This window comes from Anas acuta, chromosome 1 (assembly GCF_963932015.1).
Source record: "Anas acuta chromosome 1, bAnaAcu1.1, whole genome shotgun sequence".
Lineage (NCBI taxonomy): Eukaryota > Metazoa > Chordata > Aves > Anseriformes > Anatidae > Anas > Anas acuta.
This window is the reverse complement of record NC_088979.1, coordinates 1,537,727-1,811,956: the sequence shown is the minus strand read 5'-3', so window position 1 is coordinate 1,811,956 and position 274,230 is coordinate 1,537,727. Positions and strand designations below refer to the sequence as shown.

General features: G+C 49.8%; 15 protein-coding genes, 2 long non-coding RNA genes and 2 other non-coding genes across 37 annotated transcripts in view; 8 read left to right on the top strand and 11 right to left on the bottom strand.

The window, feature by feature from the left end:
* LOC137860297 (uncharacterized) overlaps positions 1 to 29,597 on the bottom strand; it is a 117,612-nt gene extending 88,015 nt beyond the window's left edge. For all 4 annotated transcript variants that reach the window (XR_011098851.1, XR_011098818.1, XR_011098854.1 and 1 more), the window contains exon 1: positions 29,459 to 29,597. This is a non-coding gene — a long non-coding RNA (uncharacterized lncRNA). The remainder of the gene's footprint in view (positions 1 to 29,458) is intronic.
* A 2,885-nt stretch (positions 29,598 to 32,482) lies between these two features.
* On the top strand, positions 32,483 to 41,613 carry PLEKHB1 (pleckstrin homology domain containing B1). The gene is made up of 7 exons (XM_068689764.1): positions 32,483 to 32,623; positions 33,410 to 33,469; positions 33,761 to 33,913; positions 35,070 to 35,172; positions 35,677 to 35,716; positions 37,127 to 37,232; positions 37,477 to 41,613. Exons 2-7 carry the CDS (start codon positions 33,433 to 33,435, stop codon positions 37,611 to 37,613), a joined length of 576 nt encoding a protein of 191 aa, XP_068545865.1. The 5' UTR covers positions 32,483 to 32,623; positions 33,410 to 33,432; the 3' UTR covers positions 37,614 to 41,613.
* A 590-nt stretch (positions 41,614 to 42,203) lies between these two features.
* RAB6A (RAB6A, member RAS oncogene family) lies at positions 42,204 to 84,551 on the bottom strand. Of its 3 annotated transcripts, XM_068689644.1 has the most exons (9): positions 84,309 to 84,551; positions 57,445 to 57,503; positions 53,369 to 53,422; positions 52,012 to 52,128; positions 51,850 to 51,955; positions 49,965 to 50,076; positions 48,955 to 49,048; positions 43,519 to 43,585; positions 42,204 to 42,589 (listed from the first exon to the last, which is right to left on the bottom strand). In XM_068689644.1, exons 1-9 carry the CDS (start codon positions 84,376 to 84,378, stop codon positions 42,525 to 42,527), a joined length of 744 nt encoding a protein of 247 aa, XP_068545745.1. In that variant the 5' UTR covers positions 84,379 to 84,551; the 3' UTR covers positions 42,204 to 42,524. The 3 variants fall into 3 exon arrangements, with proteins under 3 accessions (XP_068545745.1, XP_068545649.1, XP_068545560.1); XM_068689548.1 differs by lacking the exon at positions 52,012 to 52,128 and having other exon boundaries at positions 84,309 to 84,547; XM_068689459.1 differs by lacking the exon at positions 51,850 to 51,955 and having other exon boundaries at positions 52,023 to 52,128; positions 84,309 to 84,538.
* Positions 84,552 to 88,669: 4,118 nt separating this feature from the next.
* MRPL48 (mitochondrial ribosomal protein L48) lies at positions 88,670 to 96,127 on the top strand. Its single transcript, XM_068689348.1, has 8 exons — positions 88,670 to 88,882; positions 89,718 to 89,770; positions 90,119 to 90,156; positions 91,093 to 91,178; positions 91,905 to 92,077; positions 93,577 to 93,679; positions 94,486 to 94,575; positions 95,869 to 96,127. The coding sequence occupies exons 1-8, from the start codon at positions 88,862 to 88,864 to the stop codon at positions 95,941 to 95,943; spliced, it is 639 nt and encodes a 212-aa protein (XP_068545449.1). The 5' UTR covers positions 88,670 to 88,861; the 3' UTR covers positions 95,944 to 96,127.
* Positions 96,128 to 98,587: 2,460 nt separating this feature from the next.
* Positions 98,588 to 101,165, bottom strand: COA4 (cytochrome c oxidase assembly factor 4 homolog). 2 transcript variants are annotated; one of them, XM_068689160.1, is made up of 2 exons: positions 101,045 to 101,165; positions 98,588 to 99,070 (listed from the first exon to the last, which is right to left on the bottom strand). In XM_068689160.1, exon 2 carries the CDS (start codon positions 99,061 to 99,063, stop codon positions 98,794 to 98,796), a length of 270 nt encoding a protein of 89 aa, XP_068545261.1. In that variant the 5' UTR covers positions 99,064 to 99,070; positions 101,045 to 101,165; the 3' UTR covers positions 98,588 to 98,793. The 2 variants fall into 2 exon arrangements, with proteins under 2 accessions (XP_068545261.1, XP_068545338.1); XM_068689237.1 differs by having other exon boundaries at positions 98,588 to 99,073; positions 101,045 to 101,118.
* PAAF1 (proteasomal ATPase associated factor 1) lies at positions 101,131 to 110,397 on the top strand. The gene is made up of 12 exons (XM_068688821.1): positions 101,131 to 101,254; positions 101,339 to 101,379; positions 102,521 to 102,624; positions 102,821 to 102,910; positions 104,851 to 104,949; positions 105,329 to 105,479; positions 106,468 to 106,662; positions 107,004 to 107,095; positions 107,632 to 107,747; positions 108,228 to 108,310; positions 108,689 to 108,771; positions 109,932 to 110,397. The coding sequence occupies exons 1-12, from the start codon at positions 101,208 to 101,210 to the stop codon at positions 110,007 to 110,009; spliced, it is 1,179 nt and encodes a 392-aa protein (XP_068544922.1). The 5' UTR covers positions 101,131 to 101,207; the 3' UTR covers positions 110,010 to 110,397.
* An 804-nt stretch (positions 110,398 to 111,201) lies between these two features.
* DNAJB13 (DnaJ heat shock protein family (Hsp40) member B13) lies at positions 111,202 to 115,537 on the top strand. Its single transcript, XM_068688950.1, has 8 exons — positions 111,202 to 111,336; positions 112,462 to 112,565; positions 112,661 to 112,822; positions 113,680 to 113,837; positions 114,034 to 114,147; positions 114,621 to 114,734; positions 114,968 to 115,044; positions 115,322 to 115,537. The coding sequence occupies exons 1-8, from the start codon at positions 111,269 to 111,271 to the stop codon at positions 115,473 to 115,475; spliced, it is 951 nt and encodes a 316-aa protein (XP_068545051.1). The 5' UTR covers positions 111,202 to 111,268; the 3' UTR covers positions 115,476 to 115,537.
* Positions 115,538 to 115,739: 202 nt separating this feature from the next.
* LOC137859681 (putative mitochondrial transporter UCP3) lies at positions 115,740 to 118,486 on the bottom strand. The gene is made up of 6 exons (XM_068689056.1): positions 118,114 to 118,486; positions 117,786 to 117,996; positions 117,457 to 117,654; positions 116,685 to 116,786; positions 116,415 to 116,595; positions 115,740 to 116,239 (listed from the first exon to the last, which is right to left on the bottom strand). The coding sequence occupies exons 1-6, from the start codon at positions 118,237 to 118,239 to the stop codon at positions 116,134 to 116,136; spliced, it is 924 nt and encodes a 307-aa protein (XP_068545157.1). The 5' UTR covers positions 118,240 to 118,486; the 3' UTR covers positions 115,740 to 116,133.
* Positions 118,487 to 119,692: 1,206 nt separating this feature from the next.
* C2CD3 (C2 domain containing 3 centriole elongation regulator) lies at positions 119,693 to 166,989 on the bottom strand. Of its 5 annotated transcripts, none has more exons than XM_068688415.1 (33): positions 166,597 to 166,989; positions 165,305 to 165,462; positions 164,473 to 164,666; positions 163,827 to 164,044; positions 162,950 to 163,082; positions 161,264 to 161,392; positions 159,958 to 160,102; positions 159,425 to 159,585; positions 157,299 to 157,514; positions 156,739 to 156,851; positions 154,917 to 155,035; positions 153,774 to 153,896; positions 152,133 to 152,594; positions 151,065 to 151,216; positions 149,560 to 149,803; positions 148,802 to 148,985; positions 147,948 to 148,128; positions 146,057 to 146,229; positions 144,841 to 144,958; positions 143,295 to 143,563; positions 142,376 to 142,465; positions 140,442 to 141,062; positions 139,484 to 139,801; positions 136,067 to 136,205; positions 134,344 to 134,411; positions 132,515 to 132,720; positions 131,977 to 132,077; positions 130,969 to 131,145; positions 129,794 to 130,011; positions 127,270 to 128,284; positions 126,753 to 126,846; positions 123,638 to 123,719; positions 119,693 to 120,235 (listed from the first exon to the last, which is right to left on the bottom strand). In XM_068688415.1, exons 1-33 carry the CDS (start codon positions 166,949 to 166,951, stop codon positions 119,949 to 119,951), a joined length of 7,263 nt encoding a protein of 2,420 aa, XP_068544516.1. In that variant the 5' UTR covers positions 166,952 to 166,989; the 3' UTR covers positions 119,693 to 119,948. The 5 variants fall into 5 exon arrangements, with proteins under 5 accessions (XP_068544516.1, XP_068544592.1, XP_068544638.1 ...); XM_068688491.1 differs by having other exon boundaries at positions 129,794 to 129,936; XM_068688537.1 differs by lacking the exon at positions 123,638 to 123,719 and having other exon boundaries at positions 119,981 to 120,235.
* TRNAP-AGG (transfer RNA proline (anticodon AGG)) lies at positions 120,703 to 120,774 on the bottom strand. Its single transcript has one exon. It is a non-coding gene; the product is annotated as a tRNA-Pro (tRNA).
* TRNAP-AGG (transfer RNA proline (anticodon AGG)) lies at positions 121,854 to 121,925 on the bottom strand. Its single transcript has one exon. It is a non-coding gene; the product is annotated as a tRNA-Pro (tRNA).
* A 162-nt stretch (positions 166,990 to 167,151) lies between the features above and the next one.
* On the top strand, positions 167,152 to 192,481 carry PPME1 (protein phosphatase methylesterase 1). 3 transcript variants are annotated; one of them, XR_011098192.1, is made up of 15 exons: positions 167,152 to 167,310; positions 176,063 to 176,157; positions 177,428 to 177,519; positions 180,021 to 180,078; positions 180,633 to 180,684; positions 182,444 to 182,598; positions 183,085 to 183,175; positions 183,523 to 183,588; positions 184,073 to 184,205; positions 184,940 to 185,069; positions 185,641 to 185,685; positions 186,616 to 186,680; positions 187,757 to 187,824; positions 189,006 to 190,444; positions 190,571 to 192,481. XR_011098192.1 is itself a non-coding variant. In XM_068687904.1 (14 exons), the coding sequence occupies exons 1-14, from the start codon at positions 167,216 to 167,218 to the stop codon at positions 189,022 to 189,024; spliced, it is 1,164 nt and encodes a 387-aa protein (XP_068544005.1). In that variant the 5' UTR covers positions 167,152 to 167,215; the 3' UTR covers positions 189,025 to 192,481. The 3 variants fall into 3 exon arrangements, 1 of the variants encoding a protein (XP_068544005.1); XR_011098196.1 differs by adding an exon at positions 188,589 to 188,641 and having other exon boundaries at positions 189,006 to 192,481; XM_068687904.1 differs by having other exon boundaries at positions 189,006 to 192,481.
* On the top strand, positions 167,631 to 173,466 carry LOC137859330 (uncharacterized). The gene is made up of 4 exons (XR_011098241.1): positions 167,631 to 171,093; positions 171,325 to 171,558; positions 172,088 to 172,215; positions 172,920 to 173,466. It is a non-coding gene; the product is annotated as an uncharacterized lncRNA (long non-coding RNA).
* An 893-nt stretch (positions 192,482 to 193,374) lies between the features above and the next one.
* P4HA3 (prolyl 4-hydroxylase subunit alpha 3) lies at positions 193,375 to 198,971 on the bottom strand. The gene is made up of 13 exons (XM_068687689.1): positions 198,732 to 198,971; positions 198,222 to 198,364; positions 197,892 to 198,112; positions 196,876 to 197,028; positions 196,741 to 196,792; positions 196,428 to 196,585; positions 196,175 to 196,351; positions 195,686 to 195,750; positions 195,431 to 195,590; positions 194,629 to 194,691; positions 194,301 to 194,369; positions 193,807 to 193,903; positions 193,375 to 193,630 (listed from the first exon to the last, which is right to left on the bottom strand). Exons 1-13 carry the CDS (start codon positions 198,908 to 198,910, stop codon positions 193,560 to 193,562), a joined length of 1,608 nt encoding a protein of 535 aa, XP_068543790.1. The 5' UTR covers positions 198,911 to 198,971; the 3' UTR covers positions 193,375 to 193,559.
* XRRA1 (X-ray radiation resistance associated 1) lies at positions 197,994 to 224,962 on the top strand. Of its 3 annotated transcripts, XM_068687426.1 has the most exons (20): positions 197,994 to 198,124; positions 213,194 to 213,303; positions 214,102 to 214,256; positions 214,491 to 214,562; positions 214,998 to 215,070; positions 215,784 to 215,881; positions 217,273 to 217,406; positions 217,632 to 217,730; positions 218,197 to 218,447; positions 218,597 to 218,637; positions 219,389 to 219,505; positions 220,604 to 220,697; positions 221,074 to 221,192; positions 221,501 to 221,752; positions 221,934 to 222,099; positions 222,207 to 222,319; positions 222,619 to 222,724; positions 223,392 to 223,897; positions 224,087 to 224,367; positions 224,564 to 224,962. In XM_068687426.1, exons 2-18 carry the CDS (start codon positions 213,210 to 213,212, stop codon positions 223,652 to 223,654), a joined length of 2,247 nt encoding a protein of 748 aa, XP_068543527.1. In that variant the 5' UTR covers positions 197,994 to 198,124; positions 213,194 to 213,209; the 3' UTR covers positions 223,655 to 223,897; positions 224,087 to 224,367; positions 224,564 to 224,962. The 3 variants fall into 3 exon arrangements, with proteins under 3 accessions (XP_068543527.1, XP_068543360.1, XP_068543443.1); XM_068687259.1 differs by lacking the exons at positions 197,994 to 198,124; positions 213,194 to 213,303 and having other exon boundaries at positions 213,340 to 214,256; XM_068687342.1 differs by lacking the exons at positions 197,994 to 198,124; positions 213,194 to 213,303; positions 224,087 to 224,367; positions 224,564 to 224,962 and having other exon boundaries at positions 213,340 to 214,256; positions 223,392 to 223,963.
* On the bottom strand, positions 201,471 to 204,307 carry NEU3 (neuraminidase 3). Its single transcript, XM_068687770.1, has 4 exons — positions 204,217 to 204,307; positions 203,060 to 203,120; positions 202,709 to 202,942; positions 201,471 to 202,555 (listed from the first exon to the last, which is right to left on the bottom strand). Exons 2-4 carry the CDS (start codon positions 203,084 to 203,086, stop codon positions 201,488 to 201,490), a joined length of 1,329 nt encoding a protein of 442 aa, XP_068543871.1. The 5' UTR covers positions 203,087 to 203,120; positions 204,217 to 204,307; the 3' UTR covers positions 201,471 to 201,487.
* Positions 204,405 to 211,959, bottom strand: SPCS2 (signal peptidase complex subunit 2). Of its 2 annotated transcripts, XM_068688214.1 has the most exons (7): positions 211,801 to 211,846; positions 209,542 to 209,771; positions 209,107 to 209,343; positions 207,354 to 207,437; positions 206,921 to 207,080; positions 205,791 to 205,926; positions 204,405 to 205,169 (listed from the first exon to the last, which is right to left on the bottom strand). In XM_068688214.1, exons 3-7 carry the CDS (start codon positions 209,182 to 209,184, stop codon positions 204,983 to 204,985), a joined length of 645 nt encoding a protein of 214 aa, XP_068544315.1. In that variant the 5' UTR covers positions 209,185 to 209,343; positions 209,542 to 209,771; positions 211,801 to 211,846; the 3' UTR covers positions 204,405 to 204,982. The 2 variants fall into 2 exon arrangements, with proteins under 2 accessions (XP_068544315.1, XP_068544224.1); XM_068688123.1 differs by lacking the exons at positions 209,107 to 209,343; positions 209,542 to 209,771 and having other exon boundaries at positions 211,801 to 211,959.
* A 1,618-nt stretch (positions 224,963 to 226,580) lies between the features above and the next one.
* On the bottom strand, positions 226,581 to 241,686 carry RNF169 (ring finger protein 169). The gene is made up of 6 exons (XM_068687556.1): positions 241,294 to 241,686; positions 237,400 to 237,476; positions 232,986 to 233,132; positions 232,043 to 232,155; positions 230,891 to 230,990; positions 226,581 to 229,296 (listed from the first exon to the last, which is right to left on the bottom strand). The coding sequence occupies exons 1-6, from the start codon at positions 241,634 to 241,636 to the stop codon at positions 228,121 to 228,123; spliced, it is 1,956 nt and encodes a 651-aa protein (XP_068543657.1). The 5' UTR covers positions 241,637 to 241,686; the 3' UTR covers positions 226,581 to 228,120.
* A 6,794-nt stretch (positions 241,687 to 248,480) lies between these two features.
* Positions 248,481 to 272,395, top strand: CHRDL2 (chordin like 2). Of its 4 annotated transcripts, none has more exons than XR_011097990.1 (11): positions 248,481 to 248,705; positions 255,207 to 255,319; positions 255,632 to 255,725; positions 256,519 to 256,661; positions 259,006 to 259,099; positions 260,200 to 260,255; positions 261,478 to 261,646; positions 262,561 to 262,755; positions 265,347 to 265,529; positions 266,736 to 269,095; positions 269,530 to 269,620. XR_011097990.1 is itself a non-coding variant. In XM_068687134.1 (11 exons), the coding sequence occupies exons 1-11, from the start codon at positions 248,624 to 248,626 to the stop codon at positions 271,333 to 271,335; spliced, it is 1,302 nt and encodes a 433-aa protein (XP_068543235.1). In that variant the 5' UTR covers positions 248,481 to 248,623; the 3' UTR covers positions 271,336 to 272,395. The 4 variants fall into 4 exon arrangements, 2 of the variants coding, with proteins under 2 accessions (XP_068543235.1, XP_068543131.1); XM_068687134.1 differs by lacking the exon at positions 266,736 to 269,095 and adding an exon at positions 271,256 to 272,395 and having other exon boundaries at positions 269,530 to 269,622; XR_011098012.1 differs by lacking the exon at positions 248,481 to 248,705 and adding an exon at positions 250,056 to 250,290.
* Positions 272,396 to 274,230: the final 1,835 nt, after the last annotated feature.

Here is a 274,230-nt window from a genome sequence, read left to right as displayed (position 1 = left end):
GACAGGCCAGGACTCTAAAACCAAGCACCTAATTTCCTGGAAGCTGGACACCTTCTTCCCCCTCGTTCTCCCTCTAAAATTCACCCCCAAACCATTTACAGCTGAGATGCTGAAGGGATTAAGATCGGTGTATGTGGTCTCCGGACCTGCTGGCACAGGATCGCGCCGCATGGTGCACACCCCAAAATTGTGCCAAAAAATTGCAGTACATCAAACCACTGAGATTCTCTGCTTCCCAGAGACACGAGGCATGTCCCCGTTCACTGAATCACAGCCAGATGTTGATGGAAAGATGAGATCCTTCCTTTCACCAGGACCTCTACAGGACCACGACATGGGGATCGTTACAGGATTCCGTCCTCAGTCCATCTTAACTGGCAGAACAGCAGGTTCACCTCCTGTATGTGAATTATTTCCAAACCCTTCTCAATTTTAGCATTGCTTTGGACGTGTTGATGCTACAGAAACATCCATAATTTAGAGCAACAAATGTCTAAACCGTTCCACTCCTACCTTTGCAGGCAAGCACTGAGGAGCTCGTTAGCTGCAGAGCAATTAAAATGTAGAAATTGAATTAAACACGCCTGTGACTGAAAGCTGCACAGCACAAGCTTCGTATTTACCTAACTGAGAAGTTTCTATCAAATTACTCACATTCTTTCACCGCTAGTTAACAGGCTTCACTTGTCTGATTGTTTTTTTGGGGTGGAAGATTGTTGCTGCTCTCGTTTCGAAGCGCTCGTAGACACTTTACTGGTAACTCTCCTAGGGGGAAATATATATCTTTAAGAGGATTTTAAATTATTTTAATCTGAAGAGCACTATAAACATTCCCCATTCTGCAGGAGGAACAATCTGTTGTTGTTCCTACACTAATCCTGGCAAGCACTTGAAGGGCAGGAGCACAATGGGGTGAAATTGTTACAGATAGCCTGAGGGTTATTCCGATACTTGAACAACTAGAATAACGGGGTGGAAATAAAAACCTGGGCCAAAGAGGAGGAAACAGGCTTCACGATAAGATCAGGGTGCTCGGAAGAAGTAGCACAGAGCTCCCGAAGGGAAGACAGCCGTAGGAGTTAAAAATGAGCCCTGCGAGAAGTGTCAAAAACGTTTGCTAACCCAGATAGAAATCCATCCATCCCCTTCCGCTCAAAAAAAAATAATCATCAGCCGGCAAATTATCTTCCTTCCATTCGGACAAGGGAAATTTCACAAGGTTACTGCAGAGAACAACCCGGAGCTGGCAAGATGGAAGAGAGGCGAGATAATCTAATAGGCCTTTTCTATCTAACTTTTATGATTCTTATGAAAAATGACCTGAATAAGTGAAGTTATTTGCCCTTGTCCTCTTTGTTCATATTGAATTTAGTCAGAAGGGAAATCCTGCCAAGGATAGGATGTTTTACTCAATTTACTACCCTTTGTGATTGCTCTATAAAATATCAGATACGTGATAGAAAAGGTTATGGCTTTTTTTTTATTATTATTATTATTTGCCGCGGAAAAAGAAGAAACACCTCGAGCGCTCGCTAGCAGGAAGAATTAAAACAAGAGGGATTGAGGACGTTTTCTGCCGAAAATGCTTATCAATTTTTACACGATTGGGTTGTATTAAACCTCAACTCGGTCTGCTCTATTAATTATTGCTGTTGGTTTTATTTAAGCATCAACCAAACGCTTTCTTAAAACGCGTTGGTCGAAGGCGGGTCGCGAATAACAGCGGGGTCAGCAGCTACCATCTATCCGGTGCCCAGCCGTGAGGAGCTGAGGTTTTTGCTTGAAAGCCACGCCGTTTTATTAGCCTGCTGCTTTCGGGCTCTGGCCGTTAATCACACCGTTAGCCTGCTGCTGTTATTAAAGCACGACGCAATAAATAAGAAGCCGCTTGTTCGGGTGCTGCAGCCGCGTGCTCGTGCCGCCAGCCTCCTTGCAGGAGAAGCTGCATGAAATACATCAGCAGCCCCAACATCTGTGCAGACAGGACGTGGGTCACGCACACAGCACAGGCTGGGAACCATAAATAATGGGCTGAGAATTACGGTCAAAGCCAGGTGCAGCCGATCCCGAGCCCCGCTGATCAGTTCTTTCGGACTCTGAGTTGTTTTTCCTGCAGCTAGAAAGGTTGTAGGAATTATGCAGGATCTTTTATGGCCTGGGAACGCGTTCCCTGCTCCCCCTACTACGTGTGCAAGTGGTGTGGTGCGATTCCAGTAAGAGGTTTTGATGTTTCTCTCTTTACCCTTCAGTCCTACCCCGAAACGAGCGGCTGGGAACTCGCAGCTGCACGCTATTGTAATGAGCAGCGTCAAAAATGCCAAGCAAATGAGTAACACATGGCTGCGAGCAGCAGCCCCCGTTCCTGGGCTGACCTCTGAGGCTGAACTGCTGCCCCCTTTCCTAACAAAAGGATTGGGGAAAGAAAAACAGCCAGGCTGCCGTTAGGTAACCGTGCGGGTCCGATGCTGCGTCCCTTTTGGGATCGGAGCTGATCCCAAAGAGCACAGCTCAGCTCCTTCAATACTCCCGTTCCTCAGATTCCTTAAAAGCTGAATGGATTCCCCCGGAGCAGCTCTCCCTTCCCTCACACACAGACATTTCTTTTCTTTTTTTCCTCAACGGGGGGTTTGGTAAATCACCGCTGTTGCACGTAGCATCCCCCGGGGTTTGTTCTCGAAATATTGGGAGTCAGAGCAGAAACCTCGACTCACCTACGGGCTTCTGGAGGTTTAATTTAGGGTCTCGTAGACAAGGTGGACACGCTCCTCTCCAGCTGTGTCAGGCATTAAGACCTAGAAGCAACGCACGTTATTCCTTCACTCCTTTCCCAGCAAGTTCCTCCTGACCCTTTCCTTTGGGCTAAATTACACACATTTACAGAAACTAATTGTCTAAGACACACTCCAATTACAAGTCTAATTATACTTCTCTAACCGTTGCCTGACTGAGGCTGAAACCAAACCATGCTTTTCTCTTTTCCTTACACGTGAAATTGGGCTGAACGGCTTTCTGGAGTTTTACAAAGTCCACGAGAAGAAAAAAAAAGAAAGTAAGCATCTGAAGACTCGGGAGATAAAAGGCAGAGCCAAGACAGAAGAGCTTTCCAAGTGCACATCAGAAGGACCTGCAGTGAGTTAATGGATCTTAAACACCTCCCTAGGAGGAGGCAGGAGGGAGGAGAAGGGTGAAAGCTTGCACCTTTCTCCCCTCCCCTCTCCATCCTGCAGCACCGGCGCTTCCTCCCTTCTGCCATGAAGTTTGGCTTGGCAGAAAGCATCAGCAGCTGCCTGCCTTCTCCCTGGGAAGTGAGGCCCCCGCACAGCTCCTTACTCATTTCGGGATCGCTCTCGTTTCCTCCCCGTTCTTCCTCAACCCTGCTCCAGACTTTCTCCGCCTTCCCATCCCTACTTATCTCGCATCAGCCCCTGCCACTCCACCCCGGCAGGCCAGGGAAGTCTCTCCTGCAGTTCTCCTGTCCGAAACGCAGCTCCGGGGAAGTCTCAGCTCCTTTCCCTTCTGCCAGAAGCAGCTCACTTTCTTTTTCTGGGATTTCCTTAAAAAGGAGAGGGAGAGCAGGTAAATGCTGAGAAAAGTTCCTTAGGAGTGACAGATGAAAGCTTATTCGGAGTGGCAAAGCATCGTGTCTTTGCCTGAATATTAAATATAATAATAATAATAATAATAATAATAATAATAATAATAATAATAATAATAATAATAATAATAATAATAATAATAATAATAAATTTATTCCGCTCCCATTTTCCATTTTTTCACCCATTTCCAGCTAAAACCACAACTACGTCAGCCCCTTTCAATCTCAGGACCTGTAAATCTAAGTCAATCTATTTTGCATCACTATTTTTTTCTTAATGAGACACCCATCACCTCTAAATCATCTGCAACTACGTGTTAAGGCAATCAGTACCATCAGGGATAAGTGTCCAGATGGGTTTAAAACTAGTCATTCTCGCCCTCGATGTGGGGCTGGGGAGGCAGCAGCAGCACGGGGGGACGCCCTCGTGCTGCCAGGACATTAAACAAAGTGAAGAAAACCCAGGAAAGTGAAGAAAGTCCAGGAAGGATGAAAGGAAAGAAGGAAGGAAAAAAGGAAGGAATCCTTCCCCATCTTCTTCTGCAGCAGGAGCTGTGCTCAAGTGCATCTTCAGCTGGCAGAGCAGTCCTGGGACTGACCCTCCCCTCTCCCATCATTTATTTCAGATGCAGCTTAGCCCGTAAGGACCAAAAGCGTGTATTTGGTTTGCTACCCTGAATTTGTGTCAGCTAATTAACTCGTAATTAGCCCCGATGATCTAATACTCCTCTCTGACCTTAATTTCCACAAAACCCGTGAAATTAATTCTTCTTCAGGACTCGTGCACAGCCCACAAAAGCTTGCAGCATTACGACTCCAATCCTTCTCCGCGCTGGTGTAAATGAGAGATCCGGACCCTAAAACCCCCGGGAACTTGGAAGCATCCACGGAGCTCCCAAAATGTCAGGAGGAAACGAGCCATCAGCCCAGCCAAATCCCCAGCCCGGGTTTTGATGGCTGGGTGAATCCCATGCCAAGCAGAGCCGCACGCTGCATTTCAAACAGATGCTGAAATTGCTTTCTGCTCCGCGTTACACTCGCAGGAATCGCTGGTGTCAATAAAGAGAAACGGCACCCGACTGCCTTGCCTTCCGTGGTGGTTGTTATTGCTGAGAAAAATCCCTCCTAACAAGGCCTGGAGCTTTTCTTCAGCAGCCTGGCACTCCTGACCTCGGTTCTGCCGCCGTCCCGCTCAGCTCTCTGCTCACAGCCTGGCGTAAAAACCTTAAAATGGGCATGTAAATGTTCAAGGATGCAAAAAATATATAATTACTGCACAAAGTCCAAGTGCAAAGAGAGCGCTTGCACCTCTGAGGGGAAAAGAAGCAAATAACTTTCATTTGAGCGAGCCTGATGTTTATCTTCTGCAGCAAACAAGCCGAGGCAGGCTGGTGCTTTCATGCAGGCTTGGTTTCCCGAAGCAGTCCCAAACCCACAAAAGCAGTGAGGACACCACCTGCCCAGCCATGAGGGCGAAAAGGCTTTGCCTGCAGGACCCCGAGGAGTTTGGGGCGTGCAGGTGCTGCCTCTCCTTGCTTATGGGATCTTCTTGCACAAGCAAAGCTGCAGTGGATGGAGTAGTGAGTAAGGGACATTTGGGAACAGCTCGTAAAACACAGGAAGAATCCTCTTCACAGCATGGGGGCATGGCCAAAACACCCCATGGATATCCAAGGAAGCTGTACGGAACCACAACAGGATATCTTCCGAAAATATTACCCCATAAACACCTTGAAAACCTAAAGCATCTCTTACCTGAAACGTCTCTGTCAAGTCACTACCTGCTGCTAACGTAGCAGCTTGCTTCGGGAGAGCTCTGTTGCATTTCTCAGGAATCCCTCGTGGAAAGCAGCTCCACCACCCGAATTCCTCCGTGAATTAAACCCAATTCCAGCTCCCGAGGGAAGCCTGACACCAGTTACCTGCACACATCATCGCTGAAACCTACCCTCTGCTTCTTCACTATAGAAGAAAATCTCAATTTATTTATTATACTGCTTAAAGACCTGTGGCAGAAGCAATGGCCAAAATAAAGCAGTTCTGATTGCGATGGAAGGGCAATTTGTGTCCAATATTTGTCAGGCTACACCAACCAGGGAGCACAAACCTTCAGGAAAACATCTGAGTACAGATATTAAAAAAAAGAAGTTTTAAACCCAATGTTTTACCCCAGCGCTCTGCAATCCTCAACTTAAATATGATTTTTATTGCTGGTTTTAATCAATTTTATTGATATTAGCCTATCTCACCCATAAATAGGTGCACTGTCAGCTTCTCAGGTAACACAACTCATCGCAGCTTTCCCAGGAAAGACCTTCCTGGTGTGATCATACCTCGGCGTACAGGGAAAGCTCTGGGATGCGACCAAACCCAGGGGCAGACAGCTCTGCACCAGGCGTCTCCTCCTGGCACAGCTTATTTTCAAGGACACAGCACCACAAATTTCAGTTTTTAAGCACAAACCAAGACCCTGAAGACTCAGCAGCAGTCGCCCTAAGGAAATGCCTCCAGGTCTGAACACACCTGCTCCGTCAAGCCGCAGGCGCCGCATTTATGCCCAGGTACGATCTACGGGCACAGATGTTTTTTTTAAGGAAAAAACGGTGTTTTCTAAATGAAGAAGAAGTCTAAACTCCATCCGGAGACGCAGATGAAGGTACCTCTGAATCCGAAGGACAGATGAAGGGGACGAAACAGCAAGCTCTGACACACGGAACACGTCTGAAAAATGAGGTGAAGAAGGACAGGCGAAAATAATCACTTCCTCCCCGAGCAGGCGAGACTCCAAGATCCCCTTTGCCAAAGAAATAGGGAATTTTAAGAGAAATCTAATATTTAAAAAACGTATTCTGGCTGCTGCGGCCCTCTCTCATGCAAAATGCAATAATCCTAAAAATAGAAGCAGGCAAGTCTCCCCGACAAGGTTATTAGAGAAGTGTTCGCGCAATCATTTTTCATCTCCGATGCCTTTCGCCAGGGAGGGGAACAACTCTGCCCTGCCTGCAGCCCTCAAACGGGCACGGGAAGAGGGCCACAGCTCTGGCAAAGCCCGTGGAGATGTGTGAATCGATGGGAAGGGATACGGGGGATGGAATGGAGGAGGCAGCCCAGCACAACCGGAGCTCCTGCTTTGTCCCCCGGGATGGCACCGTCGTGTTTTGGGTAAGTAAAAGGGAGCACACCTATGGCCTGAGTGTGTCAGACACTGAATAGCCTGATAATCCCGATAATTATATAGGGAAACCAACAGAAGGAAGGCAAAATATAACACACACACACTTAAGGTAGGACAATAAACACTAAAATCACTAAAATCCAACTCTATCCCCCTTCCCCACCAAGAAGGCAGTCACACAGACCCTGGCAAAACTCTAACAAGAACACTTATACAGGCTACAAAAACAACAAGAAATAAAAAAAGAAATCATTCAGTTCCTCCCCATCGACCTCCTTCAATGCTGATGGTTGGAATTAACAAAAATCTAAAGTAGTAAAATGAAGAAGGTGGAAAACGCGGCCTCGCTGCCACTTCTTACCTTTGGTTGTACTCAAGGACTTCACTACAAAAGCCAATTTGTTCTTCAGTTCTCACCGATTATTTTCTTTTTTTTTGAAGTGGCACCAAAGCCAGAACCCTGAGCTACTTAAGCCTTTTCTTCTGCGTAACTCTTCCATTCAAAGGTTTTAGCTGAGCAGCCTAAAAAAGAGCCTTGCAGTGGAAATATCAATCGTACCACTTTGTGAAAGAGAAATCCAGACAAGCTCCAGCTCTCGTTCAAAGCCACGCAAGAAGTCATCTTCTGTGTCATCCACAGGCCATGATTTTGTCTTTACCTTGTCTCGATGAAACCTCCCTTCATCTTAAATCTAAAAAATAACCTCAGTAGACAGAGAAAGTTCGTTTCCAAGACAGGAACCATACTTAGCCTCAATTTTTTATATTGAAAGGAATATTTCAATATTCCTTTGTTCAAGGGAAATACCCCGTTGAACAAGACGTTTTTCCATAGTGGAAGGGTTTGAAAGCTCCTCCCTGCTAAGGTTTAAATAGTTTTGTTCAGGACTAACTTCCCAAGCAGAGCTGGTCAACTACTGGGAAGCAGCCCCAAGGCCTTCAGGTAGACCTGGTGTCTAAGGAGAGAGGAGAAATCAGGTGAGGAAAAGGGAAGAATCTGTGTAATGAGCTTAATGAGCACTTAAAAAGTGAAAGTTTTGGTTTCTTCCAATGCCATCGGTGGCTCTCCTGTCTAGGGCAGGCTAAAAGTGGTTAATTCTACTTGGATATTCAAAGCTCTGTGGGCTACAAGAGCTAAATCCATAATGCATGGCATTTACACACCTACCTGCTGCTTGGGAAAGCTGATCAGGGAGAGACATGAAACGGGGAAGAGTTGATTTTTTTTCCGGCGAAAGAGAATAAAAACGGATTGCTGGGGTTCAGACGGGGGGACGAAAACCACGTGGCCACAAGGTGGAGGGGATAAATGGATCCTTGGGCTAAAGCATCGCTCCCTCCACCCCACGAGGATCGTTTAGACATTTAAGAACCGCGTGTTGTCTAACTTGGAAAACTCATATAATAGGAAAAGTTGTCAACAGATAAAAAAAAGTGCTTAATTGACAATATACTGACCCAAACAGGCTATTTTTTTTATTTTTCCTGAGCAATTGCTATCACTGTTAGGTGTTAACTAGCCGTGGGTCATGCCATGCAACACTCCAGTACGTGAAGTATCAGGCATTTAGTTTGTATGCAATTAAGACCGCTTCATTGTCTCATCAGGTTCCCTGTGACACCCAATTAAGTAATAACACAGGGAAAGTGCTCTTAATTAATGAGGAAAAGCCTCCGCAAGCCAGACACAGGTGTGTGTTTCTCAAGTAGAGCCTGAAATAGTTCAAAAGATCACTTAGTCTTCATAAAAAACACACTCAAATTTGTATCCAATTAACTCAATAGCAGGATTCTCTTCGATTTCCTCCAAGAGGGTTACGTTTCTTTGCGATATTCGACAATCAAGTGGCTTATAAAAGATTCAGATTAAAACTGGCACTGGGAGCAAGTGGTCACAAGTAATGGCTGTTTGCGCGTCGTTTTTCCCAGTTTTTCCACAAATTATGGTGAAAAAGGTTTAAGTTATCTTTTTTCTTTGATGTTTCCTTCAGGAACAACCTTCTGTATGGGTATTGAGGGAACACATCATGTTTATTCCTACACAGATGCTTTTTTGGGTGTATTTTCAAAGATTACCTTAACCAACTAAACAAACCTCGGCGACACGAGAGCGTGTTACACGTACCCATTGTCCGGGACCTACGTGGTTGTAGGATCATTAATGAGTGAAGACGGACAGCAAAAAGAGGCAAATAAAGGGAAGTTGGCCCACCTTTCCTATCCAAGCTTATCTGGAGACAGAAGAAGAAATTGAACCTGGCTGGGGGCCTGAGCCCAGGTTCTTCCAAGAGCCATGAATTTTTCCTCTCTTCTTTGATCAGCGGCTATTCTGGTACTACAAACGAATATTTCCAAACCACAAAACGTAAGCAATATTAATTCTTGCCTCGTGGCGTGGTATTTTCCACTACTTAGTTCTGTTTTTCCTTTGCGCGCTGTCCTACTCAATACCAAGTGTTCTCCAAAACAGGGACGAGGGTTTCACTTGGGAAACTTCTCCCCAGATCTTACACAATTTCAAGAGAGGCAGGAGGAAGGAAAAAAGCTCTTTTTCATCTTTAATTCCTTTTTGATCCCTGTTTAACATAATACAACAGATAGATAAATAGATAGATAGACAGATAGGTAGAAAAAAGCAGGAAGAGAAGCCTACGGCCATCCCAAGAGGGAGCACGTGCTTGGACTCGTGTGTACACAAACGGTTAAGTTCAAAAACTTGTTAAGGACAAGGTAGATGCTATCTGAAACACTCCCATAAAACTGTTTCTCTTGCACGCAGCCGTGATATTTTGACCGAGCTAAATGAAATCCCATTACAGCTAGCAACGTCAGATTAGCCAGCGCAGCATCTCCACCGTTTTGTGCTGCCTGTCAAGGGCAATGTCATACAGAGGCTGGAACAAAAAAAAAAATAAAACATGCTAGGGAACGTGGGAACGTCTTCCTAGGTTTCTCTCTCTCTCTTACATGCTTCGGCAAGCAGAACAGCAAAATTTAACTTCAAAGAATGACATTTCCATCAAGTACAGTATTTTTGTACCCAAGTTTCTCCGGGTAAAGAGAGTGAACGCGCATCTTTCAATGCGTTACTCACAAATGTCCACAGATTTGTGTATCCCGAAGTGGAGCTGCTACAAACAACTTTAGCAAAGGTTGGCTCCCACTTCCAATTGCTTGGCATCGTCGACATTGCAAGCTGAATGCATTGTTAATCGTTCGAGGCATTTTTCTGCTTCTAGGTGTCTGCCTCGAGATGTATTTTGCTGGGATTGAGCTCCGAGCACCTGGAACTGGGTTGCTTCTTCTGACACGACAAAGGTCCGTCCCTTTTGTATCCAAAAACTGGCTGGAGGACTTGGCCAAAAAGGACTAGGCAAAACCAAGCAAAGTTAAAGGCATGCTTTTAACTACGTTTAGAAAAATCAGCTCTAAGATGGCCAGATCACAGACCTATAAAAACTGCAGCTTTTACGTGTTAATTTAAACAATTAAACCCAGAATAGTTCGTCATCCTCCTCTGCCACTTTGCAGGCAGCGGGCCCTCTGCTCCCTCCCCACAAGCTCAAGAGGCAGGGTCCTTGCGTTCCCCCATCACTTTGTTCTTTGGTCCCCAGAATTTAGGATGGTTCCCAACCTGATAACCTCCAGCACTAAATAAATTAAAATAGTAAGAAACCCTCCAGCACTAAATAAATTAAAATAGTAAGAAACAGCAAAAAGCACGAGTCCCTTCCAACGCTTCACACAACTCGTACCAACCTCACGCTGCTTATTTATGCCTGAGGTCTGTACTTCCTATTTAAAATCCTAAGGATCAACGTAGTTCCACACTGTAACTTCTGATTTTTCTTATTTCCAGTTCATTAGATAAAGCTCGAGGTGAATAAACACTTGTGATTGCTGAGCAAAACAACACAAAGAGAAATTCCAGAGGTAGCACAACATATTTTAGAAATGGTGTTTCAGTCACTTTAAAAAAAGTAATAGGCACCTCGTAAATCAGCCCAAGGACCAAAATACCCTTAAAAGTGAATAAAATCGTTGGCTGCAGGGCTGCTGGAGAAGCTGGATGGCATCTAGCTCAGCTGACAAGGAACTGCAGGAGCAGCAAGTATGGTCTTGCTGGTGCACATCAGGACGAACACTGCCCCGAGGAACTGGTCTTCCCTAGCTTCTGCCAAGCTCGCCAGAGCACTGCCTTCTAGTTGATTAACTAAAACGTGTAAATCCTCATTTTTCTGGACACTCGAGGCCAAATCTGCCATTTAGATGCTGAGACCTGACAGCCGCATCTGCAGTCAACGCGGAGCTTTTGTAGTGAACGCCCGACGTGCTGTGAGGATGCAGAGATTTCTCTGCAAACACACGCCCTGGGCATCACACGGTGCTGCTGAGCAAATATTTTTCTGACAAATACTTAACTCCTCTCTCCAGACCTCGGTTCCTCCGCTTGTAAAGCTGGGACCCATTCCAGGAGAATTCATTTAGCACCCTCCTGCTTTCGAAGCGGCCCCATCCTGCCCTCGAAACCGGACCTGCCTTCCGAGGAAGGGATTTTTGCACATCCCTTTCCAGCAGGGGTGACTCACTCCTTGCGTGCTGCTGCCCAATAATCTGCTTCCAAACATCTGTACAGCCCGGTTAATCTGGTGCCAGCACAGCCTTTATCAGCTTCCCCCCTTAAAGCCAGGTCTGCACACCACAGCTCTGTTCTCCCAGCTCCACCTTCACGCTGCTGCAACCAAACGTGCCCTGTGTATTTCAGCTCCCCACTCCATTTTATGTTTATGCCCCAAGAAACGGCTGTCCCAGCTCCCCGTGCCAAAAGCACTCAGCTAAAATGCCTCTGAGGAAACAGCTCTGAGCGGCCACCGTGTCTGAATGCTCCCCTGCTCGTTTCCAGCCTCACCTTTCCTCTCTGCAAGCTCCATCAGCACCAGAGCACCAAATCTACTTGCTGCTGCTCCAGGCAACGCTGAAATGTTGGGAAACTCAGCATTTCCTCCCCTGCGTGAGAATTAAGTATGGAAACAAGCTCCTAAATCCCTACCTGAGGAGCAAACGTGGGCAGGAATTGCAGGAGATGGGAAGGGTTGGGAGGGAAGCACACAACAATTTGCACTTGTGCTTATTCCAAGGCTACTCGCACACAGCCACCTACCCGCGATGATCAGCTTTCCACCTCCTCAGCTCTGTTTTTCCCCAGAGAGCGAAGCAGACCAGCTTTCGAGGAGCTCAGCTCTTCTTTACAGCACCATAAAGGCCTCTGAAACCAATGCCTGAATGATCTCTTTACTGGATTAAAAAAAAAATAATAAAATAAAAATAAAACAAAGCAAAATGAAAAGTAACTACCCAAGCTCCACTAGCTTGCCAGACATCTTCCACAGCAGATCCCTAGGGGTAAATACAGATCCACAGGGCAAATCTGTCAGCTTGTACCTTCACAGCCTCCCATCCCAACTCCTCCAGCAGGTAGGCTCTTCCCCAAGCCCTGGATCTCTTACCTGAGCTGCTTAATTTCGGTTCTTGATAGTTTTTGCACAGAGAAGCCACTGAACCAAGTTATTTTTCTTTGATCAAACTTGTCCCTCTGTTCAGAAAACAGGTGAAAAGCATTAAGCTTGCTCATGCTATCCAAATGCTTGCTGGGATCCCATCTTTCCTAGAATTTATTTAGCACTGAATTCCTTGACAATACATCTGAAGGCTTCTTAGACCACTTCAGATCTCTCTCAAATCAGCAACTTTGATTGCAAGGCAGAACTGGCAGAAAAAGGGTGCACGTGCAAGGACTGATCAATGCACGCGTCACATTTTCTGAGAGCTGCTCTGAACGGGGTCCTACCAGTACCTTGGTGGAGCTTGGGTTCAATGACCAGAACAAATCATCTGGAAACACCCAGATACTGTAATACGTTGCCTGGAGCCAGCGGATTTAAAGAGAGCCTTTGTCTTGCTGCTCACGTGCTTTCCAGTTTTCTTGTTGCATCACTTGAGCTGGTGCTAACACGCACTTCAGGCTCCATCGCTACGAGTTTCTCGAGCTTATTTTCCAAAGGCGCGACAGCCAGAGGTAAACACCAAGGATGAGATCACTTTGGGGAAGAAGAAAGTTTACAGCTGCTCTGTAAGCAGCAGTTTTGCAGGTGGCTGCATTTCAAAAAAGCCTCCGAAGCTGTTTTACAGCTCTCAGAGATTCCCCGTTACAAATAAATGCAATATTTTTACCCTGAACTCTCTCAGCAGCACAGTTTTACTCCAATAGTTGTCTTCATGGCTTGTCTTCAGTTCCCCGTTAATTTGAGCCGTGAGCCCAAGAGCGCCCTGACCACGGTGCCATCCTGTACAGAGATGTTTTAACTAGAACGAGATGGTAATTTTAATGCAAAGGTTGGCCCATTAGGTAAAAAGCGATGTTGCAATTAGCAAACCGCATCGCCTCCTACCACGACCTCTCTGTTTAACAGCGCCCGGTGCCTTCCTCCAGTTCTTTCGTTCTGCCCAGAAAAGATGTGTTCGGTGATGCATCAATTTAAAGGCCCAAAGAGATCACAGCTTCACTGAAATTCATCTCCCACCTACCAAATACCATTAAACACCTCCCAGTTACCCACAGACTGAACCTAAGGTGCTTGACAAGAACATAACCTCTATGTATTTTTTTTTAAAAGCTATCAAATGTGGAAATTTATAGAGACAGAAGTTGCACATTTTCCTTTGATTGTTTATTACAATGAGCAGCCCACTTCCCCAATAAAACCGTGCCTCTCTTTCAATCCGAACTACCTGATTTTCCTCTCAAAACAGTGATTTTAGGTACGCCTTCCTCAGATGCAGGAGGACACACTCAGCGCCTGGCATTTTCTCCCTGGGGTGTTACTGCAGTCGAGTGCTCTCTCTGAAAAGCTCAACAGACTTCGCTGTAAGCTTCTCGGCGCCGTGTTTTCTCTGATCCTCAGATTATTTTTGTGTTTCTTCTGTTCCCCTACAACTCATCCAAGAGCTATTTCAAGATGTTGAGATGGAAATCATACCCAGCCTTCCTGCGTGAAAGTCACCCGTGCCAAACACACATTTGTTCTCTTCTAAACATTTTCTTGCTCAAAAATTTGAAGGAAATGCATGTTTTTGTTTTTGTTTTCTTCTCCTTTTTCACTAAAGCATCAGCCCTAGTGTTTACACTGTCCTGCATTGCCCACCACTGACCCTTTAATCCCTTCCAGCACTCGTAATGCAGCTCTCCCTTTCCTCCCTCTCACCCCTATTCTGTAAGCGGGGCTTGCGGCTCTTCCCTCCAGCAGCTTTGCTTCATGTCTGCTTTATTTTCTTGCTTGAATACGGCTTAAATCAAACCAAAAAGCGTCAGGCCCAAGGCAGCAGGCAATGAGAAGCTCCTCTCGCTGGGCTCACCTCAGCACGAGAACTGACCAGGCTCCAGCTGCCCCAGCTCATTATAAAACAGCAACAGTGCCACTACCTCAGAAACCCTGACAGAAAATATTGCTCAGTCACTGAATCACAGAACGGTTTGGGTTGGAAGGGACCTTAAAGATCATCCCATAGACAAGGACGCATCCTCCCAGCCCCCCCCAGCCTGGCCTTGGGCGCTGCCAGGGCTGGGGCACCCCCAGCTCCTCAGGGCAGCCTGGGCCAGGCCCTCAGCGCCCTCAGAGGGCAGAATTTCTTCCCAATTTCTTCCCAAGGCCTCCCCCTGCCAGGCTCCAGCCGCTGCCCCTCGTCCTGGCCCCCCAGCCCTGACCAAGAGTCCCTCCCCAGCTTTCCTGCCCCCCCTGCAGGCCCTGGCAGCTCTCCCCGGGGCCTTCCCTTCCCCAGGATGCGCGGGGCCATTGCCAATCCACCAAAAACTTTCTAAAACCACATCCATTTGGCCACAATCACCTGTCCACAGTCATTTCTTAAAATCCAGCAGCTGGATTAATGCAATTACTGCCAGCTTTATTGCCCAAGGCCAGGCCGGATGGGGCTGGGGGCACTGGGTGGGCTTTAGGGCCCATTCCAATTCCTTCTCCAGTTTGATAATTTCATACCACACCACCCATTTTCTTAATCACAACACCACTCGGTACTAAAATCCCTCCAAAGTCACTGGTTTCACTGGGAAATCACTCCCAGAATAGCTCTGTTTGTTGCAGCCAGAAGAACCCCCAAAAGTTTTGTAGGGCCAGGCCCAGCAGCACAAGGGTTACTCCTCCCCGCCTCCAGCCCCTTAATCTGAAAACGGTAACTTGAGTACAGCCAAACCTGATTTAATTTCATAGCAAAGAAATCAACTGGCAACCTACTTCATTATTAACTTAATATTCGCTTGATATTGACGGTGAGTTGCAAAGCAGAACTGCTGAAACAAGACCGAGTGCGAGCATTTCACCACTCCTTTCTCATTTCAAGTTTGGTTTTCCCTCAACGTGCTGATATTAGGATGTTTTTAAGAGCTGTTTATACGTAGGCACACAGTAAAGGCAGAATCCTGACTAGATCAGTCGAAAATAACAACGTAGGAAACAGATTTTCAGACCTCCCCTCTCTACGGCTTTTAAAAACGTAACAAGTATCGAGAAACTAAAGGGCTGGAAGGGAAAATCCACAGAAGAACACGAGCTGTTTAACCTTTAATGATGGGCTCTCAGCAATTCTGTGCACTTTCACCAAGGCCAACTAGTTCCCTGGTAAGCACCTGCCAGCTCCAAAACTCAAACCGAAGAGCCCGGCGCCGCTCGACACCCTCGTCCACAAAAATCAACCCCAAGAGGAGCCCTACGAGGGCAAACGCACAGCGTTATTTCCACGAGAATAAAATCACGGTAATTGGAGCCCTGCAAATTAGGCCGTTTATTAAGACAAACATCCTATTTAAGCAGCCCTTATCAGATAAGCGGCGTTATTGCGGCCATCGTTTCATCCCCTCCTCCTGCAGCAAGGTTTGAAGGAGCTGGTAATTTCCTTCAGTTTTTCTGAAATTGCAGTGCAGGCCCCTCCATCTTATCGCTCCCTTCGTGCTCTGCTAAAAGAATCCCCCCAAAAAATCGTCTGTCATAAGGGTGTGCATTAATACAGGTTTATTTTGCTGTACCGATTCTCCCATCAAACGTGAAAAATACAGTCAAAAATCCAGCACGCTCAAGACTGCTAAAGAGAAAAGGAATTAAAGCATTCCCTGCAAATTGCAGTTTATTCTTTGCTAAACCTTAATATGCTTTTAGCCCAGGAATGTGCGACTGTGCAGCATCACGTCGCTAATGAGTCTGTACGTGACACTGGAAACAGCTGCAGTTTTCGGGAGTAAGAACACATCGCACTGCTGCTGCCTTTAAGACAGTCAGCAGACAGAAAGCAGCTTTAAGACAAAAATCAGCAGCTTCTGGACAGATGCATTAGAGGGAGTGCGATCACTCTGAAAATAAACAGAGTAAGTTAAGGAAAATGAGAATCGGAGGTTAATTTTAGGACTCCAACTATACTGAGGGTATGAAAATGAAGGTCACAGCCCTGGTAACAAATACATATTGATAGATGGGATGTTTTATTGTTTGCCATCCCAGATTACCTGAAATTTTATTTAAATACAGTCTCTATTTTCCTCTTCATCTTAGCACCTACCGAGAACAAAATTCCGAGGTTTTGTTATTCAGTTGTATTGTGGGCTCCCTGTCAAGAAAAACTTCTAAAGAGGTAACTGCTGAAGAAATACTTTTGATGGCTAAGCTTCATTTTCCAGGCCTTCTGGAAAAAAGAATTGGTTTTAAAAATAAAGTACCTGCATGCTTTCCTTCTCCTGAAATCAGAGGGACACAGTTGTCCTGAAAAAAGTGTTTTTAAAGGCTCCCAGTTATCTAACTTCCCCGGGCCATCTGATAACATTTTGTCATCGTTTCCTAGTTTTAATTGCTTTTGTTTCTTCGCTCCTGTACGTTGCCTATAAATACGGAAATGAACCAAATCAGGAAGAAACCATCGGTGCTAATTCTACATAAGTAACAAAGCGATCTCGAGTGCTATTTGTGGCAGCGCGGATTTTTTTTGTTCCTCTGTGAGGTGTCCAATAAAAACCACAAAAGGCGAAGCCAGGAGCTGTGTCCCCAGCGATACAGGTCTGGTACAGTCTGAATCTCCCGAACGCTGCCTGTTTTTCCAGGTGCTGCTGGGTTTTGTCCTGTTTCTTGCTGCATTTCAGGTTACCTGCAATGGATGTAAAATGCCTGGGGGGGTTTTATAATCTCGCAGCCTGCCGATCATTCGTACTGCTGCCACTCTGGCAGGAAGCACGGCTCCCAGAAATCTGCTGCCATTAAGACAGATTTCCGCTCCAAGCACCAGGAATAGACTCTGGATACTCCCCAATAATCTTAAAATGGATACTCCCATTCAATTATTCCAATATAAAAAGATTTGCAGAGACTACTGATCTCCAGCAAAGCATCCACGTTTCACTCTGAGAACACGTTTTAAGACAATTTCACCTCCATATTTTTTTTCCACTCCCTCTTTACCAAACAGCAAGATCCTCAAGTTCCTGGTGGCCACCTTCTTGAGCTGGCAAAATATTTTGTGGGCTGTTGCCGTGCCAGCACGCTGTGCTGAGTCCCTTCACCGTGCAGCCAGACGAGCATCAAATGGTGCAAGGGATGCAGCTGCGTGGGCAGAAACGGGGTGGCGAGGTGGCTCCTACCTTTTATTTACCTCCAGCACATCTCAAGACCATGCCCAAGCACCCTGAGGATGCTGCTTCAGTTCCTGAAGCCAAACTGAAGTCCCTGCTGTAACCAGAAGGCACAGTCTCACCTTCCTTCCCTTCTCCTCGGCCGTGTGTTCCCAAACAGACGCTCGCACCAGGTGGAAACACAACCAGGCAGCTCCGAGCAGAAGGAACAGTACAGTCGGTGCCGTCAGCATCTCCCTAAAAGACCCGCTTGGCACAGCGTGCCTTGGTGTGAGCTGCAGGAGGGAGGGCAGAACATCATCTTCTGCAGCACCAAGGACCTCAGCCCGCGACGAAACCAGGCTCCGAGCCCATCTGATGCACGATTTACAAGTGGGGAGCTGGGGTAAACACCACTTCTCTACCTCATTAAAGCACTGAGATGTTAACTGCAGTTTGTAACCGGCTTGGATGGTCTAATAAGGAAGCCACAGAAGCACTTGGAGTGTTTTTAGTACGTATTCTAAATGCTGCTTCATAAAAATACCATCTCCTGAGACTTGGCTATCAGAAGAGCCTTTTGGAGCACGCTGCATTTTGCAGCAGCAGGCAGGCAATAGCCTTAGTTCAGCGAGGGTATGAGCTGCTTCAAGGAAAGGAGCTAAAATTACTGCCAGACACCCACGCAAAACTTCTTGCCTTCAAACAACAGCGCCAGGGTTGCTGGATTTGGTTGCCAGTGTTGAGGAACGCGCAGCCCTGAAAGACAATCGTGATACTCGCTCTGCTGCAACGCAGGTTCAGGTGGCAGCAAAAGGTCCTTTTGTCTTTGAGCTCGCTCCGCACCGAGTTATCTCGGGGTTAGGGCTTTGTGGTCATCAAATTTATGGTTCTTCAGGTAGAATTCATTGTTGGACAAGTTGGAAGGCTGCTAGTAAGAAAATAAGTAAGAAAATGAGTAGCTTCTGTCCACGCAGTTACGAAATTCGCAGAGAAGGCGTGTTGCCGTGTTGGTCCTCCAGATTTTCCGGCCTCTTCTTCTGATTACAGCAAGCCCTGAATGCTGAAGACAAAGATCTCCTGCTCCTAAACAAGAAGTCAGGCTGACCCCGCTCTTCTCTCCTCCCTCTGCAGGGCCCGTGCTCCTGGTCTCCTGCCAGCCTCTCAGGAGGGCAGGCAGAAGCAGAATAAGAAGCAGAATAAGAAGGTGAAATCACAGGAAGGTCAGATAAAAACCTAAAACCGCTAGAGAGAGAGATGCCGCTCCTCTCAGTCGCCACTGGAGGAAGGAAACGCAGCGATCTGTAAGCCCCACAGCTTATCTTGATAGCCAGCGAGTCCTGATAACACCGAGAAAAACATATTCCAGAATCAATGCCCCCCCCCCAGCCCCAGGAGAAAACTCTGCTGAAGCCCTCGCAGATTTAAAACCAAGATTGCCAACCCAGTAAGCCCCGGCTAATCTTGACTGCCAGCGCAATCCCGGGGAAAGAGGTCTCCCGAGCAGATAAGATTCAAATCGAGAGTTTCGCAGATCAAAGGCGGCGGCAGCCTGAATTGGAAACCAAAACGAGCAAGGCACCAGGACAGACTCCGCAGCGCTGACACGAAGCATCTTCTGCAAGAGCCATCTCCACGCCAGCGGAGCACATCTGGCACTATTTAAAAATCTGTGCAAAACTTAAGAGAAAAACTTCGTAAAAAACTCCCTGGAGGAACCCAAGCAGGTGGCCACAACCAAGATTTCCTTTCTTTTGATTCCTGGAGGAGGAGGGAAGTCGTCGCTGTGGGTATCAGGGCACCTCCAACGTTTCCTTTATCCCTTGCTGTCCCATTTGGGCAGGGCAGACACCGTCACCCCTTCCTGCCATAACCCAAACGGGAAAGCAAAGCCCCAGGCTCCTCAAAACCCGTTTTGCCCAGCAAATCTCTTCTGAAAACAATTTTGGATGAAAAAGTTAAAGCTAAAGAGGCCGGCTAGACACCAGCCTGGACAAAAAAAGCTTCCTAGGGGCTGAACACCAGAGCGTCAGGCTTTGTTTTGGTAGAGGAGGAAATTAGGCAAGGCACGGAGGGAGGAGAGAACACGCAGGCTGTCAGGCGTGCTGCCACGGGCAGGAACACCAACAAAGAGCATCAGGAAAGCACGAGGAAGGCAAGGACAGCCAGAGAAACACCCGTGGTGTCAGGCACAGAAGCAGCGTGCGTGTACATGTGTGCTTAGTGTGTTTAGTGCTGGCAAGAAAAAAAAATAAAACGACCTTGGAATACCGAGAGCAAAATCTTCTCCTGCTGCTCGATTCAGGCCGGGCTCGGAGAAGCCAGCCTCTGCAAACGGCCTCTGTGAATCAGCAAGATTGCCTCCAAGAAATACCTGACTGTCATCGATTTCCTCCCTCGACAGACGATCCCAAATATTGGCTAATCGCTCTGGTCGAAAGAAGGAAGCGTTCAGGCCGGGGCCAGCAGCTCTGCATCAGCTGGAACCGAGCAGATGAGAAAAAATATATATTTATCTATTTCAAGGATCCTGGAAAAGAACCGAAAAGGAAAGTCTTAAGTCAAGGTTTGGCAGTCTTTCGACGGTGCCGTGCCAGACTTTTTTTTTTTTTTCTCCATGCTCCAGCTGAAGCGTGCCAAGAGAAACCTAGCAGGAGCTGGGAGAAGCTGCCTCCCGAGCGGGTGGGAATCTGCTCGGCAGTGGCATCTTGTTCTCGTGCACCACCACGGCTTTTGCTGAGCGGGGAGGCTGAGGAATTGCAACTTGAGGCTGCTGAAGCATCCACTGCTGGCTGCAAGAAAAGGCAAAGAAAAAAAGGCAAAAGAAATGAAGAAGTGATGGAGATGTTGGGGTGTGAGAGACTGAAGCATACCGCAGGGAACACGGGGATCGTGAAGTGCAGAGCCAGCATCTCTCCGACTAGAAAGACACCTTCCCGGAGGAAACTGCTGATGCATCCAGGAAAGGAAGGAACCGAACGCGAGAGAAGGACACGGAAGGATAAACGAAGCTCAAAGTCAGAGGGTCTGTAAAGAAAACGAATTTTCTGTTGCTATATATGGATGCAAGGGCTCTGAGTAACAAGAGGGAACGAAGAACGAATAAATTTCTGCCTCGCAGATAGAAAAAAAATGAAATCTGGTGAGATGGATGTGTGACCAGACTTGAAAATCAGGAGTTCGGATGCAAAAAAAGAAGTGGGGGCTGCAGTGTACCTCCAAAAGAGGAAAAAAAGAAAAAAAACAAGGCTTACCTCCTCTTTAATTGAGATTGAAATTGAAATCTGTGATGACCACAAATTGAAATGAATTTCTGGAGGATCTCAGCAGAAATTCAGCGTGTTGGGAGCCCAGGAGGAGGCTGTGGGATGGGACTCCTCAGGCACAGAAGCAAGGGGTAACAGAGACGTGGGGTTATGAGGGAGACAGGAGGGGTACGAAGCCTCGTGCAGCAAGTAATTACACACGACTCGTTTCCAGAAATGATCGGTGACATTTCATGGAGCACAACAGAATCCAAACGCGAAGGAACTGGTTAGGACCTCGTTACAGCCCATAAAGCTGCGGTGATCGCTGAGCTGGAAGCCTCGAGAGCCGAGGAGAAGAGCAGGGCTTGCGTTTCAGCAGGGCTGTGCCCAGTAATTCAATCAGGGTTTCAGAACGTCCTGATTTAAATAATTGATTTTCAACTCGTCTGACGTTTGTACTTTTGGGTTATCACCCTAATGAAATATCAACAGAATGAAAAGAGGCGTCACTTCGGAGACGTTGATTTGTCACAAATATAACTTCGCGGAGGAGAAATTAAGGAATTTGCATATAGATGATCCACTTACGGTCGCTCACAAACCCTCCAAGTGCTTTTGGGATCAAAAAAGGAAACAGCGACGTAGCCGAGTTCTGAAAAGCTTCGAAAGCAAATTAGAGATTTAACCCTCCCTGCAATCAATGGAAAGATACAAGAGGAATTATGAAGTCATCTGTATAGAAGCAGCTACGGGACGTGATGAAATGGGTACATCGAGATCAAGCTGTGCCAAAGCGAAACAGCCAGATCCAAGTCGATAAAAAACAGTGTAGGAGCTGGGCACAAGGTGCAGGTGGAGAAAAACAACCAGAAAATAACTTAAGAGGGTATATCGGATCAGAAATTGATATAGAAGTCAACGATACAATGGATTTGAAAAAAGGGAGGAGGCATTTCAAGTTGTTTTAATAGTGATAGGTGGAAAATAGCATCGCTTTATTTTGTACAAGGCTGACAAGGCAGCAGAGTACAAATTCCACGTACCTAGGGAACCAAAGAGAGGAAAGAAACAGAAATATGGTGAGATTTAGAAGCGACACGATCCCTGAGAGCAGGCTAGATGGAAGAAAGATGAGGGAGAACGCAGCACGGTTCCAGGGGCGGCAGCGGAGCCGGGTTATTTCTCACGTCCTCGGGAGCGAAGAGGATAATTTGCCAGAGAAACACTGCCAAGTGGGAAAGCTTTGGGAAAGCTTTTCACTAAACCGGCAGCCAAGCGACAACTACCATCCACCTAAGGAGGCTGGAGCGCCTTCTAAACTTTTATTTTAAGGAAAAATTAGAGAAATACCCATTAGGGGTGCTCTAGAGAGACTCTAGCTTGCCTCAAGGATGGGAACGTACCGGGAAGTCTTGCGAGCGCTCTACCAGCTCCACGATTCAATGACAAGAACGTCTTGGACTCAGGATGGGTAACCTGAGAGCCCTCAAAGAGTCCTCCAACTTCTGAGGCCCTGACGGTTCTTCTTCAATCTTTTCTGGAAGGTGGAAGAAAGCTCAAAGTTGATAATACCCCTTAGAAGAGGGGATCACTGAAAGCAGCCACCCGTGAAAAATCACCAAAATTAGCTGCAGAAAGGGTCTGTGGGGCTTGATAAAGAGCCCGGTGGTGTTCAGAGGTCCGCTATCGATCTGGAAAATTATTTCAGGCATAAAAGAAGCAATCTCGCCTCCGCAGATTGCTCGGGTAAGACTCCCCTCATGGGAACGTCGCAGAAGCAGCCCACGATTTAAATGGGATCGTGAAAAACGAGCAGGGTGCAACGAGCATTTAAGGACCGCAGAGAGACCCGGGGAGCCCCACGCATTTATCTTGCCCAAAATAAAAGCTGAAAAGCCACTTGGTTAGGGAGTAAGGCGTTGTCTCCAAAGGGAAAAGCTACTGGGTATCAAAGGACCTTTTAATTTAGCCCAAAAAAGGCTTTTGAGAGCAGTAGTTGGAAACTAATTCAATTTAGACCTCATTTTTTTAATCAGAGAGAGTGCTTAATTGCTGAAAACACACCAAGAGAAGTGGTGGGTTCTTCATGACTTGACATCTTCAAACCAAAATGAGACAGGAGCATGGATACTCAGCCACACAGCAAAGCTCAGCAGCGGGACAGGGAAAAGGGAAAAGGGAAAAGGGAAAAGGGAAAAGGGAAAAGGGAAAAGGGAAAAGGGAAAAGGGAAAAGGGAAAAGGGAAAAGGGAAAAGGGAAAAGGGAAAAGGGAAAAGGGAAAAGGGAAAAGGGAAAAGGGAAAAGGGAAAAGGGAAAAGGGAAAAGGGAAAAGGGAAAAGGGAAAAGGGAAAAGGGAAAAGGGAAAAGGGAAAAGGGAAAAGGGAAAAGGGAAAAGGGAAAAGGGAAAAGGGAAAAGGGAAAAGGGAAAAGGGAAAAGGGAAAAGGGAAAAGGGAAAAGGGAAAAGGGAAAAGGGAAAAGGGGAGTGGAATTTCTCCACTTTACAGCATTTTAAGACTCTGAACATTCCCCATTGTGAATGTAAGACAAATCGAGGGCAAACTCGGGCTCCAACCAACGCACTGGATGTCCTTTACCTGGGAATTATATTTTGTGCCTATACTGCACAACGCCGGGCCTGGGAAACGCGTGGAATACGCTGCAGTTCTCACAAAAGCCTTGAAAGGTCTTATTAAGTTACGACGTGCCTACACAGGAAGCTAAAGCAAATAATTTGCAGAATAAACGACCAGAGGATAAACGTTCACATGGGAAACATTTCATTCCGTAAAATGGAATAAATAACTCCTTTCATAAATACCATTTATTCCAAAGTAATTGCGCTCTGAATTCTCCCAAGCTTAATTCAGGATATTTTCAACAGGGACAAGCCCTCGGAGCCTTCCTGCCCGTGTCGGCATCACGTTCATCTTGGTTGAAAGATCAGCATTGAGTGATCTTCCTCGGCCACCTGACGGGCAGGACAAACCCAAAAGGTTCTTGGAGACCTCTTCCAGTCAGCAGCAGCACCTCTGGAGAGGGGTTAAGCCAAGCTTAAAACGTCTCGGGACGTTTAACGTGGCCATTTGTCAGGGATCGCTTCCCCATCTGTCTTCTCCATGAATAAAAACCCGAGTTGTGTCGTATATAAAATACATACAGAGAGATGGAGGGTGCAGGTAGGTCCAAAATCTTGCACTGAACAGGATGGTCCGGAGAAGTGGAGCTGAATTAATCATTGGAGAGCCAGAAACTATCGGAAATTGGTTGGGACTAAGCATGGAAATCCTCTCATCCCTTACGAACGCGAGTTGGGCGTCTTGTAGGGTGATGGTTGGACCAGATGATCCCAAAGGTCTCTTCCAACCTTTGTGATTCTGTGACTCAGAAACATTCAAATACAAAGAACCAAAAGGCAAAGAGGAAAAGGGAGACTTTGCCCTGAATTCCTCACCAGCCCTCATCATCCATTTCCAACACAAAAAGGGTAACGTCCATATTTCGACCGTATTTAGGGAGCTGTGTACCTAACCCCAAAAAACATTCAAGCTCAGAGGCCGTGCTTTAATTCCTGACAGGCAATCAGCACAGCCTGATGCCACAAAAGAGCCAGATCTTTTTGATTAAGTTCAATGGAAAATTAGAAGCCAGGAAAAAAAAAACCTGCAGAACCCAAGATGCTGTAGCCCATTTTAACTTTTGCTGCAGTCTGCAGTCCTCATCCATTTTATCACTGAATTAGACGTGCCCAGTAGGCACGATGGCATCTATCCTTCCTTTTTTCTCTCCTGAAACACTCTGAGCTTGCCTTTGATAATCCTCCCAAATCTCTACCCCTTTTTAAGGCAAGGAAGCCCGAAATTTTCAGGCTGCAACCATCCTTCAACCTTAAGCTGCCTATTGAGCAAGTTATCGTAAGAAAGCCACGATAAACCCAATTTTTCTGCTCTGCCTGCTCGTTTTCTCACCTGCCAGCTTTCCAGGTAACCATTTCACTCAAAAAGACAAAAAAAAGAAAGGAAAGAGCACAGCCAAACGCAAATCAGCATCTCCAGCAGAGGAACAGGGCACGTTCCTTGAGCTTTCCCCAATCCTACAGCAATAATTTTCCACCTGGGTTGCTGTGGAGTGCCACCAGAGCTGCAGTTTTCCTCCCAGAAAGCACAAAGTCCCTTGAAATTCAGGGATTTCGGCACATCCGTACCAAACACCGCTCAGGGCTTCTTAAAAAATGATTCAAGACCCAGTCACGCTGCGAGGAAGCCGATGGATCTCCGTCATCCCCAGCAGAGCCTCGTTCCCTGCGTGCCTCTTTGAAAGAGAAATATCACATCATCAGCATCACCATCATCGCTTCCCCCCCGGAGCTCCAAAAGGAAGGAGAGAAGACACAGAAAAAAGCTGGAAATGACTCAGATTTGGGCGTTCGTGTTCCTGCTTGGAGCCCGAGACACAAAAAAAAAGAGAGAAAAGGTTTGGTTTTCAAAACTGGTTCGTGCTCAGAGCTCCCACAACTTCCAGGGGATCTGATAAACGCTCTGTGTACCTCCTAAATAGGATCCCTGATTGGGATTGTAGGTAGAGGTCTGGGATTTTTGCTTTAGAAACGCACTTCAAAGCAGACCAGAGACTCAAAAAAATCCCTGAAAACTCCCAGCTTTTTCTTTTGCTGGTGATTCCAACCAACAAGAGCTAAAAGCAGATCAAGATCACCCACCCAATGAAGCAAAGCATCAATATATCAGCACCCAGTAACACAAAATACATGCCCTGTGTATGTTCTTCTAAAAATCAACAAGACTAGCACGCATTTCCTATCAATTTTTACACAAAGACCTTTAACCACCACCTCCAGAACACCTCCAGCTCCTCCCCAGGCGCTCAGGACTTCTCTTCCACCAAATTTCCTTGGTCTCTTGGTTTGGCAAAGGGCTCCAAATGTTACAGAGCTGCCTGGGATGCCAGAAAAAATACAAGGAGAAGCATCATCACCTGCAGTCCCTCAGTAGAAGCCCAGATTTGACTCTTTGCCTTCTTTACCAAGAAGGTAAAGCCATTCAGACACCTCTGGAGAAATGCATCTGTTTCGCTGACAGGCAACAGAGTCCTATGGAAATAATTCCTGAAAAATTATTCCCCTTTTTAAACAGGGATGGATTAAGCCAACAGTTTTTAATTCGAGGAGTTAAGGGCAAAAAATGGTTAGGTGGATTATTTTTTTTCACGGAAAGAAGATCTTCATCTGTTTTATTGAACGGACCCACGATGGCATGCAGCAACCTGGGAACATCAGGAGAGATTTGTTGGCTGAAATCAGCAGAAAACTGTCTGGGTAAGTTTGAAAAATACCGTAAAATAGAACTTTTCTCCTTAAATCTTTGGATCCAAGGCTTCTGGGGGCTGAACATGAATGACGACCTTCGAGCAGCAAACGTAGCCTTGTTGATAAGGTGATGGTAGGTTAAGAAATGAGACTGATGCATCTAAGGCACGTGGTGGCCAGAACCTCTCCTTCCCAGACAGATTTTTCTTGGAATCACGATCTCACCTCAAGTAAAGGAAAGCCAGCACCGTGGCATCAAAATTATGTTGGTTTTTGCACCAGTTATTTGTAATTTTCTAGCTCCTGAACTCAACGCCGGGGTCAATCCTGAGCAGGCTGGTTAATAAGTTGGTTTTTGAGGGGTCCCTTCGCATGCCCCGTTGTCACACCAGCATCTGGAGGAGGAGATGGGCTCGCCGTGGTGTTTCCTCACCTTGTGATCCCCTGGCTCAGCCATCCCAAGGGGTTTCCTGCCACCGGGCAGCGTGCAGGACACGAGCAGAGGCAGTCCCTCGCTGCAATCCACGGCCCAGAAAAGAAGAGTTTAAGGAGAGGCTTTTCTGAATTACAGAGGAAACAGAAAGTACACAGAGCACTTGTGCTGCGGAAAAGGAAATCAGGGCCTCTGCGGATACAATCAAGCCCAAAAGGCATGACTGGAAGACAAATGAAAGCCGGAGCCCAGGCTGAAGGGAAGAGCGGGCTCGGAAAGGAAGAAATAAAAATCCTATTTCCCTTTGGACAACCTCATCAGCTCCTGCTCCCGACTGGCTGGAAATCAGCAAAGAGTTGAGAGGTGGAAATGGGAAGGTTTCTTACCACGGGAGGCACAAAGGTCTCAGTCCTCCGCCAGGTTGACCCAAAGCTGGGCCGTGTCCGTGCCAGCGCTGCCAAATTCAGCAGCAGAGGGGACTGGGTGAGCCCAAAAATGCCCCAGCCCTTCCTCAGACCACGGTTGAGGCCGATCCACGAGTGTCACACCCACAGCACCCCAAAATCAGGCACTAACCCGGGCTAAACACACACCTCCCGTACCGACAGCGGGCGTTTGAGCACTCGGGCATCCAACGGGAGGCTTCCAGGCTCCTCCAGACAGCTCAGATAATTCAATTTAGACACAATTGAATTAGAGTTTTAATTAGGCTTTCGGCTGAGATACAGGAGGCCTTCAAGAGAAGTGCTTCTGCGAAGCATTTTCACCTGCCTGAGGAGCGATTTGGAAGCAGCAGCAGCAGCACCTTCCTCCTGCTTTCCCCGTGACCTCTGCGGTGGGTTGCCAAAATCAGGGGGGATTTCGGTAACCAGCTGCGAAGATAAACTTTAAAAACCACCCCAAGGGCACTCACAGGATTTTGGGGTGCGTCATTTCGGCGTCCCGCCCCATGATATATCTCCTATTATCAAACAGACCCCCCCCAAAAAAAAAAAACCCTCACGGCGTGCAAACGTCTTGCTTCTCCCACCCCTTTGCTCCGAAAAATGGTCAAGGTTGCCTTTCGTTAAAAAAATATAGATTAAAATGCAAAAAGTAGGCAAGTAGGTATTTGTAACTTCCAGAATAAATTCAGATTTAATGTATATTTTGTCTTAAAAATACACAGCCAACTATTATTGGTCTTTTTAACAACTAGCAGGGATAAATACCCAGCACACAGTTGTGGAGGGGGGGTTTGTTTTCATGTCCTCGGCCATCGAGGTGCAGACAACCCCAGGAATTGTTAAAATTCAACATCAGAAAGAAATAATTTTTAAAAAAGCATCAGATCTCCCACCTTTGCTTCCTTTTTCCTTACATCCCTACTCGATTTGAGCCCTAATCGACGACCACTTCACGGTTAAGGTTTCCCGAAATCGTGCGGGTCCAGCAAAATGTTTCCCTAAAGATGTTTCCATCGCCCTCGTTCCTGCTCGTCAAGAAATAAATAAAGCTCCAGCTTCCTCCATCGCTATTTAGGGGTGAGAACCAACAGACGGCTGCATCCCAAAGCACATTTGGATTAAAAGACAAACGGAATCGCGTGGGGTTTCTCTCCGGTTGGCACAACGTGCCTTTGTCCAGGAAATAAATAAAAAATAAATAAAATAAAAGCACTCGACCTGCTCGATTTTCCACGTTTGATGGAATTCAGCACCAAAAAAATGCTTTCTGAACGGAATTTGGTGTAGGGGAATACAAGGCACAACCCGAGAGCTTGTCACCGCGAGGAGCGGAAAGGAAAAGAGAAAAAAAAAGGGAGAAAAATGGAAAATAAATAAATAAAATCTAACATATTCCAGCACCTTTATCAATAAGGGATATTTCTCTCGTTTCCACATCTCAAGGCTCCTCTGCTCAGCACCTCCCTGGTGTCATTAACCCCCAACTCAAGCGCACACCACGACGCCAGGCACCGAGCGCTGAAGCGACGATCCCGAAGGAGAAAAAAAACCCCAAACCTTCCCCAAAAAGAAGCACAACCCCCTACCTATATCCTACGGGCACGAAACCCTCCTGGCCTCGCGTCTCGCGGGTTAAGGACGTCCTGCGGCGATGTCCCCAACGTGTCACCCCCGTGGTGGCGTCACGGGAGCCCCAAAACCTCGGCAAGGAGCTCAGCGAGGAGCATCAGCGGCGCTCCCGGCTCGGCGAGCCCCTCAGGGTGATTTTAAGAAGCTGGGAGCATCCCACAGCCTGCCCGAATCACCCAGCGGTGCCGACATCCCGAAAACAAATTATGGGGTCCAAACGGGGCTGGGAGCATCCAGAAAGCGAGGTGGGAACCCCCCCAGCACGAGGGGAAGAGGCGAAATTTGGCTTGGACCCCGCTGGGGACGGGAATCCCAGTGGGGTTTTGCTGGGGGTAAACCAGGGCTGTCCCCCAGCACCCTTGGGTGCCCCCTGCACCCTTATAGGTGCCCTCAGCACCCCCTTGGGTGCCCCCCAGCCCCTTTGGGTGCCCTCAGCACCCTCATGGGCACCCCCAGCACCCCCTTGGCTGCCCCCAGCACCCCCTTGGGTGCTCTCCAGCCCCCTTGGGTGCCCTCAGCACCACCTTAGGTGCCCCCCAAACCCCTCAGCACCCCCTTAGGTGCCCCCCCAGCCCCCTTGGGTGCCCCCAGCACCCCATTAGGTGCCCCCCCGGCCTCCATGGGTGCCCTCAGCACCCCCTTGAATGTCCCCCAGCCCCTTTGGGTACCCTCAGCACCCCCTTGGGTACCCCCAGCCCCCCCAAGCACCCTTGGGTGCTGTCCCCGGCTGCTGCTGACCCCGTTTTGCCCCTTTCTGGCCCCAAAACCAACTCCCCCCCCCTCACCACGTCCCCCCTCACCCCATATCGCCCCCCCTCACCCCATATCCCCCCCCCCTCCTCATCCTCCCCCCCTCCCCCCCCCCTCGCCTCAGGACTCGCCTCAGCCGCCCCCTGAGGGGGGGGGGGGGGGGTCCCCTCCCCGCCTCCCCCCCCCCTCCCCAAATCTCACCTGCGGCTTCTCCGTCCCCGGCTCCCGCTGCCTCCGCGGCGCCTCCTGCCTCTGCCCGCAGCCGCTGAGGGGAGGAGGGGGCGGCGGCGGCAGGCGGGGACCGAAAAAAAAAAAAAAAAAAAAAAAAAAAAAAAAGGGGGGGGGCGAACCGCAGCGGGACCGTTACCGCCGCCTCCCGGACTACAACTCCCGGCGTGCCCCGCGCGCCGCGGGCGCTGCCCGCCTGCCGGCCGCCCGCCGCGGGGCACCATGGGTAGTGTAGTCCCGGCGCGGGTAGACGTGAGGAGGGGGGAGGCGGGGAGGCGCGGTGCTTGATGGGAGATGTAGTGCGGAGAGGGGGGGGTGGAGCGAGGCATGCCGGGAGTTGTAGTTCCGCGGGGCATGCTGGGGGTTGTAGTTCAAGGGGGGGGGAGGCCGCTGAGGGTGGCCGGGCTGTGAGGGGCCCCGTCAGGCCGGGCCCCATCACCCACAGCCCCCGGGCAGCCTCAGTGAGCCCGGCTCGGCCCTGCCCGGTTCATAGGGAGGCCGGGCAGGCTTGTAAAGGCGTGTAAAATCAAGTAGAAGCGTAAAATAAAGAGGAAAAGTGTGTTTTGGACCCCCCCGTGCGGCGGTTAGCCCGCATCGCCTCATGCGGGGGGAGCCCTGAGGGGGAGAGCTGAGGGGAGGGGGGGGGGCGGGTCTCGTGCCTGGGGGAGCGGGCACCAATGAATAAATAAGCAAATAAATACATAAACAAACAAATAAATACATAATTAAACAAATAAATCAATAAATAATCACATAAATCCTTTTAGGAAGGACCAGCAGCAGCGGTGCAGTGCATCCCCATCACACAGCGCCCCAGTGCTCAGCACCCCACTTTTAGGGCTGGAGCACTTTCCTACAACACAAAAAAAAAACACAAACACAAAATACAAACACAAAATGCTTTTCGGCAAGTGCTGGCATGCAAAAGGTGGGCAATGAAGTCCCTGCAGGTCAACACCTGCCTCAGGACCCCAATGCAGGGACTGTGGTGCCGCAGGGGGATGTCCCCGTCCCTGTCCCCATGTCCTGCCCGAGGCTCCCAGCCCTCCCAAAATGTCCCTTCACGGGATTTTGGTCTGGGTTCCCTGGTTCCCTGTGGGCAGAGGCTCCAGGGCCTCGATGTCCTTCTGGGAGTGAGGGGCCCGAAGCCGAACCCAGCACTCGAGGGGTGGCCTCAGCAGGGGGACGAGCACCACAGCTCGGTGCCATACACAAACTTACTGAGGGTGCTCTCAGTTCCCTCATCCAAATCACCTACAAAGATATGTGACAAAAAAAAAAAAGCAAATATTGCGGTGTCCTGGCCTCACTGAGGTCCTCGGGCCCATTCCTGTCCCCTCCTCACCTGCCCAAGGGCTCCTGGGGGGCACGAGGAAGCTGAGGCAAAATTTGGGGGTGCAAAGAGCTGGCATAAAGGCGATTCCTCAAGGGACAACGTCCCGATCCCCCCCTGCTCCTTCACTGCTCCACTTGGTCGTGTGAGATGTGTGAACAGTTTCAGAAATCCCTTTTTTTACACCCAAAACTCCAAGCATCGCTAACACAGCCCCAAGGTGCCTCCTGGAAGCCTACCTGGAGGAAGTCTCCAAGTGGGTTTCTCCAAGCTGGAAGTCTCCAAGTGGGTTTCTCCTAATTAGCTCCACCTGATTACTATAAAAATTTGGGCAAAGCCACAAATTTGGTCCTCCTCCACAAGCATTTGAGGCAGTTTCCACACCGCGTCCCACAGCCACCTCCCTTCTCCCACCCTCCCAGCTGTAAAGAAAAGCAACCCCTTAAAGTCCCTAAATCACCGTTTCCAGCCACCGTGCCCCAAATTTATCCCAGGCAGATCAAAAATAACACCAAAAAACAGACATTTTGCTACAAAAATAAATAAATCAGCCACCCCCAAATCCTGCACCACCACCATGTTCGTCCCCAGAGGAGAGCTGAGCGATTCAGGGAGGTTTTTATGGCCTTGCTTTTGGTTTTAAGGTCCCGACGCCTGCCATGGCATCCCGCTGCCCTGATTTTTTGCTCCCTGCAGGTTTTATTTCTGCTCTTTTCCACCTTTTTTTTGTCTCTTCTCGGAATAAACTTGTCAAGGAGACAAATTATCCCAAGCCCTGTGGCAGAAGAAAACCTTTTGGGCTTGATCACACCAAACGCTGCGCCCGGCCGAGGGTCCGATCAACATCGGCCTCAAATTAATTAAATTTTCAGCCAAAGTTTGACCTAAGAAAGTCTTTTTTTTACCAGTTTATGGCCGAACAAATTTTACCGATTTATGGCTGTAAAGCCAGCGCTGGAGGGAGGGGAGGGGAAAGGTTTTTATCGTGAAAAGCCAGAATCAATGATTTTTTTTTTGCCTTTAGGGCTGCCGAAAGCTTAATAAACATCTTAATTATCAGTCCATATATTAATTCTATATTAATATTAATTATCACCCCGCTTATAAATCACCTGGCTGGGATTTTAACGCCTGCACAACGGGAATATCCACAATCTATGTGTGTGTGTATGGCTTTTATGGACGAGGAGCAGAGGATAAGAGGAGCTGGGTTTTGGGGCTGCCTCCCCCTCTCCGTCACCCCAAATTTGTGCTTACAGCACCCACGGGACCCCCACCTGTGGCAGCAGCAGCGACAGACCCCAAAAAACCCCCGCCAGCACCCGTGCCACGAGCTCAGTGTTTTTTAGGGTTTTTTTCCCAGCTTTTCCCCACGGGCACCACAGGGGGGATTAAAGCTCGGCGAGGTCGGGGGGGGGCTCAGGGTTTGGAGCTGCAACCTCCTCACGGATCCCCCGCTCCTCCCAGCCCTGCTTTTTTTTGGGATTTTACATCGGGGCAGGCGAATCTCAACCCAACCCCGACCCCACAGCCGCTTTTAGGGCCGCAGGCGATGTGGGGGCCGTCCGCAGCATCCCCCCCCTGCACCAACATCCCCAGGGCATCCCCGCTGGCAGCACCACTGTGCCCAGCGACCCTAAAACCCGATCCCAAAACCATCGTGGTCCTTTTGGGACTCTGCAACTCTTTAGGCCGCGTTCCCCAAGCAGGACTACAGCTCCCGAAGCCCCGTGCGTGTGGGTAGGGACGGGCAGCGGGAGCAGAGCGCAGCCCTTAGCGGGGACCCGCCGTGCTGCTGCCGCTCGGTGAGGGGTGCCCAAGGGGGTTTTTGGGGTTTTGGGAGGGTTTGGGGGGGAATGGGGATGGGGAGAGGGAAGGGGAGAGTCAGGGGATGGGGGTAGCGGGGATGGGGTGAAAAGGGATGGGGTGAAAAGGGGAGGGGGGTGGTAGGGGATGGGGGACAGGGGGATGAGGAAACTGGGGAGGGGGTAAAAAGGGGGGTTTGTGGGGTAAAAAGGGGGGTTTGTGGGGTAAAAAGTGATAAAAGTGTCCGGGGATGGGGTTCCAAAGGGATGGGGTCCTAGGAGTTAGGGTAACGGGGGATAGGGGTGCTAGGGACGGGGTACGAGGGGGTGGGAGATAAGGGGGTGGGGGATCGGGCTGGGATTAATGGGGTGGGGGTGCTGGGGAGGGGTACAAGGGGATAAAAGTGCTGGGGATGGGGTTAAAAGGGGATGGGGGTACAAGGGGGTGGGGTACAGGGGGATGGGGATATGGGGTAGTGCTCGGGGCCCCGGGGAGCGATGATTTCACGGCCTCGTTAAGGACTAATTTCCATCCAGGCAGGGAAAACAAACGAGCGGGGGCCGTGGAAAGTTACCGGGGGGGGGATTCAGGGGGGGTGGTTACCTCCTCGGGATGATAATCCCTAAATCCCGAGGAGATTATAGGGGCACGGAGCACGGTGGCCGGAGCTCTCCCCGCCCGAGCGCTCCCCGGATTACCAAACCCCAAAAAGGGGGACAGGGAACGGGGTGCAGGCAAACAAGGAGCTGCTCCCCTAACCCCACTGTTTCCTCTCGACCCTACAGATCCCAAAAACCTCCCCGTGGCCATGGCGTTGGTGAAGAGCGGCTGGCTTTGGCGGCAGAGTGAGTGGGGAGCTTTGGGGTGCCGGGAGGGGGATCACACAGAGGAGAGGAGCCCCAAGAGCACGGATGGGGCCGTTCCGCATCCTACAGAGCAGCACGGATGCATCCTATAGGGTTTTTTTGGCAGCTTTTTGGGGTTTGCTCCAAGCGCATCACCGAAACCACCTGGCCGCGCCGTCGGGGTCGTCGCCGCTGCCAGGCGTCCCCGGGGGGATTTGGGGGACGGCGTTGGCTGCACCCCAAACGGGGAGGGACCGCACGATCCTACAAGTCCCGCTCGATCCCTTTTAGGCTCGATCCTACGGCGCTGGAAGAGGAACTGGTTCGTGCTGTACCTGGACGGCAGCCTGCTCTACTACCACGACCAGGCGCAGCGCGACATGGACGGCCGCCTGCACATCAAGCACAGCTGCCGCGACGTCAGGATCGGCCCCGAGTGCCGAGGCGAGCAACAACCCCCGGCCCCAAAACCTTCTGTCCCCAAAACCTTCTGTCCCCAAAACCTTCTGTCCCCAAATCCCCAGTGTCGCCAAACCCCCGTGTCGCCAAACTTCGTGTCCCCGTCTTCATATCCCCACACCCCGCGTCCCCAAAACCCATCATCCCCAAACCCTCGCGTCCCCCAAACCCTCGTGTCCCCACACCCCGTGTCCCCAAACCCTCGTGTCATCCCCAAACCCCCCTGTCCCCAAATCCCAGGTCCCCAAACTCCCTGTCCCCAAACTCCCTGTCCCCAAAGCCTCTGTCCCTCCCCCATGTCTCCGAACCCTCCTGTCCCAAAACCCTGTGTGCCCAAACCTTGTGGTCCCCGAACCCCGTGTTCCCGAACCCCATGTCCCCAAACCCTCCTGTCCCCAAACCCCCTGTCCCCATCTTCACATCCCCCAAACCCTCGTGTCCCCAAACCCTGTGTCATCCCCAAGCCCCGAGTCCCTGAACCCTTGTGACCCCAAACCCTTGTGAGCCCAAACCCCCGTGTCCCCAAACCGTCGTGTCCCCAAAAATCATGTCCCCAATCCCTCGCGTCCCCAAACCCTTCTGTCCCCAAACCCCCTCTACCCAAACCTCGATGTCCCCCAACCCCGTGTCCCCAAACCCCATGTTCCCAAACCCCCCTGTCCTCAAACCCCCCTGTCTTCAAACCCCAATCTCCCCAAAACCCTCGTGTCCCCAAAACCCTCGTGTCCCCAAAACCCTCCCCTCCCATCCCCAAACCCTCGTGTCCCCAAAAATCATGTCCCCAAAAATCGTGTCCCCAACCTCCCTGTCCCCAAACCTCATGTCCCCAACCCCTGCGTCCCCAAACCCCCATGACCCCAAACCCCCATGACCCCAAACCCCCATGACCCCAAACCCCCATGACCCCAAACCCCACGTCCCCAACCCTTTGCTCACACCCAAGCTCCCGACCCAAGCAGAGCAGGAGCCCAACCCAAACCCCAAACCCCAAAATTACGAGCGTGGTTTTTGGGATGAAAACCCAACCCCGCTCCCCTCGGCCGGCCCCATGGGGCCTTATAGGACACCCCTACCCCTCGCTGAGTCCATCCCTGCCCCGTGACCCCAAACCCCGTGTCCCCAAACCCTTTTTACCCTCCAGACGTGCAGCCCCCCGAGGGGAAGAGCCGCGAGTGCCTGCTGAGCCTGGTGCTGCGGGACGCCTCCAAGACCTCGCTGTGCGCCGAGAGCGAGGACGACGCCGTGTAAGCACCCGAATCCCCTCCGTGGCCTCCACCCTACAACCATCCCGACCCTAAAAGAGCCTCGGTGGTGTGAGAAACCACCCCTCGGCCACCCACGAGCGGCCGTGGCCTCGTTTCCATTGTGGTTTGTTGGTAAATGATGCCAATCCTTATAGGATCGGGGCCGTTCCCAGCACGGGGAAACACCCACGGTCAGCTCTGATCCCTTTTTATTTTCATTTTGGGGTCAAAACCCTTAAAATGGGCTTAAAGGGGATGAAGGAAAGTGTTAGGATCCTGATCTTGATCACAGCTGGATGGAAACTCCCCAATTTTCCGCTTTTCCCCCCAATTTAGGCATCATTTCCCTGCCTCACGCAGATGGGGCGTCCCCACCCCAACCCCACACCCCGGTTAATTAGGAATTAATAATTAACAAATCCAGGTCACCGGGGGATTTGTGGGATCAGGGGAGCCACCGGGCGTCCCCCCCCCTCAGCCCTCCTCCCTCTGCTTCGTTCGCAGGGCGTGGAAGCTGGCCCTGCTGGAGGCAAAATCCACCCCGGTGAGGCTCCCGCCACCCCAAAACATCCCCCAAAAGGGGGTTGGGTATTGGGGAGGGGGCTCAGGCGGCCCCAAACGCAGCCCCGTAAATGTGGGGGTGAGCCCAGGGGTCTGGGCTGATCGGTGCCTCCCCCATGGGGTGAAGGGAGTGGGGCAGAGTTAGGGGGATGGGGGAAAGTTAAGGGATAGGGGCAGAGTTTAGGGGAATGGGGGAAGATTTAAGGGGAATGGGGGAGAGTTTAGGGGATGGAAGAAGAGTTAAGGAGAATGGGGGCCAAATTAAGGGGAATGGGGCAGATTTAAGGGGAATGGGGCAGATTTAAGGGAATGGGGAAAGAATTAAGGGGATGGGGCAGAGTTAAGGGGATGGAGACACATGTAAGGGGACTGTGGGCGGAGTTAAGGTAATAGGATCACATTTAAGGGGTTCAGGTATAGAGTTTAGGGGAATGGGGCAGAGTTTAAGGGAATGGGGGCAGATTTAAGGTGATGGGGGCAGAGTTAATGGGATGGAAGAAGAGTTAAGGAGAATGGGGGCCGAATTAAGGGGAATGGGGCAGAGTTAATGGGATGGGGACACATTCAAGGGAAGCAGGGGCAGAGTGAAGGGGAATTGGGGCAGAGTTAAGGGGATGGGGGCAGAGTTAATGGGATGGAAGAAGAGTTTAGGGGAATGGGGGCCGAGTTTAGGGGAATGGGGGCCAATTTTAGGGGAATGGGGTCATATTTAAGGGGATCAGGGGCAGAATTAAGGGGAATGGGGCAGAGTTAAGGGGATGGGGACACATTTAAGGGGAAGATGGGCAGGGTTATGGGGATGGGGTCCCAGTTAGGGGGATGGGGACAGAGTTAAGGGGATGGGGACACAGTTAAGGGGTTCAGGGGCAGAGTTAAGGGGACGGGGACACAGTTAAGGGGAATTGGGGCAGAGTTTAGGGGAATGGAGTAGAGTTAAGGTGATGGGGGCAGAGTTAATGGGATGGAAGAAGAGTTTAGGGGAATGGGGGCCGAGTTTAGGGGAATGGGGGCCAATTTTAGGGGAATGGGGTCATATTTAAGGGGTTCAGGGGCAGAGTTAAGGTGATGGGGGCAGATATAAGGTGATGGGGGCAGAATTAAGGGGAGTGGGGCAGAGTTAAGGGGATGAGGGACAGAGTTAAGGTGATGGGGACAAATTTAGGGGTAACAGGGACAGAATTAAGGGGACGGGGCATAGTTAAGGGGAACGGAGGCAGCACTTAGGGTGACGGGGACCCCAAGAGCAGAGAGGTGATCGGGATGCTTCAACAACACCTCCCCATAAAATTTGGGCACCGTGAGCGTCCCCACCAGCCACTTGGGGAAAAAAAAAAAACCCTTCACATCCCGGGGTGCCGGCCTCGTGTCCCCCCCACCCCAACCCCTTTTCCAGGTGCACGTCTACGACCCCTACGACGACGACTACTACCAGGCGGTGCCCATCGACTCCCACCAGGCCGCCTACGTCAGCTCGGGCCACTACGGCCACCAGTACGGAGGTGGGTGGCCCCAAATCCCCGCTCACCCCATAAATTTGGGGTTTGGGGGGCACCAAATTGGGCTGGGGGGGCACGATTTACGCCCGGTTTGGGGATTTTGGGGAGGCTGAGAGCAACGTGGGTGCTACGGGGATGAGGTTTGGGGGATGAGGGTGCTCGGGGGGGGTCTTGGTGTTGTCTGTGTGTGTGTATGGGGTTGGGGCGCCTTTTTGGGGTGCCCCCCCAGCCCTGTTTTGTCTTACAGCCCCCGGGGTGACCCACGTCATCGTGCGGGAGGATCCTTACCGCGTCTCCGGGGACCAGATGGCTTTGGGGTTGCTGGCGGGGGCGGCCACCGGCGCTGCCCTGGGCTCCTTCATGTGGATGCCGTGCTGGTTTTAGCCCCCCCCATCCCATAAGACGCGGCCCCTTCGCTTCCTCAACCCCCCCCCCCGATCCCAGCTTCTGCATCCCAAAACCCGCACGCGGCTCCAAGGACCCCAAATCCCCAAATCTGACCCCCCCTCGGCACCGCTCTGCAACCCCCAAAACCTCCAGGGGCCAGGAGTAAAAACTTTGGGTTTGGGGACGGTGGGAGGGGCGCTGCCCCCCCCCAAAGCAGTTTCCGGGAGGTAGGTGACATTTTCTTGCAAAATTGCTATTTTATTTTATTTTAATTTATTTTAATTTATTTTATTTTAATTTATTTCATTTTAATTTATTTTTTTGATTTTTTTTTTTAATTTATTTTAATTTTATTTTATTTGTTGAGGGTTTTTGAGGGGGATCCAACACCGCAGCGGGACGCTCGGCGCCGCTTTCCCCCGGAGCAGGGGGGGCTTTGTGGCACCAAATCTCCCCCCCTTGGGGCACCGGGGTGGGACACGGGCACCAAACGCTGAAAATTGGGGTCAAACCCTTGCGAATTGGGGCCAAAACCCCAAGGATTGGGGCTGGAAGAGCCCCCAGGCACACTGGGGGGGACAGCACCAGGGGGGCACGCAGCACCAAGGTTTTTGGGATGGGGAAGCATCCGGGGGGCGAAGGCTTCGCTCGCTTGGCCCCGAGGCCCAAAAACCCTTTTTTGGGCTTCAAAAAGGGTTTGGGGTGTGGGGACGGCCACTGGTGGGGTCCCCAAATGCGGGGTGGTGGCACCGAGGGGGGGGGTCTCCTTTCTGCGTGGGGGGCAGCACGAGGCGGACACCGGGACGTGGCCCCTCGCCCTGAAGCCACCTCGGATGTGAAATGAGGAGCTCGAGGATCACAGAAACGAGAGAAAAAACCCAAAATCCAGAATCCCAACAGCGTCCCGGTTCCTGTTCTCAAAGCTTCGGCTCCTGGGGGCTTCGCTTTCTGTCCCAAACCCCCCCAACCCCTCTCCTCCACACCAGGGGTCGGGACGACCCCAAATGTCCCCCCCCCGGCCTCCCTCGCGTCGCTGCTGCTGCTGCAACCCCCGTCCTGCGAAGCGCCTCGAGATTTGGGGCAAAACCAGAAAAAAAACCCTAAAGGCAAATGAATAAAAGCAGCCGAACCCAGACCCAGCTCTGCGGGTGCGTGAGGGTGAGGAGGGGGCAGCGGGTTGGGGGGGGTTTTGGGGGGGATGTGGGATCGGGGGAAACGTCCCCGGCTTCTTTAGGACCTCGCGGTGGGGTCCCCAAGGCAGCGGGAGGCACGGCCCCAAACTGGGACCAGTGGGGCGAAGCCACCTCCACTGGGGACCCCGAGCCACCAGCCCGCTTCTCCGCCACCGCTAATTAGTGCCGATGGAGCCTCACCACTAATTAGTCACTCACGGTGGTAGGGTCAATGTGGGGGAAATGCCCGAGCGCTCAAAATTGCTTTTTTATCCCCAAATTTAGCCTGGGAAAAGGGAAGGGGGTCGGGAAACGGCAGCTCCTGGAGGCAGGAGCCCCGCGGGGGCAGCAGGAAAAGCCCCAAACAGCCCCAGCAGGGTTTTTAGCTCCTGGGATTTGTGGCCGTGGCGGTGCTCAGGATCCCAAAATCCGTCCCCTAAAAAGCTGCATTTGGGGTTTACGCACGGTGGGGAAGGAAAATGGGGCTAAAAAGGGGGAAAAAGGGACCCGGCTGCTGTCACAACTCAGGGTAGCAGAGGCTGAGCGTCCTCCAGGTGGTTTTGGGTCCTGCCTGCCGTGCTCACCCCACAAGCGAGCATCTTCCATCTTCAACACCCACCCCCTGCTCCTCTTCCTTTTGGGGTCGGCGTGGAAAAAGGGGCTGCTGCTCCAGGCAGCCCCCTCCCCGCCCCGTTTCTTAAAGATTTGGGCGCTGGGAGCGAGGCACCAGGGCACTGTGCTGGGAGGGGAGGCTGCCAAGCCTGGGGCCGGCCCAAATTTACCTGGCAGCACCCGTCTAAATCAAAAATTGACCGTGAAACGGGATGGACGCTCCCCGTCTGACCCAGACCCCAAAGAGAGAGAGAAGAGAGCCGGAGCTTTCCAATGAGACAGGGATTTATTTAGTTCAAGCGCTAAGGATTTCGTCGTCGTTTCATATTATCAAACAGAGCTGAGGTACCAGTGACATTCCGACATGAAGAAAAGGAACCTTTTTTTTTGTTTGTTTTCGTTTTTCCCCTTTAGAACAAATTTCTTCCACTTACTCGGATTCAAGACAAAAAGTGAGGGATGGGGAGCCGCAGGATGGACTGTACAACAATCAAGCCAGAGCGGGGAGGAGAAAAGAAACAGAGCAGAAACCTTCGCTGTTTTTTTTTGTTTTGTGTTTTTTTTTTTAAACAAAGTCGTCGCAAAAGAAGCCTGGTCCCATGGTCCCTACCAGCCATGCTGATGGAGCAAAAAATCAAATCAGAAGCCAAAAAAAAATAAAAAATGAAGAGACAGATGGCAGGAGGCATCAGGGCGCAAGCAAGTTGCAGGCTGCTGCTCCTGCGCTCCCCTGGGAGAGGTTTTATTTTGGGAAGGAGAAGGGCAGGAGGGAGCCCCGCTGTTGCCTTAAGCACCGGCTGCAGGACCAGCAAAATTGAAACGCACCTGGAGGTCCTGAGCAGACCTCGGGGACCAAAAATTTGGTCCCTGTGGTGTTGGGTGCAACCCCTGCGAGGGTTTTGCTCGAGGGTGGTAACGTGGCCGCCTCCCGAACCTGATCACCAAAAGCCACATCCCCGAGGCAGCGCCCTGCAAAGCCAGTGCTTAAAGCTCAGAGCTGCGAGGAAACGTCGGGTTTGGGTTAGGCCAGAGCCCAAAAAAAAAATAAATGGAAGTGGTCGTGGAAAGCAATGGAAGGACCAACGTGGAAAAAAAAGCAGCGAGATGATGGATGGTTTTCGCACAGTTAGGAACAGTACAATACAGGAAAAGTAGCCAGGTTTCCTTCCCCTCGAGAGTTTCTTTTTAAATAACGAATGATCCTTGGTCACATATCGTCGATGTTTATTTCAAGACATGCCACGTCAAAAAGAAAAGCACTTCCACATCTCCTTCTGCCTTTCGCTTATCGGTGTGCAGAGCTGCTCTACACCCAGGGCAGGGCACGCGCCTGGCGCTCGTCTCGGGAATGAAGAACTCCAAAAAGCTTCCCGTGCCCGTTTCCCGGTGAAAATTGATTGAGGACGATTCCCTTCCCTTCCCCGGTTGGTAATTTTAGGTGGTAGAGGGGCAAGAAGGGAACGAAGGAGGAGCCTGAATATTCGCTTGCAATTGTTCCCGGAGCGGCAATCGCAAGCCAGGCTCGCCCAATTCCTTCCTGCACTGCGACCCAGCCGTACTCGCCCAGCAAACAAGGTATTTACAAATTGTGTTTAGGAACTTACACAGCAACTTCACAATGACTAGTAAAGGTTAAAAGGGTGCACTTCGAGTGTGCTCGCTTCTCTGTGTTTCATCGGGTAGCTACATCGCGCAACGCCAGCGAAGCTCTACACGGATTCCTCAGCAACGAAAGGGAAAAAAAATATATATATATACTGGAAATCGTAAAAAAAAAAATTAAGCAAGGAAATAAATATCGAAGAAAACCGGTTAATTGTAAGCCTAGTTAAATAGGAAACTAAATTACTCGTTATTCACCCAAACTATACAGCTCTAGTGAAAAAAAAACTAAACCCGACTCGGAAGACGGAACGTAAAAAAAAAAAACAAAAAAAAGCTAAAAAAAAAAATCAAGGCATTAATCTGCATAATCGTAAGTTGGTTTCCATCCTACAACTCCTTTCCTTTCCCTCTACGCTCTTCCAGCTACGTTTCTGCGTGGCCCAAGCCCCCTTTTGCCGCCCCTCTCCTCTCCCCGTCCCCGCCTGGCCTGGCGCCGCTCCGCGTCCCTCTGCCAAAAGAAAAGGGCCCCAGGCAGGGCTCGGCGGCGGCCCCCCAGTCCTGGGGTAAGGTTTTTTTTTTTTTCCCCCTTTATTTTTAAAAAAAGAAAACTCAAAAAGCAGCAAACTCCTTCTCCCCCCGCCGCGGCTGCCCCGCTCCGCTCCCACCCGGCGGGCAGTCACCGTTTGGTGGGTGGCTCTACCTAAAAGGAAAAAATACTCTTAAAAATAAAAAAAAAAACTCATCTTGCACTCCAAACCTCTTTTCTTTTGTTTCCTGCAAGTGTTTCGCTTTCCACCTTTCCCCCCCTCACCAAAAAAAAAAAACAAAAAAAACCCTTCGCAAGCCGGCCACCCCCTGCGGGACGCCGCCTCGCCACCGCGCTCGCCTCGGCCAGAACTAAAAGCTCCCGGCAGCCCCCCAAAAAAAGCTCTGGGGTTTTGGAAACCCCCTCGGACTACCTCGAAGGATTTTAGAGCTTGTTTTTCGTTGTCGTCGTCTTTTATTACGGGTTAAGGCCAGCGTTTGCTTCACCCTCCGCCTGCTGCCTGGCCCCCGCCGGGTGTTTTGGAGGTTTTGCAAGCGTTTTCTCCCGCACCTACTGCTCGTCTAATTCAAAACTTCCTGGGTTCCCACCGTTTCAAAGTGCAATCTCGTTAACATATTAAAAAAAGGAACAAATATTAAGAAATTGTACCTATTCTTGTTTTTTTTTTCTTTTTTTTTCTCTTTTTTTTTCAAGTTATAACTAGAATACGCTGGAATATTTTGGCTTTTTTTTTTTTTTTTTTCTTATAAATAAATGAAGACACCGACGTTTTCTTGGCGTGGGGGTGTGTGTGTGTGTGTGTGTGCTTGTGAAGCTAAGAGATCATCTCCACGAGACAGCCAGCGATGATGAACTGCGATACGTTATTACCGAAAGGGGAAGGTTCAAGCCAATATTCACACTGCAGTCAATGAAGAGTAAAGGGAGGGGAAGCTGTGATGTTCTGGAGAAAAGGGGAGAAGCCACGTGGTATTAGCAGGAGCAGCCTCCTTCACTGACAGGCTGCTCTTGAGGCTTTTCCAGTTTGATGTCGATCACTGGAAGGAGTTAAGTTAAGGCAAACAGAATTTAGTTCCATCTCCCTACCTGTTTTTTTTGTTTTTTACAGGGATTTTTGGCTCAGCGCGCCCCGTTTCCCATAAAAACGCTCCTTTGTGCTCTCAAAAAGACCAGTTTCAAACCAAAATCCACGCTGCAGGTTTCTCTTGTCCCGGCACCGTTCCCACGAGATGTTTAGGGTCAGATCCCATCCCGGAAAGCCCCCGGGGTCCTTTTTTTTTTTTTGGAGGAAGCTCACCTCTGTAACTCCTGCTCCCCTACATTTCGCACCAGCTGGGCAAATAACGAGCCCCGGCAGCTCCCTCAGAGCACGGGCAGCTCGAGATCCTTCAGCTCGGTGAAAAAACCCTGCGGGAAATCCCCCCCCTAATCCCAAAGCAGCTGTTTGGGAGATGATCTCGTTGAGCTTTTGCTACCTGAGCTTTTGCAGCCTGCCCTCATCCCCTCCTTAATGAGGGTGGCTGCTCGTTAACCTTTTGGTGACCTGCCCGAGGGAAGAGTTTCGGCAGGAGCCCATCTCTGGCTCCTCCACCACCTCTTTTCACCAAAAAGAGGAGAAATTTGTAGCCCAGCAGAGCAAAACGTGGGAAGAAGCTCTGAAATTTCACCTTCAGAGCTACACCGAGCAACCACGGCCACCCCGCTTCATCTCTTTGTACCAGCCTGTCCCAAAACCACGCAAATAATCCTTTTTGGCTGCACCCCTCTGCACCTTCCCGTCCTCCTCCCTTCAGTTTTATCCAGCCGTCCTCGTTTTCACACTCCCTGCCTCCTTTCCTTCACCGCAGCAGCCTCCAACCCTCACTCGAAGCTCGGGGGCTCTTTGCCTCGTTTCCCCTCTTTTTTTTTGGGATGTCCGTGAGCTGCCCGAGGCTTTCACCCCCTGTTGAGGGCAGGTAAAGGATACTGTCTTCTCTACTTTTGTCTTGTGTGCTTTCCATGCCAGGCAGGGCAGCTGCCACGCGTCGGAAAAGCTGCAAAAAAATAAAAAACAAAAAAAAAGACAGGGAACAGATGAAAACAATCGGACTTTAAGATGTGCACCCTGCTTGATCCAGCTCGAACAAAGAGCTGATGCATCCTTTCCGTGCTGCCGGCACCCCAAAGCCTGGCACCAAACATAACCTTTATTCCTCGTGAGCGGGGTTTTGTTGCTGGAGATGAAATGTTGCAGCCTGCAAGCACCGAACCTCCCAGCACCTCTCTGTTTCTGCTGCTTGGAAGCCTGATTTCTGGCACGGGTTTATTACCCAGACCCCAAAACTTGCCCATGCTCAGCCTTCAGCCTCAGACACTGAAAAGTCAGAAAAAAAGATCGGTTTTTCCAGGAATTTGCCCTCGATTATGAGTCTGGAGGAGCCAAAATTTGATTTATTTTGCTGATTTCAGCTCAAATTTCAAATGATTTCAAAGCTCAGCGTTCCCATCCAGGTGTCACCCAGCCTCGACGAAGAATTTAAGCGAATTCAGTGAGAAAATAATGCAGATGTGTCTAAATTCCAGTCCTCAATAAATCTCCCAAGCTTTAATAAAGCTCCCAACTCCGCCACGTGCGGGTACAGAAGGCTCTGACCCTCCTCCTTTACTGAGCTCTGTCCCTAAAATAACTTTTACTCCCCAAATATTCGATATTTGGTGATCTCAAGTTCATTTTTATGGACTTTGTGAGGCCCCCCATCAGTTTTAAAGATCCCTTTAGAGTCCTGTGCCTAAATGAGGAAACAGCACTGGAGAAAAGAGTTTTGCTCACGTTTTAAGTGGGGACATCACCGTTTGTGCCCCCCTTTTTACAACGCCCAGCACCGAAGGCTGCCAAGCAGGGAGGCAGGTTATGGAAGGGAAGGGGAGGATGCTTTAAAAAAAAAATTAAAAGAAAAGCCCTGAGATGCTGGGAACCAAGCGGAATTACTGCTTTTAGACAAAACTGCTGACAGAAAGGCTGTTTAAAATAAAATAATCCTTTTTTTTTTAACATTAAGGTTCAGGAATAAAACCGACGCCTTTCGCTGCACTTCTCCCCTAAATTACTCGAGTAAAAAGAGGAATTTGGCACCGAGGAGAAATCAACTTTCTTTCTTATTAACCTCCTGCTTATCAGCCACGGCATAGGCGAACAAATCCAATTAGGGGAAGTTTGGGATGGGCAGAAAGCTGCCTGCTATTTAGGGACCCCACTGCTCCGCGGGACCCGCGCCAGCTCCCTTATCTCCCTGGAAAATGTCACAGGCAGTGGCAGGTCCGTACGCAGATACAACGTGGTGTGCACATGCTTATGTGTTTGTGCGTGTGTTTGTACACACAAAACTCACGTTTTGGTGAGGATTTGGGGTTTTTTTCCACAGCAGGAGTTAAATGCAGCTGGCTGATGGTCTGAGAGCCACACAAAACCTATTCCCCAGAGCCAAGAGAGAGAAACACCTCCCTAATTCTCATTCTCCGAGCTCTGCAATGCTGAAGAATTCGTGCCCAGCAAGCAGACGAAAATCAAAGGGCGGTGGAAAAAGAGCTGAGCTGCTGGATGCAGGAAAAAAGGGTTACTCGTGGGGCCACGGCCCTTCAGCCGTGAGAAAGTTCTGCTGCCAAAACCCAAATCCAGCCCGGGGCTGTTTGAGAAGCGTGAAGTGTGCCAGGTACTGCTGGAAGGAGGCCTCCAGGGCTCTCCCTCTCCCCTTCTCTTTCCACAAGAGACCAAAACCAACCCTGACAGATTCTGGGCACCAAGTCCCCAGACTAAGCACCGGGAAGATTCCCCGAAATACAGCACGAATCTCAGCGTCAAGGCTCTCCTGGATCACTCTCAGCTGAAACCCAGAGGATCCAAAAGCCATTTTTTTTCCCCTCTATCGCATCTATTTAACCCCAGGACAATAATATCACCGTTTTTGCTCTGATTTGTCCTTTGACTCCCTTTCTCTGCAGCCAGAAGGAGCAGGAGGCGTCCAGCTGCTCGGTGTCCCTGTAAATTCAGAGATCCAGCACTACAGGAGGGCAGCACGTCCTCTGTTGCTGGAAGATCCTGGCATTGAAACGTGTGTTGGTGCGACCCAAAAGTGCTGAACGAAGGCCAGCAAACCAGTGCCACAGCCAAGGAGGTGAAAAAAAAAATCACGGCCATTATTCTCCCCAAGCAGGACAAGGAATTAAATTTCTTCTGTGTCCTCAGTGGGGCAAATGCTGATGTGGAAACATTGCAGGCAGCGTTGGGCAGTGAAGGAAGAAGGGCTGCAAGTGATTTCTTAAGGATTCAGGCACAAAAGTGACACTGGAACTCACAGGGAGCCATGTGCTGGAGGATGGGAAGCGAGGAGGCTGTGGGGGGGCATCCAAGGGGGAAAAGAGAGTGAAATGAGACGAATCTGGAGCTGGTAACATCAAGGTGTACACATCCAGCACTGCAGAGAAACCTAAAGCTTGATATGAAAGGGATAAAGATTCAAAGAAAAAAAAATTGGGGATCCAGCTCCATCCCAAATCTCCTGCCTGAACTCTCACTGTGCCGTTTGCTACCTTTAAAAGAGGGCCGAGCATTTAGGGCCAGGAGACATCAGCATTTTATTGAGTTTTCTGGGCTGTCCTGGTGGGTTGTCGGCGCTTCGCTCAGCAGCCTGAGAAGTTTCGATACTGACAGACAAGAGCATTGCATGGAAGGGAAAAAAAACAGTTCATATCTCAGAAAATTGCTGAATCCTAATCCTAGTGGACAAAACGATGGCTTGTCACTGGCCCAAGATCCACCTTCACGTGAATATTTGATACCCAGCACGAAGCGATCGTAATTTGTACATCAGTAAGTCTCGTTAAATTTGGAGCCCTTCCGAAATAATTTGATAGGAATTAAAAATCCCAGATGAAAGTTACCTCGGACAGTAAATCAGAATGCATTAGGGAACGATGTTATTAATGGAAGATTTTGTACAGGTTATGGGGAAGGTTCCCATTCTGCAGCTGTCCCCACGCTTTCCTGTTTCATTGGGGAAGATTTGGTTGGCAAGTTAGTAAAATAATTCCACACTGTTCAACAGAGGAGCTGCAAAGAAAATAAGGAACTAGATTTCTAGAGGTATTAAGCCTTATCCATTGAGAATTATTTCAATAACTGCCTGGTAAACTAATAAAAATCAAAGTTTCAAAGATTCTACAGGATAAAATAGCTCTGAAGTCCCTAAAAATCACAGTCTGTGCCTGCAATATGGCCACTGAAATTTAGAAGGAAAATCCACTCGTCGTTCTTTTTCAGTAAGTCCTCCCATCTTTTGTTTTGATATCTTGCAGGGAATAAAGTCACTGAAAATCTGTTTCCTGCCCAATTCTGACAAGCCCTCACGCTATGGATTGTGATGCAGCGATGTGTAGCAGTCCCGAGTTTTTTGGGGTAATAATGCTGGATGTTAGTGAAGAACAACAACTGCACACCCAATTTGTGATTTAACAGAGGGAACTCACCCCCAGGTTACTCACCAACACCTTTTTTTGTTGTTTTTTTTTTGCTGGAGCTGAATTACCAAGCCTTACTGATGGAGCCTTACAGCATGTAACCTGGCAATTAAAATCAGGCATAATTTGTCTAGACCTCCGTTACACAGCGACGAATTTTCTCTGGAGAGAGCGCGAGTGAGGCCCCAGCTACCGAAATGGCTTTATGTTCTGACAAGCTCATTAGCACAATCCCTAAATGGCTTCGGCACAAAACCCAAAGAGGTGAAGCTGGTTCCTTCGTAACGTATTAAATGCAGCTCAAACCAGGCAGGGGAGGCTTTACAAAGCACAGGTTTTATTAAATTACAGCATTTTGTGCTAAGTTGGACTACAGGCGTGCTAGATTTTTCCTCCTCACATCTCAAATCATCAGGTTCCCAACCCAACCAGCATCGACCAGCCCCCAAAAAGCCCCAAGCTACCTTCTCCAGGCTTGGACACGCTTCTGGGAAGGTGGCAGGTGCAGGGCAGCTCCCTCAAGAAAAAAAAGGAGCAGAGCAGCAGAAGCAGCAGCATTCCTCTCAGTGCAACTGCTCCGAGCAAACACCAAGGGTTGCAGCAGGAAAACGAAGCCTTAATTACAAGGCAGCCTTTGTGTTGTGGCATGGTAATTAGTGGACCCCCGGAACCGAACGCTTTTTGACGCTCGCTAATGCACGGGAAGGCAGCGCCGAGTTAACACTTTAATTATTCCATTAGGTGGGGAATCATTTTGCTCCGAAGACACAAGGTCAAGGGATGTTTTAATAACAGACCCTTGAATCCCAGAGTGATTTATAAACCTGTTTTAGCAGCTCCTCACAAAATCCTGTACACGAGCTACTCGAGTAGCTGCATCTATACAATAAACCCCCTTCCAACCTGACCCTACGATTCTAAAAGATATCAATTTATATTTTTTACCTAAAAATCTATGCCCACACGCACGCACGTGCTCGCTCTGTGGTGATACCCAAGGACGAAAGCCTTCTGCAGCTCGCAGTGGTTATTTCCTCCTGCCATAACGCCGCCTGCCAAATGCTTTAGTGGTCGTGGCTCCAGAGGAGAAATTGCCAGATCAATGAAAAAGCAGCACCCCGCTGAGCCACGAGGGATGCACAGCTCTGGCTGCGTATTCAGGAAGCCCCAGTAAGCATATTTGCTGACATAACTAACGAGAAACAAACAATTCTGTCATGTAAACACCGGATCAAGATCAGTCGTGCAGCGTTTACTGCTCTTAGCAGCTTGCTTTATCTTCGTTAAGGCAACTGATTAAATTCTGACCTGCTGGATGAAGCCTGAAGAGCTGCGGCTCTTCAGCACACACCCGAATTGCGCTGCGGTTGCATCAGCTCACGAGACATCTCCCTGCTCTCCCTAATTCAAAAGCAGCTCATCAGCTAACGAAAATAAACAGCTTAAGCCGTCCAAGAGCATTTGCTCGAGCCTTCAGTGCCTTCCAACAGAGCAGGAGCACCGGTTTACACTGTCTCTGTATCCAGCAGAAGTATTTTAATCCATCACACTCCTCCTACATCGCTTTGTCCACGTTCGTTCACTGAACAGGCTTTGGTTGGTGCCTTAATCTGTTCGATCCAGACACCGTTAGGGGCTGCATCAACAAGAATTTGGGAAGGCGTGATGCTGTGCCCACAAAGCTTCCTCCTAAATCCTTTTTTCTAAGAGGAAAGAGGTTCCATGTCATTTGCTGCAAGGTCAGGGATCCTTCAGCCAACAATTTAACCCCAAGATCCTGCCTTTTGTGTACAAACTCCAAACGTCCCTCTAACACCCTACGTGAAGATGTCTAGGAGCAGATCTCATTTCCACACTGGTGAGCTAACAGAAAATGTCTGATGCTGGATGCAGGCACCTCGTCACTCACCTGTTTTACGTTGTATCCTGCTTTTGCACTAGTTTCGATGAACATTACATTCAGCTCTTTGGCTTTTCTTTCTCCTTCCTCGATGGACACTTGTCTGGGGAAGATAACACAGAATCAGAAAAAAAACAGACGGACACCTCGAGAATTAAGGTTGTTGTCTTTAACCCAAGGAGATGCCACATTTTGAGCATAGCTCTGCACTAGGATAACCATTTCATCCCATTAGATGGACTTCAGCAGCACACCTGGCTCCCAGAGTAAAGCAGCTGAAAGGGAAAACGAGGCTCCTTCAAGTCCCTGCCCAGGAAGCTGTGCTTTGATGCTTGAAAAGGCAGCAACTGGAAGACTTTGACACCCAATAACTATCATCAAACTGCAAACAGAACTATTTTAAGGAAGGACCAAGCACAGCCACCTCATATCAAATCACTTTTGCTGTTTTCCCCCCACCTGGGTGTCCCACCCATTAAGCAGTCCGCTAAATCCGGAGAAAACTTTGTCTCAAGAGCTTCCAAACAAAAATCATGAGGCATCTGTGCGTGTGTGTGAGTTTGAGAGAGAGAGAACAGTTTTTAATAGGATGTTTATAGATTTTATATAACAGATTTTATAAATCTGAAGGGTCACAAGCAAAGCTATTCTGAGAAAACATGGATTCCAATTGCAGCTATCACTTGTATCAGAGCAAATTTATTAAGTCTGAGTATTTGTAACCACTTCAGCTCATTCATTCACTGATGCAGGTTGCTTTTAACGTTCTGTTCTCTCCTGACACCCGAACAAGTGGGTCACAGTTTCTCACACTCATTCATAGCGCTGTGCTGCAAATTTGGGCTTGCCCAAAAGAGAGGAGTTTAAAGATCTGGGTTGATCTAGTCACAGCCACCTCCAGTTAAAACAAACTTGAGCGTTTGGGAAGAAAATAGAAGTGTTCCTTTTAAAATCATCATCTTGGAGAAAATAACATCGGGCTAAGAAAAGCATTCAAAAGAGGAGTTCTTCCTCCGTACCTCTTATCTGCTAGATCTGTTTTATTTCCCACCAGCATGATGATGACATCGCTGCCCCTTTCCGTTCTGACATCATCGATCCATTTTGTTGTTTGCTGGAACGAGTTTACATCTAGCAGAGAACAGGGGAGAGGATTATCAGGGCAGGCATTCTTCACGTTTCGCTGCTAACACATCTCAGAGTCTCGTATAGAAGCTTCGCTTTCTCTGGAATTGGCACAATAAGGTGATGAAGAACCAGCAAGCGAGACCCTACGTGCCCCACGCTGACGTGTAGGAAAGCTTTGGCAGTGACTTCAGATGGGCTAACTTCACTCCCTGGCTTGGAATTCACCCCTAATGAACAGAGTTATCTATAATTTGGTCTTGACAGCATGTAAAACGAGAAGCCTTATTGCTCTTTTAGACCAGTTCCCATTTTGTTTCATTGCTTCTCAAAGCTATTTCATATCAGCTATGCGTTTGTACAGCTTAATCACTTCTCACTTGCTAGGTTTAGGGTTCTCCCTAGGAATTATCAGGGTTATAAAACCCTCCTAGCAACTCCTGCACTGCTGAAAAACGAGTTCCAAATAGTTCCTGATCATTAGCACGGAACAAGAAAGACAAATTTAACGTATCCATAATAACTTTTTCTTAACGACACCTCCTTAAAAGAGGGAAGAGAATTTTAGGAAGCCACCCTGCTCTAAGGAGACAGCACGTTAGTAAAACTAATTTCCTTTTCCCATAAGGAAAACTGCCCCAGAGCCCAGCATTTCCCCGTTAGCCACGCGAGAGCATCCGAGTTGCCTGCGTGGCTTTCAGCACTTAGAAAATGGGGGCTCTGCAGCAGCTCTCGACAGTTATTGATTTTTTTTAATGGCTTCTACTGCATAGGAATATATTGCACGCCAGACAGGCGAGGCTTGATCATTTGCCAGCGTCTTCGTTTGTCTCTTTACTACTCGGTAATATTGAATTTGTAAGGTCGGTAAGAGAAAAATTCAAGGTTCACGGCTAACTTGCAATTTTAGCTCAAGTGAAAGCGCTATTTTTAACAATTAAAGATTTTATAGGTAAAGCCCTCATTCCTGCCATAATCTTCTAATATTTATAAAGCAAAGGACAAGCTCTTCTGCATTTGTATAGATCTAGGCCATCGCTCTCCGTCAGTTCTGGTTTGGAACTGAAGATGTCTACAGGTTTAATTCCTCTAAACCAAATTTCTGCTCTTTTAAAACACTGAAACCTACTAAATCAGGGGGCTCTGGACTGAGGGGAGGGACAGAAGGAGAAGAGTTGAAGAAAGCACTAATATTTTAGTTCACAAAAATGTACATACCTTAGTAAGAAATGGAAGAGCAGTTGTTAAAGGGCAAGGGCTTAGGGGTTAAAGTCGCACGAATTGCAAAACGTGGATGATTGATTCGAATGAAAATGTGGTGTTAATGCACCTTCCCCCCAGCCCATGCCCAAACCTCGTGGGGAGGGGGGGGGCAGATGGAGTGAAGCAAGCTCGGGCTACCAGTGCAAAGTCTAAATGGAGAGTTCAGACCTCGACGAACACGACTCAGGTGTTTGGGACCAAAAATCAGAGGTCATACCGTGATCGAAAAGCTGATGAAATGGGGTAAAAAAAAAAAAAAAAAGTGCAACAAGACCAGCCAGGACTCAAGGCTTCAGGAGGATGTGAGAGGAAAGGGTTACGAAACGAGGGCGTTCGTGAGACAGTTCATACATCACAAGAGGGTGGCTAGCTTCAAACTGAACTACGGTGAAAAGAAAAGGTTTTCTTTGTCATGCCAGAATGAAGAACGAGCACATGGCTGTGATAGGACATGCAAAGCTAGGCTAAAGGATGGAAAGGGCAGAGTATTAGAAATGCAGAATTCCCCCCACTCACTTGTGATATCATAAACAACAACTGCAACAGTGGAGTCACGAATGTAGCTAGGAATCAAGCTCCTGAACCGTTCTTGACCTGCTGTGTCCCATAATTGCAACCGTACCTAACAAAATCAGTCAAACAAGCAAGAAAAATAAGAAAAAAGGTCAAACCCAGTGCAATATACCTACTTGTGATATCGTAAACTACTACAGCAGCAGCAGAGTCACGGATGTAACTGGGAATGAGGCTACGGAAACGTTCCTGACCCGCAGTATCCCACAGCTGCAACCTGATCTGTGGGTGGGAGAAAATTAAAAAAGCCAAAACTGCCACTAAAAAATAAAAAAGAGTAAATAAATCGCACTTTTTGAAAAAGCCAAAGGAAAATAGAAACTCATGCAGGAGATGACTGGGGGCTGGGAGCAGCTGCGAATTGTCTCCTCCTTTACAGAGATCTCTCCCAAGCACTTGTAGTAGCCAAACTGGCGTGGTGTGTGCACCCAGCTGCCCTTTCTGCTGCCTTCTCTCTTCAAAAACGTTTCCCTTCCAGAAGGGGAGAGATAGGATTGCTCGGCTTTCAAAGGGAAAGGAGCAACGAGGTAACTAAGGCAAATATTCACCTGCAGTTCTGCCTACGCAAGGTTTTCATGCTCTGCTGCTATCCTCCCTCGGGACTCACGTAACTCTCCAACAGCCCGGTTGCTGGTGGAAGAATCAGGCCCCACACCATATTTTTAAAGGAAAAAACCTTCAGCTGCTGTCAAAGCACAGGAAAAGCTACTAACGTGATTTTTTCAGGGAGGATAAAACGCTGGTTACGCTCTGTGCTTAAGCCCTGGCCACGTTTTAAATTAACATGCACACAGATGAGGTTTAACGTCTCTTACCAGCAGGGTTCTGAAAGAAAAAGGCAAGATATCCTAAAAGCAACGTGTATGGAAGGATGTGCAGGAGTCGTTTTGCTGTGGGACGACCAGCTCTCAGCACTGAAGCCCTTTTAACGCAATCACATTCGTTGTGGGCTCAGACAGAACCGTGAGCTTATGCAGCACTGCTCAGCTTGCTTCTGCGAACAGCTCAGCGGCTGAACTGAACTCCTTAACGAAGGGAACTTCTTAATGAAGGATCTGAGCTAATTTTAAACCACAGACTCTCTTCCAGAGAGCAGTGATTTCATTCATTTCGGGAACTAGAGCTGCAGCAAGCTAAGTAACAGGAGTAATTTGTGGGTTACTACCGAAGGCAACCTTTTTCTATTTAAATAAGTCAAATTAAGAACTAATGAGCTGGCTACAAACCGGCAACATTTGGCAAAACTGCGCTGTATCCTTCAAAAGCTGAAGGGGTTAAGTGTGAAGCGATTTCCCCCTTCCCCAAGGGGAGAAGGGAGCTGCCTGCACAGCTCTGTCAGTCTGGAAGCAGCTGGTAGGTGAAGGCTCAGCTTGTCCTTCCAAGCGATCCCAGCACCGTCGCAGCAGATGCTGATCCTCGCTCCTACCGTACACAGAGAAGTGCCAAGGAAAATCTTACTCACTGTTCGATCCTCCAAATACATGGTTTTCGATAAGAAGTCGATGCCAATTGTTGCCTGGAGGGAAAGAAAAAAAAAAAAGAATTTCATTTGAAGCACCAGAATAACCGCAGCAGTTTGCAGGGGAGCATTTCTGCCACAACTGGAGTGGATCTGCAAGAAAAAAAATGTTTTCTTACTTTTAGGATTCATTTAGGAGTTTATTTAATATCCCTAACAAGTACATTATCTTGAAACACAAAAGTTGTTCAGTTTAACCTCAACTTCTTCTTACTGGCAATTTAATCCTCACAATCATGCGGGGATCAGCAAGGATTCTTGTAAAAGTATTTTGGTGTCCATCAGCTGAACCACGTCCCTTCCCTTTAAGCCTTTTTCCTCAGGTGGGCAGCTTCACGCCTGCTGCAGCACGAGAGCACACACCCCAATAATTTATTAACAATGCTCAGCTAATCCTAAAGCTCACTGCATCCGAGCTGCTAGACACCGGTGGGAGCTTCGTGTCCAACCTCCAAATGTGTTTAAGAGAAAGAAAAAAGAGGAAAACACAACTAAGTGCTTTCAAAAACTGCTTTTTAAATATTTTCTCCCCCATATTTCATGGCTGCATCGAGCACATCCAAGCTCGAAGGGGTCGTTTGCATCAGGGACACGACTGAGCTGAGGCTAAAGGGGTGCCCAGGATTTAGCAGGACACTGAGCACCTCAAGCAGCTGCACCCTCAGCAACATCAATATTTATTTAATCAAGTTAATTGATTAAAAAAGATAATGGGCAAGTTTCAGCTAGGGCAAAGAGACTTGAGGCTACTTCCCTGCACTCCCATGATGAAGCAGGATTTTCTAAAGGAGAGTTTATTTTACTGTTTATGCTTTATATTGTTAGACTTCTATTATGCCATCATTATATATTATTATTATTTATTGTATTATTAATTCTCTGTGTTCTGACAGGTATTTTAGGTGGTAGGAAGAAAGAACAGAGCCCTAGGAGGCTAACAGAGCAATGTGCCTCCCTTCTGCTTTTGTGTTGTGTGGTTTGGGTGAAGGGTACTCCCCTAAAACTGCCTCAAAGACCCTTCTGTGTTCCCTTGTGGCTCCTTGATGTGTCTACAAAGAAAAAAAAAGCTACAAAACCCTTGGGATCTCACACCTCGGGATCTGAACCTGCCTCAGCCCCTACCTCACGCTTCCTCATGGCCGTATCGAGTCCCCGTGAGCCTGCTGGAAATGCTGAGTGCTGCACAGCTCCCTCAGGGCAGTGAGACTCCTGCACGTCAACACCAAAAATGTGGGAGATGGGACAGAAAGGCCAGGCTCAGAACTCACTTTAGATCCCGAAAATATTTGCGCTGATCGTGCTGAGAAAAACAGGCTGGCAGGTCCCTCGCTTCCAGGCTGTGACAAAGCTCTTGTTTCTAAGCCCCTAGCACCTTTAAGAATGAGAATTAATTTAATTTAAGAATTAAATTACATTTCCTAATTGCACTTCAGAATTCCACAGCTGAGAGCCAGAGGCATTTGTCCACCTGTGCTGCTCGGACCGGCGCACAAGAACGCGGAGAAGAACCAGGAGCAGACGGCAAGGAGAGGATCCAGACACTCCCCAGCCCAAATTTGTACTAAAATAGGTAAGCTACTAACAGACATTTTGTCACGGGCCTGACAAAAAGGAGGAGAAAAGCTCGGGGAATCTTCACAGATCGGTTGTATGAAGAGCTGTGCAATGTACGAGGGGAGGAAAAGACTTATTCCTGGCAGGACAAAAGATACAGGCACAAAACCACGGGCACAAATGGTTCTGTGAAGTGAAGCTACCCTAATTAAGAGGGTTTAACGCTGTGTACGCAGGACACGCAATAATTAGGAATGCTCTCTGCATGGCTGAGAGGTGCTGCGAGGAATTTCAAGGCTACAGGCCCAGCACAGATGCTCAGGTGGGCCACGTTATGGATGGGTTTGTGCAAACGTGCATCAGAACAGCTTTTAATCCAGCTGTCCTCCCATCCCTGCTAAGAAGGACACCACTTTATAAACTATCCTTGCTGACACACAACAACCCAAGGCTACGTGAGGAGCCTGAGGCAAACCAGGCCAGGGCTCCAACTCAGCAGCATCCTCCCCTCTTCTCTCCTCCAGGAGGCTGAAGCTAAAGGGAAGCGTGGTTTCTAATTTTCCTCTTGCACAACACAGAGTCGCCGTGTCTGCCAACGCTGGGCTTTCATTATGCACCGCACACGGCGCCACGGAACAAGGAAAACCTCTCCCAGCACGTCCACGGGGCAGAATCTCTCCTGGTGAAACAGAAAACACCAAATTGGCAGGGTTTTATTCCCGGCGTTTGGGCTCGGCACGGTACAGCGAGTTCTTGGTTCATTAATAAGCTGTTTGGGCAACAGCTGAACTCCTTTTATCTAGCAAAAAGGAAAGCAACGTCCAGCAGAGATTTTATTAAACAGCAGCCTTCTATTTTTACCAGCCCAACACAAAAAAAAAAGCCTTGTTCAAATGATAGCTTGTGGCAGCTTTCGGAAAACAGGCATTCAAAATTTATCAGAAATGTCCAGAAAGAGCAAAATCAGCCAGCAGCTAACCTGCAGCTGCAGTTACCCACGGACAGCTTTCGATAGGCGTTATCAGCCGAGTGCTTGGCTTGGAGAGGTCTCTACAAAGCCCTGGGCACGGAGCTGATGCTAACGTGACGTGATGTTGGCTGAATTGCTTCAATTCTCATGACTCATTCCTTCTTCCAGCTGCATCAGAAGAGGACACTTTTCCCTGCCTCGGTCATGATTTGAGTAGAAGAGAGGTCTTTGGATGAATGGCACCATCCCAAGTACGTTAACAGGCAAAATAAGCGCACATGTTTGGTAAACCCTCAAGATTTCTCCCTGTTTTAAGCCCCACTCACTCATTTTGCAATCATTTAGTCTATTATGTCACACCGGCTTCCCATGGAGACTGCAATATTATCACACAGCACAGAGGGTCAAACCTCTTCAAGAAAGAACTAGGACGCGAGCTCCGCAGAGAAAAGGAGTAGACCTGAAAGCAAAATACTGCGGGGATAAGAAAAAAACACACAGATTAAATAAAAGAACTGCATTCACGTGTCCATGTAATTACAGTGGGCAGAATCTGAAAGGATGTTTGCTCCCGTGGGAGCAGTGATGTGTGCTCCTGCCCTCCTACACCACAGCAGCTTTGCTTCTCCTGTTATTAAGTGAGAACTTCCAGCTCGCTCTGCCCAACTTGCCCAGCAGCAGCAGTGAGGAATTACTGAGGAGGCAGGAAGGAAATCATTAATGGGTAAAGAGATTTAATCAAGAGATCCTTGGATAGCCACTAAGTAAGAAAAGAGACACGGCTTTTTTGTGTTCTTTTCCCCATTAGCTTCTCCTCCCACCTCCCTAAAAAACCCTTCGCATCCATCAGGGAACAGATTTTCTCGGTTTAGTGAATATGGAACATCACCAAGTGCCATCAAGCCACGAAGCCAGCCTTCCCTTGGAGAAGACCCACTTTAGTTTATGAAACTATACTTAAACACTTCAGTTTATGACACTAAAGTACTTTTAGGATGAGCCTAGAAAGGTGGCAAGCTGTAAAATTTGGGAGTAGGTATCAAAAATTGCTCCTCAAAATCCAACTGGCATCAGCTCGAAGGGACTTGTCACCAAACCTTAACCAGCAACGGGGCTGCAGAGAGGACTGGAAGAGGACAAGCACTGCTCCAGCCCCAACCTTGCAACCCCAACCTGGTTTAATTAATAAATATGCATAGTAAATGGTCACAGAATTGGAGGGGGGCAGGGAATGAGTGCAAAACAACCCAAAACAACCAGGTCTGAGGTCTGTGTTTTGGCAGACAGCATAAAATGGTGTCCTAAAACACACCAAACCCTACAATCCAGTGCTCTCTGCTCCTTGAGACCCTGCTCAGCCCCTGCACCAGCTCTTGGAGTTCAGCTTTCTGCCTCTTCTTTTTAGGAGTCGGGTACCTGCTACATTTTCCCCACAGAGGCGTTAGGTCTGGGATGATCTGGCAGCAAAAGGTGGGGATAATACGGATTAACTTACCTGGTAGGTGTTGTCAAAGCTGTCGTACATGAACCTGGTGATCAAGGAAGTCTTCCCCACTACAAGAAAAAAAAAAAGAAAACACAGATTCAAGGAGCTATTTCAGCAAAAGTTTTAAACGAGTGACTTTAAAATGGTTTCGGGCTGAGTTTTACCCAGAGTCCTGCAGATCTGCATGGTGCAATTACACCTCCTATAAACAAAAGAGTAGTTATTTGGCTTTACAATGCAAATTTATTAATGTGCATGTTTTAAAACTCCTTTTTGCGCAAGCAGGTCGATCTGCTGTTAAAACCCCATCATCCACCCCTGCAGCTGGTAAATCCACGTGGTGCCAGGCCAGATTTGCAGATTTTGGAAGCCAGCAACCAAAAAAACACCATTAAAGCCTGCTCTGTGCAGCCATTTGGGGTGCTGCAGCTCCTCTAATTGCAAATCTGCTCGGCCAGGTTAAATCTCAGGTGTGATCTCACGCACACATATATAGTTAAAAACACTTCCAGCTGGGTGTCAGACCCCCTCGTAATCCCATTTTTCTTAAAAACCAAGAAACCAGAGGTTCATTTTGGAGCAACCACCATCACAACAGTTATTTTCCACGCTTTTTCTCCCAGCTGAGCCGGGAGAAAGCCTCACTCACACCCAACAGACATCCCCATACCCCGTCCCACCTTCACCCAGAGATGTTCAGGAACCAAACACCCGAAGCTGCCTCAATTTCATGTCTTTAAAGCCCCTTAATTGCACGTAGATCATTTAGGACACGAATTTCCTCAAGCATAAATCCTTCCCGTTGTCTTCTGGCCTCTTTACAGCTGGGATTTGCCAGCTCCCAGGCACTTAGGAGGAGCAGGGGGAGCTGGGTGGGTTGTGCTGGCCAGCCAAAATCACAGATACTGATTAAAGGATGTGTTGTACAGTCCCCCTACAGGGATGTATGTTCTCAGGGACCATCAAGAGTAAGAGAATTTAAGCCAAAGTTGTTAAAAAAAAGAAATCCTCATGCAAAACCTTCAGAAATTATCACCCTCAAGCAGCATTTTAATCCACCTGCAATCTTCCGTCAGCTGTAGGGGAGCCAAACCAGCAGGAAGGCAGCAGAAAACCTTTTAGGAAAAGCTCCCAAGTCAGGACTTGAATTCCTCTGGGAATTCGCAGCTTGTTCAGCTCCACAGGCACAACCACGTTTCCCACGTTAAAAAGGATGAGGAAATCCCACAGCTTCCCACTGCAGCACTTCCTAAATCCTGGCGCTGGCTTTGCAGCACCAAACAAGGTGGCTCTCCCTCACCTGGCCACCGAGGAGGACAGATAAATTGGATTATTTGCAATCAAACCCATGGAAGGATTTGCTTTGGGAAATCACTTTTTTCATTTTGGAGTCTTGAGGAGATCGTGTGCCTTCCCACCGCACAATGAGATGTCTTGAAGGGAGCCTGGTCTAGAAAATAAAAAAATCTAGAAGATAAAAAATCTAGGGAAAAAGAAAATCTAGAAAAAAAAAAAAAAAAAAGAAATCTAGGGGAAAAAAAAAAAAAAAGAAAATCTAGAAGAAAAAAAAAAAGAAATCTAGAAAATAGGAAATCTAGAAAAAAAGGAAATCTAGGGGAAAAAAGGAAATCTAGAAAAAAAAAGAAATCTAGGAAAAAAAAATAAATCCAGAAAATATAAAAGGAAATCCAGAAAATATAAAAGGAAATCCAGAAAATATAAAAGGAAATCCAGAAAATAGGAAATCTAGAAAGGGTATCAACGAGTTCCTTGAGCTTCTTCTCCCACTTTCACCCATTTCATGGAGGAGGGAAACGGGGTGAAGCTTGGCTCGCTCACATTTCAATACCTGCTTCAGCCAACGTTTGGATGGAGTTTCTTAACATGTTTCACCTCTAAGCCATTTCTCCCCCACAGCAGGGAAAAATTTCAAGATGCAAACACGTCCAGGGCAGTGTTAGTCAACAGCGCAGTGGCAGGCAGCAGCCTTTAAGCCAAAATATTTCTGGTATGCTGCTAGGACACGGGAAAAAAAAGGTGTTAAGGTTATCCCTGGAGGGATAAAGGTGGGGAAGGAGAGAGGGAAAGGACTCCAGAAAAATCTGGTCCAAGGGATGTCTGGTGGCTCCTGCTCTGGGCTTTCTCACCAGCTGCCTCCCTAACCCATCCCCTGAACAATTAGACCCAAAAAACACAGCCTGTGGGGTGCTTTTTCCCAGGGAGAGAAGCGTTTTGCTGCACAAGGCGTTAAGTGGAAGCGTTAATCTGCCTTAATTTTGATAAACTGCAATATTTTAATATCCCGCGAGACAGGGAGAAAGCTTTTATGCTGCTACAGAAAAATAAGAGGCTCCTAAAAAGAGAAGCTGGATCCTTTTTTTGTTAAAGACGAGCCTCCTTCCAAACCAGCAACCGAATCAGCGGTGGCTAAGAGCAAAGAGAGACATAATTAAGTTAAAAGATGGGAACTTGTGAAGTTTCTATCCGTGAAATTGCCGCTAACGACGGGGGGGGGGGGCAAATGCGAAGCCTTCAGCAGCTAATTGAGTCGACCTGATCAATATTCTTTGTCTGGAAGCCCTGAGCCGCTGCCCGGCGCTTATTCCAGGCCGGAGATGGGATCGATAGAGCTCATCTCGGAGCTCCAGCATCTTTCATCTGCCAGCAGTTCCCAGCGAGATTTCAAGGTCGTCCATCTGATTCCTGATGGTCGTTCGTTTGGTTCTGCTGCTGCTCGAGCCTCCTGCGCTGGAGGTTGGTGCGTCCAGCGCCAGGCACTGCTAATGACATTGATTAATAAGGGGTAGAGGCAAATCCTCGGTGCCAGAGCCTGTGGAGTACCTGCTGTTGGTTACTGCTGGCAGCACTGCAAGCTTTAAGGTAACGAGTCCCCGGGGAGACTCTTACAGGAGCCAGGGAAGGAGGTTAGGGACAGGACGCCACCAACGTGGCATTTCCAGGTTGTTTGGCACCAGGCGGGGTGTGCAAAGAGCTCAGGCGACGCTCAGGAGCGACCTACAAAGGAAAAAGAACTTGGGATCGTAGCACTGCTGTTTTAGGGCTTGCCTCGTATGTTGGGGAATCACATCTGGTCCAAGGATTCTTCCAAAAAAGTCACACTGAGGTCTGAGTTCCTACTAATCTAGTTGTTGTTTAGCTCTTTCGAATCGTAATCAATAAAAAGAAACATCCGTAAAGCAAAAAAAATCCAAAATATCACCAAGCCGTCCAGCTTCTTCACTCTAAAGCCAAAAATCTGCACTTAACCTTTCCGAGTTCTCGGTGGCAGGTCCAGTTAACAAAGCTCCAGCTTTCTAAGAGGATAAATGAGGCAGAGGAAGATGGAGAAAGCTTCTCATCACAGAGATGGTAACAGTATAATCCCCAAATCTGCAAGATTCCTGTAAGATCTGGTTCAAGGACAAATCCCAGCGATGATGCTTTCTCTCAAAGCTCCCCCCAAAATCTTCCCTGGAAGTATTTCTGTAAAAACACCCTCAAAGCAGCTGGCAGGGCAGCTCCAAAACCCGATCTGTTGGTGCCTGAGACCCAATACTTAAAAATCATTGGAAGTCAAGGATTGAATGCTGAAGATCTGTGAACGTGCTGGTAAAAACAACCCAAGGCATGGCGATGAAAAAAGCGCTGCTGAGAACAATATCCTGGATTATGGATGCCTGAAAACCATTTTTAGGTTGTTATTTAAGACCGAGCCCCGAAACAAGGATGCTCGTACTTAAAATGATCTGTACCAACCAGTAATCAAGAGGAGTATTTTTAGATATGTCAGTCTGAGCTCTTAAAACAGAAATGCTGTATTAAAATGATTAAAGCAGCTTCGTTAAGAAAAATCCTCCTCTGCTTTTCGCTGTCGTGCTGTGGAAATTTTAACCGGTCCGCCCAGCGCAAGAAACTGAGCTCATTCATCATCCCAAAGACACCGCCGGAGCCAGACTGCAGCTTCAGCAGCTTCTCGGAGAGATCAGGTCCACCCAAAACAGGGCTGAGGAACTCGGGGCAGCACCAGGTCCAGCTGCAGAGAGCAGAGCTACAAGCAGGAGCTGGTGCAGTCTCGCCTCCTCGTGCTGCCTCTAGGCTGTAATTAAAGAACTGTTTACCCTGAAGTATTCTCCATTGATTCCACTTGTGCTCCGCTGTCAAACCTCTTTTATTTTGCCGTTTCTCTCCTGATGCGCGATGCCAGACGAGGTCAGGCCAAAGGACCATCAAATCCAATATTTTCTATCCTTAAGTGTCCGATAAATCAAAACAAATCCGGGACAAAAACCAGAAGAAAGCCTGCAAAGCAGAAACCTCCCTAAAAAAACCCACAGCTCTCCCCTCAGTAAGTAGCTTTGGCTACATCTGAAAACATGGAGGCTGGGAAAAAAAAAAAGATCAGTTATTTTTAGCAGAACCACAAAGCCACATAGCTTTTATTTTATTTAAGAGCAAAGGACGTGTGATACTACGTGTGCATTTATCAGACGTTTTCAAAGCTTGTTTTGGCTACCCAGAGCTTCGGATGCCCTCCCAGCCCTGCTGCTGGAAGGGAATGGCTGCCCCATTAATTCCAGGCAATAAGAATATTTTGTGCTTTTAACACCCCAAAAATTGTGCTTCCGTACTACTTCGGTGGTCCTTGCGTTATTCCAACGCAGCAATAGCTTCTTTATGCACAAAAGAAAACGCTTCCAATAACTTCTTCTAAGATCATTTATTCCCGGCCTAATTAAGTTTTAATTTATAAATTATACTCTCGTCCTTTTAAACAGATTTGCATCTTTAAGGAGTTTAAGATTTTCTTTAGGAAGTTAACTCAGAGTATCCAGAGAGAGAAAACGAAACAAATGAGATGCAAAAAACAAAGACCAGGGTGGTTTTTAAGTAATTTTAGTCATTTAGGATATGTTCCATCATTTTCCACTTAAAACGTATTTGTTCCATTTATCCCAGAGAACAGAGGCAACTCACCTTGATGTTAATTGATTATATTTTTGATATTCACTTGAATGAATAACGAACTGAAGCTTGCACCCAGATCACACACACACAGATCAGTGAAGGAACTGAAATACGTACAGTGAACCTCTCAACTTCAGATAGAGCAAAATATAGCAGAGCCCTGAGCAGCAGGCATCCTCTGATTAGAAAGTTAATTAATGCACTCCTGGCAGCTTCGTCACTCGAACTGTAGCCTCTTTGAGGGACAAAATTAGCGGCTACTTGATTGTTGTAGACAGGTATTATGGGCCAGCAAGGATCTGCAGGTAACTTGCTGATTCAAACCACTGATATTTATTTACTTGTATTCTTTGGCGGTTCAGCAGAACCTGTGGTCCATCGCAAGGATGCTTCTAAAACGCAAAAAGTAATTTAAAAGCAGAGCAGGCAGCGCATGACTGGGTGCCACAAACCCCTGTGCAGCGGTGCAGAAAGCAGAAGGCGAACAACACAAATGGGGAAAAGCAGCAACAAGGCTGCTGCTGGCAGTGGTTTGTACATTATTGAGCAGGGGGAGGAGGACAGACAGCCCAGCAACCAGTCCAGAAGGGATTTTTTGGCAATACATGTGCAGCTTTTATGGCATCCTACCTCAAAAAGCAGTTCTAGAAAGGGGGATGCGATCAATAACAGTGTCAGACAGCTGCACGGGGCCTTTTTGGGCCAACGAATCGCTGCCAAGCCTTAATTTCTTTTCAGGTCACCACCCCAACAATGCCCTTTTTTCTTTTTTTTTTAATTAAAAGCACTATTGAAAACTGTTAGACATAGTAATGGATCGATTCCCTTGGCTTCAGGGACTGCCAGCAGCTCCCAAATGGAGAATCACTGACTTGTGACCCGCCCTGTTGTGCTGCTGGAGAACTCCAGGGATGCACGCTCTGCTTACCAAAAATCAGTGGTTATAAGCCTGTGAAAAAGCACAAAATCAGCACTGTGAGGCCTACAAAGCGCAGGTATATGGCAATGGGTCCTTTAGGATCCAGACTCAAAGGAAGGAGGTGCCTGAAGAAGAGCTGTCCCCTCAGGGAGGTGCTCGCCCCCCTGGTGAGGCCGCCCCTCGAGTGCTGGGTTCAGCTTTGGGCCCCTCACTCCCAGAAGGACATCGAGGCCCTGGAGCCTCTGCTCACAGGGAACCAGGGCCAGGAGCAGAGGGAACGGCCTCGAGTTGTGCCAGGGGAGGCTCAGGTTGGCAATGAGGAGACATTTCTGCTCAGCAAGAGCGCTCAGGCCTTGGGACGGGTTGCCCAGGGAGGTGGGGGAGTCCCCGTCCCTGGGGGTGTTCAAGGAGAGGTTGGACGTGGTGCTTGGGGACAGGGCTTGGGGGTGACATTGGTGGTTGGACCAGGTGATTTTGGATGGTTTTTCCATCCTAATGACTCTGGGATTCTCTCAGGGCCACTGCACACCAAACACTGCCTCCTCAGAGCAGCCTCTTACAGCTAAGGTGAGGGAAGCCATCTCAAGCTGCCAGCACCATGCCCCTGCTCCGACACCTCCTCTCTTTCTTTCCCTCCTCAAATCAAAAGAGTATCAAAAGATCAAGGCACTAAACCACTAGTAAAACATGTTAAAATTCACTAGCTTGAGGTCTGTTGGGATTTTTTAAGCTCCACCACCTCTTCTTTCCTCATCTCTGTGGACATCCCCTGCCCGGTCTGGTCTCCCCTTCACCTCACCTTACACGCCTTTCTCACCCACCTGTGGGCTGCAGCAGGGACACCTCTCACCCCCCAGGCTGATGAGACGTGTTTTTTGGAGTTTTAAACACTGACAGGACCCCAGGAATTCCCATAGTTGAAATTCAGTCCTGCAGCCACCTTAGGGAACCGTACGGAAAAGGAAGCACCGAGCATTTTTGTATTTTCTGTCTGTCACCGGTTGACAAAATGATATGAAGTAACATAGGATAGCCATTACCACAGTTGTTCAAAGACTATTATACCACTGGCAATTAAAAAAAAAAAAATACAGAAATTAATCAACTGGAAGAAAAATGACTTCCAGAAGCCTGAGGTAAAAAAGAGACTTCCAGAAGCCTGAGGTAAAAAAGAGACTTCCAGAAGCCTGAGGTAATCTCACAAGCACAACAATATTAATTTTTTTTAATCTCAAGCCATACTACTGGACATTACTTAGAATTACGACATTTTTGCTAACCTTGAAACCCCAAATTCGTAGCCTGAAGTAAAATCAACACCCGTTCCTCGGGCTCAGGTTTAGGCGCACTGCTCATCTTCCACTTCCCTTCCAGGTGAGGTGCTGGGGGGTTCAGCCTCTTCCAAAATCACTTTTTACACGGGCTGTAACACCCCACGGCTCAGCAGGAATAGGATTGCCCCAGGTAAGAAAACCAAGAGCCCTGCACATGACAGTGATGAACTCAGAGATCCAGCATCTGGCGAACCAAACCGTGAAATGGCCGGCACAGTACCTGACCCTTCCCTCCTCAACGCACAGCCCTGAATATTTTGAAGCATGAAATAAAAATGCAACAATCATTGCTTAATTTTTCATTGGGAATTAGATTACCTGAATCCTCAGAGAGTTTCTACCCAAAGCAAAGACGGTTTTTGTCCCAGCTGAGGGCCGAAGAGGAGTCGTACTTAGCGCTGCAATTAAGCGAGCGGCAGCAGGGCCAGAAGGCTTGCTGCCGAGGAAATTTCAGCTTTCATTTTGCCATTCGACCTTCAGTCGAGTATTTGTCACGGAAGAACCGAGAGCAACATTTTAAAGCCTCGCTATCTCGGCAGCTCCACCACCAAGAAGCTGTGACATCAGCCTTTTAGCTCACTAGACAGCCTTCAGCACTCCAGTATATAAAAAAAAAAAAAAAAAAAAAAACACAAAAAACCTGCATTTAACAAACTCGAGGAGGCCATGAGCTAGGTATACAAGCCTAAATGGATGGTTAAGAAGCCTGCATGAATATTTATGACTGTCTGGTGCAGAACAGCAGGAAGGGAAGCAAGGGAGCCGAGTGAAATGGCATGATCTAACAAGGAATGACACCTACCCAGCAGATGAGCACACAGAAAGCCATTATGTGAGCGGCTGATATCATCTGCGCCTTATTCTTGCATGCTGCAATGGCAGGGACACAAAGAAAGGGAGCAAGTCGGCTTCCACTGTAGAAATTTTCAGCAGTAAGTATATGAAGAAGGTGCAATGATCCCGCATCTCACACACATTGCTGCTACACCTGATGCTTCCCCTCTCCGAGGCAGAGGGCACGACACGATCCTCCAAAAAGGATTTTAGAGAGTCCCTGCAAAAATATCCATCTATTTCAGTTACTGCCTCAGAAAGGCAGTGAAATTTGCAGCTCCCTAAGTCCATTTTGTCTCAGTGAGATGCCCTCCGACAGCAGAGACCACACTACAGCTATTTGTCATTCAGGAGGCGAAGATTCAGCTCTTCTCCCCGAGCCAAAGATTAATTTTTTAATGGCTTCTACCAGAAATTGCTGCATCTGCATTTCCAGCCCCAGCCAAAACGAGGAAAGCTTCGCAAGCATCTGAGACCCTGATGCAAGACGTTCCCCTGCTGTCGGAGAAGCGAGCAGGGGACCCGATTTTGTCACAACCCCGGTGTCAGAGCAGAGGGGTGCAGGTCAGGCAATAACCCACGCCAACAAGAGCTGTCGTGCCCGCTGCTCCCTCCTGTCAAGCATTCCCCTAAGTTACAAAAAGGGACCAATTACTCCCTCATCTACAACAACCAGTAATCAAATGATTAACACTCCAGTAACCGCCTTATAAAAAGGCTGCCTACGAAAATACAGGCTCGCCTGAAAAAAAAAAGCTTCATTAGCATTCATTTTCATTCAGTCTTTTCTCCGAGTACCTCAGACGAGAAGGAGCACGGTGCTAGTTTCCAACCAGACACAGCTTGGCCCTGCTTGCGCCACAGCACTTCACCCAAAACAGAAGGAAATGGAAGCTGAAGCATTTCTCTGACCTAGAAAGTGCTTTTTTCCCAGGGTTTTTTTCACAGCTACGACCAGCAATGCTTGCATTGCTTAGACAATGACTCACGAAAGCAGAAACTTCCAGTTTCTTCCTATTTTTTTTTTTTTTTTTTTACATTCCTGCTTGGAAACCACCAGCTGACTTTGACAGGATGCCATCTCAACAGCAAAGCATGATTTTTGATGTACTTTGTCAGGGACAAGCAGCCACTTCATTCATTGCCCCTCTGCAGAGGAACAAGACTCATTCATTAGTTAAAGCCCTGCAGACAGCTGACAATTTATTCTAATATATGAATTTGTTCCAGGTGCTTCATTCAGAGGGATCACGACTACAGCGAAGCAAAACCCAGGACTGAAAAGCTGCCCTGGCTACAGGAACTGTCTTCCAGAAGGAATCTGCAACAGATTTTCACAGAAGGATGAACCAAAGGAAGTTTTTAGGGGTACCAAGCACTGTGAGAAACTTGGCCTTTGAGCTCAATCTGCTTCAAGACAACCGTGCATATATTTGAGGGGATTTTAAGAGGTTCTGCCAACAGAAGAATTGGGTTGTGTCAGATTTCTGCTCCAGATTTTTTTTTTTAACCCTCTAAGTTTTACTCCAGGAGATAGGCAGGAAATATCCGCTCTGTGAAACTCTGCCCTGCCTCGTGTTTAACTAAAAGCTGACAGCACCACGCAGAGAAATTCAGCAGAGCTTGAGGCCTTCAGGTCTCTTCCAACCCAACCCATTCCACAATCCTGGAATTTATTCTCTTGCCCCTCCTTATCCACTCCTAAAAATGGGTAAAAAAGATTTCCAAAACCTAACAGTTCAAGGCTGGCTCATGTCTCAGAAGCAAAGCTCTCAGCCTTAAATTAGCTAAACACTCCAGTCTGGCTGCACATTTGCATTTCAATCTAATTGAACCCTCTTAATGCCTTCGTCTCTGCGGTGCAGAACACACAGCTAGACAACGAAAGCGATTAAAAGACCGCTCCTTTTCCTTAAATTCTTATTTTATTCTCAACTTTGCACTCTACCTTTTCTCAGTAGAATTCCTGTTGCACATTATTTCCGTTTTCTGCACATATTTAGCAAATGACTTGGTACCAACGTGGTTGCTTTCCCTTTTCATAATATCAGACCTCCCTTCCACATGGGATCCTGCTCTAATCATCGATGTAAAAGCTCTGAGAGCAATCTGTTGGTTCCATCTTGCTAGAAGACTCCTTCCACGTCACAGCCAGGCTGGCTCGCTGTTCTATTTTCACAGCAAAGCGTCTCCAGGTTGCTCAAATTTTCACACTGCTCTTCTAAAGCAGCGTATGTTCGAGCGTTTCGTGCCCTGAACTAGGATCTTCCGATGGAGATCATCTATTAATACCTCCAGGAGCCTTCTGGGGATGTGTAGGGCACAGAAATTGAGAGAAATACTGTCCTTGCACGTGGCTGGGCACGAAACATCATCCTTGAAGCACCGGGGTCCTTCTGCACAACACCTGCAGGAACATCCTGAGGTCATTTTGAATGAGCACACCCCAAATCTTCCTCCAGCGAGGCTTGGCGATGCTGCAGCTCCTCAAAAACCTGCATTTGCTGCTCTAAGTTACATTAAGCCTATATTAAACCTCACATTTGTGATCCCCAGGGACACAAAACGGGCAAGAAGCTGCCTTCAACAAGCAGGGGAGCATTTCTCCCAAAAGATCCTACCTTTTATGTAACCAAGCCACCAAGATCTAAATGCCATGCTACCAAAAAAAAAAAAACACTGATTTTTTACAGCTGACAGCTCGATGCTGGAGGATGACTGGCTAAAAATCTGCTGTGCCACTGATCTCAGCGCTCATTGCCATATGGATGCATTTTCGGCTGTCTCTTAGGCATTTTAAGACCAGCAAGAGAAGCAAGGAATTGTCACTTGTACTTAAGGTTGGCAGTAGCTAGAGGGGAAAGAAGTAGGCAGGAAAATGTAATTTCTATTAGCTTTTTTTTTTTTTTTTGACTCAACATTAGCTGCTTGCTTTCCTTAGACACATTAGAAGCTCATTTTATTTGGTTTCAGACAGATTTCCTTGAGGTTGGCTTCACCTAGAGTTTGGTGCCTGTTTTTTTTTATTATTTATTTATTTTTTTTTTTAATCACCACATGGCTTTGGTTCATGTGAGATTTTGCCACTAAGTAAACCCCAACGAGGGCTGGCGCAGTTGAAACCAAGCAGCTCTGCTGAGTAACGGGTGGGCAAAATTTCCCTTGTGAGAGTGACAAAAATACATAGCAATGAAGATCTTCGTTAATCTGTGGGGGGGGTTCTTGTTGGTAATTACTTTTCCTCCCCAGACGGGAAAGAGCACAAAGGAAAACTGATTTTTCTTTTAAAACAATTAAGATGCTCGCTGCTGAGCAGGAAGAGAAAGGTTTGCATATGTCTGTGCTGCATTTTTACCCCTTTTTTTCCTCTTTTCTAGGGAATATTCAGCTCGTACACTGTTCCCCCTTGCCAGGGCACAGTTTCAATCACCGTGGACTCCAAAGCGAAGGTAAGTGCTCCGAGGAGCTGCTTAAATCAGAAGCACACTCACAGCTCCCCTGTGCTCAGCCTTTTCAGAAGTCTGCTGCTGAAATTCAGGCAGTTATATAACCTTCCACATTAAGAAAAAAGAAGAAAAACGTAAAGACTTTGAGGGCCACTTACTACCAAACCATCTTGGGATCATCCTGATCCAAAGCGAAGAATCCATTAAAAAAATTGTATGTTTATTAACATTTTAGAAAGAAAAATGCGATGGTTTGATTATTTCGTCAAGAATTATTTTGTCAAGACAAAAAAAATCATAGAAATTTTACCTATGCTAGGGAACAGATTTAAAAACACAGGCTTTGTGTTGGGAAGATGAAGTCACTTGTCTGGTTTTCTGCAGAGGAGTTCCAAGCCAGCCACATAACACAGCCCATGCTAGTTTCAGTGGTTAAAGGGTTTCTAAAAACACCAGAGCCAGAATTAGTGTCACAAGCCACCAGCCTTCTGGCAATTTCAGTTTTCCTCAGCTGGTGCAACACCAAGCACCTGGGAAGTTACACAATGCTGTTTTGCATTCGGTACTTCCAGTTTTCTATTAGAACAGCTGGCTTTGCTCACGTTTAGAGCTCCGAATCTTCCACCAGACTTTACTAGGAGGCTAAATATCCCGTTGTCTCCTGCAGGTACAAAGACCGTCCTTCAGAGGCAGAGAAAATGGAACCTGAACGATGCCAAGACCTAAACTGAAATGCAGCTGGATCTGAAGAAGCAGAAAGATGACTGTTTCTGGATGACTGACACCCTGTGAGCTGGTGGGGAAGTCAGAAACCGTCTTGTACTGCCTACAGCAGAGCAGGCTAAGAGCTTTTATCACTGGAAAAGTCTCTTATAACCTTGTACAGACCTGTATGGAAGATGTTGAGACTGTATGCATGAAGTAGGCAGCTGAACACGTGCAAACGAGCAAGCATCAGCAGAAGAAGGGTTGGGAGACTTGCACGCGCTATTGCTACACGCTGTGGTAAATGTGGCTTCATTCAAACGACCGGAGGAAGAACAAATTGAGATAAGGCACAAAACCCATTGAGGTGGTACAAACACAGCCCAGAAGTCACAAAACCGAAACACCCAGGAGACACGAGGGCTCCACGCTGCGTCCTGTCCTCGGGATGACACGAAGCAGCTTTGGCCACAGCACTCGGGCACTTACCTGGGATCCCTCCGAGGACATGAACACAAGGAAGATTGATGCTAGAGTGCTCTGAGAGTGAAATCTCAGAGTGAAATCTGCTCAGCCAGAAGCAAACAGCTCCTTTCTCCTCTAATGGAGGATTAGTTCGCTAACTGTCCACGGCTACAGCCCCCAGAAATGGATTGGGGAAGAAATTCCATTCCTGGCTTTCTAGCTCACTGTGTGAGAAGCAGGGGGAAAAGGAGCAATGCAGCCTAGTTAATTAAGGAAAGGTACTCACAGGTCACCTTTGCATTTCAAAGACTGCTGCAGAGTTGTTTCTTATTTGCGAGGAATGAAAAAACCTCATCATATAGTCTCTTACAGATATTTTTCACAACAGCCTCAAGTCAGCTTTCCTTCTCATCTTACGTAGTTAAACCTTTTCTCAACGAGTTTCCAATTAGGCTGAAAATGTTCTCAAAACGACCTGGATGCCTCAGAAGTAAAGCTCCTCGAGCCTCAGCATAAATACTGCTGACACAAAGCAGCACCTTCCTCAAGGTTCACTTCTTACCCTAACAGCCTGCTCAGTGAGTGCCTCAAAGGTCCCAGCAACATTTTGGTTTGGATTTCCTTGGTAATTCACTTTTTGACACCATTTTGGATTGTGGTACTTGGGCTGATGTTTCAGAACAACGATCTGCTCTCTACCTGCTTAACTTGGCTCCAGTTTGCCCAAAACCACAGCTTTCCTGCAAGCACCTTGAGACAAATTAAAGGCTTTTAGAGACACCTCAGCCTCACGCCTTCAGCCCAGGCAGAAAGGCAATTACAGCAGCACAAAGAAAAAAACGAGCTCTTGTTTCCATAACAGCTCACAGACACTTTCCACTTGTTTTATTCCTACTTTTATGCATTAACGTTACATAAAATTTCCCTCAGAATTTCAGATCTGAAAAATGTGCGTTTTTACAGCCAATATTTAGTTTTATTATTGTCACGCAGGGGTAGCTTATACGACTTTGTATACGTCTTATAAGATGTTGTATACGACCTAAAAAAAAAGCTAATACAAGTTAAAACCTGGGGAGACAAATTCACTTGAAGCCTGTATTACGTTTGGGCTCTCGCCTTCAGATGCCTTATTAAAAACAAGAGCAACGCCGAGCAAAAATCCACAAGGAGAGGTGAAGTAATTAATCCTTCATCGGCTCCAATTTTTACATCCCAGTGTTTTAAATACCTAATTAGCTGGCTTTAAAACTCTTGGAAGATGTACTGCTCAAGGGTAATTAAGGCACTTTGGGCAGGCTGTGCTGGAGGAATGGTCCTGGTGGTGTGCCTGGTGCTGCACCGATGTCCTCTTGCACGAAGGGAAGAGTCAGGAGCTCCTCTCCTTCTCCCTGCTCACAGGATTTGGGAAAAAAAAAAGAGTCATCATCGAAATGACACTTCCTACTGCAGAAATACGCTCTGGGTACCAAGCCAGGGCCAACATGATCATCTCCTCCTTGTGTGATTATAATTGGTTTGGGAATGAGCATGTTAGGAGTAAGAATACTCAAATCTTCATCCTGTTTCTCCAGAATTAGGCAGCTTTAGGGGAATGTAAGCAAAAGTACAATCTGTGCACCTATCAGATAGATATTTGTTCATATTTACTGAAGAAATGGGAAAGGATCAAGAGGAAATGTGCTCTTCAAGCAGATTTCCCACTTTTACATCAATTTATCTAAGAAACTAATTGCCACCGCAACATTTTGGAAACAAGAGGCACACCAGACAATCATAAATTTCTACCTTAAATACCTTTAACACAGTATTTGTTTCCAAAACGGACTGTATTTACAGCCAGTTTCCACAAGAATCTGCACATAAACCCTCAACGCCTTCCAAAACTGATTTTAAAACTAAGACAAGCTCAAAACGATCGGCTACAACAACATCAACGCAAGAAATTCTCCTCCAGATTCTTCAAAATCCTATTGCACCGGTGACATTGCCTTGCAAAATCATCTGGTTCATCATCTCTGCAGTGAGGCACCACAGAGCAATGCCCATTTCCCTGCCACCATCAAAAATAAATCTCACAGGATGAGGAACATGATACAGCAAGGAGGGAGATTCCTCTTTCCTAGGCAGAAGTGCTCAAATATGTTCAGAAATCCCGAGTTTTGCTTTGCATCACTCTTTTGATTCCATTTCACCGTAACCAGAGCATCCCAACACCAGTGGCCTTGCATTTTTTTTTAATTTGAGGAGGATAAACTGCAACTTGAGCAGTCTAAGAGCACAACCACATCGTTGTACATGAAGTGTTTAATCACAAATTAAAATATTACAAGACTGACTGTTGAGAAAACGTATTTGAGGTTTCTTCCCAACAAGTCATCACCAAAAATTCTGCGCAGCCTGCTCCAGACCAAGGCATGAATCTATTTTGCAAAGTCTAGATAGTTATATAAGCTTTAAAAATTGTTTTTTTAAATCAATCCAGCCTTAAAATCATTTTAATTCCCAGATTTTTTTGCAGCCAAAGGCATACCAATGCCTGCCCCCTAATAAATCTCTTCACCCTACATTTATTGAAAGCCAATGAGTGCTGCTCACCTGGTTCGACACTGGTGGGAATTCCTGATGATGAGGACATGTTCAGCTGCTGACAAATTAACTCCTTTGCTTAACTAGGATTGAAGGCTGAATTCAGCCTTCAATGCAATGCTTATGGCTTTTCCCAATAAATTTCCCAAGAAATTGTCCAAAAACCATACAAAATAGCCAAAAACTAAGCAGGATGAAGTTCAATATTCACTGCTAAGCAAAACTTGGCTTTCTAAAAACAGAACTTTAACTTCAGCTTTCAGAAGAGCACTCAGCATCATCCTAAAGAAGGAAGGAAGCTCGTTTATTAGGCACTAAAAACGTGGAGGTGTGGCTTTGGGATTGCTCCTGAGCTAGACTGCATGAAAACAATTCATTTGGGGGAGAAAAAGGACAACAGGTGACAGCTATTTGGACTGTTTTCATGAACCTATAAACGAAGTCCTCAAAGTGCTGTAAAGACTTTGAGACTAAGCAGTTTATCCTTTATTAATCGAAATACCAATTTATCCCCAAAATTATCCAGGCAAACCAGCTCCAGCACCAACTGGCACAAAGATTTTGACAAATCTAAGCAGATTCCCACTGGAAGTATTCACAAGATACTGCAAACAGGGCAAGGAAAACGCCTCTGTTTAATAAACAGTTCAAGACTTGACTAATTAACTCATCATCAGAGGTGTTTACAGCTACAGAACACCTATATGGGTACTAATTAGAAGTGGCGAGTGCATCAGGAAACTGAATGCCGAGAATAAAAACCTGGAAGAGCTCCGTGGAAGCAAGGTCACTGGGGTGGTCTTCAAGAGAAGCACAGCTCCAATTTCTGGACACCTCCACAGGCGTTGGGACAAGCAGCAACCATGAGCTAATTATCGCATCTACAGGTCATTCCTAAATTAGGGAAGTGAACTGCTACGTGCCTTACGTTTAGCTGAAGCACCCACGTATTTCTGGACCACGAAGCATCCCTCGCCATCTCCTTCACAGCTCGGAACCTGAAACTTTCTGCCAGATGAAGGTGGAAGTAAACTGACAAGAAAATAAAAGCAGAATCAAGCAACTGTTAGGGAAAGATCCTAACCAGACAAATGAAACCAAACCAGAAGGTCTTGTAGGATGGCAGATCATCACTCATTCACTCCTAAAGTAGGACCTCATTGATGTAAAATGGAAAGCTCGCACATTTTTTGGATAGTTGTGGGGTTGTAGAGGGAATGCTAGGACAATTCACCAAGGAATAAAGGAATTGTGCATGTTGAAGACCACATCTCCCCCGAGGAAGGGGATTGGAGAAAGCTTTCTGGAAGGATGCCCGTTGTTGAAGGAATTCTTGCTTTAAATCCATGAAACAACGTGGATTTGGCAGGAAACATCACCCTCCTAACGCCCATCACTCACAGGAACACCATCCCCACTGCAGAAGCCAAACAAAAGCACTTCCCAGATCCTTAGCTGGATTGTTTCAGCATCCAGAAGTTTTGTGCATTTTGCAAGGCTTTCTCTTAGAAATCCTCTCCCTTTCTCACCTCTGAACTCCCTCCTGGTTAGCCACAGCCAGCTTCTTGCCCACACCTCAGCGCCATATGGGCGCCGTTGGCGTCAAGGCATCTCCATCCCCTGCCATCTGGAGGGGGTCTCCAGGTCGATACACTTAACTCAGGGTTAAAAAAAGCTCTTCTGGCTTCAACATCTTCCCTCTGAAGACTCCGATTGACTGCTGGGATTTTTCTGCGGTTTTTCCAAGCTCAGCCCACCTGGTTTTCCCTGCCTTGGTGCCATTTGGGGAAGGCACGGAGAAGTCGTCCTGTTTCTGCAGAGGCAGCTGAACACACATCTTCAGCCTGAATTCCCTTCCCAATAATAATTGGGAATAACATTCGATGATTTGAAGTTTGGTTCATCTCCTTTTCCTGCAGATAATAAATAAAACCCTTCCTAATAAAGGGTTCCTAATAAACCTAAATAAAACCCTACTAAAAACACAGATTTAGGACATCTTTCACCCCTACATCTGTCGTCGTGCTCAAGCCCTAATCCATTTTTACCCTTTCTTCCCATCCCACCAAGTCTCACCGAGGTTCCCCCGAGCCACAATTACCTGACCCCGTATTTCTGCAGTTCCTAGATCCCTTTGAGGCAATCCCTTGATTCGCAGGGCTAGCAGCACACGCAGAAAGTTTCGTCAGCCCGCCCAGGAGCTAGGCAAACAGGGAAACCAGCAGCCTTCCTGCCAGCAGCTGTTTGTGTAAACAGGAAGCCTGCCATAAAAACCCTGCTCCCTGTTAGAGCTTTGAGTCCGAACCCAGTCCAATTCAGACGTGGATCTTTCAGTTTCCCCTCTAAATAAGCACGCAGAGCACAATCCCAATCTTTGTCCTCTGCATTCCCAGCCCCTGTCCTGTGTTAGCTATTATTAGTTTAGTTTAATGAGCTCAAATCTAAAATAATCCAAATAAATCACTATTATGAGATGCAACCAACCCTGGGAGGTTGAAAAAATAGCCAAAATCCCATCCAAAATACTGCAATGGGGAGAGAAGCTGGGTTGGCTTGCAGGAGAAATTCCTGCTCGGTGGTGTCAGGGTACACAAGGTGAGACTTTGTGCAGCTCCTGGAAGTAAGGTGAGGGTGGAAATAACCTCAGGCAGAGCACGGCTGCACAAAGGAGGAGATAAAATGGTTGGCCACCTGAGTGCACAGTTCTGGAGCCAAACAGTTTCTCCTCTTTTCGACCCTAAACATTGTTCTGATGCAAACTAAACCAGCAGAGGTTTAGGATTAGGAATCCAGCTGCCATTTCCCTGCACCACAAGCTGAAAGGAACACTTAGGAGAAACCATCACTGCCTTCCTCAATATGTTCAGCCCTTAAAAAACGAGGAGGAGCAATGCTAAGGCAGCCTTTTCCAGGCTTTGGAGCAATAATTAAACAAGTTTCAGGAGACTATTAAAATCCCAGGGATCCTACTGATTTCCCTGCCCTCCATCTTCTACCCAGTTTAAGTTTTGCCCCACCTGGAAAACAGGCGAACACATCTCCTGTTCCCTCCTTTTGTGACCACCCTACGCTGCCCCAAAGGCAGCTCTGCACCAATTTTTGTCCTGCCTGAAGGATGGAGGAAAAAAAAAGAGAGAAGAGAGAAGTGAGCTCCCCACAGCAAGAAGGAATGGGCTCAGGAAGGATTAAGACGTGAGCTTTACTCTTTGCACGTGAGAGCAGCAGAACAGCTTCCACCAGGGCTCTCTTCTCTCAAATTCACCCTTCAGACAGACACACGGGTGAGGATTTCTGCAGAAGGAAGCTCCAAGATGATCCTGAAATAGTCCTGACCGAAGGAAAAACAACCGAGCACGCCCTGAGAGCTCCGTGCATCCCGGCGGCGTTCGCTGATCCAAGCTGCCAAGCGTGGAGGTGGAGAATACCTGGGGACTGCTGCAAAAATAACCACGGATGTAAAAAAAAATCCACGCAGAGGTTGGCCTAAATGATGCAACCCCACAGCAAGGCAGGAGGAAAGGAGCTCGGAGCAGAGGGTGTACACCTGTATGTGTTACAGGAGCAGCAGGGCTCCAAAATTTCACCACCAAAATAAAAAAAAAAAAATTGAGATATTTCATTTCTAGCAACAGAAGCTGAGGATGTGCGGAAAGGCAGAGCAGCTCCTGGCTCCTCAGACAACGCAGGGCCATAAATGCATGGTATTAGGAAATTAAGATATTAGGAATGCAAAAATTTGAGGCCGTTCTCTCTGCTCCTGGCCCTGGTTCCCTGTGAGCAGAGGCCAACCCCCAGCTCCCCACCTCTTGGCCACGTCGAGGCCATCAGCACGGGCACCTGGCACTGCTCCTCCTGTCCTACAGAAGACAAACTTTGGGTAAAAACAGTCAAAACTGGCGAAGGAAGTAATAATAATCTTGCACAACCGCTGACTTCTGACTTCTTCTAGGAAGCTTACTCCAGAATATTGTAGGATTCGATGACAAAAAAAAGCGTTTATATGAAAATTTGGGTTTGGAGGAGGGAATTCTTTATAAGAGAATTATCTACACTTTAGTTGTGGCGCAGTACCCTGAAATATTCTCCTCCTGCAGTATTTTTCAGAGGAACAGCAATGCTAAATTCATTCATTCGAGGGCTTGAAGGACACCTACTAGTTCAGGCTCTAATTTTTATTCCCCAAAATACAGAGAGAAGACTTTACCCAACTACAGAAGTTTCTTCTAATCAAAGCAGCTTGGAGAAAAAGCAGCGTAAAAGCCTAAATTAAAGCCTAAAATGCCCGACTCAAGAACCTGCAAGTGCTTGGGAAGCATCAAATCAGTGGAAGAAGCACAGAGCTGCTGTGAAACTCCTCAAATACTTCACCCAGGGCGCTTTGTTCCCTCCTCCACTGTCCAAAAGCCTTGTTTTTTCCTGGGATGGAGCCTGCAGAAATCCTGCAGAGCTCCCCTCGAGTTCATTCTATATCCTGCACGATGATTCGGTGACAAATCCGGCTCTATTTCACCGAAGAAAAAAAGCCTTTTGTGTCGTTTCAAGCAAAACTGGGGAATTTCCAAGGCCAAGGCTGTGTTAATGGTAAATAACTTGCCTCAGCAGCCCGCAGAGCCTGCAGATCTGACTAAACAGATGCGACCTAGCGGCCTCTCGCACTCCTGCACGGAAAAAGGGGAGAATTTTTAACAGCAAACCAAAAAATGATTACAATATTGTGATATTTTCCCCGAGAAAAAGCTTTTTTTCAAGTCTATTACACTGGAGGGTCCAAATAAAGGGGTAAGTTTTCTGGCACGCAGCCTGATGAGCTGCCTGCTGTTCGTGCAGGCTCGGGAAAAGACGAATTTTCCCCTTCTCCAAGGGCCATCGAGGTTTAAAGGCAGCTAAAAATAAAGTGGGAAAGGACCACGGCCACCACGTTGATTGCATGGTGGTGGATAAAAGGCACTCGGCTCACTGCTTAGCAAAGAGGAATGAGATAACTCAAAAAAATTAGGAAGTTGGAGGAAGAGAAAGGATGGGAACACGATCAGGAATTAAATACGTGAAGGTATTTGGGGGCTGGAAGAGCTCCAGCCTGAGGGGGCTTGTTTGCAAGGCTTTTTTTTTTTTTTTTCCTCAATTCCTTCCATTTTTGTCATTCTCTGAATTCTGTTTTTTTTGGGCAGGCCTGCACAGAGCCAGGAATTGGGCTCAGGGATCCTGGTGGGTCCCTTCCAACCCGGGATTTTCTCCGACAAGGCATTCGGAGGTGAAGAGGAGAGGCAAAACAGCTCGGCGCTTCCTCGAGGTGACAGGCCAAAGCCAAACTTTCCGTGGCCATTTTAATTTGAGACAACTCCTGCTCCGCTGTGAGCTGCTCCTGGCTTCACCCAAGCAAGCAGAAGCTGAGCTTTAGTCGCTGCAGCTTTTCTGGAGCCATGAAGTGATTTTTTTTCAGCCATTTTGCGAGCGCCAAGGACACACAAGGCTCGAAAAGTGCTTCAAGAGCAAACGCATCACTCTGAAACCAGGGGGAAAGGAAAAATAAAATCATCTCACGCAGACAACACGAACACAAGGCCACGAAGCTGCAGCAGGAGGACGTGCCGGTTCCCGTCTAGGAAAAGGCAAAAAGGGGTCAGAGCTTCCTCTGAACGAGCACAGGGCTTCGCTGCCAATTAATTTTGCTGCTCGTGGAAGTTGAGCCCTGCTCCTCTGCCTCCAGCAGCAGGAAGCATCACCCTGCAGCTTCAGTCGCCTCCCCCAAAGAAAACGCTCCCCGCTTACCTGGGTTTCGAACCGAACGCCCTCTTCCTGAAATTTATGGAGTGTTTTCTCCTCCCGGAGCAGCCGGCGTCTCCCTTAAAACAAAGGAAGCTCCCCTACGAGTTTCTGCACTGAAATTAAAATATTGCCTGCCCGTTTCTCTGCAGACAGCTTCGGAGCTTCTGCAGGGCCCCAGCTCTTCCCCCATCAGCAGAAATTCTCTCCCTAAACCCAGCAGCAGCTCCTCAGACCCCTTGGCAGGGATAAATCCCCTGCTGGGAGCTCCGCCAGCGAGGCTACACCCTGCCAGGGCCCCTCTCCTTTTAGCTGCCCATCCAGCTTGAATTTCCCTTCCCTTTTGTGTTGCCCCTATCGTGGACATTAGGAAAACGCCTTGGCCGTAACTCAAACCTCGACGGAGGAAGCCGAGCAGGAAGGGTTCAGAGAAATGCAAGAAGCCGGCCCTGCCTTAATTACAGCGGAGCAGGAGGGGGGGGTTGTGCTGCAGAAAGAGGCTGAGGGCTCTCCGAGAAGCAAATCATTAAATATCACCACTCAGCGGGATGAGCAGTGCTCGTTTAGATGCTCACAAGCATGAACAGCACAAAGGTTCAAGGAAATTCATGAGCTAGGCGAGGCCAAGTGGAAGTGAAGACCATTTTCTCAGCAGCAGGATCGCCAAGACGGCTGATATTTCCTCCAGGCTCTTTCAGATTTGGGTAAATAAGCTTCAGACTTCAACCAAAACCTTAATCCTGCGTGTTGATGACTCCTACACGCGTCTGGATGAGAAGGCTACGAGCCCACGAGGCTGAGTGGGATCTCTGGAAACTCCTACGAGGATGCCCAGGTGCTGAAGTGGCAGCAAGGAGCTCCAGCAAGGAGCCAAAGCCACGCAGGATCCACCCAGCCAGCTCTGGTCTCGGCGATGGGATTAAAGAAGTCGCGACGTGGCCAAAACTGCCCCAAAAATAAAGGCTCCTTCTACCTGGTTCTCATCATTGCCAAGAATTAAGGATTTGGGGGTTGGTTCTGTAAAAAAATGACTCTAAAAGTCAAAGCTCTGGACAGTAGGAGGGTGTTCCTCCGATTTTGAACCTGACGGTGTTCCCTGGGCACAGCAGAAGCTGGAGGAGCTTTTCCAGAGGTGGGAAGCCAGGCACCAGCCCTCGGGCAGCTCTGACTCAGCGCGGTGTAACAGGAGGCCAGCAGAAAGAAGGGCTGGCTGGGAACAAAGGCAAGTTCCACCCTTGGTCCGAAGGCAAATTAAGGAAACGCCGCTGCTGCTCAGCTTCGCAGCTGAACCAGGATTTCCTTCCTCACCTGAGGAGCAGACTGTGCCAAGGAGAGCTGGCAGGAGGCAGCCAGAAGCTGTGTGATCCCATATCTCGTTCCCCCAGGTGAAAACCACTCCTTTAAGTTCAGTTTCATTCATTATTTCCTTCCCAGGTCAGCATTTTTTCCCTTGGTGACGCACTAAGCCTCATATAGGTATGAAGAATTTGAAGGAAACACACTCGAAATCTACCCCAATTCGCATTATTTGAATATCCTAAAACAAATTCAGCCCAGCCAGCTTCAAACAGGAGAGAAAATGCCTGATGTACACTAATTTGATTATTTACTATCCCTGGGCCCTTCAGTATCTTCTTATCCAGCAGAGTTTGTTCTATACTGAGGACAGATCCCATTTAGCTTTCAACTCTACATAAACTCAGTAAAATACACCCAGAAAACCAACCTGAAAAATCCCAGTTTCCCTCCCAGTCCACGTGTTTGTTGGCTGTCAGTCATCTGCTGAGCCCCTTTTTTTGCTATTTATCGCAGAAATAATTTACACTAACACGTAAAACTAGTAATTATGATTACATCCATTCATTTCCAGAGAGCTTTTTTATTTTGTCCTACCCTGTCCCACAGCAGAAGAGCGAAACGAGCCCCCACACCCTTTCAGAAGCATTCAGCTGTCACCAGGAACCTTTTCCTGACGCTTACAGGACTCAAATGATGAGTTTCAGGTGTTGTCAGGGGAAAAAGTCTCGTGGTGTTCACTTCAAGACAGCAAATTTGATTTTTAAGCCATGTTTCACACCACTGGGAGGCATTTTGGTTGTTCTGGTGGTTGGTTTTTGGTTGGTTTCCATCAGCAAATGCCATAATAGACCTGAACTGAACTCTGCAGATAAAACCCCGTGATTTTACCCCAAGGCATCAGAAGACCCCATTCTTCTAAATTCACAAATTATTTCTGCGATACAGAGAGAAAAACCCACTGAAGTGCAGAGGTGCAGCTCTTTACCCTTTGCAGAAGAGCTCCAGCTCCTTCCTCCCACAAATAAGCAGGAATCAAAAAGCACCACCAAAATTTCCAACCTCCTTCTCCAGGCCTGGCACACTCCTCGGTGAGGTTATTTGAGAGACGGAGGAGAGGAGGACGATATTGAGAAGAACCCAAGAAAACCAAGCCCAGCGACTTGTGAAAAAGGCGTCCAGCCCAAACGCAAAACCAAGCAGACAAAGACACGGCCGAGAAAATCAAGACCTAAGAAATAAACGGGTGAAAAGGAGACAATTTGATGGCCCCCAGGAGCTTGCAAGGCAGGGAACTCCTCAAAAACCAGCCACAAGTTGCCCAAGGATGCCTGTCTTGGAGGTAGTGGTCAGCATTGGGCCAGCCTCGCACCCAAACCACCTCCAATTCTCCAATTATCTAATTAATTACCGTGCTCAGCACTGCCCATCACGGCGTGGTTTCCAAACAGTCGCATCCTACCTGCTCTTACATCGCACCCACCATCATTTTCGGTGTCAACCTCTCAGCTCCTGATAAAAACAGATACTTGGGCTTATTTTTAATTTATTTGGGACCTTACGCAACGCAGCACGAGGCACCGGGGCCTTCGTTTGCTTTCCGTCCGTGCCCTTCAGACTCGCTCGCCAATAAAAGCTGCATCATAAAGCCACGTGAGGAGAGGACACGGCTCCCGCAGCGCCCCAGCGGCCGGTTCTGCCCCTTCCACCCCAAAAAATGAGGGAAGGAGACGTGCTCGCGGGCAAAATAAGCCTAAACGTGTCGGATTTGGGTATAAATACCGCATTTATGGGCAGCTACCTCAGCACAGGTGCTGTGTGCGCTCACTGATGTGCCCCAGAAATCCGAATCCCTCAAGCTGGAGGCACTGGGGCTGATGGAAGGCACCTGATAAAACAAGATCAAAGGCGGTGAGCAGCAGACGATTTTTGGGTATTTTTTTTTTACACAATAGCTTTATCTAATCCCCGAGCACAGAGCTCTCTGCCTTTTCAGCAAAGATTACGGAGTTTGAGTAGTTTTAAATATGCTAATCTCCAATCATGGAGAAAAAAAGTAATTCAATTAAGGCAAGCGGTGGCCAAGCTGCCTCCTCGCCCGGCGCCGTATCCTCGTGCTACAAGTTTATAAAATAAAAAAAAAAAAAAAGGGAAAAAAGAAGCTTTTTTCTTTCTCCTGGAGGTGGATGTAGCCTCGGTGCATGCGGCAAGAGCTTCGCTGGCCGGCCGAGGCGATGACTTGCAGGAAATCCCAAGGGGAGCGCCCTGCCTCCCTGCAGAGGGCTGGCGGCCGCCCGGAGGAGCTGGCGCAAGAAAAAAGCAGACAATAAAAAGCCAGGGGCAGGCACGGGAGAGGAAAAAGGTTGGGGAGGGGAGAAAGGCTTCTTAAAATCACCGTGGCAGCGCAGGGGAGAGGATGCGCAGCTAGCGGCGAGCTGCGGAACGAGGGAGGATCGCCGCAGTCGGCGCGAGCGCCCGCAATATGGCTGAGGGGAGCAGCAGAAAGCAGCCAAAAAAAAACCCTAAAAGACCCTAAACGGTGAGACCCTGCTCTCTGCCACACCACCAGGTTGGAAGAGACGTCGCAGGGCTGCACGGCACCCGGCTCGGTTCAGGATTTCTGCCCTGTGACACAGATATTTGCCGGAGTGGCCCTCCAGGAGCTTTTCCTTTGCCACCTCGAGGTCCCTGAAGCATCCAGCACCCACCCCAAAAGCAAGGGGAGAGCTTTAATTAGGGCCTCCCAGCAGGGCAGACAAGGCTGCACGGGAAGGGAACGCAGCAACAGTTGTACAAAGAGACACGCAGGCTCACAAAAATTCTGTTATTAAAAATAAAATCGAGATTTTTCCTTTAATCTTCAAAACGGCACCGGGTGAGGGGGGTCCAGAGGGAGCAAAACCCACTCAAAATCCCTCGGCAGAAGGAGGGATGCTCCCGAAATATCCCCCTGACACAGAGGAGCACGCTGAGGACATTGAATTCTTCCAGGAACCACACGGTAAGGGGAGCTATTCAACGCTTTGGACACCAGGAAAAAAAAAAAAAACCCACAGCATTACATCACGCCAGCACCGCCCGGAGAGATTCAGCCCTAAAATAAAAAGCCGTTTTTTTGGGTTTTTTGTTGTTTTTTTTTTTCCCCCCTTTCTCATGCCAGAACGGCATCGGGGCAGGGAGCAGGGCCAGGCTGCAGCACCTTGGGGGGAATCAGAGCCCAGACAAAGGCAGGTCTCGATCCCACACCGCAGCGGGGCCACCCCAAAGCCAGCTCGAAGGCGTCCGCACGCCGGTCGCAGCAGCAGGGATTGAGTTAGCAGGATTTTGTCCATATTACGCCCATAAAACCCCGTCTCTTTCCCCTCAGATCTCTCAGATTTGAGGCTATCCACGGGAATTATCGGAGAGATCGTGGTATAAACGCAAACGATTAGCTGGGAAGGGGGAAAAAAAAAAAACAAACCACGGCCAGGAGCTGCCTGAAGATGCGGCTGCGGGAACGGCTGGGCGAGAAATTCACGTGCAATCCGAGGGCTGCTGAGATTTCAGATGCACCAAACCCCGACTGAAGCTCAGACACGCTAAAACGCAATATTTTGTGAACGCACGGCGGATTTTTAATTCGTTTTACGGTGTTATTCGGAAGGGAAATGGAAATAAAGCCGATGGCATCCCCTATACACGCTCCTTTTCCCAAATCCTCAGAAAATGGCTGGCCAAGCAGCCGAGCCGGCGACTCCCTCCAAAAAGAAATCACCCGGTTGAAGTCGTGCCACCCAAATGGCTAAGGGGAAGGGGAAAAAAATGAAGAAGCGGGTTAAAGGGTGGGTGAAAAATGAAATTTTTGGGGTTTCGGAGCAGCCCCACGGCCGGGCTCACCTATAAAGGAGCGAGGAAAAGCCAGGTTGTGAGGCGCTGGGGGGAGAAAAGCTGAGGTGTTTCGTCATCTGCTGCCACACAGGGACCAAAGGTGGCTGGGGGGGCCGGCACCCCACCCTGACAGCGGCAGATTTTGTGTTTTCTTCCCTAAAATCAGCGGGGATGGCCCCGAGATCCCACTGAGGGCACCCCGAAAACTCCCCGCTGCCCTGGGGACATCACAGGGGGGCTCTCCTGAGGAAGGAGCAGGGTTATTTATTTCTTAAATCAGCAGGCCAGGGGGAAAAGGACCCCTTTTGGCTCGGTTTTCAGGGATTTTGGGGGGAATTTGAAGGATTTTGAAGGATTTTCAGGGCTGATGAATCAGCAGCCGGGCCCCGCTCCCCATAAAGGGAGCTGATATGGGGCGGAGGGGGGGGTTGGAGGATCCATTACAGGCCCCCCCCATCCAAAATAAGCAAATAAATCAATAAAATAACCCCCTAAATCCCTCAATTTTAAATTATTTCAAATTTCTCCTCATCTCCTCAGGGCAGCCCCCCTCAAACACCCCTTCAAGGGGGGGCGCCCCCCTCACAAACACCCCCCCAAACACCCCCCCCACAGGCTGTCCCCACACGGATCAGCCCCAAACCTCCCCAAATCCCCCAAAAACCCCCCAAAATCCCCTCTCCTCACCGCTCTGCTCGCCCAGGAAGACCAGCTTGAATTTCCGCAGCGGGTTCCCGAAGTCGCCTCCCGCCGACATGGTGCCGCTGCCGGCAGCCTAACCCCCCCCCCAGCGAGCTCTCTGCTCCTCCCGGTATATTATTTTTATTTTTTTTTCTCCTTTTTTTTCCCCCCCCCCACCTCTCCCGGGAGGTGCCGGAGCTGGAGGCGCCGCCGCTCCCCTCAGGGCCGCGCTCCCGCCCCCGCCTCACGCAGCAGCCGCGGGAGCCCCGCCCGTTGTCGCCACCGCCCCCTCCGCCTCCTCCTCTGCGCATGCGCGCCGCTGGCCCCAGCCCTTAAGCGCCCCGCCCTTGAGCGCCCGGTCGCGGAGCCAATCAGATGGGCGGAAGGGGCGGAGGGGGCGGGGCTTGAGGCGGTGGGGGCGGGGCTTGAGGCGGTGGGGGCGGGGCTTGAGGGGGGTGGGGGCGTTCACTCTGGAGCCTAATGGGGGCAGGGGGATGGGGCTGGGTATTGGGGGGGGGTTAATCCTGGAGCCTAATGATGGTGGGAAGTGGGGGTCCTGGGTATTTGGGGTGTTCACTCTGGAGCCTAATGATGGAGTGGGGTGGGGGTCCTGGGTATTTGGGGTGTTCACTCTGGAGCCTAATGGTGGCTGGGGGCAGTGGTCCTCAGTACTGGGGGTGTTAACTCTGGATCCTAATGATGGTAGGGGGTGGGGGTCCTGGATATTGGGGGTGTTCACCCTGGAGCCTAATGGTGGTGGGCAGGCAGGGGTCCTGGGTATTTGGGGTGTTAACTCTGGAGCCTAATGATGGTAGGGGGTAGGGGTCCTGGGTACTGGGGGTGTGTTAACTCGGGAGCCTAATGATGGCAGGGGTTCTGGGTATTTGGGGTGTTCACTCTGGAACCTAATGATGGTGGGGGGGCAGTGGTACTGGATACTGGGAGGTGTTCAGCCTGGAGCCTAATGATGGTGGGAAGTGGGGGTCCTGGATATTGGGGGTGTTAACTCTGGAGCCTAATGCTGGAGGGGGGATGGTCCTGGATATTGGGAAGCGTTCACTCTGGAGCCTAATGATGGAGTGGGGTGGGGGTCCTGGGTATTTGGGGTGTTCACTCTGGAGCCTAATGGTGGCAGGGTACTGGGGGGTGTTCACCCTGGAGCCTAATGATGCTGGGGGTCCTGAATGCTGGGGGTGTTCACTCTGGAGCCTAATGATGGCAGTGGTTCTGAGTATTTGGGGTGTTTACTCTGGAACCTAATGATAGTGGGGGGGCAGTGGTACTGGATATTGGGAGGTGTTCACCCTGGAGCCTAATGATGGTGGGAAGTGGGGGTCCTGGGTATTTTAGGGTGTTCACTCTGGAGCCTAATGATGGAGGGGGGATGGTCCTTGGTACTGGGGGGGTGTTCACTCTGGAACCTAATGATGGTGGGCAGGCGGGGGTCCTGGATATTGGGGGTGTTCACTCTGAAGCCTAATGATGGCAAGGGGAGCCTGAGCCAGTGCCCAGGCCCCAAGTGACACCGCGGCCCCAAACCACGTGGAAATTCAGGAAGCTTTTGGTGACCTTTGGCATTTCCAGGTCCCGAGGAACAAACACGGCCCAAAACATCCCGAGGCTCCTCCAGGAGGCGGCCGCCGGGGATGTGGGTGGCACCCCCGGCTGGTTTCATCTTTCTTTGTAGGAAAAAATGGAAATCCGGGTCATTTTTTTCCCTTTTCCCTCTTTTATTGGACGAACTGCATCCGCTTGACCTGCGCCAAGCCCTCCCTTTAGCTGATTTTTGCCCGTTTCTCCCCGTTTTGGCTCCCCGTTTTTTAGCCGAGAGCGTTCTCGGCTGGCAGAAAACCGCCGGGAGGAGCGAAATGGAGAGTGGGATCTGTTGTGAGAGGGCTGCTTTCGTCAAATCCAGGGGTGATCTGCTCCCACCCAGCTGCAAGGCTGCAGAAAAAACGTAGCCTGCAACCTGCAGGAAACCAGATTACGTCATCGAGCAGCCCCCTTCGGCCTTAAAATTCATCATTCTCGGGCAGACCTCGTGGAAATTCTGCAATGACGGGGTGGGCTCTTTGTTTCCCCGAGACCTGCAGGCTGTTAAAGGATGGGGGGAGCCCTGCCGTGTGTTTCGGAGGGATTGCTGTACCCCAAACTCGGTGTGGGGGCGGTGCCCCGTCCTCGGAAATGTTTTGGGGGTGGCCAAAAGGCGAGGGGAGAGGTGTTAAAGTGAATTTGGGGACGGATAGATCCCCTTTAGGGATACAAAGCATTTGAGGCCATAAAACAAAGCACCACCGTGGGCACGACACGCTCGTAACTGCAGCGCTCGTCACTGCCTCACCCCATAAATTAATGGGGTCGGTTAATTGCCCTCTGGGCACAGCTGCCCCTCCTCAAGCCCGGCATTGCCTCCACGGCTTCAAGGTTTCCCCGAGGAGAAGCCCAGCCCTCGCAGAAGGGAAGTGGAGGTCTGAAGCCAGCTCAAACTCCAGCAGTGCTGCGAGCACCTTGGGGTTATCAAATAAACCCCAGTGCGAGGGAAGAGATCAAAGGGCAGGACAACATCTGGTCCCCGTGGCCAGGGAGTGCCAGAAAACACGGCTCAGACCCGGGAGCCTGCGTCCTCGCAACGCAGGGAGGTTGGATTTGAACGCAAAGGTGGTGCCGAGCCCAGGCTGTGCGTGGAGGGGCTCTGGTTTTGCGTGGGTTTTGTTCTCTCACCTTCCCTTCTCCTCCTTCCGTGCATACCTGGGGTGTGGAGAGCGCGTTGGGAGCTCCGTGCTCGCAGCCAGCAAGGATACGGGGTGGCAGGGTGGATGAGAGGGCAGGAAGCAGGCACACGGTCGACTTTGGAGGCTTGCCGTGCCCATGAAAGCTGAAAAACCCTAAAGAGAAAAGTGAGAGAGTCAATCATGAGCCCTGCCAAAAGCAATCGGGGCAGCAATCAGTAACCCCGGGCTTTAAATCCTGACCTGACACCACGCTGCCAGGCAGCTGCTGCCCGGGAAGGAGGGCGCTGAGGTGGGGGCTCGGCCCCAGCAGCATCTGCCAGGTATAAATTGGGAAATTATTGGGAAAAGCGTGGGGAAGGGCTTAGGGGAAATGAAGGTTTGGGTTGGAGATGGGCTGGGGAAGAAGAGGAGCGGCTGAGGGTTATGGAGGGTGGCAGGGACCCTGCCAAGGGTCTCTCCAGTTCCATTACGCTCTAAGGAGCTGATATCCATTTTTTGTTGTTTTTTAAGAGGAATCAAGGTCTGATTGTGCTGTTTTTTTTCCAGGCAGACCTCCTCTTGGCGATAAACAGGCGTTATATAGAAATCAGAGGCTCCCACCAGCCGCACTCCTTCCATTTAAATTATTTTAGGGCATTGCCTTGAGAGGGACAGTAACGGGGATCAAAGCACAGGCAATAAGGCAGGATTTACCTCAGCAGAGCACCCTGCTTCAAACAAATAAAACAAAATCCTGCTTATTTCTCTCACGAGCCACACGCGGGCCTGCTGCAGGCCCCGAATGCCTCACCCCTCCTTCAGCCTCAAGGGCCCTGGCCTCCTGCCAGCGTGGCCACAGCTGACCCTAGAACCGCTACGTGGATGTTTGCTAAGGGCTAAGGTCCTGTCCTGCCTCTGCAAGCCCTAAAAAATAAAACTTTTCTGGGTGATTTGCAGCAGGGCTGCCCTGAGCGGCTTCAGCAGCATCCCCTCAGCCCCCCCCCCTCAGCTCCCCTCAGCCCAGGATGACCCCAAACGCCCCTCAGGCAGGAGAAGGAGGCTGGGGGGAGCCTGCTGGGTGCTGGCTGTGATCCTACAGCCGGAGTGGGGCCGCCTGAGGGCTGACAAACGCCGACCCCACAACCGACCCCACTCCCCTCACAGCGCCCCTTTGCCGCCATAACATGGCGGCCGCCGCCCCTGCCACACTCAAGATGGCCGCCGCCCCGCGCTGGGGAGGGGTTGGGCGGGCCGCGCTCAGCGCGCCACACTCAAGATGGCCGCCGAGACGCGACGCAAAGGTGACCGGTTGGATTTGATTGACACAGCGAAAGACCAATCAGATGGCGAGATTAGAAGGGAAGACCAATCAGGATGCAAGAAGCGAGGCGGAGGACCAATCAGAGTGAGGAGGCGGGCAGAAGGTAGCAAGGCGGAGCGGCGAGCGGGCAGTGTTGGGTGCGCCGCGCTGGCAGTGGTGTGGGGACAAGGACATGGACAGGGACAAAGACAGGGACAAAAACAAAGACGGGGCAAAGATAGGGTCAAGGACAGTGTGTCCTCCCCTCCACGCTGCAGGAATTTTCCCTTGTTTGCTCCTGAACAGTACAAATGCCCGTTATGGCGGTCTCTGCCCTCCCCCGTCAGCACAAGCAGACGTTTCCCCCACACAGCCCCGCTGCCGCCATCCCTCCTCCATCTTCCCTCCTCCATCCCCCTAAGGCTCCCCCACCGCCGGGGTTTCGCCCTAAAACGACCCAAAAAGAGAAGGGAAGGGCGGCGGAACGCGGGGCTGGGGCTGAAGGGTGCGGGGGGAGCGCTTTGGGCGGCGGACGCGGCCCCGCAGGGATGAGCGCGGCGGGGGCCAAGGTAATGGGGCGGGGGGTTAGGTTGGAAATTTTGGGGAAATGAGGAGAAAATTGGAGACGTTTCTGCTCTGAAAGAGCCGTCAGGCGTTGGGACGGGTTGCCCAGGGAGGTGGGGGAGTCCCTGTCCCTGGGGGTGTTCAAGGAGAGGTTGGACGTGGTGCTTGGGGACAGGGCTTGGTGGGGACATTGAAGCTGTTTTTCCAACCCTAATGATTCTGGGATCCTGTGACAGGTCCTAATTCTGTTACTGGTGGTGTGTCTAGAGGTGTAGGGCCCCCCCACCCCTCCCTGGAAGCCCAGGGACCACCCCAGTGCCACAGGGTGCAGCACAGCCCCTGCCCCATCGCAGCCATCAGGGACCCTACAGCTCTCCCCACCCCATATCTCAGTGGTGGCAAGGTGAGGGTGTTGGCCCGATTCAGCCCACCAGGGTTGTGGTGACAGCAAAGCCACTCTCCTTGCTTCATTCCACCATGGATGAGCTGCGTTGTCCCCGGTCCACGTGGAGCTGGAACGAGCCCAGGGGGTGGTGGTGTGGCTGTTGTAGGATCTGTGGGATCTGTTGTGGGATCTGTAATCACAGGGAGGACGATCTCCTACCCCAATTCCTTCAAAGGAAGGCGAGGGGGTGCAGGAGAAACTCATTGTAGTCATTGTCACCCTCCTCTTCCCTCATCACTTTCCTCTGTGTGGTGGTGGTGGTGGGTTGGGGAGCGATAGCTGTGGGTGGGCTGGGAGGTTTGTTGGTAGATTTAGAGGGTTTGGGGAGTTGTTTTGAGGGGTATTTTCTGGGAAGTGCTGCTGAAAATTCACTGTTTGCTTTGTGACTGGTGCAGGTGCTCTGCTGGAAGAAGGGAATGCTGCTCAAGCAGGTGTTTGCTCTTAGCAGGTGAGTGGTTTAAAATCAAATCTATTACATAAAACACAGAATAACGGATTAAGAACACTTAATCACTGCTACAGACTGGGTCAGAAGACATACATGATTTTAAAAAATACTTCTAGATATGGAAAGTGTTCTAATTGTGGAGGGAGGACTTTCAGCTGGTATCTGGGAGCTGCAGAACCTCTAGGATGAGAAGAGGAGAGAGTCTGATCGCAGGATCTGATGGGTCTGAGGATGTGAGCCTTTATTGAGGAGATCGTCCAGACCTGTAGTGTTTCCATAGCTGTGTGAGATTGGAGTTTTAACAACTATCTTGTTTCCTACAGATAATAATTATTTTGTTTCCTACAGAGCAGCAACACCCCGAGAAAGCCGTCTGTGTGCTGCAGGTAAGGCTTCTCATTAATCCCATGCAAGACAAATTTTATCTACACAAATACTTCACATTTGAGCCTTCACATCTCCTTTTGATATTTTTTTTTCAATCACATTTTGGCTGGTTAAATAACCCGAGCGCATGCTGTTGCGCTTCCACCTTTACCTTTTTTTCCCTAACCTCTTGTCCTGTTTCTCTGTTCTTGGCTGAGCAGATGCTCCTGTTCAGGGTGGCATCAGCCAGCCCCTGTTGCTGTTATACCCACAGGAGGTTCCACTTTAACATTTGTTGAGCTGGTGGAGTCCTCTGTTTAAATTTGAAGTAGAATTTGATTTTGACGTGGAGGCAAAGTGTAACCAAGTGGCTTAGATCCGTGGTGCTCAGTTTCTCTTTGCTGTTCCGAGCTTCGTTTATTAAAATGAAAGCTGTTGAGGGTTTCATTTTCCTCTGGAGAAGGAAGTATAAATAAAAGCTGATGCCATTTTGATTTGGCTTCCTAGCATATGAATATTTGAACATGCTGGATTTAAAATTAAGCGGGCTCAGATCCATCACAACAACATCACTGCTGTCATGTAAGAGGAGGCAGTTGTAAGGTTTCAGTAGGATCCTCACCATCCACTGGTGCTGACAAGCCTGTACTCTTTTTTTTTTGTTTTGTTTGCTTGAGAACTTGCCTGGGAAATGAGTCACTTTTAATCCCTACCTCCCTTACTGGTTGCTCACCGGAACCAGCTGTGAATTGTCCCAATGATGGGATACTCAGGCTGCTCATGTCGGGTAGAGATTGCTGAAGCCTTGGTCTGCTTTTGCCTTCCCTCAAAGAACTAAGGACAAATTCTTGGCCCCAGAAAGGATTCTGGGCTCCTGCAGCACCCGTGGCTATTTGTAAAAAGAAAGGATGTGTGGTGTTCAAGAAAAAACGTGTTTGCTCTGCTTTGATTTTAAGGTGGTGCCCTCGTGAGCTGCCACAGACAGTACAGATCCCGACCTACACACGGCATTGGGAAGTATAAACATCTGCTCCCAAAGGAGGTAGGCATGAAAACCCCCTTCCTGTCCTTGCTTTCACTGACCCATCTATTTACAGGCTGATTCAAATGTTATTATTAAATCTGTGGCTGGTGAACCATATTAAAATGGAGGCAGGTAACAGTTTACTGCTGCAGCTCTCAGTGGAAAGTGTTAAAACACGTGAAGTACAACCCTGCAGAAATAATTCCTCTTGTCCACTACACTCCTGTTTAAATTAACGAGTAGCTGGGGAGGGAGGAATGTCTTCCCGATGACTAATTTGACAAACCAACTCCAAACTATCGCTGAACGTTGTGAGCAACTCTTATTTGCATTTAAACTTTTTACATTGCCTGAAAATTTGGAAGGAAGACAATTTTTGCAAAATGAGGTAACGATAACTCATCCCGGGAGCTGCCTCGGAGGCAGGAGCTGAACTAAAAGCAGTTTGTTTTCTCATCTTCGGCTTCTCCTGGAAGGAATCAATCATGGTAGGCACGTATTTTCTCTGTGACTTCTGTGGTTCTGCCATCCAAGAGCTGAACTGCTCCACTTGAGAACATCTGCTGAGATCGTGGCAGCCCAGTTTTATAGCTAGGGAACGCGAGCACAGATGGGCTGCGATGTGTTCAGCAAACCTCTGTCAGATGAGAGCAGTGCAGTCTCCTGCGATTGGCAAGGGTTAATGGGTTTTATTTCCAGCTGCGTTCAGAAAAAAAAAAAAAATCATTTTTTTCCTTAATACAGGTTCCAAAGAGGAAAAAGGACAAAGTACAGATGAAAGAGATAAACGTTGGGACCGAACACGAGTACGGAGATGTCAATATCCAGATGACTTCCTATGATATGTGTCTCGTGGAGCATTTTGCTCAGTACGTGCATAAACTCTGCAACCAGTTCTCCGTCAGAGTGAGCGAAAGGTATAAAGAACGTGGCTCTGTGCTTCTGTCATCCCTCGCCATCACGTTGCTGTGTGAGGCTTGTAGATGATGGTACCTTGCAGTAAAGGGCGGGAGATAATCTTTGTGATCAATTCCCACCTACAAATCCACATCTGATGTCATCTGCCTGGTGATCTCCGTTAGCTCCCTCGTTTGTCTGTGGAGTTTTTTATTTATGGAAGGCTGAAACAGAATTATTTGGGCACTGAGTGAACACATCTCAAGGAAATGTAGCTTCATTCCTTTGAGAAAAAAGCTTAAGCACGTGGGTGCAGGCATAAATATTGCTGACTTCTGCTGCTGTTTTTTTTTTTTTTAATTTATAGCGTTTTATCCAGGCATTGTGCAACAGGCAGGCGGTACTAAAACCAGCATGAGCTTGGGAAATCCAGGGTGAAGTTTTTGGGAGAGCTACCTGCACCGTTAGCTCGGTAGCAGGTGGTTTAATAAAGGATGCTACAGTTGCACAGCAGATCTCTGAAGCAGATCTACACCTGATAGCAGCTCTGATGGTCTGAGTGAGTTCTGAGAGTATTACAGAGCTCCTTGGCTTCTGCAGTGCCTCTGTAGTCACAGAGAGAAACGCTGTGTTGCTGTAAGGAAGTGAAAATACGAGTGGTGGTTATTTGAAACATTCATCTTTAAGTGAACCTCTGAGTGTAAGCAGTGATTCCAGCTTTGTGCTGGTTAAACCTATCAAAAAATCATTTTTCTTTCTGTTCATCCACTCTGCTGAACTGTCAGACGTGGATCTGAGATGCTGTATCCGCAGATCGCTTGTTTGGAGTCTCTCTGTGACATCTTTAGCACTAAAAGCTGTGACACGTCAGCAACTCCTGGGTATCTATCAAGAAGGATACGCAGAAATTCTTAAGAAATTCTAATTCTGTCAGTGGTGATGTGCTTGAAAGGGAAAATCAGGGAAATCCCCCAGCCTGAGGCTACTGAAAGCGTTTCCAACGTGAAGTGTCTTTGCCTTGCGTCGTGCCTGGGCCCTCTGAGGTTGGCCTTGCTGTGAGAAGTTCAGTGTGGGCAGAAATAAATGATTTGTGCTTTAAAAGCCTCATAACTGGCGAGGCAAAATGGGGGAGAAGGAAATGTTCTGGGTGAAAAATTGAAGCAGGTGGAGGTCGTGCTCAGAGTAGCGTGGGAGATGAGGAGCAGGTGTGGTGGCTCAGCCAGAATTTTTGCTTTAAAGCTCCCCTCTTCAACGATAAAGAAATTAAAAGTTCTCTTCCTGGGCTGATGTTTGTAGCTGAAAGAGGTTTCTCCTGGCTGTAGCGCTGCAAGCTTCTCCCTTATCTCCTTCCAGTAAAACCCCTGGCTTCTGCCAGTGCTTGATTTGCAAGATGCATCGTTTGCATAATTAATTCCTCATGAAAAGTTAATCTCCTTCCACGTTTTCCGCTGCTGTTGATAAATTCCTGTGAAGTTGTGCCCCTCTCCCTGTCCTAAGCCCTGACCTGTGCTTCCTGCAGCTACGCCATGCCCACCAAAACCAACGAAGTGCTGTTCCTGGAAGAGCGAGGTTCCAAAATGCAGCTGGACGCCGTCCTTACCACCCACCAGAGGGTTATCCAGGTACGAGCTGGGCTTGGCTGCGCTCCGTGTACAGCACCTCCTCTCCCAGGCTCTCAAAATCCACTGACAGCAGGAGTTAAGTCCCAAATTTGTGTAATTTGTGCATAAACTGAAGCACAAAGAAGTCTAAATTAGATTTCTTGCTAAAAGTTACTCAGAAAGTAGAAGAGAGTGAAGGGATTCCTGGATTGTCTACATCAGCCTATTTTATTACCTATTTTATGCAGAGTGCTTGGTAGAAGGGGTAGAAAAGTCATTTTTAAGGAGGAACAATTGGGCAAACTTGATGAAATGTAAAAATACTACTAGCATCAGTTTAAATTTGTACAAATTTATTCATTTAAGTGTTTCTGTGACTCTTTCCTACTGCATAGTGTGTTCCTTGCTCTGCTGAATTACATTCCAAACCTTGAGGCAGACTTTTTCCTCTAGGGAGTCAGTGTGGGATAATGCTGGAGCTTGCCGTGGCAGCTTTTTATTAGTCTCACCTGAAGTAAAGAAGATTTTCATGCACGGTTAAGACTCTTTGCATCTATGCAACGTGGAAAAGGGGCTAGAAATGTGCTTCCACTGAGAGAACGAATAGCACAGTAGAGCCTGAAGTGGTGAAAGCTGTCACACAGGTAGAGGAGAGGCACTGGAGGCACAACATTTACAGGGGAGAAACAAAACAAGAGCCTGCTTATGTGATGAAGTGCCTGACAGCCCTAGGTGCACGCTGAGTGGACTCTTCCCATGCTGTTAGTAGACCAAATCCGTTCTGCGTTTGGAGTTCTGCCCCTGCAGTGCTTTATTTCTTCTTCCAGGTCAGCGGGTTGAGCTCCACGTTTGCTCCCATACTTCTGGAAATCATTCAGAGCAACCAGCCTGAAGGGGTCCACCTGTTAGTGAAAGAGGTGGGTTTCATTTACTGACATCTCCACGTTTACAAGGCGGGTGTGACGCGTGCTATCAGCTTGCTTTGAAAAGCACAGGATCTGTTCCTGACGCCGCCAGCTCTGCTCTACACTTACAGATACCCAGGATCTCCCAGAACCAGGCCCTCACTTGATTTATCAAAAACTATTTCCTCTAAAACCTGCTGAGAGTTTTATTTCCCTTTTAGCCTTCTAGAATTAGTGCTGCAGAAGGAGCCTTCCCAGCCAGTCCCACAGATTTGTAGGGGATGGCAAGTTCCCAGTTATTTTCCTTCGTTCAGGCAGGTTCCCTGCAAGTCAGAACCCACAGCCACTCATCTGGGAATGATCAGGAATCGCGTGGAGCAGTCAGCAGCAAAGCTGAGATGGGAAAGCCAAATTCTGTGCCCCGTTTTGATGGATTCTGGAAGGAGTTCTGCTTCTTTTCTGCAGAAGGGGAGGTTTTTTTATTTAGGGAGTAGGTCTTGCAGCAGGAAAGGGAAAGCAGCACGCTAAATTTGAACGTGAAAACAGTTTCCTTCACTGGCCTTTGTAGGATGTTTAATTATTTCCATATCTGCAAAGCGGGATGTAGGAGGAGGTCTCTCGAGTCCAGTAATCTGCTTTGCTTTGGTCACGGTCCCATCCCTGCCTTAGGACTGCTTCTTTTTTTTTTTTTTTTTTGCTTTTTTTAATTTTGGCTGATGGCTTTGTCTCTGGAGGGAGCGCCGTGACATTGTGCCATTTGCAAAGTCACTGCGGTCTGAGGCAGGAAGCCCTTGGGAAAGACCCAAGCTGGCTCCGGGAGACTGGCAACGAAGAGATTTGAGCTTCGGGATGCTCTTCTAAAATTCAGGAGAAAGAGGCAGGTCTGGACGTCTTCAGCTGACTTCTTGAGCACAATGCCAACGCTCGCTCTTCCAAAATGGAATTTTTCTCTTGAAGAAAACGTATTTTGGTTTGGTAGCTGCACTTACCACAAGGTCAACAGCTTGCCCCAGTTTTCTCTTTGCTGTGTGGTCTTTACACCCCAAAATTTGGTGTGGTAAATGCTCTAAACCCCAGCTGGTCGCTCCCTCAGCACTGCAGCACGTCGCTGGGTGAGGAGGAGCCAACACGGCTGAACTGCAGAGCGGCCGCACGGTGACGATGCGCGGCCTGCTGCTTGCCTCGTCTTTGTCTTTCCTTTTACTCTTTGTTGATTCCCTTTAGGAGAGGGTTTATCTTCCATTTGGCTTGAAAAAAGCACTTGAGGTGATGTTGACTTGCTTGTTTTTTCACCTCCCTCCGCAGCACACCGAAGCTGACTTCAAGAGCCGATTGAAGGCCCGACCCGAACTCGAGGAGCTGCTAGCGCAGATGAGCTGAGAGGAGGAAGAACACTCCGTCCATTTCAGAGCCACCCTGAGAACATCATTTTTCTCCTCTTCAGCTGCTCGAGCCCCCAGAAGGTGGCTTTACGAGCGCCGTGTTGATAAATTTGTGACTTAAAAGAAATTTCCACTGTTGTAAAACATCCCGTCTTAATAAAGAGAAATAAATGTGTTTATAACTGCCTGTTTTTTTTTTCTTTTGGGGGGAAGAGGGTCCGCAGTGAAATTTCATTTTACGTTTCTCAATTCTGCTTTTTCTGCATGTTTTGCTTTTGTTTTGTGAGCGTTTCTGCAGGTTGCACCCTGGAGAAATCGCTAGGTCATTACGCTCACCTGCGCTGCCTGCTGAGGCAAATTTCTGCCCAAATTTAGAATCGAGGGCTTAAACTTCAAGACTCAGAGATCCAGAATTGGAGAACTGGTTGTTTTTTGTCAGTCTGGGAAAGGTGGCAGCCAGCAGGGATTTTGCTATGTCCTCCCAGCCCCAACAGCCTCCTGCAGACGCTCTCTCATCGCTGCAAGCAGATTCTCCCAGATGCTACTGATGCGGAAGGGCCCATCCTGCTCTGTTCTGCAGCTGAAGGCTGGAACATCGTGTTATTCTCGGACAGCTGCTTAAATCAGAGCTTTGCCAACATGAATGGAGCCTCAGAGCCCTGGGAGGGTCGGGGGCGATCATCCCTGAGCAGCTGAACAATCGCTGCTTAAGAGCACAAAGCCTCGGAGGGCAGAGGCAGGGAGGTTGGAGCTGTCTGCAAAATCCCTCCTCCGTTTCTGCTTTGCCTTTCACGGCTGTAAAGGATGCGTTTCCTTTTGGATCTCTGAAGTCAGTCTCCTTTTTTTACCACAGCCCTTTGGAAGGGATGAAATTAGCCTGCCTTGGAAGGACCAAATGCAAAGCGGATTGGGGAATTTCCCAGGATGGTGCCTCTTATCCATGCTTGGGCAGGGGGGACAAGTAAAATCTGAATTTGATCCCTTCTCGTGTTTGTTTTGTGCAAGGGAAGCTTCTGGTGTATTTGGGGAGTCGTGCTGCTGTTGTGAGGCAGAATTAGGCTGAGTTCACCTCAAAGACAGACCCATAAGCTCAGCCCCGTTGTTACAATGAGCACGCTTAGGAAAATCAGGCTGCTTTTCCTTTTTTTTGGTGCTGAGGATCTCAGCCCTGCAGCAGCCGCAAAGCCAGGGAATTGATTCCGAGCTGGTTGCAGAGCCACAGCCCGACGGCTCTGCGCCCCCACAGGAATACTGATCAGCCCTGCCACGCCGCTGCAATCCGCCAAGATGCGGGACCGAGGTTTGTCCCGAATTTGGCCAGGTTTTGCCATCCTATCAAACCCAGAGCCCGCAAACAGGTCCCAGCAGCCAGGTTTTTGCTCCTTTCCTTGTATTTCTAATTCCGAAAGCCAGTGGTGAAGGCTTTTATTTTAGTTAGGCTGAGATGAGATCTGATCGTGCCGTCTTTCGGGTAAATTACAACCAAGTCTGAGCCCTTGATTTGATGGATGCTAAGGGGAAGTTAGGAAAATATATATTTTTTTACGTTTCACTGGGAAATGAACCATTTCCCTACAGAAATCTCCAGCAGCAGATGCAGGCAGTGCCCTCCTGCCTCCAGCTGACCGACTTCACTCAGGTTTCCTGACCAGGACTGAAAAACTTCCCCCAGTTTTGGGACTTTTGGGGTTCGGGCTGCTGAAATGCAGCCACTCTGCAGCCCCCTCCCTGGGAAGCTCCCCCGTGGGCCAAAGCTGGGGGCACACTCCCCTTTCAACATAATAGGGGAAGATTTGTGTCGATTTTTACAGCTTTTGGGCCTCGAGGTGGTGCTCTGTGGGGCTGAGGCATCCCACCTCATGCTCCTGCGCTATGAGGACTGAGGGAAGGCTCATGGCCCTACAAGAGCCCCCAAACCCCTTCCCTCTTGGGGCTTCCCAAAAAGTAGCATCCCCCAAATCCCTGTCCCACAGGACACGAGGTTATTGCCACCAGGAACAGCTTCAGGAAGGCGCAGAGGAGGGAAATCCACAGCAGGGCAGCGCCAGACTCCCACATGGCCTGGTGTGAGCCCGCCATTTTGGCGTGCCTCAGCACCAGCGACCCCAAAGCGAATGCTGTGAGAAAATCTTTGAGTAAAAGACCTGTGAGGAGCGGCTGAGGGACCTGGGGGGGTTTGGGCTGGAGAAGAGGAGGCTCAGGGCAGAGCTTATTGCTCTCTGCAACTGCCTGAAAGGAAGGGGTGGGGAGCTGGGGGGCGGCCTCTGCTCACAGGGAACCAGGGCCAGGAGCAGAGGGAACGGCCTCGAGTTGTGCCAGGGGAGGCTCAGGTTGGCAATGAGGAGACATTTCTGCTCAGCAAGAGCGGTCAGGCCTTGGGACGGGTTGCCCAGGGAGGTGGGGGAGTCCCCGTCCCTGGGGGTGTTCAAGGAGAGCTTGGACGTGGTGCTTGGGGACAGGGCTTGGGGGTGACATTGGTGGGAGGGGGTTTTTGGACCTGATGGTCTTGGAGGGCTTCTCCAACCCCAATAATTCGGGGATTTTACAAATCTGCATCACACCCCCAGTTTCAGCCCTGAATCACCACAGCGCCACGACCTCTTCCACACCCGAGCTGTGCAGAACGATGCGAGCCGGGAGGATGAACCACATCAAAATTTAATTTCCTGGCCCCAAATTAAACACGGATTTAACCACGCCATCATCCTGCTTAACAAAAACAGGTAGAACATAGCAAAAAATAGAAAAATCAGATATATATGATTTAGCACAGCCCCCGTCTTTGGGGCGCCTCATCCGGAGGTAGTGCTGGGACCCCAAGGGGGGATTTTAGCCCCTGGGGGGGGTCTCAGTGCCCTGGGGGTGAGCGTTGGGGCTGCTCGGGGTCTTGGGGGCGCGGGCGCTGCTGCCGGGCCATACAGTCCCGAAAGGCCTGGACGTGGGGCTGGCAGCGCCGCCAGTCGCGGTGCTCGGCCATGCAGTCCTGCAGCGCCCAGTGCTGCGCTGTGCAGCCCGTCCGCGCGATCATCGCGTCCACGGGGTCCTCGCCTTCCTCCTCCTCTTCTTCTTCCTCCTTTTTGGACTTGCGGCGGTTCCAGGAGTGGCCGGGCTTCGCCATCGCCCCGCTGCTGGAGGTGGTTTGGGGGTGAATTGGGTGGGGGGACAGTGGGGTGCTGCCTCCCCTGAATTTTGGGGGCGCTCACCCAGCACCCTGCCACCCCCCGCCTATGGGTGCTCAGCACCCCCAGGGCACGCAGCACTCCCCATGCACCCATGGGTGCCCAGCACCCCCCAGGGCATCCAGCACCCTCCCCATGCACCCATGGGTGCCCAGCACCCCCCCCCAGGGCACCCAGCACCCCCCAGGCTACCCAGCGCCCCCCCCATGTACCCATGGGTGCCCAGCACCCCCCATGCACCCAGCACCCTCCCCATACACCCATGGGTGCCCAGTACTCCCCAGGGCACCCAGCACCCCCCATACACCCCATAGGGCACCTAGAACCCATAATGCACCCATGGGTGCCCAGAACCCCCCAGGCCACCCAGCGCCCCCCTCCATGCACCCATGGGTGCCCAGCACCCCTCCAGGGCACCCAGCACCCACCATGCACCCATGGGTGCCCAGAACCCCCCCAGGGCACACAGCACCCCCTAGCGTGCCCATGGGTGCCCAGCACCCCCCATACAACACCCCAGAGCACCCAGCACCCTCTGTACCCCCATGGGTGCCCAGCACCCCCAGGGCACCCAGCACACTCCCCATACACCCATGGGGTCCCAACACCCCCCAGGGCACCCAGCACCCCCCATGCACCCCCAAAAGGCACCCAGCACCCATAATGCACCCATGGGTGCCCAGCACCCCCCAAGCACTCAGCACCCTCCCCATACACCCATGGGTGCCCAGTACTCCCCAGGGCACCCAGCACCCCCCATACACCCCCAAAGGGCACCCAGCACCCATAATGCACCCATGGGTGCCCAGAACCCTCCGGGCCACCCAGCGCCCCCCCCGCCATGCACCCATGGGTGTCCAGCACCTCCCAAGCACCCAGGAGCCCCCATGCACCCCCTCAGGGCACCCAGCACCCCTAATGCACCCATGGGTGCCCAGCAGCCCCCAGGGCACCCAGCACCCTCCCCATACACCCATGGGTGCCCAGCACCCCCCATACACCCCCAAAGGGCACCCAGCACCCACAGGGCACCCATGGGTGCCCAACACCCCGCAGGGCACCCAGCACCCCCCCTACATCCCCTTAGGGCACCCAGAAACCCCCAAGCACCCAAGGGTGCCCAGCACCCCCCAGGGCACCCATGGGTGCTCAGCACCCACCCACCAGGCACCCATGGGTGCCCAGCATCCCCCATGCACCCAGCACCCTCCCCATACACCCATGGGTGCCCAGTACTCCCCAGGGCACCCAGCACCCCCCATACACCCCCAAAGGGCACCCAGCACCCATAATGCACCCATGGGTGCCCAGAACCCTCCGGGCCACCCAGCGCCCCCCCCCCCCCCATGCACCCATGGGTGCCCAGCACCTCCCAAGCACCCAGGAGCCCCGATGCACCCCCTCAGGGCACCCAGCACCCCTAATGCACCCATGGGTGCCCAGCAGCCCCCAGGGCACCCAGCACCCCCCATACACCCCCAAAGGGCACCCAGCACCCACAGGGCACCCATGGGTGCCCAGAACCCCCCAGGCACCCAGCACCCTCCCCATGCACCCATGGGTGCCCAACACCCCGCAGGGCACCCAGCACCCCCCCTACATCCCCTTAGGGCACCCAGAACCCCCCAAGCACCCAGGGGTGCTGAGCATCGCCCCAGGGCACCCATGGGTGCTCAGCACCCACCCACCATGCACCCATGGGTGCCCAGCAGCCCCCATGCACCCAGCACCCTCCCCATGCACCCATGGGTGCCCAACACCCCCCAGGTCACCCAGCACCCCCATACACCCCCAAAGGGCACCCAGCACCCCCAGGGCACCCATACACTCTCCATGGGTGCTCAGCACCCCCTTATTCCTCCTCCCCCCCCCCCCCCCCCGAGCTCCTTCCCCCCCAGCACCCATGGGTGCCCCCCGCACCCGAGCAGCGCGGCGCGGCCCCTTTAAGCCTCGCTTCCGGGTTCCCGCGCCGTGGGCGGGGCTCCGCCGGGGAGCGGGGAGAGAGACCGCGCGCTGATTGGACGGCGCAGCCCCGCTTCCGCCGCGCGGGGGCTGACGGGAAGGAGGAGGGCGCCTCGCCAAGATGGCGGCCGCGCTGCGCATCCAGAGCGACTGGAGCCGGGCCCTGAGGTGGGAGCCGGGCCCGGACCCTTCCCCCCCTCTCAGAACGGCCCCTTTCTCACCCCCGATGCTTTTTTTTTTTTTTTTCCACAGGAGGGATGAGGGCGAGGCCTGGCTGAGCTGCAGGAGCCCGGGTGAGCGCTGAGGGGGGGTTGGGGGGGGCTCTGAGGGGCTGTGAGGGGGTGAGGGGGCGGCTGGGGGGGCTTAAGGGGCTCTGGGGGGGGCTTTAAGGGGCTCGGGGAAATCTTTTAGGGCCTTGGGGGGGTCTTTTAGGGCCTTGGGGGGGTCTTTTAGGGCCTTGGGGGGGTCTTTTAGGGCCTTGGGGGGGTCTTTTAGGGCCTTGGGGGGGTCTTTTAGGGCCTTGGGGGGGTCTTTTAGGGCCTTGGGGGGGTCTTTTAGGGCCTTGGGGGGGTCTTTTAGGGCCTTGGGGGGGTCTTTTAGGGCCTTGGGGGGGTCTTTTAGGGCCTTGGGGGGGTCTTTTAGGGCCTTGGGGGGGTCTTTTAGGGCCTTGGGGGGGTCTTTTAGGGCCTTGGGGGGGTCTTTTAGGGCCTTGGGGGGGTCTTTTAGGGCCTTGGGGGGGTCTTTTAGGGCCTTGGGGGGGTCTTTAAAGCTGAGAGGGTCTTCAAGGGGTTGGGGGTGGCCTTAAAGGCTCTGGGGGGTCCTTGAAGGCTTGGGGGGTGTCTTTGAGATCTTGTGGGGGTCCCTAGGGGTTAGGGGGGGGCCTTAAGGGCTGGAGAGGGGGTTCTTAGGGGTGTGGGAGGTGTTTAGGGCTTTTGGGGGGGGGTCTTTGGGGCTGGGGGGTGCTTAAGGGCTGGGCGGGTGTGGTCCTAGGGCTTAGGGGGGGGGTTGTAGGTTGGAGAGGATCTGGGGGGGGGCATTGGGGGTTGGGGGGTCTTTTAAGGCTGGGGGGGGTCCTTATAGGGGAGGGGGGGAGCACTGGGGGTGTCCTTAAAGGTTGGGGGGGGAGGAAGGGCCCATAAAGCTTGTGGGGGGCTGGAGAGGGGGTATTAAAGGCTTGGGGGACACTGGGGGTGGACTTAAAGGCTTGGGGGGGGGGTCCTGAAAGATTGGGGAGGTGGAGGAGGGGACTTAAAGGCTGGGGGGGGGAGCTGGAGGAGAGCCTTAAAGGCTTGGGGGGGCTTTAGGGGGGGTCCTGGAAGGCTCGGGGGGGGTCCTGGAAGGCTCGGGGGGGGGCTTTGTAGGTTGTAAAGGGGCTGGGGGAGTCCTTGTAGGCTGGGGGGGTCAGGGTGAAGCTGAAATCCCCTCTCCCCGCAGGGAAGCCGACGCTGTACGGCAGCCTGACCCGCCGCGGGCTCAGCACCGAGGGCGTCCCCGACATCGCCGCCTCCGAGGGCTTCGTGGTCGGCGAAATCACCAAGGTGCCGAGGCTGGGGGGGGGTCGGGGGGGCTGCGTGAAGTGACCGTGGTCTTAGGGCAGCCAAAATCCCTCTCCTGAGGGATCCCAAGGGATCCTGAGCTGCTCGGGGTCTCCCAGCTCCGATTTGGAGCCCCTCTGTTTAGAAAAATCCCAGCGGCACTAACACGCTTCTGTTTTTTTTCCCTTTCCTCCCCCAGAAAAGCATCCTCGTTTCCTGCCCTCACGAAAACGTCTCCACGAAGTTCCTGGCGCCCTTCACCACCTTCTCCAGAATCCACCAGAAAAGTGTAAGTTTTTTAAACTTCCCCAAAAAAAGCCCAAGATCCTTTCGATGCTTGCCTGGATTTCCAAAACTAACCATTTTTTTCATGACTAATCGCGATGTGCGTGATTCTAGGGTACAGCAGGCTTCAAAAATGAAACTTGTAAGACACAAAAACCTTCAGGTGGGACCGATAATGAGGGCTGGCTTCAGTCTGTGACTAAAAATCTTCCTTTTTTAACAAATTCGGAGTGATTTCAAGCCATAAGGATCCCAATTCCCCTGAATATCCTAGGATATTGGTATTTTTTTCATGTTAAAGTCTTGAGGCGAGTTCTGAGTTATATTTTAGAGGGTTCCTGCAAGGGGATGTAGTAGAGGAGTAATTATAGAGAAATCTGAGGGTGGCAGCTGAAGAACTAGAGAAACCCAAGAGGTGCAGGGCTGAGTTTTTTGACAGCGCCCTCAAAATTTGGGCTGCCCCCCCTGGGAGCAGCAGGGCTTAGGGCTGAGGAGACAGCAGCGAGTTGTGGGATCCAGAACTGGGGCAGGTTTCTCTTTTATGGGATCCAGAACAGGTTGCTGGGGCTGGTTTCTTATTTTTTTAACTGTTTTTTTTTGGCCAAAAACTCGGACTGCCTATCACCACAGGCACCAGATGTGATTTTGGCAGCACTTGCAGTTTTTTTTAAGCATTTTCCTGCATTTCTTCACATTTCTATAACCACGGGACTCATTTGGGGATACACCAAGTGTAGCTCCTCGCTCAGAGTGCTGCAAAATGGCCAATTCACACCAAAAAAAATTAATTTTTTTCACTCGGAGGCGTAGCTGGGCCCTGTTGGGAAGCGCTCTGAGTTTGCTGAGTGCTTAACCCGAGGTGGAAAAAAAACTAAAAAATATAAAAAATAATAAATCCTATTTACCTGCTGCCTCCTGTTCTCAGCACTCCTGCTTGATTCCTTAGCCCTCCTGAAAGCTCGTGGACATGCCAAAAGTCCACGAGGGTTTTTCTTTCTGCTTAAACCTCCTTCCAAGGCTGGTTTTTGCTCAAGAGGGAGCAAATTGCAACAGGTTAGTTAAAGAAAATGTTAACAATCTGTGAGTAAACGTGTTTAATGGCTCTTGTAATGGCTGAGCAGTTACCTTGTGCTTCTAACTTGGGTTTTAATTCCTAAACTCCACTTTTTTTTTAATGGAGGTTGAGTATTGAGCTGGGCCCTGCTTAAATTGGCCGTGGTGTGAGCAATCGCTGTCCCAGAGAGCAGTTTGGGCTGATTCGTGCTTATTTAGGGGAACTTGTGCCTGAAAAAGTCGGGCACACCTCCTAAAAAGGCTTCCCTCAGAGCATCTTCCTTAAATCTGGGGCCTCGAGCTGTCGCCTCTCAGCAAAACCCCCCCCAAAGTGCATCAGGAATCACCGGGGAGCTTCTGAAAAATCCCAATTCCTGCTTCACCTGGGGGAAACCCACAACACGGCTGCTCTCTCTGCAGGCTCCTGACTCAGCATTTCTTTCCCCTCGCTGCTTTGTGGGTCTCTGCAGAGAGACAGGCAGGGAATAGCAATTTATTTGTCAGATTGATGGTGATTACAAGAAATCCGGGGGGTTTTGGGCCAGGTTTCAGTCCCGCTGGCTGCAGGTCAGCCCGGAGATCAGTCGGGGAGGGTTTCTTTTCGTGCTGTTCCTCTCCTGTGGAGGAAGCCTGACGCTCAGGATCCGCTTGGGTTTTGATTTCCTGAAGAAAAGCTTAGATAAAATCTCAGAAAATAGGTTGAGAATTTGAGGGGAGAGAGCCTGTGAGTCCTGGCTGAAGGATGTTCAGTGTTAGGAGACCGTTATCAGGCTGAAAATGTTCAGCTAGGGGTAAGGAAACTTCCAGGTGATGTAAAAAAATGGTTTTGAGCAGAAATACTTGCGTACAGAATCCTCCCGAGCTGCTATTTGTTGTTTTGTCCTCCTGCAGGTGACCTGCCTGGATATTTCCAGCGGCGGAGGGCTCGGCGTGTCCACCAGCACGGACGGGACCATGAAAATCTGGCAGGCTGCAAACGGAGAAATCAGAGTAAGAGCTGGCTGTGGTGTTTTAAACCCTGCCCGTGCTGTTACTGAAATCACTCAGCCGTGGATTTGGGCAGGCTGTTCGCCCCCTGTGCTCTGGGGCCAGCAAGAATTTGGTTTTTGGTTGAAAAGGTCTTAGAAATTTGACATCTTGGGGGTTTTATGGGGTGTCTGCTGGCAAACACGCCTCCTCCAGAAAGAATTGAAGCCCAGCAGGCAGAGGGGGAGAGTCCCGGGGTGAAAATGAGGAAGGGTGGTTGGGTTTTACAGCCAGGGTGCTGACGGTAGCTGCCAGCTCCTCGCCTTGAGTTGGCGAGCTCAGGAACTGCTTGACGCGAGGGATGACGACGACGGAACTAGCACGGAGCTCTTTGTTTTTCCAGAGACTTTTGGAAGGCCATGTGTATGATGTGAATTGTTGCAGGTTTTTCCCGTCGGGCCTCGTGGTTCTCAGCGGGGGAATGGACGCCCAGCTAAAGATCTGGTCGGTGGAAGACGCCAGCTGCGCCGTAACCTTCCAGGGTCACAAAGGAGGTAGGGAGTGCTCGGCCTTCCCAAGGCTTCGTCTGCTGCCTGTGTTAATTATCTCGCACCTGAGGGCTTCAACCAGCAGCCTGCTGCACTCTGTGCCATGCAAAAGTCCCGAGGAGCTTTCTTAAACCCCCAGGGTGTGAATAAAAAGATCCCAGGTCTCCCTGAGCTGCGTTTCCGTCCAGGATTAAGGCACAGAGGGGGAGGATGCAGCCCTGACCTGCATTTGGTGGCCTCTGCTGCACTGGGACTGCCTCCTCCTCGCTCCCAGCTCATCATATTTCCACCCAGAGCCTCTTTCTTTCTTTCCCTTGCCCCCAAAAGCACCCAGCAGCTTGTTAGGGCCGTGCAGACCTCGGGCAGGCACAGTTGTGCTGTGCCTAAGCGATTATTCCTTAAAAAGGGCTGGAATAAACTAAACCAGAGTAAATTCCTCACCTTCCTTGCGTTTTTGCATAAAGGATGCTATTCCCTGTGCTCAGGGGGTGGTGAAGGGCTCCAAGGGATGGAAAATGAGCTAGCAGAAAGGCTCCTGAGAGCAAATTCCTGGACGGAGCCTTTCTTTGACATAATCTCTGAAAGGATTTGGTTTCCAGGACCCTTCCTTCGGAAGCAGCCTGGGTTTATCCTAACGCTTCAGCTGTTTAATCCCGTTTACAAACTTGAACGCTTCATCAGCAAGTCTCGAGGAGCTGGGGGTGCAGCATCGGATGCCCAAACCCCCCCAAAATCCCCTCCTTCCTGACCAAATCTCACGGCTCTGCTTGTGAGAGGATGGTTCTGGAGGTAAAAACTCAGCAGCTGTGGCTCTGTGCCCCACTTTTCACCCCCCACGATTTGTCTGCGTGCAGCCTCCCTGCCCTGATCTGCTGCTGGCACGCTGGGAACGGCGCCTTGGGGCTCGCAGTCGAGTGCCTTGAGAATTGAGATGTTCCTGGAGATGTTCTTGCCCCCTGTGCTGTCTCTGAACGTGGATTCTGCTCTGCTGCAGGTATTTTGGACACTGCCATTGTGGACCGAGGAAGAAACGTCCTCTCCTGCTCCAGAGACGGCACGGCCCGGCTCTGGGACTGCGGCAAATCCGCCTGCCTGGGTGTCCTGGCTGACTGCGGCTCCCCTGTCAACGGCATCGCCGTGGGCACTGCTGACAACTCGGTGAACCTGGGCGCTCCCGAAAAAACTCCCAGTGAGGAGCTTTCTCTGAAATTCATCTCTGTTCTTCTTCTTTTTTTCCTTCCCTGCTGTCGCAGGTACAATTCTGAGAGCACGGCGTGCTGCCGCGTGCCCTCGCGAGGGTTGTGAGGGTGGCATGCCCTGGTTCTGGGGAGGAATTGAGCTTTATCAAGCAATTTGAGTGATTAAAGCTGAGGGTTTTTTGACTACAGGCCCACCTCGCTGCATCCTGGAGCCTGTTTTAGCTTGAATGTTGCTTCGGGTTCATCAGGGGTGATCACAACCGTCAGGCTTTGGTGCCATCGAGTCTCCCTGCTGGGACGTTGCTGGAGCTCATTGTTGTCCTCTTGCCAGGTGAACGTGAGATCGGGACAGAAGGGAAAATCCTGCTGCTGGCTCGAGAAGACAAGAAGCTTCAGGGAGTGGGACTGCAGAGCAGGCAGCCGGTAAGGAGCCCGAGATCTGGTCGCGCTCTTCAAAATATCCCGTTTTCAGGAGGAGATGGTCTGCAGAGAGCTGTGGTGTGCACACAGTGCTGCTTCCAACCGCCGAGAGTGCTCTGAGACACACAGCTGCTCTTAAAAACCCATCTCCAGGGCCCCAGCCCCGTGTTTTGAGGAATAAGAATTACTCACGTGCTCCTTCAGCAAGGGCAAGGCAGCTGGCAGGCCTCGGAGGCTGATATGAGGGCTGATAGCAGGACAGAAACTCTTGTAGCAGACTTCATTCCTCGTGGGGTTTGTGGGGAGTGAAAATTGGGTGGTGCAGATCCCGCTGAGCAGCCTCGGTGAGCGTGTGGCACAGCTCTGTGAGGAAAGGAATGGTCTCTGCCAACCTGGTCCTGCTGCTCCACGTGCCAGTTTGTGCCGTGACTCAGAAACAGCCACGCTGACCTCCTAAATAAATCCGTTCCTGTTCCTGTGCATCCTCTGGCTGCTTTGTCCCTGTTTGTGAGGCTCTGACCCTTGTCCTCCCTTCGCAGGTGTTCCTCTTTGTCGGCTCCGACGCCTTCAACTGCTGCACATTCCTCTCGAGTACTTATTTCCTGGCGGGGACTCAGGATGGGAACATCTACCAGCTGGATGTGAGAAACACAAAGTGAGTGCCCGCCTGGGGCTGTGGGTATTTCAGTGGCAAATTTCTGCTTTCCTCTGGGAAGGAGAACCAGGCCACGGGTGCTGGCAGACGGTGCCTCTTCTAAAGGGTGGATGCAGCCCAAAAAAATGGCTCTGAGAGCATCTGAGCTCCTTGCAGATGGTTTTTTTTCTCTCAGGGAGCGCTGAGGGTGATGCTTTTGCTGGTGTGGGTGATCTTGTGGGATGTCCTGAATTGGAAGGGATCCACGAGGATCACTGAGTCCAACTGCTGGACCCCAAAATTAAACTGTATTTCTGAGTGTTGTCCAACTGTGCTGTGTCTTCTGCATCTAGACAATGGGCTGCTAATTTCTGATCTTTTCGTGTCTTCTGCTCGTGATCTTTTAATTCCTAGCTCACATTCTTGGATCAGTTCTGACACACTGGAATGGGTTCTTGACTGCAGATGGTAATTTTTCTTTGTTTCTGTTTCTCTTTTTAGTGCTCCAATCCAGGTCATTCAGAGATCAGGAGCGCCAGTGCTTTCTCTGCTTCCGTACCGGGATGGATTCGTTGCCAGCCAAGGTAACTGGGGTGCTGTGTCATGGCAGTGCAGATCATGTAATGAAACCGAGCAGTGCTGTGCTCTTGCTGTGTTGCCCTCATATTTGGGCACTGGCTGGGTGTCAGCTGCTAGAAGGACAGTTTCCATGGCACAAAGGGGTTGCAGTAGGAATTATGTCCTTGCTTTTTGACTTTTTTTTCTTGTGTTCCTCCAAAATGGGGTCTCCAAGGTGCTTCTCACCCATCAGAGCCTTTTCCCATCTCCCTGGTGCCCTCACAGCACAGCTCCCTTTTCTCGGGCATTGCTGCTGAGCCTGTCGTGCTGATTGTAGAAAGGATGTGGCTTATTTCAGTGATCCATGAAAACTTCCTTGCTTGGTATCTCCTCTGCTTCACCAGGTGACGGAACCTGTTTTATCATCCAGCAAGACCTCGATTATGTCATCGACCTCACGGAAGCTGACTGTGACCCTGTGTACAAGGTAAGGAGCAGGGCACATTGATGAAGGTAAAAGGTGCTGGGGAAGGAGACGCCAGCTAGCAGGCAGCTGCATTTATTTGATATTTATTTGATCCTCTGATTTATCTCAGGAGTTGGCAGCCCACACGGTGTATTCCTCCACGCAGTTGACTTTTCAGTTTATTTTTTTTTCCCCCAGCTGAATAATCTGAATATTTTGCATAAGCAAATCCTGTCAGCATTTCTGTGCTCTGGGGTAGCATTATCTCTGCTGTGCAGGAGCAAAACTGAAGCAGCAGCAAACTTCGTTGTTGGAGTAGATCTTATAGAGCCGTGGTTCTGTAGGGAAGCTGGAATTGATCTGTGCTTGGGAGATTATCAGGGTAAAAGCAACAGTTGGTGGCACAGTGCTGCCTGTCTTCACCTTGGCAGTGTGAGCCTGGAAAGTACTTGTGAAATTCTGTGTCCAGAAGCCCTGCTGAGCTTGCACAGATCAGGGAGAGTAATTTTGGGGTTCCTTGGGCTCCGAACCTTGTGTTACTGATGGAAGTTAGCTCCTAGTTTTATGCTGCACAGTCCTCTGACCTACTAAACACAAGGTTAATGTGCAGCATCGCTCAGGCTGAATTGACCTGCAGAATTTGGCTCTATATGAGCAAAACCCATTTTCCCCTTCAGATCTAACTGAAGACCCTTTATTTGAGCACTTTCCTGCTCATCTCTGAGATGAGTGATGTCTTGAAGTGTCCTTTCAAACCTGCTAATGCTGTTTCAGGAGGTGGTCACCTGCTGTTCCTTCTGGTTTTTAAAAAAAAAGTCCAAAAGGAAATCTGATTTCTGTTAACAAGTACCAGAGCTGGTTGTCAGGACTGCCTGTAAATCTGGTATTTGGGCTGTCTGGAAATCCGAAGGAAAGAAAAACTTCTTCCTGTATGTGTGAATGTCCTTCAGTGAGTTGTTAGGTACCGAGGGGAGATGGAAACGCTTCCTGCCAGATGGTGGTGACTGGTGATTGTTGGAAGAGATCTGTTCTGAGAGAGAAAGTTTAAGGTGGCACACATCTTCTGTAGACATCCAGGCTCTTCTTGGAGAAGCTGCAGGGTGTTGGCCATCTCTTCTTTTATGTTTAACTGTCATGTGAAGGATCCTGTGCTTAAATACTGTTTTTTTTTTTCCTTTCAGGTGGCTTCTTGGGAGAAGCAGATTTATACGTGCTGCAGAGACGGGGTAGTGAGGAGATACCAGCTTTCTGACCTCTAGGTGTTGTGAGCACGGACTAGCAGAGCTGTGTTGGAATAGCTGTTCCAAGCTTATGTTCCTGTACAGTGCGTGTGAGATGTGTAAATAGAAGTGTCTGAGGCTGTTAATTGGGAGTTTTTTGGTGGGAGGGGGATTCCTGTTAGAAGATAACTCCATTTTTTCATTGGTGAGTGGCTCTGAGGTGTTAGGTTCTTGGCATTGCAGCAGTTGTTTTTTTTTAAACTATTGTTAAAAACTGCCATTTCTGAGGGGGGATTAAACTGGAATTGGGTACGATGGCCGTGACTGTGCTGTGGTAGGGACTGAAATAAAGCAGCTGCTTTGGTAACATGGGGAACAATGTTTTCATGAGAATTTTAAAAATAAAAAATGATAATGATAAATAAAAGCTCTGGCTGAGATGTTGTCTGTAGGTGTGTGCCTCATGCCAATAAGCACACAGTCAGAATCCACATGAAGGTCTTTTAATTAAGTAATTAAATATATAATTCTGCAGAGTCAGGTGTTTGGTGATCTTTTGCAAAGCAAGCACACCTCTGACTTCAATCACTGTTACTTAGACACAGCAAACTTGTGAAAACGACGTCTTAGGCTACTTTTGATCAGCTATTCCAGCTAATTCATCTCCACTGAGTTAACACATTACAGAGGACTCAGGGGAGGGGAAATGACACCAAATCCCACATTTGCATTTTCACAGGTGTGATTTATAAAATGTTACTGACCCTTAATGAGAAAAAGGTTGCTATAGGGCAGTCTGGAGCTTGTTTTTCTCCTTATTTTTTAACTTAAATCTGTTATCTTCCTTGCTTCTGCTAGCTCAAGGCTACCTCTCTCTGTTGGCTACCTGTCTGCTTCCTTATTTTCTCAGCTAAAAAGACTACATAAGCTCCAGACCTCTGTATTTTCGTCAGGATTTCCTTGTTTTTTCACAGTTTTGGGGCTAAATACGTGAGTTTCTATCTATTAACACAGAGCCATGATTAAATCTCACAATGAACCCCATAAAGCTTGAGGCTCACTGAAATAACCACATGCAGTTCCTTAATACATAAAAACCCTATGCAGAGTGCGTCTTGCACGTGTTGAGCAGGGACAGCTGGATTTTTATTCTGGGACTGCTGAAAATACAGGTTTTTTTAATCATTTTTCCATCCTAAACCCGTTATAAGGGGGACAAAATGGCGGCGGCGCCACAGCGCGGGGGGAACTACAAGTCCCGGCATGCCCCGCGCCGCGCCCCTAGCAACGGGGCCGCCATGGGGCAGGATTACTACGCCGTGCTGGGCCTGGGCCGAGGAGCCTCCACCGCCGACATCCAGCGGGCGTGAGGGGGGCTTGGGGGGCATGGGGGGACTTGGGGGGGTCAGGGGGGAGGCTGTGGGGTTTGGGGGGGCTGTAGTCGGCCGGGGCTGGGAGGTGGGGGGGGGTTTGGGGGGTGTGTGGGGTGTGGGATGGGCGCTCTTCATCGTCATCTTCCTCATCACTGTCATCTCCCTCCTCATCTTCCTCCTCCTCATCGTCTTCACCATCATCTCTTTCCTCATCGTCATCTTCCTCCCCACCATCGTCTTCCTCATCTTCCTCCTCCTCGTCCTCCTCATCCTCCTCCGGGATGGGCACTCTTCATCATCATCTTCCTCCTCATCATCTCCCTCGTCACCCTCGTCTTCCTCCTCCTCATCTCCTTCACCGTCATCTCCTTCCTCACCATAATCTTCCTTCCCACCATTGTCTTCCTCTTCCTCCTCCTCCTCCTCATCTTCATCATCTTCCTCATCTTCTTCATCCTCCTCCGGGATGGGCTCTCTTCATCATCATCTTCCTCATCATCGTCATCTTCTTCCTCATCATCTTCCTCATCACCATTGTCTTCCTCCTCCTCATCTTCTTCACCATCATCTCCCTCCTCACCATCATCTTTCTCCCCACCATCGTCTTCCTCCTCCTCCTCCTCCTCCTCATCTTCTTCCTCCTCATCTTCCTCCTCATCTTCCTCATAATCTTCCTCACCCTTGTCTTCCTCACCACCATGTTCCTCCTCCTCACCTTCTTCCTCATCATCTTCCATCTTCCTCATCACCATCACCTTCATCCTCCTCAATCGTCTTCCTCCTCATCATCTTCCTCATCATCTTCCATCTTCCTTCCCACTGTCTTCCTCCTCACCATTGTCTTCCTCCCCATCTTCCTCATCATCATCTCCCTCCCCACTGTCCTCCTCCTCATCCTCCTCACCATCATCATCCTCATCACCCTCCTCATCACCTTCCTCCTCCTTTTCCTCTTCCTCCTCCTTCTCCTCCTCCTCATCATCTTCATATTCCTCCTCATCTCCCTCCTCACCATCATCTTCCTCCTCCTCACTTTCTTCCTCATCATCTTCCTCATCATCTTCCATCTTCCTCCTCCTCATCTTCCTCCTCACCCTCCTCCTCCTCCCTCCCCGCAGTTACCGCCTGCAGGCGCTGCGTTCCCACCCGCTGAAGTGCCGCGAGCCGGGGGCTCAGGAGCGGTTCCGCCAGCTGGCCGAAGCCTACGACGTGCTCGGAGACCGTGAGTGCTGGGGGGGGGGCTGGAGCCCAAATCCACACCAAAAAATCCAAAATAAATAAAATTACAAAACGCTGACGTCTCTCCTCGTCCCCTAGCCGTGAAGAGAGGCGTCTACGACAGGTTTGGAGAAGAAGGACTCAAAGGCGGCATCCCCCTCGAGGGCGGTGATGAGGACACCTGGACGGGCGGCTACGTGTTCCACAACAACCCCGACAAGGTCTTCAGGGACTTCTTCGGCGGGGACAACCCCTTTTCGGGTACGTGGGGGCTGTGGGGGCTCTCCACGGGGTCCTGAGGCCACCGCCAGCCTCAAAATCTTGAGGTTTTTGGGGACGTTTCCCTCCCCAGCTGCTCGCACGTGCCCCAGGGTTGCTGCCAGAGGGGCTCTGCTTCTGCCCCTCCATCCTCTTGCTCCCTCGGTGCTTCCTCTTTTTTATTTTTATTATTTTTATTATTTTTATTATTTTCATTATTTTCATTATTTTTATTTGTATTTTATGTTTATTTTTATGTTTATTTTTATTTTTATTATTTTTATTTTGTTTATTTTTATGTTTATTCTTATTTTAATTTTCATTTTATGTTTATTTTTATGTTTATTTTTATATTTTTATTTTATAATTTTATTTATATATTTTTATTTGTATTTTATGTTTATTTTTATGTTTATTTATATATTTATATTTATATTTTTTATTTTTATTATTATTTTTTTATTTTGTTCTTTTTATTTTTATTTTTATGCTTATTATTTATATTCTATATTTATATTTTTATTTTCATATTTATATTTATATTTTTTATTTTTATATTTTTATTTTTATATATTCATTTTTATTATTATTATTTTTATTTTTAATGCTCATTTTTATGCTTATTATTTATATTTTATATTTATATTTTTTATTTTTATATTTTTATATTTTTATATTTTTATTTTCATATTTATATTTTTTTATTTTATTATTTTTTATATTTATATATTTTTTCTTTTTATGCTTATTTTTATGCTTATTTATATTTTATATTTATATATTTATATTTATATTTACATTTTTATATTTTTATTTTTATTTTTATTTATTTTCCCCTTCTCTCACCCCCCCCCTTGCAGAATTCTTCTCCGAGGACGGCTCCGAGGTGGTCGTGCCCTACGGGGGGCTGCGAGGACGCGGCGTGCTGAAGCAGGACCCCCCGATCGTGCGGGATCTCCACCTCTCCCTCGAGGATCTCTTCCACGGCTGCACCAAGAAGATCAAGATCTCCCGCAGGGTAAGGGCTCGTGATGAGCAGGGTGGGAACTTCCCCTCGCAGAACCCAAAATTTTAGGGCTGGGCCTGCGCCACGAGACCTAAAAAAACAGGAATCGAGCCCAAAAGATGATGGAAACCCAACGGGAAGTGCTGAATTTATAGAGGGGTTTCTGCTGCTTCGCCAAACTCTTCCTCACCCTCATCTGCCCCCAAAGGTGATGAACGAGGACGGCCAAACGAGCACCATCAGGGACAAAATCCTCACCATCGACGTGCGGCCAGGCTGGAGGCAGGGCACCAGGATAACCTTCGAGAAGGAAGGGGACCAGGTAACGGCCGCGCGGGGGAGCGACGGATCCCCCGGTGCAGAGAAGTGCTGCTGTGCTCAGGAACACAGCAAAAAAATGATAAAAAAGAGCCCTTTCTGGCCATTTTTTTTATTTCTGTCCATCTTTTCTTTCTGGCCATTTTTTCTTTCAGTTTTTTCTTTCTGTCTGACTTTTCCTTCAGATAAAACTAACCAAAAGTGGCAGCGTTCCGTCTGTCCTCACCTTTGCAAAACTTGATTTTTTTAAATATTAATTTTTTTAAAATATATATATTTTTAATCTTAAAGATTTTATTTTTTTTAGCCTTTTGGCTCGGCAGGAGACTTTGCTAAAGACATTTTCTTTCCCCCTAAATGACGAAAATCCCTTTCTTTTCTCCCCAGCCAGCAGGGAGCAAGCAGTCACGTCACCTTCCCCTATCTACCTAAACCTTTTCCATCTCCATTTCCCCTTTTTTTCCCCTTTGCTTTTAGGGTCCCAACGTCATCCCAGCTGACATCACCTTCGTTGTCCGGGAGAAACCTCACCTGAGGTTCAAAAGGGCCGACGACAACCTCAGCTACGTGGCCACCATCCCCCTGGGAAAGGTGAGGAGCCAGCGGGTGAGGAGCTGCCACCTCCTCCTGGCCCCAAAAACCTCCAGGAACGGGCTCAGAGCAGCTGCTGGGTGCTGGGAGGCTGCAGAGGCCGCTTGGTGGGGGTGTTTCTATTATTTTTTATTATTTTTTATTATTTTTTATTATTTTTTATTATTTTTATTATTTTTTTTATCCCTTTGGGGCTGAAAAATGCAGCTCCGGGGCTCTGCTGTGTCTCGCAGGCGCTGGTGGGCTGCACGGTGGAGGTGAGGACGCTGGACGGGCGGCTGCTCAACATCCCCATCAACGACATCGTGCAGTGAGTCCTTGCTCATGCACCCCGCGGGGGGCTCCTCGCCTCTTTTTGGGGGGCTTCTGAGGCACAGAGGGGGCTTGAAAGGGAAAAAAAAAAACAAAAAACCAAGCGAGGAGGGGGCGGGTGTCATTGCCTCCAGGGACAGAGCTGAAAAGGGGAAAATAAACCACGGGGGGAGCAAATCTGCTCCTCAGCAACTCGCTGAGAAGCAGCGGGGGCTCTGGAAGGGGAGATTTGGGGAGCAGGAGCTCCTCAGCCCCCCCCCTCCTCTGCTCCGCAGCCCCAAATATTGTAAGGTGGTGCCCGGCGAGGGGATGCCGCTGCCCCAAGAGCCCCGGCGCAGGGGCGACCTCCTCATCTCCTTCAACATCTGCTTCCCCAGGGAGCTCACGCCCGAGAAGAAAATGCTCCTGAAGAGCGCGCTGCTCTCCTAGGCAATAAAGCTCTGCTGCCAGCACCCAAACCGGTGCGAAAATGAAGGATTTCTGCCCCAAAACCCGGGCTCCAGGTGGTTTTGTGGGGACAGGGAGCTGGTTTGAGGTCAGGGGGGAGGTTTGGGGGAGCAGGAGTGCCGGGCTCCTCGTTATTCCTTAGGAGAACCCCTCCCATCCCGACGTTGGTTGTAGGGGCACCAGATGAGCTTGGAGGGTTTTTCCAACCCTAATGATCCCATAAGATGAAGGAACCCCGAGTCCCGCTGCGCTCTGACCCCATAGGGGTGATTTATTCGGAGAATCAGTGAGGAAATCCCAGGAATCACCGCGTTCCCACATCCCCCAACGCCATCCCACCTGCCCACACCTCTCCATCCCACTCGTCTTGTTCCCACTGCTGCCAGGCTGGAAACCCTACAAACATTTTTAATTCCCTTCTAAACTCCTCTCTGGACACCTTTTCTCCCACGTCCCTACAAGCGGCCGCCTGCAGCGCCTCCGCCCGCCTCGCTGGTCCCTCTCGGGGCCCCTTTTGGTCCTCGGCATCGTCCCCATCGTGCCGGGGAGGGGTTCGGCCTCGCTGCCCCCCCTCTGCCGCAGCATTTAGGGGAATTCACTCCTGCACCTCGCCCACGCTGGCGAGAGGAGCTGGAGGGATTCAGGAAGGAGCCGGCCAGGCCAGCACCGCGGCGCGTTGCAGCTGCTCGTAGGAGATGAACATCACCACGTTCCAGGAGCCGAGCCGCAGGAAGGAGGGGACGAACCTGTACGGGGGGCAAAACGGGGCTGAAAGGGACGTCCCCGAAACCCCAAAACCCTTCTGGGGGCATCCCAGTGGTGCTGAGCCCCCCCCGGTGCCCGTGCGTGCCGTAATATTGCGTTTTTTACCCCCCGGTGCCTGTGCGTGTGGCAATTTTGCGTTTTTCACCCCAAACTCACCCCTTGTAGAGGCCGGCGAGGCCGTCCTGCATCAGTAGGGCCAGGAGGCAGCTGGGGACGTTGCGGTACTGCCCGGGGCCGGCGTTCATGTAGCGCGTCTTCACCACGTCCACCGGCGACGCCACCACCGTGGCGCAGAACCCGGCCCCGAAAGCGGCCACGAAGTGACAGGGGACGTTGTCTGGGGACGAGAAGGGGGTAAAAATGGGGCCGTGAGGGTTTTAGGAACGGGGGACGGCGCCCGGTGGTGTCCCATGCCCCCGGCCTCACCTGTCAGCAGTTGAGCCCGCAGCAGCGCATCCTTGATCAGGTCGTAGGTGACGAGCTCCCCGCAGTTGACGATGGCGTTGCGGGCGATGTTGGGCAGCGTCCCTGGGAGGGAGGGAAGGAAAAAGGGCGGTGGCACCGGGGATGGCGCTCGCAGGGGGGAGGATTTGGGAAGAAATTGGGAAGAAATTTGGGACTGGAGAGCAAGTCCTACGAGGAGCGGCTGAAGGAGCTGGGCTTGTTCAGCCTAGAGAAGAGGAGGCTCAGGGGTGACCTTATTGCTCTGTATAAGTACATTAAAGGAGGCTGTAGCGAGGTGGGGGTTGGTCTGTTCTCCCATGTGCCTGGTGACAGGACGAGGGGGAATGGGCTAAAGTTACGCCAGGGGAGTTTTAGGTTAGATGTTAGGAAGAATTTCTTTACTGAAAGGGTTGTGAGGCATTGGAACAGGCTGCCCAGGGAGGTGGTGGAGTCACCATCCCTGGAAGTCTTCAAAAGACGTTTAGATGTAGAGCTTAGGGATATGGTTTAGTGGGGACTGTTAGTTTTAGGTCAGAGGTTGGACTCGATGATCTTGAGGTCTCTTCCAACCTAGAAAATTCTGTGATTCTGTGAAATTGGGAAGAAATTCTGCCCGCTGAGGGCGCTGAGGGCCTGGCCCAGGCTGCCCGGAGGAGCTGGGGGTGCCCAAGCTGGGCTGAGTGGGATTTTCGTCTCCCTTCCAACCCAAACCCTTCTCCTCTTCCCTTCCCGTTCCCAAACTCGCCCCCTTTACCTCTCCAAAGCCCTCGGACTCCCTCCTCCCTGGCAATGGTTCTGTAGGCGTCCACGGTGCCGCTGTAGCGCCGGGCGCTGTCCGGGATCGCCCCGTGAGCCTGGAATCGCACCTTGACCACGTCGGTGGGTTGGGCGCACGTCACCGCCACCGCGCCCGTGGTGCAGCCCGCCAGCAGCCTCGCCCCCAGCCCCGTGCCTGCGGGAATACACCCACGGGATCAAATTTGGGATGAGTTTTAGGGTCGGGCATCAAGGGGCGAGCTCAGGGATGGGGTTTGCGCCCGCGGCACCGCACGGGGCGGGGTTCCTGGTGGGCGCCGCACTCACTTTCGGCCCCTTTTGGGGTGTAGAGCTGCTTGACCGAGTCGTAGAGCCCGATGCGGATGGAGGCGAAGCTCATCTGGCGCTGCAGCCCCGCCACCAGCCCACTGTAAAGGCTTCGGGGCCCCTCGGTGCGCACCATGGTGCTCAGCGTGCCCAAAACGCCCCGGTACTCCACCGTGCTGGGGCTCCGGGGGATCCGCACCTCGCCCTGGATCTGTAGGGCACCAACAGCGTCACCTTACCCCTCCGTCCCTCTAAAACGAGCCCGTTTGGGGGCTTTTATGTGTTTTTTTGTTGTTTTTTTTTTGTTTTTTTTTGTTTTTTTTTTTACCTGCAGCCTCACTTTGGCGGTGTCCAGGGGGAAGGTGCAGACGTCGGCGATGCAGGCGGCCGTCCCGGCGCTGAGGAACTTGACGGCTGCCGGCGGGGGCACCTCGGGGGGCTTCAGGCCCACCATGGCCGCGGGGGCTGCAAGGGAAGGCGGAGGGGCTTCGTTCAGGCTCCCGGGTTGGGGACGGAGGTGACGATTTGCTTGGGTGGCTCCGGCTGCCTTGGGACAGGCTCAGAAGTCAAATCCTTTCCCCTTTTTTTCACCGTGGGGGCAACGCGTCCCCGGCTGCCTCCTCACACCCCCCTGCTCGCAGCCATCGCCCTGCGAGCCAGCTCCTTGGCCCTCCCTTTATATAGCGCCCGGGGGACGTTCCAGCAGCCGCCGGCGTCGGGTGACAGCAAAACCCCGTCCCCCGGTGGCATTTGAGCTGCCTGGAATCCACGAGGGGGTTGCTGCGCTCCGATCCCTGCTCCAAAAACGTTCCTGCCCCGCTGGGACCCCCCCGGGGATGGGGAGCAGGGGCACGGGGGCAGCTCCCACCCTCCCGGCCCTGGCAGCGGCCGCGCGTTTGTCATCGATCCCAAGCAGCTGCTGAGCGTGTTTACCAGCGGGATTTCCTACGACAGCCACCACAACGTGTCCCCTGAGCTCACGTGGAGTGACCCCAAGGCAAGGACCCCAAGCAAAAACCTTTCTGTGTCCCTGTCCAGGCTCGGACAACAAAATCCCCGCTGGGCAAAGGCTCGGGGTGCAGCTCAGGGCAGTGCTGGAGGCCGAGGATGGGATGAAAGCTCAACAATTATCCCTTTTCTTCCCTTTCCTGATGTTTTAAAACTCACAGCCCTGCTGGCACGGTGCTCCCGACCCCACCCTGGGGTTTTTGGGGAGGAGGAAGCCCTCGTGGCCCTCCTGTTCTTGCAGGGGAAGCTGAGGACGTGCGGTATGGGGACGTTTGGCACAGCGCAGCCCAAGGGGCTCTGGAAATGGTTTCACCTCCCCTCAGGGGGCAAGGAGAGAGACACCGGTGGTGAACTACACTTTTAGGACTGGCCCACGAAAGACAAAAGTGTAGAAAAGGGGCAAAAAAAGGGATGATGAAACCGGTTCCCTCCGTTCTGACCCCAAAACCGGGGTTTTAAAGGCAGCTTTTTTTCCAAAGAGGACGGCCTTGGGCAAGGCAGCAATGCTGTCCCCTCGCAAAGCACAGACCTTTATGGGACACATCAGGGCCCTGAGGTTGCTGTAGGACCAAGCCCTGCTCACCCGGAGAGAAGAAATCATAATTTTATTGAAACACACAAACAGTGGTTGAGGACTGGTACAAAAATAACTTAGCTCGGTTTGCATCAAAGCCATTATCAAACACATACAAAAATAATTTACATTATAAAAGTGCCACACTGCTCGAAAAAACCCTTCTGTACACACCCCACTAATTTACAGGACCCTTGGTCTGTATTTACACGAGCACCTCGCACTCACAGAATCACCAAACTGCCTCCCAGCAGCGATTTTGGGGTGTAGGAGGCGGGGAGGGAGCTCATCTCCTCTCCCCGTCCCCAGCACACGTGGGCAGGGATTTTTAAGGTATTTTTAATGGTTTTAATGGCTTCAACCTCCTGTGGTTGAAGACAAAGGAGCTGCCCCAAAATGGGGCGCTTCACCCAGCTGGTTAAAAAAAATATAATAAAATAAAAGGGGGTGGAGAAATTTTTGGAGAGATTTCACAGGAATGAGGCTCAGAAATCGAGCAGGTGCCACCCTGGGAGTTGGCCTCACGAGGTGCAGTCTCTCAGTTTCCCTTGGCCGACCCCCAGGCTCTGCCTCCCTTTAAATTACCACCAATTAGACAAATTAAATATCAGAGATCGAAGCCAGCTGCTGCCTTCTCCTCCCCCGGAGGCTTCAGCCTTTCCCTGCGTGGCTGGCAGGAGCCGTGGCTTGGCCATCAGCTGCTCCGGCCGGCCTCTCACCCTCACTAATCCTTCTTGGAGAGCTGAGCAGAGAAAATCCGGGCGATTCGTTGGGTTTCTTCTTCTGAGATCGCTGCTGGGGCCAGCGCCGGCCTCTGATGGTTCGGCCTTCGGTAGGGGATCCCTCCCAGCGCAGCTCCGTGTCGACTCTGGGGAGAGAAGGAACAAAATTTTAGAGCCCTGCGAGCTCTGCCCGGTGCTGGGTGTGCATTTTGGAGCCTGTGAGCAGCTGGACAGGCAGAAATCACCCTCCTGAGGTTTTCCCTTGCTCATCGGTTCTCCTCCAAGGGCTTTTTCTCACCCTGCACGCTGAGAGGCATCGCAGCCTGGGCTGGGTGTGGGTGCTCCTCATTTCTGGAAATATCTCAGTACCCTTCTCAATATCCTCATTTTCTCCTTCCCAGGTTATACCCGAGTGTCCGTTTCAAACAGAACCACTGAACAAAAATCCCCAGCTTCGGAGCCCTTCTCTGGCCCCGCTCCAGGGCCTCGATGTCCTTCTGGGAGTGAGGGGCCCAAAGCTGAACCCAGCACTCGAGGGGCGGCCTCAGCAGAGCAGAGCCCAGGGGGACGAGCACCTCGGATGCTGTTGTGGCCTTGGTGGCCTAAAAGAGAAGGGCTCGTCCGGGATTTGAACCCGGGACCTCTCGCACCCTAAGCGAGAATCATACCCCTAGACCAACGAGCCCCACATTTGGGGTGCTGAGGCAGCTGAGGACCCAGCCCCGGGTGCCCGTGTGGGATGTGCGGTGCGGGGCTGGGACCTCGCTGCCCACGGGGCTGAGGCTCTCCCGGAGGCCGGCGCTGGCTGGGAAAGCTGACACCAGCCCGGCCTTTGGCCCACAGGAAAAAAGGTCTGCAGAAGGAAAAAGGTCTGTGGGACAAAACACAGCCTGCCCTGTGTGGGCTGGGTGTAGCTGTGCTTGTTGGAGCCCAGGGTGAGGGCTGAGAGGCTCGGGGAGAACCTAAAGCTGCTTTAACACCAGTTCCACGTCCCACACACAGACAAGGCCAAGAGGCTGTCACCCCACACTGACATCTCCCAAATTTAATCTTCGGCTGTGCTGACCCGGCCTGGCAGGCAGGAGGGCTGATGCTCCCCACCATGGCTCGCTGCCGTAACCGCTTGGGTGATTTCCCCTTAAATGTTTCCATCCCTCATGTGATGCTTTGATTTTTCCTATTACAGAATCACAGAGAAAACCAACACGTGAAAGAACTTCCCGGTGAGGGTGACGGAGCACTGGGACAGCCCAGGGAGGTTGTGGGGTCTCTGGAGATATTCAAGGCCCATCTGGACGCCTCCCTGGGCAGCCTGCTGTAGGGAACTGCTTTGGCAGCGGGGTCGGACCCCCCAGCAGCTGGACTTCCTCACGGATGTCCCAGTGCCACTAAACATGGGGTTTTAGTGCACAAAGAAACTCCCATTTCAGTGAAAAACTAACGTATTAATTGGAAAAGCCCTCCAGGATCACCTGCTCCAACCACCCCCTACCACCAATGTCACCCCCAAGCCCTGTCCCCAAGCACCACGTCCAACCTCTCCTTGAACACCCCCAGGGACGGGGACTCCCCCACCTCCCTGGGCAACCCGTCCCAAGGCCTGAGCGCTCTTGCTGAGCAGAAATGTCTCCTCATTGCCAACCTGAGCCTCCCCTGGCACAACTCGAGGCCGTTCCCTCTGCTCCTGGCCCTGCTTCCCTGTGAGCAGAGGCCCTGCTGGCCACACAAACCCGATGCCGTTGGCCTTGGTGTCCTAAAAGAGAAGGGCTCGTCCGGGATTTGAACCCGGGACCTCTCGCACCCTAAGCGAGAATCATACCCCTAGACCAACGAGCCCCACATTTGGGGTGCTGAGGCAGCTGAGGACCCAGCCCCGGGTGCCCGTGTGGGATGTGCGGTGCGGGGCTGGGACCTCGCTGCCCACAGGGCTGAGGCTCTCCCGGAGGCCGGCGCTGGCTGGGAAAGCTGACACCAGCCCGGCCTTTGGCCCACATCCCCGGGCTGCCTCCTCCATCCCCGCCTCAAGGCGGTGTTTGGGGAGGAAAACGGCTTTTTTAGGAGTAAGCAGTCTGTTTTTTTCTTGTGCTGGGTAACGCTCACCGAGATGACGGCGCTGCTCGCGGGCTGCCTGGTCCTTAAAAAGGAGGACACGGGTGGGAACGGCTCGTTTGTCTTCACGTCCAGCAGTGAAGAAAAGCAAACTAGCTATAAATTAGTGTAATTAAAAAACAACTCCTCATTTTGTACTGTGAATGATGTAAATTACACACAGAGTGCTTCAAAAGACTTCAGACCACCCAGGAAAATACCTAGGGCCTGTGATCCTCTAAAACCAGCATCAATTCTTATCATCCTGAAAAAAATACATCAATATTTACAAGAATCCTTTGTTTTTCTCTCTGTTCTAGGATAACCTTGCCTAAACCAAACGTAAGAAGCTGAGAGGTATTAAACACACACCTGGCAACATCAGGAGCTTAAAAGCGAGGAAAAAGAGGTGCTCGCTGGCCACCCCACCTCCTTTTTACTCTGCTCAAGGCTGTCCAGAGAAGATGGGTCAGCAGCTTTTTCTTCCCACCCTGTTCCCTGAGCAAACTGTTTGGGAAACAGCTGAAACCTCGGTGTTGGCTCACGCTGGCTCTGTGCAGCATTCGTTAGCTGTTCATGGAGAAAAACGTTCACAGGGAGAGCTCAGGGCTGGTGAAAGGCTTCCACTGTCAGTGCGCCAAGGCAGCACCCGCTCCTGAACTCCAGCTTTATGTAGCTGCGAAGAATTTACACGGACTGGCTCATCCCTTCACCCAGGAAGGCCTAAAAAAAAGCCAAACCAACCCAAACACAGCAAGGAATTCCCATGGGGGAGCTACGTGCGATGCTGCAGGAGATGCGGGTTTATATTGGAGAAGGTTTATATTGTCTGATGGAGAACTTTTGAGATTTCATTACTGAAACTAGAAGTTTCCTGGACAGTGCAGATCCTGCCTTCTAGAAACTGGTTCCCAAATTCTTCTCTCACACTCCTGACTGCCATTAAACGAGGTGGGCTTGCAAAGATACCACTTGCACGGTTTTTCAGACAGAGGTGCCCAAAATCCCATTGCTCCAGTTTTTGCTCCAGTACTTCTGTACTTCCCTTTACAGCATGTAAATTCCCTACGCACACAGCTTTTAGCAAGGCATTTTGGCCTCAGCGCTGCATTTTTAGGGTGCATTTTCCTCGGAAAAATGCGAGAGGAAGAGGACTTACGCACAGAAGGCTGCTTTGCTTTCCTTTTTATAGAAGAGGCTGCGATACAGCAGGGCACTTAAACCAGCCTGGGCTTACCTACCTGCTGTGCACCAGGGGTTCGAGCAAAGCAAAGGGATTTATTGGCATTTTGGAGGTCCTGGGGGTCGGCTCGTTTCAAGGTCAGAGAATCTGGGTGAGCACCTTGGCAGCGAGCAGCATTTCAGCTTTCAGCAAGCGTGACAAGTTTTGTCTGCACGCTGACGCAGGAGTGAAAGCAGATCTGTGTTAATAGGCTACCACGCAGTGACCTTGCACCTACTTCGGCTTTCCGAACAGCAAAAGCTTCGTGTCCCAGCACAGACAGCATGCCCTGTCCCAGGCAGACGTGGGGAATACAGCTTCTGATCGCGAAAATGAAGAAGAACGTCAGCGTTTCTGTTCAGCAGGTTAAGAGGAGAAGTTTACTGGCTCTGGGGAACTTGCTTGAGGAAAAAAAAGGAGAGCTTTCATGGCTGAAACTGAAAGGGGAGCAGATCAAGAACAAACCAAGAAAGGATGTTTGGACCTTTGCAGGCCAGCTGCAGTTTTAAAACACCTCAAAGGTGCTAAGTTTTTGTTATAAAAATGTTATTTCTAGTCTACACTGAAGGTACAGCCATACAAAATAATTCCTTATGCTGAGTAAAACTGGTTTCAATGGAAGTTTCTTATCCTTTTTGCAGAAGCGAGGAAAAAATAAAGATATTTTAATGCAAAGTTTAACTCTCCTGGTTTTAAATACTTGTTTTTCCTCCCAAACAGCTTCACACCAGTAGGCTGGGCCACTCTGAAAGGCAGCAAACCTTAACACGGGCTTCCCAGCTAGCACCTCATTGCAATAATGTTTTATTTTTTTGCTCTAGCGTGTGATTACCTGAAATCCTAACCAGAATCAGCACTGCAGTGCCCTCCGTGTGAGTGGATGTTACCTAAAAAGACATTTTTGACTCAAAAACTCAGCACTGATATATAAAATAGCACAGAACACATGAATGCAGTTCAGGCAGAGAGGGAGGAGAAGCAAGGCCAGAGGTTACAGTCAGTAAGAAGACCTGGACCATAATCTGGGCCACCTACACAATGGCTCTGATTCATTAAAAAATAGTTGTTGCTTTAAAGTAACCACGATACAGTGCTGGATGCTGTTAAGTTTAGCATCAAAAGTTTTTCCCCAGGTTATATCAGGACCAGCCGGGAAAAGGGCTGAGTGGAGACAAGTGCAAAGCTGCTCCCTGAACTTGAGACGGGGCAGAAATCGAACCTGGCCTGCGGGGTCACAGCAGGTGACAAGAGTGGAATGGGAAAGCCAGGAAGGACCTCAAGAAACTGGACATGAATCTGATGTGGTGGAGGAAAAAAGCATGAAACATTTGTTTTTTTTTACATTTTGTGAGGCTCTGCAAAATTCAGGTCCCTGCCACGTGGCCTGAGCAGCACCTTAAGTCCCACAAGTCCTCGCAGCATGACCTGGGAGAACCTTTTTGTCTCAAAATCCTGCCATCTCCTCTGAGGTGACCGCCCACTTCGCCTCCTCACCGGTTTTTCCTCGCTTTGTGGAGAAAGGCAGGGAAAGCAGGGAGTCAGGCACCGCGGGGAGAGGTGTGAGGAACGCCAGCAAGGCCAGGAGGGAGACTTGCCAAGCGCCATGTGAGCGCCAGGGGACTGCTGATCTTCAGATGATAACAGCTCAGATTTCGGCCTCGCCGTCACGCTGGGCGTTTGCTGAACTGTGCGGAAACTAAACAAACCCAGATTTAGAAACTGAGGTCCTCGGCGCTAGCTAGGAAGAAAAATAAGAGAAAGCAGCTTTCCTGAACGGCGGCGTAACGCTGGCATCAATGTAAAGCTTCCTGCTCTTCACATCGGGCGCTTGATGGTGGCTGATAGCGTGGGGCAGCACTGAGTCCTTGTCTAAAAAGTGATACTGCCAAAGATTAGCTCTAGTTACTCCTGGAATTAAGCTGGTTTAAGGTCAGCTATATCCAAAACGGGGTCTTCCTAATATCCTCCCTAATTATCGATCGGTTTTAAGGGTGTGTTCCTAGCCACTAAGCTTAGCACTGCACCAAGAATGAATTAGAATAAAATCAGTATTAACATCAAACCATAGGTTTGAGTTTTGTTTTGCAGATGCACAGAAGGACAGGGTGCTTCCAGGAAGAAGCAGAAGCTTTCAGAGAAAGCGAAAGGTGGAAGAGGCAGTGAATTAGAGAGTAAGGGGGTATGGACAGAGGGGAACACGGAATTCAAAGGAGATTCCCCAGGAGAAACATGCCAGAGATTCTGCTTGGGGTTTTGGGATTTGATCTGCTTTGGGTTTTATCTGAAAGTGTTTAGATATAGCATGAAAAGTATGAGCACTGAGGCATACTGCAGCCTAGGTGTTATTGTCAAACTACATCCAAGGACCCTGAAAGCACACTGTGACTGTGTCTGCTCTGACAGAGCTCTGTATTTTCATCAGGAACAAGATTCAAAGGCTTTAGAAAAGGAGAAGCCTTGTGTAAATAAGAAAAAAGATCATTTTAACAATGCAAAACAGCAAAAATCCATGTATTTTACCTGCCTGTAAACATGCTCATTAATTTCAAATAGTTTCTGCTACTTGGGAGCTATTAGACCCTGCCTGCTTTTCTTCTGTTTGATCAAACAAGCGGCTTCTGATTACATAAATGTTCCTTACAGCATTTGTTTCATAGGTCACAGGGAGGGGAACGAACGTGTTATCTGTTCTGGGAGCAGTAAACAAATGGCCCACATGGTGCAGCACCGAGATCCACATCCACAGCCCTGCTGAGGCTGCACAGGAATAACGGTTAGACCCCAAAATATCCGAGTCACAAACCTTCTGGAAAGAAAATGGTCTCTACTTCCCTGCAACAAGTGAATGTTTATGCAAACAAAAACATTTAGGAAGCAATAAAAGCAATTATCAGCCTGTGTAAGTACTTCTACTACTCCCTCTCCCTCCATCCAAGATCAGGAGTCAATGCCTCTCAAGGAGGTGCTCTCTGCTGCAAACTCCCTGTTTTATCCCAATTTAAGAGGTATGAATTAGTCATAATTAAAGGTATCCCCCAAATTAGGCACCCTCTATCATGTTTAAGCACAAGGAAGTGTGGAGCACCTGCTAATTCCACTGACACCAGGGGAGGAAAAGAGCAACCCCCCTGACTACATGGACAAACACAAGCGTCACTGACAACGTTGAATCATGAATTTGAAAATGCTTCTCCTTGAGAGAAATCAGAGAGATTCTCCTTGATTTGGAAGCTGTCACGACCTCTAACCTCAGCGCTGACAGGCAAAGGAAGGGAGAAGTGCTTCCATTCCTGCTCGAACAGTTGGATTCTGTTAAGCTGGGATAAAAAAAGGAAAGGACGCCCCGTACTTACCATGGAAGGACGAGGAGAAATGCTGAGCATCCTCATGGAGGCTTCCATCTGCTGGGGTGGAAGGAAGAAGTTGGGAACAACAACGGGCTCAGGTCTGAGCAGAGCTGTTAAGGAACAACCTTTGGCAGTGTGTGACCACACAAAGCTCGGCTGGGCTGCAGGCGGGCAACGAGCGTCGTTGTAACAGCTCCGAGTGGATCCCTGATGGTGAAACTCGTTAATTTTAATCATTTTGCTATCATTCTGAACACTGAATGCTGGTTACAAACGGCAAGGAAGTCCTCACTACACTCCTGAAACACAACAAGGACTTAATTAGATGATTTTAAGACCCCTTCCAACCCAAACCATCCTTCATATGACTTCTCCTACCTTTCCTGGCCATCAGTTCTGGACTTATTTCACAGGGAAGAGCTCCACACAGTGAATTTCTCTTTCCTGAGGCTGACACAACTCTAACTAAGCAGTAAGATACACTCCTTGAATGCAATTTGTGCTTAAGGAAGGGGAAGGATACAAAACAATTGTTGGTTTCTCAGACTTTCCTGACTCTGCTGGTGGTGGATCTTCATGGCTGTCATCAGAAAAGGCACCAACGTTTCCTTTCAAGCCTGCTCGGGCAGATAAACTTTTCGCACAGATCTCATTGGAACCACTTTTTTCCTCATCTTGACGATCTTCACCTAAAACCTCGCCATTTTCCTTCTCTCTCGCTGTGGTTTTTGGAATGGTCAAACCAAAGACTCCTGGAAATTCCAGAAGTTCTTCGGAGGCTGCAAGAAAATCTGCATTTTGCTTTATTTGCTCAGTGTTAAACTTTCTATCCCAGCTGCAATTTCCGTTTTCTACAGGGCCACCAACTGTTTGATGCACTTCTGAGGAACGAGCAGAATGCAGCAGCTCCTTCCCAGTTTTTTCTGTGACACCGTTCAAGCTCTTCAAGCCTTCTGTTCCTGCCCAAGGACTGCTCTGCTCTGTGCAGGGGCTAAGAGTGGTGAGCACGCTTCGATTGTCACCTTGTGGTACGCTGGCCAACGAGCTGCTCCTCCTCCTGTTCCCTTTCTGCAAACATTTTGCATCCCCCTGATCTTCAGGCCCCACGTTTAGGGGCTGCTGCTCAGTGCCCAGTTCCAACTTGGAGAGCACGCTGGACCAGGGGCTGGTTTTGTCCGTCAGGGTTGTTATTTCATTAAGAGTTCGTGGTTCTATAACATCTTCCTCGTATTCCTCTTCGCTGTGGGGCTGGGTGGCAAAAACACCTTCATCTCTCCGCATGCAGTCCGTTGGCAAAGGATGCTCGCTTTCAGGGACAGCTTGGTCTAGCAACTCCTGCAATATGTGTCTCCCAAAAGAGCACGGCAGCTGCGTATCGCTGCGAGAATTCGTTGAGTCTGACTCACCCTGCCCTTGATGCACTTCAGTTCTGGCTTTTCCACCCTTCTGGTGGGGAACACGAGCAGCACTCGGCTTTCTGCTGTTGTCTTGATGCTCAGTAGAAGAATCTTTACTATTTTTAGTGATAGTCTGTAAATCTGATTAATAAAAACAGCATCAGTAAATGCACAGGGCAACCATTCGCCTTGCAGCTGATTTACCTGGGCTTGCTGCAGAAAATCAGTTCAACTTACCAACTCTGATCAAATGACAGGCAATTTAAATTAATTAAATACTCATAAAACAGAAATTCACTCAGGATTATTGTTCAGTTGTTGTGGCAAAATTAAAAGGACTGAAAATGAGGAGCTGCCTGTGCTCCAGACACAGGTTCTGAAAAAAGATTTTTGGATTAGGAGCCTAGACATTAAGAGAATGTAAATCCTGAAAATATCAGGGGATTTTACGATTTCTTTAAAAAGCCACAATCACCTCGTTTTGGTGCCTAGTTAACAGATCTTATTCAATTCTTAAATTCTCTGAAAAATTAGTTTGCCAGTGTTAGGTTAAAGAGGAAAGTACTGGTACTCTGAGGCAAGTGAAAAAGTCTTGCCACGAGGCAATGCAAGGGGGGAGGACATTTGGAAAGGAAGGAAGAGTTTGAGACAGATTGTAGAGGAGAGTACAGTAAAAACAATTAACAGATGAGAAGGAGAACGACAAAAAAGCAAAACCCTGGAGAAGAAAACATGAGAAAATTGAGGTGGCGATACAAAAACATCAGGTTCTGGCATAACAGAAACGTGCCCTCCAGCTCCACCTCTTGGAAGTGGTGTTTCCCTGCAGGCAGCTAAAGGCAGAAAGCACAAAATAACTTTCCAACTGGCAGCTCCCCGAGCCACAGCTTCTTTCTTTTAGAAGTAATAGCATTGATTTGATTTCCTAGTTGTTTTACTCTTCACTGTGCCTCTCTCTGGTGTAACATCACAGTGGCTTGAGTGGTTATGCTAAAATAAATTAAGTGCAATCAGGAAGCAGTTAATGAAGAAAGAATGGAGCTGGGAGAAACGTCAGGCAAAGTAAAAATAATATAGATCTGAAAACAAGGCATACAAAGAGATACGACTTCCTTCACTGTTGTGTCATCCCCTGGCCTTATTAAGAATGTTTTTCTGTGTACTAATAATATGGAAAATTAATCGCACTGATGCCTGTAAAGGACTAAATGGAATGAATATGATAAATAGAAAATAAGCTGCTTACTGAGAGCTTTGTCTCACCTATTATAAGAGCTTTATTTTTGCTGTTCATCATAGGGCATAAATTTCATGTGAAAACAGATCTATGCCAATTCCTCTCAGCAAAGAGCCACAGACTCAGCTCAGACCCATCCTGTGGATATCCCTTTTTCTGAACAGACACTGAAAATTCGGTAGAATTTAGGCTGTATCTCGTGAGGGCCTTCATTCCCATCTTACCTGACTTCTGAGTGTGTTTCAACTCAACGCTATCATTACTGACAGAGGTCTGAAAATCTCTCTGAAGTGTTCCCCCAGTGGACTAATCCCTGGTGACCAACACCAGGGATTGGACTCGATTACGTGAGAAATCTGAAGATATTTTAAGGCAGCTGCTGATCAAAACTTCCAGGCCAAGTGCCAACTTACCATTGATGAGGTTGCTGACCTGAGACACCAACTGACTCGACTTTTTCAGGAGATGGTATCCGTTGGGATGCGCTTCTCGGCTCCTCAAGCCTTGCTGATCACTCTCCTGCTCTTCGTGGCTTGGTCTGGGTGTGTTACCGTAACTGAAGTCAGGAAAAGACCTGGTCAGCTTCTGACTGAAGTATCTCTGAACCTCATCCAGCTCACTCAAGTTGTTTCTGTAAGCAGTGGTAAAAAACTGATAAAAGCAAAGCCCAAAACACAACCAACCTACGGCAGGCTGGTTCTATTTGTATCATTCCAGTCAACTGCAAGTAAATAATCCTTAGTCCTGTGTTTGCTTATTACTGAAAAATAGATCAGTAGATGAGTGCTGAGGTTGCTCTACCTAAGCAAAAGGATGCTTTCTCAAGGACAAATTTAGGTTGCAAGCTAAAAAAGAAGCTAGTTTTAAACGTACTCACTCAAAGAAAGTTGGATTTGAAATGACCTTCCAGCAGAAGTGTTAACAGCAACGTTATTACTTTGACTTTATGACTGAGCATGATAAAAATCTAAGGATTTATGTCTGCTGAAGTTCTAAGGATTTTATGATATATTGCTTGTGGTAGCTGGGGAAGGGATGGAATGACTCAGAGTCTCTTTCAGTCCCATATTCCTACAGATAATGAAAATTTTTCTCCCAAAATTTAGACCTGATCTATAAACCTAGAATCCAGTAAAAAGGAAAATAGGTGCTTCTAGGACGAATAAAGGCATCCTGCTGGGAAAGGACATCCAGCTACACGCACGATGAAAGGGCTCGCAGGCTTGTCCTTCTATCCACAAAAAGAAACTCAAAGGACTGTTGGCTTAACAGTGTGTGCTGTGTTACATATGAACAGAGATGGATAAAGCAAAGCATTCCATCTAGATTTGAAAACACTGCTCTTACTGTTTCCTTTTGGAGACTCATGGCATTGCTAGAGCACCTCAGTCCTAATCCTGAGTTGCCCCCCAGTCCCTGCTTTTCCAATTTCATCTCATCCTGCTGTAGATCACAGCTCCATCACTGATAACTTTTAATCACTTACTGTATATTTTCATTTCCTTTAAAACAAGAATTCTTAAGTTTCAAGCTCCGCTTTGCAAACCTAAGGCTTTGCATTACTATTTTGGCTACAGCTCTGCCTTACCTGAGAGCAGTTAGAAGAGAAGCACGTGATGACAGCGATAACGAGTCCACCTTGGCTGCCCGCTGTGCGTTTCCCTCCGCTTGCTGCAAGGACTCGTGAAACCTGCGCACATTCTGCATATGCTCTTCATGACGAGGTGCGTGCGGCTTAGGGGAATTAATTCTGCTTGGAACAGGCCTACATTTAACCACAAAAAGCAGTGTGAAACCTGTGATTTTGGGAAGTCTGCTCACTAAGAACATGCAACAGCTTTAAGCACGCTAAAGAGCCACCGGTGGGTGAAACTACCTTTTCCAAATGTCATCAAGAATGGGATTTACTGAGTGTATCAGAGTTACAGTAAAACAAAAAAAAAACCTGCAGCCGATTGGGGATTCACAACACCCACCAGCAGCTGTCAGTCTGGCTGTTCAGGCCAAATAATGCTGGCCCATGGACCCTATAAACTTCAAAGGCATGTACAGGAGAAATATCACCTCTTACATATGCTAAATAAATAAAGCATGAATTAATGTGCTCTCTCGCATGTTGCTAGCTACATAAACACACCCTGGTGCTTGTTTTAAGGGACATCGAGCAGAATTTCTGCAGGATATCTGACAGTCCTAGTCCTGGAATGTGCAATACCACAATTCACCAGCCAGGAGGTATGGCAAAATTCAGGGGATACACCAGTAACACTCAATTTTAACTTACTGTAAAAAAAAAATATTATAAAGGCCTGGAAGAATTAACTGCCGATTTTAGAATTGGCATATGATAAATCCTAAAAAAGAAAGCTGGAAATGCAACAATCAGGAATCATCTGTGAGAAAAAGAAAATCTGGATTTTGTAGAAGGGCCCCAAGATTGCCATCTCCTGGGCTACCCGCTCACCGGTAAAGGGAATTTGGTAAAATCTTTAAGTCCAAACACAGGGAAAGACCTCTGACAGGGCTTTATGTTTTCAGATATGTGGACTTCTGAGTCCCCAAAATGATCAAAAAGACCCATAGGCAGTTGACTTACAGTTCTCGAGTAGGAACGCTAACTTCCTTTGACAAGGTATTTGACACCTGCTTGGAAAAGCTTGAAACATTACTGGGAGATACTGGGAAGCTGTCTTTCACCTAGAATAAAGAGAAACACCACAGGTGAGATTTCCACAGTAAGAAAATAAAGAAATTAAAGCACTGTCTTGCTGAGGTAACAAACAAAAACTTAAGTTTTCCGAATTTAAATTTTTGAAGGATTTTGCATCACTGAGCCAAAATACCTCTTAACAACACTCTTATTTCAGAGACATTTATTAGATGGCAGATTCAGATATCAAAATACAGGAAGGCTGTTTGAAACCTTTGTTCATTTGTAACCACAGCTTCCAATTTACATTCGGAACTGGAAAGTTCCAACCTTCCTGTATAAAGCAGGCATAAAAAGGGAAATGTGGCATATTTTTAAAGAATGGATTTTGTGTCTTTTGTTCATTTCTTTAGAAACCTGGAGTCAGTGCTGATTATCAGGAATCTAAGCAGCTAGGCACGGGGTAAGAAAGTCAGGTACATACTGAAGAATTTGGAGTCTGGGTCCGAATCCTTGCCTGCTTTTCTTCTTTGAGGTTATTTATGTTTTGAAGGGGGGAAACTGCTATTTTGATCTGTCCTCGGCACTGCCCACTGAAGTCTGTAATATTGTACCACCCGCACACCAGCTGGAAGCCAGAAAGAAGAGGAGAAAGGTCCACAGATGCAAATCCTATCACCCGCTCAGTCTCTGGGGAAGAAGAATATAAAGCACATATTAATTTAAGCTGTATGGAAGTGAAACATTTTCAGAAATGCCAAAAAGTCGGTTATACAGGCCTTGAAAGGGAAAGACATCTTATAAAACTCAAGAAAAAAAAAAAAAAAGGGTTAAAGGCTGACAGCTCTCATGAGGTAAAGAACAAGAAAATAGTGAAAAAAAAAAAAGTGATGTAAAGAATAGGGTTTAAGAAAATACAAAGAGCCTTAGATTTGTTTTTTTACCAGCCTTCAAACTAAGATACCTGTGGTGTCTGGCTGAGAAGAAGAAAAAATTGTTTCAAGCAATTAAAACAGCTTTGTCCCTGCAGATAAACCAAAATGTCTGTCCCTATTGTGGTTGTTGATAACCTGAATGCTGACACAGGTAGTTCACAGCAGAACAGGGGCCTCGCTGCAGGTTTGGGGAAGGACACGAAGGTAGTTCCCAGTCTATGCAGCACTTTATCAGAAGGACTAGTTAACAAAGGGTTAGAACAAAGTGAAAAATATTCAGTTTGAAAATGGACTAGAAATAAAAGACAGCCAGAGGCTTGTAAAACTGAACCCGAAAGCCGATCTGATGACCTCAGCAAATGCATTCTGCCTCCAGAATTGCATTCTCACTTCAGAAACTCACATTTCTTCCCTTCTCGTGTTGCCTAAGCTTTCAAAAAACGCCCGCTGGCATTACACTGTTTCATTTCTTGTGCAGCATTTTGTCTTTTCTGTCTTGCAAATTTATCTGAAGCGCAGAACAAACAATCCTACCCAAGAAGAGGATGTTATTTGGATTATCTTCGCAATTGCATTCAGCTAAAAATGTCTCTGCAGAGACAATGAAAGAGCAGGGCAGGGAGAAGGATTGGCAGGAGGATCGCTGTGTACACACAGCACTCTGCATAAAGCAGAGAAAGGCTGAGTAACACAGGGAAGTTTATTTTTGAAGCAAAAATTCTGCCAGCTGAACTTTAATACATGGAAAGAAATGGGGGAAAAGATCCAGATTTTAAAGATCACATTTTAGATGTTTGAAGTAAAGAAGTAGGGCTGCCTTCCCAGCAATAAACACACAGACTTTTAAACATGTGCTGGGCTGGTATCCATTAAATATTGACGTATCTGGGCTAGCAGCAAGACAAGAAAATACCGATTTGACCCGTTAGTAGTAACTTTTATCATTTAACAATACATAGAAGGTTTAGTAAAAGTGCTTACAAAAAGCTTGTATTTGTTGTTAGGCCTCCAACTGTCTCAGTGACTGCTAATACTGGAAACAAAAATAATTCTTAAAACATACCCATGCCACTGTAACGTTATTTGAATGCAACTGCAGATAAAACACAGTAAAGAATGTATGTTCAGTAGGAAAATCCAGCCTCTAAAATGCTGTCAAATTAAAAAATGGAAATGCAAATGAAGCAAACCTTGCCAGAAGATAAATAGGGAAAAGAAGGATGCTGAGGGGCAGGAAATCAATGTGCATTTATCTACAGTATTCTTCTAGAGCAAGGCCAAAAGTATTTTTAGAATTCCACTCTTTAATTTACTTCAAGTCACCCAAGGAAAGGGATGCAGAAAAGCTCTCCTCTCAATAGAGCCCCACAAATTTTACCTGCTGCTTTGTGCCACACTTTGAAGACCAAGGTTTGCTGTGGATCCAGCAGAAGTTCTTTGGATAATCTGTGAAGAATAAAATGGTATTTTGTTATGTGAAATAGGAAAACGAGCAAGTACAGTAAAATGTCTCTGAAGATTCAGTGCCACTGTATTTACCCAGACAAATCAGTTTCTTCCTGGAGCAGAAAAAAAGTAAGAATTTGCCAAGTCCTCAACTATTTTACGTGGTTTGGGCTTTTGATTATTCAAGAAGTTATTTCCCTCTCCTCACTCTTGTTATAGATTTAAAAGTTAGGACACGGAAACCACAAGGAATCTTAGGAAAGAGAAACGGTCTCATGCCTCAGTAAGTACAGAGACAGCAAAACACCGGGGTTATGGTTGAAAGCTGTAAGATATGAAACTGATTTCTGGAAAACAAAACAAAACAAAACAAACCCTGAACAATGAAATGACAAATATCTTAGCAGAGCAGCTTTTAAGTTGCTTAAAGCAATTCAGATATGAGTTGGGGCATAAGCAACCTCTGAAACAAACCTTTCATCTTCAGCTATCAGTCTTGCAATGGTTTCACCTTCATCTTACAATTCCCTGAAGCCAAAAACCTGACTCAACAGTCTGTTAGGAAAAACCCACTCCTGGGCAGTCACAGGAGGGACTGCAAGCACTGAGTGATTTACAAGCATTCTGTGGTGGGCAAAATAAACTCAATATGCTTTCCTGTTGCCTGTATCTGACTGGTTTCACCTAGTTTAGAACAGACCCATGGCTGTTGCTTTGGCATTAATTTAAGATGTGGTATAGAAGCACTGGAGAAACAAGATTGCAAACACAGGTTTGTTGCTGACTATTACTAGGTATAAACTGATCAGCTGAGGTGCTTTGGAGTGGTCAATTCACCTGCTCCAACCTAGGCTCTGATATGTTTGAGCCATCTGAGCTGTGTTTGCTATACTGATTTGCAGTCACAGGAGAGAAAGGGTCTCCTGGAAGGAATTTTATCCTGCTCTAAGAGTGGCCTCTAACACAGGCAAAGAGACACACTGACTGGAGGTGCATGCATCTCTGTGACTGCACAGAAAGCCAAGGGTGAACAACTCTGAGTCAGAAACCTAATTTCCAGATACAAAAAATTAGGTGAATCCCACCTGAGAGCTCTGGTCCTGAAGCAGGGTGTAATTTCGAGGCATGAAACGAAGTAAAATGTAGAGAAAAAGCCAATAAACCTGATCAAATCTTAATGAATCTTCCCAAGAGACCTTTAGCCATGACCAGCCCCTTCCTCTAGATGGAGAAACTATGGATGAGTGGAAGCAAACTGACTCACCAAGGTCTTAAGCTGCAAAAATGGACTGTAGCCAGGGTTCAAAATGCCCTTCCTCACGTTAGCTTTAAGATCAAGCTTCCTCACGTAACTTTTTACCCAGGGTAAGCATGTGGCAATTGTAAAACATGGAAATAAGCATTTGTAGCTGAGAGAAGCTGAACAAGACTGCTCTTCAAAGCTGGCCAAAGCACCTTTTGGAGCTCGCTGGATCAAAAAGCTTGAGCTTCTGAATGAAAGGGAGTCTAAGCTTACAGCTGATAAAACCCAAGAGCAGGAAATAAAGCAGTAAGCAGCAAGGCACCCTAACTGGGTGTGTTATTTTCACACTTAGCCACTGGCTGTCAGACCCAGAGGCTCTGTGAGCACGTCTGTGCGAGTCCACACCTCGTACCTGGCTTGCTGCTGAAAATCCCAGACGGGTGAGTCTGTGTTTTCTATCACCGAGGTGGTTACCGGAGCATCCGCGCCAGCGACAGCGAACGTCACACAGCTGCTGGGTGCTGTTACTTCACGCTCCGTGAGAGGGCTCCCTGAAATTACACGGAATTAAATTCAGATTTGTCCAAAGGATAAAAAGCTTCTTAATAATTTCTGCGGAAAAAAAGTAAAGGTAGATCAGACCAGCAGCTGAAAATGCTTTATGTTTACAAAAAGGGGCAAACATTACACAAACCTTTTATAGAACAGAAACTGGAATATTTAAGGAAGGAACAAAGAAAATGTTTGCCCAAGATCATCTGAGAAGTCAAAAGCAAAGCTAGGAATAATACCCAGATCCCTGGGACCCTCTTCCAGCACTTGATTACAATGAAAGTGCTTGTGTGCTCCCACCAGCCCTGCTACTGCATCAGTGGGAAATTTGAGAAAAAATGAAATAAATAAATCTCATGTAGATGAGGCCTTAATATTCTGGTCAAAACATCAGTGACAAGGAAGGAAAAATAAATTATCTTCATGCCCTAGTCCAGGGAGCTACACAGCTGAAGTTGTAAGAAGTAGCTTCAGCAAAAACTTAATTTGGTTTTAAATAATTTGGTGTTAATCCATACCCAAACTGGATCTTTGTGATTGCTAAGCTGAGCAGCTAGGGCTGCAATTCACTCTGCAATGCACCTATGAAAGCTTTAGGAAATTCCTTGCGTAAGCATAGCTCAGGGCTGGATATATGGCCACTTTCTCCCTCATTTGTCCTGAAATAAGCTGGGAAAACACTCGTGAGAAAACACGTAATGAATGAGCTAGCCTGATATAATTGGCCGTGCTTGCACTTAGAGGCAGGTAGTTTATAATCAGAGCATCACAAGATCAAATTAAGGGATGGAGCTCGTTATTCCCTAGATGCTGCTGGATATTATGGATTAGAAAGCATTGAGTGAAAGATGCAGGAATTATACAGTCACCTCTGCTGAATTACAGCTCAAAAAGGAACCTCAGGGCCTCTGTGGGGGACATGCCAAGGAAATTCAGAGAAGAAATCAGAAGATTTCTACCTCCCTGCTACTTCCCCTCTGCATGTGACCCTTCCTCCAGGTTTGGTCCCTCTCAGTCACTGTCACTTGAGTGGGATTAATTTGCTGCAGCGCGTTAGGGCTTGCAGAGCTACGGAAGCTTTTTACTGCTAATGGAGCTGCTGAGATGGTGAATCGGTAGCTGGCAAAATCTGCTAGGAGAAATGGATTTAGCCAAGGGGAAACGAGGTCACACTTTGCCATCAAACACCGCCCCGTTGTTACAGATTGCTTCCTCGGCTCTGCTTTCCAAGGACTCTGCATGTGGCTTTGGACTTCTCTAAGACTTTGCTGCCCAAAATGATCAAAAACGACCAGTACGAACCTCATTTAACTACAAAAATCTTTTTTTCTCCTGCAGTCTGATTCGCCATGAAAATAAATGTGATTGGTTTGCTGTAGCTTACGGAGTTACTGCTCACTTATTATCCCTTAACCATGAAGATTTACCTAAGAAGAGGATGTTTTATTATTTTTTTTTAATTTTAATATGAAAAATGGCTTCAGTTAAAACATGCCACACAGAACTGCTCTCAGTTTGGCAAGAGTACAGACATGGCAAGTCAAAAACAGGCGTGCATTATATGAGATCAGCTTAGAGACATGAGCAGGACCTGTCTAAACCAGCTCACTGCCTCTTGCATGTAAAGGCAGACCTAAAAAAAAAAATAAAATCAATTTTTTGTAGTCAAAGTAGAAGGAATTTCATTCCTTCCTGATGTTATGAAATTTAGGGTTGTTTATCTGTATTTCTGGAAGATGGATAAGAAAGAAAAAAAAAACACAGGAAAAGTGACTTCAGAATACAAAAAAATATCAAGAGACTTGGGAAAACATTTTGTAACTTGACTCAATTTTTGTAAATTGTGCATCCTGCAGTTCTTCCAAAACTGCAGGAAGTTTGGCACCCATCACCTACTGGATTGGAAACGTATTCTAGCCTTTTTATCTGTAACATGGTAATGAAATGTTTATCCTGAAGAATGCCAATTCTTCTTGTAACCAGCTTATTTATATGCACTGTTCCAGTGTATCCATTGTCTCGCAGGGAGCTGCTTCCAAAAATAGCAAGAGAAGATAATTCGTTTGAAGACAGAAACATTGCCACAGTGTACACCATCAAAAAACACCTCCTTATCACTCCCCAAACTTTGCAGTAGCAAATAATGTTGCATCAAGTTTCCAAAGATGATGAATTCTAAAGGATTATAGAATCACTAATTATAAAAAAAGCCACCTGTGGGGCTCACTATGGATCAGAATGAATTGAATTATGGCTTCTCTTTGACTCTCTTTAGCTGTGAGACCAGAAAATGGTGAGGGCTTTTTTCTGGCGTGTCACCTGGACTAGGAACTAGTTGATTTTAACGGAGACAAGTCCAGTAAGCTCACCTCGAGTCAGTCCCTTATTTATATTTGGTTAACACTGCATATTTGCATCTGTAATGGTCCAAAAAAGACCTGAGCACTCCGAGTGCTGAGCAAACACAAAGTGAGCAAGTCGTGCAGCATTAAAGATGCCCAAGGTGAAGGGTGGGACACTTCTCACCTTTAATAAACAAGATTCATTTATAGACTGCAACTTGAGGCAAACAAGGCTTCCGAAACTGGAAACTCCCCACGTTACCTTACTGCATCCAGAACCAAGCATCGCTCGCTAGGAAGGAATATTTTAATATGCTTAGCATAAATTTTAAAGCGAAGGAAATTCTTCGGTCATGCTCAGCACAGTGAGTGGCCACCTCGTTGTAATTCCCACCGAGCAGAGCGACGAGCCTGGGGGAGTTCACACTGCTCTGCCCTTACACTGCCCTTCCTCCGTGCTGCGGCTGGCAGCCTCCCGATAGCACAAATAAGCCAGCTTTACAAATTGATGATCTGCTAAAAATGCAAATTGGCAAGAGTCTTTGAGACAGGAGGAGCTCGGGGTTAAGTTATTCAGATAATTCTTAACTGCAGAATTCAGCTGTCAGCTCTAACCGGGAACGTTATATCATTTATAGTTCGGTTTTTATTCATAGAGATAGGCTGAATAGTTTAAATTCCTGCTTCCCCTCTACTCATACTATGATGCAATGGTCTCAGGGTTGCAATACTGCCAGCCAAGTTCAAAACCCGCTGCATTTATTCACTCCTGGAGTAAGATGGAAGAAAATTCCTGGGCTTTTTGTCTGTAAATTGCTCCTTGCAGTACCTGTAATGAGCAGAACCCAAGAAACAAACAAAACCACACACACATATACAGAAATTAAAAACAAACAAAGCCAACAACGACAAAAAGGCTGCTGGTGGTGGTTTACCTTTTAAACTTAGGTGCATTGCTCTTTCCACCAGGATATTGACAGCAACTGTGTTTTCCAGAAACTCCACATCGCCTTCTTGTGGTTTCTCACTGCTGATTTCTGAATTTACGATATCCAGATTCTGACAGTGATTTTCAGGGACCTGTTGGCTCGGATCAGGTGCTTTCTCTGTGCTTTCATCTTCACCACTGCTGTACTCCTCAGCACAGTGAAGTCTGCTGGTCAGGGCAGCAGAAGTGGAAGAAAGGGCGATGTGAACACGTACAGCAGCCCCCGCTAGGTCTGCAGCATTGCATCTGAACAACGGGTAAACTCCTGCAAGAGAATTCACAAACAACCAGCTAATGAAGAGAAACAAAGGATAGGATCTTGAAAAAGCTGGTCCAGTTCATTGTTTTAAGATATCTCAGCAGAATGGATTTTGATTTTCAAGGTAACGTCTAAGCAAGGTATCACCTAGTGAAGAGTTTCAGCTTGGAAAGGTAAAAATGATGACCAAACCTCCAAATTGTGCACTTCATTTTGTCACTGGTAGTTCAGATTGTTGTTTTAAAACACATCAGCCTCCTGAGAGTCCTGTGAAGAGCACCTCTGCATACACACGATCTTCTCTTGCTTAGTCTTTTGCTCTGACTACAAACACTCAGCCTTCTTGAGATATTCTATTCTCACTCTATTACAATGCCCAAGCTGCCACTCTCAAGGAACATTCCTCATTAATCCAGCTAGGCTAATTGCATTCCCTGTTATCAATCATTGCTACCAATTCTGCACCCATTTGAACTTGCTAGGTTTTGAATCCAGAGGGGCAAGCAATCTGAACCTTGTTTATCTTCAAGGAAGAGTTGATATATAAAGGACATGAAGGGTGTAAGTACAGTTTTTTCTCGACTATGGATTTAAGCAACATCAAGTAAAGAAGACTAAAACGTGACAATGTTCTTTATGAACTTACCACCAACACTCAGTGTTGCCTTTGACCTCTCTGCTAATGCTCCGAGGTCAACGTAGGCGGATCCAATGAGACGATCTGTATCGAGTGGTCTTTCCACATCATTTTCTCTCCCGTATGCCCACCACACCTGGATTTCTAATTTCTCCTCCCTGAAGAACCAAATCAGCCCTTGGCTCCTCCTGAGGGTCAGCTTGTTCGGTTTCTTAAAGTTCACTGTGACGTTCTTCGCGTCCTCACTCAATTTTGGCCTCCTAAGTGACGTCCACGTGGCTTCCTGATCGTACAGCTTATACCTGAGGTAGCAGTAAGTGCTCCTGTTCAGGTGCATCTGCCCTGCAAGCAGCACGCAGTGGACAGGCAGCCACACTCTTGGGGTTGAAATGGTCACAGCCACCAGATTGTCACTCTGCTCCCATTCGTCACTCTCATCCAAACTGTCCTCAGGGCTTTCCTCGCTGTTCCATCCCAGAAGCTTAGCGGCCTCCAAAACACGCTCCCTGTCACCGTGACGAGCAAAAGTCACAGAAAGCTCCAGTCCTCCCCCAATGGCCTGCATGATGTTCGTGCGGTGTGAAGGCAGCGCATCTTCAGCTAGGGTAACGGGATACCAGCCTGTAATACCTTCAGGAGAAGAGATCATCATCAGACTTTTCCTACCCTCTGAAAACGTCAGCAAAAGAATTTCTGCACTCTGGTCATCAGTTAAGAACCAGTACTCGAAGAATCTATTTCTTGTGAGTTTGGAATTCATTTCCAGCCTGAAAAAGCAGCGAAATGTTAGACCTCAGACAACCTCACAGGTAGTGCTGATCCAAAAGGCATTTTACTTTCCATTTCACTAACAATACTCATTTTACAATGAAACTATATCCCATGAACCTCCAGCTATAAAATTAGGCGTTCTCAGTTTTTTCCTCCTCTCTTCACATTTTCCTGAAAATTTCCATTCCTATTTTCCTAAAAATAAGACTTCATGGTTGGAGAAAATGAGTACAACACTGAAATTAAAGCGGAAATAAACAAGATGATAACGAAAACATCATTATGTTAATGAAAATCATCATTATGATAATGAAAACATCATTTCCTACAGGAAAGATGGGGAGGGACTCTATCAGGGAGCGCACAGATAGGACAAGGAGTTTAAGGTTTTAAAGAGGGTGGATTTAGATTAGATATAAGGAAGAAGTTCTTTACTAAGAAGGTGATGAAGCACTGGAACAGGCTGCCCAGAAAAGTTGTGGATGCTCCATCCCTGGAAGCATTCAAGGCCAGGCTAGGTGGATTTTTACCTCTTCTATCTTGTGTTAGTTTGTATCTTACAAAATCTTTACCTCTTCTATCTAGTGTTACTTTGTATATTACATTTAGTTTAAAAAAAAAAAAATTTAATTGAGCTGCTTTTAATCTAAGCTTTTGTTTCTAGCTTTGACATCTCAAAAGTAATCATTGGTCCTCCACTGAATGCTACAACTCTTGAACTTTTCATCTTAAACTTGAAAATGAAGAGCACCAAATAAAATATTAAGCAGGTTAATATTCCCTGAGGCAGTTCAGCTGTCAATTGATGGGTACAAGTTTCTCCAGTTTCTAGTCCGTACAGTGCCTTACTCTTAATAAGGTGCAACTGGCTGCTCTCTTGCAGTTTCCAAAAAATCCATGTTAGCAGTATAAAGTTTACTCATCACAGAGTTCAACAGCTTGCCCCCCACGGAGTATAAATCATTCATGCACAGGACAGTCAGATCCTACACCCTAAAAACTGATCTTCAAACAACATCTCATTTATGAGCTTTCTAATGCGGAATTTTTAATGAAGATGTGCAGTATCTGAGAGAACTTTAGCCTAAAAAATACCAAAGGAATCAAAATTGTTTTAAGCAATCACAATAGCATGTACATGGAACATTGGTAGTGTAACACTGCTGCATTACCTGATCTTTTTCTCAGTAGGTCTCTGGTTGGAACTGTAACTGTCCCAAGAAGATAATCTCTTGATGTCCGAGCTGCCAACGTGTCAGTGGCTGGAAAACAAATCATTTTGTAAATACACCAAGCTAGAACAAAAGATGGAGAAGCTCTGAAAGAAATCTGTGTCACATCTACAGCAAACAGCTCACCTGTCATACTGGAAAAGCTTTAAACCCATGAAGAAAGGAAAAAGTCAAAACAAATGGTGCAGAAAATATGAAGCCAAATTCAGTGAGAACCAGGGGTGTCAACAAAGCTTGTCTGTAAGTGTTCCCACTGCACATTTGTTACAGGATACGTGCTCTACCACCACTGAATTTGGAGAAGCTTTTGGGGAATGTTTCCATAGGTGAGCATTAAGTAATGAACATGGAGCTAGTGGTGTACAATACTACTCAGTTACTCTAACAACATGCCACTTCTAAATTTTCTTCCCCAGAAAGAAGAAACAACATCATCTTTAGCTAGTTTTTGTTTACAAAATAATTCTACAATACACTGTTGTGTTATGAAAGACTCTTGCTTATCTGATAGAGAATTTTTGGAGGATTTTAAGTCATAATTTTTCTGAACCTCCATTACCTCATTCATAAAGCAAAGGCAATAAGGCATACACATACAAAGCCAGCATGCTTCAAGAGTTAAGAACTATTACTATTAATTGTTATCTTTTCATTTAAAAGGTGATCTTGATCAACTGGAGCATCAGAAGCTTTAACTCTTTGTGTAAGGGCAACAGTACCTCCCCAAGCCTTCTCTGAAGACCATTTAGGTAATTACATCTATTAGTGACTGCACGGAATCTGTCTTCTACACTGAAAATTAAGGGACTAGATCATTATGCAACTACTCTTAATCATCATAATCACTTTTTCTCCTTACCTGACTTCACCATCTGATGGTAGACAGAGAAGACGATGTTGGCAGACTGCAAGAGCTCTCCCAAACAAGAGGCTTCTCCGCTGCTTTTCTGAACGATGAGGTTACAGGGAAACTCCATGTGGTGCTCGAACTCTGGGCAGAAAGAACGAGCCACAGCTTGTGTGTTGCGCCTCTCTGTCTCAGGTAGGAAGGAGAGGTGCACGGAGACATAAGCGTTAACTCCCACGCCTGCATAGTACTGGACCGAAGGGTTCTTTTCTGCCACAGCTCTTCATTTAGCATGTGAAAAGAAAACAATGATGAGAACGAATGTAAAGGACAAGAAATCTAGAATTTCAATTAATTGGTTAACCGATTAATACAAAACTTTCAGGTCTTTGTGGCAAAAAAGGGAGACAAAACAACATATGCTTTTGGCTGCAGATTATTTTCATAACATTTTTCATCTGAATACAGTAGAAAAAGATACAAAATGATGACAGTAACTAGGACAAGGTCCAACACTGGTGGCTGTGCTCTTAACTTTGTCAGAATCTGAGACCGAAGTCATTGAGAAAGTACGCAGCACCTTTAAAAACATCTAACACTGTAGACAAAGCTGTAGGATAACTTCTCAGAGAACTTACTCCAGAAGGAAGTAAATGGCCAAGCTAAATTATTTTTACACCTGATGAGCAAAAGGAGGTGAAATTAAGAGATTGGGTGTTTTACAATAGAACAGACCCAGGTATTATTCAGGTCATACACCTGATGTATAAAGAGCTTGGAGGTCATTCAAAATTAACTTCTTCAAGTATCATATGGTAGTGATCTTCATTGTAAGGAATCTACTTGAATTAATTAGGATCAGGAGCTCAGCAACACTAAAAAAAGATCAGTGGGCAGTCCTCTAGAATAAGAGGAGTCATCCTCTCTTATCTCACAGAATTGACTCCCTCTTTTTTTCTTTATATCTAGTACAGGCAATTTTCAAGAATCAAGTTCATGTGATACCATGCAGTAACAGCAGCAGCCTTCTGGAGGAAAGAGATGTGTCATTTACCAGTTAGTTTACCCACGCTTCCCCAGTCAAATTCAAGAAAACAAGTCTTAGCCAGGTTCTAAATAGCATCAGTAACACCAAGATCCAGTGCCCACACAAACACCATTTGATATCACCCTGCAGTGTAGGAAAACGTGGAAGGAAGAAATACTGCACGAAAGGCTGAGGGACCAAAAGCTATGGCTAGAGCTTTCCCTGTAAGAATACCACGATGTCTTTCCCAGCTCTTCACATTGCAAGTCTAAATTACTTCATTTTCAATATTACAGTCTCAAGCCTTCTGTAGAATGAATCCTTCTGCATTGTTCTGCAGCTTGAGACAAAAATAAGCACTGTATAAAAGTATTTTCACTTCTGATCAGAACCCAGGTTGAATCGTGGTCTCTGCAGATGGAAAGTTGGCCAGTTACAATTTGTTCTCATCTAATGTTTTAGCCTGCTACCTCCAGATAAAGTTATTTTAAGAGAAAAAAAAAACACCTTTCTTTTAGGACTAGGTTTTACCTGGCTGCTGCTTGCAAACCAGCTGCTCTGTGTATTTGTACTGACAGAGAAACAGCCTGAGTGGTTATTCCTGCAGTCTTCACAAAACGGTGGTATCTCACGCTCACATCAAGCAAGCCTGGATTCAGTGAAAGAAAGAAAGGAAATGGTCAGCTTTTTATATAATTGCACATCCAGTACAACCAACACTTTGTTATAACTCTTAATATAAAACTTACTCTATTAATGCATTAAAAAAGCCACATGGAAAAAAACAGAGGTTTAACTGGGGATCCAAGATTGTTAAGACTGGCTGTGCAAGGTGCTCTGCTTCCTTACGGTCTGGTGCAGGAGGCACAGGAGATTTTAAGGACTGTATCCTGCAGCTTGCCCTACTGGCAGTCGGATCAGATGGTCGGAATGGCTCCTTCTCACTGCCAAATTTATGACCTAGTAAAACGAGGACGGCCTGTTTAAGCCGGACGCGCCCTCATGTGTGCGTTTATTGTAATAGTTTTTAAATATATTACTGCAGGGTTTCAACAGATCTTTTTAATAGCACTGCAGTGACAAAAGCTTCAATGAGATTTTCTGACGTGGCTAATTTATTACAAAATAACTGAAGTATATTGCACTCCCTCTGCGACCACAGCTGTTCTTTGCATTTTTCTTATGGCCACTTCTTCCAGGAAGCTGCCTTTCATTTTTACACTTAATGCTAAACCTCTGATGGGAAGAGGTTGCAGAGATTTCCTCAGTGGCCTTCCCAGAGCTGATGTTTGTATTATTTGAAAGAACCACCGCAGAACAGAAAGCTGTCTCTGCTCATATCAAATACGACTCACAGCCCTCCTTCAGACCTCCCATTCCTTACCTTACATGGGAACCCTAACTGTGGCTGATTTAAATCACTATTAATTATTATTAACTAGTATTATTTAAACTTTAAACGATTAAAATTTAAAATTATTATTTATTAAATTAATTATTTATTAAATCAATTATTTATTAAATTAATTATTTATTGAAATTATTATTATTTAAAGTTTGCTAGGACGTTGAGGTTGCTCACGTTTCTCACCGACTCTCACTAGGTGAAGAGTTCAGTGAAATCTGGGAGGAAAACCACCCCTGGTTGATTATCAGTTGTCAACACAACTACATATTAATTTATCTTGGCAGCGAATACGCAGACTCTCATCTTATAGATGAGTGAAAAAACACAAGTCTTCCTCACCTGAAGGCCGCAGGTGAAATTCCTCTGAGGAATCAGTCCTTGGAACCAAGGGAAGATTAAAGGTCTGTATGCCTATCTGCTCACGATGCTGCATTGTCACCATGGCACACAGCCGTGACAGAGGCAAGGTCCCTTTGGCAACCATCTGGTCTCTGACATTTGGGTAGTAATACCTGGGAAGACACAAAGGAGCAGTGTCAGTCATGCTACTTTGGCAACGACAAAGTGATCATTTATCTCAAAACTACACACAAGTCCACTCTATTTTGTGTGTCTTCAAACATGACCTGTTAGTCTCCTGAGAGCTAAGGGATAAACTCATGTAAGTGAATTGCCAAAGGAAAAAAAAAAAAGATGTGCTCAGAGTAGATAATGCTAAACACATCCATTTGTGCTAGTTGGAGCAAGGCAGTTAGCAAAAACTCTACTCAAAATTGGCATCCTAAAGGAAAAGAAAAGAAGGATCTAGCACACAACATTCTCTCCACTCTCAGTGTCTGTTAGTAAATCAAAATGCGGAACAGATTTGTGGTGCTGGTTTGTGAGTGTATAAAGTGACTCGAGACAGTTTCTAACTGGGCTACTCTGCTTCACTCAGTTTAAAGACAGTATTGGCATCGTATCTACTCAACCAGGAGAGCAGAGAAAGGCATCCACTGTGTTTTCAGGAGCAGTGACACAGACTTGGGTTTCCTCTTTGCATTTTGGGGTAATGAATAGGCTGTTTGAGCCCTCGATAGAGCACTGCCTGACTTAGTCCCAACATCTTGTTGTAGTACACCTGCTGGTTGCTATTCCCACCCTCGCCATGCTTCTAGGAGAAATTCAAGATGCTGACAATGTCATAGCAAGAACTCTCTGATTTGGAATCTTGTAATCAGTATCTAGGCTCCCTCCTAATTACTAGATCTGTTGGCAAGCTTTTTTCATTTCAAATATTGCAAACTGGCAAGAAGATGTCTACATAATTCTTAAAAAGTTTCCAGCTCATTAATTTGCTCCTTTGTCCTGAAAGAGCCTAATTCTACTAGCCACTAGAGTGATTAGGGCAAGATTAAATTGAAGTCCTGAAAGGGTGTATTTGGGATGCCAGGTACTAACAATTTGTAACTTCAGCTGCTTTGGTCATTACCAACATCAATGTGAACACATCCAGCATACAATAATGAACCTGGGAATTTTTAATAGCTTGGCTCGTTTCCTACGGAATGAACAGATGATAGTTATTTTAATTAGGCTTTTCTAAAGTTGCCCATCTTTATATTCTCTACTTGCTGTTTCTAGTAATTAGCTTCAGTTGCCAAAGAAATGATGATTTGAACTTTGCTTAAATGAGACAAGTTCATCTTATCTATATCATGAAATACTGTGCAAACAGGCACAAACATAGGCTAACACTCTTCAATGATCTAAGAAGAATATTAGAAATACAAAACAATACAATATATAAACATTTTTGTGTGTATTCTCTTGAAGCCAGTGACTTGTATGAGGGAAAAAGACCAAAACAATGCAATCATATTGCCAGGGTGCTATTAAAATGTAGATGTGCCAAGTATTTCAACATCGTTTTTAGACTAATATGCTGGTAATAAAGTGGAAAAATAACAAAATATCTTACCCTATGTTACCCTTTCCTTGTTACAGCTTTATTAGCTAGCACACTCTTGCTAATGAGCTTGTAAGAAGAAAAAGCTAATCAGCAGTTCTAGTGGAAAAGGGCTCAAATGTCTTAAACAATATTAAATGCGGATATTCATTACCAAATGCTGATGAGTTATCCATTTTTTCCCTTACTATTCAATAACCACAGCTAGAGATTTTTCAATACGAGACACGTCTCCATCTGTACTGCTGTGACATCTACAATGAATGTGATGTTATTCTGTACCTGCACCAGACTTCAAACTGGATTCCTCCTCCAACTGCTCCAGGTGCCATAAATGCACTGACCAGGAGCCTCTGAACTGGGACATCAGCAGGAACCAACAAGGAATGGTGATGCTCATCATTAAAGACAGGATCAGGAATGCACAAAGCGGTTGCTGTGCGAAAAGGCTTTAACTTGATGCCTACGGGTCAAACAGAGTTGGTTAAACAGCCACTGCTGAATTCAAATCCAAGCAGAGAATCAGAAGACAATCACAGCCTAAGTTTCAAACACCTGAACTGGTTTTGGGGAAGTTAACAGAGAATCAGACGTGCTGGGAAGACCTGTGTAGGGACAGGAAAGCAGTGCTGGACCTGGAAGCAATGAGGCCCCATTCATGCAGTGTCACATACGTGCTAAAAAGCCTGGCCAAAATCAGAGCAAATATATTAATGATTTAACAGAGCATATATTAATGATTTAAAGTACACAGTGCCAACGCAGCCCTTTTCTACTACTGCAGTTATTTAAATACTCCTTGCTGCTCCCAAGGATTGAAAACAGGTGTTTTTTTCTTGGCATATCCATAAAAATGAGTATCTCAGAAGGCTTGTGCATGTAAAGTCTTTGATGAATTTAACTGTACACAGTCCTAGTGTTCCCTGCAAAGTTGTTCAAAACTGTACTGCGTGAATAGATCGAAAAGTAGGCACCTTTTTTTTGCTGGAAACTTTGCCATCTGCCTCAGCTGAAGCAAGCTTTTAATTTACTGACCTAACCCAAGTGCTAGAAGGTCAATACCTGCACTCAACTATCTCTGAGGAGATATTTAACAAAAACTCTAAATAAGGAAGGTGTCATAAAACAAAACTTACCATCCTCGTGCAGTTCAGTTCCCTGCAATGCACCAGAACCAGGCTCTTGCACTGGGAAATGGTACTGCACGTAGCAGTCAGCCTCTCCCCAGACTGTGGACTGCAGGGGGGTGAGTCCTTTCACGCTCTCCACGTGAATCTCAAAGACGTGCTCCATCAGCTCTTCCCCTTCTCTCTCTAAGAGCTAATAAAACAAATAAAATGCACATGGAAAGGAAAACTGTTTAGGAAAGAGCACACGAGGATTGGGAACATGAGATTCTAAAAAGCTCAGACATCTGCCATTTTTTCCCTAAAGCTCACAGAAATTCTGAAAGCCTGATAGCATTTTTTCCTGCAGACACCAAAACCCACAGCACATAAAAAGCTTGAAAGTCTACGTGTATACAGTGTAGTGGCAAAAGCTGTATGGTACAGAATTAGGCTGTGAAAATTAAGATTTTCTAGACTTTTTTTACTGCATTTGTTCTGTAAATAGCAAATAATAAATAGGTGGACGTGCAGGGCAGTAAGAAAGGGAATAATGTCCAAACTGGAGAGAAAGCAGATGAGAAAGGAGTGCAAACAATGCAATTTTGCACAGAACATGATCATCCAAAACTAAGTTGGTTATCAAATCAAAAAGATTGGGGATCACTGGTCTGTTGATGAACATGAAGGTAAAATTCTTTTCACATGTCCTTAGAAGCAAGATAATCAATACAGAAAATACAAAAAAGCAATATATATATAAAAAAGGGGAAATTAGCAAACATTACCATTGTGGGCTTTGGGGGAGGAGGGTCCAGAGAGTGGGCAGGGCGCTGGGTGATGGGAGGCACCATTCCTTCTTCGCTTTTTAGCCTTTGCAGTGCCACTATTTGATCTGCTGACCCCATCGCCAGAATGACCCGCAGGCTTCCACTTTTACTGCCCGTAAAGACATCTATCACGGGCATGTAGCCGTCCACAGCAACCACGGGATACTGAGCTTGCAGGAGCAGGTGGGAAATCTTTGGATCCCTAGAACAGATTAAAACAAACAAACAACAAAGCGTGAGAGTGAGCCATCTGTATTTAACATGATCACACAACTCATTTCAGATGGAACATTCAATGTCATTAGAAACCAATCTATTTTTCTCCCCCCAAAAATTCAGCTCCATCACGTTACAGCCTTCATAAAGCCCAGCCTCGCGTTGTGCTGACTGGAAAAGGCTGTTTTCAGCACTAATTAATTTACTGTAGCCATATATGATTTTTATGAGGTAGTTATATGTCTTTGGGGATGGACTTGGGCAGGAAGACAAGCAGGGATGGGGACAATCTCCTGCAGAAATGCAAAAACCTTTAGTAACACACTGAAGATAGCCCCAAGCAAAATATATGCATGAACTATATATAAATTCCTTTTTTGGGCAGCCTGGTCTCGTGGGAGGTGTCCCAGCCCATGCAGGGAGATGGAATTAGGTGGGCTTTAAGGCCCCTTCCAACCCAAACCCTTCTCTGACTCTATGAAAGAAAACAAACAAACAAAAAAACACACAAAAAGAACCCAGCCACTAACAAACGGCACACTACCAATTAATAAAGTAGTGGCAAGCCAGCTCCAGCACCAGCTGATTTCCACCTATGACTACTCTGAACAAAATAAAATGAGCTAATCCCTTCTATTAGAAAGAGTCTTTTCTGTCCAGTATTGCTATTAATTTAAATTACTTTAAGTGGGTACTTTATTTGACTGAAGAAGAAGCCAAAACACTGAAGCAAAAAGAACAAAGAGCTCTGGAGAGACCCACTGGATAAAATAACAATTACCACGTGCAGTAGACAGGTTTTTGACACCACAAGCACGATCCTGTGCCATGCAAACTGGCAGCATCCCTAGCAATTGGATCCATGCAGAGTAGAACCAAGAACAAAATCAATCCATCAATCACAGCCTTGGAAAATCACCAGTGGAATCACTATTCCTGGGCAGTCACTGTGATCTCTTGCAGTTTTACTCTTTCACAGTTCCACAAGTTAACCTGGATCCCAGCCTGGTGCAGCGCAGGGTCTATTTCTCACTGTCTGCTTCTATTTCTGTACCAGGACACTATAATTTATGCAGACACTGATCAGTGTACAAGTGTCAGAGGGAGCTCGAGCGTGGCAAAAACACCTTTTGCTATAAATCATGATTAAGAACCCTCCCACAACACCTCAGATGCCATCCTGCTCTTCTTTCCCTGAAAGTTAGAATTTCTTCCGACCCACTAAAACGTGGAACAAAGCTGTTTACTTGAAGGAGATGTAGAACTGATGAAGAGGCAGTTTCACTAATCCCAGCAGCCTGTCACTGCCAGGGCTTCCCATCTTGTTCCATGCTTCGATAATCATGACGTTGTTCTTCAGCCGCTCCAAGTGCTTGGAAGTCAATGAAAAAGGCATCACCTGGAAGAGTTTAATTTAGAATGAAGACACGGAACACACTGGAAGTTATTTGTTTTGTGCAGAGAGTTCTGGTAGCACTCTATTATTCCACAGCATAGAGAATTGCGTTCTTCAGAAATGGAAATTAAAAATTAAATTGCCCAGTAAGTGTCAGAAAACTGGCTTGGAAAAGAGCAAGCTAGGAAAATAAAGGCAATTTATACAAATTTTAACATATGATCACCCACTACCTTAAAAACAATTGCTTTAAGCTTTAACGCCTACTTACTAAACCACAGCTAAATCATTTCACACAACTATTTCAGACAGCTCGTGCTGTTTGTACATTTCACTTTTTCAGTTGAAGAGTGAGAAGTCTCACAAATCACTAGGCATTGCTAAAAACAAAACAAATGCATTTGAGCATCCTGACTTTTCCGAGGAAACACGTCCAGGAAAATATTGCAAACTCAAATTATTAAATATCTGAAATTCTGCTGTTTGCTGCGGGAAGGCTCTGGCCCATGTTAGGAGAGAAACTCACACTTCTGTGGTGATAAATCTGTTAAGAAGAAGAACACCAAGCAATGGAACAAAATAATAATAATAAAAAGAAATCTATATCTGCATATTAGGATGCCATCCTCAATGCTTTCTTTTCAAGACAGAGAAAGGAGACATCAAATTTTGTGCCCAGTTTTAACCTAAACTTTTCCAACTGTTTCTCTTTTGTACTTCGAGTCTCATTTATTATTTGGGTGATTCAAGGAGCTGCATTTCAAACCGTGCAAAGCAGCCAAAATAATGCTGAAAATACTTTTAGTGTGTTGGACAGAGCCAAGCAGAGGTTCCTACATACAGAAAACCATCTTTGAAACAGGTGTCAGGGTGGGATAGCACTTTTAAATCAGTTTAACGTGGAAGAAAGGTGACTTGCCTGAGAAAAATTAAAAGCAGGTTGTGTCGTGCCCCAAATGACAGCAGATCTTGTTGCCTCCTCTGTGCTGAGCAGCTTGCAGTTTAAATACACGTTGCAAGAAGAGTGGAGCCCGTACTGCTCAGCAATAAAATCCTTCCCATCGGGCACCATCAGTAGCACGTGCAGCAATAACCCGTAATCTTCAGATGCAGGTGTTTGTGCCATCAGATTACGGGCCACAGAGGTCGGTACAGCCTGTGGTGGCCACCCAATGTTCGTGCTGGCTGCTCCTTTCTTCTGCAGGTCCTCATGGTTGCTGAATTTCACACAGCCTTCAGCATTTACACCATTTCTGTTGGGCTCCCGGAATTCCAGCCGGGGACTTCTTACGGCATGAGCTGGGACTTGCTGCGCAGCCGCTGCTGACCTGGCAGTGGTGCTGGTGAAGTCTTTGTTGTCAGCAGCGAGCTCTAAGGATACCTGCATGGAACGAGGCAGAGTGAGCTGATCAGAAGATGTGCCAAGACAAGAGACTGCAACGTGAACTCAGGAACAAAGCATTGCGTGGTTTGTTCCAGAACCGTGTTAGATCATCACCCAGAGTGCTTACCTTTAGATACAGCTGGCTACAAGCTACAGCTCTGAGTGTAAAACAAACTGTTAAATAACTGCAAAATACGCTGGTAAATAACCAGTTTTATCAGATAAAGCAGTAACCCAAGTACAAAAATATACAAGTGCAGATGAATCAAGGAAAAAAGTAAAACCAGTCATGAATGTGGCTGAAAAGTGTGCTGAACATTTAATTAGCCAAGGTGAAAAGTTCTGTGACAAAACATCGTAATTATCATTATCTTCACCTTGTTACAGCAATTACTGCTCAAGGAAAATTATTAAAAAAGAAGTGTTTCTCTATCAAAATTCTTTCACTGTTCTTTCACCTTTGTGTTCCTTGCTGATTTCAGCTGGCCCTAAATTCTTGCCCTTCTGCGGGCTCCTATTTTTTCCTCACATGACAAGACAGGAAGAACACAATTTGAACTCAGAAGATAAGGCAGCATGATAAAGAAAGGACTCAAGCCATAAAATACCCGGTTAAGGGAAATAAAATAATCAGACTCAAGAATTAAGAATTCTAAAAATGCCTAAGAATTAGGAGGAATGAAGCAAGAGATTGGGGAAAAAGATCTCAAACAGTATCTGTTGCTAAAGGGTGTAAAAGGCACATCCAAAGAAGAGGCATTCAAGACCATCCGTCAGAAACAGCCAAAGTTTGATGTGGACTCATTAGCTGAGTCCAGCTGCAGTGTCCCTGTTCTCATTTTGCCAAAGCTCCCAGCCCTGGAGCTACTCAAAGTCTGCTGGCAGATTGGTTTCTGTACCCAAACCCTAGCTTATTGACTCTTGTTTGACTTTGCAGCCAGAGGAACTTCACACACCAAAATCCTTAGACTTGGAGAACGTGCTAAATATTTTTCGAAAAACCCCATGGAAGAAGAAAGTTTCATGTGATCTTGTATTGGCCTTACGAACTTCCATATCTGAGACCTGGCAAATTAACAGAAAAGAAAGAGGGAGAGAAAAAAGAAGAGAGAACATCTGGCCAAATTCAGTAACAATGGGTGGTTTAACTCAAACTGTGTGTAGTAAAACCCATACCTTTAGTGGTCCAACTTGTATCTGATCTCCCTCTTTTTCCACAGGTATCTCATCGCTGACAGTGAGCAACTCCGACTGAATAACCTTGCACAGCTGAAGCACTGCTGAGCCAATGGCCACTGGCTGAGGGTAGAAAAAGAAATTATTTTGTAAGCTTTCTGTAAGGGCTAAACACTTTAGAGTATACTGTGAAGCAAAAGACTTCTGAAAGAGCTGGAAAGCCATGGTCAGCCACTCATCCTTCCCACCTTTATTAGTGATACCAACAGGGATTTGTAGGAAAGTTTCCCTTGGTTGCAATTCCAAGTATCACTAGGAAAACTGTAAGGAAAATTCTTGCAGCACCTACTGTAAACAATTCCAGATTAATACAAAAATTAACATTCCAAATCCTCACTGCTCAGCAAGATTTCCATACTTAAAGACAAAATTTATTAATTCATTTTAAGAAAAGCTCCTTTTAGAACAGATGGGCAGATATCTTTGATGAACAGATATCTTTGGCAGTGATGAAAACAAAACCGAGGCTGAGTTAACACTACTGACTGACTTTTAACACATGCAGATGATTATGCAAATATGGTTACTTGCATCTATTTGCCCAAAATAAAGATTTTTTTTTTCCTAGAGGCACAAGTTATGCCAGTTTCTCACAACTCACATTATTCCCCTTACCCTGATCACAGCAACAATACCAAGTGCACCCACGTTCACTCAGTGTCTGTACCTAAACTACCTGTGCTCTCATTAAAGACTCAGGTTTGTAATTGATCCAATATGCTTACACAACAAGAGCTCAGTTTTAAAGATAAGGGAAAGGCTTTTTTTTTTCTGCTTGTCTTGAACTCAGCAAATCATTTAGCTGGGTGATTCAAGAGCAATTAGTTCAACTTACAGAATCTGCACAGTGTCATTTCCCTACGTAACACCTACAACGGTTGGTTAAGAAGCTGCTCAGTCAGGCCACGTTGCTTTTGTGTGTTTTGCCTCTGATGGCTGAGATGTCAGCAATCGAAAAGAAGCATTGCTTAAAACTTGAAGCTACTACACAGTGTACAGAAGTATCTGGAGGAAATTGAAACACCAAGACTTTTTTTTTTTTGCTTTTCAGGACACAAAGTATAAGCAATTTTTAACGAGTACCTTTTTCTGGGTGCTTTTTCTCATGTAGATTTTAAAGGCAAGGTCAGAGCTCCACCAGTGCTCTATCATCGTTCCACCGAAACGAACAGGGAACACAAACCGCTGCTGAAATTTCACCACTGCAAGGAAGACAGAGACTTGTGAGCTCTTAGCTGGATCAATACCTGTCTTCTGAGCTGGATCAGAAACAGAAATCTTCAGTCTCTGCAGAGAATATGCAGGGTGAATAGAGACATAGGAAGTTCAGGAAGCAGGAGAGGAAAGTGATGGCTCTTCTGGCAATGATGGACAAATACCCAGAGAGCATTTGCACAACTGTCAAAATAAGAGATTAGGAAGGGCTGGAAGCTGAAAAGGGAAGAGCTGTTGCTAGAACCCTCAACAAGAATCTCTCAACATTTCAACCTATTAAATTATGCTGCGAGTCAGTGGGTAATTAACTTTTTTTCCTCTCTCAGAGGAGCAACAAATATTCAAAATTAATTGAATACTAATAGACTTCCTTGTGGAGATAATCACTCCTCTGATATACACATGATCATCTAATTATGCATTACTTAGTAGCATCAAGCCCAAATTAAACTGTTCTTTATTTTCTAAGGTCAGGAAATAGCAGGAAGGCAGTTTTGGCTCACTTTGAATAAAGACAGAGTCAAAAGCAGAGATGCAAGAATAATCACAGGTTCAGGAGAAAAATATTATCTGCAAGAAAAGACTGAATAAACTGGTGCTTAGTCTGGAAAAGAAAAGAAGTACAATAACAGTGATCAAGTAGTATGCTTTCCTTGTTCACAGTGAACAAAATAAGTATTCTTATGATGACAAAAATTCAGGTTAGATATAAGGAAAACTTGCTGACAGGAAGGGCAGCACTTTCGTAGCTTGCCCTGGGAGGCTAAGGAATCTCTCTCATTCAGGATCTTGAATAAATGAGATAAGCAGCTCTCAGGAAAGATGAGGAGACATTGGATTGCCTAGATGGCTTCTTCAAATTATTTCTGGCCTCATCAATTTTTTTTTGAGTTTCAAAGAGCTGGAATCTACCTACACAAGACAAAGTGCAGGAGCCTGTATTAGCCCTGTGGTACAAAGAGCCAAGGTTCAGAAGTTTTGTCTGTACACAGGTGGAGAACTCAGAATTAGTTCAATAGAGAAAGATGCGAAGCCAGTGAATGACCGTATGGGGAAAGCATTTGAAAGTCACCCTGGAATCCCAGTTTCTTGGAAGACTGGGCAAAGAACGATGCTAATGCATCATTTTCTGCTCATCGAGGACAGAAACGTAACCGAAAACTTTCTCAGGGATACAAGGAGGGGTGACTCAGTAAAGAGATGAACATCTACTCATTGGAGCGTAGGACTTGTTAAGGAATTTTGGATCCAGGAGCCTCTGAGCTCTTGCATGTTATGTGACATACTTCAGTACCTGGAGAAACTAGGTATTTATTTGAGATAAAAATTTTTTTAATTAATTTATTTGAGATTTTATCACCTTCAGTACTATTGCAGAAAGGATATTGGTTTTATATTATGTTGTTATTTTATGTCGTCATGAAGGAATGGACATACTGACCTGCTATTTTGGTCCCTATGAAAAAAAAAATGCGATTAGTTCTTGAAAGAAAAACAAAAATCACTTAGTTTCTTCTTCCCAGAGAGGAGCATTCCACTACCTGCAGTGCACAAACTCTGTTTGTGGAAGTGCCACCAATCATAATACAAAATAGAATATTTTTCATGCAGCAAAGAAAACGCTACTAATTTCTAACTGATGTCACAAGCAACAAGACTAGATACAAGAGGGGAAAAATAATGGGCTTACCGCCGTCTGTGATTTTACTTGAAGCTATTCGAACTACTTCTGTGGTCACAGAGACCTGTCCTTTTTCGTTCTTGGAGGCTCCCACAGGAAAGTGGTACTCAACGAAGAAGGTACTGCGAGTAAAAAAGTGAATGGGTGATCACACTCCATCTCAAGTCTATTGCACATAATGAATCTAAACATAGCAGACAAACTTTGTATTCACAATTTATTAAGTCACTCTATTATCTTAGAATTAAACTATTTTATTCTTTCAATAGGTTATGTGGAAGTCTGGTTCTCCTCTAAAAAATGCCTTTCGTTTTCAGTGTACAGCCATGTACAAAGCACATTTGTACTTTCCCAAAATACTAGAAATAATACAGCCTGAAGTGAGACTGCATCAGGGCAAATTATTCCCACCTCTACTTTTTAGAAATCTATAGCATACAGTTTGCTGAGACGACCAGAGAAATGTCAGAAGCCTGAAGAGCTTAGGTAAAACTGGAGACAAAACAGACCTCAGGAACATCTACCTCCAAGGCATAGGTAAGAAGCTGGTAATAAACAATCCCCCTTACCACTTATTAACTGATGCAGGCCTTGGAGGCTTCCCCATCAAACCTTTCTTTCTTGGGGTAATCTGGGTGCTCTCGGGAGGGATTCTCAAGCTTTCAATGATGACTCTGGCCAGGTGTATTCTCCCCAGCAAAGCCAACTTGTCTATGCTCAAGGAAGCGACACGAATTTCTTCTGTGTGAACATCCAGAGGAGCGAGTTGTCTAGTAGGAGAGCAGCTGCAGAGACAAAACTGAGAATCAGGTCTACACAAACATTCTTAACATGACTGCATGAAGGGAAAATTGTAGCCTGGCAGGATGCTATTTAAAAATTGCTCTTGGATCATTAAAAAACACATTTTAATTTACCTTTTACAACAAATTCGGTGGTCTCTTTAAAAGAAATCATACCATATGCAGAATCAATAATAAATATAAATAAAATAGTAGTATATATGCTACTAGTAGCAGTATAAATAAATAAAAAAAAGCACATTCCATGCTGTTGGAGTTTTGACAGATGCTTATTGCAAGCGAACTCTTCAAAAAGAAAAGCTTTTTGCATGTCCTACACAACAAGAGCTGAAGAAACAGCTTGGATCCATCGCTGCTGCAGAGGAACAGCAGCAGGATTTTTGTCATAATTTAAAATCTCACTTACAATGTATTTCTAAGGCTTGACTTGTAAATGGTTTTGTACTGATGCCTCTGGAGATATGAATTTTACTTGAATACAAAAACAGTGGCATTTGTAATAAAAGTTTTAGAAATAATTGTCTGGAACTGTATTAGGACAAAAAAAAATCCAAACCTTAACACTGTTACAAGCACATAAAACAGAGAAACTTCTAATTCACTGTTGTTTACTGTAATTCTCCTGTTTGTTTGCTAGAATCCAGAATCTTTTGTACATATGCATGCAAACTAGCAAACAAAAAAGCATAATGCTACTGGTTCTTTTTGTAAATTACATAAAATAACCAGAAGCTTTTGTGTAAACTTTTAAAATATATTCAACATTAAAGAAATTTCATTTCAAATCTCGTAAGAGTTAGCTTTCTTTGAAAAAGCTTGATCATAACTAGAAAAAAAATTCTTTACTGTGAGGGTGGTGGTCAAACCACCCTCAAGAGGTTGCCCAGAGAGGTTGTGGAGCCTCCACCTGCAGAGATGTTCAAAGCCTGACCAGAAATGGTCCTGGACAACCTCTCTAGTTGACCCTGCCTGAGCAGGAGGTTGAGCTGGATGATCTCAAAAAGTACATTCCAATCTTAACAACAGTGTGATTCTGCGATTAACAGAAGGGCTTTCAGGCTTTTGGTTTGCATTTAAGTTACGTGACATTTGCTCCTTTGTGGCATGTGCGGTTCCGTAATTACTTGATAAGCTGAAAGTGTATCTGGCTACAAACAAAACTAAAAATGAACTTTATTCCTCACCCAAGTTAGAGGAAAGTCAGAGCACAAGAGAAAAAGAATAATTTTGATCCCAGAATATTCTGCAGTTTTATTGGTTATGTGTTGGGAAACAAAAAAATATTTAGCTAAGGAAGAAATTTATTTTTAAGGAAGAAATGATGGAAGAAATTTATTACAACTGATATAGAAGAGATCACAGAGCAGCACTGAAACATGCTCTGCTGATGGGATCTCTGTCCCTGTAAAGTGGATTCATGCTTTACACAAATGCTACACAAAGACAGATCACAGGATGTGAGCTGTTCATATCTGGTACATACACAAGGCCACAGGACTGTACATGGCTGGTCTGGAGTCTGCTTTCTCCAGCACAAGGACTAATTTATGGTGAAGGTTACAAAGTGATTACTGTTCCAAAAGACAGGGTGAGAGCTCAAAAGACTCGCTCACACCTTAGCATTTCTATTTTAACAGTTCAAAATATTATTAGGCTCACTGCGTTTTTGTCAAACTCACAATTTTCACTAATTACACCTCTTTAAAACAGTTTCTGTAACCACACAGCTACCCCTGGGTTCTATCATTCCCAGAAATGCTATGAAAATTCCCCACCACAATGATTATTCAGTAAATTGTGTGATAATGACAGAGCATTACCACAGCATAACATCCTTGCCAACAGCAGCTTACAATAAGCAAGATGCTGCTAAAGGAGTCACAACTATTTACCTGGGCTTAATTTCTGTCACTTTCTGATCCTGATCAAAGGCACTAGAATCCTTCTGGGGATTCACAGAATCAGCTTTCTTCACAGTTTTTGTCTTGCCTGTTTCTTTGGAAGGGTTAACGTCTTCATCACTGAGGAAATCACTTAAACTGGAGTCTGATTTCTGAAATGGAAATAATGCATGTAAAATAAGAAGTCAGCTACTGTCAAAAAGGATACAAAAAGAAAAAAACAACCCACAGCTTATGGATTGCATAATTTGAAACAAATAATATTGTAACTTTTTTTTTCCAGACATATAAAAAATGAGGCTTTGTGGACAGCCTAAGTCCTCACAACTTCCAAATTCAACACTTTAGTTTTTAGTCTTAATGGTATTATTAATATTACTAATTTTAAGGAACATTCTTACGAGTTTCTGTATGATACTTTATTAAACTTTACTAGTACTGATTTATTTATATGATACGGGCTTCTGATTTTCTTTCCCCTTAGGGACTGCATCTTAAGCACCTTCCTTTTGCTTTGCACTTACAGGAGCCGTGTAAAAAAGACTCTCTAGCAGACTCTGGTCGTAGTGGGGATCATTGAGCTCGCTGTCATACACCTCGCTCCCAATGGACAGAGAATCCCAAAGGGAACCTGTCTGATCCCAGAAACGCACAGGAGATAAGTCAGCACTGTGGACACAAGAGAAAAAAAACATAGCTTAGCATTGCAACTTCTGCAGTCAATTTCATACAAATTCTGGCAATACTGGCTATTTTATACTGGATTTGTGCTACACTGCCTCTGGAAACGGCCAAACTATGATTGCACAGCAATGTGCCCAGCTAATAGCCCTTGCAATACCATCTCTGGACCTATCTGAAATAAAAAACACATGAATACATGCACATAGAACCACAGAACAGCTGAGGTTGGAAGAGACCTCTAGAGATCATCTAGTCCAACCCGCTGCTCAAAGCTAGAGCATGGAAATTGGAAAATTGTCCAGTTGGGTTTGAATGTCTGCTAACTTGGAGACTCCACAGCCCCTTTGGGCAACCTGTTCCACTGCTTGATGACCCTCATTGTGAAAGGTATTTGAAAACAGCTACCTATACTAATTCACAAGCTCGTTACACCTTTTGGGTCTCTTTAAGCTCTCAGTAATTCTTAAGAATAATCAAAAATAAACACAAACTATGTCTCAGTACATAAATAAAACTATCTTTAAAGCATGGTTAGAGCAAATTGAGTTTTGTTTGGTTTCTAGTTTTTGGTTTCTAAGTGTTTTCTATCTGTGCTATAAATTCAAAACCATTTTATGACCTGCAAACTCTTCACTGTTACCCAGCAATCACAGAGAAAAAATAAGTGCAGGGAACAGGACATAGGAACTGAAATTCTGAACCACATCTGACACAGAAGTCATACGCCTCCTACCCCTGATTGGAATAGAGACAATGGAGAATCAATTATAATCTTGCTACTCTTCACAAAATAAGACAGAAAAGTCAACTTAATACTTGGAGAAAGATTAAAAATAACTAATAGTCCTCTCTATTTTTAATTTACAGACTAAGTTGTTCACAGAAACACTCTATTTACTTCCATTTCAATATTTTAGGACACAACAGTTACAACTTTTAAGTAACTTAAATTTTATCAAAGATTGTGATTAATCTTCCTGTCTTCTTTAAAGCAAGGGACTTTGAGCCACCCAGGTTGTCATATATTAAAGCTGAGTGCAAGCTGATAAAGAAATGTGGAGAATATGAAGGTCAAAAGGCATTTTTCAGTATAAAGTGGACAAAAAAAGGGCAATTCTACAGTAATCTTCAGTGTGTTACACTCACTTGCCCAGCAGTAACTGTATTGCTCTGTCCTCAGAGTTGAGGTCCAGTTGCTGACTTGTGATGTCAGATGTGAAGGGATGGGGATCTTCAGGAGCAGGCACAAAATCCGAGTTCAAGACGTTTGGGCTCCTGGTAAACAAGCACAGAGAGCAGTAAAAGGAAAAATAAAGGTATTAAATCTTTCTGGCACACTCAGGATATCAGTCACAAACAGGGTAAAGAGCAAAGGTTTTTCCAATTCAATTTCCCTTCTCCAATTTGTAGCTTAACCTCCAGGTGCACAAAAACTTCCTACAACCCTGCAGTCTGCTGCCAGTCACGTTTCTCATTCAAAAATCTTACGCTTTGCCATGTGTCAAGATGGCCCAATCCTGCAGTTTAAACACAGTTGCTGCAAGGAAGAGGAGAGAGGGCTTGAGAAAGTCAAGATTTTCTTGACACTGTGACACTGTGAATTTTTCCTGTAGAGTCCAACAAATCATCTTTTTTTTTTTTTTAAGTGAATAGTTTGAGAAAAAGCACCAGGACTTCTTTTCTTACAGACAGTTCTTCAGTGCATGGTGAATGTTAACTTGTATAATTGTTCTGATTAATTCATGGCACAGGAAGCACGTATGCACATCTACACTTCAAAAGATGAACTGAGAGCCACCGATAATTTTTATATATTTCACCAAGTGTCTTTCATATGATAGTGACTTTTGATCCAGTGCTAATCTGGAGAGAAAATGGCAATGCCAAAACTGCAAAAAAGTGGAGAAAAACTAACTTTATGTTTTCATTTCCACTGCATTTTTTAATTAGATGTTTTTAATATCAAAAGGTCTTAAAAAAGCGTAAACACAGTGTTACTACTATTTACTACAATCACATATAAGTGATTTGAATTGCATTTGCAACAGCAGCTATGGCTATTAAAGAATGACTCAATTTTCTGGCTTACAGTGGAACAAAAAGCAATTATTCACCTCATTCCAAAAGTAAGAATTTAACGTTTATCTTGCAAAAATGTGCACTTGTCTTAATGCTTCTAAATTTCACTTTCACTGGAGTGAGAATATTTACTAAATCTACTACAAAACAAAAAATTGGAGTTAGAAGCTGAAAAGGAACACTCATTTTTACTCATCTGCTAGTAAATATATAATATATATATAAATATATAAATATATATATATATTTTATATATTGTATATATTTAGATATATTTATATATAAATGAATGATGACTGCTAATTCTGAGAATACAGGTATAGATGAAAATATTCATGGATATTTTGGCACCAATAGAAGCAAACTAGAATACACAAAAGCACTCACTTTATGTCACTGATTACTTAAATTTCTTTGAAAACCTGTTCTCTGTGAGCAAGTAACATTTAATTTGCTATGTTCCTTATCATACTCCTACTCTTTACCAACGTTTAATATTTCATTATGAAATAATTCTGTACTTTATATAAAAATAGTGCAAAACAGAACTATTTAAGTCAAGGCTTACTACACAATGATTAAAATCAGTTTACAAAATGGAAACTTTTCCTGATGAAGACATTAATTTCCAATTTGACTGAGAATCCTAAAATACATCACGTGAATCTCAGTATTTCAAGTATTACTTTTCCTGGTAAGGCCTCAAAATTAACGTTTTGGAGCTAAATCTCACTTCCCCCTTCCCAAGCTTACTTTGCTGCTGCTTTGAAACCATCCGTCTCCACAAAAGGAGGCACTTCACTCAGTTCAATCTCCATGTCCGGGCTGGACTTCATTGCAGAAACAACCATGGCATCGCGGAGTTTATTGCCTTGATCCAGAAGAGCTGAGAAATAAGTGGAAGGATGAAACCTCAGCATTCAAACGCAGTTTAAAAGCTGTGTGTAAACACAGTAAACGTGCTGGATACAGTCACAGACCTTCTATTTTATACTACTATGAAGAGATCTTGACATAATAGAGGTTCAGGGCATGCCATACACCATAAAGCACAGCTGGGAGTGACAGCAATCCTCTGGCAGTCTCCCACTCACAGCTGTACAAATAACTCATCTGCACACACAAGGCAGGCATTAGAAGGGTGTTAATTAAGATACAGTAGCAAGATTAATTTATGGAAAAGTAGCCTGTCACCTTAGGATGCCTCATCAGCAGTGTAATTTAAAGTCTCCTTAATAAATAGTAAAATATAAAAAAATCCAAAGACTATGCATATGGAAACTTGCTCATTTGAATCCAGTCCATGATTGAAAAGGGATGCTAATTAATTAGCAGGCGATGGAAAAGAAACCATTTTCCATCAGAAAATGCCAGAGAAACCCTCCCAATCCCTGTTTGAGCAGGAGTGGCACCCTTGATGGCCGTCTCAGAAGATATGGCAATGACTAAACAGGCTGTGAAGCTGAACCTCCTTTTCCTTTATCCCTCCAGGTCAGGGCTCAGGCACGTTAAAATACTATTTTTTTTTAAGTAAACATTTTTTTGTTACCCTTTTCTCCTTGAGGTAATACAGCATGAGCATGCAAGAGTCACTTTTCCTTAAATCTCTCTATGCCAGCTGCATACAAACCTGAGAGCAGGTCCTTTGTAGCTGGGTTATGCAAAGAGAACACCCGCTTGTTTGCTCCGGGAGACGCGTCGGGATCAGCGCTGGTGGGAAACGACACTTGCTGCTTTAAAGGATTCGCTTTTAAATGTTCATCTGGTAAAATCAGACGGTGGTGGGAAGCAGGAGAGATGTCTTTTACGTTTTCAGAGTTCTCTTGAAAGAATAAATGGTCCTTTCCTCTATTGAAAAAGAAAACAGTATTTGATCCATTTGAAGTGGAGCAGTGAAAGGATTCAAACCTCTTCAAATTCTCCCCAGCGCTGCAGCTGCTTCCCTTTTGTACCCACTCCAAAAAGAAATGTGACATCTCATTTTACTGACTCCTCATTTCCCACTCATCCCATCAGCCAGACTGACTCAAGCTGTAAATAAAGGACTCGTGGCACCTCAACTAGCATAGATGGAACTAAGTCATTGCAGGATGCAATTTCATACCAGATGAGAAACTGTCCCTGTAGGCTCTTAAATGCTGAACGTTCTGGAGTTGATAAAAGGCGTGTTCAAAGAAAATCAACTCTTCCATAATCCACAAGTGTATTGTCACTGATTTAAGAAAAGTATGAAGTGCAAAGTGAGCCAGAATTTTGTCACGGCAAAGAAAAAATACCTGGGAGTTGTGGCTCTGCTACTGTCAGCAGGCTCCTGGCCAGCAGCAGGGATCCGTGTGTGCTTAGGTTGCGGTGATGGAGCAAGAAACTGGGGCTTGCTGCTTCCCTGAGCAGGAGGGAACCTTCCATCTGGGGCTGGGACAGAGCTGCTGGTGTCACAGGTTTCTGACAGAGGTTCGAGAACCAGAGAAACCTGAAAAATAGAATGTGAAAACAGCATTTCGTCTATTTCTTAACTAAGTGCAGCGCGTACTCCGTTTAACTTCACTATTAATGATAGGGAAAGCTCTCACTTTTTCATACAAAGCGATATTTGTATCACTCAGCTGTGTAACATCTTGAAACCTGGACATATCTACAACTATTTATTTCATATTCCATGTTTCCAAACCACAGGCAACTATCTTTCAGCATAAATTAGCCAGAGCCAGGGCTGCAGACCAGAACTGCATCTTCTTTTCTCCAGATTTCCAAATATTTTACAAATATCAGCCCTGTGAGGCTCTAGAGAAACATCAGAACTATCTGAGTTTTCTAGAGGCACTATCCAGAACTATTTACTTTTAAATCCACCCTTTTAAACTCACCCTTGTTGTGGGGTTCGTACATTTTCTTACTGAAACTGAACTGCCAATGCCACAAATCCTTCTAATGGAAACGGTGTCAACATCATTAATACTCATTTTTTTTTAATTTCCTACCTTAATCTGTAAATGTTTTAGGGCAGGGGGCAGGTCTGTAGGATGTATACAGAGCACAACCAGGTCCTGACACCTTATTGTTCTGCATTATAGCATTATATAGGACAACAAAGATGGGAGCAAAGACTACCTGCAGCTCTCCCAGTTTCTCAGACGTCGGTGAAAGTATGGTGAAAAAGCCCCCGATCGGGTGGCTGGGAGAGAGCTGGGGCAGTTCGGTGATCTGCACTCTGCCAAGCGGAAGGTGGTCGGGTTTGGTCATCACCTCGAGGCCAAGCACGCCCATATCTGCAAAAATCAGGAGGAGATTCACTTCAGTGACACGGCAAGGCCACGATTAAACGCGACTGAAAGCTGTCGGGTAAAATGAAGGAGATGCTGGAGGTTAACATAAAGCTCTATCAGAAAATTGGGAAATTGGATCACAGAATCAGTCAGATTGGAAAAGATCACTGAGATAATCCAGCCCAAAACCTTAATCTAGTCCTAAAGTCCACCAGTAACCATCTCACCAAGCTCTATATCTAAACATCTCTTGAAGACCTGAAGGGATGGTGTCTCACCCACTTCCCTGGACACCCTGTTTCAATTCCTCACAACCCTTCCAGTAAAGAAATTTCTCCCAAAATCCAGCCCAAACCTCGCCTGGCACAACTTGAGGCCATTTTCCCTCATCTTATCACTCAGCTACTGCCAGGGGACACGCACTGGACATCAGCCTTCCAATAAAGTTCCTGCAGATCCTTCTGTAAAGCAAGCGCCTTAATGACAGCACAAGCTCATCTGAATGTCTTTGTATTCTTCACACTCTTAGAAATTAAAATGCATAATTAATGTGGGAAATATGCTACTAACAGCCGCCTGACCTCGAAATGACAGGCGGCGGCAGTGTTTTGGAGACCCGCCCAAACCTCAACCGCCAGCAGGATGGCTGCCAGCCCCCAGGGCGACAACAAAACCTTCCCGATCCAGAATCCCAGAGTCATTAGGGTTGGAAAAGCCCTCCAGGATCACCTGCTCCAACCATCAATGTCACCCCCAAGCCCTGTCCCCAAGCACCACGTCCAACCTCTCCTTGAACACCCCCAGGGACGGGGACTCCCCCACCTCCCTGGGCAACCCGTCCCAAGGCCTGAGCGCTCTTGCTGAGCAGAAATGTCTCCTCATTGCCAACCTGAGCCTCCCCTGGCACAACTCGAGGCCGTTCCCTCTGCTCCTGGCCCTGGTTCCCTGTGAGCAGAGGCCGCCCCCCAGCTCCCCACCCCTTCCTTTCAGGCAGTTGCAGAGAGCAATAAGCTCTGCCCTGAGCCTCCTCTTCTCCAGCCCAAACCCCCCCAGGTCCCTCAGCCGCTCCCCACAGGACTCGTGCCCCAAACCCCTCGCACCCCTTCCCTGGCCACCCTCCAGGACCTCCATGCTCACCCGTCAGATAGGCAGCGAGCTGCCGGGGCCCACAGCGGACAGCAAAGCGGCTGCTGGCCGCCCCCTGCCCCCCGGGCCCCCCGACCTTCAGGACGGTGCCTCCCGAGGTCTCCCCCCACCACCTGAGGCGGACGAGGGCCGCGCCGGGGGGCGCGGGGCCTGCCCATAGCACCGGGCCCAGCGTACAGCGGAGGAAGCAGCGCGCCGGGCCCCGCACCAGCGGCGGCAGGCTGGTGGAAGCGGCCACCTCACCGGGGCGACCCTCGGAGCCCCCCCGGGCCCCAGCGGCCGCCCCCCGCCGCCTCCGGGATCCCCCCGGGGCCAGGCCCGAGGCCTGCGGCCTCCGCGGCCCCATGGAGCCGCTGCCTAGCAACGGCGACTTCCGGGACTACATCTCCCGTCGTGCCCCGCGCTCCCGTTGCCCCCTGTGGAAGCGCGGACTACATTTCCCAGAAGCCCTCACGAGGCGCACGCCGGGACTACACCTCCCGTCGTGCACCGCGCTCCCGTTGAGCCCTATGGAGGCGCGGACTACATTTCCCAGCGGCCCTCGCGAGGAGCTTCCGGCGGGGGCTGAAGGGGGACGGCGGGGCGGCGGGGCCGGGCCGTGCTGGCGGCCATGTCGGCCCTGGAGAAGCAGCTGCACCTCGGCCGCCTCCCGCCGAGGCCCCCGCTGCCCGGCGGCGGCCAGGCCGGCTCCAAGATGCGAATGGGGTACGTGGGGGTGATGGGGGGCAGTTTTGGGGGGCGGGGGCGCGATGGGGGGGGTGCTGAGGGGGCGATGGAGGGGGCTGGGGGGGGCCTATGGGGATTTGGGGGGGGGCTGAGGGGATCTGAGGGGGGTTTGAGGAGATTTGGGGTGAGAGCGATGAGGTCTCGTTTTTTTGGGTAAGGTGAGGGCCTCCTGGCCTGATGGGGTTGGTTTTGGGAGGTGTCTGTGCTCGTTGGGGGTGTGGGGGGGCTTTGTGGGGGCTCAGGAGGTGTTTTCAGAGGGTTTAGGGGGGGTGAGGGGTGCTCTGGGGTTTTGGGGTTGCTTTGGGGCGGCTTAGGATGTGCTTTCAGAGGTTTGGGGTGTTTTGGGAGGCTTGGGGGATGATTTGAGGGGTCTGCTTTGAGGGATGCTTTGATGAGGCTTTTGGGGTGCTTTAGGAGAAGCTTGGGGTGTGCTTTGGGGCGTTTGAGGGGCTTGGGGTGTGTGCTGAGGGGCTTGGGTGAGCTTTGAGAAGGATTTTATGGGTGTTTGGGGTGTACCTTGGGAGTTTGGGGTGTCTGCTGCTGGGAGGCTGATGGAGGAGAGATCTTTTTATGTGTGGGTGTGCCTGGGGGGGCTGCAGCCCCCCAGGGGTGGGTGTCCATGGAAGGAAGGTGAGTGATGAGGTGGGGTGGGAGCCCAGCGAGCCCCCAGGCCAGCCCTATTCCTGCCCAGATCCTCCCCACGGAAGCCTTGAGCAAGCTTCTCCAGGCACCTCTGTGCTGGGGGGGCTTCTTGTGGGGACTGGGACTTACGAGAGCCAGAGCACACCCTGGTCTTCCTAGGCCTGCCTCCTTTTTAAGGGAAAAAGTGCAAAAATAGCCTTGTAGTAACTCCCTTGTACCTGCTGCTTTACCTGGCTTGCGTGAAGCTGTGCAGAGGGTGAGTCGGTGCTTCAGGTGATGGCAATATTTCAGCTGGGACAGTGCAACACAGTAAAAAAAATGTGAAATTTTCCAAGCAGGAGTGAGAACGTCTTCTGGAAGGGTCAGAGAAGATTGGCTGGCGTCTGGCTGCGTGGACAGGAGCTGTCAGGGACCGGCTGGGCAAGGGCAGCATTGGCAAAAGCTCTGCTCTTTAATTAGGAGGCAGACTCTGAGCCTCAAATGCTCACTAAACGCTCTCTTCTTTTAATTTGGATTATTTTAAAGCCGTGTAGAAGGGCTCTGATTCCTGCTGTTGTGCTGTCTGGTGGAGATGTGCACGGGTCACTGAACAAAAAGTTCCCCCGCTGGTGTTGTGGAGGGTCTCGTGCTCCAGAGGAGCCTGCTGAAGGCGACCTGGTGCCCACAAGGCTAGATTTAATGCTAAATATCTTATTTATTCCTGCTGGCTGCCTTTAAAATGGGACTAAGCAGAGAATTTTTCTGGTTTAGGTGAAGAAATGGTTCTTATTTCTTCCTCTTTTTATCCTGCCGAGCTCAGTCTCACCTTCTGTGGTTATTTTGTGAAGTTTTCGAAGCATTTTGTAGTGGTTTCGTGGGTTGTAAACCTCGCCAGCACCCTAATTCTTCCCTTAAAGCAGCGATGGCACTATAAATAGACACCACGTCTCACCGCCTGTTCAATTAAGCATTCGTACTTCGTTAATAAATAGAACTGCTTCCCACGCTGGTGTTAAGGTGGCTTTCACCAGGAGGAAAATCAGTTCCTGGTTTGTCTTGCTGTCAACTCCTGCCAGGTGCCTCCACGGTAAGGACAAGAAGTCAAAAATTAATTTTCCTGCCCCGTCAGGCGATCTGCTGGCTGCTGCAGGACCTCGGGATGGGTAAGCTGGCAGATGCAGGCTGGTTTTTATTCTTCTAAGCGAGTGGCTTCTTCAGCAAAACGTCGCCGTGCCATGGGATGTGTTTTCCACGTCGGTGCTGCTTCTGGAAATCTGGGCTCCTGATCATTTTGGGTAGGAAATACAGAAAAGGCCGTTAAGGCATCAGCTTAATGAAGTGCTGATGCTGCATCCCTGATGCTTCAATCCCTGGTGGAAGGGAAACAAAGCACAGCCGAGCAGTTCCAGGAGGCCTTCATGGATTTTGTGCTGCGTGTCTGTGGGGAGTGTCACACCTCGGTGCTATTTAGGCAGGTGGAGTGCTGCTTAGCAGCAATCCCATACAGTAATTCATGTAATTCTTCCTCATCTTCGGAGGGTTTTTGAGTGTTTTGTGTTCGAGAGGGAAGTGATGATGCAGGGAACTCATTTTTCTGTTGCTTTATGCTGTTATCGACCTCTCTTTTCCCGTTCAAATGCTTCCAGAAACGTTGACACGAAGCGTGGTGTTGGGATGAGCATCAAAAATTCCCCTTTGAAGCAGCAGGGAGTGTTTTGTAGTCCTCTTGGAGCTGCAGCGTGCCTTTATATCCTCGAGTAAATCCCTTTACAGGTGGCGTCCCGTTGGGCAAGCACCACACACCTGGCACAAGAACGGCCTCGCACGGCGATATTTGAAGTTGAAACAGGAAAAGGAGGTGAAAAAAAAGCACAACAGGCAGAGGAGAGCAGCAGTGAGGCGAAACTGCTGTGCTGAGGAAGGCTTTGGGGTTGTTACAGCAGAGCAGGGCAGATCTGGCACGGCTTTTAAATGTGTTTTGGACGTCCTAGGCGGATAACCTCTCTGCTCAGGTTGTCTTCTGCAGTTCTGCTGTGTGGCTGCTCGCATCCGTGTGAAGTATTTCTGCATAACTTTAGGCACTGGAAAAGCTTCATGCGACTTAGAGCCCGGGCAAATACCCCCGGGTACGCCAAAATAGTCCTGTAAAATTCAAACTTCTGTGGGGAACAGAAAGAATTAGGATTAGAAGAAGATTTGTTTGATCTTTTTATCATCTCGTGTTTATAAATCCATTTTGTTCCTGGGCTCTGAATTTCTTAACGTGGAAGCAGGGCCATTGGTGGTTTTTTTCACTTAACACCCAGCAGCACTGGCAAGCTGCTTTTCCTGCAGATTCGCTTTGCTTCAAATACCCCAGGCTTCAGACTGGAGTTTTGGGTTCTCTTTTTTTTCCCCTAATTCCCTTTTTTACTTAATTCTAACCCTAACTTCCAAATTTTTCTCTTTTACCAGCCAGGCAGGCAGTGTTAATGTGGCTCCGTGGGGTGGCTGAGGGCGAATGGAAAGGAGCAGGTGAGATTGCTTCGGGCACATAAATTTACTGCAGCACCGAGGTGTCTCAAGCAGCAGCCACCCCTGACTTGAAGGGCAAATTACAGAGGTAGGCAGGATGCTTCCTTCAAAAAACCATCATTTTCCAGCTTCCCTTGGGATTAAAGGTTTGCTGAAGAAGTGCTGAGGACTTCTTAGCCACAATAAATCCTCGCAGCCTTTTTGTCGTGCCCTGTTAAGATTAATATTTATAGTGTGAGATAAAACATCACCAGTTGCTGCCTTCACGTAGGTGAGAATAGATTTGTGTATTATTTATTTTTTTTGCCGTTTTCCTTGTGTTTATCTCCTGGGAAGTCTCATCCAGGTTGTCCAAGGGGCTGAAACAGCTGAGCTGTGCCCACGTGGGGCTGGCTGAAGCTTTGCTCCTCCGCCAGCTCTGCTCATGCCTGCAGGCTCCTCCTCTCTTCCCGTTGTATATCAGGAAATGATGCACGGGAAGATGCAAAGGGGCACGGTGAGGCAGTAAGGAGACCGAATCCTCCCTTTGTGTGCAACGCCGACGTGAAAATTTCAGCAAAACCACGGCTCTGGGCAGCTGAAATGGCTGCGGGGACGGAATTCAGACGGGTCCTGCAGCTGTGCGAGGTGCACGCTTGGATTTTTTTGCATCTCGCAGCACGCTGCCTCGATTTCTGCCTCCTCTCCTCTAAATTCCAGCCCCCTCCCAGCTGCACGTGAGCTGCTGCCCTGATATATTCCTCTTTTAAGCGCTCTGGCTGCATTGTTCGGCTGTGGGGAGGGAGGTGGTGCTTCTCTTTCACTAGGGCAGTGCACAAAAAGCACCCCGGTGAGAGCAGCTCACGTTCCTTTTTTTAGATCCTGTTTATTTCAAGGAGCAAATCTGCCTAATTGCCTTCGTATCTTGAGGTCTTGAGTTGTGTGCTTGAAAAGGAAACAAAATCCAACTTGGATTGACAAAATGGAGCTTACAAAACCATTGGTGAGGGGTCGAGACCCCCCCCAGAAGCAGCTCCTGACAGCTGGAACAGCTTCTGCGTGTGCATCTTACTCCAAGTTCTTCATTAGCTTCCTTCTAAGCCCAGCTTAATTGTAAGTTCTTCATTAGCTTCCTTCCAGACCCAGCTTAATCAGAGCCGAGCATCCAAATGAGATTTGGAAACAAAGAGCGTGCTGCTGTTTTCCAGCATGGGAATGAAAATGATGCGTGTTCTCTGGGATCTTTTAATTAGCTGGAAGGCCTTGATTGAATCCAGTCTGCTTAATTTGATCATGACAATTGTGACTGGTTTCTCCCTTTTTAATCATTTTTTTCTCCTGATTTTTCTTTTAATAAACACTTCGTGCATTCAGTGCCCTGTGCAGAACTTACCACGCTGTTCTTGCCAATTTTTAGATCTTTTTTTTCTTAAAATACAACTTGTCAGCCATGGCAGTTCCTAAATAGCTTATATTTAATTTATTTTGCCCAGGTTCAAATATACTGCAGGGGTTAAGTATCTGTGTTCTGTTACTGCTTTCGTAGTCCTAAATACGGAGTCGAGGTCAACAGAAAAGGGAATTAATTTCTAAAACTGCTTCTCCCTGCTTGATACAACTCTTATTTTATTTTTTTTAATAGCTGAAGGAAGAACCCAGTGCAGATTGGTGAGGAATTTGGGGAAACGTGAGCTCCTGGTGCCCTGGCAGACCACACAGGAGAACAAAACCAGCTGCAGAGCCTGCCCAGAACTTGTTTTAGGATTCCAGGTCCATGTGGTGGCTGCCTGGCTTCGAGTCTAAGGCTCGTTCTCGGAAACCAATTGTGGTGGAGCCGCTTCTGTTTTGGTCTGCCGGATGCTTTAAAAAGCAGTAATTAGTTCTGACAGCTTAAATATTTGGTCGGCAAAGTGCTGCTGCGGCATAGCAAGGTGCAGAACTGCAGCTGCTGCTTGTTGGGCTGGCTTCTGACGTGGTGTGTGGCGATGTAGCCCTAAAAAAAAAAAGCAGCTCTCAAAGAAGAATGAATGGCAGGTACCAATTCTTCTGAGACGAGACAAAATCAGGCTCAGGTTCAGGTAGTTCTGCACTGCCTTTTTTTTAATTTTAAATGAGCCTTTGCCCAGTCTCCTGCAGTCACCAGCTGCCTCGTGGAAAACTCCACGGCTATTTTTACCCTATTTGGGGTTCGGGATTAAATCCGAGGCCCCTTGCATTTTCCCCAGCGTTATTTGGAGGGAAGTATTGTGATTTTAAATCAGTCTGCACGGAGTTGCATCAGAGGTGACAACAGTTCTTGACTCCCAGGTCCTTTTTGCTTTCTGCTGTAGTTCCCCTGCAAGCAGGAGTTCCAGGATGTTATCGGTCCCAGATACTTCATCTCTCTGACACAACCCCTAATGTTTTCTCTGGAGGTGTTAACTCTTATTGAGCTTAATTTGAAGCATTTACTAACACCAAAAATTCAAAAACAGGACAAGAAGCGGAGTGGCAAGGTCCCAGGGAGTGGCTCAGCTCTGATTTCATGGGCTCCTCTTGCAACCCGTGAGTTATCCTTCGGGGTTTTATCTTGGTATTAGCATCTGACTGCCTCCTGCAGGAGAACTTCAGCAGGAGGAGGTCTGGGGACCTTCCAGAGCTTTAGCAGTAGACCTCGTGTTGGATTTCTGCTACCAGAAATGGGCTTGGAGATATTAAAACAAGACTCTGGTTTCTGCCCTTGTTTTTCTGCTTTGCTTTTTCCTGGAAAACTGTTTCTCAGGGAGCAGTTAGATGGTAAAGAGAGGGGAACGAAGGGGCAGCAGTCTTCAGCATTGCAGGTTCCTCCTGCGTTATGGTGACTGCACGAGTGCTTGCAGCAGCTCATAAAATCCTAAAATCATCGAGGTTCAAAACACCTTCAAGGTCCTGTGGTCCAACCAGCACCCTACCACCAGGGTCTGCCAGGAGGAGGAGCTGCATCGGGTCACTCCAAAAAGCTTCAGAACGATCCCAGGGTCCCCAGGAGATGAGACCTGCTTGAGAGAGGTGGGGAAAAAATGAGCTCAAGAGCAATGGAGGTGCAGTAATTTACCTGGGAGTGTTCTGCTGTCGGGTCTCAATTTGGTTCTCATTTGTGTGATGCTTGCTGTAGCCCTGTCTGCACAAGAGGAGGAATTTGTCATGCAACCAGGAACCTTCATCCGGCGGGATAGGATCATCCAACAGCTCCTGTGGGAATTCTGCCTCTGTTCTGGATAGGAAAAACCACCCTCAAACGTTCAGATCTCACAACAAAAGGAAAGTTTCCAGGGAGTTCCTGCAGTTCAGCAGCTCTGTGAATTATTTGGGAAGTTGCAGCCGGGTAGGTGGTGGTATTTATTAATCACACGGATCTCTTTGGGACAATCAAACCTGAACTCAGCAGCAACATGTTTTAGAAAGGTCTGAAATGCAACATTTTAAAATCATGATGGAATTTGTTTTCATTAACTGCACATCTTAGGAGAGGAGGAATTACCCAAGCCGTGGGCCGCTCGCTCCAGCACAGCAAGTTCAAGAAATGGCAAGGTAGCAGGTTCCCCAATTAACCCTCGATTTTTGGCATCTTGGTGATATTTTATCAAATGTGGCCTCTCCTTGAACACCTGGACACCCGTGCTTGGTTCTTCCTGATACTACAGCAGCTTCTCATCTCTGTTCTCTTGCTCTGTTCCTTTTGAGCTACGGCGTTCTTTGAAAGAACCAGGTGATTTGTAAGCTCATCGAAGAATGAGGTGAAGCTGAGGCAGAGATGAATGTTTTCTGGCTTCGTGGAGGTGTGTGACGTCTCGTTGTATTTAACTGAAGCTCGACAAGAACAACACCGGAGTCTGGGAACCCACAGAAGTGAATTTGGAGCATTCAGGGGGCGGTTGTTTTCTGGTTCATTTTCTAGAAATACCAGGGGAAATCGGAGTTTTACTTCCACAGAACTAAAAAGCCGCTTTGTCTGTTCCTTCGTTTCCTTAGGAAGCCAGGAATTGAGGGGAAACCTCCTTCAGCGGAGGAGATTTTCTTCTGTGAAGGTCTCTTGCCCCCCACGCCTGGGCCTGATTTCCATATTCGTGCTGATCGCCTCCCCCAGAAGCCGAGGAGCAGGAAGGCAGTGGAGCTCTGCGCTGCTGTTACTCATCCTGCGTGGTGCCGGGCTTGAATCGAGCTGATGGAACCAGAAAATGACAAACCCATTCATCGGGGCACCTCTGAGAGCCCTGATGTCTGCGGAATAGGGCAGTGCTCACCCCGTAATTCAGGGGGATTGTGTTCTCGGGGCGCCAGATCCGTGGTGCTAATTTCAGGCGTGCTCCTTGCAGCAGTTTCGTGATGTGCTCGTCAACGAACTGTACAGCGAGGGGGTGAGCCTGCGGGTGAGGAATACCAGCTGGCGTTCTGGGGGTGTTACAGGAGGAGGCAGCACCTCTCCTCGATTTTATTCCCTTTGCCTGCAGAGCAGGGGCAGGAAAATGCCACAAGAAAGGAGGAAATCCCCCAGGTAGGACACGAAGCGGGGTGGTGCTCGATTTTGCTGACAGCCCCGGTGCAGGTGGGGCAGCCCCCGTCCCCAAATCATTTATCCCCAGTTGATTTTAACGCAGCACAGCCCTGGTGCCCACCAGGATGATTTTTGGGCCGGTGCAGTGCTCTTTCATCTACGTTTGGCACAGGATCTGATAGAAAAAGGAACCTGGCTTAAATTAACCGGGGAAAAAATGCAAAGCCTGGAGCAAAGCGAAGCCTGGAAGCCCGTGCTTCCAAGGCAGAGCTGTCAGCATCCATTGTGCGGTCCTGTCATTACAGTCCTTCATTTAAAATACAAGTTTCTTGAAAAAATCCTGCTTTTGGGGCAGTTGCACTTTGTTTGAATGACATTTTTGGAAGGGATCAGAGGGGATTTCTAGGAAAGTGTTGCACTCTTGCACTCTCTCATGGCAAGTACTCATTTTGTCTTTAATCAGGTGCTTAATTTTTTATATCCTCGCCAGACTGGCAGTAACCTACAGCATGCAGTGTCAAGGTGACTTCTGAGAGGGATGTGCTGCTTTGATTATTATTTTGATGATGATTCACGGGCTGAGTCATAAATTCGGGATGGCTTCCTGCGCTCCAGGCACCGGAGTGCTCCCAGTCGAGTCAGCAGCAGGGGCTAGAGAAGGACCGTGACAAACAAAGGCACCTCTGACTCTGAAGGCTGTGAGCTGTGGGTTGTTGCAAACTGGGAGTTTGTAGGGGGACAAAATCTCTACATTGCCCTGTTCTTTTTTTATTTTCCCTTGATTTAGGTCTTGTGTAGTCTCAGTGACCATCGTTCAGTCTTCCCTGGCATCGCTTTATGAGGAGAGCGTTCTCACTGTGTCTCTGTTAGTTTTCTTGTGCATTTTTGTGATCTCAACAGGAACAACAATTAGGAAAACCAAAGATGGATTTCCTTACTGACTATAAAATCATTAATATTATAAGAATTTCACTTACTTATCATTTTCTTCTAATTCTACACTGTTCTGTAACACAGGTGTATCCTCTTCAGTGGATGCCGTGACCCCTGCGTGCCAACTTAAATGAAAGACTTACCAAAATATCCTTTTTTTTTTTCTTGCAGCCCTGGAAGAAAGCGTGATTTCTCCCCGGTGCTTTGGAGCCAGTACTTTGAGTCTATGGAGGATGTTGTGGTAGAAAACGAAACCGGCAAGGATATATCCTTTTTTCCAGGTTGAGATTTCCATAACGACTGGGGGCAGTGTGCTGTCTTTGAGTTTATCGGGGTTCTTTTAATCTTTTCCACGTATTTCTTCTCATCTTCCTTTGTTTATCCATGTATGTTTATTATTATTTATTTATTAACAGGTAGTTAACTGGCAGTCGGTGTTCAGAATCAGCATCAGTGGTCCAAAGCCAGGCCCCAGCACTGAATATCTACACGTTAATAAACACTACAAACTTCCCAAGGCCCTCTGCAACTGTTCTAGGAAGTTCTGTTCCCTTACACATGCACAAACACACAAGCACAGTCGTGTGCACCCCCAAAAAGTGTGGGTTGCTACTTGTTGCACCCCAAATCCAAGCCCACTAGCTGCTGTGCAGGTGGGGAGGCTTCTCCCTCTGGCCCAGCTGGAGGTGGCGGTGCCAGCAGGGAGACTTCTGGCTGCATCACACCAGGTTTTAACAATTTATCTCCAAGATTTCTGCCCCCTTCATAAATATTCAAGCTGCTTTTACGCCTCTCTTCAAGCACACTCCTTTTTGCAAGTCTTCCAGTGCAACTGATGTCTGTAATCCTCTTTAACAGGCTCAGTTTGAGGCAAAGACCATCAGTTGGCTTTGGGTGTGCCATTCACTGGTTATCTGTACCCACCAGCTCTGACAAAAAGTGTTTTGAGAGGTACTTCCACATCTTCTGAGCTAGCTGCAAAATGAAAATGTTTTTCTGTGGTTAAATAACACAACCCTGTAACTTAATAGTTGCTTAGTTTTTAAGCACATACATCCTAGCTTGCTGGAGGCTGTTAAGAAAACCAAATTTCCAAGCTCTTACAGCCCCGATATCAGTGATAATTACTTCCCTGCATTTGTTAATTTAAAATGAGCAAAATTCTCTCCCTTGTTTTATTCACCTTGTCATTATTTTGTGTTCTCATTAATTGTGCCAACTGATGCTATGAATTGGTCACGGTGTGCACCTTGTTTGTGTTCCTTGTCAAGTGCTGCACACACCCCTGAGGCTTTATAAATAATAAAAAGGATAATGGACCTGTTCGGGTAGGTGACACACAAATCTTAAGGGCATTCCAGTATTCAGCAGAACCAGTGTATGTTCCAGGTTGTAGTTAGACTGCCCTAAGAATCTTTTTTACTGGCTTACCTGACTTTTTTTGGGGGGGATATAACAAGAAAATGTGCCAAATCAAAAGAGATTCAGCTAAGTAACATCAAATAACTCTCTGAAATGTCCTTAACTGTTCATACACTTTTCGAATTTACAAAAGTGGCTCGGAGGGACCTGTCTTACTGCTCCTACACGGTGGAGGCCATTCTGCTCTTTCCTGGGCTGTGTTTACTGTAAGTAAGCTGCTGACTTTTACAGGTATATATGCGTGCTAACGTGGTCCTCTAAGCATGGGAGGCAGCTGATTGTTCAGCTGTGTTAAGCATGAGGAAAATGAATTCAGAAAGCTGGGTCTTAAAAATCTCCTGGTATGTACCTGACTCAAGTTATTTAAGTATAAGTATTAAATAGGTAAAGGCTTATCTTCTAGGCTTTAATTATACAGCAGTGGCCAAAACTTCCACACAGCACTTCATTAGGTGTTAACACTTAAAAGGTGTTTAAAAATAAACAAAAACCCCAGAGCTAAGGAAGAAAAACTTTGAAGGATTGCAGGTAAAGAAAACCCACTTGCAGCTCTTGATTTCTAGTTGGGACCTTTTATAATCCAGGGATTGGAAGTGAAGAGTGAAGAATTTCCTCCTAACATCTAATCTAAGTCTCGCCTCTTTTAGTTTAAAGCCATTTCCCTTTGGAATATCCTTTTCTTGTCTGCTCAAGCAAAAATTTGGAAATTTGGTGTTTGTATTTTTGATAAGCCCCCTTTAAGTACTGAAAAACTGCACTAAGGTCACCCCTGAGCCTTCTCCAGGCTGAACAGCCCCAGCTCTCTCAGGTTTTCTTCACAGGAGAGGTGCTCCAGCCCTCTGAGCATCTTTGGGGCCCTCCTCTGGACCCGCTCTAAGACTGTACTTCACAGTTACTGGCTTTTTTTGTTGGCAGCTAACAAAGATAACACAGAAGATTTGCATCAATTCGTGCCTTGCACCTGCCTGCGCATCTGGAGAGAGCCACTGCCCCAATTAGCTCGTGCCTTTGCACGGCTGGTATTAAATCACTGCCTGTGCAGGCTTTGAAAAGCAGGTTTGTGCCAAGCAGACCTGGAATCAGAGAATGGATTGGGTTGGAAGGGACCCTAAAGCCCACCTAATTCCACCCCCTGCCCTGGTCAGGGCCCCCAGCCCCCTCCCAGCCTGGCCTTGGGCACTGCCAGGGCTGGGGCACCCCCAGCTCCTCTGGGCAGCCTGGGCCAGGCCCTCAGCGCCCTCAGAGGGCAGAATTTCTTCCCAATTTCTTCCCGAAGCCTCCCCCCTGCCAGGCTCCAGCCGCTGCCCCTCGTCCTGGCCCCCCAGCCCTGACCAAGAGTCCCTCCCCAGCTTTCCTACCCCCCCTGCAGGCTGCTGGCAGGGGCATCCTCTTCCCCAGCATCTTTGTGGCCTCCTCTGGACTTGTTCTAATAGTCAAGATAAATGAACCAGAGCTTAAACAATCTTTAAAATGCCAAACAAACTATGGCAAAACCAACCAGAAACAACAGCAAAAGAAGAATCTCTCCAGTTGGGAAGCACTGAGTGCAGCCATCTAATAATAGCCTGCGGAGGGAGGGGTGCTGCTTTCTTCTCTTTATTGGCCTGCTAAGTTCCTGGATGATGTGCCTGTGCTTTTCTTGCCCAAACTATTTCTGTTTGGCTAAAACTCAGAGTACTGGAAGGTTTCCCATTCTGTCACATCACGCTGACGACCCTCTTTCCTTGCTCTCTGGTGACAGTGGGTTGATTTTTTAGCAGTCATCTGTTCATCTGACTCGGTAAACTATTGCTCGGGTGCATAAGCACCTTGCAAAATGAGGTTTCAGGGTGACTTTTGGGGTCTAAAATATTAACTTGTGGATTCAGAGGTTGTTGGGGAAGCAAGTGCCTCAGTCACTAAGGATTTAAATAGTTGAACAACCAAAATATGAGGACAGGTAAGCTTTCAGCTTTTAAGCTTTTACATAGGTGGTTTATTAACAGTCCCTCAACAAATTCTCCCAACCCTGCAGGGTCATTATTTAAATCATCAGTGATTCCTTAACACAAAAGTCTTCCTTTCAGCAGAGAGAGCTGGTTAATCACTGTGATGCCTGAAATAACTTGTGCAAATTGAGCTGTCAGGGACAAATAGAGGCATCATCCTATGGCAGCCTTGCCTTACTTTAAAAAGATTCCTCGCTTGTTCCCTCCCAACCTCTTTGGACTAATCAATTTTGTATGTTCCAGCTTTCCTGTAAAATTCCATTCTTTAAGAGCAAATTGAATCTGTGCTGCGAAGCAGCTGCTTCATCTTCATGTCTGCTGTGTAGCCGAGGCTAATTTTGGAACACGTTGGGTTTGGGGAAAGGGGGGGCATTGCTTCAGCATCTGTAATCCCACTGCTGCTGTTCAGAGGTGCTACAGAGCTGGAATTCCTGATTCGGTAGGAAACGCACGTAATATCTTAACACACAATTAAATAAACGTCCTTGGAGATGACGTGAACAATGGTAGAAAGGATGGAGCTTTGGTTAATTAAGGATAGCTAAAATGGAATATTCTTTGAGGGATCTGAACCTCCAGGTTCAGCCCCTTGTTGACAGCAGAGGGTTTTGTCAGTCCTAGCCTTTGCTGTCCTTTCAGTGGGTGCTTAATGTTGCTAATCCTTTTCTAGGTGAGGTGTGTGGCTTTGCAAATGATCTTGTCTTTGTCCCTTCTTGCAGTCTGCAATCATTAGCAGGATTCAGTGTAGGATTGTGGCTTTAGATCTCCGGGGCCATGGTAAGTATGATTTAAAATCCCAGAAGCGCATTGCATGCTCCCTTTTTTAAAGGAGATGTAACAAATCCCTCCCAAAACGGCTGAGAAATCATCCTTAAGGCATCCTTATTTTTATTCCAAGGCAGGGATGGGAAAGTTTGGGTTTGTGGAGCTCTGCAGCCACCTGACCCCATGTGTCAGCAGCTGAGACTCCCTGTGCCTTTATTTAGGGCAGTGGTGGACCTGTTCCTTCCTACCTGTTGGCCTCACCCTCCTCCTCTATATTTTGATAACCTAAAAGTGTTTTTTCCTGGTAGAAACAAGGTGTGGTGTTCAGTTTTAAGATACATTTCTAATAGGGAACAGTCACAGGGAGTGTTTCCTACCCCTAAGCTATAATGTGATAAAGTGCCAAACGTTTTTTATTAATTCTGGGTTTCTTAATTATTCATGTTAACTGAAGTGGGCTCTTTGTGCATAACTGTGCCCAAAAGCTTTGTACATTTTCTGCTCAAAGTCCTCAGGGGTCTGAAGGTTTTCAGCTTAAGTGAATTTTGCTTTTTTTGTTCTTTCAGGAGAAACAAAAGTTAGGAATCCTGAAGACCTGTCTGCAGAGACGATGTCCAAGTAAGGAAGCTTTGCGTGCTCCCCTCAGTATTTCACTTTTCACACATCTATTTTTATTTATTGATTTCAATTCCGGAGGGCACACAACCTTCATTCAAGGGAGCTGGAAGAATGGTTTCATTTCACGTAATTCTGGCAGCTATCACTTCTTTTCCTTCCATTTTAGGACAGTTTTAAAATTAATTTTGAATAAATTATCAGCTCTGTCAGCCGAGTCGTATTCCAAAGTGGACTTGTTCTCTAGGTCCCATCAGTTTTAAACCCAAATTACAGATCAATGACTTCATTGTAAACACTACACCTGTAACGCTCAGTGACACTTGCCAGAGATTTCCGAATAGAAGGGAGAAAGCTTTCCCCAGGCATAATTTGGGCATTTTAGTGTGAAAACACCAGTTTGGTCGTTCTTCTGCTCTTTCAGTGAGCGTTCAGACTGCACCTGCCTTGGGCCAGCGGCATCCCCAAAGTGTGGGTCAAGAATTGAGACTCTAGCACCAAGGGAGTTGTTTTTACAAATTCTCATGACCCACTTTGGGATGCAAATCCTCTTCTGGACAAGCTGGGTGAGCAGCAAATAGCTAAGTACATCCCATTGTGTCCACGTTTAACGCAAAGAGGCTCTTTCCTATGACTGCAATTAAAGCACGAAGGACTTTGTAACCTTCCCATGAACAAATCTGCCGGATTTGTTGTGGGGAGGCCATGTGTGAAATGTATCCTGACTCCCATTGTGTACCTTATTGCTGCTGCTTACAGCTTGTCAGGTCCTGATCCGTCAGCGTCCCGAGGAGATGCTGTATGAAATAATTGGGAGTTTGCAATCTGCAGCAGCACTGCTCTGGGGGAAAACAAGTTCCCTTTTGTTTTTAAACCTCGTTCTCCTCTTAGCAATGATCTCGAAAGTTATTTCTCATTAGCCTTTAAACGGGAGCCTTAAATTACAGCTAGTTTTCATCTTTTATTAAATCCTCCCATCATTTTCTCCTTGACAGAATAAACAAACTGGCTTTTCTTTTGACCAGCTTTCTGTTTACTAGATGCAGTGCTGCTCAGGTCTTCAGTTCCTCTGAATTGCAAAGACAATTTTGGCATCTTTGAGGCTGTCTTAAAACACTGTGTGCTTCAGTAGGTTTCAGTCTTTAGCCATGTTGTTGTTTTATGTTTGTTTTTTTTTTTTTGTGAATTGTGCCAGCCAAAATTCACGTGCTGCAGTGACAGCTTTAGTTTCAAGTAGGAGCCTTATGAAAGAGAAGGGGAAACCTCTGCTTGCCTTTTAGTAACTGCTCCCGAGAGAGTCAGTCTTTGCTCATGTTCATGCTTCTTTGCCTTGGTTGGTAGGGCTTGGTTATTTTTTTCTATTTAATTGCAGAAGGGTTCTCCTTTCAGAACTGTGAATTTTTTAGTCTACGCTTCCATGCTTTTCCGTGTGATGCTTTTCTCACCTTTTATTTAAAACTCCCACCACCTAATGTCAATGTAAAATGTTTGCTTAAGGGATTTAAAAAAAAAACAAACACATGTTTATAAAAAGGGAAATGACACACTTGTATTGGCTTAAAGGATTTCCTGTATTGGTGCCTTAATGAAACTGAAAGGGAATAAACTTGTCCCAACAATCTTTGGGTTAAATAAGCGTGCAGAGATGATTTGGAGCCAGACATCTGTCTTGGATCTGTACGTCCTCCTCCCCTGGTCCAGAACAGTTTCAGAAACGTATGAACATAAATTTGCTGACCATGTTTTTATCTTCATTTGGCAGAGACGTTGGAAACGTGGTTGAAGCCCTGTACGGGGACCTTCCTCCCCCCATCATGCTCATTGGGCACAGCATGGGGGGTGCCATTGCGGTGCACACGGCGGTCGCCAACTTGGTGCCGAGCTTACTGGGTCTGTGCATGATAGACGTTGTGGAAGGTGAGCCTGAATACCCTCAGCATGGCTCTTCTTTTTCTCTTCTCCCCAAATCCCTGAACACAGGAGGTTTTACCCACAAACCTATGCTAATTCCATCCTCCTAACAGAGATCATCTACGTAAAATAGCCCTTGCGGTGGGACCCCTCCTTTTACTTCTCCCAGATGGGATCTCTGCTCTTGTCCTCATCATTTGGTTGTAATACTTCGGTGCTAGCTCAGAGGAAGGCTGCTTTTTTATTTAATACATGGTGCTGATGTGTGCTTACTGCTTTTTCCTCCTCTCTGAATGCCCTAATATTAATTCTCTGCTGGGGGAGCAGGTACAGCTGGAGGCTTAGGAACACCAAGCTGTATTTCCCTTAGCTGCATTAAATCCCTTTTGAGCCCCGGCTCTCTCTGATGGCACTCCCTTGTAGCCAGTTCTGTATAGATGGACACAGTAATTATTCCACTACACGCCATAAAGTGAAAGCATTTGGTTTTAGGTACGGCCATGGATGCCTTGAACAGCATGCAGAACTTCTTACGGAGTCGTCCCAAAACGTTCAAGTCGCTTGAGAATGCAATCGAGTGGAGGTAAGGTGTCAGCTTATGCAGACTCAAAATCTCTTGCCATTTTTGCTTGACTCCTGATAGGCACAAACTTTGTGACTTGTCTGTTTCCTCCTTTCACTTTTCACTTCTCCAGCTGTACAAAATAGGGGGAGTAGCAGATTCTCCAGAGGGCCCTGGGCAGGAGGGTGAGGTGGGCTGGGAGGAACCTCATGGGGTGCAGCAAGGAGAGGTGCAGGAAAGGCCCTGGGGGCCTGCTGGGAGCCACGTGGTTTGGGTAAAATTACCTGTTTTTGCTTCTGTTTCTGGACTTGCTAGTCACTGATACATTTAGTAACTGTTTCTGCCTTTCTTCACTTTTTTTTTTCTAGTGTTAAAAGTGGACAAATAAGAAATCTTGAATCTGCTAGAGTTTCTATGGTCGGTCAAGTCAAACAGTAAGTTGCTTTTTGATATTTTTTTTCCTAAATTCTCTTACAGTCTTTCTATCTGTTTTGCAATACCATCCCTGCAGAGCATAAATGCTCTTGAACTTATTTTCTACCAAAATAAATTTCTTGTTTTAGTTTGATCCCACTTGATACCCACAGCAGCAACAAATCATAGCCATAGCACTTGGGTCAGTAATCCGTGACATACCTGGAACCTTTTACAAAGGTTTTTAATACCCTGTTGAAAAGAGCTGCTGTTGCTTGTTTGACCACTTCTGTCCCTTTTAAATAGCTGTTTGCATTTCTGTTTGCACAGGGACACGTGCTGCAGAGGCACTTAGTGACTGTCTTTCATCCACAGCTATTTTTAAGTTGGTGGGGGAATTTTTCTCAGCCAGTGTTTGAGAAATTTCTTACCACTTCAGGTTTAAAACATGCGCTTTTTTGTTTGTTTTGGAAGGAGAATCAGTTCCTGGCTTTATTTTCACAGGTGCGAGGGAGCTGCTAGTCCTGAATGTCCTAAAGCCATAGTGGAGGGCATTATTGAAGAGGAGGAGGAGGAGGAAGAGGATGATGAAGGGGGTGGCTCTGTCAACAAAAGGAAGAAGGAAGATGACACAGAGGTGGGGAGTTTCTTGCTGTGTTTCAGCTCGTGTTTGCATGATATTCCCCTGCAAGAAAAGTAGCCAATAGTTATCCAAATATAAATATATTAGGATATAAATATATATAATTTTGCTCTGATATAAATGAGAGCAATTCCAGTGGAAAACTTATATCAGGACTCTTGTTTTTCTTCTTGGTCTCATCCCACTGATTCCATCCTGGGTTGTCACTTAGAAGTGTGTGTTTGGTTTTCTTTCCTCAGATGCTCTCAGATTTAGTGCTTATTATATGAAACAGGGCTTAGGTAGTGAATGAGAAATGCTTTTTTCTGAGTCTTCATGGTATTTTTGTTCAATGACAACCTAAGAATGTAAATTCCTTACGGAAAATCATTGCAAACTGCTTAGCCCCTTGTATTTCTGTGTCGCCTAACTCTTGTTGAGAGGCAAATCTGAAGGCACAGACAGTGCATGAGCTATTTGTGCCAGTGAAAAATAAAAAATTGACTGCCCTGAAAGCTGCAGTCTTCTCTTAATCTGTAGGTGTAGCTCCTGCTGACTTTCTTGCTCCCTTTTTGTGTACTTTGGTTGTGATTTGGAGAGGAAATAAAGGAGCAAGAGCTGCCTGCTGGCAGTGTGTAATCCACCAGAGGGAGCCAGTATTTTTTTAGATGCGTTTCCAGGTGACACTGAGCTTCACTTCAGCTGTTTCACTGATCACTAATGCAGAGCTCTCTCCTTCCTCCCTGCAGACAAAGAAGGAGCACTTATACACGTGGCGAATTGAACTGGCGAAAACAGAAAAGTACTGGGATGGCTGGTTCAGGGGGTTATCTAACCTCTTCCTAAGCTGTCCAACTCCAAAGCTTTTGCTTTTAGCTGGTAAGTGTCTTGTTTAAATTCAGCAGTGGCTCACTTCAGTGGTGTCCCACTTGTATTTTAGAAAACAAGATCAGTGTTTGGCTAATGGTTTTGTCTGAGAACAGTGGACCTGTTTCCTCCACCCTGGCTTTTCTACGTATCATGAAACAGAAACGAGTCCATATGAACTGTGCAGATCTGGAATCAGTTCAGAGCCTCTAGTATCAAGATAGCTTCTGCTAGTACAGTATTTTCCTACATGAATTTTCACCTGAAAGTTAAATTATCGATATTCTACAGCCAGCTGTGGGCCCTTTTTGTATCATGGTAGCAAATACAATGCATAACCAAGACAAACATCCTTTTAAGTTGTAGAAAGGATGAGTTCTTACAGTTTTGGCTGGGATTCTTTCCTGTCACTTTACTCTCTTAAGGTGCAGCAGTGAAACACCCTAGCGAATGTCAAAGCTGATGTTTGGTTCACGTTTTTTTTATGCCAAATGTCTCTTTCAAAAAACGCCCAGTAAAGATCTGCTTAGACAGCCGTGTTCTCCCTGGCTCTTCTCCAATACATCTGTTTATTTGATTGTAGGTGTTGACAGGCTGGATAAAGATCTAACAATTGGACAGATGCAAGGTAAATATTTAATATCCTTACTGGAATGCTCCTTTGGGATGATAGCTTGTTGCTGTGGGTACACGAACAAGAGCTGGAACGGCCTCTTACCAGGCACAGATTGTACCAAAACAAATGGGCATGAAAGACTTTGTGAATCCCAAAATATTCCTTAGCTGTGTGATTGTGGGAAAAGTGGAGAATTCGAGAAGGGAAGGGTTGAATGAGAAGCCACAAAGGGCTTCCACCATGCTTTTTGTTCAGTCTAGTGTTTGATGTTTCCAGCAATGGGTCTGCCACTCCTATCCTGGCGAATGTGTTCTCTGAGGCTTTCTTTTTAATAAGTTTTATCTTTTTTTTTTTTTTTGCCTTCCTCGTGAGATTCTTGATGCTCCTAGCTTAGAAGACTTGGGACCACCCAAAACTGTCTGGTTTCCCGATGTTTCTAGCAGCATTCCCATTAACGTAAATTTTTTTTGTTCTTCTGGTCCCAGTTTTCATAGATTTCCATGTCGATTGATTCTGAAAAGTAGTATTGGGCAACAGGATAAATTAGGGTAGATCTGATAACAGTTTCAACTGTGAAAGGTTAGTCTAACCTGTGTCAGGAACCTCTGAGAAGTTTGGCTTTGTTTTATCTCCTGGGAACCTGCTCTAGTTATGCCTGGGGAAGATGAATTTGGCATCGAGTTCTTGCATTTTGTTGAAACTGGCTGCTGTGCAGATCGTACAATTTCCCTTAGACTCTGCCTTCCCTGCTCCTCCTTCACCAGATGGCATAGCGAGGTCGTAAAGAATGTGAGATCCTACGAAGAGTTCCTAAATTCACAGCCCTTTTGAGGTTTCAGTGCCTGTTTCCTGTACACACGAGAATTACTTGCCTAACCCATTGCTGTTAGAAAGCAGGGCCACTTAAAAAGCATCTCCAACAATGACTCTCTTGGTCTGCAGGGAAGTTTCAGATGCAAGTCCTGCCACAGTGCGGCCACGCAGTCCATGAAGATGCTCCAGACAAGGTGAGCTCCTCTGGGGGGTGAAGCTGCACAAATCGTGCTCTTCACAGCCTAAATACAAAAAGGGCCCCTGCTTACTATGGAGCAGGGATTTATACTGCAAGAACCTTTTGGGCATGATCCCATAACTGTGTTTTTTTTTTTGGTTTTTTTTTTTTTGTTTTTTTTTTTTTGTTTTTTTTTTTTCTCAAAACAGCTTGGATTTAACCAGATTTCTTAAGCTAGCTGGAAAGCCTGATGTTAGATGAGATGCAGAGCTTGGCTAGGTCGTAGCTCTAACTGTCAGGCTGGTGGTGATGGAACTAACTGTTCCCACATGGGGCGTGGATCACTTTTAACCTCCTGTCTTCCCTCACGAAGCTTTCCACTCCTCCTAGCTGTTGGAGTCGCTCTGTTTGGCTGAGCTGGGGCGGCTCAGATTTTCCAAATAGGAACCAAATGTTGCTGAAGCAGCGTGCAGCCTGACAGAGCAGGGCTGCTTCTGTGACGCTGAAATTCCTGTCCTGACAGCAGCAGCAGGAATGTGGCACAGCCAGGGCAGCCTGTGGTCGGAAACAGAGCTGGTTTTAAAGCTTGTTCGACGCTGACCGCTGTGAATACCAAACCCAGTCTGTCAGTGCTTCTCTTTACCAGTGTGAAATCAGTATTTTCATCTAAATAGTTGCTCTTTTTTAATATAGCTTCTAAGTGGTATTAATAGAGTCAGGACACTGATTTATCCTTTATAGGAGTAATGTCATGATGTCACCTGACTTTTTTTGTGGTGTTAAACTTAAGAGGTTGTTATTTTCTTTTTTTTTATGTGATTTTTTTTTGTTTTATTTTAGAATTACAGAAAGATGGTGACAATTTTTGTCACTTCTTGATTGTGTGATCAGTTTTAGAGTAAAAGTAGAAGTGTGGAAGCACACATCTCCTTTTAGACCTGAGCCTGTTTTACAGAGCTCTTAGTTTCAAAGGAGCAGGAGGGTCCTACAGCCACGGGCTGTAATTGGAACTGCTGCAGCCTGTGAGAACTGCCTGGATTTCTTCTTGGCTTTGCATCCCTTTGAATCCTGACTGGTTTTTCCTTCCCTCAGGTTGCTGAAGCTGTTGCGACGTTCCTGATCCGTCACAGGTTTACAGAGCCCATCGGTGGATTCCAGTGGTGAGGTTCTGTGCTATACAAGGCTGTGCAAGTCCTCGGGCAGAGCTCTTGCTCCTCCCGTGTGCTTGTGGCTTTCGGTGTGGGAGGCAGCTCGGAGTTTCAGCATAATGCTGAAACCACATGTAAACAAACAGCATTGAATCACAGCCAGGAATTATTTGGTGTCTGTGTTCCCTGTCAACTTTTCGGGTGTTCGCTTGTGTTAATGAAACCTCCTTCCTTGGAGGGAAGGAGGGAGGCAGATCTTACCCAGCTGATTCCTTTCTTTATAACCTGCCAGAAGGCAGAACTGCAAGCTTTGTGGGATTCAGAGTAAACAGGTTTTTATGTAAATAATCAAGGCCCCGTGCCCTGGAAGCAGCTTGTACCACGCTGCTTTGGCCAGGAAATGCTGGTGAGGCGAGGCAGGTAAAGCTGCCTGCTTCGCTTTGCAGGCTTCTGATAATTACCTCCTGTCTTTTCTTATCATGATGAACTACAAACCAGCCCTCTGGCATTAGCCATGCAGCCACGAGTGAGTTGTGACTGATAAGGTTGCTTGGAAAGCTCCTAAAGTCCTAGCTGCAATATCATAAAGGGAATCATTAAACCAGCGCTTGGGCCACGCTCACAGAAGGTAATAAACTGCTCCGAGATCATCCTTCAGGTTTCAGAGAGCAGTCCAGAAAAATCTTCCTGCTTTTATTTATTTTATTTATTTTAATTTTATTTATTTATTTATTTATTTATTTAATTTTTATTTATTTATTTTAATTCTTCAACAGAAGCTCTAAGCTTCAAAATGTATTAATGCTGCAGGACGGGCAACACCAAACAGGTATTGCTGAACGATATTTTTCCCCTTTATCCTGTGCTTTTAGGGGTGAAGCAGTAGAAACGTAGGGCTGTGCACTGCATATTTAAAATTTAATAAAAGGAAATAGTGTTGGAGGAGGTGAGGTGGCTTGCTAGGCATCGCCAGCAACATGTTAAGGTTTTGTGCTTCTCACTATTACGTAGCTTACAAGTTATTGCTGAGTTTATCAGTGCTGATTTTACACGTTAGGCTCCTTTTGGCTGTGTTTTACTCGGGTAAATCTACTAAATTAGAGCATCACAAAGCCAAATGTCTTCAGGGAACACCTTTTTTAACGTGTAACTTTTTTTTTTGTTTTTCCCCACTCTCCTTTTTTCCCTCCTAGCGTGTTTCCTGCTTGTTAATACCCTGGTGTTCTCCAGCACTGAGTCATGTTGTAAATAAACTGCACCAGAGGCCACTGTGATGTATTCCATATCTCTTCATCTCTCCGGTTCAGCAGCAGTGAGAAGTTGGTGTGAGATTCGTCCCTTAGAACTAGTTCTCCAGAATGTGTAAGCGCTTCGGGACTTCCTTGCTGGGAAGCAGCTCGTCTTGAAGACCGTGAAAAGCTCTTCAGACCCTCGGAAGTGGGCTCCTCTCTGCTGCCGCAAGGAAAAACCTCCTGAAATCCCAAATAGTCGATCACGCCCAGCTCCATCCTTCCTTTCTTGGCCCCAACTGCAAAGGGGCTGTGTGGCAGCCCAGATCCACCGAGGCCATTGCAGCGTAATCCAAAGGCTTCGGGATTTCTCCATGGAATCGTCTAAATTTCTTTGAAGTGCCCCTTAGGTTTGTTTTTTTTACACATAAAATGTTTCTCTCTAAAGCAGAGGAGGAATTGGCTTCGTCGGGAGCTCGAGTCTCCTCTCACCGGTGTCAGCCTTAAGGGTTAAGCTTTGGCAGGAGCCTGATGCTACTTTCCTGTGCCAATTTAGCCAGGACTGGGAAACAAAAAGGTGAGGGGGAACCCTGAGCTCCGTTTCGGAGCCTCGCAGCTTTAACATTCATTTTTGAGTTCTCACTGAGGAAAAAGAGCCTGAATAACAGGCACTTTGCCTATTTGGCTGCTCTCTGCCTCTGGAATGTGTTTATGCTTCCCTTTGTGTAGCTGCTACACATGACTGAGCAGAGATCGGCATCTTTGGGATGAAAAAGATGCAAGAAGTGCAGTAGATAAATCCTGGAAGAGCTTGGAGTCAATCCTGCTGACGTGGATGCCGCCGAGGTGCAGGCAGCTGATGGCTGTGATGTGTTCCCCCAGTACTGGAGGAAAGATCTCGTGTTCCCTGTCCCTTCCTCGATCGTTCCACTGCCTGCTTCCCATGTTCCCCTGTAAATCTGTAGTTGTACCAAGAACTTTTCTCTTCAGGGCTCGTTATCCACAGACAATTTCGTCCGATTTGCTTTCACCTCCCTTTAAGAATCCCTCCTGAGCCTAAGAGCAGGCGCGTGCTGGAGCTGCGACCTCGCTGCGTTGCTGGTGGTCGTCTGAAATCTTCTTTGGTTTGCTTCGTGTCCGTCGCCCACCCGTGCTGTATGATGGAAGCAGCATTTCGAAGGCTGTTTTGCTGAGGCGTGCTGCGGGTAGCGAGCCACGACGAGTTCCTGCTGCAGGTGGGGCACGGAGAAGGGGGTGAGCATCACGCCGTGTCCCTTCCCCAGCACACCAGGGCAAGAAAAGCAGAATTAGAGGCAAGAACACCCGATTCCAGCGCGTTCTGCTCTCTCCCAGGCCACTGGCACTGTTAGAAGAGTAATTGCTGGCTCCTGGCCTTCCTCTCTGTAAGTTTTTGTGTTAATTATCGCAGAAATTCACTGTGACCGTGGGGTTACAGCCAGCCCCGGGCTAGCTGGGTGCTGGATTAAATGGAGCTTCGCCAGCCGAGATGTTAAATATCACTTTTCCAGATGCGACCTGAAGAGTAGCAAAATTCCCAGTCCTTTCCTCGTTGCTCTGGTGCTCAAAATAATTGGAGACTAAAATCCAACGGCGTGTGCGCAGAGAAAACCAAGCGTGTTGTCAGACTCGTGAGCAATGTGGGTGAAGTCGCATTCCTCCCTGCTTCGTGTCCTGGAGGAGCTGGCTTGGAGCACTTCGCTGAGGCAGCTCCTCGCGTCTGCTGCCCTCGTTTTTTTTATGGTTTGAGAGAAATTTGGGGAAAAAAACACCTCCATTTGAGCAGAAAAAGATGAGTTTGCTGCAGAAGTACCCCCTTGGAAATGGAACAACTGTGCCGTGGGCTCCTCGGAATTAATTCTGATGTTAACGTATGAGAAGTGGATGAGAAATGAATACTTCAACAGGCTTTTAACATGGCAACGCTCCACGCCAAGCTCTTGCTCCTGACTGTCACAGAATTTGGGGACTGGCATCGTGTCCATCTGGGGACGGGCGCGGTGCTGCCCTCGGAGCAGGTAACCCCAGGATGGCAGCAGTGGGAGGGCTGGGAATCCCTTCCTGCTCTGCCGGGCTGAACATTTTTGAGAGTTTGCTTCTGTCTGAAAGATTTCTTGCAGCTTCTTCTCTTTTTTTTTTTCCTGGGAGGAAGGAGCGACAGGCAGTGATAAATGGTGTCTGGGTGAGGACCACGCAGCAAACAGCAGAAGGAGCTGCGGAGAGAAGTGTCCCGGACTCATTAAAAGTGGGGAAATCTGGAAAAAAAACCCTCGGTTGCCAGCTCGTTGCACTTTCTCACAGCCCTCAGCATTTTTTCTCTTGGTGTTAGACCTAAATAAGAGGAGGCTGAACAGAAAGGACGCGGATTCCACGCCGGAGCTTTCCATCCCTCACAAATCTCCCCTTGCCCTTGTTCCAGCGGCTGCAGGGAGCATCGGTGGAAACTTTCACAATGGAAAAAATCCCCGGGTTTGGCAGGAGCAGCTGATGTGGTTTGCTGGAGGGTTGATTTCGGGAATTTTTCGGAGCCGGAGCCGGGCTGGATCCTGCCAGATGCCTCGGACCAAACTCAGGGCTGAAGGGCTGGAATTTATCTCCAGGTGGCTGCTGCGTGGAGCTTGCTTCCCAGCCTCGTTTTTGGGGCCTTGCTGCTCGGCTTACCCAGGTCAGACGCCTTCAGGAGCAAAGCAGGGAGGAGATTTCCCCAAAAAACAATTAAAAATCGTGGTGCTTACTGCAACCAGAGGTCAGCTTCTCTGCCATGCCGAAGAAATGAGCGCTGGTGGTGAAGAATGAAAGTGCAGAGGGCTGCGGGCTGCCCTCAGGGCTGTAAGGATCCCAAACCCGGCTGGATTTCCTCCCCCAGAGCCAGACAGTGGGTTTTGAGAATCCCAGCTGCTTTTCCTTTTTTTTTTGGCACAGGGGAAGGGCTGGGTGACCCCAAGCCAGCCTGGTCCTGCTCTGTGTGGTTTCAGCTCTCACCCTTCCAGCTTCTCCCCTCTCTGCAGGGCACAGCCACTGGGTTTCTGCTCTGCTGAAGCCATCCCAAGGCAGCAGGGCTTCAAATCCTACAAATTCTGCTGCCCTTGGGGTGAGCAGGGGGCAGGGATGGGGGCAGGACAGCCCCAAAGCACTGCCCCTTCTCCTCCCCTCCACTATTGCCTTTTAGCTGAGGTGTGGATGCCTCCAGCATCCCCAAAACAGCCCAAATCCTTGGGATAACCCTTTAGGATTTTGCTCCGAGCTCTGCTGGGGAATGCTGGCCCCGTGGGAGGATTTCCAGCCGGGTGTAGCTCCCCGGTGCCCTCTTGTCATCGCTGTCTGTCCCCCCCCTGAAGGAAAATGTGTCCCTGTCCGTCGCTTCCCTGTCGCTATCTCGTTTGGTGTCCATCTCTCGCCTCCCAATAAAGCATTTGTGCAAAGCCTCGGCTGGGAGCTCCTCTGTTTTAGGGTGTAGAGCTGATTTTTTGGGACCAGCGCAGCCTCTGACCCATCCCTGCTCCTGCTTTTCCCCTCCCCTCCACGCCTGATCGCTCCCACATGGCCGGGAACAGCTGAAAATAATAAATGGTATCTTTTTTTCCCATTACTGGGGTTGCTGCAGGTTTGGGGGCTGGAATTTGGGGCAGGCTCCAGAACGGGGATTTGGGGCTGAAATATCTGAAGTTCTGCACATTCCTGTGCCTGCAAGAAAGCCCCGAGAGCCCCGGCAGTGAGACAGCTCCTTAATTTCTTCCACACGAGTCAGGGAATTCCTGGACGGGGGCTGACCACGATCCCAAAAACTGAGTATCAGCTTCCTCTGCCTTTTGTGGGGCTGTTCCCTGGATTAATTCAGGGCAAGGCGAGCGCTGTGGGGTCCCTGCCCGATCTCCAGGTGCTGCCGGGGAGCCCGGGATCCTCTTTTGCCTTCCAGTCACGTCGGGGCTGCGGTCGGCTGGAGAAAGGGAGCTTGTCCGCGGTGCCCCCGGGGAACGGGGCCGAGCCAGGGCGGGCTGGGGGCCAGGGAGGCTGGAAGGCAGCAGCTTTGCACCGACCCCGTTGTGCTCGTACCTCTGAGCCGGTTCCTTTGGGTAAAACCTGACATCGGGGCTTTCCTCGGGGCCATCGTGATCCCTTTGTTCACTCTGAAGCCTACTGATTACCCTAGGAAGGCCGTGTCTCCGGGTGAGGGCCGTTTTAGGATTAAAAAGTCATTTAGGGTTTTTATCTGGGGCTGAGGGGGTCTTAATGGAGCTGTGCTGGGCCCTTTCGGGCTGGGGATGTGCCAAACCTTGCCCCCATCCCACACCGAGCTGGCTCCCCCAAACTCCACTCCAATCTCCTTCAATTTTATTTTCACCCCTTTTGGCTCGCGGGGGAGCAAAACCATCCTCCCCCCGGCGCTGCCACCCCCTTTTTCTCCTGGATAACCCCCCCCCGAGGTGACTTTTCCCCCCCCGTGGTGGCGGTGACGCCGTCCAGGCCAGGAGCTGCGTCCTCGAGCCCCCGACGTCCTCCTCAGTCCCGGGGATCGCGGCTGCAGGGCCGCCGAAATTCCTGCCCGTGCTCGTGGATCCATTTGTTCGCCACTGGAGGGGACAAAGAACCCGGCTGTCCCCATCCCGTGCACCCCAAAGGCACGTCCCGTCCCATCCCGTCCCCACCAGCTCCAATATTGGTGATTTTTTTCCCCCCTTTTCCGGGATTTTTTGCTTCCCAATAACTCGGGTTCCCCTCCAGCCCCGTGTCACCCCACAAGTCTCACCCCACTTGTCCCCAGCCAGGACGGGGCAGCCGGCGTGCAGGGTGTCCCCGTCGCCGTCCCCGTTCCTCCGCAGGTTCCACCAGAAGAGGGCTGCGTTCTGCGGGGCAGAGAGGGGGCACGGGTTTGGCACCCCACAACAGCCCTGGGGTTGGGTCTCGGCACCCCAAAACACCCATGGGAGCTCCAGGGTTAAGGATCAACACCCCAAAACGGTTTGAAGCTCTAGGGTTGGGGTTTCGGTGCCCCAAAACAAGGCTGGGAGCTATAGGATTAGGGTTTCGTGCCCCTAAAACAAAGCCAGAAGCCCCCAAATTGGGGTTTGGCATCATTAGAATGGAGACAAGCCCCAGGGTTAGGTTTTGGAGCCCCAAAATGATCGGGGAGCTGCAGGTCAGGGTTTTTGGGGCAGCGGGATGGGCTCAGCCACGACTCCCTGCATGAGATGCGACCCCATAGAGCTGCGTGCGTCCCTCCCTGCCCCGCTCCCCCCTCACCTTAACCACGGGCACGCTGAAGTTGGCGTAGATGAAGGCGGTGGAGCCCCCGGCCTCCACGGCGCTCAGCTGGAAAAGGGGCACAAACGTGAGCTGTGGGGCACAGCACGGGGAAACTGAGGCACGAGCCCTCCCCTGTCCCCCCCCCGAGGTGTTATCCACGCCCCAAATCCATCAGTTCCCTCCCAGCACCAGGTTTTCGTTTAACACCCCGCCGCGATCCCATTTAGGGCCGCCCGCAGCCCTCCGCCACCCCGTTCACTCTGAACCCTACTGACGGCCACGCAGCCCAACCTCGCTCATCCCAAACCCCTCGGGGACGACTCACGTAGATCATGACCGTGGCGATCCTGTTGCCGGACTTCATTCTGTAAAGGGGGCTCTTCCTGGACTGCCCCAAGAGCAAGAAGGTGGAGAAGGTCAGGTTTGTGCTGAAACCACTCAACCCGGCGGCCCCACACCCCTGTCGCACCCCACAGCTCCACGGTGTCCCCATGGAAGCCCCTCTCCCTCCTTCCACCTCCCTCTCCCCTTTCTCCTTCTCCCCTTTCTCCTTCTCCCCTTTCTCCTTCTCCCCTTTCTCCTTCTCTCCTTTCTCCTTCTCTCCTTTCTCCTTCTCCCCTTTCTCCTTCTCCCCTTTCTCCTTCTCTCCTTTCTCCTTCTCTCCTTTCTCCTTCTCTTTCTCCTTCTCCCCTTTCTCCTTCTCCCCTTTCTCCTTCTCTCCTTTCTCCTTCTCCTCTTTCTCCTTCTCCCCTTTCTCCTTCTCCCCTTTCTCCTTCTCTCCTTTCTCCTTCTCCCCTTTCTCCTTCTCCCCTTTCTCCTTCTTTCTCCTTCTCTTCTTTCTCCTTCTCCCCTTTCTCCTTCTCTCCTTTCTCCTTCTCCCCTTTCTCCTTCTTTCTCCTTCTCTTCTTTCTCCTTCTCCCCTTTCTCCTTCTCCCCTTTCTCCTTCTCCCCTTTCTCCTCCTCTTCTTTCTCCTTCTCCCTTCTCCTTCTCCCTCCTCCTTAGGGCCACCACCACGGCTCCCATTCCACGCAGGACCTCAGCGCACACCACAGGTCCCCCAAAAAAACCTCCCTCCCAAACCACCACCCCGTTGACCACCCCATTGACCACCCCAAACCCTCCTGACCGTGGCGTGGTCGAAGTGTGGCTCGTAGTGGCCGCCCAGCCCGTAGTTGACCACCTGCAGGTACTCGGCGTAGGGAGGCCTCAAATCCAGGCCGGTGACGGCCGCCATGCGCAGCTCCAGCGCCCGCACCACGGGGTCGGCCGTGTCCTTCAGCCAGGCGCTGCGGGGACACCCGGCCTCAGAAATCCTCCCCTATAACTTCCTTTAGGGACATTTTTGGCCCTGCTAGGGGATAAGGGGATGAGGTGGGCCTACCTCTTGCTGATCCTGTACTCGGCCTTCTGCTGCTTCTCCCCGGAGGCCACCACGGAGCGCTGGAGCTGCAGGGGACACGGGGAGGGGACGCTGCCGCCATCAGGGTCACCCCCCAAACGGGGACCACCTTTTGGGGACCAGACTGCGGTGTTTAGACCAAAAATCCCCACCCAAGGTGTCCCCGAGGGTGATTCTGGCACCATGGTGGCACCACGGTGGCCATGCAGCGCGTTGGGTGCCACCAGACCAGGGAGGGAGTTCAGGTGCACGCCAGACCCTGATTTATCCCCCAAAAATTTGTTGGGGGCTCCAGAGCAGCAGGATGGAGCCGAGCCGGGCTCACCACCCTATGGGAAACGGTGGCTGAACCCTGCTTTAAAACAAACTCAAATCCATTTCTGCCTGCTCAGGGTGGGCCACCAGCCACCACCTCTTGGGGATCCTCCTCCGGGAGGGGGAAACCTCATCCCCGTCCCCTCTAGAGCTCACCCAGGGCCCTGCCAGCCCCTTGATGGTCTCGGCCTCGGCGTCGCTGATGAAGTCGTGGTACAAGGCGATGTAGGGCTGGAGCCTCAGCGTCTCCTTCTTGGCGGGCTGCAGCAGGAGGTAGGGGCTGCCGTTGGTCTCGTAGGAGCAGCCGAGGCGTGGGGGCTGCTCCGTGGCCGGCTGGGGAGAGAGGGGATTGGGGAAAAGGCTGGGAAAAGTGGGCTGGGGGCTATGGGATCCCCGTTGGCAGCCCTACCTGCGCCCCCAGGCTCTGGCACAGCTCCTCGTAGGCATCCCGGCTCTGCAGGCGGGTGGCATTGGGGCGCCGCAGGGGGCTCCCCACTCGGTCCCCCCCTGACGCCAGCAGCTTCTTGTATTTGGCCACGTTCCTCGTCACCCTCTGGTTACTGGGGTCTGCTGGGCAGGGAGGAGATCACCCAAAGCCCCACATCCCCAGCCCCGACCTCCTCGGCTTCGGTCTTTGGAGATTTCCCATGACCATGCCAAAAAAATGAGGGGTGCCATGCGGAGGTGGCAGGGACACCCCAAAACCAAGCTCAGCCCCGTACCGTAGTGGAGAAATTCCCTGGAGAGGGTCAAGGCGTGGGAGATGTTTCCAGCCTGGATGGGAGCGGAGAGCGTGTGAGGAGCCCCAGCCCCATAGTTCGGCCCCATGGGGCTGGGGAGGGGGCCGGGGGCCGTACCATGAAGTAGGAGAAGGCGAGGTGGTCGAGGGCGTCCTCCAGGCTGCCCCGTTCCTCCTCCGGGTTCCAGCTGCCGTAGGAGAGGCGGAAGCGGCTGACGGCCTCCTCCAGCCAGGCGATGGAGTGGTAGTAGTCACCCGTGTCGTAGGCCACCTGCGAGGAAGCGCAGGCGGTGCTCGGAGATGCTGGTGGGGTCATCTTGGTCTGCCCCTGTCCCTGTCTCTGTCCCTGTCCCTGTCCCGGTCCCTGTCCCGGTCCCGGTCCCAGTCCCGGTTCTGGCCCCGGTCCTGGTCCCATTCCATCCCATCCCCTTCTTATCCTTATTTCATACCTGTTCAAACCCATCCCATCCCCATCCCCATCCCCATCCCCATCCCCATCCCCATCCCCATCCCCATCCCCATCCCCATCCCCATCCCCATCCCATCCCATCCCATCCCATCCCATCCCATCCCATCCCATCCCATCCCATCCCATGTCCCCATCCCACATCCCCATCCCCATCCCATCCCATCCCATCCCATCCCATCCCATCCCATCCCATCCCATCCCATCCCATCCCATCCCATCCATTATCATATCCAGTCCCCTCCCCATCCCTATTCCCTCCTATCCTCCTCCTCATCCCTCCCCCATCCCATCCCTTTCTTTCCTACCCCCTATCCCCATCCCCATCCCTATCCCATCCCCGTCCCCCTGCCCCTCTCACCCCCCCCATCCCACCCCAAGCTCTGTGACTCAATCCTGCCCCCACAATGGGGACTCTGCCCTGAGAATGTCCCAACCTCTCTCAAAACCCCCAAAATCCCTCCTGGAGACCCAATTTCACCCCTCAACGGGGGTCTAGACACCCTCCCTATAACACCAAACCCCGAGGCAGCAAAAACCCAAGATCTGTGCCGGAGCCGCGGGATGCCTGCGGGCTGACTCAGAGAGGCCTCATCGCCTCCGTGCGGGAAAGGGGGGGGGAAAAAAAAACCCAAATCCTCCCCGAAACAAGGTCACGGCACCTCTACCTTGCCCACGTGGAAGCAATCGTCGGCGGAGAGGGCGACGCGGAGGCCGGGGCTGTAGAGGGGCGGGCGGCCGGTGCCGGCGGGCTGGAAGACGCCGTTGGCCATGCCCTTGACGCTGAGCCCGTAGACGTCCTGCAGCCTCATCAACGCCCTCGCCGCCCCCTCCAGGTCCTCAGCTCCGGGCAATTCTTGCTGCACCTCCTCGAAACCATCGTGGAGAGCTTGGGGAGAAGGTGAGGGGGGGTCTCAGTGGTGGTTGGAGGCTGCGAGACTTCTCCAATAGACCTTGGGGTGCTCCACCGGACCCCAGGTGGAGCGGCGGTGCCGTACCCCGGGTGTTTTCGGCGGCCTCGTCGCTGTGGACCAAGCGGGGCCAGTCGGAGCTGAGGCGTTTGATGAGGCTGAAGGCCAGCAAGGGGTTATCCACCGAGGCGCCGGGGTCCTGGTGCAGCGCCCGAACCTTCTCGTAGAACCTACAGGGATGAGGCTGCGGGTGGTGCGCCAACTCGCGGCCACCCAAACGCCCCGATTTGCCCCAAAACCGCTGGGAAAAACGGGCCAAGACCCAAAGTGTCCTCCCTGGTGGGGACGGCAGAGCCTCCAGCCTCAGCATCTGGCCCACGTTCGGGATCATCCCAGCTCCAGGACCTGGTCTCCTTCCTTCTTGGGCCACCCCTGTGCCGCAGCACCCATGGGTGCTCGCAGCCTCCTCCCCTCTCGCAGCCTCCACGTCCCAACCTCCCAATTTCAGCATCGCCTCGGCGCATCCCTGCCTTGCTCCTTGGGTGCCCTTCACCGGGGGGGTCCCTTGGGTGGGTGGGTGGGTTGGGGGGTCCCTACCTGCCCAGGCGGCGCAGGCGGGCGCTCTCCTCCCGCAGGTAGGCTCGGAGCCTCCTCAGCAGCCTCCCCTCGACCCCCCGAGCCTGCCTCACGCTTCTCAGAGCCGAGAAGGTGTCGGCAGGGACGGGGGGCAGCCAAGCCAGCAGTGCCCCCAGCCCCAGCACCCCCACAGCCCGCATCCCCCCCGCTCCCCCGGCTTCGGCTCCAGCCTCGGCTCCGCCTGGAGGCCGGCGAGGGGAGGCTGGGGAGGGACGGGGAGGTCCCCGGGAAGGGGGGGGGGATAAGGGGGAAAGAGGGGGGTTAAGGAGGGGGGAAGCCGGTGGTGGTGTGGTGTTGGCGGCCCCTCCTGGCTGGCCCCGGTGTGGTTGGGGCCTCCTGGTTGTCCCCAGGCTGTAAAAATGCCGTCCTGGCCTCATCCTCCTTGTCCTCATCATCCCTGTCCTCAAAACTCCCTGTCCTTGTGCTCCCTGTCCCCGTCATCCCTGTATTCATCCTCCTTGTCCCCATCTTCCCTGTCCCCATCATCCCTGTCCCCATCATCCTCGTCCTCTTGTCCTCATTTTCCCTGTCCTCATCCTCCTTGTCCTCATCCTCCTGTCCTCATCCTCCCTCTCCCCAATCTCCTCCTGTCCTGTCCCACCCACCTCCAGCCTCTCTCTCCCCCCACCTCCTGCAGGTTTCCATCCCATCCTGTCCTCATTCTGCTGCTCCTTACCATCCCCATCCCCTCCTGTCCCTAATCCCATCCTGTCCCCATCCCTTCTTGTCCCCATTCTCCCCTGTCCCCCTCCTGCCTGTCCCCATCCCGTCCTTTCCCCATCCTGCTGGTCCTAATCAGCAGCACAGGAGGCTGGTGGTGTGGCTTTCTATATCAGAGAGTATTTTGGTGTCATAAAACTCGAGGCTGGGAGCAATAAGGTTGAATCCCCGTGGGTTAGGATCGGGGGGAAGGCCAACAAGGCAGGCATTTTGGTGGGGTCTGTCATAGGCCACCAAACCAGGATGGGGCACTCCTCAAGAAGCAAATCTGAAAGTTTCAGGAGAAGACCACGTGCCCGAAGACGAGCTGGCGTGGAAGAAGATCGGCCTGGCTGAACAGAGAGCTGTGGCTTGAGCTTAGGAAAATAAAAGAGGGTTTATGACCTTTGGAAAAGAGGGCGGGTTGTTCAGGAGGACTATAAGGATGTAAGGCTGTGCAGGGACAAAATTAGAAAGGCCAAAGCTCACCTGGAGCTCAACCTGGCTGTTCCAGATAACAGAAAATGTTTTTATAAATACATCAACACGAAAAGGAGGAGTAAGGAGAATCTCCAGCCTTTACTGCATGAGGGGGGAGACTTAGTGACGAGAGATGAGGAAAAGGCTGAGGTGCTTAATGCCTTCTTTGCCTCAGTCTTTAGTGACAAGAGCAGTTGTTCTCTGGATACTGTCTCTTGAGCTGGTGGAAGGGGATGGGGAGCAGGATGTGGCCCTCATAATTATGGAGCTGATTAATGGAGCAGATTATCTTGAGAGTCATCACACAGCACTTACAGCACAAGCAGGCGATCAGGCCCAGTCAGCATGGGGTTATGAAAGGCAGGTCCTGCTTGACGAACCTGATCTCCTTCTGTGACAAAGATGAGGGAAAGGCTGTGGATGTGGCCTACGTTAACTTCAATAAGGCTTCTGACATCGTTTCCCACAATATTCTCCTCAAGAAACTGGCTGCTCAGGGCTTGGACTGGTGCAGGCTTTGTTGGGTTAGGAACTGGCTGGAGAGCCAGGCCCAAAAGTTGTGGTGAATGGAGCCAAATGGGACAGGAGCAGAGGGAACGGCCTCGAGTTGTGCCAGGGGAGGCTCAGGTTGGCAATGAGGAGCCATTTCTGCTCAGCAAGAGCGGTCAGGCCTTGGGATGGGTTGCCCAGGGAGGTGGGGGAGTCCCCGTCCCTGGGGGTGTTCAAGGAGAGGTTGGACGTGGTGCTTGGGGACAGGGCTTGGTGGAAGACTTGTTAGTGTTAGGTCAGAGGTTGGACTATGTGATCTTGGAGGGCTCTTCCAACCTAGATGATTCGGTGATTCTGCGAAAGTGGGGAGGTTCAGGACTGTGATGGGTGCAAGTGCACGATGGGTGTAGGGACATAACAGACATTGCTGTGAGCCTCTCTGCTCCGGGGTGTGGGTAACATGTCCCCTTCACGCCACATCCCATGTCCCCATCATCCCATGTCCCACGTCCCCATTGCTCCATGTCCCCTTCCCCCCCATCCCACGTCCCTTCACGCCATCTCCCATGTCCTCACACTGTCCCGTTTGCCTCCTTCTGCCACCCGAGACTCGTCGGATTCCACCCATCTCTGGAGGATTTTATTTGCTGGTGGCAGAGGGAGGTGAGCCCGTGCTGAGCTGCCACCATCACCCCCAGGGACAAAGCCACCGCCTGTCCCCTGAGGCTGGGCTCAGGCCTGAACGCCCTCCCCTGCAGGAAAAACTCAGGGAATGGAAAACTGTGGGAAAAAATTTAAAAAAGAGGAATCATCTCATGCCACGTGAGGGAGGCAGGAATTTGTAACTAAAACCTCACGTTTGGATTTTCCCCATGGTGCTTTTTGTGCCATCTTCTGCTTTTTTGCCACAATGAGGGGGAATGCTGATTTTTGAGGAGTGTTTCGGGTCCTGGCGCGGGTTGGTGCCACCTCTTGGTCCCACTGGACCCAGCTCCCACCAACCCCACGGCGTCCAACGATGCACATCACCCATTAAAAAAATGAATGCATCAATTAAAATCCACAAGACCCCGCTTCTCCTCCTGCGGGGTCATACCCATAAAAACTTCCTTCGAGGTCTCCCCGTCGTTTCCATCCCTTGGGGACAAAACCTCTAAAACGGGTCCATTCCCATGGCACGGCGCATCGGCACCGCCGTCGGTGCTCAGGGCAAAGAGGCAGAAGGCGATTTCCTCGCAAGCACTGGTGGCCCCGCACTCAAACAAGCACCCGAAGACGCCTTTGGGGCAGGCGGCCAAGTCGGAATACCCACAGGGTCCCTCCTGCAGCACCCACGGGTGCCTCCAGCCCGCCTCGTCCGGCGGCGCGGTGTTGACGTAGATGCCCAAGTCGCGGCGGTGCCAGCGGTCGGTGGGGTGGGAGTAGAGCAGCCAGTGCTGGGTGTTTTCGGCACCCTCGGGCGCGTCGAAACTCACCACGCTGCCCTGGCACCCCTGCAGCGGCTCGCACAGCGCCGGGCATCGCGCCGGGAGCCCGAAGCGGAGCCCACGATCGGTGCTGAGCGCCACGGCCCGGCAGCGACACGGCGTGCGGGCGCTGCAGTACAACACCGTCCCCTGATCCCCGCAGCCGATTTCGGCCACTTGGCATTCGCCCGTCTCCATACCCCGCAGCAAGGAGCCTTTGCTCCAGCTCCGTCCCGAGTCGTCGCTGTAGAAGATGAAGGAGTGCGGGCGGGTCCAGCAGGGCAGCGGCACCCCGCAGAGCCGCCAGTGGACGTAGTAAGCGTAGGCGGGCACGGCCAAGCGCCCCGAGGCCAACTGCACCCCGTGGCCCGGCCCCACGGCGAAGGTAGCCCAATGGGGCAGGTCGGCCCCGATGGCCTCATCGGTGAGATCCCGTAGGGCGCTCCAGCTCCGGCCCCGGTCGCGGCTGGTGGAGCAGCAGAGGCGGGCGGCGCTGCGTCCCGCTAGGATTTGGTGCCGCTCGGTCACCCGCCGCTCCACGCAGATGCAGAAGAGGAAAACGACCCCGCTCGATGCCTCGAACACCGGGCACGGGTTCATGGTGCGGCGCCCGGGCAGCACCAACCCCGAAAGCTCCTCCACGGGACCCCACTGCGGAGGGGACAACGGGGTTGAGACCCCGCCGCCGAAACCGCAAACCCGCCGAAACCCCAAACTCGCCGCGCTCAATACCACCCCGACAGCCCCAGTTTTTAATATTTGGGGCTTTTTTTGTTGTTTTTTTTGCTTTTTTTATGGCCTTACCTCAACCTCCTGGCCTCTGCGGAGGCCCCGCCGCAGCACCAGGTACTCGGCGTCCTCGTCGCGGGCGGACGAGCGTTTCTCGGCGAAGGCCAGGAAGGTGGCGGGGGGGACGTGGAGCAGCGCGGGGATGCGGTAGGTGACCCCCCCGCCTGCCTCCTGCCTGAATAGGGTCTCCTTGGGGGGGCTCAGTAGGGGTCCCGTGGGCTGCGGGTGCTCCCCGGACCCCCACAGCCGCTGGGGAGGAACGTGGAGGAGGTGGGGGGGGGGGGGGAAAGGGTTTAATGGTTGTAAAAGGATGGGGCTGACTCCTCGTGGCCCCCCCTTCATTGTAGGGTTGGAGACAGGGCTCACCTTGAGCCAGGTGACGGCCTGGGCCATGGTGGCAGCTCAGGGTCCCTGTCCCCAAAGGGACCTGAGTGGGGTGGGAGCAAGGGGGGGGTCAGAGCCCCTCGGTCCCATTACTTCAAAGCCTCGTTGCCCCCCCAGGACGTCCCCAAGACCCCCCCAAACCCCTATTAGGACCCCCCATAAACCCCAGACCCCAAAACCTGTATATGGCCCCCATAACCCCTGCCACCCCCCCCAGCCCCACTCCCCTACAAACCCCAATCCCCCTCTGCACACCCCCACCCCGGCACCAAACACCCCCATGGGCAGACTCCCCCCAAACCCTTCATCCCCTAATCCACCCCCCCCCCCCCCGTTTTCCCCAATTTCCCCCCATTTCCCACCCCCCCATGCACCAAACACTCCTGCATCCCCCCGTGCATCCCCCAAACCCCTCCAATTTCCCCAATTTCCCTCAATTCCCCCCCCCCCGCACCAAACACCCCCACAACCCCTATGGGTGAACTCCCCCCATCCCTACACCCCTTGATCCCCCCCCAGTTTCCCCAATTTCCCCCAATCCCCCCCAAACACCTCTGCACCACCCTACCCCCCCCCAATTTCCCTAATTCCCCCCAAAACAGTCCCGTACCCCCCCTGCACTTCCCTACCCCCCCCATTTCCCCAATTTTCCCCAATTCCTCCCCAAACACCCCCCTATCCCCCCCCATTTCCCCAATCTTCCCCAATTCCTCCCCAAACACCCCCCTTTCCACCCCTATTTCCCCAATTTCCCCCAATTCCTCCCCAAACAGTCCCGTACCCCCCCTGCACCCCCATATCCCCCCCACTTCCCCAATTTTCCCCAATTCCTCCCCAAACACCCCCCTACCCCCCCCATTTCCCCCAATTTTCTCCCAATTCCTCCCCAAACACCCCCCTTTCCCCCCCCATTTCCCCAATTCCCCCCAATTCCTCCCCAAACACACCCCTTTCCCCCCCCATTTCCCCAATTTCCCCCACTTCCCAGCCCCCCCGGCACCAAACACCCTCGCACCCCCCTCCCTCCCCTCTCCCCCCCCCGGGCCCGATTTCCCCTATACCCCCGCTGCACCCCCAAACCTTTTGGATCCCCCCCTGACCCCCCCCGAACCCTCGACCCCAGGATCCCCCCCCAATACCTCTCGGCTCCGTGTCCCCCCCCTCCACCGCTCCCGTCCCGGTTCCTCCGCTCCGAGCCCGCCCCGCTCCGCCCCCAGCTCCGCCCAGCCCCATTCACCGAGGGGGGGGGGCCCTTAAAGGACCTTCCCCGACCCCCCCCCCCAAAAAATAAAACCTAACCCCAAAGATGCTCAGGCAGAGGCTCGAGGCGGTTCGACCCTTTTATTGCAAAAAAATCCGTTTAGAAAAGGAGCCGGGGTACAGCGGGAGGTGTGGGATGGGGACTCGGGGGGGGGCAAAAAGGGGGGGCAGCTGGACAGCACAGCACCGTTCCCAGCTCCAAAAACCCTTTTATTCCTTCTTTAATTCCTTTTATTTGCACCTCGCTTGCAAGCTTTCCTGCCCCAAAAGAAGCAGAGCATTTGTTTTTCCCCCCCCCCCTCCTTCCCAACACATACAAGGCTTTTATATAAAACAATCCCCATCCCCTCCCCACCCCCAATTAAATACAAAAATAAAGAAAACTCGTTTGCGGGTGGACAATTTGTGTTTCCCTACAAGGATTTTGTCCTGAATTCCTACCGAGAGCTCATCAGGAGAAAGGCAAAAAGGTGGCGAAAGGCGATGCCAACGAGATAAAGCAGCCCCCGAACCTGTAGGGGGGGGGCTGAAATAGGACTGAAATAGGATTTCAGGACAAAACCCGAGGCAATTAGCTTTGCTTTTGGACTTTATTGGTATTAATTTAGCATGATCCGGGGAGGCAGGCGGCGGCGGCGGGGGGATTCATTTGGTTTTCCTCTCCAGGGCCAGGCTGTCGTGCAGCTTGGAGACTTCGGGCTCGTAGGCTTCCATCACCAGCGTCCCGTTGGCGTCGAAGAATTTGGCGATGGATTTGGTGAACTCGGCTTCTCGCTGCTGCTTGGTTTTCCCGCTGATGAAAGTCAGCTTCAAGGTGTATTTGTCATCGAACCTGCGGGCGGAGCGGGGAGAATTCAGAGAATTGGCTTATTTGGGCCCAAATCTGAGGTGAAGCCAATGGGGAAACCTTGTTTTGGGCACGGGGAAATCCCCAGGAGGGGTCCCAGCACCCAGCATGAACCCAGGCTTTAATTATCACAGAATATCCCGAATTATAACACAATTAAAGGGTTTTTATCCTCTTTGTGAGGGATCCGGCTTTCCCTCCCCATTTAAAAAGAAGCAAAACACAAATATTCGTGGCAGAGAACTGCTCCAAAAACTCCCATTTTTAGGAACGGGATCTTCATGGGGTAAAAGAGATTTGTAGGTACAAACCTAAGGGACAATATTTGGATGATCCTAAAGAGCCACGGATGGAAACAGCGCACACAAGACTGGCAGGAGCTTTACTCATCACCGCTCTGAGTAATTCTGAGTAATTTTGTGGCAAATATTAACCACGGCTTGCCTGGGAAGCAGCAAAGAGCACGATACAGTAGCGAGTGCTGAGAGCTCATGGCCCCGGTGCTGTGACACCAGCATTTTTTCCCCCATTTTGTTTGGAGTTACCCAAAAATGCAGCTTTCCTGCCCCGCCGTGGAGCACGGGGTAACTACAGGCAAAGCGGTACCGTTTGAGACTGGAGGAGAGCTGCCACACGTCATCGGGATCCATCCCCGCCGGGTCTTTCCTGTGAGCTACCAGGAAAATACTCTTCTCTTTGTAGGAGGTGTAGATGGTCAGGATGCCCATCATCACAAAATATGTTGGGAAAGGTTAAGGACCTCGAGACGCTGAAGGAAAAGGAGCCGGGGACCCCAGAGGCAGCGTCTTTTAACCACCTCTCGTGGTGTTTTCATTCCCAGACAGATTTCTGGCTGATATCCCACGAGCACGGGGAGCTAAATAATTATCGGGGCACTTCCTTAGGATCTTTGCACTGGCATGAGGGCACTCATCAAGCAGTTTTTCTCATTTTTTGGAAGTAAATCACCCCAAATGCTGCGAGATGAATTATCCCAGAGCTTATGCCTTTGAGAACAGACCTGTGGGCAGCCCTGGGCAGCTCTGGCACATCCTTTTGTGTTGTAAAACCTCTTCCACATCGATTTATGTCGTAAAACCTCCACAGACATCTGTTTTCCTGGAGGAGCTGCAGAGAAATCGGTGGCACGCTGACCCTGACTGCCCAAACGTGCGTGTACACACCCAGCAGTGCCACGTTAGGAGCACTATTTTCATTTTTTTTGGTATTTTGGAGTTCAGGGCTGATTTCCAGTTTAGGAAACATGCCTAGTGTAGCCACGGAGGTGATTCAGCTGCCCAGGAGGCTGCTGTGTGCTCCGGAGTGAGCTGAATTGCTGCTCCACGAGCAGTTTGGATCCCCATCGCACACAGATCCCCCGATTTAAGCATGTGACAGTCAGATGACGACCACCCAGACAGGCACGGTGCTGCCCGTCACATGGAAAAAGGCTGGGAATCAGCTGATCACCACGCCACAGGCAGCAAGATTCCCATGGGAATACCGAAAAGGAAGGGTTTGTGGGGAAAAACAAAACCCTTCTGGTGCAAATCCCACAGCATCACCGAATTGGAGGGGTTGGAAGGGACATCAAGACATCATCGGGTCCAAATCCTTCGAGATTGGACTCGAATTTGGAGCTGGACTCGATAATCCTCGGGGTTCCCTTCCAATTTGGGATATCCTGGGATCCTAAATGGGATCCTAAACGGGATCCCAGTAAGGTAAAGGATATGATACGACGCAGAACGCCAGGACCGGCTTGGATTCAGGGAAGGGGTGCAGGTAATCCCAGATGAGAGCGACGATGGCGAAGAGACACGAGATGGTGCAGATGATGAGGCGCCCGTCGATCAGGCGGAAGTTTTCGACGTATTTGTACTTCTCCAGGAGGACCTGAGGACGAATCGTGCAGCCCGGTTGATTTTGTGCTTTTTAATCCGTTTTTTAATGCGTTTTTACAAACCTTCTGAAAGGGCTTTAGACAAAAGCACCTATTTTGTGCAGGTCAGCTGAGCAGAAACCTCATGCATAATTAATATCTGCTCAGATAATTGCTGTTGCTGCAAGCACAAATGCTGCTTTAGCAATTCGGATCCACGGGAATCAAGAAACAAACTACAAAATTAGAACTACGAAAGGCTGGGGGTGTTTCCAGGCAGGACGTACCTTTTTGGCAGAATCGTCCAAGGAGTTTTTCACAGCCGACCCGTCCCATTTGTCGATTTTGACTGGCTTGTCGTCGATCTTCCACTGCAAGGGGAAGCAAAGGGAGTTAATTGCCCCTGGAGAGTTTGGCAGAGGGGTTAGGGTTGAATTTGAATACCCTCGTTCCTGTCGGGAGCACAAAGGGAAGAGGAAACCCAAAGATCCTACAGGCCAGCTGCTGTTTGTGACCCGAGTCTAACCGAGACTTGCTGTGTTGCTGCTGTCACCCCCAGAAAGCTCAGCGAGGGCTTTCTGAGCAAAGAAATTAAAACCGGACCCTTCGGGGGTGGAAGACAGGAGGAAAACATCAAAGGACCCTCAGCAACCTGGGTACGGGAGACAAATACAAAGGCACGGCAAAGAAAGGAAGTTTCAGGCAGACTGGGCTGCAGAATCAGGTCCTGCAGCAACGAGGAACCCCAGACACGAGGGCTCAGGTGCTGCAAGGCCTTAGTTTTCCTCTGAAATTATTATTTTTGGAGGCAATTCCATCTAGCCACAGTTAGACACGTGAGTTTGAGCCCTCTTTGTTTTTAGGGGTCCATTATTTCAACCCACTGGTTAAAGTTGGAAGCAGTTCCCAACCTCACTCGTGTTATTTCCTGCTCCTGGAGCTCCCCGGCTGGATTTACCTGTCAGAAAAGCTCGTTTCCTCCTCTGGAAATCAACACAAACGAACCCATTTTACCACCAGATGTAAAACCCGATCTGCTCCCCCCGTGTCCGCACAGGGAAGAGCGCGCTCACCTCCCAGGATCCGTGCTAGGAACGATGAGGGGCACAGTAAACGCCACCGAGGGTGGTTTACGAGGAGCAAAAGAAACAGCCAGAAACATTTAAACAGACACCAAAAGCTTCTCCTGTCGGTGGATGTTACGAAATATTTCGGGCAGCTGCTGGGCTGCATTTTTCAAGCCACTTTCTGAGGTTATAGCACACGGGACAACCGAAAGCCAAACCCTTTACCCTAAGAAAATACAGAACTCCTTCAAATGCTGATTTGTCCTTCTAAAAGCACCTACAGCAGCTTCATGCCTCACCCTTTGGGATCCCCAAGGACAGAAGTATCACGAGATAGAGTAGGGAGAGGGAAAAATGCCGATTTTCTTCTATTTACCGATGTTTTTCTCCTATTGCCGATGTTTTTTCTTGAGAAAACATCTCGCAAAGAGGCTTTCTAGCTGGCCAACCCCTCCCCCTGCTGCTTTTTGTGGAGAAGAAAGAACAAAATAAACGGGGAGGAGTTCCCAGCACGAGGAACCTGAGCGGGCCAGCAGCAGGTTCCCCAAACCAGACCTACCTTGAGGTACAGCTGTGTTTTTTTTTTCCCCAAAGACCACTGAAAAAATCGTTTTGAAGAAGTAAAAACTGAGAAAAACTTTAGATTAATGTTTTCCCACGTTTCTAGAGCTAAGAGAAGACAGCCTTGATGGAAAACGTCCTGGCACTCTCAGGCTTGCTCCTAAGGGAGAGCGAGAAGCCGGAGTTTCTCTGGGGAATTTAAACAAAAAGGGAGCTGCGTTGACACCTTCTGAAGTTGTCTGCAGAGCTCTCGCTGGGGAAATCACCCCCTAAAAACAGCCAGGGAGCTCTGGGACAAGAGGAACGGGCAGCTTGGATAACACCCAGCACCCCGGGAGCCTGCTGAGGTCCCGATGCGAGCTCCCAATGTCCCCGTGTCCCCTTTCGTGGCCGTGCCCTGATCTCCTCTTACCTCAGGGATGGGGTTTTCGCGGTGTGAAGCCTCGCCTCCTGGCAACAGCAGTTTGCCCGGCATCATAGCCCGGTGCATCTACCTCATTGTCAGGCCTCGGGGGGGTTTTAATCTGTCTGCTGAGCTCTGCTTCTTCTCCCTACAGCCTGAGAGGATGGACTCAGTGCTGCCGGCTCAGCTTCCTGCCCTTCTTCTCTGAAATAAAGCCGACAGCTCGCTAGATAGGTTTGAAAATAGCTGGAAAATATCAACGAGATAAAGCTCAGGAGTTGGGAAACGACTCAAAAGAAAGCCCCGGGCTTGTTAGTAAAAGCCTGAGGATTTGAAAAGGGATTTTACAGGTGCCTGCAAACCATCCCTGGAGGCACGGGACCGCTAATGCTGCGCTTCGAGAAGGGATTTGTGCAGAGGGGAGCGTTTGATATCGATCCCTACCCGGGAGGAGAAGCAGGACTTGCAGAGGTGGCACGTGAAGCCCTCGTGACAGCTTTTAGGATCTCGCAGCGGGGACACATCTGCAGATCGGGCCTGCAGCCAGGGAGAAGCTTTGGCCTCCCCTTTACCTCTGTCTCGGTGCTCCCTGAGGTTACTCCTCCCGCAGCACAGCTCCTCCCTAAAGCTTTCGGGCTGACCTGCGGGGCTGCGGGCAGCGCTCAGGGCCGAGGCTGTGGGAGAGGAGCAGAAGGAGGCGCTTAAAGGAAGCCAAAAAAGGTCCACGAGAGCACAGCAACACGGTGCGAGACGGCAAGCGGGCGGGATCCGACTCCTTTCTGTTAAAAATCGAGTGAAAAGGCACCAAAAAAGAGGCCTGACTTCTCCTCCCCACCGGGGGAAGCTCCCCAGGGGAAGCTCCCCTTCCCCTAAACCCCTTCTCACTCTTCCTAAACAGGAGACAAACCCTGGGGGAAGTTTTAAGACGCCTCGGAAGCGAGGCAGAGCCCAAACCTCACCTTTTTCCCCCCCTGCCTCGTTCCTTCTGCTCTCCTCTCAGCCTCGTTTCACACCACGTGGCTTTGATTATCACCCTGCAGCTTACAGCACGCTTCGGGCGTTGCACACGTAAACAATGAAGTCATAAAAAGAAAAAAGACTTGTTGCCACCGCAATACCAACACCCCTGAATCGCACCTGGTCTGGGTTTTCTAGTAAAAGGGGGAAAGAAAGCAGCTTCCCCTTCTTAAACCCGACAGTCAGGGACTTTTAACAGGTCTCGACGGCACATCCGCAGCGGCTGGGAACCAGGATGTGGCTTGCAAACCCTAAAAAGGGGCCGAGGCCCTGGTTACGAACTCAGTTCTGAAATAGTATGGTGAAACCTCAAGGTGCTGAGGGCCTGAGGGTCGCTGCCACGCCACCCTGAAATCAGCCCCGGGGTGGCCCTGGTTACAGGAGGAGCTGCCTGATTTTCAGGGACGCTGAAAGAACACCAGAAGGACAAAAAGAGAAGAAAAAAGATGGTAATTAATGTGCCTGCCTCCCTAAACTCCCCCTGATTTAGCTTACTAGGGAAGTACAAAGAGGTGTGGGAAACAAGCAGCCTGCTGTAGGACTTTCAAGCCTCGGTGCTGTTTGTTTGAGGAAAACTTGAGCAATTAGGGACTGGGAAGAGAAACTTCCAGGAATATTTCTGCAGCAGACAGCCCAGTTCCCGAAAATGGCCAGATTTTGTTTAACTCATCGAGGGGGACGAAACGGAGGCACCTGGAGCAGAATCGAGAAGAAAGGGAGCTGAAAACAGAGCAGAATCGAGTGTGCAGATGCAGAAGCCCTGATTAAACTGCTCAGTGAGCTCCTCCAGAGCAATTCAGCTCCTGCAATCTCCTTTCCTTCCGAAATACCCCCCCTTTGGGCACACAGCACGTGGCTGGGGTCATGGGGATGCCTCCAGAGCGTGATACTTCTTAAGCTCTTGCAGCACAACCACAAAACGCTCTCGTTTCAAACCTCTGAGCACATCTGTGGGAGATGTCCTGAGGTATTTCATCGGCGCCTTCCCCTGAAAGCGTTTACCCAGGGGGTGAAGCGACCGATTTCAAGGGATGACACCAGGTGCTGCATACGGGAAGGGCGACCTCAACAGAGAACGCTGCGAGGGGGCCTTCAGCTTCATCAGACACGAGGAAACGGCGCTTGTTAGGAATTAGGAGTATGTAAAGATTAATAACAATAAAAAAGATGAAAATAGGGTTGAGGTGTTTTCAAGTGCAGCCATCCTTAGCTTGAAGTTGAGTGGAAGATGCCATGCGAACCACTCTGACAAGGTCTCAGAAGATATTTCTCGACACAGAGGCACCTGTTTTTGTCTTCTAGGGGATAAAATGGAGTAAAAAGCCCCCGGGTGTTGAGTTTGAGCTGCCAGAGGGGCCCTACAACCCAAAAACACAACAAAGGGGCTGTGCCACGAGACCTGAAACAGAGCTGAGACCAAAGCTGCTGCTCAAAGGAGGATCAGGGAGGGGTTTGGGGTGGAAAGGAGCCTAAAATCCTCTCAGCCTGTGCCCCCCCAGCCCCTCAGGGCAGCCTGGGCCATGCCCTCAGGGGGCAGAATCCCCCCCAACACCCCCCCTCAGCCTCCCCCCTGCCTCTTCCCCTCCTCCTATCCCCCCAGCCCTGACCGAGAGCCCCTCCCCAGCCTTCCTACCGCCTCCACAAGCCCTGGCAGAGCCCCTGGGGCTCCCCCATCCCTCCCCGCACCTTATCCAGCAGCCCGTTCCTGCCGCCTTTGGCCGCCATCTTCTCGCCTCCCTCCTCCTCCTCCTCCTCAGCCGACCTGGGCGCTGCTGATTGGCCGCGCGAGGCATGCTGGGACTTGTAGTTTTCTGCGCTCCCCCGCTCCATAGTGTTGATTGGCCGCGCAAGGCACGCTGGGAGTTGTAGTTCTCTCTCCCCCCCTCCCGTTGCCATGGCGACGGGGAGGGGGAGAAAATGGCGGGCGCGGCGCGGAGGCTGAGGGGGGAGAGGGGGAAAAGGGCGGGCAACGCTGGGTTTGCGGGGTGAGGAGCGGCGGATGAGGGCTGTAAGGGCACGGATGGAAATGTCACCGTGTGCCTGGGACGCGTGTGAGGCTGTGGGAGTTGTGTGGGGGTGTTTAGATGGTGTTATGCGTGTTTCTGTGTGGGTTCTGTGTGTGTATGGGGGTGTTGAGGCGGTGCTGGGGGTCTGAGGTGCTGTAGGGGACAGTTTAGGAGTGTGTCAGGACTGAGGGAGATGTGTGTGCAAGGTGGGGTGTGAGGGGGGTGTGTGTGGGGAGCGGTGGTGCAGGGATGTGGGGGTGCTGGTCAGAGGCACACCAGAGCTTTTAGGTTGGAAAAGTTCTTCAAGATCGCCTTGTCAGACCTTAAGCTGAAAGAGAAGCAAGTCTCACGTGTTTTTCACAAACGCCCAAACCTCAGAGATTTCCTAACGTGACCCACTCACCACAAGGCACTTCATGTCCAGCACACCCATACCTTACCCTTGCTTTTGGCTGACTTCCCTCACGTTCTTGTGATGCCAATTCACAGCCTCCTTCCTCTGTACCCCCGTGAAGCAAGACCTCAGAAATCCTGAGATTTAAAAGCATTTTGTCATGTGTCACTGTGTGCCCTGTGCCACCACCATCTCACTGCTGTGACCCCGGCAGTGGCAGCATCACGCTGAGCACCTCTGTGGGTGCTCAGGACCACCTTCACCCCTACTGCTGGTGCTGTGCCTCGTGCTACAGTTAATTAATGATGTAGCACCTCTGAACTTTAGTTCCAGGGGTTAAAAGTGTGATTTTTTTTCCCAGAGCTGCCTCAGATTGCAATGGAAAAGAGCTGGGGGAAGGAGGAATGGGTAAAGCCGAAATTCCCTGAGTTGCTGTCCACACAGCCTGACCCCCACACTCTCTGGTGTCTGCATTTTGCTCTCATGAGATGGAAAATAATAGACATATGCCTATCACCTCATTTTGTTCTCCATTTTAGAAGCAATTCTCTTCATGTGTCACTAACAGCGTTCCTTTACATACAAGCTGATACTTAATTTGTGCCTACCTCTGTACAGCAAAGCAATGCTAGAGGCAGTCAAAATTTTAACCCATTTATTTGTTTCCCACTCTTCCCAGGAATACTGCGGTCGAGATGGCTACAACGGGACTCTATAAAATGGGTGACGGAAGCAATTATGCCACTAACTGCTTTCCTGCCAGAAACATTTTGCACAGCAGTAAAGAAGGTGATGCTGAGTGCTGCAGAATTATGGCGTGCCCATAGGGCAGATCCACCAGCCACGCCAGATACATTTGAGGCCTAAACTGGCCTAAAAAGTCTTAAAATTGTTTAAGGCTGAAATGAAGAGGCCGGAATGTCTAAGGCATCTGTTCAGTGAGGGCTCCAGCAGGCATCTCAACATTATGGCAGGGGGGAAGCTACCTCTAAGCTTCAGGAAAGGCACATGGATAGCACAGCATGGTTCTTCATCAGTTCTGAGCTTCTTCATCTCTGGGGTTTGAGAGTCACATCTGCGAAATGCTTAGGAATGGCAGAAATGCCTTCTAATATTTGAGAAATAGTGGAGAGGTCAAGGGGCTGGAACACAGAACCTTTTAGGAGAGGTTGAGGGCTCTGAGCTTGTGTTGTCTTGCCAAAAGTAGTCCAAGAGGGGACCAGATTGCAGCTTACATCTGCCTGATGCACAGCTACGAAGACAACGAAGCCAGACTCCTCTGAATAGTGGCAGATGGTACAGCGAGGCCAAAAATTGCAGCCTGGCGGGTTTTGGTTGGATGCTAGCAGAAACTTCTGCACTAGGAGGAGGTGCAGGCCAAATTAGCCTGGGAGGTGGAGGAATTGCTAGGCAAAGCTTTGATGTTGCTGATGATCCTGCTTTGGGTGGGAGGGTGGGTTGGAGACCTCCAGAAGGCTCTTCAGCCCACATTTCTACGTCTCCTCTTCTGTGGCTGCAGCTTTCATGTTCCTATCTTAAATATATGGTCACTCAGCATTTTATATCCGTGCATTTTCATTGTGCCAGGGGCTGGGCGCTGGCTGCTGGCACCCATCGCCACCCCGTGGGCCTGGGCTGAGCCAGGAACCACCAGGGAGACAGCACAGCAGAGGAGAAAGCCCCCACGTTCTGCCCCTGTGGAAGAAAATAATGAAGACAATGTCCTGGATGAGCCATTTCTGGTGAGAGCCTCTCCCTCCTCATCTCCCTGCTACTTTCTTCCCCCTTGCTGTGACCCAAGCAAGGCTCCAGGTGCTTCCCTCACCTGGGGGTATCGCTCTGTGAGGAGGGGGACACCTGAGGTCTGGTTTTTGGGGTTCAGGTCCCAGGAAGAGACATACAAGATTGCTTACAGATGTGATGCAGGGCTTAACATTTCCTTTTTCTTTTTCTTTTTTTTTTTTTTAATTTTCCAGATGAAGCACCACTGTTTGAAGAATCCTTCTGACCTGTGTTCAGTGAACATAAGCAGCCAAAATCTGGTCTCTGTGAGTATCAGAGGCTCAAGAAATATCAGGGAACTGCCTTAAAAGTTGAAAAAAAATACAACATTAGCACATAAGGGCCCAGAAATCAGAGAAAACACCACAGAACCAGGCGTATTTCCTGCCCAGGAGGGTGAGCCACCCAGCTGTGAACAGGCTTGAATGATCTGCCTTGAAGACTGTTGGATTGTGTCTTCACAAAATTAAATTCAATTTAAAAAATAAAATTAATTAAAATAATTAAAATTAAATTAAATGGTGTCTTCCCCAATTAACGTGGTCTTCATGCCTGTTCCCCATTTATGTATGCCTGCAAGCTGTTTTCCTCTGGATTCGGGGGTATTTATCTCAGCTAACAGGAGTTTAACTTCACAGCTTTTGTTTGTTTCGTTTTGTTTTGCTTTGGTTTTAATATACATATCTATTTCTTTTTTCCAGGCTAAAGAAGATGATTTTGAGAAATTCGATTGTGTTGCTTTTATAAATGCTGCTGAAAACCTGCTGACATTAGGTAAGGTAAAAAATAAATCTGTTTTTTTTTTTTTTGGCATTACCAAAAAGCAGATATTGCTTTTCAAGCCAGGGCAGCTTATGCTTGTCTAAACTCAGGTCTAGAGCTTTACAAAGAGTTTTCAGGTACACATACAGCTCTTTGCAGAATCGTTTCCTTTCTGTTACTGAGCTGAAATCCTTGCACTAATTCCCTCTTTAGTGATGATAATCGCGTGCCACTGTGGTGCCCTTTTTGTTATTAGAAACAAAGCTCTTTACAAAGAAAATCCCCACTTAATATATAGAGACGTGGAATAATGAAACAACTTGTCCCAGAGGCTCAGAAGGCTAATGGGGGAGCTGGGAGGTGAATCCAAATCCAGTCATGGGCTCAGTTAATTTGAATAAGAAGGGAGGAAATCTGTTTATGGCTAGTAAAACATAAAAGCTAAATGTGCTGTCAGTAACTTTGAGCAACAATCCAGCTGGGGGAGGAGGGAAATGCACGAAAGCAAACCAGATGTCTAAGGAGTGGGCTGTTGGGGCGTTATATGTGGTAGGGACGATTGTCTAGTTGATTCGGCATTTTGTTTCAAATCTGCCAACTGATAATTGTAGAATATTACAGAGTCCTGCTTGTTCCTGCTGGTTTTGGTCCATGACAGACCCGGATGGGACCTGGCTTGTTCTGTTACTTCTGGTCTTCACTCACCGGACTGTTTCCTCTTGCAGAGCCATTTCGGAAGTTTCCGGGGCTGCGGGAGCTGGAACTTTCCTTGAACGGCCTAAGAAATCTGAAAATCACTGCTGGAGACTTCCTGCATTTAGAAGTAAGATGGGGGGGGGGGGCTGAGACTTTGTTCATCTCCTCCCTCTTCGCATAGCACCGAAGCCTAACGCGGAGCATTAACGTGTGTCCCTGCAGTGTGAGTTCTCTTAAATTGCAGGGTAATCCTCTTGTCCTGCTTCCTTGTGAAACCAGGACGTCTCTTTTGATGTCTCAGGGACCTTCACATCTTGCTTCCTCTCACAGATGCCCACTACTCGGCCCTTTACTGCTTGTTTCCCCGTCACGTGCCAACCCCCTTTGCTGTAGGATCCTCTCCACTCAGCCCATCGTAGACTCCCCACAGTAGATCTTGTTGTCCTCCTCACCTCCACCCTTCTTTTATTCCTCATCCTGGCAGTGCCAGGCAGGCTTTCAGTCACCGGTGTCATCCTTCACCCGATTTTGTATGATCCCTGGCAGATCCCCATCCTCCTCCATGCCCTGCTCTACCTCCCTGCATCCTCTCCTCCTCTCCAGGTAGGTTTGTGCAGTACCCCTGGGTTACAGGCTGCCTTTCTACAGCAAAAAAGTCTTTTGTTTTTGCTTGTTGGTTTAAAAAAAAAAAAGTAAAAAGGGACAAAAAGGATCCTAAATACAAGGAATGTGCCCGGGATGCTGTCTTCTCCCTCCAGCTTGGAGTGGTCCTGACCTCACCGAGGTTTGCTCTCTTCAGGGAGGTGACCCTGCCTGGATTTCTCTCTCACTCTTTACAGTTTGTGATTGCTGCTGGCTGGAAAGTTCTGCCTTCAAAAGCTTCTTTTTCGGCTCATCCAAAAGAATGGTTTGTGGTCGGCTCTGCAGACTCTGCCAGCGTGGCTCACCGCGCTGCTGTGGTCCTGGCCTCCCTCCTGCCTGCAGGCTTCGGGAGGTCTCAAAACCCACGAGACGTGGGAGAGCGTCTCCAAAGTGCCTCCGATGTGCTTTTGGTAGCTCGCTCAGCGTGTGACTCAGTCCGTGAGCACAAGCCCAGGTGCTGGGATTGAATTTCCAAGGCTTGTGAGGCCAGGCTGGATCCTGACCAGCCCTGAGTGCCTCTGTCTGTGCAGCCTGGTCGCTGCCATCGGCCGGGAAAGGTGGGGATGGGCCCATTTTTGTGTCACTCCCCATCGCATCTCCCTTCCAAAACTATTGCTGTTCAGCCTCAAGTCTCATCTTGTGCACAAGCTCCCAGCAGGGGCTGTTCCCTGATTTTTTTTCCTGCCTGCTGTCACACGAGTGACCAGCCCTGAAGGTCCCGTGAAGTCCCTGCACATCAGAGACCCTCACGGTGTCACCCTGGGGTGGGAGGTAGCGTGCTGGAAGGTTTTCTGTAAGGATTTAACATCCACCTGGGGAAATCCAGCAGATAATTGTTCTTTTGCTCCAGCAGGTGCTCTTTTCTGTTCCCTTCAGGACCTGGATCTCTCCTATAACAACTTATCCCCTGAGGATATTTGGACGTTGGGGGATTTGTCCCAGCTCAAGATCCTTCGCTTGACGGCCAACGGGCTTCGGACGCTGCCTCCGGACCTGGCAGGCTCCTGGCAGTGAGTGCAAGCAGCAAACGGGGCTTTGGGAGCTCCTTTTAGGGTAGGATATCAGTTTCCTCTTCAAAAAATGCTGACAGCACCAGCCCTGTCTCTCAGAGGAGCGAGAAGATACATCTTCCCCCAGCAGATGATGTGTTTTTCACCCCTTTTTGCTTGAGTATGCTGTTAATGAGCTATTAACGAGCCTCTTTTTGCTATTAATGAGCCTCTCTGTATTCACAGGGCTGCTCAGTTAAGGTTTCCATCTCTAGAGGTCCTGGTGCTGGATGACAATCACCTGTCAGACCCGGGCGTCTTCGTGAGCCTCTCTAATCTCTGCAGGTAAGCCAGCACCTGGCAGCAGCAGTGCTGGCTTTTGGGGGCTGGCAGCTCTTTCCATCAGCTGCTGCACAGGAACAACCTCTAAAAGAAACCCCAAATCTTTGGGATTCACTCGAGTACCTCCCTGTGTACTCCCAAATGCTACTGAGTGGTAGCAAACAGCCAAACCCAGCAGATGGCTGTTCAATCAGATCCTGCCCTGGCTGTCTGCTGATCTCCAGGTCCGATATGAGAAAACAGCAGTTGCTTTCTCCGTTTTCCCTTTTCTGCCCCGATTTGTCCTTAGTTCTAGCGCAGCAGCGCTAGGAAAGGCTGCGGATCAGCTCCTGTTCTTTAACGTGGGCTTTCGTGGTTCAGCCAGAGAGGAGCCACTAGGAAAGGGGGCAGCTCGAGGGCCAGCTCCCTGCCCTGCGGCTGCCAGGAGGAGCAGATGGCTTTGTGTGTGTGCATTTCCTCTTTCCTCCAGCCTGAGGGAACTGAATCTGGACAGAAACGGGATTTCAGCGGTCCCCTACCTGCACCAAGCAGAGAGCAGGCACTTCTTCCTCCACCCTGCGCTGGACAACGGCACTTTTAGGGCAGAGTGGTACCAGTCCCTGAGCAGCCTCCGGCAGCAGCCCCAGCACCAGGGCACGGAGGTGCCAGAAGAGCTGGAAGGGAAGAAAAGGCAGCTTGAATATTTCGTGTCACGGAACAACGGGGATCCACCAAGGAGGGGTGAGCAGTGCACGCCTCTCCCTGCCCTCACTGAGGCTGTTTTGGTGGCAGAGGGCTCGGTTGAAGCCTGGCTTTTCCAGGTCGGGGCCAGCTGAGCCCTCAGCTTCATGCACCACACACCCAAACCCTCCATTTGTGTTTTATTTCAGAGGTCCTGCTTGATTCTGGCTTTCAGGGATGCCCGGTGCTGGTAAGAACCGTTGGCTGAGCTGTGGTTTGGGGTGCAGGCTCCAAAGCTTCCCTTCCCCACGCCTCTCTCTCAACCCATTTTTTTTTAAGCTCACCAGACTCTGGGTGCTGCAAGTAATTATTGTCTGCCATAAAGAAGTTTTTCCTTAAATATTTGAGCTTAAACTTGCATTGCTTTCAAATGGGAGCTGGGTAGCTCTTTGCTCATGCAAACACACACACGTAGGCTCCCTGCGTGGGGGCAGTGAGCTCTGCAGCTTAGGTAAGGACCAAAACTCAGGTGCCTGGAGTTCACGTGAAGGCTTCTGAGGGCTTTCGAGGCACGCAGCAGGGAGCAGGAAGGAAATGAGAGTTCTTGGCTTCCCCTTGCCGTGTCCCTGCTGAGCGGGCACTGGTTTCCTAAGGAAATATTTTAAAAACCCTTTCTCAATCTGCCACCAGCTGTGGAATGAACAAAGCTGCCACCCAACTGCCACCAGCTGGCTCAGAGTCACCACCTTACCGTGGTTATAAAGGGGTTTTGTGCTCTGAGACACCAGTTTCCAGCCTGTCTGGAGCCTTGGACTGGTAACGTGCTGCCTTTCTCCGCCTGATTCCTGCCTCAGAGGCTTTCTCCACAAGCCCAAGCTCTGGAGCACAGCAGGTAGCAGTTGGGGAAGCACCAATATTAATGGTTTCAGTGCTCGTGGAGGTGTTGCCGTGTCTTGTGGGGCCTCTAGAGCTGTGCCTCACCCTCTTCCTCCTCTCTTTAGGGTGTTTCCAGGGACGGGGGACCACCTGCCTCGAAGACTCTGCCTGCTCCCTCCGCGTGCAGAGATATTTCTGCTCCGTTTCCAGAACTGCAGCGCCTCAGCCTGGCCTTCAACAAGGTGATTTGGGCCCCGTGGCTCTGCGTGGCTGCACAGATTCAGCTGCCTGAGCCCCAGGTTGGTTCCCTTGGAGATATCCTGGCCCCTGAGGCAGGGGGGCACAGCTCTCCCTGGTGTCCATCTGCCACCGACGGGGACATCTCAGGCATCCAGCATCGCTCAGGTGGGACAGGACACCTGCGAGGCAGCTGAATTGTGCCCAGATTGTCTAAACCCCTGCTTTATCTTCTTCCTCTTCTTCTTCTTCCTCTTCTTCTTCTTCTTCTTCTTCTTCTTCTTCTTCTTCTTCTTCTTCTTCTTCTTCTTCGTTTCCTTTGTCTTTTTCTTCATCTTCATCTTCTTCCTTTTCTTCTTCTTCTTCTTTGACTTCTTCTTCGTCTTTGTCTTCTTCTTTGTCTTCCTCCTCCTCCTTCTCCCTCTCCTTTTTCCCCCCTCTTTCCTTTCCTTTCAATTAAATTATCCTTATCTCAACCCATGAGCCTTTTTCTTTTCTTTTCTTTTCTTTTCTTTTCTTTTCTTTTCTTTTCTTTTCTTTTCTTTTCTTTTCTTTTCTTTTCTTTTCTTTTCTTTTCTTTTCTTTTCTTTTCTTTTCTTTTCTTTTCTTTTCTTTTCTTTTCTTTTCTTTTCTTTTCTTTTCTTTTCTTTTCTTTTCTTTTCTTTTCTTTTCTTTTCTTTTCTTTTCTTTTCTTTTCTTTTCTTTTCTTTTCTTTTCTTTTCTTTTCTTTTCTTTTCTTTTCTTTTTTATTTCCCAGCACACTTTCTTCTCCCTCCCCTCTTCTTTTGAGGACAGCTTTTCACTCCCTTTTGAGTGAGAGAGCAGAGCGAGTTGCCTCACTCTGGGCAACCTGGAGCTGCCCAGCAGGGTAAAACCACCCCAATCCCCTGCGGTGTGATCGTGCAGCTCTGCTTGCTTGCAAAACATCTCTATTTTAGGGATGCCACCTCCCTCTTCCTCCTCTCCTCCCTGCTGCACAATTCTGCCCAGTGCTGGGCTCCCCGTGTGTTGGGGGGCTGTGTTTTTGTGGGAGGATTGGGGTGAAACTCTCCCGATTTGGTGACAGCTCCTCAGAGCGAGTAATAAATCCTTTTCTCTTGCAGATTGCAGCCGAGACAGCCCTCTTACCCGTGGCTTTCTTCCCGAGGCTGAAGGAGCTGACGTTCCACAACAACCCCCTCACCACCACCCGGAGCGGTACGGTGGGAACCTGGCTCCCTGGGGTGCTCCTGCCCTCCTGTCCCTCCTTCTGTCCCCTCTCTGCGACAGGGACCCCTTTGTCATTGTCACTTGGTGTTTGGACACCCCTGCCCTGCTGGCCCAGGGCCCCCAAAAAGGTGCTTTGATTGTGAAAAAGCAACTCCACGAGCAGGGCTCTTACAAACACCATTTCAATGCCCTGCTGCGGCTCCTGGCCCCTAAAAAAAAAACTAAAATCCCCACCAGGTCTGCAGCGGTGCGTTTTCAGGCTCAATTTTGCTCCCCAAATGCTGTTTATCCCCCGAAGATCCGAGGTTCCTCCTCCAGCAGCTTTCCGAGGGGATAAATCCTGATGAACCCCTTCCTCCAACAGGGCAGCCTCCTCTGCTGACCCGGCTCCTCCAGCAGAGGTTGGGGATTAAACTCGTTCGCCACAGGAGCCTGGCTGCGGGGCGCTGGCACTTCTCCATCCCTCTCAAAGCCAGCCGCAAGGTGAGGCAGGGAAAATGGGGTTTGTCCTAGGGCAGGGACAAAACCCTGGTTGCAATACGGGGCTGGGGGGGGGCACGGGAAGAGCTTTCAGGACCCCAGTGGGGTTGTTTAGGGTGGAGGGAAGGATTGGAGGGGTTTTATTCCGCATCAGGCTGGGGTGTCCAACCCCCAGTTCCTCTCTTATTGCCCAGACGAGGTTTGTAACTGGGTTTTTGGGTCCAATCCTGCCCCTCGACCTCATCCGAGGGATTTTTGGGGGGCTGAAGCTGCTGCCGGGCTGTCCCCTGAATGCCTCCGTGTCCCTCCAGGTCTCGTCGCGTCTCCCCAAGGTCAAGAAGCAGCCGCTGGAAGCTCCTGCTGAAACCTTGAAGCCTCTGCCAGCCGAGAGAGGAGCTGGGCCTCCGAATTTGCCCCAAATGCTGCCTCCCCTTGGCCCCACACCTACAGCGCCGAGCAGGGAGGGTGGCAGCAGCAAGCTGGGGGTGCTGGGGCACGGGGAACGCAGCTCCAGGCCTCCCAGCACAGCCCTGGAGGACATGGAAACCTTTTTCATGACTCAGGTGTGTCTGCAGAGGATGGGGATGGGCCCTTTCCCCCCCCCCAGTGCCTGTTCCCACCACGAGGTGGTGGCTGCGTGGCTCAGGGCCACCAGGAGACCCCTCTGACCCCAGCAGGCCAGGCTCTGGTTGATTTTTCCTGCTGAAAATGCTGCTGTGAACCTTTGGTTTTTGCTTCTCCCAGGTGGAGGACGTGTCCGGGCCCCGGCCACGACCCGTGGCAGAGGACAGGCTGGAGAAGAGGAGCGAGCAGGGCGAGGAAGAGACCCCCTGGGCTGTTCCAGAGCGCTACAAAGGCTACGAGGAGCTGCTCGGGGGGGACACCGACCCCGAATTTATCGAGCCAGTTGGTGAGCGAGGAGAACAGAGGGCTCTTAGCAGGCTGCTGGGCGCTTTGGTCTGCTCTGAGCAAGAAAAGAGCAGCAAAAGCTGCTGTTGTCCCCTTTTTGGTTCACAGGGATCCAGAAGAACGTGCAGGCGCTCTACTACATCCTGAATCACCCCCTGGTTTACCGCGATGCCAAGCCACGCCTGGACAGCTTGCAGAAACCCTACGTGCCTCGAAAAAAGGTAAAGGGAGCAGATGTGGAAGCTGCTTTGGTGCTGTTGGTGTCTGGAAGTGCCCCCGAAGCAATAGTTCAGCTCTGGGGTGGTGGAAAGCTGCTCCAGTGTCGCTTAACACATCGATCATCTTAGCTCAGTGTCTAAAATGGCCCAGCTCGGCCCCAAAAAATAGAGTCCATCTCACCCACCTCCTGCAGAAGCACAGGATTGTGTTAATTTGGGGAGAAGGAGCAGGAGAAGGAGGTGGAGGATGGTGTCCTCGGCCGTCAGGCACGCTGCAGCCTCCTGCTCTTCCTTCCCTGCAGCACGGGAGGATGCCCGGCCCTCCCGCCCGCAAGACGAAAGCCGAGGTGCTGGAAGGGATCCTGATGGCCATGAGGGACACCTCGACCGTCACCAGCATCCCCTTGGGTACGTGCCCACCCTCCCACTCTCTCCTCTTCACCTCACCGCAGGTTTTGGGGCAGGATCTGAGCAAAAAGGTGCCCCCCGAGCTCGGCGGGTATTGGGAACGGAGGCTCGCCTGCTTGCTGCTGCCTCACCCCACGTCCCTGAGCCCCTCGACCTCCCAAAATGTTGCCCCTGGTGCTCTAGCTGTGGGTTCCTGGAGGAGGAAACGCAGAGCAGACACTGCTGGAGGCTCTGGGCCCTACAACTGGGAGTAACCCTACAACTGGGAGTAAAACCCTACAACTGGGAGTAACCCATACCCGTTTCCGAGGGAAACAATCTTGGAATAAAAGTCTCAGAGGGCAAAAAATCGTGGAATTTGCCCCTGGGATGATGCAGGATTTGGGTCTTTGGGCACTGGCCAACTTTGATCTGTCCCAGCCTCTGTGGTGGCACGATCCTAAACCGCCAGCACGAGCCCACGTTTCCTACCTGGCTCCTCCCCCCTCCACTAATTGGGGAAAGAATGGTGGAAAAAGGAATAAATTAGGCTCTAAGAGACCACACAGACACCTGTATCCCCTCTGGAATTGCTCAGGACCTCTCCCAGCCCCGCTCCCCGAGCCCCCTGGGTTGGCAGGGTTGGATCTGCTGGCAGGATCCATCGCTCTGCTCCCACTTTTTCCAGCATCTGCTTTGCAGAAGAGGAAATCCAGCCCCAGGACGTACCGGGAGGCGCTGAGGCTGGTGGAGGAGCTCCAGGAGGTGTTTGAGAGCGGCGAGGAGCCGGCCCCGGGCACGGCCAGGCTCTCGGATGAGGTGCCGGTGATCAAAGCTCTGCTGGCGGAGGCAGCTTCCAAGCAGAAAGCTGAAAAGTTGCAGCTACGAGGGAAAAAAATGGCCAAGAAGGTGCCCAAAAGGAAGGCTGCGGCACAGCCAGTGCTTGAATAAAGTGCCCAAACCTTTGTCTTCTTGGATAAATTTGTTCTTTTTTTTTTTCATTTATTTGGAATCATTTTTCCCCTCCCGAGATTGGAAAATCGAGAGCGGGGAAAAGGTTCGCCCGAGGCTCTCAGCCAGCAAATTCCAGCTTAAAAGCACCCAAAACACCTCACCAAAACACCCAAAATGCTTCGATGGTGGCACGGGAAAGCTGTTTGCTCGCTGTCACGCTCTGCAGCTCCTGTAAATAAGGTTTGTGCTCCCCATAAATGCACCAACCCGACCTGTAGGAGAACTGCTGCTCTCCTGGGGTCGGGCAGGTAATAGGAACGAGGGGAGACGTGGAGGATAAGCAGCACCCCCTGCCTGCTTAACTACACGATGATGATGTCATTATACTCACCTTTACCCCTTTTTTTCCCCCAAAATATTAACCGACAGCCTCGCCCAGCCAGGACCACCCGTAACCCGCTCAGAGCAGCCCGCAGGAGGATGCTGCTGCTCTCCCCGCCCAGCGACTCGAGCAGAAAGAGGCAGCTCGCTCTCACAACCTGCTTTTTATTCCGTTTCAACCTCCGCCTCCGTCCTGCAGCTTCGAGTCCGCGGGGCTGCTTTGCACGCCCACGAGCAGGATTCGCTCCGCTCCACGCCACGGAAGCCACGACGCCGCCCGCGTGGCGTTTCGCACCCACGTTTTACACATGCAAGTGAACGGCCTCCCGGTAACTCTTAAAACATTCGGGGGAAGCCACGGGGAGGGGGGGGGATTCAGCTGAGACCCCAAAAAACGACCGCAGTCTTTTACCGCAGCGGCGTTCCCGACGGCGAGCTGAGAACACCAAAGCACGACGATTGCAAGCGTGGTGGGAGAGAAGTGCAGCAACATCTAGCTTTGTTTTTTTGTTATTTTTTTAACAGTTTGACAGGAAACACCGAGAAAAACCAGGCAGACGCAACCCCCCCCCCCCTCCCCTCCTTGGTCAGCAGTCGAAGATTTCCCTGTTTGCATAGTGAGGAGCTAATTCGAGAGCCGTCGGACGCTTGGCCGTGCTTGAAAAGGTGAGGGGAAAAGGTTTTTTAGGAGCTTTGCACCGTTTTTATCAGAGCTGCACCACGCCTGGAGCTTGCTGCCACCGCCCAGCTTCACCGAGCGAGGAGCAATCCCTCCGAGCCCCGAAAAGGAGCGAGGGGGAGGCTTTTTGTTGAGCAGCTACGGCGCGCTGCGTGTCCAAGAGCGGGTGGAGTTAAAAAATAAAATACTGAGCCTCTAGAACAACGTCATACAATCATCTCCTGGGAGCCTTTTTTTTTTTTTTTTGGCACTTTTCCTTCGGGTGGCTGCCCTCGCCGCCTCCGAGCATGAAATTTTACTGGTGGTGTGGAGCTCTCCGGAGTCCGAGGCGCTTTGCGGAGTCTGGTGGTGTTTTTGGCAGATTTGGCCACCGGGTTATCGCCCCCTCGGGTCTCGGGGAGGTGCCTCGAGCCCCGGGGGGGTGCCTCGAGCCAGCTTTTACCCTGGTTTTGCTCCTAGGAGTGGGATATCGAGGCCAGCTCCACGTGGTGGGAGGACGCGCAGCCGGCGAGGACGGCTCTGTCCCGGCGAGAAGGCGGCTGCAGGAAGGAGGAGGGTGAGAAACTGCTGCCCAGCGAGCATCCAGAAACCCTCGGTGTCATCTTAGGGGCCTCTGCAGATCCTGAGCTGCATCCAGCAAGAAATATTTCGCTTCTCGGATGGCACGCAAAGGAAGCGCCTGCCTGTTGCGGCGCGCGAGGCTGGGAATCTCTGCGCTTTCACACAAAGTTATGTACAATTCTTTGTTTATTTTATATTTTTTTTTTTTTTGCAAGCTCCAACGACCTCACACGGCGTTAAATGAAGACATTCGTCGTCGCTTCAAACCACCCCGAGTCCCCGAAGCTGGCAGCGATGTGGGGGGGGGACTCGAGGCCAGCAGCTCGCTGGGAGCTGGATTTGGGAGCGGGACCTTGGCACAGCCTCTGCCTCCACCTTTAAGCAGCTGCCATCGAGCCGTGGTTTTCTCCGAAGGCTGAAGTCAGCAGGCTGGGATCCTGCAGGCACAGAGCTCCGCGAGAGGTCGAGAAAATGAACACACAAAAAAAAAATCCTAAATATTTATATAACCTTTTTCCTTTTTTTTTTTAAAAAAAAAAAATATTTAAAGACACTGGCCTGGTGCATTGGACTTCAAAATTGGTTTTAGGAGGGGGAAAGGATACATTCAGCGTGTAACCCCCCTTGTAAACGTAGTTTGGGTTGTGCAGGCTTGCTCAGAGAGCGCTGGCAGCACCGGCACGGAGGGAACCAGCACAGCCAGAAAGGAGAAAAACCGTCGAGGGAAGGCTGCTCGGGGCTCAAGGGATTAACCGCAGGCAAAGGGCAGAGCCCAGGGGATTTGTATGATTGATAATAAACCTGGCTGAACTCAGGAAGTGCACGCTTTAAGTTAAAACAGCAGGGGGGGAGAAAAAATTAAAAAAATTCTGGGTAAAAGCTGTGGGTTTGCATCCTGAGCTCGTTCTTCAGAAACCGCTGCGGAGGGCGAATTCGGGCCACGGCTCCTCGTCTCTGCGCCGCTCTCCTGGGTCCAGCCGGGCTCTCACGACTCCGTTTCCTCCCAATTTACCTCCGGGTACGTGAGCAGGATTCAGGTGGAGTCTGAAGAGCCGCGCAGGACGAGGCAGCACTGTGCGAAGGGGGGGCAGCGACCCGGGCTGGGTTCGGTTTCGGCCATCCAGTAGTTTGTGTGTAAGGAGATAACAGGTTTATATAGATAGAGATATATATTACGGAATCCTCGCTATAAGATTTCTCAAAACCAAAGTGTCGATCTGTCGAAATATAGTATTTAAAATATATAAATTTTATCCATTAAAATATAAGATTTCTTTTTTTCTTTTTGCTTTTTCTTAAAAAAAAAAAAAAATCCAGTTCGAGGAGGAAAACGCGCCAGGGTCCTTGCAGTTACCACGAGCGTGCTGGGAGAGAAAAACAAAACCACTTTGGCCATTTTTAAATTTAAAATTTAAAAATTCGGCCATTTTTAAGATAAATTCGGGAGGAATTTGGGCAACGACAATTTTCTTTGTGCCGTGGACACGGGGCGTTCAACCCGTGCTTCGGTTCCATGAATGTCCCTTGTCCCCTGGCACCGAGGGTCCCCAGCGAACACACTGCAAGCACTTTTAGAGCCCGATTCCCCAAAATAACCCAAGGAATCACCCTGAAGGATGGGGAAGAGAGGTGAAAGGAAGCAGAGCCCGGAGGACGGCTGCAACCAGAGGCCACGTTTGGGTAGAAACGTGCCCAACCTCGTGCCCCGAGGTGGAAATCTGTAGTGTATCGCTCACCTGAGCTCTCGTAGTGGTTCCAACCTGTGGGGGGCAAGCTCGGGGCACGGGGAGGGCAGATTTCACCCCAAAACCCCTGCCAGGAACTCGTCGGGTGCAGGGAGAGGGTTTAGGGGTGCCGAGAGCCTGCAGGGCACCCACCACCTCCTCCTTAGGGCCAGCGTCCCCCTTCCTTCCTCCTCCCTTCCTTCCCCCTTGGATCCCTTAGCAGGAAGGGGAAGAAACCCTGGGAGAAAAGCTGCACGAGCTCAAGCTTCCTCCTATCATGACCACGACCATAAAATGTCCTGTAAAATCCTGATTTTACCTCCTTTCTCTGCTACGTTTTGGCCTCCTACTCGATGAAGCGACCTCGGCTTGTGCAGCCAGCGAGGCGCCTTCATCCGTCACCACCACAGCAGCACAAAGCGCGGCCTCCCTCGCCAAATGCACGCCTGGTTTAAGCTTAAACCCAGCCAGGATGCACAAATATTCGGATAATATTAAATCTGAGCACCGCAGCATCAGGAACTCCTCCCAGGACCTCTTTTCCTCCCCATGAGCAGAGCTCTGGGTGCTCCCGGCACACCGGGATGGCGAGGAAACGCCTGGACGAGGTCCTTGGTGTGAGAAAAACCTCAATAACCCCAAAACATAAATAATAACCTCAAAAATTCGCCCAGAGGCTGAGGCTGGAGGCAACTCTCGGTCCGTCTGGTTCAACCCCTGCTCCCTGCCGAGGACCCAGGACCCCGGGGGCTGCCCATAAAACCCTTCTTGTTAGGGGAACCCCACAGGCACCCGCGTTGCAGTGTGTTCGGGGGGGGTTGAGGGACCTCTTTCAGACCCATGGACCAGCCAAGGCTGGAGGAGTTTTTGTGTTTTTTTCTTTTTTTTCCCCTTTTTTCTTGGAAATCTGTAAGGACTCCGGCGTCTCTCCGAACTGGACCTCCAAATGCCTCGCCACCAAAAAACGAAAAAAAACAAAACAAAAAAACAAAACAAAAAAAACAAAAACAAAACAACGGCGTGGGTGGAAGCATGACAAAAAAATAGCTTTCCTCTAAGACAACCCCAAAAACCTCATCGTCCTCTAAGAAAAGGCAACGTCGCCCGGCGGCGCTCCTCTACTTGGCGCCCAGCGTGCTGCTCTTGGAGCGCAGCAGGTAGCGGTCCACCCGGACTTTCCTCCTCTCCACCGTCCTGTTCTCGCTGTCGAAAATCCTCTGCAGGTGCAGGGCCAGCCTCCTGTCCTCCTCCTCCTGCTGGAGTTTCTGCTCCACCTCCCTCACCAGCCTCTCGTCCGGGGCCAAACCGGCGTCCCCCGCCGCGTGCCGCAGTCTCTTGACGGTGCCGTTGTGCTCCAGGTGCTTCGTTTTGCAGCGCCTTTTCCTCCCTCGGCGCAGCCCCGGCGGCTGCTCGCCGATGATGCCCTCGAAGGAGCTGTTCTTCACGTGGATCTGCTCGCCGCCGCTCAGATATTTCAGCTGTTTTTTCCCCGGTGGTTTGACGGGGACGGGCAGGGCGCCGCCGTCGGGCAGCGCGGCGCTCACCCCCACGAGCCTTCTGCTCAGGGTTTTGGGGCCGAGGGGCAGGGAGGATTTCTCCATTGATGCTTTCGTTTTGGGGTCGGGGGCTTCGGGCAGGCGAGGGTGGAGGGAGGCGAGGCTGTCGCTTGTCATTAAGGCTTGGGGATCTCGGGGTTTCTCGCTCCCTCTTCCCGGCGTCGTTTGGCTGATGGAGGGGAAGAAATCCAGCTCGGGGCGAGGACCTCCGGATGGATCAGGGGGGAGCTGCTCATCCTGCAGCGCTGGCGGCTCTCGGTGGCACGGGTTGGTGCCATCGGGACCCGTGGGGTCCTCCCCGGGCTCCGAAGCCGAGGACGTGAGGGTGGCTTTGTTGGAAAGAGTCTTTTTCACCTGGCGCTCCTGGAAAATCTGCTCCCACTTCTTCAGGATCCTGGGGCTGGCCTCGTAGGTGGTCGGCTTCTGCAGGCTGCGGCTGAGATTCCTCGGGGTGGATTTAATAATGAGAGGGCTGAGGACCCGGCCGTCCGGGAGCCTTTTGGGAGGGGTGCAAGGGGAGCAGACGATGGGTTTGAAGTGGTTGAGCTCCTCCGAGATGCTGTCGTTGCTCTCGGGGCTGATGGAGCGCTCGGGTTTGTGCAGGGCGGGGAGGGAGGAGGCGGCGCTGAGCACCGGGCGCTTCTCGGCCGTCAGGTCGGGGGCGGAGAGGCAGCGGTGGTTTTGGGTGGACGACAAAACGCCCAGCAGAGGCGTCGAGGCGCTGGTGATGGGGGGAACCTGCAAAGGAAGGCGGCACCGCTCACAAAGCTGCTCGGGGAGGAGAGTTTGGGCAAGCGAGGGAGAGGAGCGGCCACTGCTGTGGCTCACGGCACAGCAGGGAGGATGTGGGGTGTAAGCAGGGGGCACCAGACCCCAAAATAACCCAGGGTTTGAGTTTGTTTTAGTGGAAGTTTGTTTTTTGGGCTGCTGGGCGCACACAAGCAGCAATCCCACCCAAAAAACCCACGCCTGAAGCAATGCGAGAAGCGGAGAGGCAGCTGGGGGAAGCCACGCTCCTCAAGGGAAGCTGCCCAAAGGGTTTTTTGTCCCCTAGGAACCCACAGGAGAGGAGGAATAAATACTCAGCCTGGGTTTATCTCACTCCTAAGCAAACCACCGGGAGGGAAGGGCTCTGGCAGAGCTTACGAGGAGCATCTCCAGCACCACCTCCTGCTGCTCCTACGCCCGGAACGCGGCAGAACCCAGCCACAAATTAATTTACGCACGGATGGAAATGGCATTTATTATTTTTTTCAAGGTGAAATGATTTTATCCAGCTGCTAACCTGGGAGCCCTGCCCTGCTACACCCAAAACAGGAATGATTTCTATGATTTTGGGGTCAAAACAGATTTATGGGACACCCTTGCAGGGTAACTCTTCGTTGGCTAGGCCCATGAAACATCTGCTTGAAGAGGAAAAAAAAAAAAGCCTGGGGAGGCAGGGGAGTTACAGATCCCGTGCTTTGAGCTCAATTTATCTCCTGTCAACCTCCACAGGGACTGGACCAGGCTTTTAACACGGGACTGACCAAGGTCCATGCCCGAAACCTTGGGGACGCCAGCCAGGTGCTCACTGGGGTCAACCTCATGTACCAACAGGGATGTCACCAGATCCCAAATGTCATCCCCCAACCAAGCTGACCTTCCAAAAGTGGTTGAGGGAGGAGAAAACCTCATGGGTACAGAGGTATCATGGCCTTGGAGCATGTTGTATCCCCACATCTCCCACTTTTGACGTGGTGACACCCAGCACTGGTGTTCCCTTGCTAAGCTGCACTGCCCAAAAAGCCACCGGGATCCTTGAGAAAGCTGCAGCCACCAAAATTCACTTTTTCGGTGGGATCTGAGGGAAGCAGGACCTGGCCAACTCTTCCCGTGGCAGAGAGCTGGGTGAAAGCGCAAAAGAAAGCGCGCTCGCACCAGGCGAGCAACGAGTTTTGCTCCTCTTAAACAGCTTTGGAAAGAATAGGGGAGAAAGAGGATTTTTTTTCCTAAATTAAAAAAAATAATAATCTCTAATTGTCTGGAGATTCAGCCTTGGCAAGGAAATGAATTACCAAACAAAGGAGGGAAAGAGCCCTTCCAATTATGCCACAAAGCCAACAAAGAGCCCTGCCAGCCGTCTCCTGCTCTGTAATTCCCAACCTTGTAGGATTTTGCTGGGAGCTGTAGGGAGCAGCTCAGCCTCGGGGCAATAACGCAGCCCCAGCACCACCCCACAGCACCAGGACTTTGTATCTGCAAATTGCTGGTGTTGGATGCGCTCAGATAAGGGAAGGGAAGACATCAAAGCCTTCCCCCGCCCCGCCACGCGCCCTGGAAGCGGCCGTACCTTTGTTTTGCTGGCTGGGGCTGATCTCTGCCTGCTCTTCGATCTCTCCTGGATGGTGTCCGTGCAGCTTCGACTCCTCTCCACCTTGGAGGTGAGGTTCCTGGAAAGCAGTTGAGACGAGATAAGAGTTGATAAGAGTCCACGTGAACTCCTCGTCTCGGCGCCGGCACGACAAAAAGTCCCCGGGAGAGGTTGGGGCTGAGCACAGGGCACCCAAAAAGCCTTGAGTTGAGCACGTCCCCGTGGACAGAGCCCCAAATCCAAATCGGGGACAGCTGGGTGCTGCCCACCCCCGTGCCAAAACCTCATCCTTGTCCCCCACCCTCTTCATCTTCATCCCCGCTGCCTCGTGGCCGTGGTTTGCTACACCACGAGCCAGACCAGACTGAAAATGGAGCCGTTGATAAAAGCACTCGGATTAGATGATCTCTGAAGGGCCCTTCCAGCCAAATTATTCCCTAATTAGGCAGAAATAGGGACAAAAAGGACCTGCCTGCATCGTTCCTTGGGGGCTGCCGCAGCGCTGAGCTGCTGAGCCCAGGGTTTGGGGCAGGGAAACCTTCGGGTCGAGCGAGCTGAAGCAGCAGTCGGGAGGAATTTTCCTGACCACAGCACCCCAGAGCCCCGGTGTGTGGTCAGGGTCTCCCCACTGAACCCCCCCAACGCCTCCCTTAATTGTAGTTAATTGAGGTCAGAGCTAACGACAGCACTGCAGAAGCCCAGAAGCTTGTGTGAGGTCTCACTGTTTGACAAAAAGCTTGAGTTTAACATAAAAAATTCTGTTCTTCCATGATTTTTGTAATTTATAACGTCAATGACTTTATTATATAATATATATTTACATTTTTATATATTTATTATATATATATATTTATTATATATATATTTCTATTATTTATACAGTCAATGACTTTTCTGCATCATGGGGTGAACACGAAACGCGTTAACCCCCAGGATTTTATAACAGGTAGGAGGAAGTCAGACACTTTCCCAACGCTCAAATTTGAGAAAAGTGATTGCTTATTTTGGATTTGGATCGGATTTTACTAAATTCAAAGCTTCTCAGGTCCGTTTAGAAGAACAGCAAGGAGAACGAGATGTTTACACCTGTGATGGACATTGATAAGCTCGAATCAAGCCTCGGCATCTTACCCTGAAAGGAAGGCAAAGGAGTAGGCACTGGTCTTGGACACGAAAGCCGAGCGATGCGGTTGCTTGCCCTGGAAGGGTTCTTCATTCTCCGAATCCGAGAGGCGTTCGGGAAACTGAAGTCAAGCAAGGAAGAGTTAGCTGACACGTACGAGAAAAAGAATCGCTTGGAAAACAAAGGTTAAAGATTCCAAAAAGCCTCTGCTGTGATTGCACCAAGAGGGAATAAAGCAAGGAAGCAACCTCCCAGCAAGGTAAACGCTCGTGGATTCTCCTCGCTGGAGCCGTAACAGCTCGGAGGCTGGTTGTAGGAGCACAAAAAATGGCCAAAAATAAGCACAGAGCTCCTCCGGAGAGCTGTGACTCACTGAACAAAGATAATTTTGTGATCAGACACCGGCTGGACAGGAAGCTCGAGAAAATCCCTCAACAAAAAAAATACTACAGGAGGTGATTCAGTGCCCACATCATCCTCTGCCAATCCCAAATTCTTCAGAGCGTTTCCTGGGGAGTCTCAGAGCTGAAATGAGAAATGGGCAGCGCTCAGCAGGAGATGTGCCCACAGGAGTGGGCCTGAAGACCCAAAATTGAGACCCAAAATTGAGCGGGCACCTCTGCAGGTTTAACCCATGGGTTTGGGAGAGCTGCACCTCTCAGTCCTGAGCGGGGTGGGCAGAAGGGGAGAAAAACCCCCAAAAGAATGTCTGTAGTCATAAAAAACCTTGGAAAATAATTCTCAAGAGCACGGATCTTTATAAACTGTTGGCTCATCCCCTTCGAGGCTCTAGAGGAGTCAATCCTGGAAAGCACCCAGCGTCAACATCCAGTGTCAAAGGAAGAAAGGCTTTAAAAAAAAGCAATTCCTGCCCCACGGCTGGATCTCAGCAGTAATTTCACCCCCCTGACAGTGTCTCTGATGTGGATTGCCAAGTAGGAGCTTACTTACACACTCCTGGCTCGCTTTGAGCACCACGGATTCGTCTTTTTTCTGCTGCTCTTCTGTTTTTCTTTTCCCTACGTCCACGTCATCCAGCACGAGCCTGGGGATCAGCTCCTCCGAAGCTTTTTCTTCTTGCAGTTTTTCTTCCCTCATCTGAAAAAAAAAAAAAACAACGACAAAGGAGTCAGAATCATCCGAGGGTCTCGGGTGCCTCCCCTGGCTGTCAACGAGGGATTTTCCAAAAAATCCCAGCCCCATCATTTAATTTTGGTGTCTCCATCTCTCTGCTCAAGTTGTTGCCTACTCAGCAGCAAGCAAAGCACATAGGCAATAATTTCACGTGAGCTATGCTCCTTTTTTAAGTCTTTTTTAAGTCTTTTTTAAGTCTTTTTTAATTTTTTTTCAAATTGGTTACAGCAATTCTCCAATAAATTCGGGATGCGTTGGGATAGAGAAGACCCAAACCCATCGTCCAGCCCTCCGACGGCCAACTGGAAGCCCCAAATTCTCCAACTGGAGGCCGAAAGTTTTAATTCTTTCTAATTTTCATGTGGTTTTAGACGTTTTCAGGTTGCTTCGACCACCGGAGCAATTCCAAAAGGCTACGAGGTGACGTTATTTTGTCCCCGCGCGCTGCACTGCTGCATTTTCCAAAATCCTGAAGGCTCAACAAGGCATCCCACGGGACATCACCGAACGAGGAATCCCACAGAACATCACCGAGCGCTTTCTGAGCTTGGTGCAGCCCGGGAAGAAGAGCAGTGGGGTTCAGAGGATTTCCAGCCCTTCCCCTGCCCTCCTGGAAAAAGCAGGAGCCCTCCAAGCGACCACCTCCAACTACCTGATGCCGACCTTTGTTTTCCAGCAGCTCCTCCTGGCGCCGAGTTTTCAGCCTTGCCGAGCCCAGGGGTTATCCCAACGTGGCCACGGGCTCTGCTGAGAGCCAAAAAAGCTTTTTTTCTCCTCCTTTCCACCACCTTTTCTTGATGAAGGAGATCCGCAGACGCTTTCGGCACCACCGCGGGGCCGAGCCTGCCCGGGGAAGCATCTCCCTCGCCTCTCCTCCCCTCTCTGCTCAGCTTCTCACCTCTCCCCGAGCTTCAGCTCGCACGTAACGCCGTGAATAAACCCCGTAGGTACGTGCAGGGACCTGCTCCTCCCTCCTCCACCCACCTCCGTGAAGGCTGATCCTCCTCGAACAACCCCAACCACGGAGAGCTGCAGCTCCACCGCGCCGATCAACCCGAGCACCGACACCTCCAGCTCCCTTCAAGCCGAGTGCTGAGGCTCTGGAAGTGAGGAGCTGCCCCGAATTTGCCCTATTTTCTTCTGGGGCTTCCCTTTTTTTCTTCCTTAGGCAGCGCCTTTTGGGCACGGATGGTTTTTGCTGGGAGCTTCGGGTGCATCGTCCTACGGCGCGGCGCACGGAGAGCGTGGGTGACACTGCGCCAGCTCCTCGCCTCGCCAAAAATACTCAGGGTTTTCGTTCCCTGCTGCAGGGGAAAAAAAAAAAAAAGCATAGACATGCAAGGGAAGCTACCCTAAAATGTGAAAAGAAAGGAAACGGAGTTCACAGTGGGTTACAGGAACAGCACAGCGGGGTTTGGAGACTAGGAAGGACCCAAACCCTACAAAATCCAAACCCCTAGGGATGAAGGAGAGAGGAGGAGGAGAGAAGGTGGAAAGATGTAAAAAAAAATCATCATTTGGCGGGTTGTGGGTGTTCAGCAAACGGTTTCCAAAGCAGATTTCACTTCTGGTTAAGCAAGGCTTTAAGATGTGTCTCGAAATTCCCCATCTACTCGCAAGCTGAAGCAAGAACTACAACACATCATCCGCTGAGGAGATTATCACCGCGTGATTTAGACGTGGGGAGAGCTCTGCTGCACATTTTGTGAGTTTTCATAAATATTTCTGCATTTCCAGAGGCCTTGAGGAAGGATCTGAAGGAAGAGGTCGCATCGTGAGGATGACTTCTTGGGCTGGCCGGGTCCTACCCAACACTGCTGGGGCTTTCAGCTTTATGGAATGAGGCTAGGTGGAAGTTTTCTGTTTTTTTTTTCTTTTTTTTTTTTTTCTGACGTCCAAAATTATACTCAGCTCCCAAATGTGAAGCCACAAGCATACATAGGAATGCACGGAAATATTTAATTTTAGGCAAACTCACAGGTTTGCCTAAAAAAGTGAGCAGGTCCTTAAGCAAGTGGGTTTGTGTCAGCATCCTTGGACATTTTGTGTGAGACTCGTGGCCAAATTTCTGTCCCTGCTGTTGCAAACGAAGCCAGGCACTAACAATTTGATGCACACTAATCCTAAAACCTCACTTCAAGCAGCCTCGTGTAGATTATCTCCTGGAGAAAACGTGGAGAGGTGGCTTGGTAGCGTGGCTTAGCGGTGGACTTGGCAGTGGTGGGTTCGAGGTTGGACCAGATGATTGCAGAGGGTTTTTCCAACCTGATTCTGTGATTCTTTCCCAAAAGTACCTGACGTTACCTCCGTAGCATCTCCGAATTCCTGGGTGCTGCCCCATCAGCTGTTATCACACCGGGTTTTCACCTCCTGTCACCATTTCAGGGATCACATTTGGCACTTAAAAAATGCCGTACGAGCCACTGATTGATTTTTAAATGGCAATTTTTGCTCAAGACGTGGAAATTTCAGTGTTGCTGCTTGAAAAAAAGTCTGGCAGGTTCACGCCTGACCTCTCCTCCTCGCCGCACGAAGCCGAGCATCAGCACGCACCTCGGCAGCAGCTTCCCTGCTGCTTGTGACAGGACAGCGTAGCAGGACGAGCTCTGTTTGTAGCACGTGGAAATTAAATCCTCCTCGGGAAGCACGTAAAATATGAGAGCACCAAGAGAAAAATTATTCTTGGAAAATTATTCTTGTTATCCTGCGCGTAGGCAGCAAACCCTTCACCTTCCTCCGAGAGCCAGGTCACCCCTGGTGCCAAAAAAATCCCACTACAAGGTTATCCACTTTGAATAAATCTTCTTCGGTGTGATGTTCCAGTGGGTTTTGGGTGCAAAAAGCTGGGCAGCAGGGCCAGGAAAACAACTCACACATCTGGGGGATGCAGCTTGAAGGCTCAGGGAGAAATCCCCACGGCACCGCTGGGGGACACCGAGGGAAGCCTGGTTCCGTGCCGGATTCAGTTCCCAAATCCGAGTCCTCTGCCTCATTCAGGTTCCCCAAAGCACCAGGAGTCTCTTCCTCCTGTGAAGCAGCAGCCAAAATTCCCCCTGGAATATAGGAGAAGCTGGAGCACATCAGCTCCTCTGAGCCTCACAGCACCAGGGGCTGGCTCCCAAAAGAAGTCTCCCACTTGGAGAGGGTTTCTAAATTGATAAATCCTCCCAGGGAGATTTATAAAGCTGCTCCTGGAGGCATTACCCACACACCTGGCAAGGAGCAGCTTTATTTCTTTGCTAAGCCAAGGACGCCCCGAGTGCACTCATCCTCCGGGTCCCAGCGAAGATAAATTGCCCAATAGAGCAATCCACGTCCAAGTTAATTAATAAACCAGATTTTTGTCTCTCCGTGCCCACTCTTGCACCTGCCTGACCCACCTCTGCTTCAACAGAGAGCCTCGATGCTGCCAGAAGTGCCACAAAACCCCCCAAAAAAACCATCAGGGATGAAACCTGCTCCTTATCCTCTGCAGGGGAGGCAGGACCCAGCCCCAAAACACCATCACAGTGACCAAGGTGCTGCTCCATCAGGGCCAAGCATGAATCCAGGCACAGGATGGGATTAAGGATTTGGGATTTAAGCAAATTTGATTTAATTGAACCTTTATCCACTCTGCTACAGCAGCCGCTGCTTTCGCTGCAACATTTCTCACTTAGAAAGCAGCCAGCTTGCATAAAGGACTGGATGATTTAGATTCAATCAATCCCCAGTTTAAAGATAGAAAATATTTTTCCCAGATTCTAATTCCAAAATAGCTGGAAAACTGTTTTCCCCTTCTTAATTTTTGCCTTTCCATAACGTCTTTTCCTGCCCAAGAACAGACAGAAAGCTCGAGTTTGGGACGGACGGTTAAGGAGAAGGATGTTACTCCAGGAGCAAGGAGAAGCAGCCTTCTGCTGCAAAACTTTTTATGGGATTGGCTTTTTATGGGATTTTATCCACAGGTAGGGATGCTGCGATAAATCCCACACAACCCAGGGCTGTGTGAGGTCCACCACGGACGGTCCGTGCCCATCTCCTGGCTCTGGAAAGCAGCTCTTGGCACCAGAAACCACCTCCTGCATGTTTGATAGCTGCCAGCACATCCCTGAACGATTTGAGCAGAGAAATGGGATAAATGGGACGTTGTTCCAGAGCAGGAATTGAAATCCCTTCATCATCCTTGCAAGTGGGATGGGTTCCTGCTGGGAATCCTGCAAGAAAAACCACAATAAAAAAAGGACCGTACCTTCCTCAGCTGGCTTTCGTATTCTTCCCGAAGCTCCCCCGGCTTGCTCAGCTTAATGGGCGCTCGGAATATGAAATCTGGAAGGAGAAGGAGAAAAAGGAAGGAGCATTTTAGTGGGGGTGGCTGGGGCTGCTCAGCCTCGCTGCCCCACTGCTCGCCCAGCACCTCCCGCAGCTTTGCCTGCCAGCCCCGTACCCACGGGCACCCCAAATCAGTCTAAGGTGGAAGACACAGGCTAAAAGCTGATAAAACCCTTTTTGCCCCCATTTTTCTCCTAACTTCACCAACAGGAGCCCGGTAAGAGAGGGAGCAGGCGCGCCGCCAGCTCCCAAATTTAACAAATCGAGCGATATTTCTGCAAGGTTCGCATGCTCCAAGGGCAAACACCCCTCCTGCGGTGGAATATGATGCACAGGGTTTAGGGACAGTGGTGTTTTCCCAGCCCTCTCCTTTCCAAAATCCCCTTCTTGCTTTGGGGCCGGTGCCCGTGCCACTTAACCTCAGCTCCCAGCTCCTGCAGCTGGCAGAGGGGCCTCATCCTGCAGTGTTCAGCCCCAAAAAGTCATCGATTCCTGCACCGTATGAAAGGACAGCACATTTCCGAATTATTTAACATCATTTCTCATGTTTGATGTGCAGCCTCAACACCCCTCGACGCCTCAAATCCTCTCGATTTCATCCCAAAAAAAGGGGGCACCGTGGCCAGGCGCTGTTCTTCTGCACTCCCGAGCAGCGTGGGTGGAACAACGGATCCCAAACAGGTCACCTGTTTGTGATCGTAGATTTTTTTGCAAAATAAACACGATTTATAAATAACGAGGATGTGAGAAGGGAAGGATTTTTGGAAGAGCTTTCCTGCTCGTTGTTTGCTTGCGGCACTGGTGTGGTTTCCCCCGGCTCCTGGTGGCCGTGAACAGGTCTTCTGCGAGGATTTACAACGTTTTTGGAGTCAATCCCTGCTTTTCATGCAGTGCTTCGCCAGGAGCGTTGTCTGTAGGCTCTCAGGGCTGTGCTCTGGAGGAAAAAATAACCTGGGGACAGGCCACAGAAAGCAGAAGTGGAAGGAAATTCAGGAATCACCAGGAAACGCTCAAGAGCTTGACTGGTCTAGGCCAGCAGGACAAGAGGGAAAGTGTGTGTTTAGGTTGTTATACAAACATGGCTGTGAAATTCCTTTTTTTGGGGATGTTTTCCCAAATGTTGACCTCGGTGCGGCAGAACAACCTCCCCATGGCTTTCCAAAACCACCTGCAGGTCTCTTGCTGAAATGAGCCGTGTATTATCCGCGTCCCCAGCTCCCAGCTCCCAGCTCCTGCCCGGCGTAACAAGCCTCTTCCCTGGAAAACCAAATTCCTGCTTCGCTCCTCACTCTCCTGCCACGAATTTCATCCCCCTCGTCTCGCTGCAGGGCGCTCTGTCATCCTTGGAAAAATGTGAGCATCCTTATTTTCTTATTTCTCAGCCCGAGCAGCTCTCCAGGAAGGCAGCATGCGCATCTTTGCTTATTTCGGCTACTTTTGCCCCAAATCCAGGCCAAGGCCAGCATCCAGGGGCACGTTTCCAGCTTTTCCAGCCTCCACGTGGGACCTACGGGTGCTCGGGGGGAGGAAACGGGAGCTCAAAGGGCAGCGGGCGCCTCCTCGCCGCTCACCTCCGTCCCCTTTTGTTTGGCAAGCGGCACGACGAGGACTTTGTCTTCCTGCGTATTTGTACAGCACTCGATCCCTGAGCTCTGCCAGGGTCTCCACAAGTCCACTGCGGTTTTCAAATCCCAGCAAAGGACCGAAATCCAGGCTCAAAACCGGTGCTGGTTGCCCAGTTTGAGCTGGAAGCTTCATGTAGCATCTCTGGTGTTTAAAAACAACAACAGAAAAAACAACAAAAAAATAACCAACCAAAAAAAAAACCATGAAAAGTATTTTTCTAAATCATTTCAAGTGATTAAATTGTGTCAGTTTATTCAGTGTTTGATGAGAGCTTGGCTGAGGCTGGGGGCACCCCTGGGGGACGCTGCTCGTGCTCCCACACGAAGAGTTGGCCAACGTCATGGGGAGGCCGCTCTTGAAAGGCCACGAAAATCAGGAGAGGGTTTTGGTGCTCTGAAAAAAGCCAACGTTGCCCCTGTCCAAAAAGGAAGGCCTCACCTCGATGATCCCTGGTGATAGAACAACTCATCCTGGAAAACACCTCCAGGCACATGGAGGAGGGGATCGGGAGCAGCCACCGTGGATTTACGAAATGAAACGCAGCGACACCGAAAACGCTTTTTGGGATTCCTGCCGGGGTGGTTAAGGTGGCTGCAGGGCCTCCATCCATCCTCAGAGAGGGGCAAACCCTGTGGTGCTGGGCAGCCCCATTTCCACGCCGTTAGCCCAGCTCAGCACCTCAGGGTCGAGGCCTCTCGTCGTTCTCCCCAAGCCACTTCCAGAGCTTCAGGAAATTTGGGCGGGCAGCAAACATTTACCAAGGCGATTACCAGGTGCAAAGCTCACACATCTTGAGACAACGTGAGGCAAGCATGGAGCCCAAACTCATTTTTACATCAAATATAAGCGTTGCTGGACTGTGGATGTTCCAGGCAAGGGCAGACCAAGCAGGGCCAACAACCAGCGAGGAGCAAGGACGAGCTCTGTGGGAGGTTTTGAGGCGAAGAGCTGGGCTGGTGGCCGGCCCTCTTGTCCCAGTGTGGTGCATCTCCCCTCCAGGCAGCCCCTCAAAAAGGCATCGGAAGCACCAGGGCTGAGCTCATGAGGAAATTCATGAGGAAAACCATGAGGAAAACCATGAGGAAAATCATGAGGAAATTCATGAGGAAAACCATGAGGAAAACCATGAGGAAAACCATGAGGAAAACCATGAGGAAAACCATGAGGAAATAGCTGGGACAGGGAGGAAATTCCATACAAAAAGCTCAGTGATGATGGATTCGTTGTCAGCGAGGACCAGGACTTCTCCACAATTCCTCTCTTCAAGCACAAACCTGCCTGATGTTCGCTGATCCCTCCGGCCAGCACCTCCATAACTATTAGTTTTTTGGGCAGTGTTATGCCCAAAATAACCGCCTGTTGCCTATCGGATGGTCTGGTGGCACCTCGTGGGGATGTGAGGTGACCCGATGCTGTCCCATTACCAGTGCCACCAGTGAGGGGCTCTCAGGGAAGGGGATGGGGTCCTGATGCCCTTCACCTTGGGCTGGTTCTCATAATGAAGGGGTGGTGAACCTGGTGTCCCATGTCCCCTGGTGGTGGTGAGGCAATCGTGGCCCCTTCACAGCATGTTTTGGGTTGGAAAGGACCTCAAAGACCACCCAACTCCAACCCAAACCACGGGTGGGGACACCACCCGCTAGATCAAGCTGCTCAGGACCTCATCCCACTTGGCTTTGAACACCTCAAGGGCTGGGGCATCCACAGCTCCTCCGTGCCAGCACCTCACCACCCTCAGGGCCAAGAATTTCAGCAAACCCCAGGCAAAGTTGGAGGAATTTCAGAGAACCCTGCAGCCATTAGGGTTGGGAAGCCCATTGGGACCACGTACCACCCATGCTACCACCCCCATCCCTTCGCAACACACTCCTAAACCCCCTACTCCCACCTAACCCCCCTATTTTTTACCTAACTCCCCCCATTTTTTACCTCAACCCCCCACCCCCAACAAACACCCCCCTCCCCTCAGCCCCTCCACCCTCCAACTGCCCACCCCCCTCCCCTCACACCCTCAAGCCCCGCCCACCCCACAAGCCCCGCCCACTTTCCCCACAAACCACGCCCCTTTTCCCCATAAGCCCCGCCCACCGCCTATATAAAGCCCCGCCCCGCGCTCCCCCTCCCTCAGCCACCGCGGCGGCGGTTGGCGCTGGGGGAGGGGCGGGAGCCGCCGCTGCCGCCGCCGCACCTGGGTCCGGTGCCCGTTGCTGCTGCTCCCCCCCTCCGCTTCCTCCACCTCCTCCTCCTCCTCCGGTGCCACCGGCGGCGGCGAGGCGGCCCCGGCACAACGGGCAGCGGTTCCCGGGGCCCTGCAGGCAGCGCTGGAAGCAGGCGAGGCACAGCGAGTGGCGGCAGGGCGGCGTCACCGCCTCCGCCAGCGCTTGGCGGCACGCCGGGCACTCCGCCACAGCCTCCTCCGCCGCCATCGCTTCATCCTCGGGCTTCTCCGCCGGCCCCGGTCTCCCTCCCGGTCGCCGCCGCCCTCGTCCTAACGCGGCCCGGCCGCCCGGGCCCGCCGCCGCCGCCGCCATCTTCTCACGCTTGGAGGGGACGCGGCCCCGCCCGCCCGGGGCTCATTTCCATATTCATGAGGTGTAAGCCACGCCCCCTCATGAATATTAATGAGAGGAGGGGATATAAGGAAGAGGGGGCGGCCCCCGAGTTCTGTCAGCGGCCGCGGGGCCGCGGGGGGAGGTGGGGCGTGCGCGGCCCGCGGCTCGCCTCAGAGCGCTCACCTCACGCTGCCTCAGTGATGAAAGCACCACACACAATCCCTCTTTATTAAAAGCATTTTTCTGTCCCTTTTTCTGGTTGCGTTCCCTTTTGGGCTCCCCTTCGCCTCTCCTGCCCACAGGCACCCAGGGGCTCCCCAGAGACCAGGTTATAAGCTCTGTGATGCACAGCACAGAGCCTTTTTCCACACAAACCATGCAGTTTAACGTTTCCTGGGTCATATTCACTCGCATTTTACCATTTTATACCTTAGCGTTACACTCGGTGCACATGCAAACCCCCAAAAAAAAAAAAAAAACAAACCCAAATCCCAGCCCGAGGTGGCCTGGCTGAGGATCAAGGGGACCTGCACCCAAACTGCTGGGCTCCCTCAGCCCAGACGAAGAAACGGGGTGAAGAAATTAGGCTAAAAAACCCAGAAAGCAGCCCCATGGCACTGAGCAGAGCCCGGCTCCTGCAGGAGGAGGCTGCCGGGACCACGCTGCCGCTGTCAGGATTTGAAGCCTCAGTGGCTCGGGGTCGATTATTTCCATTAATAACCCAAGAGATGGGGCAGGACTCATGGAAAATGGGGCCGGCCAGGTCCTCGAGGAGTTGTTCCCTCATCCCCTTTCCCCGCAGCGGGATCAGCTCAGCCTGAGTCAGTCCCGAGCAATGCTTGTTCATCCTGTTCTTAAAAACCTCCCGTGCTGGCAACCCACCTCCCCCCGGGGCGGCTGCCGGAGCCTATCCCCGTCACCAGAAAGTTGTTTTTTTTTTCCCCATTGTCAGGCATAAATCTCCTCTAATTCAATTTTCCTGCTGGCCATATTAACCCACACCCCTCCCTGCTGCCCCGGGCGAGTAACGGAGGAGTCCGGGCTGGCAGCTCCCCTGAATTAGCTGCTCCCCAAAATGTGCCCTGCTTTGGGGATCAGGTCCCAGGGCAGGGGGATGTGTTGCACCCCAGATTTCCCTCCCGTCCCTCTTCTTCTTCATGCCAGGAACCTGAGGGGGAAACGGGATCTGTCCCAAGGGGATTGTTAAAAAGGTCCTGGGCACAGTTCTGGCCTCGAGCAACTGGCTCCATCCCGTCCCCGGGCATGGTTTTGGGGTTACCGAAGCCACAAATTATTTCCCCTAAAATATTTTGGATATGGCCACGAGCAAGGCTACATGCAGGCTTTTGAGGTCAGACCCTGGCTTGTCTGGATGTGCAATATCGGGTGCACAGCTCTGTCCTCTCCATAAATCGCGGGGGCAAGGAGGTTTGGGCAAGTCACTGTTTGGGTTATTGACCTATAGAGGGCCCATCCAGCAATTACATCCCAAGATTTTTAAAGGAAGATTCATCAGCTCTAAGATCCTGGGAGATGAGTTAGCAGGGAAGGAAGAGGGGGATAAACCATCCCTGAAATCTCCGCGTCCCTGAAACTTCCCCTGCTGTGAGCTGGCCCTTTCCCACCCTGGCTGTGGGGGCTTAGGATGGGGTTACAATGCTCATAGTTTAGTTTAAGACCATTCCCCCTTGTCCTATCGTTATCTACCCAAGTAAAGGGTTGCTCTCCATCTTTTTTAGAAGCCCAGGACAGACCCCTGAGGGACACCACTTGTCACCAGCCTCCACCTGGACATGGAGCCATTGAGCACCACTCTTTGGGTGCGACCTTTAAGCCAAATCCTTATCCACCAGGTGGTCCTCCCTTCAAATCTGCATCTTTCCAATTTAGAGATTAGGATGCCATGTGGGACCGTGTCAAAAGCCATGCAGATGTCCAGGTAGATGACACCAGTTGGTCTTCCCTTGTCAACTGATGCAGTCACTCCATCACAGAAGGCCACCAGATCAGTCAGATCACCCCCAAAGACTTGGACCTGTGGAGATTTGTTCTCTCTTGGCTCCAGGTCCCTGCATCCACCATCTCTCCCTGCTCCTCTCCATCCTCCAGCAGCTCCTCATCAACTCCAACTGCAGTTGGAGCTCGTTTACCTGCAGCTTTATAATCGTCCTAAAATCCTGATGCCAATACATCCCCAACCCTGTTTCCTACCACGTCCATCTTCAGAACTTCTTCCTCAGCCTTCAGCTTGGCCAGGATGACATTTATTTATTTTATTGAGGCTGTGTGAGGCTTAATTCCATCAAACAGAGCTCTTCCCTCTTTGGGTATTGCCTGAAGCAGAGATTTTAGGGGCGCTAGGGGTGGGTGCCACCCTGATGGTGATTGCGCTCAGCGCCCTGGGCGCGTGCGTTTGCTTTCAGGGGCTAGAAGAAAAAAAAATGCCTGTTTTTTTTGGTTGTTTTTTGGATTTTTAAGCAAGTCTCGGTTTCAGCATCCCCCTCCAAAGCAACTCGGTGCTTCTGCTGGTGAAGGAGCAGAGGATTTCCGTGAGCCCATGCGACAATCAGAGCCCTGGTGATGGTTGCTATGGAAATCTCTTGCGTTTTCTCTCCTGCTTCTTTCCATCTATTTATTGTGGCACTAAAACTATTTGTCTTTTTAGCCTTAATTCAAGCCCCTGGTGAAGGCCCTCTGCTCACCTGAGCGCTGGGCAGGCAGCTGAGAACGTGTGGAAGAGAAGAGAGGAGGAGGTGAAGCCTTGCACCGCTTGAAAAACCCAAGAGGATCCACAAAACACCACGGAGAAGCTCATCGACGGGGTGCAACAGAGCCTTTGGGGCCTTGTAAAGCCAAAAAGACAACACGAAAAGCCAAAAGACAACCTGAAAAGCCAAAAGACAACCTGAAGGAGGCGGTGGGTTGGTGCTGGGAGTAACTCCTCATGGAGCACCTGGAAGGAGCAGAAGATGCTTCCCCACTGAGCCACCCCGCAGAGCTCCCAAGGGCAGCAGTGGGGTTTGGAAAGGGCTTAACTCCCAGATTTTCTCCCAGATTTTCTCCTCCACATCCAACCCGACCTTGACGGGGCTTGGTTTTTGAGTTTCCTGCTCATCTTCCGACCGCAACGCCGTGGCTGGGACGTGTGGAGCTCAGGGCTGGCCTGCAGAGGGTATCCTAAGCCTGTGCAAGGCTCCAGCTGCGCGTCCCGCCACCCCAAGCCAAAATTTCTGCCTTGCCCAGCCTGCCAAGGACCAATTCTCTGCTCCTCACCCCTCCTGGGGCTCCTCTTCCCCCCTTTACATCTCTCCCCTTCTCTGGGACTCTCCAGGTGTGGGTTTTGTGCCTGCCAGCACACCCAGCTGCCCCCAAATCACCAAATTCCCCATTCCAGGTCACGCAGCACCGCGGGCAAATTCTCCTTCTGAGTCCCAACATCCCGAGGCTGCCCCAAACCCTCACAGGTGCTTTTTGAGGGATCAAGGACACCCCAGCACCTTCCCAGCATCGTGCTGAGGTCTGGCCTTTCCCTCTCTTGCTTTCTTATTATTTTTTTTGGGACCCTCGTGGTGCTCCTGGCTTCCTCCTGCTGTTCTGGGGACATGCTGAAGGTGTTTTCCCTGCAGGCCAGCTCTCTGGGGGACACAGATGGAGAGCAGGTGTTGTAGGATCGCCTTCTTCCCCCCTTTCAGATGCCCCGTGGCACTCCGTGGCACCAAGGGGGGCGTTTTACCAATGAGGATTTTGCTCAATTTAGCCCTCAGCAGGCAGAATTTCTCCCCAATCCCTCCCCTAACCCTACCCCCTTTTGGTTTAAAATCCCTTTTCCTACCAAAATACTTTTTCAGGCAATTTTGGCATGGTTTTACTCAGGGTCCCATGCAAGACCCCATATAAAAACCCATCCGAATCCACTCGGGGGGGTGATTTTTGCTGCCGGAGCCACCTCGAGCACCACACCTGGTGGAAAAAGAGCGCGGGGGCTGCTGTGGGGCTGCAATGGGGCCGTGGCAGCGCTTTGGGATTTACCTCCTCCATCCCCGCGGCCGGGCTCGCTCCTGCTTTTTGGCAGGAGGATTTCTGGGATTCTTCCCCGGCCCCGCAGGTTTCCAGCCCCTCGCCTTCCTCCTGGCCCATGGGGCTTCAAACTTCCAGGGAAAAGCCCGGCCAGCTCACGATCCTGCCACGAGGCAGGGGATGTTGTTGGAGCCCCCGCTGTTTGCTCAGGAGTTCGCCGGAGGAGCTCGGTTTTCATTTGGGGAGAAGGGAAAAAAAATAATAAAAAATATAAAAAAATAAATTAAAAAAAATTTAAAAATCCTCTCTGCCTGCTCGCCCGGAAAACACGAAGCGAATCTGACCGAAAGGCTCGGGAAAACCAGAAGGCAAATTAAAAAAATAATAAAAAAAAAAGGACCCAGGTTTTATTCTTTGCAAAATAATAATTATATTTTTATTTTTTTTGGAGCCTGCCTCCCGATTGCGGACGGGTTGGTGGTGTTGGCAGCACCAAGAGCTGTCAGCCGGTCCCAAATCCTTTTTAAGTCTCGTTAATGAGGCCGGGGAAGAAAACTGGGGAGGGGTGATAGGGAAATTTGTTGGGAGATGGAAGTGAGAGGAGGGGTGGAATGAGGAGGTGCTGAGATGGGGCACGGGGTAAATCTGGATGGTCAGGGCAAAACTGCACCACCCCGAGGCATGGATGGGGGAAATGGGGTGCCCCGAGCACCGTGTGGGACAGCCCTGTCCCAAATGGGGACGTCCTCGTCCCAAATGGGGAAATTCTCATCCAAAATGGGGGCAACTTTGTCCCAAATGGGGATATTGGTGTCCTAGGTGGGGAAATCCTCATCCCAAATGGGGATATCCTTGTCCCAGATGGGGACATCCTCATTCCCAAATGGGGAAATTCTCACCCAAAATGAGGGCAACCTTGTCCCAAATGGGGAAATTCTCACCCAAAATGGGGGGCAACCTTGTCCCAAATGGGGACATCCTCATCCCAAATGGGGATATCCTTGTCCCAAAGAGGGAGATCCATGTCCCAAATGGGGGCGTCCCTGTCCCAGATGGGGACATCCCCATTCCAGATGGGAAATTCTCATCCCAAAATGGGAGAAATCCTCATCCCAGATGGGGGCATCCTCGTCCCAAATGGGGATATCGCTGTCCTAGACGGGGAAATCCTCATCCCAAATGGGGACATCCCATCCCAAATAGGGAAATCCTCATTCCAAATGGGGACATCCTTGTCCCAAATGGAGGCATTCCTGTCCCAAAACATGGACATCCATGTCCCAGATGGGGACGTCCCCAGTTCCAGATGGGAAATTCTCATCCAAATGGGGACATCCATGTCATCCATGTCCCAGATGGGGATGTCCCCATTCCAGATAGGGAAATCCTCATCCCAAATGGGGACGTCCCCATTCCAGATGGGGAAATTCTCATTTCCCCGAAATTCTCCCGCAGGGAGCGGGAGCGGCAAACTTATTTTTAGGGCTTGTAAGCAAGTGGAGCTGTGCACGATGCCGTGCTCTTCGAGGATCACAAATATTCCTAAACCAAGGTGGGGCCAAGAACCTGTCCTACAGGGGATGCTTGGCTTGGGACAGGGGTAGAGACAGTCAGAAATAAAAGGGAGGTGGAGAGAAGAGCTTTTGTTGCAGAAATTCCCTTGACTCTTTCTTCTCCATGGCTGGGGTGATCAGGATTTAGGATTTGGGGTCACCCTGGAGCTGCTGCACCGGGGGTGCTGGTCTCGGGTGGGTTGGTGCTTGGGGGCACAAAGACCTCGCCTCCTGGAAAACCTGAACCTGAGCTCGAATTAATGAAGGAAAATAAATAAGAATGAATAAATAATAATAGATCTGCCCAGAACAGTGGCACGAGGAAGAGGAGGGAGAAAAAAAAAGCTGTAGATGGAGAAATTGGGTAAAAACAGAGGCAAAATCCAACCTTGGGGTGTGAGGAGGCTGTGGTCCTGAGCTCTTTGGGGTATCTCAGCGGGGTGGTGGGACAAAGGAGAGCACCAGCATCACTGGGGAGGGAACTGGGCTTTACTGGGAAGGGAACTGGGCTCTACTGGGAAGGGAACTGGGCTCTACTGGGAGAGGAGGTGCCGTGGGTGCTGAGCCCAGCTCCTGGAGCACCCCAGGGCAGTGGGCGCAGGGGTTAAAGCGTGCGGGTCTGCGCCCCCCCCCCCCCCAAAAAAAAAAAAAAAAAATACAAAAAAAAAAAAAAAAGGAAAATTGCAATAATAAAAATGAAAAAATTCCCCAAAAGTCTCCCCCCTCCTCCTACTCTTCCTTTCCCCCCCCCCCCCCCCCCTCCCCAAACCTCCGCCTTTAATACCAACAAACAAACTCCCGGCTCTCCAAAAGGAGGCGCCTTTGATCGGAGCGAGGCGAACCCCGCCGGGCACCGGCACCGGCACCGCCGCACCCCCGGGCACCGACTCCGGGACCCCCCCCCCCCTCCAGGGCATCGGGACACCGGTACCGGGACATCATCGGCACCGGGACATCCCCCCCCCCGGGCACCGGGACATTTCGGGACATCGATCCCGGGACACCCCCGGGCATCGGGGCGCTTTGGGACATCGGCACCGGGACGCACCGCGACACCGGCTCCGGGACACCCCCGAGCACCGGGACGCCCCCGAGCACCGGGACAGCAGCAGCAGCCCCGAGAAGCAGCCCCGGGACCCCGTCCCCCCCCCTTTTTTTCCTCCTCTTCTCCACCCCCAGCCCCGAGCCACCGCCGCGCAGCGCCCCGGGAGCGGCACCGGGACATCGCGCACCGGCACCGGAGCGACCCCGGGCACCGGCACCGAAAAAAAAAACCGGTATCGGCACCGAGACACCCCTGAGAACCGGGATCGGAGCTTCCCCGAGCCCAGGGACCGAGGCAGCCCCCGGGTACCGGCAGCGAAGCCCCCCCCGGGGCACCCACCGCCGGGCTGCGATGCTTCCCGGTGCGGGTCCCCTCGCCTTCCTCCTCCGGTGCCTTCTGCTCCTCTTCGCCTCCGAGAGCCGAGCCCGGGCTCGTAAGTAGCCCCCGCTCCCCTCCTGCCTGAATTCGTGACCCTCGCGGTGTCCCTCCGTGCCTCAGTTTCCCCATCGCCCCCCCCAAAAGATAAGGAGCAGGGGGGGCTTCGAGGGCAGGGCTTGGGGAAATTGGGGTCGTGCGCTGGGTGTCGCGCAGGGCAGGGGGCTCTTTTGCAGCCCTGAGCAGGTCCCGTCTGCTTCTCACCTCCGGGAATGATGGAGGAACAAGAATTTGGGGGAAATGACCCCCCCGGAGTGAAGCTGGGGGGCTTTTCTCCTCGCCCAGCGATGATTTGGGATGGGGAGGGGAAAGGAGGCTTGGATGAGATGTCCCGTCATGACCCTACACTTCTTCTCCCCTTTAAGCTACCCAAATCCCAGGAGAGTCCATGGGGCCGGTGGCTGTTGTAGGGTGATTTATGGCTTGCCCGGTGCCAGCGCTGCATTAGGCTCTCGGGAAAGTCACCCTCCTGGAGCACAGACCCCAAAATGTGGGCGCTGGGTTCCTCGTTTTGGATGTGGGGTGAGCTGGGGGAAAAGCAGGTGGATGGATCGGGATGCGAGCGAGGGGCACGGGTACAAGGGAACGGGGTAAGGTTTCCAGCCTCTGCTTCCCAGGGCTGTGTGGAGCCCCAGAGGGCAAAATCTGAGTGAGTTTGGGTCCTTTTCCCTTCCCTGCTCTTATCAAAATCTGCCAAGCTCGGTCTGTGGCATCATTTTTTGCACGATGGGTCTGATCCCTCGCTCCACCAGGGCTCTGCCAGCCGTGGTACCCACGTTAGGAGGAGGATGGGGACATCCCCTGGAGGTGACACAGATGCTGCCGAGCTGTTTGCTCTTTGGAGATGGCAGCAGAGCCCCCAAATTGGGCATAAATCGGGGATTTTCATGAGCAGAACCACCTGGGCACCATCCTTGGACCCAGAGGGATCCAGGTGTGTTTGAGGACGGACCCAGCCTGGGGGGGAAGCTGTGGGGGTTTTGTGGCAATGGTGACAAAGAACCAGGGCTGTGGGACGGGGATGGGGTCTGCTCACCTCCTCTGCTCGCTGCCTCCCATTTCTCTCGAGGCCAAGCACCGGGGCCAAACGAAGGCAGGAATAAATTGGTTACAAGCAGGCTCATCAGCCAAGAGACCTACAGTGTCTTGGCTAAAAATAGGTGAGAAAGCAGAAAGGCTCGGGCTTCGAGGCAAGTCAGAAAAGAAGAATTTGCCCATAGAAACAGGCTATTTTAGGGGATTTACACTCTCAGCTGAGAAAATATTGGAGGCACAGGTTACTGGGCTGAAAGTGCTGCAGCCCGTCGGCTGTGAGTAATTCAGCGGCAACAGCTTAACGCAACGAAGTTTTGGCTGAGGGCATTTAAACACCAGCATCTCTGGAGAGCGCAGGGCAGTGCTTTTCCCCAGGAGCTTGGAAATTGCTCTTTTCATTTGTTTATCCCGGTGGCTTCTGGAGAAAGGGGCTCTGCCCGCCCTGCTTTTCAACTTCGCACCGCGTTTGAATCCAGGGCGGTGAGGGACGGAGAGCTCCAGGATGGGAGGAACCGGGAGGAAAAGCAAAAATCCTGCTGGTGGCCACGGTAAGGGAGAGGTGAGGGCTGCACACCCTGATTTTGGGGATGCTTTGGGTGCGGGGCTTCCCTTGGGCTCCTCAGCCCCAGCTCTGGGCAGCTCAGTGGTAATTCACGAGGCTGTGTTTGCAGAGCTGCAGGGATTTCTGGGCTCCCAAAGCCCTGAGAAGAGATGTCCAGCCCAGGGCTGAGTAAGGCAAACGTGTGGGAAGTGATCTGGACACGAGCGGAGACGTTAGGATGCAACATGTCAAGCGCCTGATGTGTTTTAAGCAGTCCCTTCGCAGCTAAGTTGCGTTCTAAGCCCTTCATAAATACCGGGCTGTCACGGGAGCGCCTGGACTTTCTGTACCAGACAGTGCTTTTTTTTTTTTTGCCTTTTTTTTTTTTTTTCTCTTTATTTATGGCTGCTCTTAAAACTTGCGCTCTGCTTTGCACAAACTGCTCGCCTGGCGTGGCAGGTGCCTGACATCCCAAATGCTGGGGCCAGGAGCCCGTCTGAGACGTGCCCCGCATGGGGCAGGGCTCTGGGGAACAACGGGGGCCATGAGGATGGGGAAATCCTGCACCGGGGCTGGGGAGAGAGGCCCAGAGAGGCACGGGGAGAAGCAAGGTGTCGTGTCTTTGCTGAAACCTGTGGCGTTTTTCGGCAGCATCCTTGCTGGGAAAGCTGGGATCCAGAGGGAAACTCCCTGCTGGGGAAACTGAGGCACGAGGCTGGGGGGGTGAGCAGGGTGGAGTGGGTTTACCCTCATTTTCTGGGCTTTTGGGTCTTGTGGGTGGTTTTGCCCCTTTCTAGCCATGGTTCAGGCTTTAGGCTGTGAGCCTATGCTGATGAGGGGTGCATGAAGGCGAACGGTTCCTTGGGGATGTAAAAGCTGCTTTTAGCCCCCCATGACCCATCAGGATCCTCATTACAGGTCTGGAAACCCCAATCTGGGAGCAGGGAGTGTGAGGGCAGGGGCTTGCACGGGCCCAATGCACAAAAACACGCTCCACCAAGCATCAGTCCCCGTATCCCGAGGGGAGTGAAGTGAGCACAGCTGAGCAAAGGAGGGTTTGGCAGCCGAAAGTGGCCGAAATGTTCAGGCAGTGGGATGAAAAACCCATGGGGACGTCCTCGTCCTCCCAGCCTGCTGCTGATGTGCAGGGGACGCAGTGAACTGGCTCAAACAGAGCATTGGGGAGCTTCAGGGGACAGCTCTCGTGGGCTGAGGGGACTTGTCTGCATCCAGGATCTGTCTCAAAGAGGCGTCAGAGTGTTTTTTGGTGGCGTGAGGGAGATGTTGGTGGGCACCGAAGGCAGCACAGGAGAGGGTTCTCCATGCCGTTGGGTTTATCACCTCAGACTGGTGTCTCTAGATGGTCTCATGGAGATGCTGCTCCAGACAGCATCTCAGAGCCTCCTCAACAGCCTCATGTGGTGCTTAAATCTTCTGGCAGCCAGAAAATGTCCCACAATGTCTGTCCTAAGCCTCCCAGGCTTTCCCCGGGCCAATTGCTTCTTTCTGTCCCCGCCGTGGCCAGAGATCTTTGCGCCAGCCCTCTCTTGCCTCACCCCCTGTCAGACTTCCCGTCTATCACACACTGTCCTTGCTGCCCAGGATGCAATTAATGATAATTAATGATAACTGAAGGTAATTAATGATAATGAGAGTAAGCCAGGGCCTGGGCACAGCCTCAAGCATTGCCTGGGGGGTGTCGGGCTCCTGCTCCTGGCACGCTCCCCAGCATGGTGTTGGCAGTGCCTACGGGGGATCTGCCAAATGCGTGGGCTCTGGTTGGGGACAGCCTGTGCCAAATCGCTTCCAGACATGAACAGGGCTGGGCCACTGGCCCCAGATCCCACCTGGGGCATTTTGAGGTTTAAGCAGATGTTCCTCACCCAGGACGGAGCTGGAGCCACCTCAGAAAGCAGCTGGTGGCCAGAGAGGCCTACAGCCCATAATGGTGCTATGAAGGGCGCAGTCCTATATTGGGGGCTCGTATATTTGGTCAGAAAGTGGTTGGATGGGGCCTGTTCATGAAGTTTTCACAACCAGGAGCTCACCCCTTCCTAAATATGCTCCCTGATGCCGTGAGGCCCCCTCCAGGTGTGGGGTTTCCAGGTTTAGGACATCGCGGCCTGGTTGTGTCTCGGAGGTGGATGGAGGAGGATGGCTCCGCCTGGATTGAGGTCCTGCAACCATAAAAATGCTCCACGGCCCAGGAGTCCTCCCTGGAAAGTGAGAAGCAATGAAAGAAGCCTCACTTGGAGTGCTGTGTCCAGTTCTGGGCTCCCTGCTACAAAAAAAGACAGGGATCTCCTGGAAAGAGTCTAGCAGAGGGCCAAAAAAGTGATATGGGGTCTGGAGCATCTTCCCTGTGAGGAGAGGCTGAGAGACCTGGGGCTGTGGAGCCTGGAGAAGAGAGGACTGAGAGGGGATCTCATCAATGTGCCTAAATACCTGAGGGGTGGGAGGCAGAGGGATTTGGCCAACCTCTTTTCAGTGGTTTGTGGGGTCAGGACAAGGGGCAATGGCCACAAAATAGATCAGAGGAAGTTCCTCACCAATATGTGAAAGAATTTCTTCATGGTGAGGGTGACGGAGCACTGGGACAGGCTGCCCAGGGAGGTTGTGGGGTCTCTGGAGATATTCAAGGCCTGTCTGGACGCCCACCTGGGCAGCCTGCTCTAAGGAACTGCTTTGGCAGGGGGCTTGGACCCGATGATCTCTGGAGGTCCCTTCCAACCCCTACAGTTCTGTGATTCTGAGATTTTGAGATTCTGGGATTTTGGGATTTTGGGATTCTGGGATTTTTTGAAGTAAAGCAGCATGAGTGTAGCGAGCATGCTGTTGCTGAAGACACAGTAAGGGAGGAGGCTGAAGGGCACGGGAGCGACGCGCTGCCACAAATGGCTTTTCCCTCCGAGTGAATCGGGAAGATAGCCAAGCCTTGACCTCTAAATGAAATTATTAGCCTGGCATGGGAAGAAATGATCCAGAGCCTCCAGCTTTTAAGCCTCCTCCTTCCATCCACCCCAGCTTGCTTTTAACCAAACACGTGCGCGCCTCTTGCCAAATAGGCGGCATAGTGCTGCTGAGATGCGGACAAGCGTCTGCTGCTGCCCAGCGCTGCCAGTCGGCTTTAATTTTACCAGCGGGCCCTTTGCAGACATGAATCAGGCTGCTTTCGAGGGCTGGACCCAAACCAGGGCTCCACTTGTGAAAGGCAAGTGATTAAATGTTTGAACGGAGCAGCCAACTGGCATGGGAGCAGCCTGCGAGCCGAGTGGGGCCGTGTCACATGGAGGCAACTTGATTTCTTCACCCTCAGCATAATTCACGAAGATGCTGCAAGCAGGGAAAAATGAAGTCATTTTCTCACCCTTTTGCAAAGTGATGATGAGTTTTTTTTTTTTTTTATTATTATTATATATTTTTTTTCTCCTTGGTATTTGCAGTTTCCAGCCATGCACTCCGCATTTTTGCATGCTTTGCTGTAAGCTGGTGCACGGATGGCCAGGAAAATGGGTTTGCTGACTTCTCAGAGGTTTGGAGCATGCTATGAAGACCCTGTAGAGGCAAGAGAGGTGAAAGGAGAGTGCCCCAGCCTGACACTGATGGCATCCACCTGAAAATCATTGCAGATCTCCACCTCTCCAGATGCAGTGCTGGCCCCACTGCACTGAGTTTGGGCCAGGCGGTCTGGACACCTGGTGGCCACCTGCTTGGAAGGTGCAACCTGGAGAAACTCGTGCTTGAACCCAGCAACCTAATGAGGAGCTCGGAGCTGCTGGCAAACCCCTAGGGTTGCCCTTTCCCAGCAGCTGCAGAGGATCTGCTCATAGCAGAGCATCACTCGGCTTCATCCTGAGGATGCTCAGGAGCTTCAAGAGGGATGGCAGCCCACCAAAACGTGTTTCTATCAGGTTTACCTGGTCGGAGGGAGAAATGCTGGCGTTAAGGACGTGACATCTCCAGCTTGGGCAGCAGGAGCTGGGCACCGTGCCTCGGCAAACAGCTGTCTCCCCCTCTGCCCTCTCCCCCAGGGCGCTGTAAGGTTTTAAAGGCCCGTAAATACTTCAGGGAGCGTAAACATCTCAGCTGCCTTCCAGCAACGTAATCGCCCCAACTACCTCAAATCCCCTCGATGACATAACCTTTTAAATCACCTTCGGTTTTCAGTGGGGCTGTAAGCACTTAAACCACTCATAACACACGGACAGGCGTGTGCTTATTCACCAAAGGGCCTAAGCAGCAGCGTGTCGTTCCAGCTTTTTGGGGTTTGGGGACACGGCACGGGGACAGCCACCAGGCTGCGGTGGAGTTACGGGGTCCATGTTCGTGTAGGTCTGACCTACATGGGGCTGGAGCTCGGCCCCGTAGGGCCAGGTGATGCTTTTTGGTGCAGACATTGAGGATGGCTGAATTGGGCTTTCTGGTCAAAGCCCTGGGTTGGTGGTGGTGATTATGGACCCGCACGTCCTCAGGACTTGAGATCCTACTGAAGGGCTGGTGTTCATCTTCCTCCTCTCTCCCCCACCTTCTGGCCTTTCTGGGGGAAATCCAGTCCTGCGGTGTCACCCTGAAGACACCTCTCCATCTCCAAACGAGCACGTTTTATGCTCCAAATATTTTATACTCCAAACAAAACGTTTCAGAGGGACGACTAATTTCTGCAAAGGCAGTCCAGCTTGCACGGCACTGCTGCCCTTTGGTCAGAGGGGTCCCAGCCTAAAGAAACAGGCAAAAACGTGGCAAAAAGATGGATTTTGGGGAGTGTCTCCGGGTCTGGGCTGGTGGATGGGATGTGACCATCAGCTTCTCGTGGGTGATGGCACGCAGCTACCGATCCCTCCTTGCTCTGCTCGTCACAGAGGGAGGAGAGCTGTCCCGGGGGCTGTCCCTTTCCTCACACAGCTTCTCCCCGTTGTTTTTTAGGGCCGGATATGTTCTGTGATTTCAACGGCAAGAAGTACAGCCCAGGAGAGAGCTGGCACCCCTACCTGGAGCCCCAGGGGCTGATGTACTGCATCCGCTGCAGCTGCTCCGAGGTAAGTCCCAGGGCAGGGTGCCCCAAGAAATGAGCAGGGTGCCACCACCTCAGGGCATTACAGGCTGGTTTTGGGGTCTAATCTGACCAGAGAAGCCCCTTCCAGTCCCATGGGGACATAGGATTCATATATTTAATTTGGATAAAGCCCCATGTGCCCCCGTAGGTGTTGGGGTGACCTCATGAGGGAGTTGTCCTTCTCCTCTGCCGAGCCCCCTAGAGAAAGGCCAAGAAAGGGGCAACTTTGGGAAGCTCTTTCTTTCCTCTTGGGGTGAACGTGTAGATGGAAAAAAAACATTTTTTCTCTCCCCAGAATGGGAACACCAGGTGCTATCGGATCCAGTGCCCGGCTCTGCAGTGCGCCAGCCCCATCACGGACCCGCAGCAGTGCTGCCCGCGGTGTCTCGGTAGGGGAATGTCCCTTGGGAAGGGGATGACAGGAGCCAAGGGGGGAATTATTTCATGGTCAGAAGTTCCCATCCCCCAGAGCTGCCACAGCTGGGGCTTGTAGCTGTGAAAAGGGGACAAAAAAAACCCTTATGGGGGTGGGTCACTCCCTGGGGTCACCACGCCAGTGCTGGACACACAACGTCCTTGTCCCCTGCTGGGTTTTTAAGCCAAAGAAACAGGCTAACAAGCTCTAAAAAGCTGGGAAACTGAGGCACAGCGGCCAGGCAGCAGTGACCACTGCCCTCATCGCTCTTGCCTTCCCCCCAAAATGTCATTTTAACGTGAAAGGACCCTTTAACAGACCGCTTTCTCCAGCTCCCCCCATCCTGAGAAGCTTTGTAGGGACAAAATGTCAGCTCACAGCTCAGTGACAAACCAGAACCCAGCATGTTAACCGGATCATTTGCCTGCAAAATGTGTTGGATGCAGGAAAAAAAAAAAAAAAAAAAAGAACATTTTTGAAGATTTTGCATGAAATTCTCAAATTTTTCCCTGCCTTGAATGGGATGACCTCCAACATCAGCCAGAGCCAGATCTAAAGGGCTTCTCCCATGGGTAATTAAATCCCACTAAAAATGAACGACACTTGTCTGGGTTTTACCTTTGTGATGAGCCCATTCCCCAACAACTTTTGGGGTGTGTAAAAGGTCCTGGTCCTTTGGGGCTGGTCTGGGGGGGGGGGGATCTGCTGCGTATCCATGCTGGCAAGGGCTGGCTCTCACCCCGCTGCTCTCTCATCCTCTTTTCCAGAGCCAAACTCTCCCTCTGGGCTCCGGGCACCTGCCAGGTCCTGCCAGTACAACGGGACGACGTACCAGCAGGGCGAGATGTTCACCACCAGCGAGCTCTTCCCCAGCCGCCAGCCCAACCAGTGTGTGCAGTGCAGCTGCTCCGTAAGCCTCCGGGGAGCCCACGGGAGGTGGGGAGGGGGTTTGGGGGCTTCTCCTGCACCCCTGCGACGTCCTCCTAGGTTAAAAACCTCTGCTGTGCTGAGCCTGAAGATCTGGTCGCACCATTTATTAGCTGGAAATCCCATGGATGGGTTCAGGGCTGGCACAGACGGGGATCCATGGGGTGGGTAGGGAGCAAAACCTTGTCCCAGGAGATGGAGATTGGTCTCTGCAGCACCCAGCTTTTCATGGATTGCTTTTGGATGCTTTTCATGGATTGCATGGATGGATTGCTTTTCAGCTACCTTTTACCAGCTCTTCAGGGACATTCCTCCTCCCTGAGCCCCCAGCGATGTCTCCTGAGATGAAGCTTGGCTCTGCTCTGCCCAGCCCTCTCCCGCGGGCTGGAATCCTGCAGAAACCCGTCGAAAAGCAGCAAGAATCACTCGGGGGGGGGAAGGAAGCAGCCTGGACGGAGGTGATGCTGAAGGTGTGCGGAGCGTGGGCCGCACGAGCCAGGAGCTGAGTGTTGGGAGATGGCTGGAGGAGTTCTTTTTCCTCGGGAGGCAGCGAGGAAGGGAGTCAGAAAGTGCTGGACTTGGACGCTGCCGTAAAAAAGAGGGTGGCACAGACATCACTGATGGTTCCAGGCTCCACTGGGCTGAGCTTTGCTTGCAGCAAAGAATTATTCTGAGCTCGGCCAGGGAAAAAAGAGCAGTGAAAGAACCCAAACCATGTAATTTTTCCATGCCAGGAGCACGCACGTGCTGGTTTTCGTCAGCTGATGCTTTTGCTGCAGTGTCTGCGATACCTGGCACACCTGGCCTGAGCCTTTGGGGTCTGTGTGAGCCTGGGAGCAAGGTGCTGGGAGCTAGGTGGCAAGAGCAAGAGCTTACACTTGGAAATTATCAAGGAATCATGGAATATCCCGAGCTGAACCCATGAGGATCATCAAGTCCAAGTCCTACAGCTTTTATACAGCTTCTGAGGCTGGTTCCTCTCTTACCGACCTCAACTGGATGCCAGATCGCCTTCTGATGGGGACAAACAGCATGGAAAGAGCCCTCAAGAGCCCTCAAATGCAACTGTGAGTGCCCACGTGGCCCTGCTTCCAACCCCACCATCACCAGGACCTGCTGGTCCCGCTCGGAGGCACTGGCTCTCGCTCAGCCTCTGTTTATCGGGATAATGCCTTGGATACAAAGGGGAAAATAAAAGGATGACTGTGAGCCTTGCAGCAGTGGGGTCTTGCCGGGCTGTGTCTGATGTTGTCAGCTGTTAGAACAGCTGCGGGAACAGCTGGGCTAAACGTCTTTGAAAACCGTCCTGAGACCGGGGCCTCCAGCCCAAATCCTGCTTTTTTTTTTATGACGTGATCTCTCCCGCCTAGGGCAGGTCTTCGCTGCGGCAGAAGGAGAAAGGAGAACGTGGTTCCCTGGCCAAGCTCTGCTCCCTGAAGGTCTGACCCACGTGCAGGTCCCTAAAGGGTTTGGTTGACAGCGACCTCCACGAGATCCACCAGATTTCTGCCTCCTCTTCATGGTGGCTTGGCCCTTTGGTGGCAGAAGGAGCTGCTGTGATTTAGTTTTTAAGGACATCCTTGGTTGTCCTCTTGCTTTCCATTGAACAAGAGCTTGGTGAGACCCTGGAGGAAATTCCTGTGTGGCCTCGTTGTTGGGCTCTGCTTCTGGACTGCTCAACATCCCCGCCAACCCTTCTGCAAGGCAGCAAAACCCAAAAGTTTGCAGATCTGCTGATCCAAGTGGGACTGGGATGCGCTCAGGTCAAGACTGGCCTTGGCTCGTGGTTTTCAGCTGGTTTCACTACAAATTCTCTCCAAAGCAACCACCAAACCAGTGGAAGAGAGTCTGCACCTGAACATCCACCCACAGCTCTTGGCCCCGTGCCTTTGTTCTTGCTTCTGGTGTTATTGGATCGCCCAACACAAAGGGTTCAAAATCCCAATTCCCCTCTCCCCCTACCTCCTGCAGGTCCTCGTCCTGGGATCTGCTAGGGAACAGGTCCTTGTGCTGCTCTGAGTTGGTGTTACGGAGAGTTTGCAGATGTGTGGTGGCTGTTTCAGAGCTGGTGGTGCTAACGAAGCCCGAGGACGAGGCACTACCTACCCCGTGTTGGGGTGGGATGTTGGATGAAGAGCACGGCAGGGCAGATTTTCGGCTTTTGCTCATTGGCAATTCATGATATTTGAGGATAGCTTTTTGGGGTGTTGACGATTCCTGCTGGGTCTGCAATTTGAAGTGCTGCCACCCCGATATTGGGACAATTCAGCCCCGTCTAGACCTCGGTAATACTGACAATGCATTTTTTTTTGGCTCCTGTCCCCTAGGAAGGCCAGATTTACTGCGGTTTGGTGACCTGCCCGGAGCTGCTGTGCTCCTCTCCCCTCACGGTGCCGGACTCCTGCTGCCAAGTCTGCAAAGGTAAGGGGGGCACGGACCCCGTAGGGATGGTCCACGCTGCAGGTGCTCTAGGGAAGCTTCTAGAACAGCCAAACCCTAGGGAAAAATCCCCAATCCACCTAAACTGAGCTTAGCCTTCGCTCTCACATCTCTCCAATTTGCTGCTGTTTCCCCTAATTCATTTAATACCAGAAATATCTGAAGCTGGAAGGCAATGGTGACCCCCTGGCCATGGCCACAGAGCGACCTGTGGTGCCTCCTCCAAGCTCTCCCCTCTTGCATCCCATAGCCCCAGCCCCTATTTTTTTTTTGGGTTGCTGACTGCTGTTGAAAAGTCAGCAGAAAACTGGGCTGGGGTTGCCTCTCAGCACCATGTGGGGTTGATTCTTCCTTGTGGTAAAACAAAAGTCGCTGGGTTTTGCGGAATCACAGACTTTCAGGTTGATATATTTAAGACTGTAATGACCTCATGAACAAGACAGACATTTTAAAATATTTTTGGTGGCGTCTGTACGGCCTCGTTGAGTTCACCAGGAGCAAAGAGATTGCCCCGAACAGAAGGAGAATGTTTTGCTCCAGCACAGACAGATTTCCAGAAGAGCTCAAGTCCCACAGAAAGCCCTAGGTGAGGGCCAGACAGTGCAACCAGTGTGCACGTTGGGAAGAGCAGAGTTTGGTCCAGATTGGGTTGGTTGTGGGACACCAAGAAACCCACTTTTACGGAGCTGTGGGCACCGCCAGAGCTTCCCTTGCACTCAGTGCCATCTGCTCAGTGTTTCATGAGAAATGTCTTTGAATTTAATGCCAGATCATCCCCATCACCTCAGGCTCTACCTCTGGGGTATTTCCATGCCACCTAATTTCAGAAGGCTACAAAGCCAAGTCTTTTTTTTTTTTTTTTTGGAGCTGAGCTCTCATTAACCATCAGTGGGGATAAAAAGGGTTTTGGCGCGTGACACAGAGAAGCCATTTCTTTGAGTGATGTGAATTGCATATTCAAAGCTCTCAGGGGTCCAGCACCCTGCAGAGAGCTGGTTTTAGTCAGCTGGACCCCAGAAAACAAACCCTCCTCCAGATCCAGCCCTGCTGCGTTTCACTGGACTGTGTTTTTTTCCTTGCAGATGGCTCATACGAGAAGTCCGCGGAGGAGGAGCCCCTGCAGTTAAACAGAGGTGTTGTACGTGACGTTTGCATTTTCAAACCCAGAGCATTGCTTCTAACACAGCTCAAACAAAGCTGTTTGCCCTTGGCCATAGCCTTCACCAAAGGAAAAAATTAAAAAAAAAAGCCCATAGTAGCTCTACTATGAACCACTGACACTCGGTTTGCAGTTGAGTCGTGCTTGGGGGACTTTAGGTGAGGGCTGCCAGCACGGGCTGAGACCTGAAAGCACCAGGTGAGGACTCTTGGCCTCTCCTCTGGAGCATCTCTGATGGCTTTGGAAGAGCAAAAGTCCTGTGGGAACTGGAAATCTTGGGCGCTTCTCCTCTTCCTTAGCCAGTGGGTTAAAAGAATTGAGAACGGAGCAATTTCAGAGGTGACCAACAGCCAGATATGACCCTTACCCATGGAGTTAGATGGCCCAAATCTCTCTTTGGGGGCTTTTCCTCCAGATGTTGTTTTTTTCCTCTTCCCCCTGGGCTCAGGGGTGTCTCCCCCCAGTTGTATCTCCCAAAACAGCCAGTACTGGAGCTGGCCGTGAGGATTCCTTCCCCAGGCTGTTTGTATCAGCAGCCCCAGCAAGGAAAAAGCAACTCCCTGGCTGCCGAGGGTTGATTCAGGGTGACATTTCAGAGCTGGGCAGCCCACGCCAGGTCTGTGGGATTAGGTCACTTACAGCTCCTGGCCCTTCCCTTTTCCATACTGCTGGGTGAGCTGCCAGCATCACACCTCCACCACCTATAAAACCTCCAAAATAGACACAAGGGGACCCTTTGTGCTGCGTGTCTTGTCCCAGCCTTCCGCTCTTGGAAGCCTGGGATGTTCCAGGGGTTTGGGTCCTGCTGGCTCCAGCTCCTCACCCGTATTCGTGGTGCCAGCCAGGTGAGAGGGCAGGATATGTCCCGTCCTCACCTCGCTGATCCTGGGTGGGTCGTGCAGATGCCCATCCTCAGCTGTCCAGCGAGTGTCTAGAATAGCCCAGCCTATTTTAGGACCCCAAATGTCTCCCTGAGGGGGCTGTGTTGGGCTTGGGGTGCTGTCCCGATGAGGGAAGGTGACCCACATGCAGCCTAGGAGGTCACCAGCGTGTAGGGCATTGGCACAAACTGCTCAGGACCCTTTAGATGGCAGGCACTGAGAAGGTCCCCAAACCTTCCCATCCTGACGGAGAGCACCGTGAGGTTTTTTTCCAGCACAGCCTGGGTCTGAGTCCTGTTCTTTTCTCTGCCGGTCCCCAGAGGCACTCGCAAGACCAGTGCTCGGGGGAAGCGATGGGCAGGAAGCCCCTCGGAGCCACGGCGTCCACCGTTCTCAGCTCCTCCCTGGAGTTCATTCCCAGGAGCTTCAAACCCAAGGGAGGAGGTGGCACCACCGTGAAGATCGTCTTGAAGGAGAAGCACAAGAAAGGTAAGGGACGGAGGGGCCGGGTGCTCTGTCCCTTGCCTGAGTTGACTTCTCCAGGCCTCGGGACCCCAGGGAAGCTGTTTCAGCAGCAGTTTTCCACCACTGGCTGCCACCAGACTCCTCCACAGCCAACCTCACTCAGCCATCTCCAACCTGGTGGCCCAGCCCCTGTCCCACAACCTGGACGAATCCCCAACCACAGGAGTAGGGGAAGGTCGGTCCTTGGGGTGTTTTGGAGACCTTGGGACCTGGGAAGGGAGGTGGGCAGCTGGAAGACCTCACGTAGTCCTTCCAGCCCCCCCTGCTGCAGTGGGACAGGGGGGTCCTCCTTGCACCTACCTTCAGTGGGGTGGGTCTGTCCTGGGGCCATTGTCATCCCCCTGGAGGGGAGAGCAGAAAATCAAGATGGGGAGACAACCGCATGGAGACAAAGGGGAGAAAGGCAGGTTCCTTCTCCCCCTGGGGGCTCTCCTACCGCTGTGCCTCCAGAAGGGCTCTTTCCAACCCTTGGAGATGAAGCCCTGGAGGAAAGCTTTGGGACCTCCAAAAATTTGCATGGAAAAGTCAGCAGGTGGCACTCTTTGCTGTGCTTGGGGCTGGCGATGGCCTTGGAGGGACCCTGGGCTCCCAGAAGCCAGGAGACAGGTGAGGTCCTGCCCGCAGCTACCCCTCACCTCCCCTGGGGTGCTCGGCCCCATCCACCTCCACCTCCTGGAGCCTCGTCCCCTGCTCCTGGGGCACCTCCTGGTCGGGGTGGCTGCGACATCCCCGTGCCCACCGTGCCCTGGGTGTGCTGCTGGTGGGCTGAGGAATTTGGGATGTTGTAAAAGGTGGCAAGCTCCAGCAGGCCCTGGGCGTGCCAAGAGGAGGAGGATTTGCTTCCAGGGGTTTCAGGCTCTTCTCTCTGTCTCCTCCAGCTTGCGTTTACAACGGGAAGACCTACTCCCACGGGGAAGTGTGGCACCCCGTCTTCAGGCTCTACGGCCTCCTGCCCTGCATCCTGTGCACGTGCAGGGACGGTGTCCAGGACTGCCAGAAGATCTCGTGCCCCAAGGAGTATCCTTGCGACTACCCCGAGAAAGTGGATGGGAAATGCTGTAAAATATGTCCAGGTACGTGGAATCCCACCTGCTCCTGCTGGCTCTTCCATTTCCTTCGTGGTTGAAAGCCCTAGGTGTGGAGGTGAGGAGGGTTTCACATCACTGGAGGCTTGAATTCGGGCTGGGTGTGCAGGTTCAGCAGGGCAAGCACTGAAATAAAGGCTGTGCTATCCTGGAGAGCTGCCCCACAATGAGGGAACTGCTCCGATCCCAAAAAGTCGCGTGCGTTGGGTGGCTGTAGTTTGGAGAAAGACGCCTGAAGAGGTGCGTGCCAGCAGTCCTCAGACAGGTAGATGGTGCCCCAGGCCTCCAGCTGGGACACGAATTCAAGGGATTAAATTGTGGCAGCCGAAAAAATGCAGGTTGGAAATTAGAAGGGGATTCTCCAGCTACGGGGTGTCCGTGGCACACGTGCTTTGGTTTGAGTTGGGGTTAAAGTCCCCATCCCTGGAAGGAACGGGTTACACACAGCTTTTTGGGGTGTACCCGGTGGGACCAGGCTGGTTGGGACACGGTGAGGAGGACCTCATTTTTCATCTTTAATAGGTTTTGGGTCTCTCCGAGGCTTCTAGGTCTTTGGAAAGCCATCCATCTGCAACCACAGTCCTGGAAAAGATAGATCAGGGCATCAGATCTTCTCCTGCTCCCGCTGGAGAATGGTTTCTAGGTTATCCCTCTCCATTCTATGATTCAGCATTGGGTGTTCAGTTGATGGACCACCCACTGCTTCCCTAGAGAGACCTGAGCCTCCCTGAGCCTGGCTGCAGAGGCAGGAATTGCTGGGTCATCTTTGATGAGCTCCTTCGGGGTGGTTTCACGGAGGGGTCTGGCCAGGGAGAGCAAGCGAGGGACGTTATCACATCAAGGAATGGGGGCAAGCGGGCTGCAAAATAATTTCAGCTGGGATTTTTGAGGTTTTCCTTCTGCCAAGCAGGGAGGTGCTGGGACGGCCTCCCCTGGGGAGCGAAGGGCAGAAGCTCAGCTTGTTTTAATAAGGTTTGTGATATGTTTATGAGCAGGATTTATGACGTGGTGCCTGGTGGGAATGGGATGTGATGACTGAGCAGAGCCCTTCCAGTCTTGCGTTCCCATTATAGCAGGTCTCTCCGGTTTAAAGCCTACAGCTTTCTCTGCTGGGATCTTGTCTGCTCTTCAGTCTTCATTTAGTTCCAGTTTAACACTCCGACCCAGCCAAAACGATTTTTTTTTTTTTCTTGCTTTCCAGTACTCCCAGATAGCAATCACACACCCCGCTCAGCCAAGCTACATGCTTGTCCCTTGCTTCGCTGCACGGCGGTTTCGCCCGTCTTTTAATTCCGGGCACTTTCCATGACTGCCCTCCTCGTGCTCCTTTGTACGTGGGAGCTTGGAGAGAAACACCGACTGCTTTCTGGGTCTTTATTCCTCCTCCTCAACGTGCTGCACACCGTTGGCCATCGAGTGGCTCCGGCGTGAAGCTCCGAGGTTGTTAAACACCTCTTGTGCCTGCGAGAGCGTTTAATTCCTTACCAAATGCAGCCCTGGAGGAGGAGAGGTTTGGTGGTCAGGGATGGAGACCCTGCACCCAAAAGCCGTGGTTATCCCACATTGGGTCACGCTGGGGCTGTAGGGTTGAATGCTTTTCTTCTGGTTGCTGAAAAAAATCCCAATTTGCATCCCGTTAATTTGGGATTCCCATCCCCTCTGCCCTGGTGGATGCGAGGAGTGGCTCAGGACCACCCCAGAAAGCCTGGGGAGAGCAGAATGGGGCCCAAAATAACCCTCCTACTAAAATAAACCCCACGTGTCTATTTATAGCCCAACTTTCTTTCGAGTAGTGTGAAAAGCTCCAGCATCCAAAACGACTGGGAGAACAAGGCTAAATTCAGCTGAGCCGAGCTCCTCTGCGTTCCAAGGACCACAACCAAAGGCAATAAATCTCCTTCCAAAACCATGGGGGATTCTTAATTACTCCAGAAGCAACAACAACAAGAAAATTAGCGGCTCTTCTTCAACGGGGGGGGTGTTGAAGAAATCCCCCTGGGGTCCCGGCGGTGGCGTCCGGGGCCGAAAGAGCTCAGCACGGGTACGGGGAAGGGGCTGGGGCTGGGGTTGAGCCCACCCACGGGGCTGGGACGGGCGCCGTGCCCAGGCAGCCCAGCCGCAGCCCTGGCTCCCGTGCTGTGGGCTCGTCCCTCTCCGCTTCGCTGACGTTGCTTCTTCGGGACGGGGAGCAGGGAACCCAGCCCGGGTTTTCGCTGCGTGGCGATGGCACCGAGCTCCCCGCGGTGGGTTTGGGGGATCCAGGTGGAGCACAGCACCCTGCCCCGTCCCTGCTGGGGTAGGGGATGCCGAAATTAAAGGGAATGGAAAATATGGGGGTGAGCAGGTCTACAGATCCTATATCAACGTCGCCTTTTGCTTCCAATCTTGGTGTGGGTGTTGTGGGGCTGTCGGGATCCCAGCCCAGCTCTGAGCCATCTCCCAGCTCTGGGGAGCAACGCGACGTCCCACAGCATCAGGCACAACAAGGTGCCACCCCTGGGTGCTGAGGTGGCCTCTTCCATCCTTCCTGCCCCTCTGCACGGCCCTAATTAATAAACTCTGCTCTCCTTTGTCCCCAGAAACCAGAGTCAAACCCACCGACGAAATCGTCACCGCCCAATGCGGCAAGAACCCCAACCGCGTCCTGGTGTACATGTTCGTGCCACCGAGCTCCGAGACCTCCAAGGAGGTCCTGAGGACGATCGCCATCGAGAAGGAGCCCTCTGAAGAGGTGGAAATCTACAACTGGAAGCTGATTAAAGGTGAGTCCCGTAACGAAACCAGCCAGCGATGGCGAAAGCGCGTGCAGAAACGCGGTGCTTTCCAAGCTTTGTTCAACTTTTCAGGCTTTTTTCTAGCGGTGCTCCAGACCTCGTGTAGTGAGTCGAAACCTGCTGACAGCAGGCTGGCGTTCCTAACCCTCCCTTTCACACTCTCTTGCTGTCATTGCATGCAAACCAGGGCTTGGAAACCGCTCTTGGTCCCAGTGTACCCAGTGGCACGCTGTAACCCTACCCGGAGGCACAGCACGTGGGCAAACAAGGCGGGGGCTGCGCGGGGCTGTTCCTCAAAACCTGCCTGCTTCCATGCCAAACACGCACGGAAAACAAACAAGCCAAAACACTCCAGTCACTCTGCAGCCTTAGCTTTTGCTCCTTCTTCTTTTTTTTTTTTTTTCCCAGTCCTCCCACTGCTGGGAACAAAGCTTGCAGAGCTTCCCCAAAACGCGTGCGGGGACGATGAGTTTTCCCCAGCCTGGATTTGGACCCGTAGGTTGTTGTGTCCTCCAGCAGGGCACGTAAGCTGTGAAATGACACCGATCTGCCCCCACACCCAGCTGTGCAGCACCCAGAGGAGCCTGTCTCCACCCAAGATGCGTGGTCCAGTAGAGATTTGCGTTTGGTTTTTGGGTGCCCGAAGCAAGACCCAACCCTGAGCCTCCATCGGAGGTTCTCCACCCCTTGCAAAACCTTGGGCACTTGAGGTCCGTGGAGCTGGGTGTCTCAGAGAGCAGATATTTGAGTCTCCTGGGTGTGTTTTTGTCTCACCTTGCTCCCAGAGGAGCTCTCAGCCCTCTCAGGGCTGTTCTCCCAGCCACCTAGGATGACCACAAGTGGGTAGCCATCAAAGAAATCACCTCCAGAGATGTGGAGCCGTGGCCGTCACCGCGTTTCCATCCTCCCCTTGCCCTCCTCCGTCCCGCACGCTGCCCCTCTCCCCGTCCTCCCCCCAGCACGCCGAAGCCTCCCTCACAATGGCACCTTGTAGCAGGAGGACAGCTCTGAGCCTGCACTGTCTGGGCCCCACCGTTTCCTCTCCTCGCCGCTTGGCAGAGGTCGCCACCCAAACCTTTCTTGCCACCTTCCCAGGCCAAAAGCTCCGCGTCTGCACGCAGCTCCCGAGCCCTGCCAGCCAAGGACAGGGGAGGCCCTTGTCCCCGAGGCCAACACAGCTCTTTTGCTTGGCAGAGGGAAGTGTTACTATTGGGAAAGAGCATGAGCTCAGGCACATATGGATTCCACCTCGCCATGGTCCATCACTCTACCAACAGAGCAGCGTGTGTGGAGAAAAAAAAGCCCGCGAGGCACGCCTGGAGCCCGGCCAGCTGCCTTTGTACCAAACCTACGTGGCCTCCTCCGTTCCCGTGCTCCACGGGGCAGGACTCAGCAGGAGAAGCTGGCAGCAACGCCCAGCCCCAAGCTTGGCCCAGCTCGCACGGGTCGTGGTGGGGGCTCCCCTGGATTTTTAGGGGTCTGGATGGCTTGGGGGGGTTTGAAACTTGACTTTCTGATGTTTTGGAGAAGGAATTAGAAGGCAAAAAAAGGAATGGATGGGATCGGCGTGGTTCAGAGGCTGTGTCTTCTCCTTCCTTGTGGATGCCTGGCTGTACGTGGAGGTGCAAAACCCCAAGGACCTCTTCCCCCGTGCATTAGGCAACACCCAAAAAATTCCTTTCTCTCCCGAAACCCTGCAGCTCCAGGCCCACCAGCGATCCCCTCCATCTCACCACACCGGCGTGCCCTCACGCCTGCTGCGTGCTTGAAGGTCTCCTGCCACGGAAACTCTGGGATCCAGAGCCACAAACCCTTTCTGTAGGGAAAGCTTCTCCTGGCCCGCAGCCTCCCTGCGGCTCCAGCTCTTCCCATTTGCTCTGGGTACAAAGCAGCCTCCTTTCCCCGATGAATTTGAAGATGCCACCAGCTCCTGCCTGTGCCCTCTCCATTTTTTTTCAGTCTTCCCTTGATGTCAGCAATTTCTGGTCCTTTGGTCCTTCCTGTGTCTTTGCTCTGGGCTCCCTCTGTGTCTTTCTTAAGTGCAGAGCCCAAATCAGAGCACAGGGCCCTGATCAAAGCTCTCCCCTCTTCTGGTTTGGGTCTCCTACACACGTGCACCCACGTCTCCATCCACCTGCTGATGCTCTCGGGTCCATGTTCTCCCTGGGGACATTTCGGAGGTCTGTAGTGCACAGACGTGGCTTGTACCAGCACAATTTGGGAGCCAGGACGCTGCCTGGTGTTCCTCTAAGGCTGAACCCCGTAGAAATGCCCACTTTGTTCATAGTTTAGCAAATCCTGACACCATTTTCCTGAGCCTTCGCTCCCAGCCTGGCACAACGCGCCGCATTTCTGCAGCCACGGTGGTCCCCGCGTGGAGCAACTCGTCCCATCCACGCATTTTGGGACGGGCAGAACACCTCTGTGGAAGAGCCTCTCTCTCCCTTCCATCTCCAAAATTAGCAAGGATGGATTGCTGCCTCTGGTCATTAATTCATTCCTCGTGCTTCCTGGTACTGGGATCTATCTGGGTTTGGTCTGGAGAGCACCAAGAAGGGTGGCGAGCGCCGGACAGCCCCGGTGCCTCTCCCCAACTCATCCCATAAAAGCCAGGGTCTTTGGGCAGCTTCTGCTGGCTGTGAAATGGCACCGACCAACCTTCACCACCCCAAAATGCTCTCGTTCTTCACCAGCTCCATCCCGTGCTGGCTTTTCCGTGGCCGGTGGGCTTTTCAGATCCTCACCACCTCGCACCCTCCGTGCTCCACGTCCTCATTCCTCCGCAGCTCCCCAGCTCCTGGCATTTGTCAGCAGTGGCCAAAGGTCTCAGCCAGCTCTCCGGGGGCTCTCGGGTGAAAATTATCTCGGTCGGTTGATTAAAAGATGTTTATCTCCCGTGGCTTTTGTTTAAAATAGCCTCCCGGTTACTAATGTACTGGAAAGTGCTCCATTAGCCACGGGGGCTACAAGCACACCCTCCTGCTCCTTTCTAAGTATAGACCAGGAGGATTTATTGAACAATTCTGCCTTCCTTGCGTCATTAAGAGTTTTATTATCCCCATCCAGTACCTTCTTTTCTTACTAGTAGGACTCCTTTATCCTGACCCACTCGAAGGGCTTATTAATAGCCCGGCCAGCCGCATATTTCTCCCCCTGCACTTTAACTTCCTGTGCTCATTTTCCACAGCCCGCAACATCTCGTTTTTACGCATCGCTTCCCAGTCGTTACGTGCCCTTTCCGTGCGTAATTGCTGCTGGGAAGAGAGAGGGAAAGTTCTCTCACCCAAACAAGGGGACCACGCCGCCCCCGGAGAGATGCTGGGCGCACGGGAAGAGGCTGGGCGAGACGCGGGGAAGGGGGGGACCAGGCATACCTGCCCCCCTTCGTCACGCCCGCGGGCGAGGAGGAATATCACGAGCCCTAATCCCACGGGAAGGTCGCTTCTGTTGCTAAATTCACACTCTGCTTTGCTCGGGTCAGAGCTCTGAATCAGTCACAACCCCCCCTTAACGGGACGGTGCTGGCGCGGGCAGAACCATTTGGCTGCGCTGAGGTCAGTCCCGATTTCCTGCCCCGGAGGAGTTTTAGGGCTGGGGGCAAAGGAATGAAAAAAACTTGATGCTCGTTGCTTCGAGGAAAAGGGAAGTGTTCGGGGATGGAGGGGGCTCTGCGGTGTCCCCATGGGTGGGGACTGAGAGGAAAGGGGGGAGCTGGGATCCTGTTGATCCCGGTGGTTTGGGGGGGATCAGAGCTCCTCCAGGGCGAGATATTTTCCAGAGCAACGAAATCTTATTGATTCCACCTGCTCCGTGGTGTTGTAACGCCGTGTTCCGATTTGGTGAGTAATGGCTGTTTGGAAATGAGCTCGCTGCCAACCCCGGAGGCTGGACATCCCAAATTCCCAGCAGGTTTCGGTGGCAGGACCCCGGTGCATCCCTGGTGCCCATCTGGCCCTTTAGGTCTGACGCCTCACATTTCTCTCTGCAGGGATATTTCACTTGATCCAGACCAAGAAGATCAGCAAGCAGGAATTCAAGCAAGAAGCACAAAACTTCAGGCTGATCACCAGGACGGACGAAGGTAGAGAAAAAAAAAAAACCAAAAACTCCCCTCCTGCCTGGCCCCAGCACCCCGAGCTCTGCTGACGTGCGCTGGCCGTGCCTCCGAGGCTGCCCAAATTCAGAGCAAAGCGTCGGGGAGAAGATTTGGGCAAACCCAGCGGGGCCAGGGCTGAGCTCCCTTCACACGCAGAGCCTGCCCTCCTGGTCAGCGGTCACATTTTCACTTTTATGGCACTGGAAAAGGGCAGCCAGCTTTCTAAAAGTGGCCGCGTGTTTGTGAAATCCAAAGGCTGCACCTCTCCAAAGCCCGTAAAACTGTTTGATTTTTATATCTAATCCATCTGGCATTACGGGGGAGAGAGAGAAAAAAAAAATAAAAATGATGCGAAGGATTTGAAAGAAAAAAAAAAAAAAAACAACAAAAAACAAACTCTGAAATATCTTTTAAAATCATTCTTAATGTTCTTGGATGTGCGTAAATGTTACAAAAAAGCAGGAATGCCAGTGCACATGCCGAGAGTGCCTGTGCAGAGCGCAACTGCCGTGCTATTTCCCGCTGGCTGCCTTTTCTCCTGGGCTGGATTAAAATTTAATGGGTCAGGCTGGGATCGAGCCCACTCCCGCATTGCTCAGCACCCATGGGACGGGGTCTTGGGTCGAGCCATCCCGCCCAGAACCTCTGGCTGGGGCAGGTGGGGATTTATTTTCACCTCCAGCCCATTTTCGACATCTCTTGGCCAAACCCTGAGGGATTTTCAAGCCCCCCTGCTCCCAGGTTGGGCTTTGCACTGGGATGGGGTCTCTGGCACGTGCCTCAGTTTCCCGGGATGAATAACCCTGTTGGGAAACCATCCCTCTGCTGCCACCGAGGATTCTCGGAAAGGACTGGCCGGGGGATTTCTCCACCACAGGAGGTTCATTCAGGCAGAAAATATGCCCCCAGGGAGGGCTACGTTCGGGCTGCGTAATCCTTGCTGGGATTACGCGGGGGTGACCACCTGGAGGGGATGCGAAGAAGGCTCTGAGCCTCCTCCAGCATCGCTGGGGTTGAGGGGGGTCCACGGGAATTTTGGGGTTTGGGGGGAGTGAGGAGAGGGGCTGGGGGCTTGGTGCCTCTTTTTTTGGGGTTGTGTTTGCTTTGCAGGGAGGTTGCAGCCCACTGGTGGTGCTGAGGGGGGGCCTGGGGGGTTTCTCCTCCTTTTTCAGCTGCATTTTCCCCACTGCAGGTCATTGCGAAGCCCTGTAAGAGGAGCTGAGGCTGGGGTGGCAGCAGAAAAACAAGTGTAAATGTGTTTTTTTTCTGAGCAATCCCCCCCAAAATGGGGCTGACAGCTATTGCCCCGTGCCAGCAAGGCGTACAGAGAAGCACACCCAACTATGGGCCACAAATCACGAATTTTGGCTTTGTGGAAGAGTCAGAGGACAAACAAAAACCCTTCTCTCCCTGAAATAAAGGGGCTCACCCTAAACCCAGCTATGCTGGGGGGCTGCTTGCCTGCTGCATTACCTGGCCATGAGTTGGATCTGGCCCTCTGCGCTCCAGCTAAAACACGTGTGGAGGAGATGATCCCCATTTCGGAATGGGAAAAGTCTTTTTGAGAAAAAAAACACTGAAAACGGGTGCTAATGAGTGTCCTTCTCTGCTCCTCCAGGTCACTGGAACATCTTCCGAGCCCAGACGTCGGAGCTGAAGATGACAGAGAGCCCAGAGAAAGAAACAAAGAACTTGTAAAGGAGAAACCTTTAACCTAGCTATCGATTTATCTACACCCACACACACATACACACCTACCCATATATAGGAAAAAAACCCAAAAAACTCGCATTATTCAGTAGACTGGCACAGCAATAAGAGGTACACTAGTGTAAAGGACAGCAACTCCAGCAGAGGAACCCAACCGAACCGCCACCGCCACCGCCGTGCTCAAGGGGAGAGCAGCCACGGCCACGGCCATCCCCTGCTGCCAAAAACGCCGGGTGTGCAGCGGGAGAGGCAGCAGAGGGAGGCCTGGTGCAATGTGAAGAGAGGAGGAATTCCCGAGGAGCAGCAGGAGCCAGCAGCCAAGCAAGGCAAGACCCCGCTCTGCACCGCTGCCGGCGTAAAGGTGACCTGCAAGGAGAGAAAAAAAACCCTCCCTGCCTCCTTTCTCGGAGGCCCTGCGAGCTGCAAAGGGTTTCTTTGGCTGAAAATCCCCCACAGGGTATTTCCTCGAAAGTTTTTTCTCCTCTGTTTCAGCTGGGAGAGTTTTGGGGGGCACTTTCCCTTTTTTTTGGGGGGCGCTTGCCCATTTTTCCCTTTGCAGGTCGTGGAGAGATGCGATTTTCGGGAGGCACCGGTGACGCCGCGGAGAAGAAGCCGGGACCCTGGGGTGGTGGCACAAATTCGAGGCCAACAGCAGCACGGCTGCTTTTTTGGGGGACGGGGGCGATGCCACCCCGCTGCTGGTGCCACCCCCGTCTGTCCCCTGTCCCCTCTCGCCCCCAAACACTGCACTAAGGTTGCTGCTACGCGTGTTACGATGCTCTGTATTTATCTCTATCCTATCCTACATGCTATATTCACAGGAGGGGCATCTCCCAAAGGGCCACCAGGACCATTGCTGTAGCGTGGGGAGGAGGGCGTGCAGCGGCGCTGCTCTCCCCCCCCCCCGACTGGAACCAGCTTTGGGGGATTTTCAGGTTGTTTCGGTTACAAGGATTTATCCCCGGTTTCCTGTTTTATCCCGTTTTGATAAATCTATTTATTTGGAGATCCGGAGCTTGTCGGATAAAGCTGATTAAAGCGTCTCTTTTTGATTCACCCTCCTGTGCCGGCTCTCTTTTCCCTGCAGCCTTTCTCCCACGTCCATATTTTGGCAGGAGGGGGGTGCACGGGGCAGCCAAGTGGCCCTACTCTTTCATGGCACGATCCCACACCCTGGGAGCCACCTGCTTTGGCCACCTGGATTTGGGGAGACGTTTTTTAGACCCCTCACCCAGCAGCTGGGGCATCACCTGGGGCATCATCCTGCCCCGGGGCAGCACTCACCGATGGTGTTTTGGGGCTGAGAATTGGGTTCAGGGCTGGTAGCAGGTTGTGGGGTTCAAGCTGGAGGCAAATTTGGACGGAGGAGCATTGCTGGAGCATCACGAGGGCGCAGGCAGGTAGCAAAGCATCTCCAGCCCCAGCAAACACACAGCGAGGAGCAACTGGGGCTAACTGGAGCAGCTGGGAGCCCTGCACCATCATCCAGGTGCTGGGGCTGTTCTGGTTAAAGTTGCCCAGGAAAAAAAACCTTTCTGACCCCTTTTCTTTCTTCGTTTCTCCCAGGACAAACCCGACCCCATGGGACACCCTACAGGGGAGCGCTGGGGACGTGCACGAGGGCTGGTGACATCCTCGGCACGCAGCGGGGCCGAGGAGGGGCTCAAGGGGTCGAGGTGGGAGCTCTCCTCTGAGGGTTTCAGTGCCCTAGGCTGTGCCCTAAATGACCGTGCCTCCTACGGGGGATTAGCACTTTTAATAGGATCAGCAGCCACCGCTTCAAAGCCAACATCTCGCAGCCGGTGGCGTCACCTCCTTGGCACCTCCCCGTGTCCCTTGGCAGGACCCAGCCCGCTTCCACCCTGGGCCACCAAGATGGGGCTGATTTTATGGCTTTTTTTAATGGATTTTTTGGGGTCTGCAGGGGACATTTCCTGGGGACATCCCGTGGGTCCCACCGCCCCGACCCTGTGGTGTCCACATCTTGGGGACCGGAGGGGTTGGGGACGTTCCTGGTGTACCCAGGACTGAGGCCACCCTTATGGTGCGTGGAGCCATTTTTTACCTTTTTTACCTTAAAACCATCCCTCCACGTCCTAGGAAGCACACGTAGGGTGTCAAAACCCATAAATGCCACGTCAACCCTCACGTAGGGTCCTTCTCCTTCGCAGGGCTGGGCACGGTGATGTCCCCTCTCTTCCTAGGCCAGGGCTGGTGTCTGGGGCTCTGCCGGGTTCCCTTGGGCAGGAGATTTGAAAACCCGGCCGTGGTTTCATGGTTTTCTTTTGTAGGACCCACATCTCCTGGCACTTTGTTCTTTAGGACCCACATCTCCTGAGATTTCTTCTTCAGGACCCAAATCTCCTGCTGGCCCTCCTGGACCCCTCTCCTCTTATTGGGGTCCCCGGTGTGTGCAGTAGGAGCATCCCCTTATGCCATGGCCAAAGCAACCTGAGCTGGGCCATTTTTGGTCTCTTCGGGGCAATTTTGGGCACTGGATCCAGGTCGGGTCCCCAGTACCAGGCAGGTTGCACCAGGCTGGACCCATCCCAGCTGGAATTTACCCCAAAAAAGTGTCCAGCTTCAGGCTGATCCATCAGGGACCACCAGAATTAGGGGGAGCATCTCCATCCCTGGAAAAACTCAATCCCTGCCCGGAGAAAGCCCTGAGCAACCCGGTGTAGGGTCAGAGCTCGCCCTGCTTGGGGTTGGACCTCCTGGGGTCCCCATCCAGCCTGAATCACCCGGCGGCTCCACGCTCCGGGGCCGATGGCAAAGTCAGCACCAGAAATCTTGGCTCTACCTCCGGGGTCTCGGGGTTTTTTTTTTACGTCAGAGCCGTGCTATTTCATGCTCTATTATCAGGTTAGTCAAAACACGGCC

Coding starts and splice junctions, on each gene's coding strand:
- PAAF1 (XM_068688821.1), top strand. CDS start 101,208: ATGGCGGCCGCGCTGCGCATCCAGAGCGACTGGAGCCGGGCCCTGAG. Junction 101,255..101,338: donor GACTGGAGCCGGGCCCTGAG/GTGGGAGCCGGG, acceptor TTTTTTCCACAG/GAGGGATGAGGGCGAGGCCT. Junction 102,911..104,850: donor CCAGAATCCACCAGAAAAGT/GTAAGTTTTTTA, acceptor GTCCTCCTGCAG/GTGACCTGCCTGGATATTTC.
- PLEKHB1 (XM_068689764.1), top strand. CDS start 33,433: ATGGCGTTGGTGAAGAGCGGCTGGCTTTGGCGGCAGA. Junction 35,173..35,676: donor GAGAGCGAGGACGACGCCGT/GTAAGCACCCGA, acceptor CTTCGTTCGCAG/GGCGTGGAAGCTGGCCCTGC. Junction 35,717..37,126: donor TGGAGGCAAAATCCACCCCG/GTGAGGCTCCCG, acceptor CCCCTTTTCCAG/GTGCACGTCTACGACCCCTA.
- CHRDL2 (XM_068687030.1), top strand. CDS start 248,624: ATGCTTCCCGGTGCGGGTCCCCTCGCCTTCCTCCTCCGGTGCCTTCTG. Junction 248,706..255,206: donor CGAGAGCCGAGCCCGGGCTC/GTAAGTAGCCCC, acceptor GTTGTTTTTTAG/GGCCGGATATGTTCTGTGAT. Junction 265,530..265,949: donor CAACTGGAAGCTGATTAAAG/GTGAGTCCCGTA, acceptor TTTTTTTCCCAG/TCCTCCCACTGCTGGGAACA.
- DNAJB13 (XM_068688950.1), top strand. CDS start 111,269: ATGGGGCAGGATTACTACGCCGTGCTGGGCCTGGGCCGAGGAGCCTCC. Junction 112,823..113,679: donor CGGGGACAACCCCTTTTCGG/GTACGTGGGGGC, acceptor CCCCCCTTGCAG/AATTCTTCTCCGAGGACGGC. Junction 115,045..115,321: donor CCCATCAACGACATCGTGCA/GTGAGTCCTTGC, acceptor TCTGCTCCGCAG/CCCCAAATATTGTAAGGTGG.
- RAB6A (XM_068689644.1), bottom strand. CDS start 84,378: ATGTCGGCGGGAGGCGACTTCGGGAACCCGCTGCGGAAATTCAAGCTG. Junction 53,423..57,444: donor GCTTTGACAACACCTACCAG/GTAAGTTAATCC, acceptor CTTTCCCTCCAG/GCAACAATTGGCATCGACTT. Junction 42,590..43,518: donor AGACAAAAGTAGAGAAGACA/GTATCCTTTACC, acceptor AACTCCTTCCAG/TGATCGACATCAAACTGGAA.
- NEU3 (XM_068687770.1), bottom strand. CDS start 203,086: ATGGCCCAGGCCGTCACCTGGCTCAAG. Junction 202,943..203,059: donor AGGCCGTCACCTGGCTCAAG/GTGAGCCCTGTC, acceptor GTTCCTCCCCAG/CGGCTGTGGGGGTCCGGGGA. Junction 202,556..202,708: donor GCAGAGGCCAGGAGGTTGAG/GTAAGGCCATAA, acceptor TCCCCTCCGCAG/TGGGGTCCCGTGGAGGAGCT.
- LOC137859681 (XM_068689056.1), bottom strand. CDS start 118,239: ATGGTGGGCCTGAAGCCCCCCGAGGTGCCCCCGCCGGCAGCCGTCAAG. Junction 117,997..118,113: donor CCGCCAAAGTGAGGCTGCAG/GTAAAAAAAAAA, acceptor GGTGCCCTACAG/ATCCAGGGCGAGGTGCGGAT. Junction 116,787..117,456: donor AGTCCGAGGGCTTTGGAGAG/GTAAAGGGGGCG, acceptor CCTCCCTCCCAG/GGACGCTGCCCAACATCGCC.
- SPCS2 (XM_068688123.1), bottom strand. CDS start 211,944: ATGGAGCGGGGGAGCGCAGAAAACTACAAGTCCCAGCATGCCTCGCGC. Junction 205,927..206,920: donor CCTGGCGTTCTGCGTCGTAT/CATATCCTTTAC, acceptor AACCTTTCCCAA/CATATTTTGTGATGATGGGC. Junction 205,170..205,790: donor CTCTCCTCCAGTCTCAAACG/GTACCGCTTTGC, acceptor CTCCGCCCGCAG/GTTCGATGACAAATACACCT.
- PPME1 (XM_068687904.1), top strand. CDS start 167,216: ATGTCGGCCCTGGAGAAGCAGCTGCACCTCGGCCGCCTCCCGCCGAGG. Junction 180,079..180,632: donor TTTAGATCTCCGGGGCCATG/GTAAGTATGATT, acceptor TTGTTCTTTCAG/GAGAAACAAAAGTTAGGAAT. Junction 183,589..184,072: donor ATGGTCGGTCAAGTCAAACA/GTAAGTTGCTTT, acceptor TTATTTTCACAG/GTGCGAGGGAGCTGCTAGTC.
- COA4 (XM_068689160.1), bottom strand. CDS start 99,063: ATGGCGAAGCCCGGCCACTCCTGGAACCGCCGCAAGTCCAAAAAGGAG.
- XRRA1 (XM_068687259.1), top strand. CDS start 213,936: ATGTTGCTGATGATCCTGCTTTGGGTGGGAGGGTGGGTTGGAGACCTC. Junction 218,638..219,388: donor TTCAGGGATGCCCGGTGCTG/GTAAGAACCGTT, acceptor TCCTCTCTTTAG/GGTGTTTCCAGGGACGGGGG. Junction 220,698..221,073: donor CCTCACCACCACCCGGAGCG/GTACGGTGGGAA, acceptor TTCCTCCAACAG/GGCAGCCTCCTCTGCTGACC.
- C2CD3 (XM_068688415.1), bottom strand. CDS start 166,951: ATGGGGCCGCGGAGGCCGCAGGCCTCGGGCCTGGCCCCGGGGGGATCC. Junction 159,586..159,957: donor GTCTTTTTTACACGGCTCCT/GTAAGTGCAAAG, acceptor TTTCCATTTCAG/AAATCAGACTCCAGTTTAAG. Junction 141,063..142,375: donor CCTACTGAGAAAAAGATCAG/GTAATGCAGCAG, acceptor CTTCTCCTGAAG/GTATTACAGGCTGGTATCCC.
- RNF169 (XM_068687556.1), bottom strand. CDS start 241,636: ATGGCGGCGGCGGCGGCGGGCCCGGGCGGCCGGGCCGCGTTAGGACGA. Junction 232,156..232,985: donor TCAAAGCGAGCCAGGAGTGT/GTAAGTAAGCTC, acceptor GCTTGACTTCAG/TTTCCCGAACGCCTCTCGGA. Junction 230,991..232,042: donor TCCTTTGCCTTCCTTTCAGG/GTAAGATGCCGA, acceptor ACTGCTTTCCAG/GAACCTCACCTCCAAGGTGG.
- P4HA3 (XM_068687689.1), bottom strand. CDS start 198,910: ATGCGGGCTGTGGGGGTGCTGGGGCTGGGGGCACTGCTGGCTTGGCTG. Junction 198,365..198,731: donor CGCCTGCGCCGCCTGGGCAG/GTAGGGACCCCC, acceptor TCATCCCTGTAG/GTTCTACGAGAAGGTTCGGG. Junction 193,631..193,806: donor CCTGGCTGGGGACAAGTGGG/GTGAGACTTGTG, acceptor TGTCCCCTCCAG/TGGCGAACAAATGGATCCAC.
- MRPL48 (XM_068689348.1), top strand. CDS start 88,862: ATGAGCGCGGCGGGGGCCAAG. Junction 91,179..91,904: donor AACATCTGCTCCCAAAGGAG/GTAGGCATGAAA, acceptor TCCTTAATACAG/GTTCCAAAGAGGAAAAAGGA. Junction 92,078..93,576: donor TCCGTCAGAGTGAGCGAAAG/GTATAAAGAACG, acceptor TGCTTCCTGCAG/CTACGCCATGCCCACCAAAA.